The 281,991-nt window shown below is 42.3% G+C and overlaps 18 protein-coding genes and 2 long non-coding RNA genes across 62 annotated transcripts in view; 10 read left to right on the top strand and 10 right to left on the bottom strand.

Moving 5' to 3' along the window:
- LOC115585712 (membrane-associated guanylate kinase, WW and PDZ domain-containing protein 1-like) overlaps nucleotides 1-25,103 on the top strand; it is a 106,543-nt gene extending 81,440 nt beyond the window's left edge. For 12 of the 14 annotated variants that reach the window (XM_030424309.1, XM_030424310.1, XM_030424308.1 and 9 more), the window contains 11 exons: nucleotides 4,376-4,410; nucleotides 7,260-7,515; nucleotides 11,545-11,636; nucleotides 12,901-13,096; nucleotides 13,236-13,538; nucleotides 16,070-16,273; nucleotides 17,452-17,533; nucleotides 17,642-17,702; nucleotides 19,859-20,002; nucleotides 20,145-20,283; nucleotides 21,855-25,103. In XM_030424309.1, the coding sequence (XP_030280169.1) occupies nucleotides 4,376-4,410; nucleotides 7,260-7,515; nucleotides 11,545-11,636; nucleotides 12,901-13,096; nucleotides 13,236-13,538; nucleotides 16,070-16,273; nucleotides 17,452-17,533; nucleotides 17,642-17,702; nucleotides 19,859-20,002; nucleotides 20,145-20,283; nucleotides 21,855-22,957 (2,615 nt within the window). In that variant the 3' untranslated portion in view covers nucleotides 22,958-25,103. Of the gene's footprint in view, nucleotides 1-4,375; nucleotides 4,411-7,259; nucleotides 7,516-11,544; nucleotides 11,637-12,900; nucleotides 13,097-13,235; nucleotides 13,539-16,069; nucleotides 16,274-17,451; nucleotides 17,534-17,641; nucleotides 17,703-19,858; nucleotides 20,003-20,144; nucleotides 20,284-20,946; nucleotides 21,039-21,854 lie in introns of all 14 variants that reach the window. The other 2 variants (XM_030424320.1, XM_030424321.1) reach the window with 1 other exon arrangement.
- Nucleotides 1-47,954, bottom strand: part of LOC115585715 (uncharacterized) — a 120,357-nt gene extending 72,403 nt beyond the window's left edge. For all 4 annotated transcript variants that reach the window (XR_003984753.1, XR_003984751.1, XR_003984750.1 and 1 more), the window contains exons 1-4: nucleotides 47,715-47,954; nucleotides 45,080-45,171; nucleotides 2,720-2,826; nucleotides 356-466 (exon numbers count right to left, since the gene is read on the bottom strand). This is a non-coding gene — a long non-coding RNA (uncharacterized LOC115585715). The remainder of the gene's footprint in view (nucleotides 1-355; nucleotides 467-2,719; nucleotides 2,827-45,079; nucleotides 45,172-47,714) is intronic.
- Nucleotides 28,401-30,001, bottom strand: LOC115585714 (rhodopsin-like). Its single transcript, XM_030424323.1, has one exon. It carries the CDS (start codon nucleotides 29,907-29,909, stop codon nucleotides 28,848-28,850), a length of 1,062 nt encoding a protein of 353 aa, XP_030280183.1. The 5' UTR covers nucleotides 29,910-30,001; the 3' UTR covers nucleotides 28,401-28,847.
- An 11,792-nt stretch (nucleotides 47,955-59,746) lies between the features above and the next one.
- LOC115584813 (prickle-like protein 2) lies at nucleotides 59,747-106,994 on the top strand. Of its 7 annotated transcripts, XM_030422593.1 has the most exons (10): nucleotides 59,747-59,823; nucleotides 62,353-62,745; nucleotides 94,197-94,381; nucleotides 98,715-98,828; nucleotides 98,991-99,128; nucleotides 99,569-99,772; nucleotides 100,699-100,885; nucleotides 101,559-101,713; nucleotides 101,821-102,625; nucleotides 102,713-106,994. In XM_030422593.1, the coding sequence occupies exons 3-10, from the start codon at nucleotides 94,250-94,252 to the stop codon at nucleotides 103,669-103,671; spliced, it is 2,694 nt and encodes an 897-aa protein (XP_030278453.1). In that variant the 5' UTR covers nucleotides 59,747-59,823; nucleotides 62,353-62,745; nucleotides 94,197-94,249; the 3' UTR covers nucleotides 103,672-106,994. The 7 variants fall into 7 exon arrangements, with proteins under 7 accessions (XP_030278453.1, XP_030278459.1, XP_030278458.1 ...); XM_030422599.1 differs by lacking the exon at nucleotides 59,747-59,823 and having other exon boundaries at nucleotides 62,176-62,745; nucleotides 101,824-102,625; nucleotides 102,716-106,994; XM_030422598.1 differs by lacking the exon at nucleotides 59,747-59,823 and having other exon boundaries at nucleotides 62,176-62,745; nucleotides 102,716-106,994.
- Nucleotides 106,995-107,242: 248 nt separating this feature from the next.
- Nucleotides 107,243-115,760, bottom strand: LOC115584815 (periphilin-1-like). The gene is made up of 7 exons (XM_030422600.1): nucleotides 115,398-115,760; nucleotides 113,801-113,881; nucleotides 113,598-113,701; nucleotides 113,260-113,465; nucleotides 111,563-111,621; nucleotides 108,658-108,819; nucleotides 107,243-107,807 (listed from the first exon to the last, which is right to left on the bottom strand). The coding sequence occupies exons 1-7, from the start codon at nucleotides 115,434-115,436 to the stop codon at nucleotides 107,625-107,627; spliced, it is 834 nt and encodes a 277-aa protein (XP_030278460.1). The 5' UTR covers nucleotides 115,437-115,760; the 3' UTR covers nucleotides 107,243-107,624.
- A 1,035-nt stretch (nucleotides 115,761-116,795) lies between these two features.
- LOC115585334 (receptor-type tyrosine-protein phosphatase V-like) lies at nucleotides 116,796-123,126 on the top strand. 2 transcript variants are annotated; one of them, XM_030423640.1, is made up of 11 exons: nucleotides 116,796-116,908; nucleotides 117,232-117,478; nucleotides 118,682-118,781; nucleotides 118,870-118,960; nucleotides 119,074-119,150; nucleotides 119,257-119,391; nucleotides 120,179-120,301; nucleotides 120,441-120,598; nucleotides 120,724-120,859; nucleotides 121,778-121,839; nucleotides 121,960-123,126. In XM_030423640.1, the coding sequence occupies exons 2-11, from the start codon at nucleotides 117,474-117,476 to the stop codon at nucleotides 122,180-122,182; spliced, it is 1,110 nt and encodes a 369-aa protein (XP_030279500.1). In that variant the 5' UTR covers nucleotides 116,796-116,908; nucleotides 117,232-117,473; the 3' UTR covers nucleotides 122,183-123,126. The 2 variants fall into 2 exon arrangements, with proteins under 2 accessions (XP_030279500.1, XP_030279499.1); XM_030423639.1 differs by having other exon boundaries at nucleotides 116,806-116,908; nucleotides 117,397-117,478.
- On the bottom strand, nucleotides 122,653-133,005 carry LOC115585333 (glutamine-rich protein 1-like). 2 transcript variants are annotated; one of them, XM_030423638.1, is made up of 12 exons: nucleotides 132,768-133,005; nucleotides 131,744-132,033; nucleotides 131,562-131,657; nucleotides 129,799-129,939; nucleotides 128,923-129,699; nucleotides 128,585-128,762; nucleotides 128,328-128,482; nucleotides 128,121-128,235; nucleotides 126,808-126,916; nucleotides 126,428-126,576; nucleotides 126,243-126,333; nucleotides 122,653-124,261 (listed from the first exon to the last, which is right to left on the bottom strand). In XM_030423638.1, exons 2-12 carry the CDS (start codon nucleotides 131,996-131,998, stop codon nucleotides 124,075-124,077), a joined length of 2,253 nt encoding a protein of 750 aa, XP_030279498.1. In that variant the 5' UTR covers nucleotides 131,999-132,033; nucleotides 132,768-133,005; the 3' UTR covers nucleotides 122,653-124,074. The 2 variants fall into 2 exon arrangements, with proteins under 2 accessions (XP_030279498.1, XP_030279497.1); XM_030423637.1 differs by having other exon boundaries at nucleotides 128,908-129,699; nucleotides 132,768-133,004.
- A 763-nt stretch (nucleotides 133,006-133,768) lies between these two features.
- On the bottom strand, nucleotides 133,769-142,210 carry qars1 (glutaminyl-tRNA synthetase 1). Its single transcript, XM_030422283.1, has 23 exons — nucleotides 142,002-142,210; nucleotides 141,451-141,601; nucleotides 140,747-140,856; nucleotides 140,579-140,654; nucleotides 140,424-140,488; nucleotides 140,280-140,333; nucleotides 139,747-139,804; nucleotides 139,565-139,639; nucleotides 139,362-139,447; nucleotides 139,149-139,235; nucleotides 138,961-139,060; nucleotides 138,795-138,873; nucleotides 138,467-138,706; nucleotides 138,273-138,365; nucleotides 138,015-138,152; nucleotides 136,561-136,648; nucleotides 136,306-136,452; nucleotides 136,090-136,191; nucleotides 135,887-135,979; nucleotides 134,803-134,930; nucleotides 134,654-134,720; nucleotides 134,428-134,553; nucleotides 133,769-134,328 (listed from the first exon to the last, which is right to left on the bottom strand). Exons 1-23 carry the CDS (start codon nucleotides 142,110-142,112, stop codon nucleotides 134,278-134,280), a joined length of 2,325 nt encoding a protein of 774 aa, XP_030278143.1. The 5' UTR covers nucleotides 142,113-142,210; the 3' UTR covers nucleotides 133,769-134,277.
- A 144-nt stretch (nucleotides 142,211-142,354) lies between these two features.
- On the top strand, nucleotides 142,355-147,803 carry ogg1 (8-oxoguanine DNA glycosylase). 3 transcript variants are annotated; one of them, XM_030422286.1, is made up of 8 exons: nucleotides 142,355-142,609; nucleotides 142,767-142,908; nucleotides 143,015-143,376; nucleotides 143,466-143,645; nucleotides 144,061-144,239; nucleotides 144,337-144,484; nucleotides 144,613-144,662; nucleotides 144,756-146,465. In XM_030422286.1, exons 2-8 carry the CDS (start codon nucleotides 142,799-142,801, stop codon nucleotides 144,954-144,956), a joined length of 1,230 nt encoding a protein of 409 aa, XP_030278146.1. In that variant the 5' UTR covers nucleotides 142,355-142,609; nucleotides 142,767-142,798; the 3' UTR covers nucleotides 144,957-146,465. The 3 variants fall into 3 exon arrangements, with proteins under 3 accessions (XP_030278146.1, XP_030278145.1, XP_030278144.1); XM_030422285.1 differs by lacking the exon at nucleotides 142,355-142,609 and adding an exon at nucleotides 147,685-147,803 and having other exon boundaries at nucleotides 144,756-144,975; XM_030422284.1 differs by lacking the exon at nucleotides 142,355-142,609 and having other exon boundaries at nucleotides 144,756-144,975; nucleotides 145,269-145,312.
- LOC115584688 (uncharacterized) lies at nucleotides 147,450-152,347 on the bottom strand. Its single transcript, XR_003984590.1, has 3 exons — nucleotides 152,226-152,347; nucleotides 148,618-148,742; nucleotides 147,450-147,842 (listed from the first exon to the last, which is right to left on the bottom strand). It is a non-coding gene; the product is annotated as an uncharacterized LOC115584688 (long non-coding RNA).
- On the top strand, nucleotides 151,622-169,737 carry LOC115584684 (proline-rich transmembrane protein 3). 2 transcript variants are annotated; one of them, XM_030422281.1, is made up of 4 exons: nucleotides 151,622-152,039; nucleotides 161,166-162,065; nucleotides 162,613-162,918; nucleotides 165,383-169,737. In XM_030422281.1, the coding sequence occupies exons 2-4, from the start codon at nucleotides 161,243-161,245 to the stop codon at nucleotides 167,398-167,400; spliced, it is 3,147 nt and encodes a 1,048-aa protein (XP_030278141.1). In that variant the 5' UTR covers nucleotides 151,622-152,039; nucleotides 161,166-161,242; the 3' UTR covers nucleotides 167,401-169,737. The 2 variants fall into 2 exon arrangements, with proteins under 2 accessions (XP_030278141.1, XP_030278142.1); XM_030422282.1 differs by lacking the exon at nucleotides 151,622-152,039 and adding an exon at nucleotides 152,042-152,153.
- Nucleotides 169,738-171,273: 1,536 nt separating this feature from the next.
- LOC115584822 (protein bicaudal D homolog 2) lies at nucleotides 171,274-189,206 on the bottom strand. 5 transcript variants are annotated; one of them, XM_030422614.1, is made up of 10 exons: nucleotides 189,094-189,206; nucleotides 187,202-187,514; nucleotides 184,699-184,911; nucleotides 184,365-184,517; nucleotides 182,676-183,185; nucleotides 179,841-180,701; nucleotides 179,174-179,353; nucleotides 177,171-177,322; nucleotides 175,593-175,953; nucleotides 171,274-173,881 (listed from the first exon to the last, which is right to left on the bottom strand). In XM_030422614.1, the coding sequence occupies exons 2-10, from the start codon at nucleotides 187,451-187,453 to the stop codon at nucleotides 173,876-173,878; spliced, it is 2,688 nt and encodes an 895-aa protein (XP_030278474.1). In that variant the 5' UTR covers nucleotides 187,454-187,514; nucleotides 189,094-189,206; the 3' UTR covers nucleotides 171,274-173,875. The 5 variants fall into 5 exon arrangements, with proteins under 5 accessions (XP_030278474.1, XP_030278473.1, XP_030278476.1 ...); XM_030422613.1 differs by lacking the exon at nucleotides 189,094-189,206 and adding an exon at nucleotides 188,667-188,796; XM_030422616.1 differs by lacking the exon at nucleotides 189,094-189,206 and adding an exon at nucleotides 188,566-188,658.
- On the top strand, nucleotides 189,015-193,242 carry apex2 (APEX nuclease (apurinic/apyrimidinic endonuclease) 2). The gene is made up of 6 exons (XM_030422618.1): nucleotides 189,015-189,316; nucleotides 189,427-189,510; nucleotides 190,372-190,552; nucleotides 191,019-191,162; nucleotides 191,549-191,618; nucleotides 191,936-193,242. Exons 1-6 carry the CDS (start codon nucleotides 189,046-189,048, stop codon nucleotides 193,091-193,093), a joined length of 1,908 nt encoding a protein of 635 aa, XP_030278478.1. The 5' UTR covers nucleotides 189,015-189,045; the 3' UTR covers nucleotides 193,094-193,242.
- A 1,392-nt stretch (nucleotides 193,243-194,634) lies between these two features.
- On the top strand, nucleotides 194,635-209,742 carry LOC115585822 (sodium-coupled neutral amino acid transporter 3-like). Of its 2 annotated transcripts, none has more exons than XM_030424475.1 (16): nucleotides 194,635-194,791; nucleotides 198,660-198,761; nucleotides 198,875-198,950; nucleotides 199,090-199,205; nucleotides 201,664-201,737; nucleotides 201,874-201,966; nucleotides 202,093-202,174; nucleotides 202,294-202,376; nucleotides 202,534-202,592; nucleotides 203,346-203,480; nucleotides 203,727-203,806; nucleotides 203,918-204,018; nucleotides 204,324-204,448; nucleotides 207,568-207,712; nucleotides 207,802-207,905; nucleotides 208,378-209,742. In XM_030424475.1, the coding sequence occupies exons 2-16, from the start codon at nucleotides 198,721-198,723 to the stop codon at nucleotides 208,480-208,482; spliced, it is 1,419 nt and encodes a 472-aa protein (XP_030280335.1). In that variant the 5' UTR covers nucleotides 194,635-194,791; nucleotides 198,660-198,720; the 3' UTR covers nucleotides 208,483-209,742. The 2 variants fall into 2 exon arrangements, with proteins under 2 accessions (XP_030280335.1, XP_030280336.1); XM_030424476.1 differs by lacking the exon at nucleotides 194,635-194,791 and adding an exon at nucleotides 196,754-196,917.
- Nucleotides 209,743-209,838: 96 nt separating this feature from the next.
- Nucleotides 209,839-215,558, top strand: wasa (WASP actin nucleation promoting factor a). Of its 3 annotated transcripts, none has more exons than XM_030424473.1 (11): nucleotides 209,839-210,166; nucleotides 210,943-211,083; nucleotides 211,259-211,345; nucleotides 211,485-211,581; nucleotides 211,960-211,989; nucleotides 212,096-212,131; nucleotides 212,244-212,448; nucleotides 212,979-213,157; nucleotides 213,258-213,859; nucleotides 213,979-214,090; nucleotides 214,195-215,558. In XM_030424473.1, exons 1-11 carry the CDS (start codon nucleotides 210,065-210,067, stop codon nucleotides 214,251-214,253), a joined length of 1,650 nt encoding a protein of 549 aa, XP_030280333.1. In that variant the 5' UTR covers nucleotides 209,839-210,064; the 3' UTR covers nucleotides 214,254-215,558. The 3 variants fall into 3 exon arrangements, with proteins under 3 accessions (XP_030280333.1, XP_030280332.1, XP_030280334.1); XM_030424472.1 differs by having other exon boundaries at nucleotides 211,485-211,590; XM_030424474.1 differs by having other exon boundaries at nucleotides 209,840-210,159; nucleotides 211,485-211,590.
- Nucleotides 214,427-230,192, bottom strand: sema3ga (sema domain, immunoglobulin domain (Ig), short basic domain, secreted, (semaphorin) 3Ga). 2 transcript variants are annotated; one of them, XM_030424471.1, is made up of 18 exons: nucleotides 229,542-230,192; nucleotides 227,515-227,653; nucleotides 221,581-221,741; nucleotides 221,415-221,477; nucleotides 221,167-221,286; nucleotides 220,868-220,961; nucleotides 220,632-220,751; nucleotides 220,343-220,488; nucleotides 220,117-220,231; nucleotides 219,945-220,014; nucleotides 218,711-218,855; nucleotides 218,374-218,596; nucleotides 218,202-218,290; nucleotides 218,063-218,104; nucleotides 217,814-217,971; nucleotides 217,664-217,731; nucleotides 217,446-217,570; nucleotides 214,427-216,553 (listed from the first exon to the last, which is right to left on the bottom strand). In XM_030424471.1, the coding sequence occupies exons 2-18, from the start codon at nucleotides 227,624-227,626 to the stop codon at nucleotides 216,164-216,166; spliced, it is 2,241 nt and encodes a 746-aa protein (XP_030280331.1). In that variant the 5' UTR covers nucleotides 227,627-227,653; nucleotides 229,542-230,192; the 3' UTR covers nucleotides 214,427-216,163. The 2 variants fall into 2 exon arrangements, with proteins under 2 accessions (XP_030280331.1, XP_030280330.1); XM_030424470.1 differs by lacking the exon at nucleotides 229,542-230,192 and having other exon boundaries at nucleotides 216,164-216,553; nucleotides 217,446-217,573; nucleotides 227,515-227,626.
- A 5,434-nt stretch (nucleotides 230,193-235,626) lies between these two features.
- Nucleotides 235,627-242,583, bottom strand: tspy (testis specific protein Y-linked). 2 transcript variants are annotated; one of them, XM_030424468.1, is made up of 8 exons: nucleotides 241,168-242,583; nucleotides 240,984-241,061; nucleotides 240,782-240,893; nucleotides 240,059-240,213; nucleotides 239,573-239,649; nucleotides 239,118-239,338; nucleotides 237,374-237,421; nucleotides 235,627-237,126 (listed from the first exon to the last, which is right to left on the bottom strand). In XM_030424468.1, exons 1-8 carry the CDS (start codon nucleotides 242,113-242,115, stop codon nucleotides 237,086-237,088), a joined length of 1,680 nt encoding a protein of 559 aa, XP_030280328.1. In that variant the 5' UTR covers nucleotides 242,116-242,583; the 3' UTR covers nucleotides 235,627-237,085. The 2 variants fall into 2 exon arrangements, with proteins under 2 accessions (XP_030280328.1, XP_030280329.1); XM_030424469.1 differs by lacking the exon at nucleotides 237,374-237,421 and having other exon boundaries at nucleotides 241,168-242,581.
- A 2,224-nt stretch (nucleotides 242,584-244,807) lies between these two features.
- LOC115585323 (protein phosphatase 1 regulatory subunit 3A) lies at nucleotides 244,808-256,752 on the top strand. Of its 4 annotated transcripts, none has more exons than XM_030423629.1 (5): nucleotides 244,808-246,164; nucleotides 249,991-250,037; nucleotides 250,878-250,960; nucleotides 251,272-251,298; nucleotides 253,975-254,287. In XM_030423629.1, exons 1-4 carry the CDS (start codon nucleotides 245,296-245,298, stop codon nucleotides 251,296-251,298), a joined length of 1,026 nt encoding a protein of 341 aa, XP_030279489.1. In that variant the 5' UTR covers nucleotides 244,808-245,295; the 3' UTR covers nucleotides 253,975-254,287. The 4 variants fall into 4 exon arrangements, with proteins under 4 accessions (XP_030279489.1, XP_030279488.1, XP_030279487.1 ...); XM_030423628.1 differs by having other exon boundaries at nucleotides 244,809-246,164; nucleotides 250,875-250,960; XM_030423627.1 differs by lacking the exon at nucleotides 251,272-251,298 and having other exon boundaries at nucleotides 244,819-246,164; nucleotides 253,975-256,752.
- Nucleotides 256,753-261,120: 4,368 nt separating this feature from the next.
- On the top strand, nucleotides 261,121-267,025 carry LOC115585501 (probable G-protein coupled receptor 173). Of its 3 annotated transcripts, XM_030423912.1 has the most exons (3): nucleotides 261,121-262,575; nucleotides 263,075-263,152; nucleotides 263,776-267,025. In XM_030423912.1, exon 3 carries the CDS (start codon nucleotides 263,944-263,946, stop codon nucleotides 265,144-265,146), a length of 1,203 nt encoding a protein of 400 aa, XP_030279772.1. In that variant the 5' UTR covers nucleotides 261,121-262,575; nucleotides 263,075-263,152; nucleotides 263,776-263,943; the 3' UTR covers nucleotides 265,147-267,025. The 3 variants fall into 3 exon arrangements, with proteins under 3 accessions (XP_030279772.1, XP_030279771.1, XP_030279774.1); XM_030423911.1 differs by lacking the exon at nucleotides 263,075-263,152; XM_030423914.1 differs by lacking the exons at nucleotides 261,121-262,575; nucleotides 263,075-263,152 and adding an exon at nucleotides 263,446-263,650.
- A 4,947-nt stretch (nucleotides 267,026-271,972) lies between these two features.
- Nucleotides 271,973-279,787, bottom strand: wdr13 (WD repeat domain 13). Of its 2 annotated transcripts, none has more exons than XM_030422867.1 (10): nucleotides 279,679-279,787; nucleotides 278,176-278,263; nucleotides 277,819-278,050; nucleotides 277,297-277,406; nucleotides 276,908-277,038; nucleotides 276,497-276,804; nucleotides 275,144-275,324; nucleotides 274,853-274,994; nucleotides 274,603-274,721; nucleotides 271,973-272,936 (listed from the first exon to the last, which is right to left on the bottom strand). In XM_030422867.1, exons 2-10 carry the CDS (start codon nucleotides 278,214-278,216, stop codon nucleotides 272,752-272,754), a joined length of 1,449 nt encoding a protein of 482 aa, XP_030278727.1. In that variant the 5' UTR covers nucleotides 278,217-278,263; nucleotides 279,679-279,787; the 3' UTR covers nucleotides 271,973-272,751. The 2 variants fall into 2 exon arrangements, with proteins under 2 accessions (XP_030278727.1, XP_030278728.1); XM_030422868.1 differs by having other exon boundaries at nucleotides 276,908-277,026.
- Between the last annotated feature and the right edge of the window lie 2,204 nt (nucleotides 279,788-281,991).

Here is a 281,991-nt window from a genome sequence, read left to right as displayed (position 1 = left end):
TGTAGCCACACCAGGTAGTTTGGAGCCTTGACTAAAAACATGTTGGCTTTTTCCAGAGTGGTTTGTCTTTTATTGATCTACCCATTGTACAAAAAGGCTTTTAAACATTTCCTTTCCTGTTCCATTTTCTTTTACTTGCAGGGTCTGGGTTGCCTTCTTGTTTTGGATAGGGAAAAAAAAACATCTTTTGAAACACAACAACAGCTCAACAGTTCATCCCAGGAGGCAGCATTGCTCTGAACTGAGCAGTGTCAGTGTAGTTTGCTTGTGGCTAATCTCAGATACGTACACAGCTTCACAAGTGTATTCAAATGTGTTTTGTCACAGAGCATTTGCAGAAGGCGGTGCATGTTACCTTAATGCTCAATGCAATGGCAGAGTGTGTCTGAAACGAACAGAGACACATTTTCGTGTCTGGAACTCGCAGCAAACGGTCTCTTAGTTCCCATTCTGTGGTCGGCGAGCCCTGAGAAGAGGGGAGACAGGCAACGTGTGATTTGCGCGATTGAAAAAAGACAAGAGGTAGAACAGGTTGGTGTAGTAACGGAGGAAGTACCTGCTAAAGGACTGTGTGGTGAGAGTTGTTTAAAAGAAAAAAACAAGCTTGACAAGCCAGATGGATGTTTTTTTGAATTCATTGTCAATGGCTGCATCTAACAACACTTCACAAATGTGTGAAATGCAAGTGTGAAGGCGCAGGATCCATTTTTATCTTTCTGTAAATTTTGCAACGCTCTTCGCAGTTATCCACCTGTTCAAACTACCTACTATCACCTACAGTTCTAGTCTTGGAAATTGTATTAAACCAATAAAATTTTAAAGACAACATCTGGTGTGTTTTGACACACAGGATCTTCCCCTGTAAAGGAGGCCAGGCCAGCTATGACTCCCCCATCTTGTCTTCCCATCGTTGTTGCCATGACAATCGTGCACAGCGCTCCTGTCCCCGGAGAGACAGAGAGAAAGAAGAGAGAAAATGAAAAGACAGAGAGAAGGGATATAAAATGTAGAGGAAATTAAGGTACAGGAATGAAATATGATGGTAGACGAGGAGGAGGAGGAGGAATGGGACAATATAATTTAGAGTAGATGAAGAGGACTTGTGGATAATAGGACAATCTTAGAAGTAGAACGAGGACAAATGTTTATGGGTTCAGCTCAACAAAAGAGAACATTACTCATGTTGCACACCGTCTAACAATATATGTAGAAAGCGTGGAGGAAGGGCCATTCTCTCGCTCTGTGTGGGCTCTGCAAAGACCCACCAAGGCCACAGCTTCAACAGCATATTGAAACAGTGGGCCACTCATCACGCTGCGTATTCAGCTTGTAAAAGCTCGTGCTTTTTCAGAGCTGTTGCTCCAGGATGAAAAAAAGAATAAAAAATCTCCCCTTCGTACACATACGCACTTTTGAAGCCATGCAAGCAAGCCAACCTCACATTGTTCTTTATTTCACTGAACAAGAAACTGAAAAATATTCAATCTCAAAAATGTAATCTCTGTGTGAGAAGTTTCTTTTTGAAAGCCTTGAAGGACATTTTTTGAAAGCTAATCAAGACAAAGCACCGCCTGACCCATTTCTTTATCACCAGCACACACACATTTTAGAGGCTACTAAAGAGAAAAAACTAAAGCTCCTAATGCCAGCTGATAATATGAACATGTCTTTAAGGCTTCCTGTTTTGAGTAATTCCCTCATAAGCACATTTCTGTGTAATTCAGATAGATATTATAGTCGTAATTCACTGTCTGCTGTAAAAGAAATAAATGAGCCTCCACCAACACTGATGCTTAGAGCCAGTTAAGGTCACCAAACAACTGACGGCGCTCGCTTTCACTCCCAATTTGTTTACTTCCCGTCTCATTTGAATAATAATGGACACAGTCTTAATCATTCCGGAAGAAGGTTGCCTCGGATATAATAACATCAGGCCTTTACACCAAGCCAATCTTGCATCCTCAGTCATCAACTCAGTCTTTTTAAATCCAGCGGCGCTCTGTTGTGGGGTACTGAGCAGAGCTTTACCGTCATTCAGCAGCTTCAGCAAAGTAAAAAATATCGGGATTATGGCTCAGGAGCATAATGTAAATGCTCCGTGTGTCTGTGCGTACCTGCATCCTCTTCAATGTCTGTGTGCTGTGCATAAATAAAAGCTCACCTTTTTTCATACCCGACTATGCTGGTAGTACATCTGAATGGCATGCATGAATTCATGGATGCCTCCACACAGTTGCGTGTGTGCAGGAACATGCGATTCCCGAATTTCTTCTTCGCCAAGCTTCACCTGCTCATAAATGTTACATTCAGCCAGATTCGATCAACTCTGAATCGCATTTATGCATCAGCTTCACAATGCCAGAGTAAGTGTTAACGACTGCATCATGCATGAAGATGCGTTCACACCACGCTGCATTTGTTTCAGCTGTTCTAGCTGACGCGGTGGATGAATGTAGAGTTTGGGTCGAACTACGTCCATTCCTTGAATCTTTAGTCTCCTCCACTTCCAGGCCCATATTTATTAGCCATATGGCCGTAGTTAGATCCAATTTCTATACACTTGAAGGTAATCATGTCGACCTCGTTGCCAGTTTGAAGACTTTCAGAGGTTGTTTCAAAGTGGAAGCTTTTTATTGACCTCCTACAACGTGTAATTTAGGGCTCCTGGGTCATATAACCTGCTGTTGTAATGGAGAAACACTTATTATTGACATCTGACCTTCTCCTGTGTGTGTGTCATTCCGGGGTCAGACTCACACAAACACACAACGACGTTCACCAGCAGCCGAGATGCTCCACTTGCTCAAGTAACTGGCACCCCATAATCTGAGGAAGAAGAGATAGGGAGAGAGAGAGGGAGGGGAAAATAGCGAGGATAAATTATGAATCGTGTAGAGAGAGGGGCTTTGCAGCAACAGAGAGTTTTAACATTTAATGATTTTTTTGCCAATGCAGCAGAAAGAGGCTAAGATGGATGCTCGCATGTTATTGCATGTCTTTACGTCGTTCTATTAATAGTTCCAGTTGTGTTTTTTTCTCTCTGTGCACTCTTGGTACCAGATGTTTGACTGCCTATATGGCAGAAATGACGGTGAATGGCTCTGCATTGGATCAAAGGTCTGGCATTAATGTAAATGGGCTGCTGCTCACTCCTCATATTTAACAAATCAGACGGCTTCGACTGTATACAAAACTACTTGATTGCCTTGGCAACTGCAACTCTATGTCCTGACTCTGCCTTATGTAATTTATGCCTTAATTTGTCTAATTTTATCTAAACATACTGAGCTGTATAGTAAGTCGGGGGAAAGAAGCATTGGAGAGGGAAAGGCATATTCTTGGAAAGCGGTGCGCGGGGTAAACAATCACGTGGAATCTGAATAGGTTGGTGTTAATATGCTCGAGGTTGAGGAACCAACGTGATGAATCAAATGTTTGGGGTTGTGATGGATGTGAAGATAAAGCAGTTGAAGTGGGAATCTAGATTATTCCCTACACTGGTATGCTGTGAATCCTCTCCCCTGACGACCGGCTCCTAGTATTAATATTTCATTAGCACAAATGAGATTGATCTTCTTGGTGACTCTCTACAGTAAGTTAACTGGTGTGAGAGAAAGAGAGAGGGAGAGAGAGAGAGAGAGATCGAGGCAGATAGAGGGAGAACAAGTCATGTTGCACGGAGGATGAGGAAGGGGAGGGAAAAAAGGAAGAAAAAGGCAGAGAGAGAAGATCAGCTTCTCAATGTAAGCCTTGAGCAAAGCACAGGGAGTGGAGAGGAGAGGAAACAGCTCTGTAGTTGCTCAGAAGATGTGCATAGTAAGGCAGAAGCTCAGGCTTTCCTTTGATATGACGCTTGAGCTGCTGAGCTCCGTTCTCAGTGGGTAATAGTTGAGATTCTGCTGGAGAGCTCATGGTTAGAGACAGCTGGCAAGCGGGCTAGAGGGAGGGGGTCCGGGGCTGCTTGTGGGGACCTGTAGCTCGGACAGGCAGTCCGGAGCCGATGCAGCATAAGTCAGCCTGTGTAATGCAGATAGATCAGTTGCTCCTCTTCTAATAGCACGGGTGAGAGCGCCGAGTGGAGCGGGATACAGCACAGGGGGGAGGAGATCACTTGGATTAGTGAGCAGCCTAGCGCAGTGTGTTGCTCAGAGAGAGAAAGCAACAGAGAGGAGGAGGAGGAGGAAGAGGAAGAGGAGAAGGAGAGAGACAGAGAGAGAGAGAGAGACAGCTGGGCCAGTTGCGCTCTGCTCTGCAGCAGGAACCAGGGTCCATTCGTTCGTCCTGGGGAGTTTTTTTTTTTTTTTATCAGAGGGGACAAGGGAAGAGCACAGCAGGTCATTAATGCTCTCTCTGTCTCTCTGCCGATGTTTTGCAGGAGTGGTGCCAGCCAAGAGGAGTCCAAAGCTGGTGGTGAGTACTCTTTTGTGTGTGTGCATGTTTTCTCTACTGAGTGAAAGGAGCGCTATTTAAAGACCAAAAGAAACAGAGATGTCACATCTAACTCCTGTTCTACGGTTGTGCATCCCGAGCTTCATACATCTTCACGTTTTATCCTGCTGCCACCATTTCTCTTCACTTTTCTCTCACTCTGCCACTTTGACTGTTTTTTTTTGTTGTTGTCCTCTTGTTTTCCTGCCTCAGTGTTGGCATTTCTCTTTGTTTTATCCTCTGTGTTTCTCTCTACATCCCTCCTCTCCTGCCACGCTGCCATCCTGTGACTGATTAAGCATAGCCTAGGCAGAACAGTGTAACAGTGACCAGCTGTTGGGGAGGGCAGACAGCCACAGCCAAGGGAAGAGGGGAGATGTGCACGAGACAAAGATAGGAAAAATGGATGTGAATATGGGAAGGGAGGACCAGTGAGGAGATGGTTTGTCCCTCAACAGTGAATCACTATGATAGCCCACAGATACAGAGGCTAACAGACAGGGAGAAGGGGGCAATGATGAGAGAGTGAGCTGGAAACAAAGCAGAGGGGGATTGGGGAAGCTGGAGGAGAGATTGCAACAGATTGCAATGTGACTCGTAGTTGTGATGGATAAGAGAGGAAGGGGAAAGAGGATAGAAAGAGGCAGAAAGACCAGCTGTGTGGACGAGGGTCCCTGCAGGGACGGTGCAGTTATTCAGGAGTTTAAAAAGCTCTAAAAACGCCTCCCCATTTTTACGACTTATCTCAACCTGTAAAAGAAATCAATGCAACCTCAGAAAAGATGCCCCTGCAGCTTTAAATTACTGTCACCCTAATTCACCCCTGGAGAGCCGTTGAGTTATAGCAGAATGGCGTGTCCTCCGGACAAGCTCACCCAAGGTCAGTGATGGGTTCAATTCCCACCACTTGAGTAGAAGAAAACGTCGTCCAGCCTCTCTCGACTGACATTTAAACCCCCCCCCCCCTCAGCTGACTGGATGTTAGAATTAGGATTAGTTTGAAATGGTTTCAGTCTGGGTTGTGGGTGTTACCTATTCAGGTCACATGGCACAGAGGATGGAGGAGAGATGGGGGCTGTAAGGGGGTCGGGTGGGACCAATAGTGGCACTGCCTGACTGTCACTTTGGATTAGTTTTCCAGTGAGGAAAAGCCACTTTTCCCCCCTCTGTGTTATGTCAGTGAAATGTCACGCTGCATGCGACGTCGTGTCAGCCCAGAACAACCATTTTGCCTCCAGTTCAGAGTCTAAATAAATGCTCACAGTAAACTCACATATGCGATAGAGACTGTGCTGTCTCAGCACATTAAGCAAGTCTCGAGTGATCAAATGCGAAGTCAATTTTGCATGGCTGTTGTCCTCATTAGGAAGCATTACTGAAAAATCTGACCCTCATCTCGTACAGTGTGACGAGGGAGAGACTATGCCGTAGCTTTTCTACCATTTAATGCACTTGTTTATTATTCATATCAGATAAAAAATGATCCAGTTGTCATTTTGGCGCCTTTTCGGTGTCAGTAATTGCATTTTCTCTGTAAGGCTCATTCATCATAAAGCTGTAAAGTGTTTTGTAATGGTCTGCTCATAATAACATGGTGACATGTATATTTTCTGGTTACAGAATCAGAATACAAAGATTGCAGAAAACCATAAGGTGCCGAGCAGTACATTAACATGCTGTAAAAAAAAAGTAATGGTAGTATATGTTGTTTAAGCAGCTGTTCAGATCAAACACAGCCCTGTATTAACACAATACATTAAGGTTTATTTGTGGGCATGTGTTGCTTAAAGCACTGGTGAGAAGAAATTCAATAGTTTGAGTGACAGATCCAGAAATTTAAAGGCTTATCAGGTGCCAACATAACCAGAAAAGTGAAAATCAGCAGTCATTCCATTGTTTCTTGTGACAATCATTAGGTAAACAGAAGAAATATGGTGTTCACATTTCTACCAGGAATGTGGCCTAGCACGTACAACACTGAAATAGCTGGGACACTGTGCCAAACATGATACGTTTGCTATCCTTCCTGAATCCATTGAAAACTCCATTTATCGGATGATGTTGCATTCAATGCAGCCAGGGAATTAAATTGTCTCCTGCCAAATGCAGCATTTATGTTGCCTGTCCAAGGTAAAATCATCATCATGGACATATATTACTTAGAGAATAAGGTTATATAAAGATGTGATATATTTCATAGTTCTACCACCAGGTACCAGTAAATCAATGTTTACCATTCTAAAGCAATCTACATAGATTTCAGAAGTGACAGGCCAAAAGAATTAGCGACCATTTAAGTGTAAAAAACTTTTTATTTCACTGTAGCAACAAAGCACTCACAATACTTCTCTCCCATCCACCAGCCTTCTTCTCTGCTGTTGAGATTTTACACATTCATGTTTTAATTGGGACCAACCTTGATTCTATGCATAACTCCCAAGCAAGGGACTCTCTGCAATAAACAAAGATTCATAAAAGGCAATATCTTTGTTCATTAAATTTCCCTCACATTTCCATCTGTCTTTGTCTCGCAACCATGGAAACCAAGTCATTTCTCCTTACACTCCAGCTAACGTTTTTTACTGAGAGATGTTCTACTGCAATGTCTAAAAAAGATGACCTTGGACGCGTTTTTCTTCCGCTTTGTCCTCCATCAACACCTTTCTCCCTCATCTCTTCTCCCCTGTATCTCACTCTCATCACTGACTCACTTATCACTCTCACTTTTTTCTCCTTTCTCTGCCCTCTACCTCCGTCTCCTGCTTATATCCACCCCCGTCCCTTTAATACGTACACCTCTCACTCTCTCTCTCTGTTTTCTGTCCACCCAGCATCAGTTAGAAAGGAAAGACAGCCAGAGCAGCTCCCAGCACAGTGTGTGCAGCCATCGCAGCACCCACACCGATTCTCCCAGCCACCCACCCTCTGTCATGCCCAGTGAGGCTGTGGCTCCCACTCCTGCTGCCCCCACCCAGCCTCTGCCAGGTCTGCCCCCTCAGGACCCTGCAGATGGCACCCTCACCCTGCAGAAGAAGCCAGACCCCTTTAAGATTTGGGCGCAGTCCAGGAGCATGTACGAGAGCCGATGTGAGTAGAACTCTAACTGATTTTTACGAATTTTAAAGCTTTGCTGACTTTACAGTTTAAACAGTCGGAGAGATGTATCCCCAAGCTGTATGTTATCAACATTTAAACCTTCTGTTAGGAGGTCATCTAGCCAGAGAGAATCTCTTTAAATCGTCGAGTGACTTACCGAAAGATCCAGGGCGATACATTTTTGTGGATGTCAATGTATGTAACGACTTATTTTGAGATTTCCTTCTTTAGATATGCTGTTGGTTGTGTTTTGTCATCATCTTACAGAGCCGTTTCCTCTTGTATCTAGTCCTTATGACGAGCTAAGCTAACCAGTCGTGGGCCCTAGCCTCATTTTTCACAGACAGACATGAAGTTGGTATTGATTAGAGATGCACAATATGGATTTGTTTCAGCCAATACGGATAAATGATAATAACCTGCTTCTCATTGCAGATACCAGAAAGATTACCAATGATTTCACATTTTTGCTGTGCTTTGTAAATCAACGACTGCAATTTGGCCTGATATCAGCTGCCTTCTTTTGCATGAATCCATTTCACAGATACCAATAAATAGCCCATAATACAAATGTCCCAATATATATTGTGCATCCCTAGTACTGCTCTTATTAACTAAATTTCAGCATCAAAATAGAAAATACCAGGACGTGTGTCAAATCATTCCTTTTAAATATTGGGGCATTTTATTGTCTTTGGCATGTTTTATATCTCCTGCTTTTCTATAAAGCATTTTGAAGAAAAAAAAAAAAGAAAAAAAAAACCCAGGGTGCTATATAAAATGTTTTGGGAATTTGGGAAGTTGAATTAAGTATTGGCGGTCGGGAAAATATGATTCAACAGTAACTGATTGGAGGATTGCTAGTGTTTTAATTTTGTCCACTGTAACAGTTGGACCCTGGAAACATCTCCGAATGCTTTGTTTAGAGTGGATTCACGAATGTATTTCTTCAAATTGCGAAGCAGAGAATACAGTGTGTTCCCCACAGGACCAATCTCTGTCTATGTGTGTTTGTGACCGCTAATGCCTTTTTGTGTGTTTGCTAAACAACTGCGCACTCAGTGAGTCACAACTGATCCTGGTGACAAAAGGTGCCTCCAAGAGGGAAGTGTCCTTGAAAACACACGAGTGCTAGCTGATGAGTGGTTTGATCGCGTGTGTGAGCGTGTTTGCGTGTTTGCATGTTTGTTGTTTTTCCTGCATATCATCCAGGGCGACCTTAGCCTTTTAAAATCATGTTTAAAAACTGACCAAATTTACATCAGCAGCAACCAAACAGCTTGTCTTACGCCCTGTTCAGTCACTGCAAAACAGACAATCCAAAAGCCAAAACTGGAACACAAGAAAGTAGGCAGGCTCTCTGTGAGAATCCTCAATATCATTTGCAGTCAGGGCCTATTCTTACATTATTCATGGGGAAACACTGTAAGGGTGTCAAACCGCTTCTTTTCTGTTTCTAACAGAGGAGTCTGCGAGAATAGGAAAGAATCCTCAAAATAGCGGGTTCACTCGATTGCTCTGGCTGAATTACATCTGTCAGACCTCCCTGTACTTGAACTGTAGGTGATATTCAAAGGGAGAATAGATTGTATATGTCATCAAATACATCTCAGTGTTGTAAAATGACTATTTTGTGATTGTAGAGAGGTGGCAGGGCTGTCGTGTTAGCTTGTCGCATGTTGTGTTTGTTGCCAGCCAGACATGGACACGCCGTGTTTCGCAGCGCTGGTGGTTAATAATCACGGCTGCCTGTAGAATCTAGGACTGCTGCTGATTAAATATTAACTGGGCCCGGAGAGGGCTGCTTTAAGCTGCGGCTGATTGGTATATCTGTTTGATAACCCCTGAAGGAGCTGCAGCCCCTTTTTGAGTCGGCGGAGGGGGGGGAAAGAGGGGAGACACAATGAAACAAGAAAAAGAGAAGGAGACAAAGACAGAAAAAAGAGGCCCAGATTCTCCATCTTCAGCCTGTCATTGTCTACAAGTGTGTGATCTGTCTAGACTGCGATCGATCTTTTTTTGGTGAATAGCATTAAATGTCCTTTTACTTACTTAGTGTGCTACGTAAACTTACCAATAGAGTAATCCTAGCAAACTACATATCCATGCTGATTGGACACATTTCTGGATTTTTTCTTTATAACAGAAAACAAATCTTCTCCTAGCTTTGTATCGCTGCAATTTTGGTAGTATAGAGACTCTTTCTGGAACAAGTGAAGGGACTCGCATGGTCTGTAATAAGCTGTTCTCAGAAACATATTTCAGTGTAGTGTTTAGTGGCAACAGTGAAAGTTTGTGGACTTGCAGTATTGTTCCTGTCTCGTGAAAATGGACGGTGAAAATACTCAAATATTGACCATGGTTTTGAGCAACTACAAGCTACTACCTGGCCATCTTGCTGTTTCCTTGTTTCAAAACAGATGGGAGTGCTTACTTGTCCAGTGCGGTGCAGTGCATTCTGGTCGTTCTCCAACTTTTGAGCAAAAGGGAATACCATAGCCCTTTTTCTCTGCCCATATAGCACCAATTTGAACATTTGCGTCTTTTTACTGCATAGACCAGAGGTTCCCAACCTTTTTGACCACACAGATGCAGAACAAATATTATAATCTATTCTGTCATTAGCTTGTTAACAATGCAATGCATTTTAGTATCATACACTTTTAAACATTCAAATGTTAAATGAAAATTATTCACCTTGTGTTATGTAAGTAAAAGTTTGCCATTTCCAGGAAAATAAATAACAAAACACAGTGCAGTACATAAATGGCAGTTACATCAACCCCCTTAGTACCTACTGGGTTTTTAGTGGTTGGGAACCCCGAGACAGTACAGTTTAATGAAAGGGTCCTCTTTTCAGCTGAGATACCTTTGAATTGACGAAGGCAGATTCCAAGGCAGCATGTGTTACGGCTAGCGGTATGGCAGATGTAGAGCCTGTGCCAACAAAATTCTTATCGCAGAATTGTGTTTAAATGGTGTAAACAGAAATTCATAGGCTATTTCAAGACTGGCGTAAGTCTAGAGGGCACTCAAAGATTGAGAAAAAAAGATCGCAATTTAAATTTCCTTTATATTAATTGTGTTATTATTTTTTGATCACCCTACCTATAGTGATTCATGTGCATGCTGCTTACACACCAGTTAACGCATGCATCAATTGAGCGCAGAATATTTCAGTGGCAGTACAGTGTGACTGAAAGAGGAGCTTTTGGGAATTCTGCTCCCCTCGACATTACGGCGGTGTTATCTGTTTCACACAGCCGTACCTCTTTCTGTTAGTTTACACTGAGCTTTGATCGCTCAGCGGAGGGTTAATTACAAGTTTAGCCAAAGCAGTTAAACTTACACCAAGCACATAATCGGGGGAACCGGAGAGCTGGAGCTAATGGGTTCACTACTGGCCTAACGCGGCAGCCGTGTAGACAGCAGGCAGTGCATGAAGAAATGGCCTGTGCCGCCTGTGCGGACTGGCCCTGTGGGCTGAACAGACTGACACCAAATTGCCTGTGTCCTCCTCCACAGTCTGCTCTGTCCATGGCGGGATGCAAATGTGCAAGGATCTGTGTGTGTGTGTAGGATGGAAAGGAGGAGAAAAAATAGCCAGAAAGTGAGGCTGTACATCCGTGTGTGTGAGGAAGGTTCAGGTATAAATGGGGGCTAATAATAGGGATCGCCATTGAGTACCTTTTCAGACTACAGGTCTGTGAGTATGAGAAGGTCACAGCGTGAGACTTGGCAGCCTAGTTTGTTGTCTACACATGAGAACAAGGAGACAGGGGAAGGAGCAGCTGTTGAACCTGCCTGCTCTCATTCTGACGCTAATAGAAAACACCTTATTGATCAGCGAGTATACAACCTGAAGTGGAGTTTTGGTAATTGGAAAAAAAAGGGACACATAACTTGTTGATTACAGCAACAAGCATTCATAGATTAGCCTACAAAGATGCTAATCAGTCAACACTAAGCGGAGCCTGAAGGTCTTTGGCGTCCTCTTACTGTTTCTCTTGTGTTTTTCAGTGCCAGATTGCCAGGAGCAGGACATTTTCCTCTGGCGGAAGGACACAGGCTTTGGCTTTCGTATCTTGGGAGGAAATGAACCCGGAGAGCCTGTAAGTATCCCTCCGCCTTTGAATCCCATCAACAGTTAATGAATTAAAACAGAGAAACAATCATATAATGCTCATAATTTGAAATCTCTGAATGCTTTGTCCTTTTTTCTGAGAATGCCCCAGCTCTATAAATATTTTGTTAGTTTTCTCTGTCTTTCCTCCTGCTTTTCTGTTTTAGTCTGCCTTGAAACCAGAGTAGCAGAGAGTCGTAACACATCACTCTGTCTCTATCTGAAGCTGTTGGTCTCCGGAGGATCATATAGACAGCTTGTTAAGAGAGGCAAAGGCCTTATCCTCAATCCCTCTGGTTATGCGCCATATATTTGTCTTTAAAGGAGGGTGCAAGAGCGAGAGTGGAAAGCAGATATTGAGGAATAGAGGGAAATATAATGGCAGCAGGCTTCAGGTCCACCCCACAGGAGTTAGTACTTGTTGTTCGTGCCAAAAAAATGCTGGGTGGTAGTTTGTTGCTTGTTTCTGTCAGAGCTTTGTGTACACTCCCACACAGCTCCTAAAGCACACAAGCTTCTCCATAGCCCCAATAGGCTACACTGGCCTTCTTGGTTTCTCAGCCACGAACACCTTGAAGTGATGCAACAGTAGACTCTGACATGCTGCTGTGTTCAACCATGGACTTGTAATGAGAACTGGATACAGCATCAGAGGCGAAGCCCTGTTCATTCCCATGAGAGGTGTTCAGTGGCGCATCAAGTCCAAAAAAAGTTCAACAGCTGAGAGTAAAATTACAAGTATGTTCTCCATAGCCTCCTCATTGTGCGGCCCATAGACCACGGGCATCAGACACTTCTGCCAGATGAGACAGCTAACTCTTGGTTTAGCCCTCAGCTAGCCTGAATGGTGATAAAATATTTTAACAGTGCAGCTCTTCTCGACTTTCAAATTGCTATCAGGCCTCATAGATCAAATTCTGATGGTAAAACCTTTCACAATGTAAGCTTATGGCAAAAAGTCTTTTTGCATTATATGTCGTTGTTATTACACAGGTTGACCACTATGTAAAATTGTCTGGCGTGCTTCCCGAGGGCTTGTGTTAAACAGATTAATTTAAATTAAGAAGGGGTTAAGTCACAATGACTCATTGCACTTTCTCTTGGCTGCTGGTTTAATTCACTGCAGCTTAATGACTCTTAATTAGCCTCAGCACTGTATCATTATTATAAAGCTCCTGCGTTGAATGAATTACAGCATCATTTAAACAAAAATCAGTAGTCCGTTACATCATGCATTTTGTGTGCTTTCCCAGATCTACATAGGGCACATAGTGAAGTACGGGGCAGCAGATGAGGACGGGCGCCTGCGGTCGGGCGATGAGCTCATCTGTGTGGATGGCACGGCGGTGGTGGGCAAGTCTCACCAGCTGGTGGTGCAGCTGATGCAGCAAGCTGCTAAACAGGGCCATGTCAACCTCACTGTCAGACGCAAGAGCTCCGGATATGGAGGTGAGGAGAGTTTTACATACAACTTGTGCATGTGTCATATAAACAGAATGAACACTGCTCGCTCTTCTGCGCACAAACGTTGTAGAGGTTCGTGACATGAATAGTCTAACCAGTGTGTTCGCTTCCTCCTCATCACCAGTGTCAAAAGGGGAAGGTGACGTCCCCCCTTCACCGGCCTCCTCCCACCACAGCAGTACCCAGGCACCAAGCCTGACGGAAGGCAAGCGGACCCCTCAGGGGAGCCAGAACTCCCTCAACACCGTCAGTTCTGGCAGCGGATCTACCAGCGGCATAGGCAGCGGCGGCGGAGGTGGCAGCGGCAGCGCGGTGGTGCCCGCCTCCCTGCAGCCATACGATGTGGAGATCCAGCGTGGAGAAAACGAGGGCTTTGGTTTCGTCATTGTGTCATCTGTTTCCAGGCCTGATGCCGGCACCACTTTTGGTAAGTTAGGCTGACCGGCCGGAGCTAGTTAAGACTGACTGGGACTTCCACTCAATTTGACATGTGAATTTACTTTGTTTACCAGCCTGTTTGACTTTAAAGAGGGTCAATTTAGATTATAATCAGACTCAACAGTTGGATCGTTTGGGCAATTGTAATCTTCTAAAGTTAGAAACGGTTTTCTGATATCAAAGCAGTATTCTTCAAAAGGTTAATAGACGGCACTGACGGTAAAACTATTAAATCTTTATAGCATCTCTGCAGGGTGCGCCGAGCTTTTAAGACCTTTTTAGTGTGAAAATATGGTGGAAAACCAGTACAGATGATATGGCCAGGAATTATCATCAAATTGTTTTTTTAATACGTCCCAATAGTAGCAAACAATATTTCTTAATGATGTAATAGTTGTACTTTTACTTAATGGAGGTTTGATTTTGCTTGCTGAAACCCCACAAAAAAAGACTGAACAGCAACCTCAGTCTACTGTGGAAACAGCCCCACTTTATATCTGTAAGTGTCTTCTGACACCCAAACCTTTAAAACTCAATTAAGACTTTACTTTCATAAATTAAACAGAAGACTTTTTAATAGTGTTAAGTGTTTTTAGATTAAACTAAATGTCATTTTTTTAAAGCATTTTCAAGACCTGACAACCACCAAAAACCACCAACCTGAATTGAGAATACACAGAGTGTGTCCTGTACATGAACCACAGAGTAAAATGTCTCCTAGTGCCATCTCCTGGAAGGATTATAATATTTTTACAGTTTCTCCTCATCAAGTTTCATTTGTTTTATGAATATCAGGTGTGTTGCGTTTGACAGGAGTGCGCCTGATGTCCCAGACAGAGGTCACACACCTTCTATCTTGAGCTTCCCGATAAAGAAATCACTTCATGTGTGGCTCGCACTCTGGATCAGCCTTGCTCTGGCTTTATCACCAACACCATCATCATAGATTCATGCCTCACAGCTGCCCTCACCAATTCATTCAGCATGTAATTGAAGTCCACTCAGCACACTCCATAGCTGTCTATACCATTTACGTATCACTGCAAAACAGCCTAATTGCATTTATTAAGGTTGCCCAGGCATTAATGAGGAATTGTAGATGTCCTCTTCGAACAAACTTGGTGTTAACCTCCGAGTGATGAATTTCCAACACCAATGTCATGCCAAGGTCTCTTGTATACCGAGCCATTATGATGATGTACTGTGGTGTGTCACAGGAAATACACAAGAATGGATGAGACGTTAGCCACACTGACTGCCCAGGGAAAATTTCATTGATCCCAGGGGCTAATGGTGTTGCTCTGCAAAATATGATGCAAGAATTAACGTGTTATTTATAGTGACACCGGTGACAGTGCTAGTCGACAACAACCTTGTCTACACGTCTTCTAGTCTTTTGAGGTTCCTGTTTTTGCTTCTGCCTCACTGTGCCTGCCTGCTCTATCCCGTAACTATTCCTCTTGGGACATCGAGATGAATGGACTTTGTGCTTTCATGCGCTGATCTGAGATCATGCTGTAGCTTCCTGTGCTCACTCTCCTAATGGATTCCAACTATGTGGGACATGAGGTGAAATGTGACAAGAGGGATGTGTGTTACTAAAAAAAAAATAAACCCTAAGCATTCTTCCAGGAGTGCTGGATGTTTGTCACTCCTGGGAAGAACAAAGCCGCTTCAGCGCATTCAATCTCCAATACATCATGGATACAAATTTTTATCTCCAGTCCAGTACAGCCCATCCCCCATCTCATTCCCTCCCACTGTGACCGGGGGTTGGTGCTGTGCTTAGTAGAATGGGTATTAAATCCTGCGCACTTGCCACACCCTGTCATGTCCCACATCTCATTATTCAGATAGAGTGACAAGTGCATCCTTTAGTCACAACATCGGGAGGGTAGCTGCAAAGAAGGTGAAGTAATAAATATGGATGATGCAAAAATACGGGATGGAAGGGGGAGCGTAGGGAGGAGCAGAGAAAAAGGGAGTGCGACAGGGGGAGGGTGAGGAGAACCGGAGGAGATCCCCCGGGTGTGTTCAAAGCTTCTCTGTAAACAAGATGTGCAGTGTTGAACACTGTCACTCAGGTGCAGCTCGTGTTGCTTGCAGTGCATTGACCACATGACTTGAGTCATACATGGACTATGGCGGACTTTTCTGTAGGAATCCTTACATTTCCTGAGCCGGTTAAGATCCCCAAAGATAAAATGAAATAGGGGGCAGAGGCCAGATTTTGCATTCTCCTCCCAAGCCCATGAATTTTGTCTACTATAATATTTGGCACATGTACTAACTGCTACATGTTAGCTTGGGATGTACAGTCAATTTTGGTGGATTGGGATGTAGTGATTTTGATAACTAACCTTTCTTTTCATCTCTTTCTCTCTGTTTCCTTCCTGGCTTTCCGCCTATTTTTTTTTCTTATTATAAAATCTAAATCAACATATCCAATCAACACAATCAAATCATCACCGCACACTATTTCTAACACCCACAACACAAACATGTATGTTAACGCAAAAGCCGGAAATGCTTGTGTGGCCATGCCCCACAAAATAGGACGCATCATCGAGGGCAGCCCGGCGGACCGCTGCGGGAAGCTGAAAGTAGGGGACCGAATATTGGCTGTTAACTGCTGCTCCATCACCAACAAGTCACATTCGGACATCGTCAACCTGATCAAGGAAGCCGGGAACACCGTCTCGCTCAGGATCATACCGGGTGATGGTAAGGCTTTTGGCTCACAGCCCCTCACATGGTCGTTTCATAATGCAGCATGATGTGACTTATTCATGGATGTGGTAGGAAGGAAAGGGCACCACTTCTCCATACAGGCAAGAGCACTTTTCATCAGGGTGTGAACCTTGGTATATCAGAGACTGAGTCACTACGTAGGAGTAAGGCGAAGTTGCCCCCTGAAAGTACAACAGTCTTCTTTCTCTTTTTATTTTCCTCTTACCATTTGCAAAATTTTGTCAGATTGAAAGGATTAAAAACACTGCTCACATTTAATCATGTGCTTCCTGCTAGTGTTAATCACTTCAGCTTAGTTGAGGAAAGGAATTGGAACTGCATAATATCGCAGTACAAGCAGTTTGCGACCGAAAGCTCTATATTTTGGCTAAAATGTGTCAAGCACTGCAAAGGGTGCTTATTACTGGCTGAGCCACTGGTCAACCAATGGAATCCCTGAGCAGAGCTCTGCTGTACTACCCTCCATCCATTACCCATTAATTAAGTTGGGAACAAACTCTCACACATTAACTCACCGGCAAGTGTGTGTGCTTGCAATATGGAAAGGTTTCATAGTAGCAATCATTACATGGCCTTATAATATGGGAATGATGGCATTTATTAGTCCATACTGTGAAAGATGTGTGGGTACGGAAAACTGTTTAGAGAGTTTGTGATGAGGAGGTCATATTTCTTCGAGTAATGATTGGAGAGTGAGAAAGAATCCTGAGACAAATGAGTCAGGCTGATGTTCTTGCTAAACACGGACAGAACTGAACTCCTGCCAGTGCCAGTGTAAAGTAGTGTTGGTGTTGCTGGTGATACAATGGAATTAAAGACAGACTAGAAAAGACAGTTGTCTTCATTATGTTCTCTCCTGAAAAAGCAGATGAGTTGTTTTGTCTCTTCACTGCTTTTTCTCCCTCCGTGCAGTTGGGGCCAGTGTCGTCCATGAGCAAATGGCAAATGACAACATCACAGGCAGTTAGCATCAGGTCGAATAGAGTAGCCTGTGGGCAGTTTAGTGGATTCTTCTGGACAGTAACATTTTGTTCTCCATACAGTCTTTTGAAAAACACGGCTGTTAGCCAATGCATTTAACAAAAGCAGTCACTTTATTTTAGTTTAGTCCTTTCTTTTCCCTAATTTATGATTCCTGTGTTTCTTTGCAGAATCTTCCAATGCTTCTCTGCTGACTAATGCAGAGAAGATAGCTACCATCACCACCACGCATACACCTCACACAGAGCCCCGGTAGGTGACGATGTATTTATTTTATAAATATGTATGAATGCAACTGCCTTTTATGAATGCCTTTAATACCACACAGTTTGTATTCATGTGGATTTCTGTGTTTTGAAGGAATAACTCAAAGTCGAAAGGAGCCCCTCCGCCTCCACCTACACACACTCAGACCTCACAGGTAAGAATAGATCTTTTCACTCCACAGTTGATGACCGACTAGGTTTTACATCATCTATTAGTCACACATCAGAACACATACAATAGCAATAAACAAAGGAAAGCTACAGATCATAGGTCTATACAAAACCGTTTTTTACTATCAGGGTTGCCAAAAAATGGCACACATTTTGTAATTTTCACAGCTGGAAGTCATTTATAGTGCTGCACATGAATAGTGACAGAAATAGAAAGCAAAGCTGAATTTTTGCCAATCACGACATTAAGTGGGCGTAAATGTCAGATTGTTTGTTTGTCTGACACAGATACCCAAAATGCAACATCGGATAGGTGTGTAGGAGACGGTTTCTGAAGCTAATTCAACAATTAGACGAAAGCTTTTCCAAACACAAGTGCTGGCCCAGCTTGACTTGGTTTGACTTGGCACATCAGCCCAGTGATTATTATTTCCATTACAACAGGACCATCCACTTGAAGGTGTGTCTGTAACTGATGACATGCTCATCTTGAGTAGTTGCTAAAGGATCAGCTGTACATAGTCTCTCCTAAGTACTATCACTAAATGGTTTTATTATGCAGATGCAAAATCAGGAAACGTTGGGGTTTCACCAGCTGTAACTTAAAACAAATCCTGACATAGCTAAAAGCAAACACAAGAAACAGTAAAATACAGAAGATATCTCAAAGTACAACACTGGAGAGGGATAAAACTTTGAAACCCAGAGATTATTTTAGAAGCTACAAAGTTACTGAGAGCTCCACACACAGAGGGTTTTAAAAATGCCTTCCACTCAGGCTTTCTGTACCGAAATTAGTTAAGTTTCGCAACACAGGCTTGTTTGATGGAGAGAAGGGGGCTCGCCAGGTTGCAGCTTGGAAAAAGTTTTATAAATGTCCAGTTTACATCATCATGAGGTTCATAAAACCCTGGGTATTAAATTTCAAGGCTCACTTTGCATATGCAGTACCTGTAGTGTCCGACCTGTTATTGACATTTAAAAAACAATTTCAGGCATACATTTTTTTTTTTTAATTCACTTCCATGTTGGCATGTCACACTCAATTGTATCCCTTTATCTCTTAAACGTATAGATGACCATATTCACACCTAATTTACTTGGTCTTGAAAAGTCATCGTTCCTCATATGCCCTGAATGCATGACATTAGCAGGGTTTCTATACTCACTTAAGGTTATGGTTCTCACAAACATTGATTCATATCGATTCTAGATATTTGAAACATCTTCAATAATCATTTTTCACAGTATCGATACACCAGTCCTAGCTGCATTTTCAATTTTGCTCTCTTCTCTCCGATAGCAAGTTGACAAACACACTTTTATGCCCTTGATTTGCAGTGATATTTTTCTTATGGTATCAAAAAATATTGATATTTTCCAAGGTTTTCCAAGGTATTGTCAGAAAGAAGAAGAAGAAGAAGAATCTTTATTTGTCAGATATGCAAACACACCCGAAATTTGTCCCCTGCATTTAACCCATCACTAGCTGCACATTCTAAGTATACACATACGCACACACACACATTGCAAGCTAGGAGCAGTGGGCTGCTATTTCAGCGCCCAGGGAGCACACATGGGGGGTTCGGTGCCTTGCTCAAGGGCACCTCGGCAGTAGCCCAGGAAGTGAACTGGCTCCTCTTCAGCTACCAGTCCACTTCCATATTGTGGTCTGTAGCTGGACTTGAACCAGTATTCCAGTACGTAACAGCACTACCTGAGTTGACCTCCTTATTTAGGCTTGAAGTTAAAGTTCTAAAGGTATCTGTACATTGTGGCATTCAAATGAGTAGTTTGATTATGAATTAGGCTTTGAACCTGCGAGTGCCAGAGAAAATGATTTGGGGAGAGACCATAGTTCCATTGGGAGGGAACTTTTGATTAGTGTGTTACGTTTGGGCTTAGTCCAGCCCTTGTGGTGCCCTTGCTTAGTGATCTGTACCCTGCACACAGGCCCATGTGGCATTAATTATTCATGCATTCCAGGGTATTGTACTGCCATTGACATTTTGTGAGTTTTTTGTGGGACATGGCTTGATTAGTCCCGAAGTTTGGACTCACCTTTGACTCCCGTTTGCACCATGGGTTGTCACTGTTCTTCTCTGATGAATCTCTTTATCTGTCCTTTTCTGTCTCACAGGATGCTGAGTTCTACTCTGTGGACCTAGAGCGTGACAGTAAAGGTTTTGGCTTCAGCCTGAGAGGAGGACGCGAGTACAACATGGACCTGTATGTTTTGAGACTAGCAGAGGATGGAGCTGCTGTGAGAAATGGCAAAATGAGGGTAAGAATCCATTAGAAATCATATTTGTGGCTACAGAGAGATATTTTTGTCCTGTTTTTCACTCCTTTGCATCTTGACAGGCAATATTTCCTCTTTGCACACTACCATTAGCCAGTGGTAACAATGATATGTTCTCTTTTAGGTGGGAGACGAGATCCTGGAGATTAACGGTGAGAGCACAAAGAACATGAAGCATTCACGTGCCATTGAACTGATCAAGAACGGTGGTCGCAGGGCGCGGCTCGTCCTCAAACGGGGAGATGGATCTGTACCCGAATATGGTAGGTTATCATGTTGCAGTGATTTTTCTCCTCTTCCTGTAAATAACACTTCTACTGCCAGCACTGAAATCTTATTATTGTTCCAGCTGTACACACTGCACCCTAGAATAAAGCTTCTTATCTACTTAGTGCTCCTCTGGATGAATGTTATTACTCCTCATGAATGTTATTACTGTAAACATTTGACAGAAAGGCACTTCTGATCCATTCATTAAAAGTGACCTATCATAGTTTTGGTCCAAGATAGAGCTTTCATATATTACTGATTAATGAAGGAATGGTTGACACAAAAGCTTGTTCACTGATATACACTCTATAGGATCGGTAGCATAGATGTTTTACAGCTGATGTAATGTTCCTTCTCCAGAGCTGTATGCTCTGCTGATGGATTATCACGCTTCGAGTCATATTGTTGTATCTCTCAGCATTATTTTCTGCTTTATGTAAGGTTTAATTCTGACATTTTATTCCAACCCCTCTCCGATGGATTTTTGATTCTCTATAAAGTGTGATATTTTCTTGTCTCTCGCAACACACCCTTTCTTCTCTCTATTAAGATGCTCTGTAAAACAGCCTCTTGTCCGTTTTATTTGTCTTCCTCTCTATTCCTCCTTCTTTCTCTCTGATTGTCTCTTGTTGCTGGGCTCTTCCTCCTCTCTCCAGCGATGATGGCTCCTCATCTCGCTGTTGGTACAATGAGGAATGACAAGATGGGAGAGCCCTGTTTCTACCTAATGGGCCAAAATCAGACCACGGTTTGTAGCCAAAAGTCTGTCCCAATCCACTCTCCCTGTCATATTTTTCCTTTCAGTTTTATCCACCCTTCCTTCCAACTCATCCCTACCTGAGTCCTACTTTGTGTGTGTGTTTGCGCGCGGGTGTCTTTACATAGTGTGCATGCTTTATGTCTTGTCATTGCCTGAAATAAACTTTGCTTAATTAACTTCTGTGAATCTGTATATGTACAAACCCTCCCCCTTCACTAGCCCCACACCAGATATTTTTACTTGGACTAATTTAATGCCACTGCTCCATCACATGCTGCTGCCATAGCAACCTGTCTCTAATTTGGCAGACCTGCAGCCAAACACACTCTTGTTTTTCGTTTGTTCTACCCAAAGAGTCACATTGACCTCTTCACCATTTTGTTTTGAATGATTTCCTAGGTGCCTGCTGTGTCACTGATAATCCTGCCTGTACACTTGCCGATGTTTTTGCACCTGCTGTTGTTGCTGACATCTCCTTGTGTCTCAACCCGCAGCCCTTTAAAGAAATATATTGAAGTGATTCAACACTTCAACACAACACTTTTTATGTGTACTGATGTAAAATGTATGTTACACATCACAGTTTGACTGTTTTTAGGGAAGTAAATATAGCATATGACAGAGCACATGTTTGCATGATAAATCTCTGCATTGACTTTATTTCATGCCAATGCAAGACCTCACATGAACCAATGTGGAAAGTCACAGTAAATGTCAAGTTATTGATTTAAAAGTATTCCTAACCCTCAATCCTACAATGTGATTCTAGTCAACAAGCTTCTACTCCTTTCTCCTCCCCTGCAGACGGCAGCAGTGACGGGCACCCTCCCACACCCGGGGCACAAAACACTCCGGAAGTGAGAACGCTGCCACCTAACAGCAGATATCACACTTCATTGGAGTCCAGTTATCCACCAGACCTTCACAAACCATCACGCCAGGAGGAGGCTGCGCGTGGCCGAGACAGGGACAGGAACAGGGACAGGGCTGGGTCAGATCAGATGGACTACCAAGGCCGGCAATTTAACCCCCACCATCATCACACCTGGAATAACAATTACAGTCAAAGTACCCCTAATCAGCAGTCTCTAGACGACAGTAACAGTAGCAGTGGCAACAAGAAGAGCCGAGGCCGGAAAGTCAAGAAGTCCGAGTCGGAGAGCGGCATCTCTAAACTCCTAAAGACTCTGAGGAAAGACAGCTCGGGGAAGAAGGCTGCAGCTGCCGAAAAACTGAGGGGGCGAGAGCTCTCAAGCAGCAGTTCTACTTTGGACGGGAGGTCTCGTCAGCAGCGCCGCGGCTCACTTGACCGCTCACCAACCCGAAAGCGCGCCTCATCTCCTGATCGTCGGCGGGCCAAGTCGATGGACCGCCGGGCAGAGCGAGCGCATCGGGACCGTACACCTGAGAGGGAGCATGATGATGGAGGGTTCCTCTCAGTCACTCCTGAACGCAAGCTCTATGAGCGGAGGCTCCTCAAGGACTCACAGACGCCTGGGCGAGTCAATGAGGCCGCAACCCCCGAGCGCGCCAACAACAACGGGGATTCCTTGTCTCTTTCCAGGGGCCGTACATATGATAGAGCCACAAAGAACGGCAACCTCCTGAGAGACTCTTCCTCAGAGAGGAGGGAGGAGGGATTTCGGATGAACGGGACACCGGAGAGAAGATACCGAATGGAGCGGGACTCTTCCCCTGAAAGCACCTACAGCCGGGACGAGCTGAACTATGCAGCAGCACCCAGACTGAAGGACTACTACAGCATGATGAAGAACAACGCTGCACACAACAATGCTGCCTACAACAACACAGGCCATAACAATAACGCAGTAGGCCACATCCCAAACCAGCTCCCTGAGCCCAAAAGACGGCTGTACAAAGAGAGCCCCAAAGACCTCAGCATCTAGAGCAGAGCAGAGATCCCCCTCGCCACTCTCTCCTCTATCTGTGCAAACTATGTACCATACACTGGAATTGGACTTCTGAGGATACTAACTCTTGTGCTTTATTTGGTCGACTGGTTTATTGATTGATTTGATTGACTTAACTACTTTTGATCCCATCCAGAGATTCATAAAACAGCAGGAGTACAATCCTTCTATCAGTTCATACTGGTTGTTTTGTCATGTTATAGTTATTTTGAACATAACAGAAGTTGTTGTACTATAGTTAAGGTATTGTATGTGCCTGCATATAAAATCAGTGATATTGCTTTTTGTAGGCATTGCTGAATCTAAATATTTGTTCCCTCAGAGGTATGAAACATTCTTACAGTTGTGGTAACTTCTAATTACTAAGCTTGTTTTCAACTTGTTTTTAGATGTCTTTTCCATTCCTGAATTGCTTTACTGAACAAACTATAGCACAAGACACTGATGGTTCTCTCTGTGAAAGTCACGTTGGACTTAAGACAAATATCTAAATTTATGATCTGATGGTAAAAGAAGAGTGATGATTATATTAATAATATATGATTTTTTTGCATTTGCTCACTATTTATTTTTAATTTGGCAACTTATCCTGAGCAAGCTTCATGAAATTTTGAAGGACCAAGGTGAAAGTGCACACTGTACCTGGGAGAAGCATGCTGTACTCTTACTTGTGTTGCATCCTTGAATTGTGTGGCAGTCCACCCTCACTTGCCTGAATACACCCACACACTCCCATAATTATGGAAAAATATAACAACTGATGTGAAATTGGCCACGGTGTCATTACCTACTTCCTTGGAGTAGGATTATAAAAATAACTTGAATACTCCGGCCCATTGTTCCTCAGTGTGTACTGATGTAGCAGGGAAGGAACATGACTCACTTTGAACTACTGTTCTAGTAGATTCTCTGTTGTGGGAAAAAGTTATCTAAATTTCTTGCTCATTAAATTTTCAATTCAGTCTGCTTTATGCCAGAATACCAGCTTGAAGCTGCCATAAAATATGATTTATCAAATATGCCAAAAAACTTTAAAACAAACAAATGTGTAAATTATCCCTGTGCAAGCTGCATGTGTAAATCTAAGTGTAGTTTAACAACTTTATCTGATAAAGGAATAAAAATAATCGATAAGGAACATGCACTGTAATCCCACAGTAATTGCCAGCCCTGTCCTCGTGTTGATGATTCCCACATTTGCGCACCGACCACCTCCTCGGTCCTGACACAAAGAGCTGATGTGGTTTGTTTTGCTGGTAATAAATGGAGAGTCCCGGTACAGGAGACGACCAATCTGCCATGCTGAGCCATGCTGTCACGCCACTGGAGTCTGACTGCTGCTTTATAATGTGTTTTTGTGTGTATTCTCTGTTTTATGTTTCATTAGAGAACTAAAAGTATATCGGATAAACCACAACAAATGCATTGTTTGATCACTGTTGTCGCCATGGTACTGTATTAACAAAAAAGAAGAAGAAAAAAAGAAACACATTTAAGAAGTTAACCAGCTGGCCATGACCTGTAAAGATTTTTCCCAATGTAACTATTAGGAACCTGTCAAGGAATAAAATGTTGCCTTTTTCTTGTACAAAAGAGAAATTTATGAAAAACCTCAGCAGTGAGGAATGTGATATTGTGTTTATATCTCTGAAATGGACCTGATGATTTATGGGAAATATGTTGATTTACTCTGGATCAGGTATGTAAAGACATTTTAAAAATGAAAGACTGTATTTGGTCAATCAGAAACTGTTTGATGGTTTGAATCTCTCTCGATGGTTAGCCTGCCTTTGTATTATAAAGCACTTGTATGCAGTCTGTGTTCTTCAAGCATTAGTTCTTGCAATGTGCTCCGGACATAATGCTGTCTCTGTGTTGATAAAAGCAGTACATGTATATGGGCCAATCTTTTTTATAAAACTATGCATATATAAATACTACATTGTTCATAGCTTTATTTGACCCATGAAGCTATACATAACATTAGTCTAAGTACAAGTAGATGTGGACTTATCCAGCTTCTTTCCTTGAGATGGATTACGATGTATATGTAGCTATCAAAAGAAGTCTGTGAATGCTATTTTTATTATCAAATAAAGTTTTCCATACAAATTCAAAAGGATTTCATACTTCTGCACAGCCGTTCTTGCAGTGATGTCTCTGGAGAGGCTTTTGTACATTCGTTTTGATCAAATCACTCTGGTGTGTCAGTCATGGTAAGAACAAGTTTTCATATGCAGCTTTAGAGGCTTATTAAAGTCACTGGAGGAAAACTTAAAACTTAAAATTACACACTAATCAAATACACAATTGTAATATAAAAGAACAAGTAAAAGTAAGTCAGTAGTATGGGCTGTCAACTATAATACATTCATTTTCTTCTTGGCATTTCACCCTATTTGTACCGCACTTAATGGTGCAGATCAAATAATGGAATGAGATAGTAAAAGCAAGACTATATCACCCCATACACTACAACAAATAATATTAATGTGTTGTTTTTTTACTGTTGGAAAGTTGCAGCCAGTTTGGTGATCATGCCACTGATATAATGCGTCTTAATTGATAGAACATAAAAAACGTTCGTAAAAACTAACAAATTAATGAATATGAACACTTTAAAATTGGGTAACTGTCAAGGGCGTTCATTTATATTCTCCTGCAGCCATTTACAACCTTTGTGTACCAAGATGTACCATTTATTTTTTGTGGTCATTTTCAGCCATTTTCAACCTGACATTTCCACTGTGCTTATTTTATGTTGTAATGTTAGCATCCTTGATATCTACCCAACAGTGACATCTCGGACTAATGGTAATCGTTTCAGGTTTTTTACCCAAAGTTAACGGAAACAAATAAAGTTCAATTTAGTTTTATCAAGTCTGTATTCATACAACAATCACATGCTGTGGCAAAATATGGACCTTCCAACCATTTATCCATTACTTTAGCAAACTATTTAATATCTATTGCTTGTTTCCTAAATTTAGAACAAATAAATATGCATATTAAATAAAGAATTATGCCTATGAAGTAAATCCTGAAGTAAATAAATGGGGTAAGAAATATATATACATATAAAAAATAGGGGAGGTTAATCGGCCCAATTTCCCGATTCGATTACAAATCGATTTTCGATTATTAACGATTATCGATTCATATTTTCAATTATTAACGTTTTTTGATCTTCCATTTAACAACAGTCAGCTGCTGAATTATTTTACTTATCTTTTGAGTAACACCTCACAGCACCTTCAATATTGTATAGTGTAACTGTGATATCAAATTATTATTTTTTACTTTGTTTTAAATGTAGTCTTTCACTGTTAAAAGAAAGTTGCCAAGCTCAGCAGCCGGACTCATGTTAGAAGCATTGTCGGAGATGAGAACCAGGGCGTGTTTCTCTATTCCCCACTTGTCTGCCATTGCTTTGAGAAACTCACACATATTTGCGCTTGTGTGGCTATCATCCATAGCTTTCGTCTGAAGTACGTAGGACATTGGCTTCCATTCACTGCTGACATAATGAGCTGTAACGGTCACATATGAGGCTGTAGCTCTGGATGTCCAGGCATCGCAGGTTATTGCTACCCTGTGAGCAGAGTTGAGGGACACTTGCACGGAAAGCTTTGTCTCCTTGTAAAGATTTTGAATCGATTTAAGTGTGAAAAAGCTCCGGGATGGAATAACATATCTTGGCTCCAGACTGTGGACCATGTAGCGGAAGCCAGTAAGAGGAGGACTCCAGTTTGTATTACTATTTCAAAACAAATTTTTTATTTATTTATTTTTTTCAAATCAATTTTTGGAAATTTAATAATCGAATCATAATCATCAATATTATAATCGCGATTAATCAACAATCGATTTTTTTCACCACCCCTAATAAAAAAAGAGTCAATGCTTTTAATTATTTTAGTTATTTCATTGAACATTTATTTCAAAATGACAGATTTATTTATGTCAGGATATAAATTAAAGGCATGTTTAATTTATTGATAAATTATAGACTAAAATGGCATTTCATAGCTTACTTGTTTTTAGACATTCTTTATTAGAACATCTAACACTACATAACATCTTGTTATAGCTAACTCTATGTGTGATTGTATTGTGTCTCCAAATCATTATATCAATTATTTTCAAATTAGCTGTGCCACTCAACTATTACTCCCTATACCTCCTGGCAACAGCAAAGGTACCTTAAGATTATAACTAGTGTCTGTGTGAACAAAAGTAATAACCTTGCACTTCCAATATTCCACAAATACCTTTACTATAATTATGGGTACATGATTATGCAACCAAAGCAAGAAACACTTTTCTTTTTGGTGTTTAATAAAAGCAGTGAGTGACTGATGTTGTTTTTCCTTAATCTCTTATCTTGAGCTTGACTTCAGACTGCCCGGTGAGTTTATCAGTATTCCACAAAAGATCTAGCGGTATGCTGGTTGCTATAGCTACCAATGAAGGTCATTATGGGAGAGATCCTGAGGCATTTGTGTTTCTCTAGTGCGGCATGCCGCAAAACCAAGAACTGAGTAGGAGGAATTCACGTTGTCAATTAATTTTCTGTCATTTTTTTTTAAACCTGTCCTTCTCATCGTAATGTCTTTGACAGAATTTGAAAAAGAGCATGGCCTTCAAGAACATAAATCTACAGTAAACCTGTCTAGCTCTTAAGTGGGTCTATGGAGTTACAGAGTATTACCGAATGAGTGCATCTAACAGAAAACTATTGCTCTAAATGGTGTTTTTATCATTATTATTATTATGACAGCTGTATGGCAAGATTATTTAAAATCTATTAAGAAATGTTGGCAATCTCTCCCAATAATTCTTCTAATTGACACTTTGCATTTGTTAGGTGTAGGCTTAATAATTTGCAACATACTACAGTGTAGTACTACACAGCTGAGCATAATTAATGTGCTGTACTTAATTAGCAATGATAACCGGTAATACTTTGCTTTTAGTCCCCCTACTTAGAAATAATGAGTAATGTACAAACACTGAATAAATTGTAGGTATGTGACATGATGGAAGTAAGAAACACAAGTGAGGAGTAATATTGTTTCCATTCCATAACCTCTGCATCAAGGTGTCTCTTGGTAATACCAATTTGTGTTATCCAATAAGTCTCTGTCTTTGCTAACCTTTAATTAATGTGATTAATATTAGTCATCAGATAGAGTTAGTGTTATGTCATGTGTATATTCATCCCTGATTAATAATGTCATAATCCCTTAGGTATTCCAAGTTCTAAATCCAAGGTGACCTGTGATTGAAATGAGATTAAAGTAGCAACACAGGCGCCTCTACAAATGAAATTCAAAGACTCTACTGAGTTTCTGTATCGTTGTAAGTGAGTAGCAGTCACTTAAATAATGGATAAGTAGAAACTGACTCAAGACATAAATGCATTCTGAATAGGTCATTCACATTTATTCATTTGATTAAATATACTACAGTCATATGAACTTTGCCACCAAATTGTAAGTAACACATAAACAGGATGATTCATTTGCAAAGTGCGTTTTATTTTACGTTGCCTTGATTACATGCCTCTACATTCAAAAATAAGCCAGTATCATATAGGATCCAACTGTAAAAGATTAATATTTCTTCCCTTTCCTTGTTGGAAAAAAAAAAATCTCAGATAGTTAAGTTGGATATTCTGTACATACAGGAAAAACTCTGTAATGGCCTGACCTTTCCTGCAACTGTCTTTAGGTTGAACCAACTCATTTGTAAAAATACAAAAAGGAAGTTATTTCTGTAGACATTAGCCTTCAGTCGTTTCCCGGGGGGAGCAGAAGTCTTCTTCTTGGATAATGGATCATGGAGCCGGTGTTGACGGCCCTTTTTATGCAGGAGATACAGAGCTGGAGGAGACAGAGGAGGCCTCGGTCTTGGAGGCAGTAGATGCTCCCTCCTCCTCTTCGAAGGGATTCTTCCCGCAGCACAAGGTGGTGATCATGCAGTGGCGGAACTGCTTGTTCAAGCAGATGTAGATCATTGGATTGTAGATGGATGAGCTCTTGGCAAAGAAGGCCGGGATGGTCATGAAGACTGGGCCGAACTCTGAGCCTTGATGTGTGAAGATCCACCAGGCTACACCGGCATAGGGAAGCCAACATACCAGGAAAGCAATGACCATCATAATAACCATGCGGGTGACTTCCCTCTCAGCCCTCTGGGTGGTCTCAGACTCCTGCTGGGCAGCAGCAGCCTCCTTGACAGCACAGAGCAGACGGCCATAGCAGAAGAACACGATCGTCAGTGGGATCGAGAAGTGGCAGATGAACATGTAGATCACAAACGACTCATTGTTGAAACCTTCAGCACGTGTGTAGTAGTCAATTCCACATGAGCACTGCATTCCCTCAGGGATGTAACGAGACCAGCCAACTAGAGGGGGGGCAGCACAAGCCATGGCCATTATCCAGGTGAAGGCCAAGCCCATGATGGCATGATTCTCCCCGAAACGGAAGTTGCTGATGGGCTTGCAGACAACCACCCACCTTTCAATAGCCAGAACAACCAGTGACCAGAGGGCAATTTCACCACCAAGAGTAGCAAAGAATCCTTCGATATTGCAGCCAAGGCGTCCAAGGACGAAGTAGCCGTGCATAGAGGTGTACATCGTTGTGGTGAATCCTCCAAACACCATGAAGAGGTCAGCCACCGCAAGGTTCAGCAGGATGTAGTTTAGAGGGGTACGCAGCTTCTTGTGTTCAATGGTGACATACAGAGTGAGGAAGTTGATGGGGAAGCCAACAAGGATGAGCAGGAACATGTAGGCACCCAGGGCAGCATAAGCTGCTGGGTTGACAAGGTAGTACTGAGGGTATTCATAAGGACTCCGTACAATGCCGCTGGTATTAACCATAGGGACATAAAAAAACGGTCCCTCCGTGCCGTTCATGGTTGTAGCTTGCGGTTGCGATCAGCCCTTCGGTGTTGTTTCTTCTGGCTGCTGAGGAGAGTGATGGAGAGGACCTTGCTACTAATGAACTCAGGTCTGGCTTTTAAAGGCACACCTTGGATTATCACTTTCCAAATCCGTCAGCACAAAGTGATTTAGGCCACAGTTAATATCTAATCCAGCCACCACTGCAAACATTACTGATCACTCATCAAGATATTAAGGTTACACCTGCTCATGCCTTTCATAGGGATATGCAATAACTGCTTATTTTAAAGCATTATTACAACACGGTACCTCATGCAAATAAGTATATAAGAAAATATTTTTTATTCCAAAGTATATTATCACTAGTGAGAGTTAACCTTGCTGTATATAGTTTGCAAGGCTCTTCGTATTTCTGACTTTCTTCCAGGTGCCCCTAACTATTTACAAAGACGAGCAGATGGAGGCGGAGGTGAATTCATGCAATTTCATCATTAGTGGTGACTATCTATCATGTTAAAATAGGTATTTAGCAAAAGTGAAAGTCCCCCGTATGAATTGTACTTGAGTAAATGCAAAGCAGAAAAAGCATTCAAGTATCAAAGGTAGAAGGGTTAATTTTACATGTATTTATATATGTTTGTTTTTTTTTATTATTGGCTCTGATACAGCATGTAATCTGCAAAGTATCTAGTAGCTGGAGTTATCATGCAAGTGTAGTAAGCAAAAAGTAAAATATTTGCCTTCAGTAGAAGAGTAGAAAAAAAACAGAAATATGCAATACCTCAAATATGTAATTGAGTCAGTGTACTTAGTTATATGACATAGTTTCAGTCAAATTCTAATCTGTGAAGAAAATCTGGTAAATTTGTGATTTTAGACCAATTTAAAAATCAAAATCACTTATTTACACTTACACTGTACTAGTTGATCCTCCTGACAACCAAAAAATATATCAAACGTCCTGACGATGGATCACTCTTGAGTGGAGCTGAACTACAACGATCATTTTCATTATGAATTAATCTGCCTATTGTTTAAATAAGTCAAATAAATTGACTAGTGACCACAGCTCTACTCAATAACTCTGTATTTTTTCGGGGGCTGTCTGAGACATTCATTAGTACAAGAATTGTTCTATAAAATCCTAGTAACATATTCTAGGATTTTTCTGAACATGCTGAAATCTGTAGTAGAGCAAATATAGAGATAATCCATAAATTAAAATAATTTGAGCCAGTGCAACAATAGAGGCCTTCTATAATCACAAAGATACTTGACAGAGATTGAAAAAGCTCTTGCACAGGAGTCTCATTTCAAAGACACCAGCAAAAGATTATCCTAAAAATGTCTTGGTCCCCTGTCACAATGTTTGGCAACCGGTCAATTCTCTGTACTACATTGAATGTAGAGCAGAGGCAGAGGTGTTGCTGAGTGCTGGACCATCTTAGCTGCTGGTAAAGAGCTCAGCACTTTCGTAATGGGTGTTGTATTAAAGAGATTTGAGGCTTATAGATGTGCTACTCTCGAAGACCTGTAATGGCTTGTCACAGAGGGTCATTCTCATTCAGCAGGGTGTTGTCTTTAAATTCAAAATCTTCTAATTTTACTTTCCTCTCTTTAATTTGTTTTTTAATTAATAGTTTTGCTGAATATGAATGGGTAGACTTTCAGCAGAATTTAACTGCATGAACATTGACAGACCATAAATTAGTTACAGCATATGTATGGAAGCAACTAGACCTCTTTGAGAGCCTATTTTGGTGTCAGTATTTATTAATATTTGTATGGTGGCAGTTTTTATTGGTATTTACTCAGCTCATAGTTATGTATGCTTAAATGCTTTGTAAAAGTATTATCTTAAACAAGTCCACTATTGTAGAGAGGATTTTCCTAACTAGTTTAACTCCTTAATATATTTACATTTAGGTTTATTTATATATTTCTTACCCCCATTTATTTACTTAAGGATTTATTTCATATGCATAATTCTTTACCTAATATGCATATTCATTTATTGATGCATTTATTTTTTTCATTGAATATTTACTAAAATGTATTTAGGTTGCTGTCCTTAAATCTGAAATAAGACTTCAGCTAGAAATTTATTTCATTAATGTTCAGTTTTTTCAATTATTTTCCTACCAGCTTCTTTTGGGATAAATTACCATCAGTCAATCAGTCTTTTGCGCATGATTATCCTGTTCAAGGCTGCAGGGCCTCTTGATCCACATTAAATTAAATATTGCTGCAGGGCCCCTTGATCCACATTAAATTTATCCCTTCAATGATAAAAGTCTTGGATTATTAAGGATATCATCAGGCCACTAAACGAGTCATTAAATACTACTGTTATTTATATTTTGGCGTAGTGAGAAGAAAGGTGTGCTGCACTGAAAACTATTGGTGTCAACTTCAAATGTTTAAGGATTCAAAGAGAATATTTGCTTTCTGAGGAAACTGTGCTCTCTGGTGGAGAAGAAAAGACACTGACTATATGACTAATAATATAACAGATTTACAGCAGCAGAGGACCAAGCATGTGAGCGAGTTAATTGAACAATTACACAGACATGAATTCATTACATTTAAGCTACAATTAAAGAGAGCACAGCAGAACAGAATGATATACATTGACTGCAGGTGTTGGGCTGCATGATTAAAAAGTCTTACTTCAGAGGTCATTGGTAGCAACTGCACCACAAGGAAACCATTACGACTTTATTGAGATTATCTTATTTGGGATTGACTGATATGGCTTTTCAGGGCTGATATCAATCCACTTGTTATAAATCAAGGAAACTGAAAACTGATGTTTGGGACTGATATTCATTTTGCAGTAAATCTTTCTGTAAAAGTTTCAAACAACCACTGATGTATAAACTGGTAGGGTCTTTATAATATGATACAATTTTGAGGTACTTTACTTTCCATTTTCTGCTACTTTATACACATTTATTATATGGCAGAAAAATAACTGATACCAATAATCGGGCAATAAGATAATGTGTCGACCCCTAATTCTTATGCATTTTAGTATTGTATAAATATCTGTGTACTGTATTTTACTTTATCAAATAAAATCAATCATTGGACAAGACTCTAGTCTATTGATCAATGAGGGGAAAAATGTCCACACACAGATTTATGTTTGTTTAAGTTTAGACATAGGCAATCTCAGTCTGGTAGTTGGTGTACATTAAATCATGCTGTCCATAGGAATACCAGTGTAATAGTAAAGTACTTCACTATTGTGTGATATAATTTTTAGTTAAACTAATCAAATTGCAAAAACCTAGTCAAAGACAAAACCCCCTGGAGCCAGGAGAAGATACAAGAGTGCTACAATCTCTACACCAGATATACCAGATAGTGTATGCAAATGCTGGAGGATTACACATCAAGGAGGAGATCAGTACAGACCTGTTGCTGAGCTGTTAAGTCTCTCTACTGTGCTCTGGCAGATCTGATGGTGTTTTGCTGCCCTCTTCAGGAAGCCAAGAGAAGTGCAATTAAAGATACAAGCAGATCATCTGATATTACACTGAATCAAATTGTCTTTGACCCACCACAAGAACTGTACGCCTCTACAATTCAGGGGGAAATATACTTTTTACTGCACTTCATTTATCTGAGAGCCCTAGCTTGTCAGAAGTTTTTACTAGGGATCGACCGATATGGATTTTTTAGGGCCGATGCCGATACCGATTTTTTTTTCATCAGCCTTAGCCGATGACCGATACGGACTGCCGATTTTCTTGAGCCGAAATTTGGAGCCGATACTACTTTTGCTCCCTCAATTTACAACATAAAAATTACACAATGATGATAACAAATGTTACGAGTCTCAATTTTTAAAAAAAAAAGGAACATGTATTGAAATTAAAAAAGGTGAGGTAGAACAAGAAGAAGTAAACAATATTTAACAAATATTAAAAACAGGTGAGGTAGAACAGTGCTCAGTGAAATGCTGCCACACTGGATTGGTTTTCTGCTCTGCCATTTCTTGCAGCGTCTCCAGCAACACAGAGCTGCCTGTGGATGCCTGTCTGTAAATAATGCCGGATCGGCAAACGCAGCAGCCTGCATCGGCCAATGCCGATACGTGCAAAAAACACAAAAATCGGCCGATAATATCGGCCGGCCGAACTAACTACATGATAAGCTTGTAAAATGTTACATTTTATAATAGTTGCTCTCAACCTTTCTGGCATGGGCCCCCTGTTAGATAAGTAGTGCCTAGTTGGGACCTCTTGACATGTCTCAGATGTCTATGACAAAATGATTTCCCTTCATAACTGCTCAAATGATTTTATTTAAATAATGACTGACTAATACAAAAAATTATAAAAATGTGTGTGGTAGGTTTTCTGTTTTTGTTCTTTGTATCCCATTTAGCATCTACTGGATTTATCTTGTGACCCTGTTGAGGGGCCCGACCCCAAGTTTGGGAGATAATTGGCTTTTAGCTGATAGCTGATAATAGTTGTGTACTTTTAGTAAGACTTTAAATGCAGTTTAAAAAATAAACAAGCTACATTAACCACCTTCTGTGTCACAATTTTTTCTGAGCCTCTCTTTTGTGGCTATGGTTTTGCTGATTGTTGAACTGGCTGATTTACACCAAACTCGTCCTCTCTTAGATCCTGAAAATGGACAAATTGGTAGTGTATAAAAAGTATCCACATTGAGTTTATAGAGGCCTCACACAAGGACCTCTCCACTGAATAATACACTACGATTCAGCCTTATCCTCATAAATAGTGCATGGCTTTCTCTCCAAAGGGAGACACATTTAAGCACAAGGAGAGGTACTGTTACTGCCTGGGGGTGTGCCAATGTGTACAGTAGACATAATCTGGAAGACACTCTATTCAGAATTTTATCAACAAGACTAGTGCTAACATCACATTTTACATAGCCAACAACTAGCCTACCGTGTTGTTACTAAACTGTATCTTCCTCTTGTATTTAGGTGTTAGAACTCCATCATCAGCTCTGTCTCACTTTGTCTGAACCGTTTGTATTACACTTTACAAATAAAACTTGTTCAAACAGCTACAAATTCACTGCCTGACTTCAGCTTTTTTGTTTTGTGCAAATGAAGATGACTGTGGTTTTGAGAGGACAAATGTGTGGGCAGAGTGTGATGCTCTCTCACTCTGCCCACAGGAACTCTCTTGCTGAGTGACCGGTAGAGAGGAGGGAACACTGTGACCGGGACATGGCACATTCCACACCACCAGCTCCCACATACATTTCACACTGAGGGTTATACATCATCAGATCCGTAAGAGCAAAAATAACATCAGCTGTGGTCGAGGATGTCAAGATTCATTTTTGTAGTTTCACTGTCAAAATAACTCAGTGCTTAAAATAATCTTTGATGCTATTCAATTAAGCACTTAATTGATTAAAAGAACATTCCTGATACTATTTCATAATCAAACTTACCCTAATTCTTACCCGGTGATCATGGTTTGGGTAACATATAAAAGAGGTAGGACGGCAGAATGGGAGCATCCCCCTCCTCTAACATCCACCCGATATGGCTTCTGTATGGCAACTTTATATTAGGACTGCAGGATTATCATCAGCTGACTGAGGTTTGGTCAGTAGGGGTTAATTTACTCATAATGGTGACACTATATATAATGTAAAGTCAACAATATAGTATAAAATTTACATTTATAGAATATAGTTTAGAGAATGTTGTAGTAGAGCAGGACAAATACTCATTTTCTTAGGTTGATGCCAATACTGATATTAGGCAGTAAAAAATCCAAAAAGATATATTGGCATATGTGCCCACATTTTTTGCAATGATCCTTCAAATGTTATCACACAAAGCTGCTCAATCGCCAGAATAAATGTTTGTAATGTACATTTCTACAAAACTACAGGAAAGTTGAGGCTTTAAGTTTGTTTATGTTGCAACTTTACATTTCTATAGGATACATTTTCTGGTTTTTATTTTGTCATAAAGCTGTGCTTAAGATCTGGTTTGGTTTAAGCAGAAATAACAATTGGTAAGGTATAGGAGAAGATTGAGTTTTGGCTTAATATACAGGTTTTGGTCCACAAACACAACTGCAAATGGCCCAACTGCCAATAAAAAAAATTGTCGTTAGTTGCCACAAACTCGCCTGTTTAAAGGTCTCCTTAAAAATATCCAGTGGTGACTCATGTTTACAAGTTTTGAAGCACCACTGCCCCTCTTCAAGAAACTTCCAGTGGTTTCACACTGCAGTCACTGGTTTGGCAGCACTGTCCACAACCATCCACTCCACTTCCTAACATGCCAGACAAGTCAGGTAATAAACATATAATATGAAAGTGATATGACATGTTTTGTTGAAATGTCAATCAGTTAGGAGCCAAAGACATGCAATGGAGGCAGGATATTTTACAATTCATCAAAAACCTTTTTACTAAAATGACATAATCGCACTGACAAAGTAAACGTCACTGAGGATTTAAGAACTATTAATTACCCCAAGCTCCTTTTTTTGTATTATCTTGAAAATGTAAATTATATCGCCAAATGTCAGACAGCAAATGCAGATACCGATATACTGTGTCTGTATTAGCCAGTATTGGCTTATAATATTGACAAATGAGGGCTCTATATTATAGATGCAAGCTGAAAATGACATCCATGGTGACATCCATGGAAAATGACATCCGTGGTGTTATTTGGGCACCCAAACAGCATCATGGGTTTATCAATATATGTTACAGTTACAGGCTGGACACACTGGCATGCTTTTCATTTCAGCTTCCATGTTAACAGGTTAGAGCAGCCACACTGCCGGCGTGACCAGAGCATCTCATGCATGTGTCAAGTGAGGCGGCAGCAGCTGCCCATCTAGCGATTACAAGTCTTGCCTATATTAACAGCAACACATGTGTGGTTCCCTGCAAATAGAACTGAAAATTACAGTTGTGTCAACATCATACCAGCTATCACTACATTGTTTATGTCTGTATCGGGAGGATATGTCACAGGCATGAAGAGAATACACACAACAGGTGAATGGCAGAGCTTTTCCTGTGCACTCTCAAATAAAAAATCTAATTATGTCGCCCAAAATCACAATCACATTGCTTCGGTGGGCTTTACAATCTCTAGAGTGAGTGACACCCTTGGTCCTTAGACCCTTGATTTGAGTGAGAAAGAACTTGTCATACTGAGAGAAACCTTTTAACAGGGGAAAAAGAACCCCTCCTCCTCTAAATCAATTAAGGCTGCATATAAAAAGGCATTTCAGTTGAAATCTGGTGCTGCACATGCTTTCAGGATGGTTACCAGCAGTGGGAGCTGTTAGGCTTCAGTCTACTGCTTGTGATGAAATTGTTCACAGTCTGAATTATTATTGATTGTACACAAATCATCTGAAGCAATATTTGCATTTTGTTGCTGAATTATTAGCACCAGTATTTGACACTGCCAAACCAGCGCTATTTTAATACATTATGTGTAGCAGTAGAGCTTCTCCTAAATCCTGGTGCAGTTGCAGCTGATGTGTGTCCGTGTTTCTTTAACTAAATCGATGTCTTTTACACAATCTCTGCTATTATTGTGTCGAGGGGGATGTGTCAGCACTCTCAGCAGGCAGTAATGTATGTCAGATGGACCTCTCACATTCCCCCCTCTTTTCAAAGACTGCTATTTGTCAGGAATAGCATCTAGGCCCATTCAGTCACCCTAAAATGCAGAGAAGATGGGGTCAGAGGGGTTGTTACAGCTTCATTCACCGAAGACCTGAAGGAAATCAAATCATGCTGCATTACACCATCCACTGGCATCTGATATGTTTAGGGCTAGGGATGGCGTGTTTCTCAGGCTGGTTTGTCAGGCGTCTGAAACTGATTTCTGCTTCTGGACTTAAATTTGCATTTGCGCACAGCTATTGATCCCTGGTGTGCAATCAAATGTACAGCAGCAGAAACCTTCATGTTACAGAGTTCAAGAACATTTCTACCTCTCATTTGCTTTAAAAATACATATTTGTATGGTGAGAAATAAAAAAGAGGACAAGCAAGCTCATGGGGAGCTTACATAATTTCTCTGGTCAGTAAGAAGTTACAGCAAGCAGTACGTCTATCGCTCTTCTTTCACTCTATCACTACCTTCCAATTAGCCTGATTTTGCCTCTCTTCCTCTCTGTCTCTTTGTCTCTTTATGGTAGTCTTTCAAGTTCACAGAGACGCACACACATAACATTCAGTCAATGGTGACGTTTCTGTGACTCCATCTTACCGCCCATTGTTCATGTTTGACAACTGCAAAGAAATTAGCAGTCTTTGGCATGATTCATCATCTTTCAAATCGACTGGTTGCTAAGGTGATGAATCCACTGTGTATGTGCAGAGCGCTGAAATCCTGTGGAGTGTGTGGAAAGCAATGTCTTCACTTTGACACACACAGACTAAACCATGTTGGGCAGAGCTGGATTCTTACTTTTCCTGGTTGATGTTTGAAGGTACAGGGAAAGAAGCCCCAGATTCTGGTGGTTAAACCTCTCACTGTGTGTACAAATGTCACCCTCATCAGCAAACACTTCCAAACACACACACACACACACACACACACACACACACACACACACAAACACAACACCTCCCACGCTCTCATCTGCACACGATCACACAACAACCGCTTCAAAGCCACACATAATCATCAGCCCTCTCTAAACTCCTTTTATCGTATCTCATCATTCAAATGCTAAACAGCCACACAGATTTTGAGGTTGTATGGCAGCAAGTAAGGTGAACACCTGGGTTGGGCCTTATCCCAGCATGCCAGCTTTGGTCGTACAGTTTGCCCAGTGTGGACTTCTGCTTTGCCTTTTGTGGGGCCACTTAAAAGAACAGTACCTCTTCTCTACAGATCTCTCAATCAAAACAAACAAAATAAAACATGTCAGCAGCAAGGGATCATGGGAGCTGTTGTCTTTAATGCTAAATAACAACTAAAGCTGTTATAAGTTGTTGCAAAACTAGCATTTTCCATATCATATTCCATACCATGGGTATAAAATTGAGGGCAAAAAATATCCAATTTTTATAAAAAGATAATATAACAAGGCTTGTATACTGTGTGTTAAACACAGCAGCATCTAAGTTAATTCACTTCTGGAGGAAGTGGGGCTATGTGGGAACCACATTGGTGCATGTGTCAACTTGCTGTCTGAGAGGAGAGTGAAAAAACACAGCTAGTACTGCCAAAAAAATGAGTACTGAAACCATTTCAAATATTCAGTATCGATATGTTTCAGAATTGTGATACTTGATCCACGAAATCGCTCTGTAGCATCATAGAACCAAAGACTTTCTAACAAGGCTCATTGTCACAAATCATCAGCTGTAAATAAAAATGATAAGAAGAAGTATATTTGGCAACCCATTTTAGTATTTTTTAATCTTTTTAAATCAGTACAAGTGAATGTCGACACCCATAATCGATAAACAATCTGTCTTCTCCCTATCCCTCCAGTATACTGACATTTGGGGTAATACATCCATCTTAAACACACTGATTGTGATGCGACCACTCATGATTAATGTAGATCTACTTGTGCCATTGTTAATACAAATGTGTAAGTGCAAGTCAACCATTACATTAATTACAATAATTACATTATATTACCTGTTTTTCATTTTATAGACAATTGGCAGATTAATCAAGGCAGATTACTGTGGTTAACACTTTGCATTTTAAAAATAAATACATCTTCACGGCTCTCTTTTGGACAATCAATCTAATGGTTTGTAAAAAACCTCAAACTAGTATTGTCAAAAATACTGAAATTGATTTTGAATATTTGAAATGGTTTCAATTCTCATTCATTACATTATCGATACACCAGGAATAACTGTTTATTTTGCTCTGCTGAAAAGCACAAAACACAACCAGCATTCATCTGTATTCATCTGTATGTTTAAAGGCTAACATTCAAAACTGACATTACATCTCCAGTACTGTCAGCAGTGGTCCTCTTAACTGAGCATCTTCCAAACCATATCATCTATTTTACTATAATTAGAGTCCGATATTACAACAGATGCATCTACCACTGCCATCAGCGACTGGCATCTTCCTGCTTCCAAATGCAAGATGCACAACAACAGTTGGATGTGTTATTATTTAACTCCTTCTACGCATGCATAATGCTTTCTTCCTGACATACTGTTCAGGCAGGATCATATTTTGGACTGAGAATATCCACAGAATGTGTTGTCTTATGAGCTCATTGTGAAGACCATATTAGTATCACATGCAGCTTGACCGTTCAGATGCACCACACTACAGACTAATGTATCATACTTATTGCCTGATGGATGTAATTGTAGTTATTAGGTGCCTACCTAACAGCACAAGGGTTGGCCTCACTCTTTTGTCTTGTCCTTTTGAGGGGCCTTGTCAGACTGTTTTTCATTCTGTGGCCATGACAAAGAACACAGCTCAAAGCATGATGACACTGTTTTATGTTTGGTTTTTAGTCATCAAGGGTCAAAAGAAATGGGGGTTTTGTCAGCTGTGGGGCTTGAATAATATTGAAACAGAGTTTTTGAAGCTGGCCTCCACTCATCTGCGTAGATTTATTAATATTCATTATGTGTTAGTGTCCATGAATGGAGCAGTAATTCATTATGCCACCGTGCTAGTCATCTACAAGATTATGTTTAGTTCAGAACAAAATTCTTATTTAAGCATGACTGTAAGAGCAACTCACCACTACTGATTCCAATTTTCCACCACAGATTAGTTTTGGTGAACCAGCATGATTGTAATTTTTGTAGGCATTAATCATTCAGCTCATAATGTGGCGTAAATAATAGAAAGTGGATGAAAATGAAAACATTTAGCCAGGATATGGATCAGTGGAGCTGATACCCCAAATTAGTCAAGTGCATCTGCAGATTAGAGGAAAAAAAGGTGAGATGAAGTTTCAAACATGTCAGAGAATTAACACAATTTCCAATTAAGTCTTTCATTTCCTTAATGAGAGGGAGGTACTAGTGCAGATTCAGAGACAGATCAGCAGATGATGGATTGGGCTCCTGAGGGGTATGTCAGGCTACAAAGGCTTTACATCCCATCTGGTTGGCAACTTGATTGACTCCTCTAAAGAAGACATGCAACTTGACTTCCTGCCCTCTTTCTGCATCAAGTGGATTTTGTGTTTTGCTAACTTGCCGTTATGAAACACTGCCCCACATCTCTAAAGGATAATAGTCTGACAGCTATATTGGGTGAGATTTAGCTACAGTGTGAAAGTTAATTGAAGTCTACTGTTCAGCCACAGTTCCCTGCAGAAGGAGCAGGACCAGACGGCCTCAGGTCTGTCGATTGAATTACATGGGGGGGTCCGATAATTGGCATAGCAACTGACCTGCTGGAAAATTGAGTGTGAGCGGGTGAGAATCATGTGACTTTGTCAGCATGACCAGACAACGTAGGAGTGAAATCGATCAATAGTAATAATGATAAAACACTCCTCTGTTTACATTTAAGGGTTGTTAAGTTATTCTAGGAGCATTTTTGGTAATATTTGAGGAAAATCTCTTGACATCCCTACAGCAACCTGACAAACTAGAATGGCGCTCAGTAGAGCACATACCTCAATACTCAACAGTGCCCTTTTGTTCTCACTCATGGGTATTAAGTAAATACGCCTTTTTTTCCATTGAGATCCATTAATTATTCCCTCAATCATCAAAAAACAACTTTCTGAATGTTAACGAAGGTAGGGAAAATTCTGGATCCACCCCTTTTCTTGATCAGCTCCAAAAGTTAATGGGGACCATTCTGGGCCTGAGACCCGTCCACCAAGATTCATGGAAATCCATTCCATTCAGTAGTTTTTGTTTAATCCTGCTGACAAACTTCGGACACCACTGAAAACATTACTTCCTTGGCAGCGGTAATAAAAGTAAAAAAAAATCCTGTATGAAACAATTGGACAGGCTACCTCTCTTTTTTACTTAAAACCTGTCTGCCTGCAGGCCTTCTGCCCATGCACACCAGAACGCACGTCCGGAGTCTTTCACAAGGCGTATTTATTTGCAAGCTAGTCACACAAGAATGGAAGAGAACGTGCAGTCAATACTAACATATAGCAGTGCATGCTAACAATAGCCATGTTCATTCTTCCTGTTCATTTCATTGTTCATGTCAGTGAGACGTGAGATAGTTGGATTCAGTTAGCACGAAGGACATCTGACAGTTATCATACCTTGTACATTTGCTCATTGACAGTATTGAATTCTACCATATCAGTGTTATTAATGTATATATATTTGAAGTTTCGATCTAGCTTCATGTCAGTCAGGACAGAATATTTGGTGAAATTATCAGAAAGTATTGCTCAACCCCCAGAAAATCCTTCTATTTTCATTCCTTTAAAGGTTGTTAACTCTGACTAATCATAATGTTTATGATTACTATAATAATATTTATGGAATACTGTATACTGTGAAACTGTGGTATTTCCTTAGATGGTTATCATATTGTAAAAAGTCTAATATTGTTGCAAACATAGTAAGCACAAACCACACATAAGTACAAAGACTCTCATTCCCATTCCTCTGGTCTTTGCCGCTACTGTGTACCTGCCACAGCTGCAGCTGGTTACAGCTCTGAGTTTTTCTTATTAATCATGAATTCACTGTTTTTTCTTGCCTTGTGTATTATTTATACGCCATATCTCATCTCAGTACTACAAGTCTGCTGATTTCTGTTCTGTTTCCCTCTGCACTTTCTCCTGCTTCAATGCTGAGAGGAGCATCCTTTTATTCCATCAGATACAAATATAAAACCATTTGTAGCTATAAATGGCCCAGTCTCCTTTGACGCAAGTGTTCCTGAATTATTAATACCTGCTGCATGTTGACAGTGGACACAGCAAAATATAAAAATCAAACATCGTGACAGAGTAAGAATATGGAAACAGAGTTAACATTTTAGTTAACTAATCAGTATGTCTGTACAAAAATCCATGTGCAGGAAGGTGTAAATCCTGCATTAGCTACAACACAGATTAACGTTTCCAGCTCTTTTCACCAGATAATGAAAGTGAGTAGCCGTGTGCAAAGAAGCACACGCGTACAAGTGCTTGAATCATTGCTCTGCTTTGAAAATGCAGATTATTCCTGACAAGGATGGATGTAGCTTTTTTTTTCAAATTTCTCTCTATCTGCCTTTGAAAGGTTAATGTGCTTTACAGAAATGTGTTTACGTGTGATGCATAATCAAACCTGGGTCAGATGAAAATTACATATTTATGTGCGAGTGTCTGTCTGGGTCTTTAAGTGTGCGTTTGCGCATGTGAGTGAACTGCTAGGCTCCCTGATCAATCATAAATGAAAGCTGCAAATCTTGTTTTGTTCTTTGTGATTATGTTCAACCACTGTTAAAAGTCAACAGTTAAATTTTAGAAACAACGCATATAATAATTCACTATACACATGCATGCTGTCATCTATCTCACTACTTTGCATATAAACACACACAAGTGTGCCACTTTTCTCTCATCCTACTCGCTTATTTAATGACACAGCCCATATTAGATAATTCCTCTAAAATGATGTTGCCAAAAATATGATAGGCCCATCAGTAATCCCTGCAAGGCTTGGAATAGAATCGAATAACCCAAATGCTAACATGATCATCCAGTACTTAGTTGCGTAACTGTTGGTGCTCACATAGACAGAGTGGTAAGATACTGCTGTCCTTTAACCATTGCTCTGAGTTCTTGTGATTCTCCTGCTGCACAGTTTAATCTCTGTCTTTCTCAGATCTGTTTGTTGCTTGTCTTGGAAGCTGCTAGCATCCCCAAAGCTCTGTGTTCATCCAGGAGACAGATCTCCTCACTGTCTGGTAAAATGACAATGTCTTACAGATCATGGCCAAACAGTGTGCTCATGTCTGCTGAGCTCTGGGTCTTACTGAGTTCAAGTCTGCCCAGTTTAATATTCCAGACACCCACCATATGAGCTCTAGCCAGTTACACAGCCTTGATTCATGCCTTGCTCTGGCCTTGTCCTGCCTTTCAACAGGCATGCAGCAACCAACAGCAGGCGTGTGTTCCATGTTCGAGGTGTAAAAGTCTTACTGTTTGTTTTGTTCCACCAAATGTGAAACAACAACTGATTATAACTGGATCATGTGGCTCAAAAGTGTTTGGCAGGGGAACACAGCAAAGGCGCTGTGATAAATTCTGAAAAATGGGAACATACAACACAGCACAACAATCTGTGGGAACATGAATTTTTTCACTACAGTTGAAACGTTGTCAATCACATCCGTCCTTCATGCAAACCTCGTCAACAGCAATAGAGGAAACTGTACAAGTGATGTAACCTTGAATAATGCCTCTTTTCTGTTTGGTTAGGAAGGTCTCTGGAGCAAGCATGTTTCAGAAAATTAGGCTATCTGAAAGGGTTTATTAACACTTACGCCATTCCCTGTTGTGGCAGTCACTAGGGCTTTTGTGGTGGTACGTATTAGTACAGTGCTTTGATGTCAACTAGCACCAAAAAAAACATTCAGCTACATTAAAATTTGTTTTTCCGCCCTCTCAACTGATGTTAAGAGTTGCTGATATGCATGAGAGAGAGTTTTAGTCGAAGCAGAAATTGCATCACTGCAAATTTGTAGCTCATGTTACAAAGAGTAATGTACATGTATTAGCATGATGTTTTACAGAATAATGCTAAACCAACTGCAATGCTAACATGAAGTTACTATCTGGGTCCTTCCTAAAAAAAAAAAAAGTTCAGCCTATTCCATTCTTACCGATCTGCAAACTACTACCTATTATTAGGTGGTGGGCAATATGGAGTAACTGACTGTAAAAATAGTGGACAGAGCCACTGTGACATCACACATTTCTGAAGAGCCAGAATGAAGCTGAAAGCGGGTGGTACCAGCAGTCACCATCTCAGCAGTACCTGACTTCACATCAGTCCCAGCTAAGTGAAAAGGGGCAAAGAGGTAGAGCTGAAGCGAGCCTAATTAGTTTAACAAGCCCACCTAGCTTGGCTTCATTTGTGGGTTTATCAGCCCAAAACAGACAGAATATCATACTGTGCATCAGCCGCCAGACACTGAGCAACAACAGGGCTTATGTGTCTGTGTGTTTGTGTTCAGTTTGTCTCTGACCAAAGTCAGAACTCACCAGAGATGCCTGATCTTTATGTTATCCTGCAGTGTCTTTTCTTTGACCCACCTCCTCTCCTCTCCTCCTTGCCTTTGTTTGGCTGCTTGTTGCTGTCGAAAGGTTGAGAAGTAAAAGCAAAAGGTAAATCAACTTTTCAGTCGCAGAGGTTTAAAAAAACAACATCTGTGCTCTCCTCGGCTCCAGGTGTTTATTCCTCCAGAGGCCCCCCGGGTGCTACCCACAGCTGTCTCACAGCCTTTGTCTCCAGTTGCTGTACAAATGAACTCCCTTACATTGTAAATAAACAGTGAATATGTATTTTTGAAATGAGATCCAGATGAAGCAGCTACGTCACTACTGTCCAGGGGTGGATTGGCCATCGGGAGTACCAGGACTTTTCCCAGTGGGCCGGTCACTAATGGGGCGATGGACGGCCGTTTTTTATTTTATTTTTATTTATTTATTCAACTTTTTTTTTTTTTTTTTGGCCATGCCTCGCCTTGCCTTGGTAACTATTGTAACTCTTCCGGCCCGGGGAGTGAGACATGAATCGGCTCACAGTGCTCAGCTGCAGACACAGCAGAGAGATGACGATTGGCCCAGTGGCTTGTCTGTCTAAAGAATACCTGGCCCAATGGCCCAGAGGCTACAGAGGCCCAGGAGTCCCACCCACGCATGTTCTAGACCCCCCCTCGTCCAATCACTTTTAATGATAAGGAGTCGATGGTGAGAGAGAGAGCAAGAGAAAAAAACAACAACACACGAAAAACTAAAATGGAGAAGGAAAGTAAAAAACGCAAAGGCGGTGCGGAAAGATTGAAGGGAAAGGAAAAGAAAAGCTCTAGCAGCACAGGCTGCTAAAAGTAAAACAATTTCGCAGATGTTTGCTGCAGGGGCCGGCCTGGCCGGGGCTAGCAGCACCGATGCTGCAGCTTCAGCAGCAGGTCCTTCACGTGAGTCTGACAGTAAGTCTGAAGAGAGTGAGGCTCCCCTTCAGAATGGTTGCTTAACTGTCTATGAACTTTACTTGACATAATAAATAGCAAACTCTGGATGGTGTGGTGTGTTACAACTAAATCTAGTTATCTAAAGTATTAGAAAACAATAACCGTATTCATATACTATCCTGATAATTGATTAGTTGCTTTAATTAACCACTTACAACTTACATGTTGCAATGTGATGTGTTTTGAGAATGTAGATCTGCCATTTTCACAGTTTTTGATCCTTTCTACCTATAATGACATCCCCCAAATCAGGTCACCAGAGTGTTTAAAGTGCCAACATGCACCTTTCTTCGTGCCCACACTCCAATTTGGTCATGAAGGACATTGAGCTAACAACTTAACAAATATGTATGCTTTACATATTTTTTTCAGTCAGTGTTTATGGTTTATTGTCCTTTCAACTGTTTAACATTATACAGTTAAAATTAATAAAAAACTCCTTAACTACTGCTACAATAAAACATCTGCATACATATTACTCATGATGCAGTACACAAATTACAAGTATTTCCTCTTATGTCATGCTTCATTGTCTATACATTATGTTGAGCTGTACTGTCTTTCTAAAATAAAATTAGTGTTTGTCCATTTTTCAGATCATCATTTTTAAATCATCATCCTCAACAAACTACAAAGAACGCCAAATGGCAGAAAGTTTTCCACTGCGAGGATGGCACCATTAGAAGGTGGCTGTCATTAAGAGCAAGTGAGCAACACACTCTGTAGTTATCATTTATTTTATTCAAGGCTTAAGAATATAAAGGGATATAGTTTAGTATAGTGGTGTTATTAAGAGCTTGTGTGTTTGTATGTACATCAACGGGGCGAGTTGGCACAATATCTGCGCGCGGATTGTAGTGGGCCGGTCTGGACCAAAAAGTCCAGGGCCAAATTTTTGTTAGGGGTGGGCGATACTGCAAATTTTGGTTTCGATCCGATACCAAGTAAATACAGGGCCAGTATTGCTGATACCAATACCGATACCAATACTTTTTACTTAATTCCTGATCAATTAATGATTTTGTACTTTATTTAACATATTAAATCTCTAACCTGCATGTAGCCTAAATAGGAATACTAATGTTCCTTCAACAGATACACAAAAGGGTTATTATATTCTTGAGGTAGGTTATATATCTTAATATAAGTATATATTTTTGAGTTACAGTTACAGTGAACCTGAGTGAGCGGAGTGAGAAAGGTGAAGAGGAGCGCTGCGCTCACACAAACTCTGTGAAGAAATACAAGTGATTTGCTGAATTTATGGAAGAGAAACTACAACAAAAATATCAATCTCATCACGCTGGTATCGAACCGATACCAATACTCACCTTGGTACCGATACTATCGATATTTGGATCGATCTGCCCACCCCTAATTTTTGTCCCAGTCCACCCCTGCTACTGTCAGCCATCTTTGTTCGGCCTTACAAAAGTTGCTGTCTCAACTTTGTCAAAGGTTGAACAATGTATATTTACTGAGCTACACAATTAAATGTTTCTGCTCCAGCTTCGTGGACGATTATTTGAGTTATCTAGAAATGTCTTCATAACAACAATAAGTGGATAAAACAGCTTGTTGTGGCAGATACTCCCTACAAACACACCATGACGACCGTTAAGCACTAACGTTACTGCTAAACATACCCTTCTTCTTGCTAGCTGCTCTCCTTCTCCTCCCTGTTCCTCGGCGACAACAATGCAAAAAAAATATAATCCAACTCTTTACTTTGGGAACTTAATGCTCTATAATTAGCCTTGTAATTTACTTTTGGACCGTTATGCTGGTGCTTTTGCTGCGTGTGTTTTGACAGAAAACACGCCCCCTCCTCTTCAGATCGCGTCACCTTCGTACACCTGCTGGAACCGCGGCTCCACGGTGTGAGCGTTCGGTTTGAGCTACCTACAGTCCCCGCCGGGCGGTGCAACCGAAACGTATGCCAAGGTAGGTAACCATGGAAACTTTTGTAAATTTCTAACCAGTTATAGAATGTAACGAAGTAGATTTATTTAAGATACTTAAGTAATTTCTTTTTTTGCTATTTTATACTTCCACTACACTACATTTTGGAGTCAAATAATGTACCTTTTACTTATGACTCTTTTGTTGCTGTTAAATTTAGTAACTAGTTACTTCGCAGATTGTTTGCTGCATGTGAGCCACATAAGTGCATTTTTAAATATATTTATTTTATCTGCAATCAAATTTTTAAAAATAGAGAAAAACATGATTCTGATAATTAGAGAAATGCTCAATGTCGTAAGCAATTATTATCAAGTCGAACTAGAATACAGGACACAAATGCATACATGTAACTTTACTTTTACTTGTAACTGTAACTTTTACATAATGGCTTAAGTGCATCAGATGATTTGGGAGTATTAGTACAATGGGTGATGTTCAAATTTGGGTGATGTTCAACTTTGTCCTGCGTTTTGTTTGTGTGCACAGTCTGGCTGCCAGTGCGAATGCATCTGAGCAATAATCATCATATCATTTTACTTCATCAGTTTGAGTGTAAGCATTTTTTCTTTAATATGACACATCCAGCAGTCTTCTTTCACGGATGGAGCTTAGTTTTTGTGGAGGTAGCCTTTCACAGAGGGAGATCATAACCCACATCTCTTTTCAAGTCTTTTGCATTGAATGTGAGTGGCCTCCTTCATCTTTCAACCATCCATTTGGTCCTGGTTGATGACTTTTTCCCCCTTCCCAGGTGATGCTGAATTTGAATTATACAGCCATTACCAGAGCTGGTGAGAGAAAAAAAAAAAAAAAAAAGGTAATAAGAGCACTTTCACCTTTTATCTTTCTATCTTATGATATGATAAACGAGAGTCTTCTTTTTTTCTGTCGGCACAGATTGCAGCTCTCTAAACTTTCCCAAAAAAAGAAAAATCTAATCAAATTCAAAAGTGTATGATTGAGGCAGGGTATTTACCAGCGAATGGGACTAAGCTTTTCCCTGTCGACAGTCTCACATGACCCTTCCACCCCGGATCTAACAATGTTAGGGTGACCTGCCCCTCCTGCTTGATGAGGTAGCATCCCACTGAAGCTGTTAAGCTGCGACAGTCATGGAGACATGCCGGAGAGAGGACCGAAATAGAAATGCAAATGGTGACAGTTTCATAACACCTCATATAGAAATCATTATCTTGATCTGTTTGCCTTCATATGCCACATCCGTTGATGCAGTATGGCGCAGGAAACATATCCAAATAGCTCTTTCCTGGGTTTCATCAATTCAGCAGGCTTAATTAGTATCCTTCATAATAGCTGAAAATTGATTCTCTCAACATACAGGCAGCTTCCTTTGTAGGGGCCATATTATTTATTGAGCGCTCTGATGTATAGAGGTGTTTTGTTTCTTTTTTTAATTCAGTATCAAGCCACAGCGGGGTTTAAAGGGGTTGGGGTTACAGTCTCCAAACACATGCTGCATACGAGACTCAATTAGAGGTGAGTTACTGCCCTCACAAAACAGGCAAATGGCTGTATGATAAAGTAAGCAATCTGATCCCCAGATGTGACTTTCTCCCCTTACTGTACTTTTTCTCAGCATCACCAAAGAGGATTGTAGTTATTAGCAGTTAGTGCGGGTTTTTCAGTTTGTTGGGCTAATTTGTGCGAGATTAAAGCTGAGGCTTTGTAGCTTTGCTTATATTAGATCCACTACTGCACTTGTGGCCAGAGATGAGAGAGGGAGGCGGACAAACATTTAATAGACCCTCGTGTGTTTCTTGAGATGGCGGCATCTTGTGAAAATGGAAATAAATAGGCCGGATTAGAGGGCAGACTGCACACAGTGCCCATGTGGTTCCCATCTCATCTATTCAACATGTTGTCATTAAGTGTCTTATCTAATTAGCTCCACCTAAAGTGGATGTGGCAGATCCAGAAGGCTGGTCCACTGGGCTCCACACTGTTGATGTAATGTCTTGGCGCTAAATGCAAAGGGGTGTATGTACGCAGACCGTCTAATGTACGGTTGCAAAATAAAAGCTATTGATTTCTGTTAACATGCAAAGAATCCGGTGCTAGTTCATTCTTTTAATTTGCTTTTGTGGGATTTCAGTGGAGGTTAAAAGATCAGATCGCTGCAGTTGCACTGAATCTTTTGAAATGCGACAGATTGAAAAGCAGTACAAGGATGGCAACTGAAGGGGAAAAACAGCCGGAGACCTTGCCTATCATTACTGCGCTATTCATTTTAATTTCATCTTCCTTGAATGAGACAGCTCCCAGTAAAGGTTTCTTTGTTGCCCAAATGAAAAAGCCAAAGTCTCACAAAAAAGCAGCCGCGGAGAATTTCAAGCTGGGGATAATAAACACATCACAGCACAGTTTTAAAAACGGCGTGTTCGGTCTTGTATGTTTTAAAGTGCACACTTGTATCTCATCCTACTGTAAAGTTGTATTTTCACCCGGTGTGCTCCTGCAGAGTATTGTGTGCATGTGTCTGTGTTGTGGCTGCCTGTAACTGAGTGAAAAGAATGACAACTCAGTTCCCAGGGAGTTGTGATAAAGACGGATAACATATAAAGGTGTCTGCTGGTTGACATCTTCTCCTTTGCGACGTTATAACATGGAGTCCCTCTGGAGGGTGACTGTTTATCACTCAGGGACTTTAAAGGGAGCAGGCGTACGCTGGAATTTGTTCAGGAGATGGATGTGAATAGACTGAAAATGGCTATAAGATGTGGAAATGTGCAGGGAGGGGAAGGAGAGCATGTTTTCAGCATGGCTTTTTTTCCCGTCCGTATGCGTGTTATCATTGGTTTTACTCGTGTCGATATGCTGTGCATGGCCGGGTTTTTAGCAAACACAGTCATCCAATTCTACCTAAATCTTCTTTTTGAATTGTATGTTGTGATCCAAATGCTTTTTCTGGCCCATGAAAGTGGATTATCTTTGCTGCGTGACTCTCCTCCTCCTGCATTGTGGCTGTGCAGTTGTGCATTGAGCCACCAGGGAATCAATGGCTCATCTCCTGAAAGCTCTTAGGGGTCTTATGAGTGAGTGGTTATGACCGTAGTAGTGATGAATTAGTAAAATACATCATCCTAATTCTTCAGAATACAGAAAAACAATTACCAAATGAGAGCACAAACTTTGCAACATTTACAACTGTGAATATTCAAATCCCTGCAGCCTGGATGTAATCAGATCTGGCTTCAATTAATTGCATCTTATTCCATGCATCGGCACAGTCCTCATCTAATAAATGCATTCAGTTAAAAAGAACATTTAATAGACTGGAAACATTAGCTACTTCAACTGGGTCTCACATAGCATAATGAAATGTAATAAAACAGTGTTGCGGGTTTATGTGATTTCATATTCTCAGGGAACAAACACAGACCTTTGTCAGCTAAAAGCAGGCACGGTAATTGGAAAAGGGACACTGGGACATAATCACTCCATCACAATCCTGGTGCGGCTTGTAAATATTCACACATTGGTCGAACAAAATAACGCTACCTGGAAATGGTGATGTTTTGTTTAGATGTGAAGGTCAACTATTATTAGCAAGGCCCAACAAAAAGTGGAGACAGCACGTGTCTCAGACCAGGCTTCTACAGCACAATGTGTTTTCACCCGGGGGAAATAAGTCTTTTTCATCTTTGTCTTTGTGTATGTTGTGTTTTCTGTGTTTTCTGGGAAGGGCTGGCAGTTCCTTCACCCTTTGAACATGTGTGAATTGTATCTGGTCTCAGATGAATGGATGCACTTTGAGAGAGGGGTTTTGTAAGGTAATGCTTTTGGGCTGTGTGGGCCCAAACATGAGTATAACAGCTGCTGCCGCTCTTCCTATTTGCCTGCTGAGTGAGTAATATAAAACCATGAATGTATTATGGAGAACTTGATACAGCTTTCAAAGATGATGCCCCATTCAGTCCTCCAGAAGTTGCTCAAGGGGAGCGCATGCCAAAAATCAGCCTTAATGGACCCATAGAGCATGTGCACTAAAGTCTTTCGGTGCCCGAGCTGGATGAGTTCCTGTCCACTAAGCGGGATAAAATTATTTAACCCTACACTTGTAATCACAAATGTAATTGGAAACATTTATCAAATTCAGATAATGAAAAGCAGCATTTCCTGTTACTGAGAAAACTATATCTACCGTTTTACACCCTCTCCTTTTCGAGAGTTGGACGGGGAAAATGCTTTGTGAACATGATGAACACCAGTCCAGTCGCCAGGAGAAATTGTATTACTATGCTGACAGATTCAAAACAAGTGATTTCATGTTCACAGTACGTGTTTGTGACCTGACTTTCATGTCGAGGCTGAGGGGATTTGGTGGTAGAGTTAGAAGGCAACACCGCTGCCAAGCCAGTGACCATGGTTCAAGTCTGTGTTTCAGCATTTATTTGAGAAACCGGATGATTTAACAGCACCTCTGGACAATTTCCAGCTGTGTCTGTGGTGACCAAAACACGTATTTTAAGCCAAAACATGATGTTTACCTAACCCTAACTAAGTGTTTTTGTGATTAAACCTAATCAGACTATTAGCACAGCATTGTTAGAAGAGAGAAACTGAAAATTCAACCTGAAGAAACGTAATGTTTCAACACAGAGAAACACAGTTTTGACTTGGTTTTGCAGAAACTTTATCTATTTATTCTGGCGAACAAATAGGTTTATTATAATTCCAGTACAGTTCTATATTTAGTTTTAATATAGTCACTGGTACGTGTGTTATGTGACAAGGCCTTTGTATCGGAATTGGTTCAGGTGTCAGACATTCACAGTGACAGTGAGGGATGAGAGTCTTGCTTATCGGATGTAGAACTGGTTGTGTGTTCGAATCAAAGGGCGAGCGGGATGACACAGACTCTAACAGAAGCAACACATCACTGTCATCCTCATTATCTTCCCTCTCCATTGACCTCATCACGTCGGTAACACTGCTCACGCCGCAAAATTGATCATTACTCTATTAAATTAAGTGTAAATAATCTTCTCATTGGGAGATGAATCAAACTTACAGATACAAGGTATGTAGCACAGACTGTGATGTGGACACACAGACTGTAGGTGTTTAGGTCTTTAGGGTTGGGGCCTGACAGCTTTGTCATCCCCTGTCTTGGCACTGTGATGGAAGTGATAAAACTCCCATGTGTCCTCGTCACAGTCCCTCAGAGCAAAGACATTCCTCAGCAACAGAAACAAAGACTGGCAGGACGGAGCTCCCTCCTCGCTCAGAGCATTTAACATCAGTGCGCCTGTATCAGATGTGGTGGTCCTCGAGGGAGCCGAGGCAAGTGTGCTGTGGCTGAAAGCATGACAGAGACACAGACCGAGAGGGGGAGAGAGAGGAATCACAAATGGGGTTTGAGTACCTCGACACGTAGATACTGGTCACAACAATGTCTTGTGGGTCAGATTTGATCTTTGTATTCACTCACAGGCTATCAGCTTTGTGTCAAGCGTCCAGCTCTGACTGGTGAACAACTCCCTTTGACACAATGAAAGGGAATTTAAAACCATAAAGCCCCGAGAGCCGCTATCAGAGGCTTTATTTAGCATCAGATCCATGTCCCTTCCTGCAAAGGCTAATAGACATTTACGAAGGATCTGCCTGATGAGATCAGGGCTGCCGAGTCTGTCTGTTTTATTGAATCGATTAAAAAAGTATTGTAATTGTGTTTTGATCGTTGTTATATGAATAAATACAGATTATTATTATTAGTAGTAGTATTAGTATTATTATTATTAATAATTATAAGGAATCTGACCAATCACATAACAACATAGCACAGTATATATTTTTGGTGACACTTTATCATAACCACTATTAAAAAAATGGCAAATGTTTGATTAATTTTAAGAATATATAGTCGATCAAAACATTAGCTTATCGTTATTTCACCCTTTTACGAAATAAATCGCTTATTAAGAAGTTGCATTGGTTTATAAACATCAGCTGCAACTTGGTAATAGTCATCCAAATGGTTTTGTAACCATTTACAAAAGAATTATAAACATGAGTTGCAATTGTCTTTAATAAACAATTGTTTGATAAATGTTTTTTGGTTTATGGAGCATTTCATTGTTTGCTAACGGTGAAATAACTATTAACTAAACACTTTAATCAACCGTAAATTTACCATTTATCAATTATGGTTATTTTCCAATGTATTGCTGTCCATGGTTCTGAAACAACAACGGCACTGGAGACATGGCATCTGGACGGTAACATTTGAATGCACTTATATGGCTTAACTAGACTCAAATAATTGGTCTCTTCCCAAAGTATTGTTAAAGGTGATGTCCCACAGTCCATACGCAAACCTGTGCCCTTGTTTGAATATGTAATTCATCACGTTGGTGCCGTAATAATGTGGAAAAAGTAGCCAAGCCAAATTATAATTGTGCAGCTGTGGGTGTACAACTGACCCTAATCAATACATGATTGTAAATAAATGTGTTAATAGGAAAGGTCTATTGCACAGCTCCCAACTTCCGTCTTGACTTTAATCATTTTTCTGCCCATTTTTCCGATTCTACAGAGCTCCATTAATCGAGGTTGTTCAATTACACATCAAAGTTCAGAGAAAGAGTACTTCATCAATATTAAGCAGACCAGTGAGATGAGTAATGTCTTCACATCCCATTTGATATTTTGAAGTCTCTGATGTAAATGTCAAACACAGCCTCACGTGGTTGTCAAGCCATCTATCACTGTCAGTTGGCTACAGCTGCTTTTACAAGGTCCAGTAGTACCGAGAAGCTGGTGAGCAGAGGACTCCTCCCTGCTTTGTATCCGACGGTGAACATAACATCATCCATCAGTCCTGGTGAAATAGCTGTGAGGCATTATTCATGAGTGTTCTCCGAAAGTTTGAAACACCTTGACGATATAACATGTAACATTTCCACATTAAAATATCTGTAAAACAACTAGATCGTTGTTATACATTTTGAGGACATACTTATATTATCCTGAAAATGTGTGTTCAGCTATGTTCAGAGCCAGTGAAGGCCGTAACTTTACAAGGTAACTGTGTGTTTCATTTGGTCACCTGTCGCCAATAACTCTCGGGGAACCACGGTTAGCACCAATGATACATCAGAGAGTGAAGAGGGAAGTCAGCGGATGTGACAAGACATGAGTAATCCTTAATGGATCACAATAAAAGTGACGCATTCACACAAATGAGTCAGACACCTCAACCCATATATGTCAAGGTTGGAGAAATGATTGCCATCTTGTTAATCACTCTAACGTTTTCTCTGAATTCTGCTTTGGTGTTTACTGAATTTGAACAATTGTCCAGTGGTGTCCCTGCTGTGTTGGAAAGTAACTGATTAAATGTAATACTTGACCACTGGACTAAACAGCCACACCATCCTTCAATTATCTTGACCCGCTTATCATATAGACGCGGGGGCTGTGGCGGATCTAGATCAGTTTTCATAGGGGGGCCAGGTTGGGGCCGGCTTTTTTGTTAGGGGGCACATACAACCCGGAAAAAAGGATAAATCCCTCATTCAGACAAAGCAGTGTTTACAATTTCAACAATTTTGATTGGGTGTTCTGCTGAGACACTTTATTTCTGCCTTTCCCTTCAGAACAAAATCATTGCAAGAAATCTGTCATTGTATTATTGATGCAGACTCCCTGTCAGGGGGGCCACAGGGGGGTCCAGACTCAGAGTTATGGGGGCACTGGCCCCTGTTGGCGCCCCCCCCCCCAGAACCGCCCCTGCGCAGTGGCTAGAGCTGATCCTGGTGAGCGAGGAGTGGAAGACACCCTGAAGAGATCACCAGTTTATCACGGTGCCAACACAAACAACCATGCATGCTCACATTCACACTGACAGGCAATTAAGACTCACCAATTAACCTGCTATAGTATATACTGTATGTCTTATAACTGTAGGAGGAAGCTGGAAAACCTGCAGGAATGTTGAGAGATCATGCAAACTTCACACAGGAAGGCTCCAGCAACCAGACAGGATAGAACTTCACATCACAGGGTGATGGAACAATGCTAACCACTGCATGAACATGCCACCCTAAACTAAACTGAGTATTTATCATTATAATATAATACATAGTGTTTTTTGAAAGGTTTCTGTAGGTTAACCAGGAAGTTAGTATCGCACTGGTACCCTGGACCAGAAGCCAAGGGGATTTTTCCATTAGATTTTGGATTATTGTAGAATAAGCTCGGTGGCAAACACAAGTTTATGATACTTATACATTTTGTTCAGCAAGACAATATTCACAAGTAAACACCACTTTTATGATTGTTAAAGCGTAAATGCAATGTCCAGATGTAAAACGCTAATGTTACATTATAAACAAACATTGCACGAGTGTCTTACTACACTATATTTCTCACATTTTCCAATAATTTGATCAATCCACAAGTTGTGAAGATAGAGTTAAAATAGTCTGCAGCTAAGTTCAGTAACGACGGACTGGTGAGTAGATGAGTCTCTGTTTTAATGTCGAGGAACAACATGTGAAAATCTATTAAGCGCATGTTCAACTCAATTATTTTCAGGCATTAAACTGGAAACCCATCGACCACAAGATGAGGAAACCATTAGTGCTAAAATGGCAACTGATTTCCAGGTTTAGGACTCATTCCTGCAGCACTCTGGGTGCGTTTTACTGCAGAATGAGTAATTTTATTAAAAAAAACCTTTTGCTAATAATTCTTCAGTTTTATGTAGGATTTTAAATTTAAATACTCTTAATGGAGTTTTATGACATCGCTGCCTTTGATCTGAGTACTTCTTCCAGCCGTGTTACAGTACTTTGTCACCTGTGCTGTATATGTACAGGAGGCTACGTTTTGCTGTGTAAGTGCCTCATATACATATATTCCTCCACTTTCTGGGTATTCACTCATTCTGAATAGCTGTACCAAAATGAATTAATTTTGCCCTCCATAACAGATAATGGAAATTTGAGGAGGGGAAAAAAAAAATGACAGTATCATGCAGAGAATGGGTTTCAGCTCAGCTGTATAATCATCAGGATATTCTATTATTTGCATCTGATGGCAAAGCCTATTTTCAGCCTGCAACAGAAATTTGCGGAGAGGAAGCGACTCGCACAGCTTCACTGCAGCGTTCCTTTGACTCACACGGAATAAGCTCCATTTCTTCTTCTTCTTGCACACTTCCCCTTATCCTGCTGCTCTGCCCCCAGACAATCAGCTATTGATCTGCTTTAGCTCACTGTCCCTCCGTTAACCTTGTCTGTATCACCTTTGGCTCAAATCATTTTCTCCTGCTCTACCAGAGGTAATAGAAATTCATCTGGATGTACGACCCTGGCAGCAGACCACCACATTTCAGATCTACAGTCAATGAAACATTTTTTTTAAATGATTTTTTCTTTATCAGTTATTCAGTGACAGTGCATTTATTGAATTATGTGCCCTACACGTCTCAGATTTCCCGTATCTTATCTGAAGTCTGGTGCCAAATTAAATCTTGTCCTGGCTGTAAGTGCTGTTCACAATTGATTTTCAGAGTAATCCTCGAAATAACCCATTTATTCGGCAAGCAGGATGCTGATCAAGATGAATATAATTAAAGACCTCAAGTCAAACATCCATCAATATTTCTTTTAGTTCTTTATAATGGTGTGGCGTGTTGCAAGTTTAAATGAGTAAATAAAACAAATTCGGTCTGGTCAGCAGAGACGCAGTTTCGAGGTCACAGGGTTGATTTTCTGCGGTCTTGTGGATGTGGACTCAATATATTTCTATGACACATAATGGGAACATGACAAATGGTCCTCTGCTCCCCAGCAACATAACAGGGTGGTACTTGTTAACAGAAGATATTCACACTGCAGCCATTTTCCTCGGACGTCACACTCAGGTTGGGAAGCTTGAATGCTGGGATGTGTTATGCAGCCGTTACCTTGGTTGCAAGTCACATGAACACAGGGAATCTGACTTCACTTCCTTTAGATTGATCGGCAACTGAAAAGACAATGTATACTGATAATCTGGAGGGCCATATTTCAAGATAAAACTACATATTTGATAACCCATTAGCCAACGTTACCGTCTGTTTACAACCAGTGTGTTTCACCACTAGGCTTTGAGAAATGGTTCCAGGATATGATTGAATTAATTATGCCTTTTCTATTGTCCCTTGTAACTCAAAGAGCACCCGAATGTGTTTGAATGTGAGTGTTAGTTGTTGTTAAAGGAGGTTATCAAATGTGTTGTTTTATCTTGAAACACGTCCCTCCTTATTTTCATTATCCATTGTCTCACAGTTTGTCATATATATCTGAAATGTACATTACAGTTAGGAAGAAACCGGAAATTGATAATTGTTGTGTTTCTGTAGTTCGTAGTAAGTCCGCTTCTCAAGAGCAACTTTGGTTGCAATATCAGTAGTCTCGGGTTGCGGGTTTTATGGGCTTGTTGTTAAAGAGCAACTAAACCCCTCAGTTTTGGATGACGTGCTCTAAGCTGGAAATTCAAAAAATGCCTTGATTATGGGCGGGGCTCCAGGAGTACTCTCCGATTCCCCCCTCCCCCCTCCCCCCTAACCGTCACCACACTCACACGCGCAGAAAAAAAAAAATCATAAACACAAACATCGACATTTATGCTAGCTAGCTATCTGATCATGAGTGACTCTGACAGTAGCACGGACACTTTCACCACAGAGAGGTCCTTTGAGGTGGAGGACTTGTCGCCTCCAGAGTCTCCAACCGGAGACTCTGATACGGCTGATACGGCTCTGGACCACGGTAACTACTAGAATACAAAAAACTAAACAAGCTAACTAATCTAAAATTGCTAAATAAGTACTAAATACTATAAACTAACACACGTAATAACTAAAATCTCCCAAAAACAATCTATGCTATGCTAACTACCTACTCAATAATTACTATGCCTCTCTATTCGCAATTCTCTCAATCCAACCTACTCGCCACAGATTCCAGATTGGCAGGTGCTAGTTTTTATAGGAGGGGGCGGAGCTAACCGTGGTGGACCGTGACGAAAGCTGCCTCCAAAACGTCATCTTCCTCCATCTCAGCCAATAGGAAAATTCGATTGTAATAACTGGGTTTCAACCCATAGAGGGCAGTCACACTTACATTTTTACTACAAAATACGCCAAATTGAAATACTTCAACTAAAATGTCAAGAGTTGGACCAGAATCACTCAGCAACACTACTTCATACCCAAATACATTGGTTTTCAGCAGAAAAAAGTGGTTTGGGGGTTTAGTTGCTCTTTAACGTTTTCCTCTTCCTATTGTATTGTATGTCATATTGTTTTGAAGTCCTTTAACTAAAGAGAAAAATTATCATAACATATAAAAACAATAATAAATACAATGATACAATGCAATACATTTCTGGATTCAGGTTGATATGTTTTTTTTACCACGATCAGAGAAGTCGCTTGTTTTTGGTTTGTTTTCATAGGCCCCCTTGCTTGTTTGTCTGAGATCTGGCAACACTGTCCAAATGGCGTTTGAAGCGCTCCCGCTTTAAATGTATTTCAGGTTGTTTACCAGGGAAATGTTGGAAGCGTTCAATTTACAAATGTAGTTTGAGGACAACTCCACAAATCCTGTGTTTCTCTTTCAAACACATTTAAATCCACTCTGCCCTCTCACACGTTAAATTGGATAAAGTTGTTTTGTTCAATAAGCGCTGCGCCTTTAAGAGCCGTTACACAGCGCCATTTTCTCTCTGATGCAAGAGAATTTTGTTAGAACCTCCAGAACTTTCTACTCAGTGAAGGTAACGAAAACTTGTCAAGTCAGTCAAAGTTAGAGAATTATTAGCTCTACTCTTGTTTATCTGCCAGTAACCAGCTTGAGCTAGGTTATGTTATTGTCGAATGTTAGCCAGCTAGCTCGAATAGCATGTCAAACCATATCTGTTAGCATTAACGGGCCATTAAATGTGGGCTAAAGATGTAGCCACTGTTCAATTTTTTACATCAGTTTATTTTTTTCACCGGAAAGTGACATGGGTTCAAAGTGTGTTTTCTGTGTGATGTTGTTAAGTCTTAACAAGTCTAGGCAGAGCTCAGTCAGACGCAAATCTTCAGATGTGTGAGGAAAAAGTGAGCGTTTCATTTCAGGTGGCAGCAGAGGAGAGCAGCAGCTCCAGTTACACAACATGTTCAGCTGATGACATTAAGTTTTTTTTCTGTAAGGATATCCGGTACTGAGGGCATTGATTGACATCTGCGTCTGAGTCTATATGGCAGGTGCATATGATTCATATTTAATCCCTTTAAATGTCTTTAAAAAGATAGCTACACATCCACAGCCCTCCTTCTGTGATAAGGAGACACGCTATTAGTGCTGAAAAGTGATTCATAGTACGAAAACACTGAATGTTGTAGCTTTAGCTCACTGTTAGCAGCATGAGTAGTATAATTCCTCCAAACTAAATTATTCAATACATTATTTAATTATTTTTTGATCTGAGAACAGTGCCTTCCAAAACTGTTACTGGTATGATTCATCTATGATTCAGTGTTGGTCAGATTAAGGCACGAAATAAAAAATATATATATAAATAGATAATAAAATAAACTAAATAAAGGAAATTAAAAGCAAAAAACAGCCCAACAGACTATAAACCTAAACAACCTGCTTCCTAGCTGCTTTTTAAAGGTAACTTCTATGGGTCGTGTAGAACTGGCATTGATGATAAACGTGATATTTATCAATGACATCCATATCGTGTTAATAATACACATATCATAGTAACGTGTAACTAATCCAGTGCCTCTTCATTAATTTCCATTTCTTTGTGTTCTTGTTTTATTACATTGATTATGGTAATGCACCTTTAAACAGAAACAAGGAAGAAGCAGGATAACTAACTAGTTTCAGCGTGTGTAACTACTCCTGCCGTGTAAAATCACGTTGGCGGAGATGACAGAAAACAGCAAGACACTATCGCAGTCTTCTGTGGTGCAGGTCGAAATCCTGATAATGTTGTTATCGTGAGTTCTTTTGGTCATGATAATCCTGTCGGGAAAATCTGATATCGTGACAGCCCTAGCTTCGTAAGACCAATGTCAGAGAGTGCCAAAGTGTCGGAGCACTGTTTGTCTGTAACCATGAGTTGTTGTTTTTTTAGTCTCAGTCCCAACTTGTCAAGTAATGACACTCTTGATTTTGTTTTTTTGCTTTTTTTGCGGCTTGCTGCTCATATATTGACAAAACGCGTCAAAAGGAAAACGATGAAACAAGCCATTCAGAGTGATTTCTTAGGTCTACACATCTCGAATTTCCTTCCTCACAAAGCATTTGCAGTCAGGATTTTGATTTTCAATTTTGAACCTGCATTGTTTATTACCAGTTAATCTTTAAAAACTGCCCCGTAGATTTGACACAAGTGAATTTTGATTTTTCTTTTTTATGCTGATGATTCAACCAGAGAATGTGAACGTCCATCTGAGCCCTGCTCAGAAGTGCCAGTCACCAAACAATGTCCATATTATAAAAAGAACAAAATAGTCAGAGATGACGTCCTCCTACTTCACTTTGCAAAAGGGCACATTTCATGGCAGGCAGTACACTCTGCCGATTAGTGAGTAGCAGAGTAGCAGAGTGGTGCTCTATTTTAGTCCTTTTCCTTCATTTTCCCAGGAAAGTTACGGCGGTCAGACTTCATTGTACTCAAACGTGGCTGCATCACACAGAATGAATCATATTCCACAGTGAGTCATGCCTCACAAAGGACTGATTATATTTTATCTTAATGCTGGGTGCTTTGTACATGGTCAAAAGGAGTAACTAGACCGACGAGAAATAACGTGAAATTGTCAGGGAGAAAATTAAAGGTGATGTATAAAGTAAAGTGTTGTATAAATGATCCTGATCTCCCCAACCCGGAGCAAAGTATGTCAAGTCCTCCCAGACAATTCTCCATTTCATCTCCATCTCCTGAAAACAGGCGTGCATAAATACTCCTGTTATTCTAATCGGAGGCTGTGTGCCGCCACGCGATTGGCTGAGCGCTGATGACTCACTTCGACAGGCTGGTGTGGGCCTGGCAGAGGAAAGGGTTGGGTGGGTGGATGGTTTGGGTAGGTGGTGGTGAAAAAAAGGGGGGGGGGGGGGGGGGCAGGAGGCGGGAGTAAAGCTCTCTCCCACAGGCTTGTACGCCTGTGCGCATTGTTGTTGTCAGAGCACGCTGTTTTTTTGTCACACAAAAACACACACCGTACATAACTTGCAAAAACAGGGAGTCAACTCAATCTATAAACACTTTCCCACTGATTTTTTTTTCTGTTCATCTCCTCAGCTGCGGTCGCCTGTAGCCAGACTTGAGGAGAGACACAGAGCCTGGAGGAGAGAGAGAGACAGAGAGAGAGAGAGAGAGTGGGAGAGAGAGAGAGACTGAACACGGAGTCTGCAGCCCCCAGCCTTCCCTCTGTTGATGCTGCTGCTGCTGCTGCCGCTGCTGCTGCTGCTGCTGCTGCTGCTGCTACAGTACGTGTGAGAGGCAGAAACGGGAGAGAGGCGGCAGAGGCTGAGCTGGTGGTGGTGTCTTCCGAGACTTAGAGGGGAAGAGGAGAACGCTGCGAGCTGTGCGGTGCAGAGCAGAGCAGAGCCAGTCCTCTGGTATGTGTCCAGTGTGATTGACTCAGTCCAGTCCCTGCGCACACCAGGACTCTGACAGCAGCCACACAAACAGGTGAGTCTCAACTGCATCATGATGAACTACTCTACGCTGTGTGATGCTAGTTTGACTCGACATGTTGATATGATAGTGATTGTGATGATAATGTGGTTTTCCACTGGCGAATGTGTATTTATGCATAGATTTAACAAACATAGGTTGCTGAAAGTTCTCCTAAGAAATGAGGCGTATCCATCATTAGTTGTGTGTGCGTGTGTGCGTGTGTGTGTGTGTGCGTGTGCGCGTGTGTGGATGTGATGAGTGGAGGTGTTGTTTTTTCTTTTCTTTTTTTTATTTTTCTTTTAATGTATGTTAGTTTGCGTGAAGGCTTGTTTACCTCTTGACTGACAAGTGAAAAAGACCACCGGGACTTGGGGAAAACGTGGATTTCATACCCCTGTTCCCCCCCCCCCTCATGTGTGAATCCATGTGTCAGTGAAGGAGAAAGTGGGTGGAGTGGGAACAGCTCTGCTACTGTTACCTCAGTCTTGTTTAGAAACAGAGAGAGAGAGAAAAAAAAAGAAGAAGAAACACGATGAAGCCCGTGCCATCTTAAATGCTGCACCACAGTATCTGATGGTAATGCAGATTGTGGGCACATCTTGGTTTTCGAGGTGCGTTGTGGACACAGCGATTTATCGACAACTGTCAGGAAAATCTGCGGGTGTTTACATTTCGCATTCGCGCTGCTTTTTTCGGGAGCTTAGTGTGAGTCTTTTGTCTCAACTGCGCAAGACTGCATCCATCCCCTAGTTGCTGTGGCAGGATCATCACAAGATTGGTAACAATATTCTCGGTTTAAAGTATAATCCATTACATGATAAGGTTGTCAGCATGCTGGCAGAGCTGACACCTAATCAGATATCCATCTAATGAGCATGATTGTGTTTCCTGTAATATTACATGTAAAGTTGTGATATCAAACGGTGGCTTTTGTTGCACACATTTTGTCACATGTAATTTGTCAGATTTGTTGATTTTTGGCTCAGACAAAGCCGTCTCCTAATCTGCCATCTGAACCAAACATTTCAGGATGCAGCACCTTCTTCTCCATGTTAGTACATAACAGTTGTCGCGTGTGCCATTGCATCCCGAGATGTAATTTGTGTGTGATGGCAGCTCAGTGTGTTTACCGCAGGGAGTCAGCAGGCTGGTCAAGAATGATTTCCTTCGGTGCACAACTTGTTGAATCAACTTCAGCTCTTTTGAAGTTTTTGCCTGTGAAGTGAGTCCTAATCTGCCGTGACTCACTTCAAGCCTGTATTAATGTGAGTACTGAGGGGACGGAAAAAAAATACAAGACTTTGAATAGCACTGGCTGAATGAGAATTAATTGTCGGTGTCTGGATGGTTTAAACCCCCTGAGCCGTGTCCGTGATCTCGCTGCCATTGAGAGTGAGAAATGAAAAAAAAATCCCCTTGGTGTGTTTGTCTCTCTAACTGTGGATGCTGCTGTTGTTTGCCTCTGACTGTCAATCTGTCACGGACTGTGATGTTGAGGAATCGGCCCCGGCTCCCTATTGACCCTGCCACATCCCTTTATCACCCATGCTTCAATATATCTGTCCCCCCCATCCATCCATCCACCCATTCCTTTCCTTCATGTGTCTCCCACCGGATTTGAAATGTTTGTCTCTTCACTTTCTCTGAGCACCCCCCCCCCCCCGCTCTGGTCGCCACAGAAACGGCTGATTCAGGAAGGGTGGGCGGGTGTCTCAGAGCTCTTGCTGCTCTGCCCCATGCGGTGCTTTCACAGTACATTTCTGCTTCTGTGCTGCTTTTATGGCCCTGATATGCTGACAGTTCAGGTGGCTCCGTCAGATGTTATACAATTGTATCAGGCACACAAAGGCTGTTTGTTCCGTTCCCTCAGAGGACGTGTTGGGTATTTAGAGTTGTGTTGCCATTCACGTCAGTTTTTCCTCAAATGACGGAACAAACAGAGGAAAAGCGTCTGACAAATCACCGGGACTGGGAGGTCTTTTTATATAACGTTTTGCTTTGCTGAATCTGCGCACACATTATTTATGTTTCTGACGTAAATGCCTGACTCCTGACAGGTCTGCTAATTAACTGTTGGGCAGATCCTGTGAGACCGTAGGCCCTTTTTTGCTTAAACATATATGACACCAAGGTTAGTGTCACACTGTGTGTGTTTAGAGACTACACTGAGGTGATTAATAATGTAATGCACCATGAACGAATCATTTAATAATAGATATGCTGTGACCTTTCTCTTACATAAGGTCGATGAAGCAGAACGGGAGTGATGGCGTACAGGGTCTAAATAAATAAATAAAATAAAGACGGAACTGAAAAGAAAATTCTTGGATAAATTACCATGTTCTAACCGCGCATTACAGTCGACCTCCCACTCAAAACACAGCGAGCGCCAGATAAAAGATTTGCTTCTGTAATTACAGATGAATTTATCACAAGTGGCTTTTTGTTTTGTGTTGTGTTTTATTTATTTATTTTTTCCATCCGTTTTGTTGCATTTTTAGGATAGCTCCGGTTGCCATGGTGATAGTTTGTACAGTAGCTTAAAACGCCGGCTTTTAGAGAAGGCTGCTTCTGAACAGGAAATGAAACCTGCGTTGTACAACAGTCAATTCCGAACAGGACCCTGTGAGCTCGTCCTGCTGTGCCTGATTAAATTAAAATGGGAATTTGTATTCACTGAGGAAGTAATGGCTAAGACCTGCTCTGTCTAAATTGTTGTGCTCCCTGAAAACCAGGCTCTCAGAGTTTTTGTGTTCATTTAACACATTATTGATCACAGAGTCTTTCTGCTGCATAATATCTCTGACAAATTTGCTGTTGTAAAAAAGTTACCTGCAGTTAATTTTATTTGACTATTTACTTGAATATAGAAACAGTTAAAGTGATACTGATAATAGCAGCTCGCTCAAAACACTATTTGATCTCATCTCACACAATGAAGATGAGGATGATCATGTCATTTCTTTTTTTTCTATATATATTCGAGAACAAAAAGATATAAATATATGCAGGCTGCAGGGGTTTTTCCACCCTGCAGTGTTCAGCCATTACAGTCAGTAGTGACGCAGCCTGAGACTCACACAGCACACACTGCAGACCCGTCACAAGACACTGCCAGAACAAAGAGCACACACACTGTCATCTAAGAGAAAAACTCAACATGGATGACAACACAGAAGCAGCTTTTTCACAGTTCATTACAAGACTGTAAATTGGGTGAGTGTGCCATATAGCATGACGTGCTGAGAGTGGCTTACCCTGCTACTTTTTAATGACACTGTCCCAGGTACCGCTTCAGTACTGGACACCTCTGGTTGCTGCCTTTAGATAACTTTGACGTCCCTGTATCTATTTGCTCTTTCGTGATGAACGTGCAATGATGACATCCATGACGTCAGGTACTTAGATGTTATGATTTTATGCCCTTAGGCTTGATTGATGGTGTAACAAACCCATAATTAGAACACAAAGGTAAGTTTGTACAAGAAGAATGAGACACTGGACTTGAAAATGGTGAAAAGGAGAATGTTGTTGATATATTTATGTAGTTCACAGCAAAGGTATCTGGGAATCAAAATGAAATAAACTGTGAGAAGAGATTTTTAATGTAGGGATCCAATCCAAGAAAGTAAAATGGAATAAATATTAAGCGACACTACTGCAAAAGCTCCCTGTAACATAAAAAGACATCTGAATGTGCATTAAAAGGGAAAGAAAGATCTGTGCTGCACACAGACTATATGCAGTGTGCCCCGCTGGCCTTTATATATATGTATATATATCTCCATTGCCTCGCCTTAAAAAATAACTGAATCAAGAAGTAAATACATGCATCTGTTGCAGTTATAGGATAATCAATAATGGAAAGCTTATAATGCATAGAACATGCACAATATGAAATCTTTTTCATATCTCTGTTTTTTTCACAACATACTGTTAGTAACGTGTGAAGCTTTGACTTTGGCTTTAAGGTTTTTAGGACTTCATTTAAACCCCCATGTAAAACAAATCTGGAAAGCTATCTTGCTCTGACCCCTACATTTAGAAAAGATAACTGTACTACTGTTTTTCATAAAAACAACAGGGACTGCAATCCTGTTTTTCTCGCAGAATTCACGTGAATTTGATTCCAACCCATGCTTCCCCAATCTGTTACACTACAGATGTAGCTGAATAAAACATTTGAAACTTAAAGATACAATCTATGTGTATCAACACAACCTCATTCCTCAACATCAGAATTGGTCAATCTGCATTTAAAATGACTTAGATCATGTCCCCCGAAACAACATAACCGCTGCAGCGTTTCAGCGACATGTGTGCCAGACCTTCAACGTTCATTCACAGTTGAGTTTATGCATTATAACAAATTGGTTAGGTGAAGGAAAGAGTTGTTATTTGGCTTAGAATAATTACATTACTTCTATAACTTAAGTTAAATTACCAACCTCCTTCTCACACAGACTTTGTTGCTCTTCATACTATACTACTTTACATCAGCTCCTTCTTTGCTGCTGTAATAATTACTACGGCCACTAGAGGTTGTCGCAGAACAACAAACACACAGACAGTACAGGCTTTAATAAGGTGCTTTCACAGTCAACCTACTTGCTTGTTTTCCTGATGAGGACGGTCAGACTACATACAGAAATGACCGTAGAAAACTGAAAATACAGAATTAGAACCCGGTATCATTCTCAACTGATTGATGTGTCTTCCCACAAGGAGTAAAACGAAATAGTAACCCTCTGTTATTCAACCTTTATGTTGCTGCTAAAGATTTATTTGCACAGTTAAACAATAGACTGATCATATTTCAGAATGTATTACTCAAGGTCCCTTTCCCGTGTTGTGATCCTAGTTCCACTATTGGCCTCCACGCCTCCAAGGTGATAGAAGGTCCTGCCTTCCTGCCCCACCGTCACAGAGTCGCTGGCACAGGAGCTACAAGTTAAAAATGAAAAGTTCAAGAAGCTTGTTCAGTCGTTTGTCTCCAGAGGGTGTGACACAACCCTATTAACCAGTGAATGCCACGACATAGAGGCAGTAAATAACATTTGTGAATCACAACGAGCAAAATAAAGCTGTCTGAGGAAGATCTACTGTAAGAGGGCAAAACAGCAGCAGGTATCCTGTTATACCACAGACTGTTGGCAAGCATCAACCTGATTTACTATAACAATAAAGAGGAAAATCAAGGATAATAAGGGTAAAACCAAGCTTTAAACCATAGTATCTGGGACTTCTGTGTATAAATAACTCCCAAGCAAACCAAACCATCCGACACAAGGTGGAAAATAGATAGCCCAAAAAAAAAAGTCTGGAGTTATTCTGTATTTTTCTTACTGTTAGCCAATCTGACGAAAAGACCAACAACAACAACAATGAACTGATCCTGATGCCGGGCTCCTACAGTCCACATGTCCAAGTGTTCTTAGGCAAGATACTGAACCGTAAATTACTCCCGGTGGGTGCACCACTGATGTGTGAGTGTGCATATAAATGGCTGTTGCTCCTGATGAGCAGGTGGTACGGGTAAACGTGTGTGTGAATGGGTGATTGCTGCCTTGTGCTGTAAAGCGCCTTGAGGATTCTGCAAGACTAGAAAAGTGCAGGTTATTCCTCTCCGCTGTTGACCTCAATTGTTGTCCAAAAAAGACACATCTGCTGCAGTAAATCTACAATTCTACCGCTGAAAATACACCACAAATAATACTCTATTTACTCCTGCCTAGCAACTTCAGAAAAGATGGGGAAGTTGGAAGACTAACATGCTCTTTCCTTTACAATAAGACAAAGCTAGACTATTGTCAGCTATAACCTTTAAAGCCAAACCATCAGGATCTGTAAGAAACCAGCAGCTGACTTAAGTAATGTGGAAGTGATTTAATAAAACCCAAGACTTGTATTCACCTAAAACAAATGCCTACACCTAGAAAACACACACACACACACACACATTTATCAGTTAAAGACTGTAAAAAACAAGCAAACCACACAAATATGCTGTAGCAGTATCAGATATTTCTGATGTTGGGGCTGCGATTTGAGGGAGCATCAAAGCCAGATCTGGTTGTACTGGTGAAAATAATTAACTGCAGGGAGATCATTCTCCTTTGCTTTGGTGAGCAGATTAATGATTATTGAGTCTTTCTTCCTTTATTAACTTTAATCTAACCACACTCAACAGCCACCAAGATTGATTATTCCAATAAGTTGGCCCTGTCTTTTAAGTGAACTATTCTGGCGAGGGACTTGGTAATGATTGGGTGTTGAAGACTTTCTCAAAAATGTTTCCACAAGGAATTAATGCAGATAAGTTCTCTGGTAATCTTGGCTGAGTGAAAAGTGACCGAATGTTCCACTGCCCACGAGCTAAAATAAAACACACTCAGCTCAAAATAATCTCAGAGGTTATCCGAATGAATCATTCCCCATATAATGTTTGAGGTGCAAATGGCATGAATAGATACCCATGTGGAGTGAAAGGTGTAAATTACCACAATCAAGCTCCTCTTGAAGTAGATCCTGGTTGATCCCCTGCAGCTGGCCTCTTTCTGATGACTAATCCTCTCCCAAGCGTCATATTAAGGCACCTTAATTGGTTAGAATAAACCAATCATTAGCTCGCTCATTAAAGCTTATTGTAGTGCCGAGACCACAGCGACTCCATCATAGCAAACTTCTGGGAGTGTTCCCAAATCCGAGTCGTGGTCCTGTCTGTGACATTACTCAGGACTCATCAACACCAACGTCCTGACTCACTTTGGTTCTTTAAAGATTCCTCAGCACTTAGTGTCAGGGTGTTTCTGCACTAACCTCGCTGTTCTGGCCAAAAATCCCCATCTGGACCCACTCTTCTTGCCATCTGCTCCTCTGCTCTATCATTGGCCGGTCCCTCTGACAGCTGTGAGGCCTCCAGTTCAAAATGGCCTCACCACGCTTTTGTTGAGCAAAAGGAAAAGAAGAAAGAAGCTGAACTGGGGGAATACAGCAGGAGGCTACAGGGGCTTAGAGATACATAAAGCTCTGGGTTTAAACTTGATTCATCGCGGTGCGTTCCTTTGTAGCGGCGTGGCACTGTGCGTGAGTCTCAGCGATTTCCACCCAATCTCTCTCTGTATCCTAGAAAGTGCTGACTGGCTTACGATAGGGATCACTAAGAGAACAATATGCAGTTTATGCTTAGTCAGAGGGAGGGACTGTTTCCCTTAAATTAAAAGTTTCAGCCGGAGATGGGTTGAGAGACACAGGGATAAATGGAGTCTTCTGTCATGGTGTAGCTGTATGGATTATTGCCAGGGGAGAGTGACAGCAGATTGTAAATGCTGCTGCTGCTGCTGCTGCTGCTGCTGCTTCTGCTGCTGGTGTTGATTGTGATGCTAGTTTGGCCTTGCTGACTGATGGATACTAAGAAAGTAAAAACTCTAGGGGAATGATCTGTGATGCTGCTTTGCCCCGAGGTTTAACATTCACTCTATCCTCATATTGAGCCACCATTACTTGGCTTCTGAAAAAGCCTTTTGCTACTCACCAAATCTGGGCTGCACAATATACCGTTTCAGCATCGACATTAAAATGCAAAAAAGAAATGCTAATTAATTCAGCAGTTTGACATTTTAGATGATTTTGTTTTGTTTTTTCATGGCATTTTTTAGACTGAGTGCTAAGATAAATATTAAAAATGTTGCCTCTTAGGATTATTTCTGTCACTCAGGTTGTAACCATGGTGACTTTCACCTACTGTGACGCCAAGTGCGTAGGCTCAGCACACACAGACACACATTAGCAGTGTTATAACACGTACCCAAAAGTTATACTTGAGTAACAGTGAAGATATCGCGTTGAAATATTGCTCTGGTAACAAAAGCCAACCATACATATAGTAGTTGAGTGAAAGTCTCTAATATTAAATGTACTTAAGTATTAAAAGTACAAGTAAAAGCAAATTATACTATGTTTACACGTATGCCTCCAAAATGTAGTGCAGCAGAAGTATAATGTAGCAGAGAATGTATCTCAAAATTGTACTTAGTAAAGTACTTGAATAAATGTCCTTAGTTATGTTCCATCACTGCACACTAGAAGCAATTTACACCCATTCTCCTGCACACACAGAAAACTCTCACATGCACAAAACAGATAATGAATAAAACATATTCTCAATCAGACTGAAAGAAATGTATGCATACATGCATTTATGATTCTAAATGACCTAAAACTGTTTAAAGTGGGAAATGTGAGATTTTTTACTCCATCTATCTTAAATTGACAAGGGAATATCGTACAAATAAGGGCTTTTCTGTGACACTGACTGAAGTAGTGGAGTATGAGTTCTTCACGTTCTCACTCATATCTTTCCCCGCCCTTATCTGGATAACAGTGACGATATGAAATGCTGGAGGAACTAGCACAACATGTACCTGCCAAATGAGACATCTCTACAAAAAGGCTTCTTTTTGAAGCTAGGTTATTTTGTACCATGATCCACAGCCGCATCAAATCTCTGTTTTAAACAGTAAAGACGGACTAATGGACTATTAAAATAGGTCTTTAATTTCTCTGCACATTTATGGCCACATACTGTACATATTTTGATAAAGCATGGTAGATGTGTAACATTGTTCCCCATGGTTCCAGATATCTACAGCAAATTGCTACTAACCGCACCGGTGTGGATAATAATCACTGAAAAATCACAGAATTGATAAATACATTCCAAGCACCCTTTAAATCATCATCTGTAGTCAGTTTTATCGTCCTTTAACAGTCCAGTGAGATCAGCTGCGGCATCCAACTGCTAAATTAAACGTCTTGCCCATTGGCCAGCTGATGCTTTCAGCTGATTAATCAGGCATGCACAATCTGACAGTATATAAGCAACAGAAGACTCGTCTAACTGGGATCATGTATTCCAAAGCACCCCTTTAATGGACATGACCATTTTGAAAACATTCTTGAACATTTATATTAATTTAGTCTTCTGAAAAAACTGCCTTGGAAAGTTTTTAACCAAATTTATTTCCAGTCTTGAATATGTTGGATTAGACATGTTTATGGCAGGTTGTTAAAGGTATGTATATTTGAGCAATTATAACCTTTCCTGTGGGCACCAGCACACGGAGGCTGGGTTTTCTTCCTGTTTTTTAAACCGGTAATGATTATTGTCTTTATGAAAGTCTTATGATTGTTGACAAATTGTGTACGTTCATTTAAATGTATGGTGTTTTACTCCATTCATTGCATGTTTGCACACTGCTTGTAAATGCTAAATAGGGGACCTTAAAGATCAAAGGAGAAAGTCCTGTAAAAGATTAAGTTTAAAATACACAGGCTCCAAGCTCTTCTGGCAAGCTCCCTGCTCTTTGCAGAATCCATAAGGCATTTTACCAATTATAGCGGGGGTTTTTTAAGGATGGTGTACCTGAATCGATTTCCAGGTCACAGAGAAATGAAAGGGCAGGGATGTTTAAATAAACAGCTGGAAAGAACCCCAGATCCCCCAGATCGCCCCAATGTCCTGGATTCTAATACAGCAGGGGCCTTTCCTATGTGTGTCACCTCCTTTAGTCTCGCTCATATTTCCTGTCGCTTGTCAGTTCCATCTCTCTCAAATACAAAAAACCTTACAATATTAAGGTTTATGATTTCACACATAAACTCGTAGGCTACAATCCTTTGACTTGCATTATGATAAAACATCTCCAATTTATCTTTTTCACAGTTCCATCTGTCTCCTCGAATCTCATGACTTCCTCTGGAGCCCTCTTCACCTCTAATACAATTCAGGATTCACAAAACAATATGAAGGAGATTTTTTTCTTATTTTTGAGTGGGCATTCCACCTCGGCAGAAACTGAAGTAATCAGGATGGTAAGGCCAATATAGCAAATTCTCAAACAATTTGTATTATGTGGAGGAGGCATCAGAGTAGTTTAGGATTTATTTCCCTGCAGACAGAAAAGATAAACATGAGAAAGGGGAATTTTGTACCTAACTTTTACGTTACGTGTGAACATGAGCCCACTCTTATTTTGCACGGGGGAGTGGATGGTGGTGTAGTTACAGCTTGGTGAAAAGGCTTCCAAGCCAGTGACCAGTGATAGCTTCAAATTGTTATATTTCATCCTGAGGGGATGTGAACATCAGTACCAAACACCATTGCAATCCATCCAGTAGTTGTTGAGATCTTTTACTGAAAAACACAACTTTCAATCTCATGGTGGTGCTTTGGGAAAAGTCAGAGGATCACTTCAGTTATTTGGAAGCATCCTTTGGGCACCACAAATCTTGGCACAACATTGTGTGGCACTCCATGAATTAGATATATTTCAGACTCAGCAAAGTGCTCGACCTACCAACATTCAGACATTGTCAGTGTTGGGCAAGTTACTTTCAAAATGCAAAACCTTACATATTACTTACCTTTATTTTAAAGTTATTTATTAGATTAGATTAGATTTATTTATCAACAACAGGGAAATTCAGTTGCTACCACAGCTCAAGATGCAACAAGTACAGGGAAAAGATTATAATTGTAATTACATATCAATATGACTATCTGCTAGAGTAATTAATTACTTATTACTCTTATTACTTTTTAGCTACTGTAAATGGCCTTGGAGAAATGGATGAGCCGACAGACAAAGGATCAAAGTCTGATTTATTATGAGATAGGATAAATATTTTTGATTGTAGGCTCAGTCATATGAAGCACAATAGACCTATACCTTCTATATACCTGGATGTATACCCTCCCCAGAATAATAATCCCTTTTATGGAAAGAGTTAAAGAGATTGCTATTCATTATTTAAGTTGATTACATTTTTAATTTTCTTACAAGGCAATTTATGTTATGTATGTAAATGGGAAATTACCACCATACTCTGGAGATGATGTAGAACAAGTCAACAATGCCTGATTGAGCCATTAAATCCACTGGCCCTGTGAGGCCACAGCCAAATTACTTCACAGACCAAAATCTTCGGTTTCCTCTTATGAGCTCTGCGTCACTCTAAACGGCTTTGACGAGATGAAAATGCGACACAGGCGAAGCTGTTAACTATTACACCTCCTTTGTGAAAAACCACACACACATATAGACACACGCTCAAATACGTCTACCAACAGATTCTCTCCGTTGCTGCACCACCTGCCTCTCATCAACCCCCTCATCCAGCCGAATAAGATCACTGTTAATCCACTTGTCTCAGCCCATCGCGTACCAACAGCTCTCCCACTGCAGGGCTCAGCTGGTCCCCTAGGGCTCCCTGCAAGCCAACAGTATAGAAAGGTGCTCACTGCCTACACACTCCCTTTATTTCTCTGCCTCCCTGACTTTCTTTGTCTCTCTGTTATACGTGTCTTTGCCCTCTACTGTACATGTATTGTTTTCTCTTACATAAAGGGCAAGGTTAGCGGACTTAGAATATTGTAATATTTGAAATAGTGTACTCTTTACTCAGATTTTGTCACATTGCAGATTTCTCTGTTCAGACCTGGTATAAACATCAATCCTGAGTGATACCATCGCAAGTGGTGGCACAGCTCTAACTACAGGTGTAAACATCCCCCATGGAGGACGCATTTGAGATCAAATCACTCAGACCACATTTGATCACATTCTTCATCCGGTTTGTGCCCAAACGTGTTGAAGGACTGCCTGCTTGACTGACGTCCTCTGCGAAACAAGAAAAAAGTCACAACAACAGGCAGAATAGTTTATACACTGTCTGATTTGGTTCACTGTCATGCAAATTTTAGTGTTTGGGAACTTTTTCCTTTTGGCAATGTTTGGGAACAAACTGTCTGTTTTAACTGATCAAACCATTGAACTAGTAACTGCAATATCTCCAGAATCCCTGAAGAAATCCTGCACTTTTGAGAGTTGTTGAGGGAGGAGCAACAGCTACAGCAAATTCTAAATCATTTATACCTTCGTGTTAATTTGGCGTTAAAATGCGTTAAATTAAGTTTTTCCATTCACTGTAAAAAGTCAGTGTAACAGCCTGTATACTTCGTGTTTAAAGTGTGCCTTCTCTGGCAACATTTTACAGCTGTTTGAACCCGCTGTCAACTGATATCACGTTTACACTCAACTTGTTAAAAAAGAGCAACATTTATTGATGGTGAACATGTCAGATTTGACAAATATAGGAAACAGCAACCAAAGGAAGGCTGCTTCTTTGTCAGGTTTATGAGGTGTTGACTCAGACTGCTGCCTATGACTTATAGGTTCTTAATTATTTGGGCATTTGTTGGAAATTCAGCAAATATTATATATGAATGCTAATGCCAGGTATGAGCTGACGGATGTAGAGCTGACCGCTGATCACCCTAACCCTAATGCTAACTTTACATTTTTGTTTGCAAACAAATATTTGTATTGCATCACAGACAGGACACAGATCTTAAGTAAATATAAAACATAAGCTCTTCCTGCAGAAATACAGGATGCATAAATGGTGGTAATCTCGTCGCCTTGTCGTTTTGTAGTTTAGATTCTGTAGTATTTGACTTTTCGTGGGAGACACACGTCAAGGTGACAGGCTTGAACAAAATATGAATGCATGTAAGGATTTTTCGGATTATCTTGATTCACGATTATCCCGATCCCAATATCCCGACTAAAAAATTAACCACAAATAGCTTACTGTGAGTGATCTGCGATTAAATCTTTTATCATCCCATCCCCTGTTGGTTCGTTAGTTATTAGTTATAAGTAAAAGATCTGAGTACCTCACTGGAAATGTTCCTGGTTCCTGTGTGCATCCTATCCCGCTGTGTGGTCACTCAGTGTTGTGGCATGAGCAAAGGTATTATTTCTTTTCATGCTCCCTAAATGTTCCTCTGAGTAGCTCTGATTGTGTTGTTAAGTTGATGGCGGCTCCTGAAGGAGGGAGAGTTCACAGAGGTGGGGGAGTTATGGGAATTATCTTGGCCGCAAAGTCTTACAGAGGACCATCAGCAGAGATCAAGTACAGAGGAGGTAATTGAATTTGAGGTTTCAGCTAATGATTTTTCCAACAGCGGGACATCCCTCCCTTCTCCTGGGCTTGCAGTGTCATGCATGGCCTGCACAGAGGCAAGCCCTAAATCAACCAGTAATGGCTTTGGGAGAGCTAAGTACCTCTTAGTCTTTTAACAGGTGTGTTTAAATGTCACTTGTTATTCCATACGTATAATGCTCTTTTCCATTTTGTGTGCAGTCTTAAAGGCTTTTGCAGAGCAGATGTTAAACTAGATTCATTGCCTTTGGACAAGAGCATCATTGTTAAACACCAATTAGGGGATAATGAATCTCAAGAAGCTCAGGATGCAATATTATATCCTCATGTATGAATTCATTAGTTGCCTTATTTAGGTCCCTGTGTCTATAACTACACAGGGAATTTGTTTAACCCTAATCCACTCACATCTTTATCAATGTTTCCAGAACCGTTGAGCTTGATGTGTGAAGTTCACTAATTACCTTTGACCAGAGCTGTTCAGTCTTTCCTTTTTTATTGACATCTCAACTTGAGGTTGGACAGTAGCTGCTTTTATATAGAGCCTAACATTCAGATTAGAATCAGTTTAAAAGACCAAACAGAGTAAAAATGCTCCATAATAACACCTCATCAGTTTAAATAGCTTGTTGCAAATGGATAGTTGTTATCTATAAACTGATTAAAATAAACATTGTCCCATGTAAACCATATACCCTGATTGTTCTACGTCTGTGTTCTTTCTGTGCATGCCCACCATCTTGATATAAATGTGTAGTGATGTGTGTTTCTCCACTTATCAAAGATGGCGGCTTCTGAGGAAAAACACTGCGCTGCGTAGATGATACATATCCATCTTCGGGATAGGGAGCTGATCAAACACATGCCAAAAAAGATCAAATATCCAAGGAGGAAGAGGAAGGCATGATGTAGCATCTCAATTAGCTGTTAACGCCAGACCCTATTAATCCCATCCCATGTAAATAGTTGACCCAACAATCTTCAGTCGTAATTAAGATATATTGTCTATGTAAACATAGCTGGCATTTCTAAGTAGCTTTAACATATATGAGAGTAAATCGACGGTAAAATATCTGACGAATATCTAAGTAACTTTAAAGTAGTGGAAGTATAAACTCTGTCAGACCTCCTGCTGTTGTTTACCGCAGACAGATTGACAACACTGAAGCTGCAGTTAAATGTGAAACCTGCACTTCAAGGCTGATTGGTCTCCATTTGTAGTTCAGTCAGGAACAGAGACTTCTCCCCTTGGACCCTTCGTCTCCTCACCTCCATTGTTATCCTTTTATCCTTTTTGGGGTCGCTCCACATTTCCTACATCTCACTTTCTGTCTTTCTATCACCAAATCTTATTCTGGTATGTACCCGCTATTAAGTCATAATATATTTATTTCTCCTTCCAGCTTGGAAGCAGCTCTTATCACAAAATGAGTGGGTATCATAATTGCTCCTCTTATCCCACCTCAGCTCAGCCCACTGCTTACACACACACTCACACAGATACACACACACAAGCAGGCGTCGTCCCTGGTGCTGCGTTATAACCCATTTAGGTACACCATCTTGTCGTTGCCCTTCAGCGGCACAGACTCGCCGCTAATGGCCACCAGGTTTTTCTCATTAGTTAATTATGTTTTGTGATAAGGTCCACAGCTTTTAGCTGTTAGCTGAATGGCTTTTAGGCTAATAGTAACTAATCATCTCTGCAAACAGACCTAAATTGTCCTTTTTTTGGACTTGTTGCTTTGTTGTGGCCATCTATTGTGCCTGGCTGCATCCTTCACAGACAAGCCGGTGTTTGTCTTAGGGCACTCTTCTGCACCATCTCATTGCTGTGTGACTGAGGTCAGAGGCCAGTAAAAAAAGATAAAAAGTCTCCATCAGAAATAATGGTGGCGCCCACTGATCTATATGCAATCACACTTTTACCGGTGGCTGCCCAGTATGATTTTCCTCTCAGGTTGCTATTCCGGTCTTCCAGTCATGGAGGTGTATGTGATTCACAGATTTACAAGTTCACAGGGAACACCTGCAGCAGCTTCAAACTGTCACATACATACACTGATTTGTTCCCCTCAGAACGCTTGCCTGGCACTGATTTGATCCATCGAGATCTGATCAACTTGTCCCATCCCATTGTCTGCATCTTTTGTACTGTCACAGTCAATTTATACTTCTTTGTTCTCTTTGGAACGATTCTGGCGTGAGTCACTACATGTCCATTGTTTGCGTCGCTGCACAAAAGCATTGGTTCCCAAAAAAGGATGCAACAATGATGGAGGGTGTCAAATGAATCATGCCTTCAGTGGCTACTCTCTCCATGCTTATAAATTTGGGCTGCAACCCAACTCTACATAGTCAGTATTGGATTGTCTTTCTATAAACCCAAGGCTTCAGTGGCAAACAGATGTTGTTGGTGCTGGATTTTCCACTAGCAAAATCTTTCTTGATTTTTCTTTTCTCCCGAGTACACCATTTTTTCCAGCGCACATTGAGCTATCTGCTCCACTTTTTCTTTGCAGCACAATGATGCATTGAACTCGTGGTGCCGACGCAATATTTAAAAAAAATCTTCAGTCCAATTCAAACCTCTGGGGTCCATCTGCTGTTTCTTAAAAGATAGAGTGAACACTTAAGAAGAGATTTTCTCTGCTCTCCGGTTTACCACTCATACTTAATCATGCTACCTCGTCATGGCTGCACCGTTAAAGCAGTCCAGGAGCAGTAGCTCACACGACTCATCTCCAGACCTAACACTAAAAGACACCCCTTTCATATGCACAGCACTTTACACATACATGAAGAGCTGTAAACGCTTCCCATATGGTAGCATCCACACATTTGTCGGCCCGCCTGCGTTAGTTAAAGAAAAAAAAAAAAACGATTACAGCCAGATCGCTGCCAGTAAAAAGAGATTATGGAAATGTAGTGAGATTTATAACATTATTTCTGGAGAGAGTGCTGAGATTGTGAAATTCATACAGTGCTGTCACGTCCATGCCAAGTTGGTATCAGTCTCACATGTCAGAAAAGAAAAGGCAGACTTTACTTAGCCCTAAATACAGGGTTCGTACGGGTGCTTGAAATCCTTGAAAGTACTTGAATTTCAATGTTGTGTTTTCAAGGTCTGAAAAGTGCTTGGATTTTAGTTTAAGTGCTTGAAAGTGCTTGACATTATAAATCTGTGTCTTTCACAAAATTGGGATCAGACTAGATAATTAATTTCTGAAGTTTTTGCTATTATGAAACATAATTTTAGATGTTTACAGCATAATACAGTGTACATAATTGTGATAAAAAGTGAAGAAAAAATAATGAGTTTATATATTCCTGTAGATACGTATTTTACCCCAGCAATAAGGTGCTGGAAAATCTTAAAAATAACCCTTAAAAGTGCTTGAAAAGTGCTTGAATTTGACCTTGAAAAATGTGTACGAACCCTGTAAATAGATGGCCTCTTTTTATAAATCATTGCATCAGAGGTGTGTGGATACTGCTGTCTTATCCATGTGTCATCGTCATTGCTGGACCTAACTAATAAGTGTACCTGTAGGTTGCATAAGAACCCTGATGTAATTATGCACGCTAACGAAGTAAGCAACATAATTACTTTTTTAAATTAATCCCTAATTAAATCAGTTTATTTTCATATAATGTCAAGTTCCTCTCAGGATCATATAGCACTGGTGCTGCAGTGTTATAACGTTCCAGCTGCACACGTTTAAAATATGCAGTTTTATGTCCTTATTTCAGCAAGTTCCTCAAAACGGTATTGTGTGGTCAAGTGACAGAGCGTCTGACGACTCATACAGAATTATCACAGGAGCAAAGGAGGATCTCAAGTGACCTTATTATGGAGTGACAAAGTCTGTATGGAGAATACAAAGTGGATGGATGGATCAACAATATACAAAATACTTACACGGAACACTTCTGTTTGTTCCCTGTTTCCTAAAAAAATTCAGTGTTGGTTCAATTTAACCACAACTCCTTTACCATGTGTTTACTGTTGACCCAATCTGAAATCATCCTGTGGTGTTGTTCCTGGACCATTATTGAAACTGACCAAGCATATATTTGTAATGTTATAGCTTTGCGACTTAAAAAGAATGGCCATAAAAATATTCACGTGGGAGAATATATCCTTTGAAACATGTGTTTAATGTTGTAAAAGGGTGTATTCTAACCCTAAACATGTTTTCCTAAACCTAACCAAGTATTTTCATTGCCGAAACCAAACCAAGTATTTTTTACCTAAACATAACCAAGTATTTTTGTTTCCTGACCAAGTATTTTTGTTGCCTAAACCTAACCAAATATTTTTGTTGCCATTCAGCTACAACAGCTTGCTCTAGGATTGATTTTCAACACTCTTTTGTTAGTTGAAGTGATGGTCCTGAAACAACATAGATCATGATGTTCTACAAACAAGAACGACATGGCGATGTTAGATAGACATTATTGTTGTGATAGTGATGAAGAGGGTCCCTCCCATGGCCTTAATCAATTCCTTATTTTGACATAGAGAAGGATTATTTCCCTGTAACCTAACCAAGTTGTTTTGTGCCTAAACCTGACCAACCTTAACCGTAGTTTTGTCTATGTGTTGTCCTAAAGTGCATACACCAATGACATATTTGGTCATTTGGCTTAGAGAAAGTTAGAAGCATGAAAACAACAAGGCGACATTGTTTGTTGGTTTCTTTGTGCAAATCCCACACGTTACTTTATTTACAAGAAGTGGAAGAAAGGAAGAGGTAATTTCAGTCAGATATGCACCCAATATTTGAGCTATTACGTAACTCGAAAGTTACATAAGAACAAATATAGCGTGACACTTCACCACAGGTTAAACTGCAAAATAAAGTAGTGCTTTGATTCATCCATAAAAGATAGTGCACTTCCCGATTGCTCTGACCTCAAAATCCATCAAAGTAATGGTGCAATCTGGCGAGACAACAAGCAATTTATGGGGGTTCAAGCCCTTTCCCCTCACATCATCAAGACGACTCGGGGATATACCCAACCTCTAACGCTGCGCTGAGGCTTTCATTGCTTTTACTGCTAAAGTGTTGTTGCATCACAGGAAAAATGGCTCAGCTCGATGTGTTCAACTCATCTCTGCTGTGATGTTTCATGTGAAGAGACCAGTGGGAGGACGTGTAAAAATGCATAGCAACAGACTTTTCTCTCCTGTTCTCACTCACACATGCTCACAAAGGCGCATTAACACACACACATGCACATGCGTAGACAAATAAATACACGCCTGCACTGATATCACACAAATGTAACCCCCTCAACACAAGGCTCTGTGGAATAATAATGGCCCCATATTAAAGATTACACCCTGAGGCAAGTGATGTAAATGGCATCACACAGCAGGAATTAGCCTGAGTTTGTGAATCCCCAGCAGAAGTCGAGGCAGAACATGCGCTGCTGCCAGCCCAGCTGCACTGCTCGTACAGGTCATCAGCTCGGTCTGAAAACTGATCCTCACTTTGTGCATGTGGGTGTGCTGGCATTTCAAACTCATACCCCTTTCACACTGTGCATAACGCACTAACACCCACTAACATCTGGCATTTGTCTTCATAAAGAGCGGGGAAAGACTACAATAAGCATTTGTCCCCATTGTTGTGGCTGCGGGTATTTAATGGCTCTGAGCGACAGTGATGGAAACATGACACACGGATGGACACGTTCATTTTCACCCCTTTCCCAATGCGATGCTTTGACACCTGTTGAGGTTCTTTGGTACTTAAATTCATTCCCATCCATGACCGTTCCAGCGCTGCTTGATCACCGTTCACTAGGCGTTGAGTTAAAAAGAGACTGATTAAGAATGAGAAAAGTAACCACCATAACCATCTTCGGCCTCCATGCTGCTTTCTGCTGTCACCTGTTTTACACCCGTTTGTGAAGTTGGCACACTAGAAAACAACAACAGATTCACACAGCAGCCATCTTTCTCTGATGTCATGCTCAGGGTGGGAAGTAACCCCTCAGGAAGAGCACCAGGCTCTGATGCCAACTTTTTGTAGTGGCCAAAAAGTGTAATTACAACGCCATGTGAACATACTCGGGCATAAAGATTATATTCCTCATAAGTTTACAATGTGAAAGAGGCAGCTGTAAAGCCGTGGATACAAGCGAAATGATTCCTTTTACTATAAGAATGAGTCATTCTGTCAATTTCTCTTAAAATTTTGAATACCTAGAACAGCTGCATAAATGAATCTCTTTTCAAGGTAGCTGGGCACTAAACTGGAAGTTACTTTTATACCTGGGAAGTCAAAGATGTCCTTGGCTTCATGTGCCACTGAACACCTTTCATAGAAATTAATAGGACACCATCTCCCATTGCTTTATCCAGATTTTAATAAAATTTTATATCCATGGTGGGAGTCAAATGTGGTATATCTGACAAGCCATCATTATTTCACTGCAACTGAAAAAATATTACTGTTTGATGGTTTACACAATACGAGAGGAAAGGCGTAAATTAACTCTCAAATATCAGCACACATCATGGACAAATTGCAGATGTGTTCAAATGGTAATGTTAGCTCAGTAGTAGCTGAATGCTAACATTAAATAATGGGCTATCAAATATGTTGACACACATCTATTAAATGTGTTGTTTACCTTGAAATGTGTACATAGAGATTTTCACTATCCATCATTTTTTTCAGTTTCTGATCAACAGTGAATATCAATCGCCTATTTTTAACAGGTGTGCCCACGTTTAAAAAAAACTTGCATGTGAGCGCTCTTCAGCCACTCCTAATCATCTCACCTGATCACATCCTTCCGTCAGACCAGATCATTTATGTTAAATCACAACAAAGATGGGGAGGCTCATGAACATGGTATCCGTTTCTTGCTGAGACTCAGGATGGTGCCTGCGCAGCGGCGTAGAGTGCACTACGCCTGTTGAAACCCTGCAATTCTATTTCAGGCCATCCCACACACAGTGGGAGAGGAGCAGAAATGTGTCACCCTTTAATTACAGCTTTTCAGGTCCTTGTGAAATTTTGTGCATCTGTAGGTAAGAGAGTCCTACTTTGGATTTCAGGAACACACCTCCAGCAATTAGCACATCAGGCACATGAACTGCAGATTGGCTGTGCATGTGTGTGTGGCCGGGTCTCTGTGTGCTTTAATTTGTTTGATTAAAGCATTATTGGTTTATTCGCCTGTACTTTTGGGATCCGCAGCTTCAGCACATGAAAATGATGTCCTTCCAGCTACAGATGACAACAAGGCGTGAGTAATGCGGATGGCCAATTGGAGTGTGTGCTATGTTCCCAATTATATCACCACCAAGTATTGTCACCCACTCTGAGCTTTTCTCAGCCTGTTCTGCCAGCTGAACTGTGGAGCCGTATTCCTAAAGGGTCAACCCCTTTCAATTAATTTCTTGTTAGTCTTGATCCAAATAAGCTGCAGTAAGAATTTAATCCTCATAACTGGATTATGAGCTGATTAGTGCAACAAGAGAGCTGTTTGTTGTTGATATAAAGGGTTACACAACTCTGGATTTGATGGCGTATTGACAAGCAGATCGGAACCTGATCGGTTAAGTAAAGCTCTGACGTTAGAGTCAGAACCTTGTTAATTTCTAGCCGCCAGCAGGAGACCAGATCTGACGACGTTTTGGCTCTTTCTGTGAGTGTCCTTGATAACGATTTTTCCACGCAGACCTCAGAGGGCCATTGAACACACAGCCACACACACACACACACACACACACCTCCCCCTCTGTGAGCATTAAGAAACAAGATGGAGGAATGAAGGACGTCGAAGTTGCTTGAAAGATCGCTTTAAAAAGGATTTCCAATCCTTCCCCTCCGCGATAACATCTTCTCTATCTTCCAACCTCCTCAAACAAACAGACACACACACACACACACACAGACACATCTCCTGCATCTCTATTCCTACATTTAGATAAACGAGAATAACATATTTCCTGTGGAGCCTCTTGCTCGGTTGCCATGCTGTTATTGAGTTTTTTCGCTTTCATTACATGGACGCACATCAGAGTTGGGGCGAGGGTGACTGTATTTACTCAACCAGCCTGACTCCATGGCGACCAACTCCCGTGCCATTATCCTGTGTAGAAGGTTACTCTGGCACACTCCCACCCTGCTGCGTGTAATAATTCCCCTCATCATCAGGGGGCAGGCTGGGTGTGAGAAGGCAGTCTTTCAAGTATGTGAGTCCCTCTAATAACCCTTTATTATTAATGACAGATTGCTGTGAGTTCAACAGGGGAGGGGAGAGAAGGCCAAGGGTTGACATTTTGGGCTGTTGTAAGTCCAGTCGGACGCTCACGCACCAGCGTTAGTGGAGCAGTAGGTCACTGTTTCAGTCCTTTACAAGGTGCTTTGTTGTGCCACTGTGAATCTGTGAAAACACATTTAATTATTTGTGAAAGGATATCAAATTCAAACAGGAATATCATTCTTTTTCTCTTTTTTTTTGAACCTCAAGATTTGTCACATTTCTGTTTGTGTCCAGGAGTGTTACAGAACACACACTCAGCCCAGAAATGCCAATCATTACTGCACTCGCGGAGGCAGTTGAAAGCATCAGGAAACTAATCGAGGTGGAGAGTAAGGAAGCCAGATTTCATCCATCTGTTGTCCTGTAAAAATTGATTATATCAGTCGATTATGTAAGTGAGGAACGAGATGAGCCAGCAAATTAGTTTCACAGTGCAGCAACGGGAGTATCAACAGTATCAGTCGATGAAAACGAAGCATATCGGTTTAACAGCCCCGTGTTTGTTTTGTAAAAGCAGAACTACAATGTGATGAACATCCAAATCCTCTTGTTCCACTTCGAGACAACTCCAAGGTTTTTTTGTTTGTTGCAGTGTAAGGCTTAGGTGGATAATCACCATGAGAAGAGCTCGAAGAATGATACGAATATTTGTGACACAAGAAGGAGAGAGCATAGGGAGAAGCACGTCTAGACGAACAACAACTTTAAAGCAACATTATGTAACTTTAACCTTAAAATAACCTTTTGGACGGTACAGTTTCTTGTAATAGGACGAATGGTGTCTCCACCCCTCTATCACTTGTTTGTGCACTCCTGTGGCGGGCGCCAAATCGGGCAAAATGTCAATTTCTACATAATGTGGCTTTAAGAAACAAATATTGGCGAAGGTAAGCCTGTTAATCATCCGGTCTATATTGGTTGTTTTTTTATTAACTCTCAGTTTTGGATTTTGATTCGTCTCTTGGTATCTGTGGATCATTTTATTGTCTAGCAGTGTCTGTTAAATAACTGAATAAATGAATTGGGCCTGGCTAAAGACACACAGGGAAAATAAGTGACGGGATACCAAACGTCCACTTTCTCAGGCTTTTTATTTACCAGACACATTTGCATTTCAATTTCTCAATGATCGACCTTTATGTGCATTATATATTTGTCTCCCAGGGGAATATTGTTGAATTGTTGTGCAAAGGGTGCCTGAAGGCAAACTAAACCTCTTCTTTCACATAAGGAGCATAAAGACAGGAGGAAGTAGAAAAAATGTATTTGTTAAAGCTCTCCACTGTGCTCTGGCTTCGCCGACGCTGTTGGAAGTGGTAAATTGCCACCATTATCAGCAGAGGAGGAGCGAACATGTGATTTTAAAACCTGCTGCATCTGATTTCAGTTTCATACAAATAGTAAATAGTTTAACAGCGTTCACAAAATCCTGCACGGTTGTTTGTTGCCATATTGCTGCAGTCCACAACAGACAAAGGATGATTAATCGCTGTGTGTTGGAATCATAATTCCACACAGTGTTTGTTTACTGTGAAATAATTGCCTACATACAGCAACGAGATTAGCTGACAACCAAGAACCTGTTGAGATGATTAGTATCCTCTTTTGTTCGGCTTTTGTGTGTGAAAGGGGGACGCAGGAGTGAGCACGTTCAATTTAAAACTCATCACCGGTGTTTTTAATTGAAGCCTCTAATGTTTAGTCGAATTTAATGATTGGATTTGAAGCACTCGTTGATCTTGTTGATATGAAATGTCCGTGACTGCTTTCTCTCCATTTTTGTGCTGTTCTAAAGGGAGAATCTGTAAATGTAGAGAGAATCTGGTCATTTACCAACCAGTTGACTGCAGACATACTGTATAGTGATAACAGATAAGGAGATTAAAAGTCAGATTTGTGGTATCATTGCTATCGCAGAGAGTCCGTAGATTTTGACAGTTTTTTTGCTCTCACTGTGAAGAGTTAACGGAGCCTCGGTCAGGCTCTGTGCTTCATCCGAGCACCTCCTCTCATGTCAGCTTTTACATAAATAAGAGCTTTTTCTCTCCATCACTCCCTCTCCTTCTCTTTCTCTCATGCACACCCACACAGAGCCTGTCAGAGGCACATGAGGATGGGAGGAGGAAGGAGGGAGGTGGGTGAGGCATGACACGTGAAAAAGGGAAAGCGATGCTCTTAACACTGCGTCTACAGCTCTCTATCTATTGTTTCTCGATGTTTTTTTCCCTCTTTCTCTCTCTCTCCTTCTGTCTCCAGATAGCGTATGTATTCAGGACTATTTTTCTCTTGCTGAAATCGGAGCTGTTGTGAATTTTTACACGCAAAGCCTCTTCTCTTTGTTCTGAAAATTACCCAATTACCCAAGATCTTCTCTCCTCTGGCTCAGAGATGTTGATTAATCTCAGTTAATTTATGTGTAAATTAAGACACTGCTAATTGGATCTGAACTGAAAGAGATGCAAATTATGGAGAAAGAAAAAATAAAAAATCAGATTCAGCGAGGGTTTGCGATGCGTAAAACACGCTATGCCCACAGGCGTACAGTACGTTGTCCATTATATAACTGTACCATAGTGTGTGAGAAGAAGAACACTAAAAGATTCATGTCTCCCAAGGACATGAAAACATAGATCAGGTTCTCTCTCTGTTTGTAATTTATTGCTAAATCAATAAAATCACACAGTTTTTCAGACACTGTAGTAAATGGGTGGTGTTCGAGACTTTGCACACCAATCGGTTGCCACGGCAACTTGCAGAGTTTTTTTCCAACTGACCTACAGTTAGCTGCATGCTGCCTCACCGAGGTACAGCGTGGATGATATCTCCTCCGTATACTAGTCCTCTGTACCTGGTGAAAGTAATAATCCGTGCTGAGTAATTACAAAATCTGTATTCCCAAACAAAACCTGTGTTTTGACTGCGGCAATTTGACGACAATTATCTCAAAGTGAGATTCTCTGAAAGCTGCTGGCTGACAGATTATATATACCGTGCCTCATAAAGAAAAAGGAATTAACTCTGCTTGAAATGTATAATTTATAAAGTATATATAATGTGGCTGTTTGGACACTGATCTACAGATGGATATGTTGAATGTTGGAGTGAAAACAGATCTCTGCAAGGTGATCTTAATGAGTTAAATACAAAATAAATGTTTCATCTCCTTTAAAAGGACGCACTGTAATCATCACTGGTGGACATTGATTTTAGCAGCAACGTAATTCTTGAAGTTTGGGACGCTGTCCGGTGTTGACACATACACACGCATTTCTTAAACCCATGTGGTTTTTTCAGTGTATCTTTGGCTTTTCATCCACATTTAAATGGCATTCTAGGTCACAGAACACAGACCTTCAGGGAAAACTCCCTCTAGATTCAGAAACTCGGGCAGAAACAGAGATTTTTTTAAGAAACGATGACGCATACACCCACGTTCGCTTCCTAATTAGGTCTTATCAGTGTATGTAGCATCGCTGGAAAATGTGAACTCCGATGATACTGTTGAGTATTGGAGATGGAAGGCCTAAAAATTGATGGAACGGATGTTATTGCCAGAACTAAAGTAGACTCTTGGATGAGAGGTGAAACGTCTTCTTCAAGTAACTGAAGCAAGTCCAGTTGCCAACATTACAGCGCTTTGAATAACCGTGACCTGGATGACTGAGAACCTTCATCAACATCTCATCGCCTAAATTTAAAAAGACACAAACAGGAATTGAAAATACAAAGAAAAAAAAGAAAAAGAAAAAAGAATAGCATTATCCAGGAAGATTCTGTGAAGAGCAGTTACATTTTACTGCATCATCAATTTTGCTGTTTTCAAGAGAAATGATGTGTTGCCATGGTACCGGCCTCGTTCCTGTAACATATGTACTGACAGTAGAAGTAATTTAGGTAAAGAATATGTAAAGTGTTAAAATGTTCCCCTCCCCTCTTTTTCTGGTTTTGATATGCATTTGAATAACTGTACTTGTGTGGTTAAGCCTAAATTGATTGTAAATACAGCTGTATCTGGAAGATCAATCTTTTGGTGCGTTAGTATTGTGTCAAAACTCAATACAGCTCAGGGGATGGATAAATCACTGAGCATTACTTCTAATACGTAGAAATCAATCCTCAAGAAAATTGAAATCTACCTAGAGCAGAATGTGCAACCATGACACTGGTGATGGAGGCCAACAAAAGACCTATAACAACCCTAAAGGAGCTTCAGACTGAATACAGTTAATTGGGTCAAAGCCACTCTCACTTTGACATTCAAGGGTTTTTTCTGTTCACCACTGACACAAAAGACACATTAAATCTTCCTTTGTAGACCAAATATAGACTACAATAAGGCATACAGACAAGTAAAATTGTAACCTTTAATGAAATAGATATGTGGACTGCAGTGAGAAAAAAGCAAATGACAGAGAAATTAAAAATCCCTGCACGATAATACTTATTTTAATATACAGAGAAGACTTGTTTCTGTTCAGTTCCAGCAATATTCACATTCTATTGTAATAATTCTGATGCAATTATTCATGCCTAAAGAGTGACCCTGCAGAGAGAGTTTATCATTCCTCCTCAGATCACCGTCACAATTTGAAAAAGACACTTTAAGTCATCAACGCGAGATGATTCTTTCCTCCAAGCTATTCAGGGAATGTGAGCCGCAGCAAGGCACGGGAATAATTGATGATAATTAGGATGTCATTGCGGTTTAAAGGTCAAATACTGAATAAGAACTAGGGGAAAGTCCAGACAGATTTTTGTAATGATTGTAGACTACATGTTCAGCGGAAGGTCAGAGGCTTTTTTTTTTTTTTCTCCAAGCCTTTAACTCTTCCCGGTGATTTCACTGATTAGTTCCTCCTATCTGGTTGAAAGCGTATTGATTGGAGGACGAGCAATCTCTCGGTCCTGGCTGTATCTGCTGTAGACCTTTTCACACTGTTAATTACATGATCCTAATCCTGTCAAAGCTGTTCACAGATACACCAAACCATCTCTGAAGGCACTTTTGGTGGGCTTTTTCAACATCTCACAGTTAGAAATTGAATGATTAACATCAACACAGCACAACGTTCTATAAACAGCTCATATAAAATAATACTACCATGGATTAAAGGGAAGGAACTAATTGTTATACATGATTTATTGTAATTATCTATAATCAGTCATGAGAGTATTTACCAAAACATGTTAATGCAGCTGCAATTAACAATGGGTTAACTTCCAGGATAGCAAACAAATCAGAAAGATAAACTCTTCTTCTTTCTAAATGTATCACTGCTTCTTTCTGAAGCATGAATTACCCGAAAAGCGTGCCTCCTCCAGGAAACAGAAGTTCACAACTCGCTTCTCCTCTCTCCTTGTGTTGCTGGGGAAGAACAGAGGAGTGTGTTCTGACTAACCAGTCGAGTGTGTATTACGTCAAAAAGTCACACACTCATCAGCAGCCTTCTGTACCAGCTGAATGTGCATTCAGTCAAAAGTTGGGGTGTAAAGACGACGACTCACTACATTGAAAGTGTTTGACACCAAGGCTGTGTCTTTGTTTGAGAATGCACAGTAGAGACTGAGAGTACATCTTAATAAGTGGGGTGTGAAGGGACCATTAATCGAAGCACTGGTGCAACACAGTGATGCTGTCGTTCCCTCCATCTAACAATGTGTACGCGCAATATGAATGTCACATGCTTCACCAGGGTTTGCATAATACTGGGCTGGAGAGAAAGAGGATTAGTCTAACTTATTTTTCCACGCAGCAACAACAAATTGGCTACTTGATTGTTCACATATTACACATGATATAAAACCTGGCTTAGTGAGAAGATGGCAGTTCACTCCTGCACACTGTCCACTGCACTAACTCACAACATTAATCATGGCTTTATTTCATTTAGGCGCCCTGGTAAGCCATGTCACAGAGCCAGCATGCACAAATATCACAGCCCCAGCCGTCATTAACATAATTCGTTACACCTGTGGTTTTTCCATGGTACGACTTGTCAAAACGTCTCCTGTGAAAAGGGCCTATTAGAAATGTCACATTTTTTGTCACAGGCCTTCATTAAACGTGATTTACCTGGAGTTTAGAGGGTGAGATCATCGCTGTGGTCAGAAGCAGAAAATAACCCACCTTGCTCCCCCAAAATCCATTGTAAGTACACATTTTGTCTTCTGTGTTTAACACTTGTAAACACAGAGAACAAGATGCTGTGGCTTAACGAGCAGTTTGAATACAGAGTGGAGCCATTTCTAAATGAACAACAGCTGCGCCAGTGGACATGGGCAGCCTCTTCAAAGTCCTGTCATAGCGAATTTGCCAGCTTTGTACACTTGCATATATCTGAACGAAACTCGGTTGCTATTTGTGTAGTTTGTGGCTGGCTTGTTAGCATACAGGATACAACATGTAAATGAGGCAATTGTGGAGCCGGAGTAGATCTTATATTTTGAAGGAAGCTAGCTGTTTCCCCAAGCTCTCAGTTTTAGCCAAACTGAACCCAGTCTTTCTCTCCTCTGACACCGTTCAGACATAGAAACAATCATTAAAAACATTGTTTTTTTAGATCTAATTTTGCACTGAACTGATTGGTATGAACCAGCAGCAGACTGAACTGAAGACTGTCAGAAAGCAGTGATATGATAACATAGCTTAACGAGAATGGCACTAAGTAAAGTGCATACCTCTGCCAAGGCCCCTTTTAATTAAATCAAGCCTAATCCGATATCAAATAAAACATATTGAAATCCGCTAAATCCAGATTTTTATTTGGGTCCCCATTAAATTGTACTCACTCATAGATACCAGCCACATAAATATGGCTCTTTTTTTTCATCAAGATCCATGAATTATTATTATATTAAGTCCTGTTTCGCAACGTTGAGATCCCTCCAAAAGTTAATGGGGTCTTTCCTGGTCCAAGACCCATCCTCCATCCAAGTATCATGGAAATGTGCAGTTTTTGTGTTATTCTGCCGACAAACAGACACTCGTGAAAAAACATACAACTTAGTTAATGACTAAGAATGTTTGAACTTAAATTATTAAGTGAAATTATGCTAATGGAACTCCTTGGTAGTCACCTTTGGTGCAGGACCATTCAAAGGCCAAATGATTACACAACTTTTTATAATTTTAACTCTTTTTTTGTAGAGATTTAACAAGCGAGATGTAATGTGTTGATCAGTGAGCTTTGGAGGTGCTGGTGGTTGAATTTTGTTCTGAGCCAGGCTAGCTGTTTGTCCATATTTCCAGTCTTTATGATTAAGCTTAACTAACCAGCTGCTGGCTGCGTCATTGTAATTAATGTACAGATGTGACATGCCAGATGGTTTGACATGCAGAACCATCTGGAAAGGTGCTGCTAGAAGCTGTTAGGAATAGGGCAGGCCCTTTCAAGAAGTACTTGGCAGGTGATTGGACGGACCATCTGTCAATCACCGTATATCAATCAGAAGCGGAAGTGCCACCAGCAGAGCCAGTTTGTAAATCAAACTCTTACTAAAGCCAGTCAAGAGAAGAGCGAAAACATCCCTTCCATCAAGAACAGCCTCCAGTGACTTCTTTAATGAAATATACTCTGCAATTCTGATACAACTGATGCAATAGCAGCTACGCAAACCTCTTGAGGAGCTGCAATCGTTACTTTCAAACGAACAGTTGCTCCCCTTGCTGGTTGTCACATCTTGTCAAACCACAGTCATGGCCGTCAGTAGTTCCTCGTAGGATGCTGGTTGGTTCATCCGCTGTGTGCTCGGCCACAGGAGCCTAGCTTGAAGTCTGGCGAGATTGATTTGCGAGATCACAGGATCACGTATCCGTCTGCCTCACAAGGTAAGTGAGTGGTATCAATCATCGCTTGTAGCCCTCGGCAAGAAGAGGAATAGGGGTAATCCCAAAATGTCAAAGTATTCCTGAGTAGAATGCAAATCAGCAAAATGATTCATAATTTCCAACTCTTAATATCAATATTCTCATGTTACTACCCGGAAGCATATTTACTAAAATGATGTAATAAATGTTATATTTTGTTTCAGCGCACCGATCTGATGTCATATCAACATAAGTCACATTTGAACTGACGTCTAACTGGTGCAACAGGCTGCAGGTTTTTCCAGCAGGCCCACTCAGTCTCGAACACAGCCTCCATACACTAATGAAGAACAGCCTCAGGCCAGGCTAGAGGCTCAAGGTTACATACCTGTAATCTCTCTTCACAAAGAAATCAGCAGCACCCATCTTAGAGAGATAAACAGTACTCAGCTCTGCTTGGATGGAGGCTGACTCACTGGCTCAGTCTGTGGAAATGTCTGCTGTTCCTTGGCCACTGCTTAAGCTCTGTTTTCCTCTGATTTCTGCTCTGTGGGAAATGATGTTGCTCTCTAAAAACTGCCTGAAAGGACCCGTCTGATGGTTTTGGGAGAAAATCATTTCAGAGGAGAAATGTCAGGGCCAGGTTCACAGTTTCTCTCTGACCATCACGCTGTTGTTTTTGTCAGCTCTGACCTTGATACATGACCTACAGACAGAGAAAAAAAAAGCAGCTCATCTGATGTCTCACTATTCGGTGCTGGCGTGTTTACACTGATCACATTATACTCTGATTACATTACAGCAACCTCAGGAAGTTCAATAATCACTATGGGGGTTTTTCAGATTAGGTTCTGACATTGTTAGAAAACCACATTTGTTTCTTTCAGCTTTAAACTAACTGACTCTAATATATTTCCACTCATCAGCTTTTCAAAATAACAAGCCATTAGATGTAAACAGAACTCATTCTTGCTCTCCTCGCTTGCCCGCTGGATCTTCGAGTTGCCTGTAAAATGAGTTTGCATTTCATTTTCATACTTTAGTGGTGAAGGCGATACCTAGTGCTGTTAATTATTCATGTGTCAGTAATGTGTGCAGCTGTTCCCATCTCACACGGGAAGGAGGAGGAGAAGACTAAATTGATCTCTAATCCATACTTTCAAGTAAGGCAGTGAATGCAGACGCAGCGGTATCTGCTGGTAATGATGTCTCGAGACTGCATCGTTAGTGAGATCTGATGTCGGGCTGCATCTCTGTTTTTTTAATCCATATATATAATTTTATGAATGCGCTTCACAGATCTGACAATGTTAGACTGTCAGTCGTTCTACCACTTCGGTCCAGAGTGAAATATCTCAACTGCTATTGGATGGACGTTCATGGTGTCCAGAGGATTAATGCTATTAACTGAAGGGCAACTTGACTTTTACTCTACTGCCACCAGGATGTTTTGTGACAAATGTAGGGACATGTTGTTTCGTCCAGTCATGGGAAGATGGAGGCCACTTTGTTGACGGTGCTGAGGTGGTTTCTTTGAGTTTTAAATTGCTTTTCTCAGCTTTAGGAAAGTTTTTACAAATATAAAACCTCCCAGATCAAAAATACATAATAGAAAGAGTCATAACCAACCTTGTTTGCATTTCAACCGATTCACAGATGTCTCTTTTATAAAGGCGGCCTATGGGAAAAAATATATCTTTGGTCCACAGGGGGATTTTTCATCAGGAAGTGGCCACCAGGTCAGAGTGAAAGCAAGGCTGAGCGGTACCCTACAGGGTCTGGTGCAAAGGTGTTTATTGGACTTAACCGGGCTGGTGGTTAGTTAAAGAAAATGTATATCAGCACATGAGTGCAGGATGAGTCACTTTTCACAATTTTCTCTGAAGTTCCAAACCGTAAAATCCCATTAATGATACCAACAAATCTATTTTCCACCACTGCTTTGCCTGATATTAGTGTATAGATACATCTTGACAATACCAAACACCTGATGTTTGCTTCTGCACATGGCCCACTTTTAAGTTGGCTTCTTAGGGAAAAAGTTTGAGCACCCCTCTTGATAGACCTTGAAAGCATTTTAAACACCTAGACCATTAATATTTTTTTTCTTCTGTGAATATGTGAGAGCGAGAAAGAAATATATGTTTCCCATCACTATTTTTTTGTCCCTATAGCCTCCTCCAGTGCGCATGATGTTTACCACTGCAGAATCTAAATCTGCACACCACACCTGTAGCCTGGAATACTAATGAGACGACTACCAAGACTTTGCGGTCTCTCAGATTTTTCATGTTTCTCTCTCTTGTTTCACTTGACTCTGCCTCCTTCCTCACTTTCTTGCCGGTTTACTCTACAGGAATACCTGTGTCCACTGAAGCGGTTTGTGTAGAAGAGCATGTTGTGACAGCCATGTCTCTGGAGATGGAAAAGACCATCACCAAGCTGATGTACGACTTCCAGAGGAACTCCACCTCTGATGATGACTCTGGATGTGCACTGGAGGAATACGTCTGGGTTCCCCCCGGCCTCAGTCCTGAGCAGGTATGCAAGCTCACTAAACCTTTCCTTTTAAGTCACAGATATTCAAGCTACACACCCCTTTTTTATGTCTCATCAGTGCTTCATCAGCTAATGCCTAGCCAGACTGTATCAAATTGAACCGGATCGGTCAGAAGAATTTAATTATGCAGACGATAAAGCATTTGTGACTCTTTCTTAATGATCCTGAGATGGAAAATTCACTGATCTGAAAACAAGAAAATGGATCGTTATTGTTTTTTAAATCTCCTTCATGGGGTTTTACTCTCGTTGGGTTGGAGGAGGGGAAGAGGGAAGGGGCAGGGGATGACATACAGATCACTGAGACTTAGCTGTCAGGCTCTTCGTGGAAGAATAATTGCACAGACATTTTTCAGCTGTCAGCGCTACAGCTGACACTGCGTAAGAACCAAGTTTGCAGACAGACAGAGCGACAGCCATAACCAAAATCATGAAAAGGAACCACGGAGGGATTAGCTGATTACACTGAGTGATGAACAGATGTGAAGCAAAGAGCGAATTTGAAGTTTGAAGAATATTGAAGTAAATCAAGCCTTTATATATTCTGTTTGAAACCTGTTACGATTTGCCCTCATTTGACAAGTTAGGAGCGTCTATATCCGCCCTGCTGGCTAACATGCCAGCCCCTGGATGACTGATGCATCATGTCGCCAATAAGATTTCAAATCTGTAAATACATTATTCAAATGCTTTTTAAAGCCCTAAGCTTGGAAATATGCAAGTCTTTGTCATTTCTTTGTATAGGAACTTGTTTTGACTATTTTATATGCACGTAGTTTATGTAAATAAGGAAATAAAGAACCACAATGAGGTTAATGCTCCTGTTACTCTCAAACAGGAGTATTTTGCACTCAGTCAATGGCATATTTAATTAGGAAAACATGTGTTAAGGGTTTATTTTTTAGTGATATTGTAATTGAAATTGGACCATGTAAGACTATATAATGTGGATCCATTGTGTTTTTCAGCTAATTGGGGCAATTATAGGACACCTGCAGGCTTACTTTTAGTAAGAATTAGTAAATTCAGACGAGAGAAATTAATCAGTTCAGTGTTCAAACTCCTATAGATCAACAACAGAAGCACTTACAGAGTTTCTGATTATGTGGGAAATAATTCAGACTATAACCTTTCACATATAGAAACCAAGCTGATGATTTATTTTCTAATTAGAGAAATATGTCACTTTGGAATTGTAGACGTATTGTAATTTCACCGTTTAGTGAAGTCTTTGGTTACGCTTAGCCTCAATTTGTTCTGTATTTTTGTGCATCCCGTGAATTTAAACCCAGAGGAATGGAAGTAATTTGCGTCAGTGAATGTTTGGATGAATCTAATTGAAAACGTGCCGCAATGTGTTTATGCGTGCAGGTTTCACAATTCCCTGCTTGAACTCATTTGCAGTTTAAATGCCTTTTAATTGCATGCATGGCCAAGCTTATGCAATCGACTGTGCTGCCGTTGTTTTCCATCAGTTCTGACATAAGATAAACACAGTCCTGCTCAACTGTTTTGAGTATCAACAAACTGTCTTTATTTAATAAGGGCAGCACTCTGGTGCAACAGGCCTCCTACAGTACTGTTAACAGATGACAGAGCCGGGTTGATAACAGTCATTTTCTCCAGTCAGCCATCTTGACAGGATACTGAAAGAGGCTGCAGCCTCTCTCATCCAACAGCGGATGAAGGCCATTTTAGCTGCTTATTCCTCTTTTTAAACACACTCATTATTTTAGGTTTCTCACCAAACAACATTATATCAGCGACACGCATTTCATGTAGCACAGTTCATTGAGCTATCAGAACTGAAAATGAAAAGGTTGTGTCAGGACTTGCTTCTTAAAATGTTTTCATTCTCCAACCTATTGACAAAATCTGCAAAACTGTGGTGTCTCTGACAAAACTGCCAGATTGTAACTGTATTCATAGGTGACGCTTTGCAATAACCATCATTAATAATATTTGATTCAATTTTAGGTAACTGTTATTTTTATGTTAACAAACAAGGAGTTATAACCAATTTTTTAGGCATTGTTATTAAGACGTTGCAACTGATATTTATAATACCAAATGGTTAATAAATACTGTCTTTTATCTGGTGTTTAATGGCCACTATAAAGTTGCAACTGATGTTTAAAAACCATTACAGTTGCCTAATAAATTGTTTATAAATGGTTTGTAATGTTAAACAGTTGTTTTTATTCAGTGCAATAACTATTAAACTATTGAAATTATTAGCTCATGAAACGATTTGTCTATCAACATTAAATTATGCATCAAAATATTTCACCTCAGTTATTTGTCAAAGCATTTTTTAAGCAGAAATAACAAAAATGTAACCACCTCACTTTGTGTTCGTGTTCACTCGACCAGAAATCCTTTCTTGATTAATCGAGAAATTAGTCAGCATTAATCAATCATTAGTTGCAGCCACACATTAGTTTCCCATGTTTGAGCATGGAGCAGTTAAGGAAGGTATCACAGCTGAAGTGTTTTTGCAGCCTGATCGACAACAAAGAGAAAATTAAGCATGAGAATGAATATTCAGTGATATACTTGTAGCTTTTAAAGTTTACCTGTTGCCTAATCTTCCGAGCTCTCCTCATCTGAAGGGGCAGATTCTGGAGGAAAGTTCCTCACCTTAGATTACCCTGATTTACAGAACTGGCACAAGGTTCAGTTTCACCCTTCACAATGTAGAATAAACAAGTGAGTGGGTTACAGAGAATCTGTGGGGAAGCACTCAAAGACACCACTGCCTTTCCATCATCCCCACTGATTATGTAAATTGGATCACAACAACTTCAGCAAAATAGATCTTTACACTGCAATGAACACTGGACCACTTTATGTCAGAGGGGTGTTGTGCTGCAGAGACAAGTGACAAGACTGCTTTCCATCAGTTAAGTGTTTACTTCAAAAATCAAGGTTCTCCCCTATTTCACCTGCGAATATGCACACGCAAAGGTACTGCATCATGAATTCTAATTGCAATAACGGTGTGAGTAACTGAGGTTTCCTTTAAGCTCTGCGAATGTTAGCTGTTGGAAAATTAAAGAAACTGATCCTGCTCAAGGTTGTGTCTGTAGCAGCACAGAGCTCATCGTGCCGTACACTTTGAATCCCACACACAGATTTTCAAGGGAAGCGATGGTAGAGGGCAAAAACAAAACAGATTCTGATGGCATGAAGACCATGATAAATGCATTTGAAAGTAATTTCAGACTAATCGAGTGAGTTTGTTACCTCAAATTAATAAAATACTTTTAATTAATTTAATTCAGCAAAATGAACAAACAGTGACTCAGCTACCACTGGCAACTCTCTATCATACTTGATGTGGTTGTAATCAATATTTTTACACTAACAATGAATCACATGACAACTTGTATGTAAAGGGTGAATCCACAGAGAATTATTACTTAACTCTGCAGCTTTCAACAGCAGAGTGTTTTAGCTCATTGTTTTGAATTTTTAAGCTTTAAAGATAAAATATGTAAGAATTGGCCTCTTGTCAAATTTATGCGCAAAACAAATAGGGAGCAGCATATCACCATACCAACCGCTAAGTAATCTCAGTTAGCTGTGCAGCTAGCTTTTTCAGACTTGGAACTTGAGAACCAGGGGAGTGTTATTGTTTACACAGCTGGCAAAGGAGCTTTGGATCAGAACAGGCCAGGGCTAGCTGGTTAGCATGCTAACCTCAGTTGACATCACTGCAACACAATACGCAGACATTATAATGTCATTTAATAAACCTACCTTACACTACAAGTCCATCATCAAATGGCAGACAGACAAAGTTAGCAACTAGAATAGTGGCAGCTATATAGCTCAGGACTGGTGGAGACCAAAAGCAGAGCTGAAAAGAAGAGTTAATATTGAATTTACCTTCATCGGATGGTAAGAAACACAACATGAAAGTAATGCTAATGTTGCTTCGTAGCCTCTCTGCAAGAATGCTAAATAAGCAAACAAGTTCACCATCCTTAAAAGGTGATAACATTTTAGTGATGTTTACAGCTCATTTCCCCAAAGTGGGAAAACATAGAAATCAGTGTTTTTGCAGAAAAAAACTCACTTAAATTCTCATTCAGATCTCAAAGTTTCCAAAAATATCAAACTGAATTTAAGGGAAATGTTCATAGAAAGATGTACAAAACATCAAGATTTTGTAATTTGTGTTTTTCCAGCCATGAAAATGATTTCCATCCTTGGTTGTAGAATATTCCTTTGTATAAGCATCAAACAGCTTGAAAGATGTGTCACTCTAAGGTCAGTGTTTGAACTGTATGTTTGATGTGGTTTGTTTCAGGTGCATCAGTATTATAACTCCTTACCTGAAGAGAAGGTCCCCTATATAAACAGCCCTGGAGAGCAATATCGCATCAAACAACTGCTTCACCAGTTGCCACCACATGACAATGAGGTAACGCCAAATCTCTCAAACACATGAACAGTTTCTTGCTGTTTTTAATGGTCTGATGTTTGAATTAATTTGACATGTTAAGCACCTTGCTCTGTGAAATGTGCCATATTAGATGAACTCAACTTAACATGCTGTCTCTTTGTTGTTATGACTTCCGTTCAGGTGCGTTATTGTAATGTGTTGGATGAGGAGGAGAAGCGAGAGCTCAAGTTGTTCAGCAACCAACGGAAGAAGGACAACTTGGGACGAGGCAGCGTCCGTCCTTTCCCTCTCAATGTGAACGGGGCCATTTGTGACAAGGTAAAACCAACAATAAGCCTTCCTTCCTTCCTTTCTCCATTTTTTTTCCACTCATTGTGGATACCAAGGGTCAATCCAACAACTGTAGAGGCTTTTTACTGTCTGAAGAAATTATATTTTGTATTCTATGTGTATATTTCAACCCATGTTTTATTTAATCGTTTTCTTGGTTTTGCCTGCCTGGGCTTCTTTTTGATGTTTCATCAGATAGATGAAACGGATAAAAAGCAGAAAACATTTCAATCTTGAAGAGAAAATAGTTATTTCAAGTACCATTTTCTCACTCGCCCTTTCCACAGCTTTTAGTTTGTATTAATCTTTTTTCTACCTCTTCTTTCTCTTTCTTTTCCTTTTCATCTCCATCCCTCTCTACTCCTCTCATCTCCTCTCCTTTTGTTTCATTTCCTACCCTCTCTTCCTTTTGCTCTCCTCTCCTACAGTGCGGCGGTCAAATAAACGGTGGGGACATCGTGGTTTTCGCTGTGAGGGCGGGTCACGGAAAATGCTGGCACCCTCATTGCTTTGTCTGCGGCATGTGCGAGGAACTGTTGGTGGATCTCATCTACTTCTACCAGGATGGCAAGATCTACTGTGGCCGGCACCACGCCGAGAGGCTGAAACCCCGCTGCTGTGCCTGTGATGAGGTGCGCTTGTCTGGGCCTAGAGCCCTTTGGGTTGGAAATGGCTGAATGGTTCATGGCTCGGAGACTTGGATGTGGTTGAAGCTGGTCTGGAGAGAAAAGATGTCTCAGTGTACTTGCCATGCCTCACAGAGTCTGCTTGTTTTCTAACAGTGATGTGTGGCAAGGAGGCCTGAGATAGCAATAATAATAACCCACAGTGTGCTCAATAATTGAAGTCGAGTAACGTTTGTTTTCCTTTTAGAAGATTGAAATGAAACAGTCCGGGCGTCTGTTTTATGCATCATAGGTGGATTTTTTATTTGGCTCAAAATGTTTGATTTTCTTGAACACAAAAACGGTTCTGTACTGCTGATTTGACTTTCACATGCTTAACTTATCAGTGTTACTTGACTAATTGTAAACCCAATGTTTTTCTTGTCTTTAAATTACATAAGGCAGTGATTCCAAACCTGAAGTGACTCCTTGGTGGATCAATACCCCACTTAGACAAATCAGAGGGCTTGTAGGTGACTAATAGGATAAGAGTTGAGAGAAAAAAACGATTCTGCTTGACAAATAATAACTTTCTCTAACGTATTTCTCTAATTAAATTTTAATCAGTCAGTTTAGTTGAATTGCAAACAACTTACCTTCAAATGCCAGAAGACTGCTTTATTTTGAAGGGGTCATAGAGTGACCACTGTCCATCAGTGGTGGAAAGAGTACTTAAAATCTGTACCCCAGATAAGTATAAGTTACTTCCACCACTGGGTAGCATGAACAAATCTGAAAAAGATAATAGGCTGTGGGTGTGGAGCTCTGAGGTGCTCCAAACATCATGGCAACCTAAAATGATCATTTTACATCAACTCGTGAACTTGATTTAACTCAATGGAATCTCTGTGTAGACTACCCCCACTGATTAATGTAATGTCTGCGTCACACAGATCATATTTGCAGATGAATGCACTGAAGCAGAGGGCAGGCACTGGCACATGAAGCACTTCCGCTGCTACGAGTGCGAGACCACCCTCGGCGGCCAGCGCTATATCATGAAGGACGGGCGGCCACACTGCTGCAACTGCTTCGAGTCCCTTTACGCAGAGTACTGCGACGCATGTGGAGAACACATAGGTACACATTTCCTGTGGGCTTTTTTTTATTGCTGCTTTAAGTCCTCTGATATGTGCGAACTGTTACACAAACACATGGACATGTTCTATCCTGCACAGGCATCAAAGAAACTAACAGCCATTTATTGTAAGTGTGGGTGTTATCATTGCTGTGAGCCTTGTGTGCCACAGCTGTGGAGAGGTGGATGGTTATTATAATGCCAAGCCCCAGTAACAGTGAAAGAGTGTGTTTCAGAGGATGCTCCCATGATGTATCCATATGGGAGCTGTGAAAGATGATTACTTTCTCTAGCTGGGGAGCGGGGTCGGTGAAATGCCTTTGTGCTATCTAACAAATCGAGTGATCATGTATGGTCATAAAATCACAAATGTTTTCCTTCAGGAGAGGAAAAAAAAAACTTCTGTTTTACAGTATTTCTTAATCCTCTTAGCACTAAGAGGCATATTTGACAAAAATGAGCTTAATCTCCTGGATAATGGGTAAAATCAGACTGTGGGCTGTGTTCATTAGCCGCACACACTTTGTGGAATAACATTTTCACAGTAGTGTCAGAAATCGCAGCCATGAGATTACCATTTTGAAGAAGTTGACGCTAGATCCCTTGTGTATATACTAATAAACTTTTTTCTGGTATGTCATCGTATAAAATTGACTTTTTCACATCTTACCAAAGGTATTGACCAGGGTCAGATGACGTATGATGGGCAGCACTGGCACGCAACTGAGGAATGTTTCTGCTGTGCCCGTTGCAAGCGCTCCCTGCTGGGCCGTCCCTTCCTGCCAAAGCAGGGGCAGATCTTCTGCTCACGGTCCTGCAGTGCTGGGCAGGTCAGTAGCCAGAAATGAATGAATGAATGAATACAACATAATTGAATATGTGTATTGTTGAAAAAAAGGGACATTCATATGTACATTAACTCTAATAATTGTACCAGCAGGATCCGGATGAGTCTGACTCCTCCGACTCGGCCTTTCAAAGCGCCCGTTCCCGTGAATCCCGCCACAGCACCAAGATTGGGAAGAAGGAGCGCAGGAATGCTGAGCAGGAGCGGCGGAATGCTGAGGCCCGCCAGTCAGCTCCTCCACCGATGCCTGACCGTCTGTCTGCTGAAGGTGAATCCCTCTCTGTACAGATGGACCGCCTAAGCCTCTCATCAAGCCAGACCCCGAGCAGGACACCTAACCGCACGCCAAGCCGCACTCCGAGCCGTGCCCCGAGCCTTAACCAGGTGTGGATGAGCCGGGATGACCCCTACGTCCCTGGTGCCTATGAGGGCCCTCAGCTGGAGCCCTCTCCCACACCGGCACCCATACATTTGCTGGCTCAGTGTAACCTCAGGCAGGGCTACAATCCCAACGCAAATGCTCATCCTCCAGCTCAGACTCCTGCCAACCCAGTGAAGAGGCCTGATTCCTGGGGGAAGGAGCAAGGCAACGCCAAGAGGACCCCTATGGCTGCTCTGAGGGGCCACTCCTTCAATGAGAACTGGAACCACCACAGCCAGGATGAGTTCAGGCCCAACAAGCTGCGCACTCAGATGAGCTTCAATGAGATGTCCAGCCAGAACCAGGGTTTCTCTGACAAGAGGAGCATCAGCCTGCATGGATTCCAGAGAGACGGCAGACCTCCGCTGACCAGGAGGAACCCTCTCACTGCCATGAGCTTCAATGAGCCCCTCACCCCTCTGGAACAGACTCCTCGTGGATCCATGGATTCCCTCAATATGTCCAATGCTACAGGTACAGTGATGAAAATTATACAATGTGGCACAGTAATGATTTAATGCCAAATGATGGGAAAATCTGACATGTGATTTATGGTTTTAGCAGGTAACTCTCTGGACGGGGGCAGTAAGCGCCAGGAGCATCTTTCTAGGTTCTCCATGCCTGACCTGAGCAAAGACTCAGGGGTGAATGTGTCTGAAAAGAGCAACATGGGCACCCTCAGCTCCTCAGTCCAGTTCCACAGCACAGAGTCGCTGTCATCCTCTCGCCCCTTCAATAATAATAACATGTACACTCCACCGAGAGTGGGCTACCCGCTGCAGTACTGGGATGGCCCGCAGCCACTGGGCTTCGACAGCAAAGGTCGTGTTGGCGTAATGGGAAGCAGTGGAAACCTGCGGATGGCCCCCATGAGTGACCGGATGCCTCGCCGTTGCATCACCACGCAGGAATCTGTGTCACAGCCACAGCAGCCACAACCCAGACGCCGCAAGCACCACCGTGGAAATCACGGTAATGGGCAGCATCGCAGTGGCCGCCACCACAAACGCTCTCGCCGCTCTCGCTCCGATAATGCCCTGCACCTGGTGGCAGACCGTCCCGCTCAAATGGTAGAGCTGCCCTACCGTCGCGTCCAGGAGGATTACGATCGCTTCCCCTCCGGTAACGCTGCTCGAGAGTTGTTCGGCCTGGATGCAGCCGGGTATAGACAGCAGCCCCACCGGCCCTGCCCCCGCACCACCTCTGATCTCACCCTGCAGAATGCTGGCTGGCAACCTGTGGGACTGGGTGGGCCATGCTGGGGCGACGGGTACATGGAGGCTGCTGACCCCTGGTGCTCCAGCTGCTCCTCTTCCTCCGAGTCCGAGGGAGATGACGGTTATTTCCTGGGTGAATCGATCCCTCGGCCTGTGCAGCTTTGCTACATAAACAACGAGGAGCTGCGCCATCGCTACAGCCCCTCTGGGATAGCTGGCCATCACGGACCTCTGCACGGACCGATTCATGGCCAGCTGCACACCCGCCAGAGGAGGAAGAGCAAAAACTGCATAATTTCCTAGATTTAAGGCAAAGAGATGGTGAGGGATGAGCAGGAGAGAGAGAGAGATGAGAGAGAAAGAGAGAGAGATGAGAGAGAGGTAAGGAGACAGTTAAAGCAGCAGAGAGGTGGAACAGAGGGAGTGGGAAGGTGAGAGTGAGACGGTTGACAGTGAGAGCGAATAGTGTGTTTGTGTGCATGAGATTGTGTACGTGTGCGTGCGCGCGTGTGTGTGTGTGTGTGTGGTGTGTAAGTGAGTGTGTGTTGGGGTTGAAGAGAGAAAAGGCCTATTTTTTGTGCTTGTTAGCTTACACAACTCTACACCGGGTAGTGTTTGTGTACACCTACACAGAATGATCTAATCATAAGAGGAAGCTCAGCTGGCTTACACAACAGAAATGTTTACAATGACATGAGATCAACTCCTCTAATGGTACCAGGAAGAAGCACTGATGAAATTTGACTACTAAATAAATCGCGGTCGAGGTAAATAACACGATGTATGTGGCGTGTCCGTGCTTGTCCATGTTTCCGAGAGAAGTCGGAAAAATTCCTCTACAGTTTGAAAAACAGGGGAACTGGTTCAAACTGTGGTGATCTGACTGTTCGTGTCCCGGCTCAGCGATCCAAGCCCCTGGGCAGTAAAAACTTATTCTATGTGGACAAAAACCCTGAAAATCGTGTTGGGATTAGTGAAAGTTACGTGCTAGATTCCAAGCTATGTCATTGTTTACCTCAGTGGAATCCAAATGCTGCTGGAATATAGTGTTGGCTCGCTAGCCCCGTTATCACCTTGTACAAATAGTCTGTTGAACTTTGTGCTCTACATAGCCGGCTCTCCATGCTTTACCAAGGACAGAGCGCTGGACAAGCCCTCTGCTCCTTGACCATTCAGGCACAGTAACGTCAGGTATGGTCCCGTTTTATCTTCTGCAACATGCTTTGTTTTTTGAGAGTTTACCTATAGATAAGTAAGAGTAAGGATAATAATAATGATGATGATGATGATGATAATAATAATGGCAACAATAATAATAATAATGCAAATAATAATCATGATGATATTAAAGAACAATACCTTTTAAATGTATATATAGTAATAAACTTAATAAAATGATGGATGTAGTAATGTAAATGTTCTGTACATATGGTCTTAAATATTTATATATTTTGTAACTAAAGAATAATTATTTGTATAACATGATGTAGAGGTAGGGAGACTTGCATGTTAATTTATTGTTGTTGTCTCATACTGAAAAATAAAGTGTACTTCAATGAACAACCAGCAAGTTGTATCTATAAGTTTTATGCCTTCTCTGGTTAATTCCTCCGATAGATCAGCTTGATGATACATCAGCTGTGTCCCCTGATTCATACATTATACTGTTTCTAAGTAGATGCACAAAAAAAAGGCCAGAATCCAGAAATATTATGATTGAATATCGCAAAGATTCTCTGGAGAGTACAACGTTTTGTTTATATGAGGTCAAAATATGGACTCAATGTGCTGTGGTCCAAATACAACCTATTTTCTGCAGTATCTGGGATGACATGAACTCCAGATTCCAGTGGTATAAAAGAGTTGGATGTTCTCTGAACCTGATATTATATTTGGATCATATCAGGCAATAATATCTCTGGATTTTGTTTTGTTTTTTGCGCAGTATGAAGTGACACAAAGAAAGTAAAGTCACCATTACTTTTTTTTACTGAGACATTTGGACTTGCCCTAGAGAGAAAGGCAAAGGGGAAACAAACGTGAATACAATGGCTCAAGTTCCATGAGGCGTGCCAGTGAGCCGGAGTAAACAATACGACCACGATTCCAAATAAAAGTTGGGACGCTGCGTCAAACTTAAAATAGATAAATGATAACAGAATGCATTCACTTGCGAACAACCCATGTTTACCGACAGTAACAGTTTAACGAAGTCTGCCCAAGACTCTGTAGTGATATCGTTTCTACAATCATGTTTCACTTTCTGCTAATTAACTAGTGAAATGTCTTTGTAGTGTTTTCAATTGAGTATATGTCAAAAAACGATGAGCACATTCTGTTTTATTTATATTTAACACAGCGTCTCATCTACATTTTGGAATGGTACGTACGTGTTTCCTGCCATTTGTTGGAAAATGTGGCAAAAATGTCCCACAATTCAATGCACAAGGAAAATGGAGGAGCTACTTTTACAAATGACAGCTGAGGCTGATGGGAATCCATGGTGACCATAATTATCTGTACCACGTTTCACAGTGGTGGTATAAAAGGCTAGTCTGGCTAAAAAACATGTATTGTTTTCTCTTTGAGAACCAGAAATGTTGGCGTTTTCCAGAGTAACCATTTGATTGACATTAGTTGGTACACATTTGTATAATTTCCTGATGAATGTTGATATTATATGTATACTTAAGGCAAAATATGGTATGCTGTTACAAATAGTTTATAGCAGATACTGTACACATATAGTTTATAGTATGGATTGGGGACATGGCAGTCATCTTCCAGCTAATGCTAACCAATCTTTAAACTAGAGCCTGACAGATACTGGCATTAAAAACAGGTAGAAAAATAGATGTTTTTGATATTTTATCCAATATTTGTGTCATAACATAAACACAAGTATTTTCATAGGAATACCTAAGATTTGTCAATTAAAAGGTGAACTCCAGTGACTGAGCATTTCAAGATGGGAGACTCAGATCGACCAATAATGGTCCCAATTGAGGCAGCAGAGGCAAAGACATTCTAGCCATTCGTCCCTGGCATTGGTCAAGCTCCAAAAAACACTGGGTCCTACAATTTCCATAATGCAACTGGGTAGCATCTTTCATTTTAGCCTTCATGCTTGGTTTACACTGCTCTTTCTCTTCACACCTCCAGCTTCCTGGAACAAATTTAAGTCTCCAAGTCCAAGCTGAGACAAGGGGAGCTGAGGTTTTTTTTTTTTTTAATCAGGCTGTCCTCGTGATGAGTAAAATGAACTTCATGTGTATAAAACAGTGCCCCTTTAAAGGTCCAACGTGTAGGATTTAGGGCAGAAATTGACTAATAATGCTGATTATCACAACTGTGTTTTTCACTGGACGGAGCAGGTCCTCTTTCCAAAACAGACAAACCAAACACCACCTCTAGAGGGAGATTTTTGTGTTTATTTCCATTTTCAGTGGACATTATAGGGGAGGGTGAGGTGAGGGGTATTCAGTTGGTTGCAAACTGCAACTTCACCACCAAATGCCATTACATCCTACACACTGGTCCTTTAGAAAACTTTGACCATGATCTGTACAGAGCATGACTTTTTAGGGTTGGAAAATAAACTTGTCAGTCTGGTGAATAACTTCAAACATATCTTTGCCATTTTCTGTGCTGCTCTTGTTGTTTATCAGCTGACATTTGCACTGATATCAATATTTCTAAGATAAGCCAGTATCGGCAACGCTGTTGTATCGGAATACCCACTTTTTTCCTCTTCTTGCAAGTGTTTCAACTCTAAACAACGTGTGGCTTCCGTCACTTTGTGTCCCATCGTGTATATTCTGCTATGACTTGATTCTGTCTTTCCAATCCAGCCATGAATAAATCACTGAAAACATTTTAAGGAACATGATGTTTAATATGCAGCAAATTAAATAATTGCAAAGCAAGTGGTTGACAGTAAGAACATCAGTCAGATATCAAAATACATCTTCATAAGGACACTTTAAGGATTACAACCAGTGCATTTTTGTATCATTAACATAACATTATCAAAATCAAAAGCAGCATCAAATGTTTACGATCCCTTTGTATTTTTCACCAGAGTTGCTTGTCATAAGGACGAGCACGGGGGGGAGAATTTGTTGAAGCATAAGGCAAGAATGGACAAGCTTATTGCAGAAGGAGAAAGAGCAACACTCAATCACCTGAACTCTCCAACACGTCTTCCAGTGGGATCGATGCTAGAAAAAAAACAGGCTTGATGAGCGGGTGTCTGATTAGTGAGACGACTCTCTTGAGTCATAGTCCTCGATAAATTTCTCCATGGCCTCCACGCAGCGCTTGCCGATGTCCCTGAGGTTCTCCTGCAGCGAGGATTGGATGGGACCCTCCAGGGACTGATCCTTGGCTATCAGCATCTTCGCCACGAGGCCAAACATTTCACATTCTTGATAGTACACCTGTTTAGACACAGAGAACCACTGTATTAGGGGAAATGCTCAGAGACCGAGAGGAGGGGAGGAAAATGGACAAAAAACAAGGAGTGTTGGAGGGACAGGAAGTGAGCACGACAAATGAGCTGAGTGAGAAGTCTTGTCATGCGCTTCCCATTACCGCTGAATGGATTAACAAAATCGGCGCAAACATGCAAACTGTTCACACGCATCGTGTGTGTCTGTACGCAGAGTTTGTGGACATTTCTGCATCAGCTACCTGTTGCCAGCCTGCTTCTTTTTTTTCTTTTCTTTTTTTTTCTTGCAGTGCCTCTATAATCCTGCAACCATGGAGATATGGAAAGCAAGAGGCCATCTTTTCCATCCAGTGGGTGGAAGCACACACACACACACACACACACAAACACACACAGCCGATGAGCAGAGCCTCATGTGATGTCTGTCACATTGAAGACGGTATTACAGCACGTGTTGGAGCCTCCTGTGATGCAGGTGAACGGGGACAAACAACCTCACTTTGAGTTTTTCCGCCCAATTATGAAACAAAACAAAAAAATAACCCCATCAATCATGTCAAACGACGAGTAAGACTTTCTTTTCCAGGCTCGGTAAAAGTGAAGACAATAATGACACCAGGACGCCTCGGGCTCAGCATTTCAAAATTAATGTTTAGTCTACAGAAAACAAATCTTTGTTCTTGTCTTGTGTCTCCCGGCACTTTCCGCGATCTTTCCTCTGTCACTCCCTCTCTCTCGCTCTAATCCCAGCCTCTCTTATCTCCCCTCTTCCTCAGTCTGTTTATAACTAATCCTGCTCCCAAGGTGCAAGTGTGTTTGTGTAATGACACTCCTTTTACCTCGTCTATCTCCCTCCTCTTCTGCTTGATGGCTCTGTCTCGTGCCACCGTCTGGCTCGCAGTTGAAGGGAGCTCCCCGTCTCTGCTGCTTCGTTCTCTTTCTTTGCTTTTGCTCCCCCTGTGATCTCTCTCCCTGCTTTGATTCCTGTCGCTTTGAGCAACCTGCAAAAAGAAAAAAACAGAAAGAAGTTGGACAGTGGTAATCAGACAGTTGGCCAAAAACATGGTTGCACGCAGCGATGATGACTCAGCTGCTAATGACCAGAAGATGACTAAAGTGAAGTTCCACATGTCGCCTTGTAACACTGAGAGTTATAGTTTCACAATTTGTTCTGACTGCATATGAATATAATAAAAAGGTAAATAAAGATAAGCAAGGGGTGTCTACAAAAGCTTTATTTTGAAGGGTCTTTAGCAATTATCCATAAATCATTTGCTAATTGTTCACAGCTCATGTAGCTCCACAGAACCACCACATTTATCTACCCATCCATGCAGTAAGTGGTCGCTCTATCAGAATAAAACAGAAGACATTAGCGGGGACAGGAGGAGAGAGCCAGAGCCTCTGGAGGAACAAACATCTGGAGTCACATCCGATTCTGCACTGATCCAGAACCCCTTACTGACGGGAGGAGAGCTCACATATCTTCACTCCTGTTTATCAACCTGACTGCAGCAGAGATCTACAGGGGGGTTTATGTCTTGTAATGTTCACTAATGAGGGGAGATGTACCTAACTACACAAATTGGGATGATTTATGGAGAGGAGAGGGGACAAGAAGAGAGAGAGTCGGAGTCTCTGGTGAGTGCTGAATTTAGTGAGAGCTGACCTGAATTTAGAAGACAGCCTAGGTGTCTGCTGTTGCTTGCTAGCTTATGAGTAATGTACAGTCAAGAAATTCGGCTGTTTGGGGCGAATAAACATTCACACGAAGGATTCCATGGTCAAACTCTGTCCACTGGTAACATTTAAAAATGTTATATCCTGTTAGGTCTCATTCACTGATTTCCCTATTCCAGCAGCAACCAGGGTGACGTCAAGTGACCAGATTTACAGACCATTATCTTGAGTTAACCCGAGGATTTGAACATTGATGGAAACGTGGGATAATTTAAGAACACAACTCAATGAAACACAGTATATAACAAAGGTTTTTACATCTTCAAAATTGCTATAATCAGTGTTTATATATTGACAATGGATCAAATGTAATACGACCGCTCGTGAAGCACTCACATAAGGTTATCACCAGCAGCTCCCCTCAGCTCTACACACATTGTTTTTTTTTGACAGCCCATAATTTTTTTTTTTGATGTGATGCAACATCAGAATTTGGCCATCTCCAAAAAAAATCCCTGCAGGGACACAGTTAGCACCAAGCTGGTAAAAATACTGGAGCACTGAGCAACTGAAGAGCCAGATACGTCCCACAGGAGCTGGTGGAGACCAAAACCAGAGCTAAAAAAAGTACCCGGTTTGCATCCATTTTTGGACAATTATTAGTCAAATTAAATACTGACGGCGCTATATGAGCTATATAAGCAAACGAGACCATCAGCAAAACACCTAGCTTTTACTGTATAGTTGTAATTATTCTTAACGCCTAATGGGTCGTACTCTGACTTATCCAGGTCGGGCTGGTCATGACATTTAAACTATTTTTATGGTGGTCTTCTGAGGATGAATCGAGGTTTGGGTTTTAGAGCCTGAACAAAGTTTACTTGTTTCACTTTTGTCCACAGGGGGCGCCAGAAAACAACAAAGATACCAAGATCCATGTAGCAGCTTTAAAAAGCGATGTGTTCCCCCCCAAAAAAAATAACAGTTTATATTTTTTTAATGAATGTTATGAAGGACGGCTGAAGGGATGTTTCACAGCCTGGTAACCCAAAAGTATCTCTTAATTTCTAACATAACATAACCTAAAATAACATCAATAGAGAATCTTATTAGGAAAGAAATTGGTGTTTCCTGATTACATTTTATATCTGATAAATCTAACACACACACACACACACACACACACACACACACACACACATTAAAGTCATTTTACTTCTAATAAATCAGACTGATGAGTTTAACATTACTATGCACAGACATGACATAAAGATCATCAGAAACATTAATGACCAACATGCTAAGAGGATTTAACGGTTGCCTCATGTTAGTGCTGTTAATCACTCAGCTTGTACCTTTAGGCATCATCTAAAAAAGTCGTTATCACCGGCTCCAGTCACGTTTATTAACACAACACTGATTAGAACATTTAAAAAGAACTGAAGAAGAAGAAGGAAAAAAGCAAGTCATTCTTGGATTCCTCCTCCTCTCCTCGCTTTAACTTCACTGCAGCAGTGACCGGCGGTGATTCATCATGTGCCGCTCCGCTCCTTGTTGTGTTTAGGTCAGCCAAGAAATTCATGCCATCATTTGATTTCAGCTTTTTTTTTGTTTTTTTTCCCCTGCAGCACCTGGACCGTTTGAATTATAACTGAGTCGGTCTCTGCTATGAGCAGCCATCTAATGAACAGAGGATTGAAAAAAAACAAAAAAAAACACCACATCCAGTGTTTTCATGAGCAAATAAATAAATCGGCAGATGACTTGATAAAAAAAAATAAAAAACAGTAATTAGTTGCAGTCCTTATTACAGACACAAGTGGCACTTTCTCCCAATCATCTTCATCTGGAGCTGTTTGTATTCGCTAATTGGGATGAAAACGTCAAAAGCTCTTACAATTATTCAGAGTGTGCCGCCCTACACTCAACACGTACTGTATTATGGAAGTAAATTTGGTTCTTTTAAGCTATTTCTTTCCTCCGTTTCATGACAAAATAGAAAAAAAACCAGAAGGGGGGTGCGAAGAGCAGCAGGGTTTTTTTTGTGTGTGCGTGTGAACTTACAATGAACTGCATGTCCTTGTCTCTGCTGGAGCTGGACCTTGGTAAGAAAGCTCGAGGAGCTGGGGAAAAAAAACAAACAAACAGACAAAGCACAGGGTCAACACGACAGCAACCCATTAATTATACATGTGGGGGGGGGGGGGGGGCTTCAATTTCTATTCACCGTGTCTATAGGAATATATCGACGTCATCGCAGATATTTAAAGCTGTTCTATCTCTTCATCCTCTTAGATGATGCATGAAAAGTGTGTGTGTATCAAAGCCCAAAATCAATAAATCTCTTAACAGACTCTGCGAGGAATTTGGTAAATCTTCCTCGTTGTGTTGTACCGCAGTGTTCTACGTGTAGCGTTAGTTTTGTTATGGCTCATTATGTACTGCTAGATAGAGTCTCTCTCTCTCTCTCTCTCGCTCTCTCTCGCTCGCTCTCTCTCTCTCTCTCTCTCTCTCATATACACACACAAATCAGCGATGAGTCACCATCATCGCACCATCACTCAGGCACACAAAAAACCTGTTCCACACTCACACATACACAAACACACACCTCCACAGTGCTGCAGTGTGCGCACACATACAGTGCCCGAGTGCGAGAGAAGATAGGGAAGAAAAAAAAAAAAAAACATACAGTGCCGTCAGATCGGTCGTTAAAAAAAAGAGAAAAAAACGCAACACAACACAAGCAGACCACTTTACACCGGGAGAGGATCAACAAAAACACAGATTTCGGTTAGTGTTGAAAACAACAGGAGGACGCAATCGTAACGAATTTCACTTCCCACTGACTAATGGTGACGTAATTCTCGAGCGTTAAAAATAAATCTACCTGTGACTGAACTGCACAGTTTACATCATATCGTTTCCTTGATAAGATCACTGACATGATCCGTGTTTTCTGAGCCCTGGAGGAGCCTCTCGGTGGCCTGGCGTTACGTAACGCTGGGTTTTTTTTGTTGCTACCGGAGTGTGACTACCTATCAACCACCAGATACCACGATGAGCAAATGCCCTCCAAATATTTGTAATTCAGATTAGTCAGGAAAATGTACGTGTGTGTGTGAGTGCGTGTGCGCTTGTGCCTCTGCTTGCTGATACTGCCACCCAACGGTCGTTTCATAAAGTGCGCTGAGACACAGAGAAGCTCCTAAAGTGCAACATTTAAAAACACAGTATGTAAATGTGCTCAACAATACGTGGAACAGTTTATAACGTCTGATTTTTTAGGTTAGTGGTGTTGTGTTGCAGTTTTGCGACACTGAATACGCATTAAAAACAGTTAGTATGCACACAATTCTGAAAACTTAAAGCTCATGTGTCAAGAACAAAACTCCAGACTGCCAAACTAATCGCATCATTTAACACAAAATACACAAAATGCCACATTTGTCTATCTCCCTTCTCACCTGTTCAAACTCAATTAGCAAAAACACACCAATCACCTTCCAAAGAGGTCAAATAAGAACTCTACTGCGATTGGAAAAGATTAAGGAGCAGGGAAGGTGTGAGCAAGAAGAGGAGGAGGACGACATAAAACAAGAGGAAGGGGAGCTAATATCTTTCAATAAAATTAAGCAAAGCTTTGGTTTGGGCTACATCAGTTCTTATAAACCTCCCTCTAACTTCTTGCGACGTCAGTATCTCCGTCTGCACTCCTAAAAATCCGTCCGGCAGATGTTTTGCTGCAGACGCGAACTTACTGCTGCTTTGTTTCGGAGGCGAGCTCCCATCGGCGCTCTTGCTCCGCTCGTAGCGCTCCTTCTCCTTCTCTCGCTCCCTCTCCTTCAGCGCCACGTGGTGAGGTTTCGGGTGAAAGTGTTCCCTCCGGTGGAAGTTAGCCCGCGGGTGGAAGTGGTGGTACCTCTGGTAGCTGAAGCTCGGCTTGTAGAACGGGTGGTGGTCATCCCTTGGGAAGTTACATCGCGCGAGAAGAGGGAGGGTGAAAGAAATCATCACATTCCATCGTCTATATTTTGCAGATAACTCAGCTATGACATCGTGAGCAAAATGAAGATTGACGCGTGCTGCGCTCTCTTACCGAGGTTTGTGGAAACACCCTCCTAACTTTGGTTTGTAAGAGCCCGACATCCAGGCCCTCGGTCTGGACGGACTTCGCACTCTTCTGATCGGCCTCTTCTCATCCTGAATCAACACGAATGTTCCGATTCATCACATTATGACATTCTGGCACTTTACAGACCAGCAGAACAGCCTTTAAAAAAAAAAAAACCAAGGTTGTACCTGAGCGGGAGACGCAGATTTGTCAGCGGGCCTCTTGTCGAGTGACTCATCGCCGTGTTCCTTGTGCCGCAACATGGCGCCCTGAGGAGAGGAAATAGCGTGTTAATCAGTTATTGAGGTGTGACGGTGCAGGAAGTGTGTGATATTATTAGAGCTGTGACATATCGTGATGATCAGTTATTCATTTGAGTTATTTTGCAACATCTCAAGTGTGAGGATTTGCTACTTTTCTTTGTCTTGCGCGATGATAAACTGAACGTCTTCTGGTTTTGGACGTTAGTAAGACAAAACAAGCTCTATTAATATGACACTTTGGACTCGGGAGCACTGCGTCGCACATTAATCACTGTTACTCACTATTATCTGACATTTTATAGACTGAATGATTAATAAATTCATCGAATATGTTGACAGATTGATCGGTAATGAAAAAAGGTTGCAGCCCCTGGATATAATACAAATAAGGCCGAAACATTTCGTTGGGAAATTATACGCCGGGGCCTCAAACAGAGTCATACACACAGGAAATCTAATTTACATGTGCTCGTTGTAAACTCTGAGTATCAGGAGAGTAAAAACCAAACACCTGCGTGATAACAACAGAGAGGAGAGTCATATGTGTTTCCATAAATAGCCTCACGCTCGCTCACACTTCCCAATATGAGGCGTCTCATGAACGAAGGTGCAGTAAAATAAAGTGCATCATTACGACTCGGCGAACACGTGCCGGCGCTCAGCTGTTTGACGCGTCAGGGGAACCCTGGTGCTCTTAAAATGAGACTTTTTCATTTCCTGTGGTGGTGACGCTTTAGTTGGCCGGCGTCCAGGTGTGTATTTCAATCACAGCTTTTTTTTTCCTTTTCTTTTATTTTTATTGATTGCAGATAAAATAATATAATTTAAAAATGTGGCTCAGATGCAGCGTGTAATCTGAAAAAGTGACTTAAGTTATAAAATAAATGCAGTGGAGTCAGCACAGTATTTGGCTCACACATGTAGGGAAGTGGAAGTGTAAAGTGGCAAAAAATACAAATAGTAAATTACAGCTCAAAATAGTACATAAGTACAGTACTAGAGTAAATGTTCTTAGTTACAGTCTATCAGTATTTTTGATATTTTTGATAACTTAATTAATGTTTCACTGTTTTTGCTCAGATGCAACATGTAACCTGAAAAATAACTTATCACTCAAGTTATAAAATAAATGTAACGGGATAAGTACAGTATTAGCCTTTAAAAATGTAGTGGAGTGTAAGTATAAAGTAGCAGGAAATTGAAATTGTACTTCAAAAGTGTACTTGAGTGCAGTACCTGAGTAAATGTACTACAGAGGCGTGAAAGTGAAAGTGCCTCAGAGGTGTTTACTCGAGTACAGTGTAATTCTCGAGCCGGTTAAAAGTACTTGATTACATCCCACCGTTACATACTCATGAGCTGCCTCTGTGATCATGACTGTCGTGATGAAGGTGGATCCGATCAACAGATATTTATAACCCAGAATCATCTGCTGTGAGGAAGCAGGCGGGCAGATCACGTGACTGTCAGTCTGTGCCCTCCATGGAGCTCTGCTGCTCCTCACCGACACAAAGTCTCTTACCTTGCTCTGGTGTGCGTCCTGCGGTGCTGCATGGTCCATGTCTGTCTGTCTGTCTGTCCACCTGTCTGTCTCAACTCTGTCAGTCACACGCGGACTTTATGTCTCGAGTCCAACAGTCCAGGAAGCGCGTGCCTCTGACCTATTAAACTAGCGTCCTCGACTCCTCGGTACATCTGGAGAGATAAAGCTTTACATTTCTGTCTCCTCTCTCAGTCCGCGCCGACCTGGAGACTTTAAAAGGCCTTGATAAGTGTCGCTGTCGACGGACAACCTGCGTGTTTTCCTCCAGTGTGCGCAGGAAAACAACCAAAGTTTTACTTCCCTTTTCTCCGGCCGTCCAATCAGCGGAGGGCTCGGCCATCGAGTCTTATCAAAACGAAACAGAGCTGGCTTCTTTTTTTTTCTTTTTTTAACTGATGGACGCGCACGCGCAGTGCGACACATGTACTGTCACCTGCTCCCACCTTTGTGTCGCATTCAGACTGCAGGTAGAAGCAGAGTTACACCAGGATATCAGTGGTCCACTGTAACTGAGTATGTTTACTCAACACTGTCCTCAGATACGATTCTTTCACTTTACACTTCCACTTTGCTACATTTTTTAGGCGGATATTGTTGTTACTCCATTACATTTTTTTTATAACTTTAGTAACAAGTTACTTTTCTGATCACATGCTGCTTCGGACTCAGAGATGCACATTTTTAAATTATTTTACTTATTTAGCAAGCGTATTTAAAAAATGGAATGTAATTGAGAACATTTACTCAAGAACTGTACTTAAGTAATATTTGAGGTTCTTTACTTGAGTATTTCTATTTTTCGCCACTTTGCACTTCCACTTTTTGAGGCAAATATTGTTTTTACTCCATTATATGTGTTTTATAACTTTAGTTAAAAGTTACTTTTCTAATTACATGCTTTTGAGGCAAATCTTGTTGTTACTCCATTAAATTTTTTTATAACTTTAGTTAAAATGTACTTTTCTGATTACATGCTGCTTCGGAGTCAAAGTAGCACATTTTTAAATTAATTTACTTAATCAGCAAGCCTATTAAAAAAACATTAATGGATTGTAATTGAGAACATTTACTCGAGAACTGTACTTAAGTAGTATTTGAGGTACTTTACTTGAGTTTTTCTATTATAACTTTAGTTACTAGTTACTTTTCAGATTACAGTAGTAGCACATTTTTGGATGTATTTATTTTGTTGTCAACACAAGTTGGCATAATGAAATGTAGTCACGGTGAAGACATTTTGTTCTCGGGAAGACAATTGAACAGAAAAGGTGAGGCTATCGGATACTGACATCCCTCCCAGAGCCTCAGTGTGCTTCACTCCACCCACTGTCTCCACCCATTACACCTCCTCCGTCGTAGAGCATAAAGCCTGGGAGGAAGAGTTATTAAAACCAGACAACTTCAAGATGAGTGGCAGCAGTGCAGTCCAGTCCTCTCTGTCTACAGCCTGTGGCACATTTAAACCATTCGGCTGAGGCCTGTTTGGAAAGGTAATCCTGAAACTGTCTGACGCGTCCTCCTGCTGCTGCTGTTGTTGGTGTTGTTAGTTTTTGGGGTTGACAACTTGTTGGAACAGGTTTTCTTTCTGGTCGGGTGGGTTTCTAATCGTCCTGTGTAAAGTGTTGGGTTGTTACGTACAAACTTGTGCTATTATGAGGCCATGGGAAGAGAGGCGTAGTTAAATTGTAACCTATAGTTTCCTTGGTTTGGTTCAGTAAACTTTCTGGGGTGGAACAAACATAACATGGATAATATATCTTTTCTCTCATTTGCATGTGTTGGTCTTTCCCTGGTGTCACATTCCTCTTTTTAGGAAGAAGAAAAAAAGCTCCTTTTTAACAACTAGGGGGAGGGGATGGCAGAGAGGTAGTGAGAGGTAGACTTCTCAGTTCTCGTCTCACCTCTCCACTTGTTGATTTGTCGATTTAAACTGATGACTGTTCACTCTTTGAGACGGCATTTGGGGTCTTTTTCACAGCACCAGCACTGAAATCTCCATTCAACACGCTGTGCTACATTTCCACTCTAAATAAGAGATTGACTGCGAGGAAAGCCATGAGGTAAGGACGCGTTTCCTTGTAGCACCCTGAAAATATGCTTAAAGGATTACACCGACCCTGCTCTTTATTTCTGCTCAGGTGAACAAATCTCACAAAGAGACCAAAACAAATAATGTGTTAGTTTGTCCCTCAGTATTTTCCAACTTCCCCGCCCTGTCTGTGGCACTTGAAATGTACAAAAGTGCATGGTGAACCGCTAATGAATGCTTAATAAAGTATATTAATAAAGCAACCAAAAAGCTTCGTAAAGGGTTTAACAATGGCATGAAGTTAGTGAACACAATAAATGTGTTTGTAATGTCATTATAAACATTTAGAAGAAACTAAAACAGGCTTCTATAAACTGTGAAGTGCTTATAAATGTCTTGTAATCTAACCCTAAATATGTGGACCAAAACAGAAAAGTGAAAATATAATATAAAGACTGATAAAACTGTGTAACGTCAGAATGTATAAAGCAAAAAGTATAAAAACAGCAATGAAAGCAGCCGCGGTGGTGGCAGTAAGGTGCGTGATGTGCAATTAGTTGTCAGATGTTTGCCCTGATGGTTGGATTGTGTGTGTGTGTGTGTGTGTGTGTGTGTGTGTGATGGGCACTACTGTGTATGTGTGTTTGTGTGACGAGGAGGAGGAGCGACAACAAGGAGCAAACCAAACGTTTGTCAGGTCGCTTCAATAGCTCCAGCGAGGTACTAGTACACTTCAAAAAAGGCAACAGCCACCATTATATTTCCATTATACATGAGACGATGAGACACAAAAAAAGTCTGGCTGATCCATCCACAACACAAGAGGACGACTAGGTTACAGAACCCGTACAAGTCTCCAGTATATCACATATAAATAACGGAGCACGAAGTACAGGAATTTCCTCATAAGATTCACGTCAAAGTGCTAGAAAGGAGTAGAAAAAACATTTATATTAGTGGAGGGTAAAATGTTAACATGCTGCACGAACGTCCTCATGATAAAATACATCTCAATTCAGTTGAAATTTGAAGGCTTCTTATAAGGACTTCCACGGTGCTCCTGGTCACTGAAAATGGAGGTACACCCCAGCCAGTGCAACACAGCGGCTCACTGATAAATCATATCGAGCTGTGGCCATTTACAAGGATCCATAAATAGTTTGCTGGGAACAATAAGACTTATCCATATTGTCTTAGTGCATTACTGATCTTCAAATGTTTCGATGTCTCACAGGGTGCAAACCTTCTCCAGAACGCAACTTCTCGAGGAGTTTCGCTCTCGCTGCCAGGAGCTCGCAGCAGATAACAGCCGAGGCTTTAAGCAGGAGTTTGAGGTGTGCTTTTTACTTTGATTTACTCATTTCTGAAAAGAGATATTTGTTGTGTCATGTGTGCTAAGAATGTCTTTTGCTCTCTCAAAAGGAGCTAAATGAAGTTGGCAAAGACCTCTCGACCAGGGCGGGGGACACGGAGGCCAACAGAGAGAAGAACAGATACCCCTACATACTGCCCTGTGAGTGCACCGCCCATCATACTTGAAGAGATTACAGCAACTATGTGTGTGTGTGGCGACGTGTGAGACTTTAACGTGTCTGCTTTCCATTTTCTGACCACGCCCGGCTGCAGATGACCACTGTCGGGTGAGGCTGTCGGTTCAAAACTCCAACCCACACAGCGACTACATCAACGCAAATTTTGTGCCTGTAAGAGCTCAGTGTCGTGTTGTTCCTGCTGCTCCACCTGTCTGTCTCTCCACCTGCCTGCACCTGTTAATGAATGTGCGTGTGCGTGTGTGTGTGTGTGATCAAGGGTGGAGGATCAGAGAGGGACTTCATCTGCACCCAGGCTCCGATGCACAACACCATGGCTGACTTCTGGAGGATGGTGTGGGAGCAGAACGTCAGGATAATCGTCATGGTGACAGCGCTGAGACACAAGGACATAGTGAGAGAGGCACATTTGATTGGGGGGTTTAGTGCGCCTGTGTTGGTGGGAGTGTTCTTGTTTTGAAGGAGCCAGCTGACGTTTGGGGAAATGTGCTTATTTCCTTTCACGAGTTAGATAAGATTTTCAGTTTTCAGTGTTTTTCCCAGCAATGATGTTTTGCCCTGAAAGGTCCAGAAATGTGTCGTGCACTACGAAACTGACAGAGTTATTGTTTTTAGGTGAACTCATCCTTTAACGAAGTTTAAGGAATGTAAATAACCACTTTCTACCTAGCAACTGAATCGTTTATGAGGTAGCCGACAAGATTTGTTATTATTCGTACGTAGCCACAAATAGATTCATTACCTATTCGTTACACCGCGTCTTTCTTCCGCTCGGTTCCAGAACGAATGCCCGTGCTAGCCAGATCAAAATCTTTATGACAGCAGGCGGCACTGCTCACGCTGCTTTTGTCCACAGGGGACGCCAGAATCAACGGAAACGAAAAGACTCTGCAGCTGCTTTAAGTCTTTTGAGCAGGTGCCCAAAACCCAATAATGAGACCCAATAATAAACTATAGCCTGTATTGTTCTTTGCTTTTATTTACCTCGTTCTGTCTAAAGGTAACAAAAAACCCCTTACAAACAACTCTACAGTTAATAAGTAGCAGGTTCCATCTCGTTTGTTTAAAACACACACATGACCTTCTCATCTAACTCTCAGCAAGAAAGTAATAACATTAAGTGAGGAAATGCGTCACAAGACCTTCAGAGTTTGAGCTTGTCCTCTGTTGTGTGTTTGCAGGTGCTGTGTGATAAGTATTGGCCTCTGGATCCAGGATCAGTTTATCATGGACTGATCCAAGTGACAACGGTGACCCGTAAACAAGGCCCAGATTATTTTGTCTCCACCATTAACCTCAGAAAGGTGAGATGAAGACCCATCCATCATCCCCTCTGGACACTTTAAACTGCTGCTGTTGGCCTCTGTGTGCACTGACCGTACCAGTGATCAATCATAGAAGAAGTCCTTGTTGTTGGGTTAAAGGAAAGTGTTTGTGTTTCAGAGAGACTGTCCGACAGACAGGATAATAACACACTACTACTACCCTTCCTGGCCGGATCGGGGCATCCCTAAAGACGCATCACTCTGTGCCTTCACCGAGCATGTGCGGCAGAATTTGGAAGCTACCCCCCGTCTGGGCCCGGCTGTGGTGCACTGCAGGTCTGACCTTCAGTCCATCACCTTCTACTTCAGGAAACACATTAAGACCCCCTTTCAGTATTAATCCTGGATCAGCTGGAGCAGGAGACGGGGTTTAAGGTCAATCGTCTGTTTATGTGTTTCAGTGCAGGTATTGGGCGCTCGGGGACATTTGTGACGTTGTTGTGGCTGATGCAGCTGTGCGTGAGGGGCATCCGGCCTGATGTCCGGGCTGCTGTGGAGGATCTACGGCTACATCGAATGTGGATGATCCAGAATCTGGTTAGTCCAGTACTGCAGTGACGGAGGAACTATTGACATTAAGCATCAACAACAAAAATACTCCTTCAGCAGTAACATTTCTATGAGTATAAGCAGCAGAATGTATGTGAAGTCCCCCAGGGAAAAGTTCTCAAGCAGTGTTATGGATCCCACTGGTTTTGTTGCAACACCTGCCCCACTCCACCTCTGATTAGTTGCCTTCCCTTGGTTGCATTCTCTACGCTCAACTCAGAGTGTAGCGTGCCAACGTAGTTACGTAGGCTTATGAGATGTAGTTTTCCCAGTAAACACACAGACCTCTTCAGGTCACTCTTCGCTGCCAGTGTCTCTAGGCCCGGCAAAGCGGACCGGCTGGGTGGCCACACTGCAGATGCAACAGCCGAAGAGAGCGGTGTGTTTACCTGGGAAACTACAGCTCACAATCTGCAATCAACTAATTCTAAACTATTTGTGGCCCACTGACCTCCTTAGGTAAAAAAAAGACATCTTGGTTTTGGGACCGATTAATTAAACTCAGTGTTTTTAATGGTGAAGTATGGTGTAATCTTTCTTATCTTGGCAACACAGCAAATGAACATCTTTCCCTAATTGTCAAAATACTTATTTATTATACTGTATGATAATGGATCTAACTTTATTTGGAGGGTAGGTATTACCTGTCATTTAAATGTAGTGACAAAACCTCAGTACAGAACCTCATAATCGTGTTTTCCACCGCTGCTTGGTGTCATAATCCTGCTAATTTAAAACATATATGCACTTATGCGGCGAAATGGACCATATTTAGAGTGTATTTAAATGCATACCTGTAATTCACTCACCCACTCGTAAATCTGTCATCTCCACACTCATAAAGCTGCTAATGTTTGGTATGAAGAAGCCTCCTCATTACCTGCTCATTCCTTTGTGTGTATTCAGGACCAGTACATATTTGTTCATCAGTGTCTGCTGCACTGGCTCAGTGAGAGAACCTCGGCAGGGTGAGAACACAGAAATTAACTCCCAACGAGCACCATATTCAATTTCTGCACAGGCAGCGTATTATTATTCATTGTAGAGTGTGATGACATTTTAATTGGGCGTCTTCTCTTTCATGGCAGCCCACAGACTCACGGAGCCAGTTCAAACGCTAACCAACGCAATCAGAGTCGACCCCAGAGCTCCTCGGCACGGGAGCACCGGGAAGGGAGAAGGAGACAACACCGCCGTAGAGCATCGGAGCAACCGCAGAACTCGTTGCAGCAGATGTTGCACCCTGGGAACATACTGAGGAGGATACTGCCTTCCTCCTCACTGTTTAATTCAGGCTCACACCCTTCCTGAGCTCACGTTCTGTATAGCTGATAATACAAAATAACAAAAAAAAAAAACAAGCAAGACATTCCTGGAATATTAAAAAAAAGCCCTTGAAGGAGGAAGGAGGAAAAAAGACTGCAGAAATAATGTGGTGCGTGCTTTCTGGTGCCAGGCCCCACAGGAGGAAAACTGGCCTGACAACATGCAAATAAGTGCTGGCGGAAGAAAAACACAGACGCTGCAGATTGTATTGTCACCAGAAGGGAGAAATTAAGGAGAGAACCAGCCGTTCGGGTCAAACCTGTTCCTCTGCTGTGGATTACTGAGTGTGACATTCATGAGAACAATTCCACCTGTGCATGCCATTAAACACAGAGGGTCAGGTCACATAAAACAGAAAACACTCATGTTAACCCAGACTGTCTATTTGTAAAGCTACCAAACATGTAGTCACTGTATTTGTGTTGTTTGTTTTGCCTCCATTACTGATGAAGTGATGCTGTGAGATGACTTTTATTAAGGTTTTCTTTTCCCTTGAAAAATCATTGTGCATCATTTTATATCACACAATGCAGGCTATCAGTACTTAAAGGATAAGTTCAATCTAGAAATAAAAAAAAAAAAAATCAGTCTCATCTACTCAACCTCGTGCTGATGGAGAGTCAGGTGAATTTTCTTTCTTTTTTTTCCAATTTAACACAAGTCACCATCTACCTCACTTGGGCTGCAGAAATATTTTGTGGACTACAAAGCGTCACCTGACTTTCCACCAGCGTGACGGTGAGTACATAATGACAAAATTCTCCTTTTTCTGTGAACGTATCCTTTAAGGATGCATGTGCAGAAAGGCAGACACATGGTATAGTGGCTGTACAAAAAAGGTCATGTTTCAAAAACACACAGGCACTGCCATTCTCCTTAGATGACTGAAACCCAATACAGTACATGAAGGAGCTATGAGTATTATACATTATAGAACATTAAGGGCTAACCCACTTTTTTTCTTCTTTTTTTTTTAGCGTCTTTCATCTGTCATGTAATAAACATGTATTATACAATAGATTCCTCTTCAGGGTGAGTTTTGGGGGGGGCGGACACAAGAGAGAAAGGAGGATCCAGCAGAAGTCAGCATCCTTTGCCCTCCCCTCTGCAAGTGCTAGTGGCTGCAGGTTGAGTGGCGACACTGTATTGCAATAAAGTCCATGTCCTGATGCGATTCAATGCTGCTGAGGGGCGCTACAGCCCAGGCAGCTTTCACTAACAAGCAGGTTCAGTGAGTTCGCATGTGAACTTGGCTCAAGACAGATGACAGTGGAACACAAAGAAAGAGGGAAATTTCACATAAATTGAAATGAGCTTTTAGCCTTAGTTTGGCTAACTGATGCCGTCTTAATACCACTGAGGTATATTCTATGTGAGACGTAACCGTGAACAAGGCAGATGAGGGTAGAGCGACGAAGAGGGATGTTTATGTAAAAGCAGCGTAGAGCAGGTCAACCCCCTGTGAAAATATATATGAAATATATTACAGATTAAAACCAAAGAGGGAAAGAAATTTAACAGTTGTTCCAGACTATTGGTGAGGAAAACCAACAGTTAAAATAACATTTAAATTAGAGTTCAGGTCCAATAAAATGATTAGACACTACATCCTTTGGCCAAACAAAAAAAAGAAAAGGTGGTGAGGTTGACAGATTGCCTCAATAAGACAAATTATCATCGGTACTGGCTGTATGTGTATGTACAGTCTTTGTGTGTAAGATATGCAGACACATAATGAATATAAACATATACATGCCACCCTTAAAGACCACAAGAGGGTGTGAGAGAATAGAAAACTACTGATAATGAGCAATCAAAAGGCTGGATGAAGAGAAAGAGGAAGAGTCTAGTCCGTTCATTGTTCTCCTCCGGTGCCACTAGTGCACGCTCTCCGACATGTTAATGGCTTCCTGGATTTCGCGGACGACGAGGATGCGGGCGAGCATCTGCTCCAGCTGTTCTTTTGGGATTGGTTGGGTTGAATACCAGATGGGGCTGTTGGGAGCCACCACGGGCTCTGGAGTCAGGTAGAAGGTGTCATTGCGACCTTTAGCGCTCTGCGGACTGAAACAGAACACAGTGTGAGCACATTTGCAGGATATCAGTGTAACAGCTTCAGCCTGTCTCTGCAAACTGTAATGTTATTAAAGCAGCTAAAAAGAGCCTTGGAGGAAACCACAAAAAAAAAAGTTGCCGTGTAATACAAACAGTCTACAGAGCAGCTTCTTTCCTCAGGTGTAAAGCCCAGTTCAGATCAAAGCTTCACAACAAGATAAGTTAAAACTTGCTGCTACTTTCTGAAATTCTGCCAGTTTACACGGCTGTGACAAGATGCTGTATCATTTCCGTTGCAAAGACTCTCTGTACTTCTGCTCTAACTGCCCTCTTTTGAACAAAGAAATTATCATTTTTATCTTGGTTAGCATAATACATTATAAGAAACAAAAATTATTTCACATAAATGTCTCAGTCAATAACCGAAAAAGGAACAGGTTGAAGCCTAAGGCTTATTTTTCCTTGATCTATCCTAGACTACCAGAACATCAGCAGAACCAAAGAGAAAAAAACATCTGACTTCAAACTGTGATCTATTAATTATTTAACGTTTATATTTTTAAAAATACAGGCTGAACAATATGCAATTTTGGGGGCCGATTGAGGATATCGATACTTTTCAGGCAGTATTGTAGTCGGATATAATTTGTAGCACATTAGAATATCAACGTGCATTGTAACTGAGTAACTTGCTACAGTTGTATTTCCAGTACTGGTGAAAAGGGAAAAAAGGGTGCTTCTGTAGCTTGTGGTTGAGCCAGTCAATTTAGCAGTAAATTGAAATTTTAAGGCTTGTATCATGGCTGTTCCTTAAACAAACTGATGAGGTGGTTTTCTCTTTGCTTTGTCAGAAATTCTGCACTTTCGATTTGTGGACTGTTTCTGACTGACTTGATCAGCCAACTTTGCAACAAAGCACCGATTGGCTGTCAAACAGATGTCGAGCGATGCATTTAAAACCAGCCACTGGTGACTTGACAAGCTGAGTCACAGCGACACCATCAGCTGGTGTCAGTCAAGCAAAGACAGGCCAGTTCACGTGGTTGCAGCTTTTCTCTGCAACCAACAAAAACAGTTTCATTGTTGTGAATTTCTGCTCTGAACTGGGTTTAAGACCCAAGATTAGCACAAAAAATTGTTTTGATATTACGATCCGGATTTGTGTGAATCTGACCCGATGCCAGGCATTTAAAATAACTATGATAACTTTGAGGAAGTAGCCAATCCTTTTTACATTTTATAGAAGGATCAGAATAAAATTGAGACAGTTTCATTACCTTTTTTTTTTAAAAACCCTGTAGTACTTGAAACACCTTTTCTGCCAGGGAGAAGAATAATGAGAACGAGTGTTTTCATATTAAATTCATGGTCATATAACGCCAGAATGAACATTGCTGCCTTGAAGGAAAATTCAGTTTTTACAATCTGGCTCTTATTCTTTCAGTGTAGGCCAACGCTCGGTCATTTTGACACAAAAAGCGACAAATTTACTGTTATTTTTACTATCCATTTAACTGCTGATCATAATATTGTCCAATAAACATTTAAATGGTACTTGGCTACATTTTATATACGACACTTGGACATGCAGACTTGAATAGTGCTCACACTGCCGACCAGTTTCCCTTTGGGCTTAGAAATTCATTTTTGGAGGATAGCCTTTATGTCACTATTCACAAGTTGTGAAGGACACTGACACTTTTATAGGCAGCAAACGCGAAATATGTTATTTGCCTTCATTCTCCGACATATAAAGAAACATGAAAATATAAAAATCAAGAGTTATCCTCTATGACATCCATATTTTTGCCAGTTGCCTGGCAACAGTGTTCTTGCAAGTTGAACCACTCGAAGACTGAGTTCAACATGTACTCTACAACCTATGTCAATAACATACACACAAGAGTTTTATTTACAGGTAGCAGCAGCACCTTTTTTACCAGTTTCATATACTTCACGTTTCACACCTTAAAAATAGTTTTATACCCACCATTTGAAGAGGTAGAAATCATAGAGCTTGATGGGGCATCGCAGCGGGTTCTCTGGATCCTCCAGCTGCTCTGAGTACATGTCGTCTGTGACTGAATAAAGACAAATATACAAAAAATGTTAACTAACCTTAAGGAAACAGGGCTTCCTCTCAGACACCACATCACAATTCATCTGCACTCTTACCTTTCTGTCCGATGAACCTCTCCGTTGACTTTAGGTATCGGATACTGGTGCTCTTGTCTTTGGGGTTGTTGGGACTCTTTCTGGTGTGTCTCAGCACCTTAGAAAAGGCCACTTTTAGGTGCTGGTCCACTGTCTTCAGGTGGAAATACCTGTTGAGAAAACATACAGCACATATATTGACTGATTTGGGCCAATCGGAGTTGACTGGTTACCACATGAGGACAGAGGAGAAATACAGAATAACTATAGATTTTTATTTTGCCGTTATGTTGAATGATGTAATGTGTTTTCTAGATGACAGTACAGAACAGACCATATTGCTGCATGTCAATAAAGAAATCAGTCATGTGTTATGATTGTAATGAGGTAAAACGACTCACTTGGTGTTGAAGAACATTAGCGTTGTGAGCAGCGTTGAGGGAGAATGAGCTCCCAGCTGTTTACATTCCCACAGCATCTCCTCCGTCACATGGCTGGGGATAACGTAACCTGGTAGGAGTAAAGGAGCGGATTAAGAAAACATGGCATTTAATAAAATCATCACTTAATATATAATGAATGACTGCCATCACAAATATATTCTGAAAAAACCATACATATCTTTGTAGTTCAAGTAAGACAGCTGCTGTCTGGTTAGTTTAATACTATTTCTAAAAGTCTCCATGATAATAAAAATGATCCCCATCATCCAAATTTAGGCAACCATTACTCTCATCACCAAACTCAAGACTGGAACCTTCTGTCACTCCTAAATTGATCAAACCATCTTCAAACACTGTAATGTTTATACACACAAGATTAATAAAAGGTCTATAATTCCAATTGTGATACACTACAAAACAGAAAATCCCCCAAATGTTCTCCATATTTCAGAGTTCTGCAAACAACTACATAATAGTCATTAGCTTTAATTACTATCTACTAGGTTGTGTCACAATATCGTATTGTAAAATTGATCAAAATGAACTTTTGACAGTCAAAATCAGAAGCAGGATCTGCTATTCTTCCCTTGTTTTTTCTCTCTCAACCCCTGCCTAGGTGTGTGTCTGAAGAAAAACAGAAAGAAGACACTCCAAAGATAACACAGCTAGCACACAGGTAGCCTGAAGCTGCACTTCCAGACACGTATCCTGTGTCCAGGAAGAAGTTCAGCTGTCTGGCACAGAAGGTAACTTCAACAGCGTCACAGATGCTGGGTCTATTTTCTTTTGTCATTGATCTTTTATTGATTTGTCTAGGGAGAGGGTTTACTCGGGGCAGATTTGAGAAACCAAACTTTGTAACAAACTGAATTTATATCTTTTGTTGTTTAGTGTTGAATGCCTGAAGGACATAATTTTTTGTCCATTCCTACCATCTTTATTTTTGGCGAATATAATTTGAACTTGCCCAACTCTGAAAGCCCAAGGATAAAGTCAAGTTGTTTTTGTTAAATTCCCATCAGAATTTGAAAATGTAAATGGCAGTTGCAATGGCATAAATCACCATCATATTCATGTTCACTATTCTAACAATAGCATAGCCATCAGCGCTTTTTGAAAAATCAAACTGAATCATGACCTTTAAATAAAAAACAATGGATTTTGAGAGTAGTGATGGGCCTGTGTGTTTACTACTGTGCACTATATCAGAGTTGACACAATCATCACGTTGATTACAGAGGAACACAAATTGCAGGGTTTTTTGTACACACCTAGCGGATGAATAGATGGTCTCCATGGATCCAAGATCTGGTGCAGACTGTGAGCGAAGCGAGTGTAGTACTGATCTGAGAAAACGTCGTCCACACGACCGTTATCAAACAGATACTGCAAAGAAAAAACAAAGAAAGAGGCGGTCAAACCAGCATTTCCACATGAAATGGATGGTGAGTGTGTTTTAGCCTTCAAACAGAACATACCTTTTGTATGCACAGAAATACATAATAGAGAACATCAGCCTCATAAGATTCCCCTTCAAGCCCCCGAGCCTCTGTTGTCATCAAAGAGAGACCCATGCAGAGCTCTGCTACTGCACATGACACCAGGTCCTCCTGGAAACGCAGTGCCTGGCGCCCTAAAACACACACAACAGAGATGAGATGAGACGATGGCAAAACACCTGCGCACCAACAACAAAATATTGCTGGCACATTATAATAAACATTATTGTACTTACGGCCAATCGGGGCCAGCTTGTTTTTGTCAGATTTTTCTAACTCTGTGTTTTTCCTCTGAGCCCAAAGCCGCCACACGTCCAGCCCCTCTTCTGGCTTCAGAGTTGCAGGCAACAGCAGCTCCTGAACCTGCACTTGCTGCTGACCATGGCCATCTACCTCTGCTACAACTGTCTGACCCTACGCAGACACAAACACACCAAACAGTTAACATCATGCACTCAAAAAATATGAAAGATATCATCACAGTGCCCCCCTGGGGACAAATAAAGTATACTGAATTGAATTGAATGTTTATAGGTATATTAAGCCATGCATAGCTCACCATCTGCGTAAGTACCTGTAGCTGCTGAGCGTCTTGCCCCGACAGCCCTTGTGTGTGTAGCACCTGCTGCTGTGGATCCCAGATCAGAGACTGTGTAGCGTTGGAGTAGCCCTGTACTGCCACTGGGATGTGGATGTTTCCATTCATCAGCTGGGCAGGGAACAGTGTGTTTGCAGCCAGTGTGTGCACCACTTCTTCTTGGCCTCCCATTCCTCCAGAGCTCGTAATGCTGGAAACGGCCTGCGCTGTCTGACTCTGGCTCGCAGGGATTTTCAGCTTGTCATTTTCAACCGTAACTTGTGTTGGCATTGTAGTCATTGTTGTAGTGTTTGTCCCAGCAACCTGCACTGTTCCATAGGCCTCCTGGGGGATGGCGATGTGTGTGACCTGCTCTCGTCCACCGGAACCAGCGGGAGCAGAGTAGACAGGGATTGTCCAGGTCTCCCCTGTGGGACTGGTGATAGTTCCTGTAGCGCTGTAAAGGTGGGAGCTGTCCACAGTTAGGAGGTCTGGCCGCAGAGACACGTAACTCTGTTGCTGGCCCTGCCCCTGAGGGATAGCCAGGACAGTGGCTACCTGCTGACCAGGCAGGGCATATGACACAGTGATGGGCATGTCAACCTTGCGCTTCTTTGCTGGCTGGAGGACACCTGCTCCCTGTGACGTGGCGACGGTGGTCCCTAGCACCCTCCTCTCAGCGTTGTCCTGCTGCTGGGTGGGAGAGAGGGCACCCACTGTCTGGATTTGGATCTGCTGACCTCCTGCAACAGCTGCCACCAACTGAGCTTGAAGCTATAACACATGGGAGAGAAACGATAACTGTTAACTAAATTCAAACTCTGACTGGTGACAACATCTGGAATTATGCCCTGGTGGTGTGCTCATGTATACCTGCTGGTGCTGCTCCTCTGTGAGCTCCCCAGGCTGAATCAGCTGTGCAGTGGTCACACCTTGAAGCTGTTGATGGGAGCCAGAGGGCACTTGAAGGACCTGACCCAGCATCTGACCTTGCTGCTGGCCCTGAATCTGCACCTGAAACAATAGAGAGATATTAGATGGACCTAGGACTAAATGGAACATGGTGGAAATGCACAATATAGATTTTTGAACCAGTAACCAATAATTACATGCTTCTTGTGGCTGTTACCAACAAGATAACAGGTACTTTCACTAGGGATGTCCCGATCAGGTTTTTTTTACCCCGATCCTGATCCGAGTCCTTTAATATTTAGTATCTGCCGATACCGAGTCCCGGTCCGATACTCAGCCTTAACTAATATTTTCCTGGATAATACAGCTGCATTAACCTGTATCCAAGCTGTTCATTTATTTATTTTTTTTATGTTGTTAAAACAATGTATATACCTTTATATGGCTCTTTCTGATTCTGCATATGCTATTACAACATTGGCCTCCACCTTCCTTGTGTTAGCAGGTGAGTCTGTGACGCTGCACTGTGACAGCAGACCCTCGTGTGCAGCAGCTGAAGTGTGTGAGACGCAGCTCACGCTTGGTACCTCCATATCATCTATTGCTTTTTACATATTCCCTATGCTGTCATGTAAAATGACGTGGACGCGTTGCTCGTCTATTTCACACGCGGTCAGCATCTCCTCTATTGCCTGTTTTACATGCTTTGCTGTATGAGACCCATGAAACTAGTGCGCATACCGGCACGTTGTAACTCGAAAGTGGAGTCAATGTGATGTAATGCAGAGATGGTAGGACAAACCGGGGATTCAAAAACCCATATCCTCTACCACGGAGATGAGCTGGTTATCCAGAGCGATTAATTTAATAACCTCTTGGTAATATTTGTGGCCATGTCGCTGTCTCGAGGATATTTCTCTTTCCTTTTGAAAGTATCCGCGAGTGTTTGTTGCTTCAGTGTCTTTGCCTGTACTCTCGAGTGAACACGTTGTATTCTTTTAGTGTTTGTTGCCATAACAATTGAGTAGTATTAAATGCAGCTCCACGAAACGGTCATACTGCCGTTGTTACATGGCGCCGTTGGACTACTTTCGCTTTCTAATTTGAGTTATTTCCACACTGCAGACATTTTATCCACAGGTATGCCAGAGTAACGTTACGCGCGCATCTGAGTTCTGCCACAAATTGTGCTCTGACGTAAAAAAATAAATAAATAAAAAAAAATTGGGCTTGGGTCCACGTTCAAAATTGCCGATTCCGATCTGCGGAAAAATGCCCAGATCGGCCCCGATCCTGATCCTATAGATCGGATCGAGACATCCCTAAATTTCACGTTTTAGTGTTTTACAAAAGAAGTGTCTAACTTTTTTTAAATTCTTCGCTTGAGGGTGAGTCAGGCTTAGGTACAGTCGGCAGAGATGGATGATTTATTATGCCACACTGCCCTACAAAGGCTAACCAAAGTAACTACGTCAACAATGAAAAAGAAAATGTTTTACTTTGACTGTCCATTTGTATGCAATACAGCTACAGCACCTACGACATAGATTTTTCTTACGGCAGTTTCCAAGGCTTACAATTCACAACCAATTTCTTTACCTACAAATAGTGTGCAATGTCATTTTCCCGAACTGTGCTGAAATGAGCTAGGATACACGCTTTACTGACCCTGAAGCTTATTGTGCATCAGGATTAATTGCTAGACACAACAACAAGGTACAAACCTGCACTATCTGTTGCTCTGTATTCTGCTGTACAGACTGCTGCTGAGACGTGGACTCCTGTATCTGTTGCTGCTGGGGCTGGACCTGCACTTGAACCTGTATCACAAGACAGAGTCTGTCAGAGAGCTTCACTTGAGTGACAGAGCTCTATAACAGCTTCACCATATAGTGCTTTGATTTACCGGACAAGCCAGTTCCAACAACGACCCTGCCACCTCCGTGCTGTCCGTGTAGATGCAGTTAGCCTCTTGTTGGTAGACCATAGTGGTGGTGGTAGTTGTCGTATCTGTGCTTTGCTGGCTGAACTCCTGCAGGGCATCTGGACCCTTGCTGGCCAAAGACTCCAGGAACTCCTTCATGCGGTGCTGAGGGATGCTCCGAGCCTTCTGCCGAACAAGCTCCTCATAGGAGCCTGTACCATCCAGGGAGTTATTCATGCCTGCTGACAGTGTCTTCTTCTATGGGGGAGGATCTAAAGAAAGGCAGAATTCATGTTAGATTACTTTTAATTTCGTTGCAGCTTTATGAACTTTTCTTTATCTGTATAAGCAAAGACTGGCGATGAAATAGATTTTTAGTAAGGCTGCTCGTCATTTACTCAAACAGATTTGTAAAAGGAAAAAAGACAGCAAAGTGTTTATAAGGGGAGAATGAAAAAGACAGAAAGCGCAGCGCTGACATCAGTTAAAACATTGCACTGTTTACAAACTGACCCTGGATCACTGTCCGGTAGCGACACAGACAGACGGGTAATAGGAAAGGGTTAAATCTAGCTGAGTGGGTACGAGCAGGGACAAAAGCGCGGCCACTTTCCAAATCCGATGCAGTATTCACAGCAGCGACCGGTACTGCTGCATAACTAAAACACGCAACTTCTATACAGCAATTTAGTTACGATCATGTGCACGGCATAATACCTCTCTAACTGCCAATCTAGCAGCTGATTACACAACAAGCTAGGTTAGCCAGGTGCATGGCTAACTAGCCGCGTGTTGTTTGCAAATAAGACACAGGCACAGTTGTGTTTGGAAAAGTGTAATTACGCCGTCATGCATACAAACAACAACGCATTACCTACGTAAGGGGCACATGGATAATAAGCAAGAGAACTGGGTTGGCTCTTTCTTGTCTGAAACGTTACATCGACTATATTTTTTCTGTTATCTCCAAAGCTAGCAGGCTAACGTTGGTGGGCGCGTTAGCTACCTCTCTTCCTCAACGGGCCGAGGCTGAAGCCGCCCACAACCTCTTCTCTACCCTCGAGACGTCGCTCCTCTTCCAACGAGCGGGGAAGCGAGGTGCCACTGACGTGTCCCTGTGACTTGTTTATCCTTTATTTTCCCAGATTTATGTTAGATGGCTAGCTGTAGCTTTTCTTTTTTCTCAACCACTCATATTTCGCTGGGCGCCATCTTACAACAGTTCCTCCAGACCAATAGGAAAGCGATTTGTAACTCTGCCTTGTTCTCGCGATATTTCCACCGCACGGTATCGCGACAACTGACGTTCACAGGGTAGTCCGTTAAAGGCGACACACACAGGCTGAGCAGCCGACGAGATCAGGTAGATGTCAGTCCACCTTAAAACCCTGTTATGCCAGACAGACGCTCCTAGTGGTTCACTGGCTTCTGGATCTTTTAAGGTGGTCCCACAGAGATACGCTGAATATTTGGGTGGTGCTCGGGGAGCTCTGGGCAGTTGAGGGTTAATTCCCACGCACTACACTTAAGCGTGGTCAGTATATCCCACACTGCTCTCTGTTTGAACCTGTTCAGTTTTCACTTAAACTTTATTTTGCTAATTTGAAAAGTTATTTTTGCAACCTTTATCATGTATTTTCTTTTCCTCTGCATTCAAAACTTATGGTTTATGCACAAATGCATGGCAACCTTTTGGACTTGCTGCAGTTTTAGTTCCAATGGACAAAATAGTTTTGGGGACGAATTATTAATCCGAGGAGAAAGATCTTCATTAACATTTTATTTTTATACCCGAACAATCAATCTCAATTTTCATGACTGAATAAACTGACCTTAAAGAACAACACCATTTTATACTGTTTTGTTTACATGTGGCGGACCCTGCCACCTTTCTAACTTCAAAATGTGTTCAGGGGACCTTATTTTCTCACATCTAAAATGTCACTGGTAGAAGAATATCATCATCAAGTCAAAAAACTAAAGAATATAAACGTAGAGACATTGCAGTTTTTTTTAAATTATTATTTATTCTTCTCTTCCGTCAAAAAGACACACATGAACCCCTCTGAGTCTTAAAAAAAAAACACACGGTGGTTTGGCAGTGACTCGCCACCTGTAAGAAAGTCATGTATGGCATTTGAGCGGGTCACCTCAGTGTAACACCAGTTTCGAGCCAATATTAAATTAACTCACAGTAGCCCCTTTTTCAAATTGATCAAAGTTGCATAAATTCGACAAAGAGGAAACACTGCAGGTTAATTTTTTTTTGCAGCAGATATAGAAAAATAATCACCCTGACAGTAATTGAGCAAATCGATACTGCAGCAATTCTGTCGGCCACAATTCTCTTCTGAATCTGGGCTTTCTATTATTAATTATTACAGTATCTGATTTGAGTCAGTCTCAGTCAAAGCAGTCTGTGCGGTCTCTGATGTTACACTTGAAGTGATGCAAACAATTTGGACATGTATCTGTGGGCTCATGGGAAGCAGGACGTGAGGCTTGACTTTGGTCAATCAGATCTTCCCTGGGTCTTCTTTGAGGGTGACTGTTCTGTTGAAGACGAGCTGCAATGAAAGAAACATTAAAGTTATTCCTCCACCAAAATAGAAGGCTTTCCTCAAGATGCATTTGTAATATAAAAATACATTTTTGAATAGTTGTACCTTATCTGCAGTGCTGTCGGGGTCCAGGGAGAAGTAGCCAACTCTCTCAAACTGGAATTTATCCAAAGCCTTTGCTCCCTTGACTGAGATATCCACTAAGGCACCGCTGATCGTCTGCAGGGAATGCTACAAAAAGAAGAAATGATCAGAAACAAACACTTTGCCCGTAGAAACATCTCAGTTAATCCAAACAGGCGCTCTGTCACAGCAGTGCAGAGGTACTCACAGGATTAATGTCACTCAGGAAGCCATTGGGCACTTCAGATGTATCCTCTGGATTTTTGTGCAGGAACCTGCGACGAAAAGTTTTCATTAACTGAGTTTTCTACATGGAGTGTTATTTGGGAATGACAGCGAGTGATTTTTGCAACTTACAGTCTTTCATAAAGGCGCACTTCGCACACGAGTGGCTGGCTGACCCAGTGGATGAAGGCCTTTGGTTTCTCTGTGGTCTCAGAGCTGCTGCAGGTCACCTCCAGTTCCACCACTTTACCCTGAGCATCCTGAGAAACAAAGCGGAAGTCAGCAGGATATTTTGTGAAAACATGGACCAGATGGAACATAAAACTTTACAAAATGGATACACAGAAGGTAAGACACCCACAGAAGGAAGCAAACACTGCGAAAAGAATGCAATATCAGGATCAAATGCTTTGTTAAAATGTAATAAGCTTTAGAGAAACTATCAAACATAACTCCCACGGAAATTAAATAGCACTTTTAAAAAGATTTGCTCACTCATGTCCACATGGGAAACATGGAGCCCAAAATTGAATGTTGACACGTAAAGTCCTGAGACTCTCAGGTGTGCAGCCACTTTGAGAGAGGGGGTGAGATTGACCTTTCTTTATATAATCATTGTTTATATCTTTTTTAAAACCGCATGCCATAATATAAACAGCAGAGAAGGAAGGATGCTACTTGCAGTTGTTACCCTGCTAGCCATGTTAGCTCCTGCATTTTACACACACACACTCAACCCACTCTGTTTCCAGTTCCGCCTGATTATCTCCACGCCCAGAGGGCAAATTTTGTCTGTCAAATCTTAGTCAGTCCTATCTCTTATCCATCTCTGGAGAAAGTTCTTGCTGTTCTGGATTATCATTCTGGTATTGGGGAAAAAAATATCTGGCCTGTGTGTACTGAATTTCTTTAAACCAATCACAATCATCTTGGGTAGTGCCTTCAAAACAATGTTGAGGGAAACTTGTTTTGCACAGGGGGAGGCGAGCTCTGGCATTAAAATAGCTGAATCCCTGCAAAAGAAAAAGGTAACTGCTGCTTGTTTAGGTTCGTGCTGTTAATGAGGGTAACTTGACATTTTCAACTCAGTTCAAGTGTCGGTAGCATCGGGGAATTTGAAAACAGTAACAAGCAGCTAGCAGCAGGAAGAGGGGAAATAGGTGCCCAATAATAGTTTTACAGCCGGTGAGTCGCTTTGAAAAGCCTGGAGTCTTACCTTGATGACCTTCTGGACAGAGATGACATACCCAGCATGCCTCAGACCTACAGGCTGTTCTGGGGTCAGACGCTTGTAGCCCTTCTCCATCGTCTGCAAAAGGGAGAAGAGTCCATCATCTTCTTTCCACAATCCCAAAAAAGGGCAAAAAAAAGTCTGCTGCTTATACTGGGTTCATTAGATTTGTTTTGTCTCTCTCTAACCTCTCTGAAGTCGCTCTGCTCGATGAAGATGGTGCGCGTAAATGGAACCACATGGCTGCCTTTGGACTCGTTGGCAGGGAAGTCTGGCACTCGTACATCTGACTGAAGAGAGAAGAGGTCGACAGCAGGAAGATTTAGCATTAAATACACAGGATATTACAAGACCTCGGGGAGAAGTTTATAATGTGTAAAGTGTTTCTACGTCGTGTGCAGAACCTTTGAGTTCTCAGGAAGGTTAGTGATGGTGCATTTGAGCGGCTCCAGCACGGCCATGGCTCTGGGTGCCGAGTCGTTCAGCACGTCCCGCACACACGACTCCAGGAGGTGGGGCTCCGTCGTTGTCTGGGAAACTGTGACTCCCACCTGCCAGCAGATGTAACATATTATTACACAAAAGGTCCAACCTCGTACTGTACACGTAATGACTAGTTCCTCCAACCACCCATTCATCCTGCCATCCGTTCAGCCTACCCGTGCACAGAAGTTGTTAATTGCCTCTGGTGGGAAACCTCTTCTCCTCAGTGCAGTCAGAGTGAAGAGTCTGGGATCATCCCAGTCTCTGTAATCAGAAAAGATATACTCTACATTTGACTGAGAGACATACATCTGGTTTTACTGATCTTCGACTTAAGTATCTTCTGCCAGAGATCTGAATTGTTGTCACAATAAGTGGTAAGACACACGAGAGACGACTTAAGCCCTTGTTCAAACATTGAAAAGATGAGACTGCTCAAAGCAATGAGCTGTTAAAGTGTCTTCTTTCTGTTCTTCAAGCCTACTTTTATGTACATATTACTCACAGCCTTAGCTGATATTACAGAGGATTTAATGTAAGAGCCATGTCCCTGTGCAATATTTTTAAAATTACAGTTGGCAGGCCCTTTTAGCATAAATTATTTTTAGTGGTGGAAGTTGACCATATAGAAGTTTCGACTGCAACCTGCTGCAAATTGAATGCTTTAAGAACGGCGCTCACTATATTGTATGAGTTAAATCCATTCAGCGGTTTAGTCACCTCTGATTCAGTTGCCTCAGACGATATAAATATGATGTTGTGCTGCTTTTTCCTTTTAGCTCTGAAGAATGAACACTGTCTGTTTCACTCAGACTGATATAAAAGAGTTGCGTACATGTTGCTAGGTCAGACCTACTAAACATTACAAATATGACTATGATCAAATTCATCTTCAACTTTGTTTACTGTGTGTCTTGTTTCTTTTTTGTTAAAGAATAACTATGTGTAGGGAGGTAGAGAGAGAGTGTTTGTAACCATGATTTTATAAAAGCTTACAAAAAGACCAATTGCACATTGAATTTAGAATTACCACCACCTACTGTTACAAAGTGAGAATGTAAAGAAACATAAATGAATTAAGAGGGATTGTAGTATTTACACAATATTATGGTATGTGCATTATAAGCATTATATCAATATTTAACGGTTAAATATCGTTAATACCGGTATATTCTGAAAGCCCAAATTGTGACTTCAATGGAAAAGTAATTTAGTCCCAAGAACAAAATATCAATTGGTCCGATATAAAAAAATGGGAGTCGATTGTCTGAAACAGGTTTGAGTGAAAGAGTACAAATGTAAATTAAAAAACAAAAAATTACGGCCAATATCAAGTTCAGATCCTTCCAATTTGTATCCATTATAAAGTGACCAGGAAGGTGAGTAAACAGCCAACCACAGACTTTGTGAACATAAATAAAAGCAGAAAATCATATTGACAAATATGGATAAGAAGTAGGGCCTTCACCTGGTGCTTCTAACCACAAGTTTTCTGAGTGAACAAATGCTTTCCATCCATTGAGCACTTTTATAGCCCATTATTATAAATGTATTAAAAGGCAGACCATTTTTGTTATGTGATGAACTATAAATAGTCAAAACGAATCTGGCAAAAGACAAGCAATTTTACCTGACAACGCCAGTCTCTACCAGCTTAATGATTTTCCTCTTGGACACAACTGTGTAGGTGAGGTTTAGGCGACCGTATTCCCACTGGACAGGGCAGTACACATCCAGAGCGTTACACAGCCAGAAATATGATGAACGCCTGTCAAAAGAACAGAAGGAACCAATGATGGAGGTGAATATCAACCAAGCATTTGCATGTCTACTAAAAAGATTGTGATGCAGTTGAACTATGACAGATTGTTGAATAATTCATGTATACCTGGCCTGGAACTCTTTGGTACAGAGTGAGTGTGTGATGTTTTCAATAGAGTCACACAAACAGTGGGTGTAGTCATACGTGGGGTAGATGCACCTGCACAGAAGGACACGAAGAAAGGCTTTTAAACACAGATTGATGTGAGAATGATGCATTTAATCTTTTTTTTTTTTTTTTTTAAGTTTATGGTTTCATACCATTCATCTCCTGACCGATGATGCGCCGTGTATTTGATTCGGTACGCCACAGGATCCATCTTCCCGTCCTCCATCACCATCTTCATCCGGAGCGTAGCCTCTCCCTCAGAGAACAGGCCCTTCTTCATCCTCTCGAACAAAACCAGCGACTCCTCGATGGGTCGGTCTCTCCAGGGCGACGGAGGAGCGTTGTGGCCCTTCAGTTCCTCCCCTTTCTGGTGGCACACATATGCATGACCCCTGAATGAAGACAAAGAAAGCACTCAAACATCACTGACTGGCTTTGAGCAGATTTACAAAAGAAAACAAAAAAGAATCCTAGACTTACCTGCGAATAAGATCCACAGCGAGGTCGTAGAGCTGCTGGAAGTTGTCTGATGCATGCGTGACAGCATAAGGTTTGTAGCCTGTGTAATACAGAAATCTTGATTAGAGACTCATCTTTGTGAATATCAGCTTTCATCAGATCAACAACAAAAACAAGTCCAACTCACCAAGCCACTCCACCATGTCCTTGATAGCCGTGAAGTATTTTTCCTCCTCCTTCTCTGGGTTTGTGTCGTCGTATCTCAAGAAACAAATTCCATTGTTTGCCTACAGGAAGAGACAGATTTTACAGAAAACAGCTGCAGAGAGGATTAAAAATCTAACGTGGAGGTGACGAGGACGGACAGAGACGTACCTTTGCATAACCAAAATTGAAGTTGATGGCTTTGGCGTGTCCAATGTGAAGGATACCGTTGGGCTCAGGAGGAAATCGAGTACGAATCTAAAGGAATTTGTAAAATAAAGGAGAGAAATCCTTTAAATCTTCAAAAACATAATCATTTTCAATCATCATCAAGTTAACATGCTTCTTCTCCAAAAGTTAAAGTGAAACATATAAACATTATACCTGTCCACCAGTGATCTCCAGGTGCTTTTTTAGCAGTTCCATTGTTTTAGGTGTGACCACATAGCCCTCCGTTTTATAGTTTTCTCCTGTATTGCAGAGAAAGAATGAAAGAACAATATACTCGTAAGTTAATCCGTTAAGTTGCTCGACATGGCGTACGAAGAAAAAAAGAGCAAAAGGCAGTTCAGGTAGTTCTTTCTCACCTGGTTTATGGAACTTCAGTGATTCTCCTCTGAGCTGCTCCATTAGTGACTTCCCCTCCCCAGCCATCACGTCCCCTAAACAATCAACAAGCTTTAAGCTTTATGGTTTTAAATAAAAAAAATAAAAAAACCTTAACCATTAAATTAAATTCTCACTGCCGTCCACTTGGCCTGCTGCTTACCGTTCACTGCAGCCTCCTCTTTCTTCACCCTTGTTTCGTTCTCCGCAACTTTTACTTTCTGCAAAATAATTACATATTAACCAGATGAAATCAAAATATTCAGGGTGCAGCGATTAAAAGTTTGACAGTTTGACATTTTGGAAAACAGAGTTAAATGAGCAGATAGATACAACTCTTGTCTGTATTGGCAAATATTAAACTACATCCAGCAGCTGCTGAGCGTAGCATAAAGACTGGATACAGGAGAATATCCGACTTTGTCCAGAGGAGACAAAAAGCGCCTACCAGCAGTCCCAATACCATTTTATGAATAGGTAATTGACTGCTTTCCAGTTGCCTTTCAATTAGTTTGCCTTTCTGCTTTATTCTGGTGTGTCTGTCATGTTCAATGCAACAGTCATTCTGGATAACACGGAACAATGACAGTGACAAAATATGTAAGTGGGTATTTCGACGAGAGTGAAAGGGGTGTGAGTTGTGATTTAAGGAGCATTTTCCCAAAATATTCCTTTAAATAAAGTTCCATTTGTTACCTTAGCTTTCTTTTCCAGGTCAGCCTCTGTCTTCTTTCCTAGGAGCTGGAGGACCTGTAAATTCCCAGAGTTAGTTGATTCATACAGTGGGAATAATCTAACAACCTTAACTAGCAAACCCTAAAAACGTCTTCAAAAACACACCTGCAGGTCCACTTCATTTTTGATGACCTTTCCATCGGCCCATTTCAGGGCAGAGCGGGCCTCTCCTGCAAGAGACACAAAAAAGCCCAGTGAGCTTCTGTCTGTCTGTTAAGCCTGAACAGTTTCTACAATATTTAACTAGTGTGCGATCATACCCATTAGCAGTCCCATGTTGAAGTGGTACCTCTCCTTTACCAGCTGTTCCTTGTGCTTCTTGACCACAGCCTCCACCTGCGCGACATTCCACTGTCACTGAGTACACCACGCCCAGTAAAGATTGTAAAAAAATAAACACACTTCCAGGGAATGTAAGGGGCACTTACAGCTTCCTCAATCTGCTCCGGTGTTACGACCACACCAACACCGCACGCTTCTTCATACTGCTTCTGGTTGATGGGGTCCTGAGGATGACTCTTTATAAAGTCGAGAGCAGCTGCAAAAGAAAAAAAAGAACAAAAAAATTAGAGGAATGAGATATTAATGGAGCTGGAAGACGCATCAATCTCACAGTCTAACTTATGTGATTTCTTTCCTGATTCCTTCTGCTTTCATTTTTGTTATCAATGCTTCTCCCTTCGGAATTTGCATCAGATTACTCCAGAGGAAGCTGCGTGTAATCTAATCAGTCACTTACAGTTGCATTGTGGGTAATTTAGGTGCCAGGTTTTGAAAATAGTCCATCGTTTTAGCATTGCACTCCTGTAAGATGGTTGGACTTATTATGGACAGTTTAAAATGACCATGCAGCGAAATCAGAGATATTGCATTTTTTATTGCACACATTCGTCTTCCTTTTCAAGACCTGACGCCAGCATTACCCACAATGCAACGGAGCCAATGAGTTACATCGCTGGGGGCAATTTATTAGACTACGTCCATCTTTTTCAGGGGCCATAAAATGCTTTATACTAATTCTTCACCCCACATATTTTGTTGTTCTCCTCAAGACCCGTAAACACACTTTATTGTGTAAAATTGGTGGCTGTGATCAGTCAGGTTACAACATTTAAGAAATGGCATACGTTACCTGCCAGCTGTAGCTCTGTAGAGATTTTTCCCTGAGCAATACTGTCCGACAGGAATGTCAGGCGTTTGGTGTCTTTAAGGCGGGATGCCATACTGTACAGCAGTGTCCCCCTGGCTTTGTCCACTCCTGATGCTCCACACACACGCTGGGCCTGTTGAAAGCAAAGGAAGAAAAAAAAAAAGCAGATTTAATTGTTTTCTCTTTCGAAATGAGTAAATGTACATACAAGACCTAATAAACTGTGTTAATGATAAGACACGCAGGGAAAATCAGTGGATTCATTCTCCTTATCTGGAGCCTGGGTGGGTCCAACAACCTAAGGAATGTGAAAATGAAAATACAGTGACCCCTGCCACTACACCTACTCAGTTATCTTTAACAAGTTGAGAGAAACGTATTTAAAAACAGGTGCCTTTGAAAACACAATAACAGCACATTTTAGAAACAAAAACTGAGGCTGAATACATCAAAGAAAAAGTAAATGTCAGTCACATTTGACAGCTGTCCCCCCTCACAGGAAGTTGAGTTTTCTCATAATGTTAAACGCGTACCTGCACAATGGCGTCCTTCAGAGAGGCACTAAGCGCTTCATTCTTCAGCGTCTCCTTCGCCTTCTGCTCACTGAGCCCGATGGAAGTAAAAAGTGCCAACGTATCCGCCATTTTTCCACCGTATTCACCGGCTAGACAGGAGCCACACAGACACGCTTCCACCGCACACTACTTTCCGTTTGGGAGAGGGACGGAGGACGACTTCCTGTACACCTCAAAGAAAAAATTGACGAATATGACGATTGGCCAATGGGACACCGCGGGCACGGATTGCACTGACCAATCGTGAATGAGATCCCGCCTACTACGAGCAAGAGAGCCAATCAGCAGCTGTGTTGACATCAGTAAGGGATGGGCTACCGGAATCTAGGAAATGTTGCATCAGATTGACATCTCAGTAATTATAAACATGAAATCAGGACAATAATCAGTTCTTATTAATATAAAATAAAATTTTATATTTCGAGTGCCTTTACTTTGCACTTTTTTGAAAACTCTTCTTCTTCAATATGCGCAGGTTTGCAACGCAGTGTAAGGTCTTTGTTGTCCATTTTATTGCCGCTAGCTTAAACAACTCTGCGAAAGTTTTCATACCGGCTCTTTCAAACGTGAGTTGAGGTTGTTGCTCCCCGTTAAGTCACTTTATTTGAGTGTATATGTGTTGTTTTACGCTGTCACAAACGACAGATCGTATCACAATGAGTTTTAAAAATATCGAGGCTCTGTGGTAGGTCAGTATACGCTTTGTTTTATACCCCTAAACAGACAGCAAGCTAACTGTTAGCATCAAAACAATAATGGCCAAACATGCGGTTCTGTCATCGGGGGCAAAAATGTGGAGATGTCTCCCTTGTGTGAAGTCAGAGCTGCGCCTGGACCTCACTCTTGCCTGTGGACAATCTTTCCGGTAGGATGGTCAGACTGATGTAATCTGTTGTCATTAAGACGTACAGGAGATTTGACTTAATACAGTTTAAATGCTCAGATGTGTCTTTATGCATCTGAACCCACAGCTGGAGAGAAACTGCAGAAGGCCACTGGACCGGAGTGATGGGAGGACGAGTTTGGACTCTGACCCAAACAGATGACTCTCTGTGGTACCACGTTTACAAAAACCAAGACAATCGTGGAGAGGAATGTGACAGGAAGAGGAAAGCTGGTGTTGCTTTCCAGGTGGAAAACAAGCCAGAGAAGAGGTCCAGAGTTGCTGTGAAGGAGGAGGAGAAGCCGGTGGCTGTGACTATAGGACAGGACACTGAGGAGGAAGAAGAGACGCTGAGAGATTACTTCCAGCTAAATGTGAAGCTTGTGGATCTGTACAGGGAATGGGGAGCGGCAGACCCCCACTTCAGGCGCATTGCAGACATCTTTACAGGTGTGCATGCATGGTCTCTCTTATTACACATCAGGCGATGACTGAGCCAGTATTGTCTTAAAAATGCATATCATTTGGTCTCTCCCCAGGTGTGCGAATGCTGCGCCAGGACCCTACTGAATGCCTGTTTTCCTTCATTTGTACCTCCAACAACCACATCTCTCGCATCCAGGGCATGGTGGAGAGGCTGTGCCAGACTCTGGGCGCTCCGCTGTGCCAACTGGATCAGGCCTCATACTACAACTTTCCATCCCTGTCCGCTCTTGCAGGTGCTATATGATTTCCCCACAGACCTTTACCTCCTCTCTATCACATTTCAGGAACACTGTATCAGTGGTGCAAGGGTTCACAACTGAGTCAGGACCCTTTATTATATTGTTTGTTCTTTCATTTTTGCTTTTGGTTCAGTGGTACAAAATCCAACCAGGAGATCTTGATTTGTATCATGGGCAATGCAACAATATTTTCAGCTTCAAGCCTTGTCCGTCTTGTTTATTTCTTTCCTTCAAGATCCTGGATATTAGATGCAAGTGAGAGAAACTGTGACATTTAGCAACTTACCAATGTAGAAAAATACATACATAAACTGTAGTGTGAGGTACGCAAACTGAGAGTCATGTTCACCAGCAATTTGTCATTTTAAGGTGGATTAGTGAATGTGATTGTATACATTGTACTTGGCAGACAACAGCGTAGAGGCCTGTCTCAGGGATCTTGGTTTTGGATACAGGGCTCGATTCCTGCAGCAGAGCGCAAAGCAGATTTTGGACACCCACGGGCTCCAGTGGCTTGAAGGCCTACGCAGTGCCCCATACCTGCAGGCCCGTGATGCTCTGCGTACACTCCCTGGTGTGGGCACTAAGGTAGAGTAGGAAAAGATAATGTAGCCTATTACATATTTCTGAAATTAAGTAAATTGTACCAGTAACATGTAACAGTTTCCAGTGTTTCTCCCTGTAGGTGGCCGACTGTGTATGTCTTATGTCCCTGGATAAGGCAGCGGCTGTCCCTATAGACACACACGTGTGGCAGATTGCTAAACGTGACTACAACTACACTTCTGGCACCGCACAAAAGAGCATCACAGACAAACTCCACAGAGATATTGGTAAGTATTCATGCACCCCATCACTAGAACTGTATGTATGCAGTGTTACACTGCTTGTAAACATAGAATAATGATATTAAAGCATCTTTTGTTGCAAACACACTGACCAGTGTTATATTTCTTTGAAGGGGACTTTTTCAGAAAGCTGTGGGGTCCTTACGCAGGCTGGGCACAGTCGGTGAGTGTTATCGATGAGTATTTGTCAGCATGTTTCTGTCATGTCTCTTACGGTCTGTCTGCGATAACCACAGAGTGTTTTCATCCGTTGTAGGTTTTGTTCTGTGCGGACCTCAAGAAGTTCCAAAAGCTGAAAGAGATGTCGCATTTGAGGCAGCCGCAGAAGGAGGAAGATGTTAAAGAAGAAATGGTGGTGGCGTGTGAAAAGACAAAAATTAAAACGGAAGAAGATAAAACTGTGAAGAACATTAAAACCAAGGCAGCGCGTCACAAGAAAGCAAAGAGTTCTGTCTAGAGTGAGGGAGTGTTGTGAGGTAAACACGCACACATCACAAATTCTGTCCGGCTTCATTTAAAAAAACTACTGGAATGAAATATATAAAAGATTTATTTGTCAAGAACAGTTTTATAAAACAAAACAATGTATTGTGTAAAAAGAAAAGGCTCAGGGTTTTTGTTTACATTCTGTATGTTGATGTAGGTTTTCAGTCTTCTAGGCAATTCTAAGTGCTGTATTGTAGGCAGTTGGACTCATTTCCGTTTCTTGAAGACGTTTCACCTCGCATCCAAGAAGCTTCTTTAGTTCTAACTAGCCCATTTCACACAGGAGAAGACGCATCATCTCCTCAGCGGTGGTTCACCAATTCTCTGCCGGTGGTGATCCACACAGAGTGAAGCATCTCAACCTTAAAGACAAACCGCTGTGTAATTCACACAGAAAGCCGGCAATGCGGCTCCTAAAGAGGGGTGACGGTACACGTCATGTTTTCAAGATGTTTACCAGGTATCCCCCCTGTCAATCTAAACCCGTGGACAGTTTATAATCATATGGATGCTGTTATAATGTGTTGTGATTGAGATCCTGACCCATCAAACATCCTGGAAAGTGACGAAGTTAAGTTTTTTGCACTAAATTACATAATTACATAATCACCATCAGTAAACAGGACCTGTCTGACTCTGTCACTCGCGGGGACGGAGGCTGTTTTCTGGGGAAAAGTTCACCGAAGTCTCGGTCGGGAGGGCTGACTGTCGCAGTGATTTATTTTCATTACAAACACTCGGTGAAGTTTTTTGCCGGTGACAGATGCTGTTTTTCAGGCAGAAATGTGACGAAGACTTGGTAGGACAGGTGGGAGGACAGACAGGAGGACAGGCGCTTCTCCACGTACAGCTGTGGTATTTTTTATTACTCATATAATTTGCCAACGACAGTTACAGTTACAGACCGTCAGACCAACACGCCCTCGATAAGTGAAGCTGGCTTCTCCATTCACACTGGTTCGGTTTGCCAATAATGCAGCCCTGATGCTACCTCCAGAAGCGGATCAGCACCGGAGCGAAATTTCACCCCTAACCGCCTCCGAGAGATTCACACTGGGACGGAGGCAGGGAATTGGCGCGCTAACCCCGCATCCAAACGCCAGTGTGAATGGGGCTGCAAACTGGAGGGGAGTTGCAGGCTTAGGGATGTTAGGGCCAAGTGCGGGTAGTTGACCCAACCGGCCTTCATGTGGGTTGCTAGGGCTAGGTGAGCCCAGGTGTGAATGGATATAAAGCTCTGTGGGGAGGGAACTCAGTAGTGCATTGTAGTTAGGTGATAAGTAATGTCATAGGCCACCTCCTCTGTTGAAAGACGGTCGTTCCAGTTTGACATAGATTCTTTAACTCCTCTTTCAAACCATCTGTCTTCTCTGGCCAAGATGTGTACAGGAATGTTTTTTCTCGATCAGATGTAAATGGACGGAATTCTATTTGTTCATGTTCTGTGAGTTCACTACTACAATAAAAATACGGCACATTTGTGTTTTTTTTTAGTTTTTTTTTTTTTTTTTTACAAATGACCAAATAACATGTTTCCTGTTTTTGTTTATGTATTTTGAGGGGAAATGTCCATATTAGTAGAGTCATCAAGCCCTCTGAAACCATCACTGTCATATTGGCTCTCATGTTTGCTTAATGTTACCAGAAAAGGCCTCTAGGTGGCAGTATTCATGAGTCAAAATGTATCCTGCAAGATAACATCATAGTAGGTCATTTGCTCAAGCCAGCCTTTTTTTTTTTTAATTTCAGAACAAATCTCATTATTTCCCGGGGTGAATACTCTCTGTGAGGCCCTGTGGGTCCCGTTACACCATCCAACAACACGTCATGGCATTTGTATGCATGTCGGAAAAGGTCATCAGACCACCGCCACCAAATTTATGTGTTGTATTTCTTCAGTGCATTCCCTGCATTAAAATAGTATGTCTGGTTCATAAAAGGTTGCGTGTAACTCGTGGTGTCTATGTGTTTATCTATAGGCGTTAGTTGGCGGTGTCAGCTGGTCTTTTTATAGCAGGGATTGCAGTTATCTGGGGGGCAGTTTTACTGTCTCTGGTGCAACTTGAACACGTCTCTGGGGGCGTCTGACCTATTTCTGGCCCTTTATGGCAACGAGGGAGGAACATATTAGTTCATTTAAATTATACGTGGAGAGAAATCATCCTCAGATGTCTCAACAGCCCTCATGGCCATCAAACCTCTTTGTCTGACCTAATTTGAAAGCTGTGTTTCTGGCATGTTGGCCCCAGTGAGCAGGTGCATCGTGCACGTAGCCGCTGCATTCTGTGCATATCGGCGTGTGCACGTCTTGCATCCATAGAAGTTGTTTATTTGCGGAAGTGTGCAGCCATGCGTGTTAATGAATATGTGAGTCAGCTTTCATCCCCACTCCGGTTGAGCTGGACAGAAGCTGGGGGCCAGCTTCAGGGCAGAGTCACAGCGGAGAAGAAAGGAGGAGTAAAAATAGACTTGAGAGAGAAAAAGAGATTTTTTATTTTTTAAGGCAGAAAGGTGAAAGTGCGCTGGAGGTGGTGACATGAATTTTAAAGAAAAAAGGCTGCACACACACACATGCTGACACACAAAGAGTACAACAAGACATCAGTCGCCTGACCGTTATGTAAGAGGTGGGTCTCAGTTTGCGTGTTGCCCTGGGGAGTTGGTTACTTGAAAGGACATCTCTAATTGTGCACCTGCAGGCACCAGGGGGCGCCACCTTTGGAGCGCCAGCAGAAGGGAAAGGCCTCTTTCTACTTCCAGATGTGCAGCAGCAGGAATGAGTTGGTTTGTCTCTGATTGACAGGATGTGAGAGGCGGCTTCGTCATAATGGAGGTAGAGAGATGTGTGGGACCTATCCTGAATTGCATGATATATCGAATTTTAGAAAAAAACATATTGATATACAGTGTATCACGATATTATTCATTTTCTGGAAAATCATAAAGAGAAATACAGTCCACAGATAAAACAAACAGATGGTTGACAAGAGATGATGAAGAGATAGCTACCATGATATAAGAGGGGAGATGGATGGATGGGTGGGTGTAAATAACAAGTTTTCCAATCAATTTGGGATCACCTCTATGACAGCGCCATAAAACCAGTTTATTCACCTTGATAGGCATAATCAACTATGTAGCAGCACAGCTGTGTTGAATTAAATTACATTCCACAGGTGTTTCCAATAAAGTGGCCAAGAGTTATGTTATACATACAATATAGCAATGTACGTACAGTATATGTAATATACATTGATGTATGAACAGCTGTGTAAGATTTTGGATAATAATGATACTAAAAATACGCAATTCCTTGTTGAGATTGTAGTTTTTTTTCTGGGTATAATCACGTTGACATTTCTTAAAGCTAACCATATTTGTGAAAGGAGGTTTAATTAAAAGTAATGATTATTATTGTCAGTTTCATTTTATTTTGCTTTTATACATATCCAGATGTGAGTACGCTTCTCTCCCCTATGAGCCCAAAAATGGCCTCATCCACATCCACAGTCTGTCTGCTACTTGAAAATGATGGATGTTATTATTCCTGAATAGTTACAGATGTATTATATAACAGTATCTGATACGATACCGAAAATGGATAGAATTAAAAGAGACTTGTGTTGATTCACCTTAGATGTGGTGAAACCCAACGCTGCTGCAGGCAGCCGTGGGGGAGCCTGAGGGACGGGCGGTGCGGTCCCCACATGGAAGTCTGTCTTTGGGGCCCGGAGTTGGGGAGATTATTCTTTTGTGTCTAGACAACCAGGGTGAGGGGGAAAGCCACAGAGAGAGAGACTGAGAGAGACAGAGAGCACAGAGCTGCAAGACATATTGGAGATTTGAAGCTTTTCTGACTCGTGTGTGTGCATGGATGTTAGCATATGAAGCTCTTGGCTGTTCTTCATGAAAGAGGCTTATTTTGTGGAGAAAATTAATACTTTCTACCATCTGATAGGATCTCCACTTGGCTGGCTGTGATTAAGGTTCAATGCCGTATAGATTAGGAGGGAGAAACGTCTGCCCCGGAGTTAAATTTCAAAGCTCCCGCTATAGGATCAATTCAAATGACTAAGTGGAATGTATTCACCACATTCCTGGACAAAGATGGTGTAGAAACAGTATCCACTGTTAGTATATATGGGTGTGGGGTAGTATGAGTTCCATGTGTGGTTTCGGTGTATGTCAGTGCAGAGAACTCCCTCCTTTTTAAGAAATTGTTCATTTAGCGAGCTTTAAATACGGCTCCCCTCTCACTTTATTTAAAGCCCGCTAAAAACTGCCCGTATGACTCAAGAGCTGTCACTCAGAGGGTGATATATGTAAAAGTCACTGGGTTGACATTCTTTCATGTCTAAGTGGGACATGCAAACATACACTTATAAGTTTGGGCTGTTTAAGTCTCAGATACAAGGACAAATTATAATTATTTAATTCAGAAATGAGAAATGTTGTGGAAAAAAATTGTGACTCACCAGTTTATTTGTAATGGAAATATGGCTTTGTTTGGCAGTCTGTAAAAATCTGAGGCACTCTGATAATGATAACAATGTTTTATTAAATGACTGATGGATAAACTCTGGAGAGGCTTCATCAGGGCTTCAAAAATGCAATTAACGCAGGCCAAGTTGTCTTGTGATAAAGTCACATTCGACCGATTTCATTTGCAATATCAACAGTATGTCACAGAAATCAGCAATATAGGTTTACAAAAAAATAACTTATTACCTATCCTGTTAATACAACAAATGTCATTTTATTCTCAAAATATGACAGAGAGCAACAATACATGAGTAAAAAATATGTCTCACGAAAGACAGAAATCAAAATCTTGAAAATGAATTGGAAGGAAGGAAGGAAGGGGGGAAGGAAGGAAGGAAGGAAGGGGGGAAAATGTATTTTTGCATTAAGAGGAGGACCATGATGTTGAGGCTTCTCTGTGTCATAATGTAAAGTCATCAATATTATCAACTGCTTGACAAAACGATGGGTTTGAGCACATGGGCCTTAAAGGATAAATTCAAAGAAATCAATCCAAGTCTCCCAAACTGATATAAAAAGAAGTTATTTACAGTCTTTTTAAGATGTCTCAGCCCAGAATAGACCCCATTAACTTCTGGTGCAGATCCACATAAAGGGACAGATCGATGATTCTCTTCTTGTTACCTTTCACACTGCGAGAGAGCGTTTTTCAACATGTTTCATTAATCTCTCCGGGAGTAATGGATGGATCTTGGTGAGAGTCACATTTAGGTGGCTGTTATCCTTGAGTGAGTTTTATCTACAAATGCGAGTAGATAATGAGTGAATTTTTCTCTCTCGGGTGAACTTTTCCTCTAAGACTAATTGGGAGCTGTTAACTGGAACAGGAGGACAAAAGTCGCCTCGTGTCAGGGCCTTCAATTTGAAAGAAAAGATCTAATTTTGTGCAGCGAAGCAGCGCAGGAGATGTTCAGACCTCACTGAGCTCCAGCTTGTTTCCAATAATTCTGTTAAACGTTCAGACAAGAGGAAGAGGGCACCCGTGCAGAAAGAAAGAAGACACCTCGGGGTGTTTTCTTATTGTTTGAGGATGTCGGATGAATTGGACCCCCCTCTGGTACGCCGGATTATGATTATATTATTACAGCAGCAGCATAACTGGATCACAATCAGTTGGTATGATACAACACACACACAGCAGATAGAAATCTGCAAACACACAAACAAAATACCTGCGTGTGTTTATAATCTAAATTGCATTACATCTTGTTCCCTCACCTATTTTTCTCATCTTCCACGGTGTCCTTATGTATCTATAGGGTGTGATAGCTTATCACCAATAGAATATTAGCCATAATCCATGCTTAATATGATTACCATCTTGAAATGTTCCCGCTCTTTGTGTCCCAACCGCTTCGCCCGCCTTCTCTCCTGCTGGCTCAGTAGTAATGTAATGGCATTAGGACAATCCTCTGAGCCGCACAGGTTATTTTTAGGACTCAAGAGGTACAGCGAGAAGTGGGAGCTAATGAACGTGACACGCAGAGAAACACAGGTACAGACGGAGTTTCGAGTTCGAATTTGGGCTTTTTTCGAGAGAGCAGTCTCAGCCTGCATACGTGTCCAAACTGGTGTGTTTGTGTTTGTGTAAAGGCCGAAGAGACAATCAGATGATGGGGGGGAGGAGGAGGAGGAGGCAGGGAGCCAAGGTGCAGCAGGAGGAGACAGTATCATCTTGGCTCTGGATGGCCTCGCTCCCCTTCTGCACAAAACAAAAAAAAAAACCTTGGTTGGAGGGCGAGGAGAGGAGAAGAGAGGAGAGGGAGCTAGGGTTTCATGCACACCTTTGTTCCCTGACTCATTGTCCTCCTTTTTCCTGGTGCATCACTGTGCCAAGAAATGTCAGGTGACTTTTCTCACCTGTCTCCACATGGCACTCCCTTTTTCACACCATGTTAACAGCCCAATTTAGAGCATGGAAAGCTTTAATCTGTGAGAGAGAGATAAAAAAAAAAAACCCAAAAAAACCCAGCGCCTGCATAGTAGCACTGCATGCTGTGTGATGATGGTTGGTGATGATGTCAATTGCCAGTGTCGTCATATTTCCACTGGGCCACTGTCTCAACACGCTGCCCTCTGTTAAAAAGGTAGATGAAGTGTACTCAATGTGAAACTGCGTGCCGGACCGCTGTTGCGTAACAGACGTGCCAGGCGGGAGCGTTGGAGGCGATCGTGTTTATCCGCTTGTGAGGAAGAGAAAGAGAGAGAGAGAGGGAGAGAGAGAAAAAAAACTGAGAGGGAGGGAGCGATGTAGAGAGAGATGGAGCGGCTGGAGGGGGCGGACATCTCCTTTACTAGCTCATGGATAGAGAGCTGGCAGTGGTGCAAAGGCTGCCGAGTGCAACCTCTCCGTGCCGTGTGTCGATAGAGGAGCGTTCTCACCTCCACGCAGCGCTGAACCGGGAATAACCTTCGTATTTCTCTCCCGCGTCGATATGTGATCGTCCTCGTACGTTGCTGCCGCAGAGGACGCCATCGTACAGAGAGAGAGAGGAGCCGCACAGACCCGCAGGTATGAGGACCTGGGATAACAGTTGTGGAGTGGCTGCTATGCGGCGAGACTTGGCGCAGTGATCCACGCGTGACGCTGCTCCTACCTGTGCCGCGGCACCAACCGTCGGTTCAGGTTTAAATTTATTTTATTTTTTTTTACCGGCAATTAAGGTTAATTTAACACAGTGAGGGTTTTACATTTTACCTGTTGGCGGTTTCCGACATGTGTTGTTGTTGGTAATAAGGGATTAATCATGTCCGCTTTGTTAGTGCGGGGTAAATTCAGTCAGTTGGAGCCATCACGTTGTCTTCCTGCCGTTGGGATGGTAACGTTAACGCACACTGCCGCCTTTTAGCTGCTGCGTTTAACGTCGGCAGGTGATTGTAATATACACAAACTATGATTAAATATTTAATTCAAGATTTTAAAAACACTTTAACTTGGCTTTCATAGTAGCAAAGTTTACATGGACTCTGTATAGCTAACCAACTAACTTAACAACTAGCTTACTAGCTTACTTTAGCCAGGTGACAGTTGAGATACTCAGGCTAGTTGGCTAACTACCAACTTTAAGGGTGTGAAGTTAAAGGGGCATTATGTAGTTTGCAGATGAAATTCAAACTCAAAATTATACTTAATATTATACTTAATTATACTTTAATATTCATGATATTAATGAGTAACTAATACAAACTTAGAAATATATATATCTATAAGTAAATAAACAAGCTGTTCTCAGAGGAAAATAAGGTCCTCAGAACGATGGTTACAGCTAGAAAGGTGGCAGGGAGCATTTCTTTAATTTGTTGTTATTGGTAATAAGGGATTAATCATGTCCACTTTGTTAGTGTCAGTTGAAGCCATTACGTTGTCTTCCTGCCATTGGGATGGTAACATTAACGCACACAGCCACCTTAAGCTGCTGCATTTCGTGACCGGCGGTAGATTATAACGTCAGCAGGTGATTGTAATATACACAAACTATGATTAAATATTTAATTCAAGATTTTAAAAACACTATAACTTGGCGTTCATAGTAGCAAAGTTTACATGGACTCTGTATAGCTAACCAACTAACTTACCAACTAGCTTACTAGCTTACTTTAGCCAGGTGGCAGTTGAGGTACTTAGGCTAGCTGGCTAACTACCAACTTTATGGGTGTAAAGTTAAAGGGGCACTATGTAGATTTGGAGAAGAAATTTTAAACTCAAAATTATACATGATGACATCAATGAGATACTAATACAAAATCTTGATTTTTTTCCATAAGTGAATAAACAAGCTGTTCTCAGTCGAAATGATGTTTACAGCTAGAAAGGTTGCAGGGAGCTTTTCATTAATTTGTTGTTGTAATAAAATATTAATCATGTCCGCTTTGTTAGTGCATCAGTTGAAGCCATTATGTTGTCTTCCTGCCATTGGGATGGTAACGTTAATGCACACAGCCGCCTTTAGCTGGTGCATTTAGCCCGGGTGGTAAATAATAATGTCAGCAGGTGATTGTAATTTACCAAAACTAATGTTAAATAGCACTTGTATTAAATTCAAGATTAAAAAGTACTATGACTCGGCTTTCATAGTGGCAAAGTTTACATGGACACCCTATAGCTAACCAACTAACTTCCTAACTAGCAAACTAGCTTACTTAATCTAGGGTACAGTTGAGTTACTTAGGCTAGCTGGCTAACTACGAACTTTAAGGGTGTAACGTTAAAGGGGCAATATGTAGTTTTGGAGAAGACATTCAAACTCAAAATTAAACATTTTATAGTTATGATATAATTGAGCTAATAATGAAAACTCTGAAATATTTTATTTTTCTATAAGTGAATAAACAAGCTGTTCTCAGAGGAAAAGAAGGTCCTCAGAACGATGTTTGAAGCTAGAAAGGTGGCAGGGTCCGCCAACTATGAGCAAAGTATTTAGTTATAAATCAGTCAATGAAAATCTCTCTCCTCTGATTCAAATTCCTCTCCGTAACTACATAGTACCCCTTAAATGAAGCTAGTGTGGAGGATGGAATCAAAGAATGTAACTGATCATATTTACTCAAGTACAAGTGTCTCCATTTTCTGCTTCTTTATACTCCCACCCCACTTCATTTAGGAGGAACAAAAATGTGCTTTTTACTCCACCACATGTATTTGATAACTCTAGTTACTCTGCAGATCTCATGCTGCATCAGAGTCAAAGTAACACATTTTTTTCATGAATGTGTTCTATCAGAAGTGGGATTTAAAAAAACAAAACACTGATTCCAATAATAAGAAAATGCTGAATATCATACAGTAATCAGGCATGTCAATAATCCATTGACCTCATGTATACAGTGTACATGTAAATATATGTACACTTTACTTTTACTTGTACTTTTGATACTCAATTACATTGATTTCCAGAAAAATACTTAAATTTAGTGTCAGATTTTTCAAGACTTTTACTCAAGTACCATGCATTTGGCTGACTTTCACTTTTACCAAAGTAATATTTTAACACAATGTCTTACCAATATTTATTTATTTTGTCCCATTTAACATTAAAAGTGGACCCTTAGATTCAGTTCTCTAAGTTTCCCATACTAGAAACGTTAATACCTTAAAAATGATCCTTGTTTTTGAGTGGCAGTTACACACCTCTGGCTAGAGCTTCTCGGATTTCAGTCAATTTGCATAGCAAATACAAGTGCCCGAATGTTCCAGGAAACTTAGGTAGAGGAAACCTCGTAATTTGAAAAGGCTTGCCTGTAAATATGCTTTGGTGAAACAGCAACAAGAGGGTTACTATTCCTCCATTAGACCACTGCTGGCAGGTGCGCTGCTTGTTGTGTGTGTTTACGGCTAATTTACGAGACTTGTCCAGTCGCAACATGTAAGCACAATGGCCTCAGCACTCAGAGGATCTGGATTCACCTGTTCCTCATCAGGATTTGAACGCATTCAGTAAAAGGAGAAGGGAAAGAGGTGGAAACAACTGCGCCGTGCACGTACTGAGAGCGTGCAGGCAGAGCTTCTCCAAAGTGCTAGTGGATGTAACGCAGAGCCCTGCCAGACAACTTCGGATTGAGAAGGAAAACAGCACACCGTGATCCACTGACAAGAGAAAAAGGCCCTATCCATTTGTAAAGAAGCTCAAGAGAGATTTACCGGCTGTTTTAATAGTGTCTTCATGCAGAAGTGGGGTTTTGAAAGAGTAAAAGAGTGTAACAAGACAGATGATGAGCCAAGACTACGTGCCTCAGTATTGAGTAGCCTATTAATGGCTTATGTTAACGGCTTAGCTTGTAAAGTAAAGTGATCATTCATCCATATTCTGTAGCCAGACATTTTCAAGCAGGCAGCACAGTTAAACAATACCTTCCAGTTAACAGCAGACATAACAAACTTCCCAGAACAGGCAGTCCTGAACTGTCATAATAGTGGAAAATTAAACATACATCAAGACTTCAGTATATCACTGAAGCACAAACCTACCAAGCACCAGACACGGATCTGTTCCTGAGTTCTTTTATGGTGCTAGTAGTCCAGTGAATGCATAATTAGGTTTTTTATAAGTTTGTTTATATGCACCAAGGACAATGTACGTACAAAATACAATCTGTCTGCAGTTGCAGTGATTGCCACACACCACTTAACACAGCAGTCACTTTATTGCATCCAGCTGGAACAATGTGAGAGTCTCTTGGGTTGAAGTTTAGCTGTGGTTAACTCCCCGCAGCAGGCACACAGTTACGACTCGCAGCGCCTGTAATCTCTTTTCCTGAAAGTGTTTTGCGGCTTGACATGGTTTAGCAGCTGTCCCAATCAGTCACCGTACTCGCTATCTCTCTGGGTGTGTTTCGGGGAATGTGTGCGGGCTAATTTGAAGCTCAATTCGCAATGATAAACTATGTTGACAATGCAAACTCTCTGGTGAGCTTACTTTGCATAGTCGCCCAACACATGTCAATATTCACAACCTGTGTTTTTTAGCCAGGGTTGTGTGTGTGTGTGTGTGTATGTATGTGTGTGTTGTGTAGTAACAGTGCAGTAAAAGTGCCTCGCCCTTTAAGGCTGACCTTCAGCCTTTGATCTGTGGCGCACATAAAGGCGGAACATCAGTCAAAGATGTTTCGGGGCTCAGCACTTTCAAGCTGGACATCCTCTTCGACTGGGGATCAAAAGCATCCACGATTGGTTCTGGAGCCTCTTCTCTTCATATGGCATGACCTCGCTGTGTGGTCGGTTGCTCCACTGGAGTTTTGACACTCCCCCCCCCCCCCCCCCCCCTCCGGGCAGTAGAGCGCCACGAGGGAGGCATCTTTAACAGGCTTTGGTTTGTCTTAAGAGCTAAATGGACAGCTTTTAATCTAAGGCAGAGGTCTGGAAGTTGGGTGACCTCGCCTGGAAAACTTCCCGGAGAATCCATGAGCTCGAAATATCTCCTGATATCTAAATCGATTCCATTTAAACAGAAAAGTGAGATGTCCGTTTCATTCAAATTTTTGTTTTTATTGAAATAAGCAAGAGAATATTGCGGGGGCTGTTTGCATTGCATATGTTATTTCAAGGTGTGGAATTCTTAACGGTCGAACCAGCGACCTCCCCCCACTACCGGCATACCAAGTTAACCACACATACTCCCTCTCCCATTTCCCCCGTTGCTGTGTTTCTCTCTCTGTCTCACGTACACACAAATCCACGTACATACACTGCTTTACAGTCTCACCTCTCCCCCTACACGGCACAGTACAAACAAGTTATACATCTACATGGCAAGTAGGTGAACTGCTCTGTCAGACCGAGGAGACGTTGCAGTGCAGAGGTCCACAGTGACACACAGCTTTCTGCTGGTTTATTCTAGTCCGTCCTCGCTGTCACTCTGTCCTTCTCTTTGTCCCTCTGTCCATCATTACTATTCCTCTGTCTTTGCTCTTTGTGTCTGTCCATTCTTGCTGTCACTGCAGAAACCCTGATACACTACCTCTCCTCCCCTGTTATCTGATTCTCACTGTCAATTTCTTGTCTTTTTTTTTTGGGAAGGATTTGTGCCTGGTCTTATTTTGTAGTGTTCCAGTCGTGTGCTCACCCGTCCTCCGTTAATGAGCTCTTCTTCTCAACCGAGAGCCTCTCCGCTCATGTGTGACTTTCAGTGTTAAGTCCTGCTCATTAGTGAGCCACCTTGACATTGAATATGAGTCAAAACAGGTGACAGACACTGTCAACACAGTCTTGTAATCTCATGCACTGACACACCGCAAAAGCGTGTGTCCACATTATCGCACATATACTGACGGAGACCAGGGCTGGGTCATGTTTTTAGGAATTCTTGCTGTAAATGCAGCGTCGGACAGTCAGGCCACCATTCCAGACTAGGGTTCGGCTGATCAACACCGTCCATCACAGGGATGCAAATTTTAGGCAATTTCCTAAATCCATAGTTGGCTGCGTTAACAATCGAGTATTGGTGAATCGTTAATGATATAAAGTATTTTGGGAGTTTTTCCATTCGTAAACTGTTTTGGTTCCATCCGATGCTGAGGCTAAATGGCTTTGATAGCGTCAGCTCATATCGAATGTGTTATTACATTTTTGAAATTACAAACTACTTGTGCGTTAATTCAATTTGTCATACCAGCATTTTGTTTTATTTTGCTATATTTGATAAGCAAGCCTTGTAATTTCTAACAAGATACTTTTTAATGTGTCTGTGACAGTCTCTGATTGTCGGTCAAAATTTTTTGAATCAGTTTAAATCTCAACAGCGATTAATCGATTAATGATTAATGATTAACATTGTGACGACAAGAGAGTAAAAAATAGCGAAGTGTGTAATTGACGTGGGGTCATCGGTACTTGTTTCTGTATCTTTCTTTAAAGTGTAATTGTAACTCTTTAGACATTACATTGTGCAAACAACATTTACTTCATAATAATAGTCTTTCAACGGTTGAAGGAGTATAAACATGTTTTTCGACAAAAACCTTTATTTTAGAAGCCACAATACAAGACTTTTGCCAAAATACATTTACAGTATGAAATTAGCTAAATTGCGACTTCTATCAGAAGCTGTCTGATTAGAAAAATGACTAGATATGCAATGCTATCTTTCAGTAGTGGACGGTTTCCTCTCTGTGTGGGACAGTCAGTATCAAAATGGATTGAAGCTTGGTACCCAGCAATGATTGAGTCAAATGTCCATTGGACAAGCCTTTGTGAACAGACACAGATCTTTTTGTTCACAAACAGACTTATGTCCGCCTCTGGAAATGTTCGCTCAAATTAATGGAAAATCTGCACTGCCAGACTGTCTGGAATCTGGCAGAGAGGGGAGAGAACATTTGCAAGAAAGAGGCAGATTCTCCAAGTTCACTGCCCACCCCAGCCCCCTCTGCATGGCTCTTTAAATAAAGCACGGACATTAACTGGTCATATTCGTAAATTGGTGTAGACATGACATCACCACTGCAGAGATTAGCTGATTAGTAACAGCTGCTGTTGTGCCTAGTCATGTGATTGTATAACCAACAGGTCTATAATGTGGGCAAGGAGTTTATAGTAATCTTCAGATTGCCGCTTGCTGCTGTTCTATTGGACATTATCCGTGTGAGCATTTCCTGCGCTGCATAAAGAACGTATTGTGCAAGAGAGAGAGAGAGTGAGACGGCATCTACACAACATGCGAGACCCACTGCAAATTAAATACAGGGTGACATGTCCCCCGAGGCCCCGAGGCGCTCAACATGATAAAAATACTCTCAGTGACCAAGCACCCATCTGCCTTCTCCCTGTGGACAGTCACAGAGGGACGGCTGTCTTATTTGTGAGAGTGTGTGTCTGTATTTTACGGACAGTTGAAAGGGATGTAGTACAAAATGGATGTGCGGTGATGGCCTGAAAGCGTATAGGTTTACATTGGAGCCAAAACCCAAACGAGCAGAACTCAGACTGCTTAGAGGAGCTGCCAATCAGCCTGAACTTACTCCACTTGTATTAGCTCAATGGAAATTGAAGTCAAATTGTATAAATCCAGTCAAGGAAAACATTGTGGGGAACCACTGCGTGTGTGTGTGTGTGTGTGCGTGCTTGCGCTTTTGCCGCCGTGTGTGGAGATGAGATTAACGTTGACAGCGTTTCAAATACAGCGGCAGAGTCTTTCTCTCCTCTCACTTAAGCTTATATGGCCAAATGCCTTTTGAGACTCATTAATCTCTACTACCTACCCTCACGTAAACGCCTAGGGTGACGCATTCTGGATTACTATGGAATCAAGATAGTGGCGCGTTTACAAAAAGCCATTTCTCAATAGTCAGGTTGTTTATGTGCGGCTGCCAGGGACCGTGCACCTGCCAGTTAACCTCCGCGGAGAGGTGAAGCAGGCTCAGTTTCTCCGCATGCCTTCCCGGACGGACCGCCGTGTCTTTGCTTGGACCACAACAAACCTGTTCATCTTGACACATAATTCCCTCGTGACTCATCGTTCCTGTCAGTTTCTATCAACCAGCCATCTCTACGTCGTCTAAATTTACATCCCTCACCACGTCTCTCCGTCTTAATTTTGTCACAGCTTTCCCTCCCTCGCTGTACCCTCCACTGTCAGCCTCATTACCGTCACCATCCCTCCTCGGCCGTTCCATCTCCTTCTCCCCCCTCCCCCTCCTGCCCCTCCGTTACGCGAGCATACTCATATTTGTTATCTCCGCATTCTCACATCCACCTTATCTTCCCAGTCATCGGGGGCCTCTTGCAACCGTCACCTGGGAACATGTCGTTGGACTGTGATGAAACAACTCCAGTTTAATAGGGGACAGGCGGAAAAACAATAGAGGGGGAAAAACAGGGATTAATCAGAGGGTGGATTGGCCAACAGCCGACTAGACTGAGCGCTGAAGAGGTGGTTGAGACAGGAAGGAAAATAAACATTGAGGCTACTGTGAGTGGGTGGAGATTGAGATATACAGCCACTTCTATTACTCCGCTCATGGACGGTTTTCTAGTCAGCTGCTCATGTGTAACACCACCAACACTTAGTAACGCCGAACCGAGATGAGCTCAGATTGCGTTTCTTGTGCACTTATTTTCTCACGTGCGTTACAGTGTGCTGTGTGGCTTCCTGCTCGGTGACCGACCCCCTTGTCCGCACACACTTCAGCACGCTTTTTCCATCTCCTCACATATGTCACGCCCTCCTTTACATGTGCTCATGAGCACGATTTGCCAGCTGCAGTAGTTTCTGTGGAGGGAGTGACACATTGCTGCTTTGAATGGGCCCATAGGTGAGTCATAGGCAGCAGAATGAATTCACCCATAGGCAGTGATTTCTATTTTTTGTGCTTTTCCTCCCTAAAGTTTCAGCACGATCCCGACTGCGCCCCCAAGGTTATCTCCCACTGTGAGTCATAGCCAGAGACCGGTTTGAGCAAGCCGAGGTTTACGAAGGGGGTGTTTTTTTGATAAGTTGAGGGGATGCAACTGGCAGCTGTTTAGCTCGATGACTCGTAGGATTGTGTAATCCTCAAGGGCCCGCAGGCTCTCTCTGTGTCAGTGGGCTCTCTGAGCCTCGGCACACTCAGAGGGTACAGCTGTCGGGCTCCTGGCATCCATGACTCAAGCAGAACTCGCAGGAAAAGGAGTAAGAGTCCCGCTGCTTGGAATCAAAAAGCGATGGAGGAGAAGGAAGCTGACATTCATCCAAAGAACATTTTATGGCAGAGATAGCGAGGAGACGAGTTAACGTGCCCGTCTGTCACTGAATAAAACCATCTGGAACGTCTCTTTTTCATTTTGGCTTGATCGTTTTTGAGGTGCTACCTTTTACAGAAGTTACAAGCTGCATCTGTGTGTCGACATACGTGCCGTGTACTATGAAACTGTACACCTTCCCACACCCTGTGTCTTTCTGCTGGCGTCATGCTGCTGAAACCTTGTGGGAGCGTCATTGACGAGCCCTCTGAATCAGCATCGAAAGGCTGCAACGTGCACTCCTGAAATAAAGACATCATTACAAATTCTCACTGATTCACACTAATATATGAGCGACAGACTATTATTGCCAAATAAATGAGAATTCTGTATGGTGTAAATGTTTTCATACCTACAGTGCTTTTTGTATAGGTTGTTTCACATCATGAAATGTAAAAGAATATCTGTTTCTCTCTCTGTTAACAGAAACGCAGTGGAAGGATGTTGTGACGCACAGACAGACAGCCAGGGAACAGTCACTGCTCACCACTCAGAGGCCGACCATGGCTCCCGTGTCTCGCCTTTTCCTGGGCTTCCTCATCTCTCTCCTCCATCCTTTAGAAGCCCAGACCATCATCGGCTCGTCCTCCCACCCCAGCCTGGGCCTGCCGAGGGATTCTTCACCTCAGCCAACCAAGCAGACTGCTGGATTCTGGCCCTCTCTTCCTCCCAGAGGGCGCAGCGATGTGCCTATCAGAGCTACAGCTCGAGATAGACTGACAACAATGAACACAGTGCAACAGGGGCAAATATTTCCCCGACCTACTGCGCAGTCGCCTCCTTCTTTTATATCTGCCCTTTCTACGCAGAACCTCAGCAGCGGGCCAATAGTAACTCAACCAACTGCCTCCAGGCCCAGGACTGATACAGCTAGTTTAGCACTCATCAGGGCTTTGACAAAAGGAGATGCTACTACAAAAGGCTTCACTCAACCTCTGCCCACTTTGTCCTCCTCTGCTGTCGCTCAGTCTGCGGGTGATAAGCCAGTAAAAGCAGGAGATCCAGAGGAGGAATCGGTTAAAGAGACGGAGGATGATGACTTGCAGGGTTTGGGATCAGGTTATATTCCAACAGTGATGCTCGTGAAGGAGGAATCACCTGTATCTCTGCCAACGGTTGGTGATGAAATGGCTCAGTATCAGCCAGATGCGCAGACCGCAATAGCGGATGTTACTGATGCGAATGCGCCGCCGACGGACGGTCAGACCCTGAAGCCTGACCTGTTTGTTCTAACAACAGTCAGCAAAACCTCCACGACGTCAAAGACAGGAGCCACACTGTCCCCTGTGGTAACACAGACGACACCTCAGACTGAAGTCGTACCAGGTGAGAAATCCAACATATTAGAATGAGAGTAAGGTGCTGTCACAATCTCTACACCATGTCTCTAATGCAGAGTCGGGAAGTAACAAAGTACAAATGCTTATTTTTCAGGCATCTGTTTACTTTGCATCATTGCACACCGCCTTCCACATCAAACAGCACAAGACCGTTCAGTTGATGTCACAGCAAGACAAAACGACGTTAAAGACATAATTAGACGGAAACAGACAGAGAGGGAGTTAGTGTCTCATATTTGCAGAGACCCGTACTGATTCTACCTTTAAGTTTAATAGTCTTTGAATTGTATTAAAGTGACGTGAGATTCAGCTAGCTTTGCACAAAAAGGGCTGGCAGAAACGACCTTCAGAGGGATATGTTTCACTTTTATACGATGAATACATTTCAGAGCCTGCTTCTTACTTTTGCTTGAGTAAAGGGGTTGAACCAGTTCTTCTTTTACCAGTTTTCTTTTTTTATTATTTACACAAGTGTCTGCACTACTTGAGTGGAGAATGTGTGTGCTTAAATGTGTCTTTTCTCCAATTTTCAGGTGAACTGACGGCGATCACTCCTTCCACCGCCAGAGTTACTCCAAAGGAGACCTCTGCTGCTGTGACATTACCCCAAACCACAACTGCCACCACCGACCCCGTCCATAAACAGTCACTGACTACCACACAACCTGTTACCGCCCAAAGTGGTTCGCGTTCAAACTCCACGACACAGAAAGTGACAACTACATCTGCATCTAGTACGCTTACTACTACACAGGAGGCCAAAATGTCGAATCAACACAACAAAACAAGACAACTAGGAAGAAATACAGCGAGCCCAACTGTACAGTCGTCAAGGACAGGTAAGAAATGGGGGCCTTGTGCTCTGGCCTTGATCATTTGGTGATTTGAAATAGAGTTATTTGCGCAGCTGGGACATTTTTTTTTTACTGGAACAATCTGGAAAAAGGCTTCAAAGGGGGGGAAAAGGCAGCAAAACATTTCCATGGAAAGTGGGGTGGTAGTTGTGTGGGGTAGAGACAGCGAGCGAAGAAAGTATGAGCAAGAGGTGAAGAGGGGGGGCGGGTGGAATTGCAGCCAGCCAGAGAGATAGACGAGGGGAAAGTAGGGTCTAAAAAGAGACTGTTGGGAATACAGATGAGAGAGCCGATTGGGGTGGTAGGAGAAAGGTACAGGCACAGAAATGCAGGGAGTGGAGATGGTTAATGAAAACCAGATGCACAGAGAAAAGGGATGAAGGGAGGGAGTTGAGAAAAAAGAAAAAAATGGATGGAAAAGGAAAAGCGTGACACATGGGGCATATGAGCCAGTCTCTTAGATACCATGAGAACAACACCTTAATAACTTTAAAACACTCACCCTCGTGTCTCATGAGTACATTTAAAGTCAAGTCCCGCCCCTCAGAAGGTCATTGGCAGTGTTGCACCCATGGCGGTACAAGTTTGTTGCTGTACGTTCGTGTCTGTGTCCGAGTCCGATGAGATTGAAACGGATATTTATTTTTTAGTTTATTGCAACACGCGGACGTATAAAGCAATCGTGAGCGTTGTGTTATGCGTGTGTCAAAGACAGAACTCCGTGGCAGGGGTGGGTTTAAGTGTATCCAGCTGTGAAATGTGATCGGCACATCTGGAATGTGTCTGGATCTCGCTCCTGTAAGAAAAAAAAGAAAGAAGTTTAAGGGAAGGAAGTAAAACATACCTTTATATAAATAAAGAAGTGTGTCTGTGATCTGTAGGCAGTGCCCGCCCATGTGGAGTGAGGGAGCGAGGGAGAGAGAGAGAGAGAGCCAGGAAGTGAGACACATGTTGGAGCGAGTCATTAGTCAGCGTGTCAGCTTCATGGGTGTCTTCCACGCGGCGAGGACGTGCTTTAAGCTGTCCTAGGGGTTGATGGTTTGAGCGTTTTAGCACTGATTATGTTGTTCCACCATCCATCAAGTTTAAAGTGCGTGTGTGTTCTAGATGGATTCCTGTTAAAGCTACAACCGCGGCTCGGCTCCTCGTCCGTCACAGTTCCATTATATTTTATATGTTTGCTGCCTTCCCGTAATTAGATTTCAGTGGCAGCGTTTGCATTGTTTTCCCGGTTCTCGCTCAGGACTTGTTTGTTGTTTTCTTTTATGGCGAGTGTTATCTTTACAGTCGAGTAGTTCACAAAGCGCACAGTGATGAATGACCCCGCGGTTATTATGTGGTTGGGTGTTTCCGAGGGTTATGCAGGAATCTTAGGTGGAGTGCCTTGAACAAATAGAAGTGAGTGTGCATGAGAAAAAGAGAGAGGGAGGGAAAAATAGAGAGATAATGAGATGCCACGCTGCCAGGGCCTTGTCTTGTCCCACCAGGTAGTTATGCATTGTTTCATTCTGCAAATCTGAAAGGAGAGTTTCCTCATTCGCGCCCGCAGTGTGACACTGTTCCGTGTTATGTAATCTTGATGTTCTTGTTAATTACATAATCAAATCCAGTCAAGCCACACAATAACTCAGCATTGTGTCTTTTATCTTTAGGAATATGATGTGGATGATGTTGGTGGCACGGTGTTCAAACCCGAGCTGTAAAACATGAGTAAAGGAGCATCCCTATGTCATTCTTTTTCTGTCTTTTTTGACTTGATGATGAAAATGACAACATAAGATTGCGATATAAACTAAATACATTTCCATTAGCGGGATAATTGTGAATGACGAGCTCGATAGCACAGTCCAGAGTCGAATTACCACAAGTTGTGCGTCCTATCTGTGATCCAAAAAAATATCTTTTAATAAAATGTAAGGTAACATGATTCCAGTCTGTCATAGTGCCATTTTAAGCATATGTTGATGATTCTTTTGATCATATCACGAATCACAGTTAGTTTGGCCAGGATAATCCTGACATGCTGGAATTAGTTGATGTGTTTTGCCTCGTTTTTGCGTGACATGTGCAGTTGTGTTTGCCTTATTGAGTACATGATGTGTTATCTGTGTATTTCTGCTTGCACAAAAGCGCACCAGCTGTTGTTTAGATCTATTGTTTCCCTACGAAAGCCATTCTTTGAGATACAATGTAACAGCTGTGGGTAGCAACAGACTGATGCAAATTTGGTAAGATTTAAAAAAAAAAAAGATAATAATTTGACTTGTACAAGTTGGCTTGCACAGAGCCATTTGGTTCTAGCTCATCACTTTGGTGGGGAGCTACATCCCTCTAGTGGCTCTAATATTGTATGTCATGTACTTGTATCCTATTTGTATTTTACTTTAAACATGTAAGTTTCATGTATTCAAAAAGCTGAAAAAACAAATCTCTGCTTCTCTTTTGGCAGGGACCTCATCCTTTCTTGCCACAGGTGTCGTACCTGTCACCCGAACGAGGTTAAGCCCCACATATCAGCCTGGTATCGCTAAGAGGAACCGCTCCATCCTCCTCGGACATCCTCACCAAGCTCCCCGCACTACTTATAATCCAGCCCCCTCGCCCAGTGCCAGCCCCTCCCCTAACGCCACGCTTCTCTACTGGGGGGACCTTAGCCGGACGCTGGCTTTCGCCTGGGAGCTGCACGTCTACGGCTCGGCAAGCCTCTTCCTCCTCCTGTTTGCCGGTGCTGCTCTCGGCCTCACCCTGTCCCCCGGCACAAACTGTCCTCATCGGGGGGCGCTAGCACTCGCCAACGCCCTGCTGTTTCTTGCCGGAGGCCTCCGGGCGGCCCTTTTTTTAATCGACCCCTATGGAACACGGAAATTTCTCCCTCGCCCTGCAGTTACAGCCCTCTACAACCTGCCTCTACACCTGCTGGTGTGGACGCAGGCAGCCATCGCGCTGCTGGCACTGAGGGCCGCAGGAGTAAGTGTGTTCCCTTCAACTTTGGAGCGTCCTCCTCTGGTGGCTGTGCTGGCTGTGCTGCAGTGTACCTTGCTGCTGGCTGCTGATCTGCTTTCCCCAGCCCTGTCCCCTGTGGTGCCCGTCACCCTGCAGGTCCTGTCCCTGTGCTGGGGTCTGGGTCTCTGCCTGGGCTTCCTCTGCTATGTCTTTCCACGTATACGCTGCCCTCCCATTCCCCACCCTGGAGTTCCTGAAGAGGCCAGGAGGAAGGCTTGGACAGGGAGCAGGAGGAGTGTGGTGATCCTGGCGAGAGTGCTGGCAGTTTGTGCAGTTCTGGGGGCGCTGTGCTGTGGGCTGCATGTTCATGCCACCTTATGGCTCTATGGACTGCTAGGAAGCTGGACGCATTTTAACTGGGGCTGGTGGCTGGTGCACTTCTGGGCCCGGCTCCTGGAGCTGGCCTGGGCCTTCTCCCTCCTACTCCTTGGTTCCTGGGTGTTCTGGAGGCCTCAGAGCTGCCGAGGAAGGGATGAGGGCGGACCTGATGGCAGAGCAGCTGGAGACCTGCCGTCCCCTGGCCAGTCTGTAGGCTCCACTCAGAGACATACATGCTGGTCCAAGATAGTCCAGAGCCTGAGGGGGAAGCCCTGTAGGAAGTCTGACAGTAATGGGGTGGGAGGAGGAGGAGGGGGAGGCGGACAAGGGGAGATGCCTAATAACTGGGCTGGCCATGAGCGTCCTGGAGCGGATATCAGTAAGAGTCTGATCAGGAACCAGAACCACGAGCAGGCCATTGCACAGCCACGCTGCGTCAAAGACAGCAACCGGGGACGCAACCATAGGGGCCACTCAGCAGAGCGAGGCATATCTGACGGCTCCACAGGCTCCCTGCTGAGACTGCAGGCGCTGGGCCGGCCTCCACAGCGCTCAGTGAGTGGCAGTCTGGATCAGGACAGGGACACTTCCGTGTCTCTTTATGAGTTCGATCTGCGGCCCCCGTCTCCCATCGACCTGACCCGCAGCATTGACGAGGCTCTACACAGGGAACACCTGCTTGGAGGAGGGAGCTTGTTTCATCCTTTGAACCCAGCCTCACAGTCCCCCTCCCCGGGCTCAGGGGTCAGCCAGGGTCCCTGGCTCCGCAGAAACAGTGATCCTCAGATGTCTGAGAGCAGCGATGCCCCAACAGAGTCTTCCATGCCACTAGGGGGCAGCATTCTCAGCAGCGTGCCCAGCAGGCAAGTGACTGCTCCCCCGACGCCCTCCCACCAGGGACACAGGTGGGCTGGGAACACAGGAAGCGTCCCCTCATCAGTGTCCTGCCCCGTGTCACTTCGTCCCTCCAGAACATCAACAGGGCACCTGGGGGAGGACGGAGTGGACGACACACGGCCATTTATCACCCCAGACTCAGAGACGGTGCGGGGGAGAGCCGGGAAACCAGTGGGATCCCGAAGTTACTTAGAGGTCAGCAGACACGACGACTCTGCTAGCGTCAGCAGTGAAATTATTGATCTATGAACCAAACCTTGGACATGAGGACCAATGACTGCATATCAAAGACAACCATTTAACAAATACTTCTTCTTCTCGAACCAAGACAAATATTGGGAACATTTGATCAGTGTACTACAAAAATATGACGTGTTTTTAGAAGAGGGGAATCATTTAAAAGTGTTTCTGGGCGATGACCTCAAAGGATCATCATGTCGCTCTTTATCTCGATAAAAGGCTTTAAAAACAGTGTTTGTGAAACAGATATGGTACCTTTTACTCTGAGAGTAAAACTGGGAGATATAGCACAGATAAACAACACATGACACGCATAATTCTTCTCGTCTCTTTCTCAACAACACATTATCTCCCTCGCTTTTGTTTCCTATTTTTTAACACACACACACGCCTGCATAACACTGGTATAACTTCAAGTACACTGGGACCATAAATACAGTCCTGAAGTCCTAAAAAAAATGGCTCTTTAGCAAGAACCTTATTGTGGAGGGTGCGTGTGATTAAATAGGTATAGATGCCAACTTCATGTCTGGGAACAACACAGAGAAACAGAGTTTCAATATGGGAAAGTTTGAAGAGTAGAGGAAAAATGTGGCTCTCAGTGTCCGTAGGTCTTATTTCTATTGTTTCTTCGAAAAAAAAATGTCAACATATCAACTCTTGTGAATTTCAACGCTTCATAGACTTTTTTTTTTCTGTCTTTCATATTTCCAGCTTGCTTTGTGATGTAAAGATGTGCCATACATAACCTCGGTTTGTTCCGTGCTATTTTTATGGTTTCTATAAACCCATTATTTGGGTTAACTCTCTATCGCGTCTTATCGGTGTCCCGGTGACTCACCTATGAATTACTACTTCTAAGCTATCATGCTGCTGCTGTCATTTTCCCGTCTGCCTTGTATGTCAATGTGAAGCCGCTTACGCAAAAGAGACGGGCGGTAAACAACGGCCGGAAAACATGCAGAGACGCGTGCTTACATTTCAAATTGTTGCTGAGGATTTTAGCTGTAGGAGAAATAGTCAAACTACATTCAGCTTAACAGATGTCATAATTTTATTTTGCTGTAGGTAGGTCAAAGCTTTTGCAACCAGCTAAATGTCCAGTTATCGCCTCTGACTGCATTTTTTAATTTTTTTTTTACAGAATTTGACGAAAGAATATTATAATCATGAAGCCTGTCAGCTGCATCGAATCAATTCCGACTGTTTGATATGTTAACTAATTAAAAAAGCTGCACAGCTTTGCAAGGCTGCACCCCACATGACTGGCTTGGCATGAGCCTCAGATCTCTTATACTAGACCTAACTCGATAAAAAAAGAGCACTAAACTGTAAGCCTGAGCACTAGACGGAAGTATTTTACTACTCAAGAGGAAAAATATCTTTCAAATATATGATGTATAAGCAACAATGTAAATAACGTTATTTTTTTGATGTTCATGAATAAAGGTGTATTTGAAACATAGCTGTAGTTGTTACTGTGAAGACAATCTAAAAGTGGTGTTGCTTTTGTGTCTGAGCTGCGCAGACAGTTACGCTACAGTACAGTGACATCGGACCGAGGTCAGCTCGAGACATGAGGACCGTGTGACCGTCAGAGGTTATGTCAAGGACTCTCCGGGCTGTGCTCATGATCGTTATGATCCAGGTTTTACAAAATGATTTATTCATGGCTACGACTAACACATCAGAACGAAACAGACAAACACTCCAGTCTGTTTATGAACTTGGATCTGTTGGGCGGCCTGAAAACAGCCTGGTGGTTCTCTCCTCTGTCTTACATCTGAGAGGTTTTGTTCCAGCATGAGAGAATTTTGTTTGTTTTTTTTTAAAACTGAGCCTAGTTCTCAGTAAATAAAAATCCCTGCAGTTTTATCTTGGGTTTCTGTTGTGAATACTTCATGGTGAATAAATAAACAATTGACGTTTATCCAAAGTGGAAAAACTTGATGAGAGCTGGTCCATGACTTGTATTTTTTTTCGGTTACCTCGGGGTGACCTGCAGTTCCTCCCAGTGATGTGAGATGCTTGACTTGTTTAGTATTTACAGTACAATGGCCTTGTGTTGTTGTCTACATTCCAATGAAACCCGTGAGGTTTCACTGTATTGGTTCTCGCTGTTACCTCTTTTACTTCATGGACAGGGTGGTACGTCCGGCACCCGTAGTGTTGTCCCCCTCCACAAAGCAGTAAGTGCCATAGAAAATACAATTAATGTGCCCCCCTCTAGTCACAGTGCTGAAACAGTGTTAGATTCATTTCTTGATTTTTTGCTCATTGAACTTTTGTTCTTGTATTTCTTGCTGCATTTCATGTCTGGAATCAAATAAAATTGAGAAAACTTGATGCGTTATTATTGCAGTTTTTTATGTATTTCACATAGAAATATGCAGAATTGTGCAAAAGTGAAGCTCATCAAACTACTGATTCTGATTTGTTTTGTATGACTTTATTCATTGAAACACATAGAAAGACATAATCATAATCATTTTAGAGCATTAAATAACAATCTTCTTCTTCTTAATGTTGTAGAACAGGTTTTTCTCTCAATCTTTCCAGCTCCAGTGTTGGGAAATGGTACAAGGGACACTGACATCACCACATCGGAAAATGTCCCACACTGATTGGAAAATATCCTTGTCGATCAAATTAAACATTTTCTCACAACATACACAGCACCACCAGCACCAAAACACAACATATGCTGGTCTTGCTAGTGACTGGTCACCAGCAAGACCAGCATATGTTGTGCTTTGGTGCTGGTCTATGCTGTTTTTTTCAGCAGGGTTCCTCAAACTATTCACTCTGGGCCACAGTGAAATGGTTCTACTAGTCACCAACCTTCCCTGCAGAACCATCAGTCGGGTGCTTTAACTAAAGGTGGAGAGTGAGCTTGTTTTGTCTATGTTAAAATCACTGTTGACTGTACCTTTTTTGATGACAGAAGAAACTTTGAAATCCATCTCTGTGAACGTTCAGCGGTTGACCATTGTGTTTGGTTTCATTGTATCAAACTGCACTCTGTCTAAAACTCGTTGCTTTTCCTCAGCTGAAGGAGACAAACCAAGGAAGGAGCAGAGTTTGGCTGTTTGCCGTCCAGTATCCTGGTCAGATATTATCATTGTGCTATTACCGGCTCAGAGCAGAGCTTTGGAAAAATAATGTGAACAGGAAGAGACTTTGGACGCACACAAACAAATAAATGACCTTTTTCCAGTCATTACTCTCACCTGTGTTTTTCCGCCTCACTGCGCCTCATTAGCTCAGTTTGTATTAAAGTCCAGTCTTTGGTTCAGTTTGTGGTGAGTCATCTGTTGCGTTTCCCTGATGTTGTGTTGTGTTCGTCTGCCCCTTGTGTCCCGTGATCCGGGTTAAAACTTCATCCATCTCACTTCCTGCCTGCCGTCCTCTGAATGTGGGTCCACCTTCTCTGCTCCAGCATCCAAAGCTGAACTGAACTGGCCATTTGGTTAACACAGTGCACTTCATTTAAGGATACACTGATAACCCTTAATGAGCCTTACTTTGTGTCAAATGTGGTCAAAAATAGACAATATTTGTCGTTATTAAAAAGTATACAAACAGTTATATCCTAACTGCACTATTAAGAAGAAAAAGCATAATTTTGTATCTTATTCGACCTTTTTTGATGAAAATGTGGCCTCATCTTATTTCTGTGTAAGAACAGATGTATCAGTTCGCTTTTCTAAAAACACTTTTATTTATCTTATATTTATATATTTTGGATGTTTTCTAAGCGCTAGGATTTGTCTTCTTCAGTTTAGATGAACCTTTTTATGAATTAAATATCAACCCAATCATAAACTGAAAGCACCTGTGTTTTCAAATCATGTGTTTGGACTTAAAAGACCACAACCAATATACAGTGTTGGCTTGTTTTTATTCTTCATGACAAAAGTGGTTCACAGGTCAATGAGAGGAACTTGCATACACATAAAAAGTTGAGGACCTTCAAATGCCTTATGCAGAGTGTGTGCAAAGTCATCCTCGAGGAACAATTTACACAGAATGCCGACCACATAAATACAGTTAAAATATTATACAACAGTGGTAATTAAATTAAAACACTTATCTGCACAGAGTCAATTAAATAGATTAAGAAATCCATTTACAACCTTCAGAGCAATAAGACATGATGTTAAAGCGTTTTCACTTTTCAGCCGAGTTCATGATTAAATCAACCAAAACCCCTGGAGGTAAAAAGAAAAAATAAAAAACAACAAAACAAAACAAAACTGGCAATAACAACTTCTAAACCTGTTTGAAACATTAAGTCTATAATGTTTTTGATACATTATGTTCTTCATTTCCTTCATTTTTCTTATCTCAGGGTAACAGTTCTCCCAAATAAATATACAGACAGTAACCATTGATCACAGGGGAAGCTGATGTCAAATTATTCATCAGCTAATGAGTTCATTATGGCATGCCGACTAAAAAGTGAAACAACTTTACCAAAATGAGATTTCGCTGTGTTCAGTGCTAAAACTGCTCAATGAGTTTCCTCATTAATACGTCAGACATACCTTTACAACTACAGTGTTGAATAGTAGCTTCTATTTAGAAATGTGTGACGCAGTCTAAAAACAAGAGTGAAACCAAGGCACTAAAACAAAAACAAAAAATCAATCAGCAGGATGTGGCTTCTGCTACTGAACCACAGGACAGTTGAGCTTAGAAAAAAATCAAATCAAATCAATGCCAACAATTTCTTGCATTCGGTTCTCATTTTTCAAGCAGCCGTTTTCCAAATGCGGATTAAAAGATTGTGATTGGTCTCATCAGGTCAACTCATTTTAAATTCATACTGCATTCAATGAGACAGGTGTTGTTACAGTGCCAATATCAACCTACTGCATAATCTACTCTTTAAGCAACCTACGGTGGGATGTCAACAGATACATGTGTTTTTCTTCTCATCCTTTCCTTGCATTGTGTCGATGTTTGGAGTATTTTGTTTTGCAAAAAGTCATAATGTGCTGCCAGACGTAGAGCACTGTGCAACGCTTTTCTCATTGTGGGCCAACATCATTATTAAATTGTTCTACGAGCTGCAGCTATTTTCAGCTGCCTGTTAGCGGTATTAGCATTCCTTACTGAGAAGAAAACTAGCTTGTTGTGGGTAATACTAGTTCATTACAACATGCTCACTTTGGAGGCGAACGAAAGCGTGGTGACATTAAATGTCGAAATTAAAAACACGAGTATCGTTGCTCAGCTGGTCAAAGCAGTGAGAAAAAGCAGAAGCTGAATGGAACGGTTATGATGACTATTATGATTATTATGTAATCAAGAGAAATGAGCATGGCCCAACATGATCGTATCAGATTTAGGTCAACCAAGCCACTTGAATTCCTAAGTGATGTGAGACAGTGTCTATTAAAACCCACAGCGAACACAGCTCAGCCAATGGGATGCTAACCACCAGATGACTTCCAAAAGCTGCTTATTGTGAGAAATATTAAAATGTTGTTGCAGCTGCAGCCAGCCACTGTTAACTGAAAGTGAAGGTAAGTTTAAAAACCCACCCTGATCCTAAAGAACAGCAGGAATTATAACAGGCACTGTCCTGACTTGGTCTGCATAGTTTGCAAAGTAAGATGCATTAAAGATCTCCCAATTTTTAGATTACTCAGCGTCTGACCTGAGGTGGTGAACTTATGGCTGATCTGTTTCCATTAATGAAATGCCATGATTACGGACCTAAAGTTAAAGGGTGTGGCTAAGAGGCAAGAGCCGAGGAGCCGGACATGTTACAGGATAGAAAAAAGGGTGCGTTACTGAATCATCAGTAAAAGGGAGAAGCCTCAAGACAATAGCAAGCTCTCTACTTGAAGGATAGCAATTATGTTAGTAAGGCTGCATTGTTCTATAAAAACAACTACCTGGGAGAGCTATCACAGGTGATCTAATGGCTTACAGACATTTAAAGATGCCAGAAAGGTCTGACCAGGATGCCAGACAAAAGGCAAGAGGAGTGTAGAGACGTAAAGCCTTAAACAGATCATAGCCTTCAATCAAAGTCTGAGGACAGTGAGTACTGCATATGAAGAGACTCTCGTTCTGGAATAAATACTGTCAATGGTTCATCACGACACACAGCCTTGAACAAGACCAGATGGAAGTTGGATCCACTTGAGACAAGACAATCAGTCAATGACTTCACAGAGCAATGAGCAGCACATTTGTCTCTTCATCCTTTCTCCAGGCTGCATGCAGGTTTCTCTGCTCCAAGCAGGAGAAACCGGGATGAGAGACTTTTCTTATTATCTTTTTTTTTTTGTATTATTTTTTTCTTTCTTTAACTTTTTTAAATCCATGGTTCTGGTGAGCAGAGTGGGGAATGTTGCATCATATCTGGGATGGACAGGATGTCTTGAGTCAGGAAAGGAGGAGGGAGCCGGGGAGTCAACATGAAGACAGGTCCGTATGGAGTAAAGGGGGTTTGGAGTAATGGAGTGTTTCAGCGCTACAGAGACAGGGTGAGACAGAGACAAAAACAAAACATATTTAGTTCAACTAATAAAAAAAAAAGGTGAGGGTAGTTAATACGGATAAACAGATCAATACAACATATAAAGGATCAGCAGATGAGGGGCTCCCAACAGCAACAAGTTACGATGTATAAAAGCAAAACATACAAACTCTGATAGGCATTAGATTTAAACTAAATCTGTGCCAAAACACACATGATTGTTCCAAATACTGAAGATTGCTTATTTTATATTTTATAGCATAAAGCAATGGTTCCAAACATTTTCCCTTAAAGGACCCCTGTTATATAAGGGATGGATTTTATGGATTTTTCACGTTATATTCAATGCATAATAATAACAATACAGAGAAGCTGGTTAAACTGCACAACTAGCCTGAATACTGCATGAAATAACTGCAGGAAGTTTTTGTAAAATGAGCAGTTTGAATGAATTTTGAGCAGATATTACCTGTGATTATTCCAGAGATGAGTTTTCCTGATACTTTAAAGTATTGCAATTCTGTTTGTAATATTCTTTTTTAAGCAATCATACAATTTATAGGTTTACATTTTTTTTCCCCCTTTTCTTGACACTTGGTGATTGTTCTTTTAGCTCTTTGGTTGTTTTTCTAACCCTGGACACGGCAGTTTTGAAGACAGTGAAGAATCTGTGATTATAACTGCTGATCAGACATGTGGGATTTTATATCTTAAATAATAATCTAAATTTATAAAAATAATATATTTTCCTTCACTGGAAAGGCCTACTGTATATATTACTACTTGTGACACCCTGTGAAGTTTTTGCAACCCCTAGTGGTCAGAACCTGCTGGTTGGGAGTAACATAAAGAACGGGTTATTTCATTTTTAGACCATAATCAACAGACAAAGATAAAGTCGTTTATTATAGTCAGTAGACTTGCTGGCTTTATCTCATCGTCTCCGAGATGATTTGGAGTGTGAGCTCCGTGGCCTGGCAGGTGTGCCCTGTACTTTATGACCAGAGCTCCTACTCACAATAGTGTTTGATTCCTCATTGTTTCTACTTGTGGAGGCGGATAATCTACGCCTGGACTCTCTACAGATCCCAGTCATCTTGGTCTTACCAGGTGGATTGTAACCAGAGTGAGTTGTGGTTGCCTGGCCTCCTGAAGATTTAGCATTTGACTGAGAAGAGGCAGTGTCTGACTGAAATGTGTTACGGCTTGCAGCTGCTGCTTGTACAGAATTAGACCTGTAACCCATCTGTTTTCTTCGTACAGAAGTATCTAGGTTTGGTTTAAGATCAGGCTTTTGTTTAGTTCCACCACATGCTTCAGATGTGTTAGGATACACACACAAAGATTTAGAAGAGGTTAGATTATCTGTGGATGAAGAAAACACAGAGGACTTGATCCTGCTGGAAGAGGCAGGAACAACACGAGTTGTAATGAAGGTGTCCTGACGTGCCGGGACTGAAGCTCTCCGCACTGACACATTTTTTCTTGAATCGCTGGATTGTGTTTTGACCGTTAACTCGCTGCTCACAGAACTGGTGGAGCTTTTACGCGTGGGATAGTAATCGGGACTCAACTCAGTATTAAAAACATCACTGACACTGCGACTTCTAATAAAGGTGGCGTCTCGCGGGAGACCCTTCCCTCTGCTAGACTGGCTGCTCGGCTGGTTGGGGTTGTCAAGACAAAGAGAGAGGGGGGTTCTTACAGGGCTCGTGTGGAGACTTCGGGTTAGACTTCGCAGGTGGTGCGTGGCCATAGCAGGAACGCTGCTGCCGAGAACCGGGCTAGCCCGTGGGCTGCTCCTCAGTGTGGGTCGGGCAGGACTGCTTCTGGGGCTCCGTGGAGCCCGGCCTGACTTGTTGGCCAGCTCCTTGGCCCGGGAGCGGCGGGGGCTGCTGTTCAAGCTGTGAGGAGACAGAGGGGCCTCCAGGTCTTCCAAACGCTGAGTGAGGGCCAGTTTCTGCTGTATCGCCATACGCAGCAGAGAATTCAGTGTCTTCTTCTCATCCTCAGCTGCTGCCAGCTGCCTCTGCATCTCATCCAACTGGGTGACATACTGGTCACACCTGAGAGATGCAGAAACAATGAACAGATGCAACATGCAAAACTAGGCAAGACTAGAGACACACAACAAAATACACACAAACTTTCAACACCAGCTGTGACCAAACACAAAGCTAAGGATTATCATTATTATTTAATTAATATTGTGTGTTTTTTGATCAATGGATTACTTGTTAAATCATCATAAGTTACCACAGCACACAGTGGTGTCATCTCATACGAGTCATGATTTTTGGATAACAACATTGTTGAATTCATATTGGTTTGATCAAAGAAAATCAGTAAATCCTCAACATTGAGGAGCTGGTGCCAAAAAACATTTGGAGGACAGTACGTTTCGGTTATTAACATTTAATTAATCATTTTTATCAACTACTGATTATTTCTAGAGAGAAAAGATGGATGCATAAGAATCAGTAAATACTGTAGAAATGCAGTCACCCCAGCTATCCACATGATGGCACCACAAAACTTACTAATAAACCAGGGGATCTTTTTAAGCTGTAATCTTTAGTCTGTTGTAACAGACAGTAGAAGCCCTTGACCCTTGTGTGTTCCTCAATCCTTCTTAAGGATAATTAAACGCCAGCTCATAACTGTCTGGACAGGGGCTATGCAGGTAATACGAGCCTGACAAGCTTCTCTGGCATTTAATAACAAAAACAATCTGCTCTTTAGTTCACCTGTTAGCCCAATGCAAAAAAAGAACAAGCAAACAATCCATGCCCAAAGATTCTCAGAAGAGGTTAGTAATTAGTACGTGAAGTATCGGCATCTGTAGGTGTAACGCCTTGACAATGCAATCCCACCCAACCGCCTCCCGACAAAACATTAGGCCTTTCCTTTTCTAAGGTGACCTGGCCTGACGGGACAAATCTGTTCTTGCCTCCTCCCCCGTCGGCACAGGGCAGAGCATGTGGTTTGTAATCTTCACGTGAACCAGTGGATTGTCCACAGGCGTAATAAGCAAGGTAAGCTTATTACTGTAGTGGCAGTGAAGGCTGTACCACAACAAGTACCATCACGAAGTATAAACTAAATTAGCAAAGACCAGACAATCATAACTATCAGCATGTTTCAGTTAAAAAAATTTAATTTAACATTTTAACAGCATCATAAAAAATTGTTTTGTTACACGATAAAATAAATGCATGTCTATTTTATTTGTAACACTATTGAATGAAATTAATTTTTTCAAATACAAAAAGGGAAATCTTACCGGCTGGCAAACATGACACGGAGTGAAGAGAAGGTGGCAGCGTCCTCCTTCAAGGCTTTCAGCTCATTGCGCAGTTTCATCATGGTCTCTGACACCATGCTCTTCTCTGTCTCATACTTGGTTTTCAAATTGGACAGGGCCAACTCTGCAGTCTGCATTAACAAAAAAAGACCATTACACCATCATACTTTACCATCATCACCCCTTCAAAAAATGGACTGTTAATATTAATGTTTCCCACACATAGACTTTACTTGGGTGACCCATTTAGCATCTTGTTTTTTCATCTGTCAGAGTGGACAGAGCGGCAGCAACATCATATAGATCATCAAATACCAACACTGCCCCAGAGGACAAGATTTTATTCATCCAGAATGTCAGAAGAGCCTTTGGTGATTCTAGAAATACCATCAGAACGATTGCAAGTGTTTCAAAATACCCTTGTGTGTTTTTCAAACATTGCGGATTATTTATTTTTTAGAGAAACTGATGGTAAATTCTGTGACCTAAGTGTATGCCAGCACATGAGAGACATAAACTAGGATTGCTGCAGGTTAAGGAGCCCCATTCAAAGTGTTTGTTCTCATTTTTAGTATTAAATACCTTGAATGTAATCAAACAAATTATTGCTGTCATCATTACTGTCTCTTTACGCCTCTTTCATGTGAACTAAAACATGTCTCCTAAGCAATTTTAATCAGTTTTAAAGGTCAATGAAAAAACATTGCCTTGATAAGAAAGACAGTACAAAAACAGAACTATGTGTTTTTTTGTTGAAGGACGCACAGCTGAAGATCTCAGCCCAGTTTGCCCCTCTCATGTGGTCGCAATTTACTATACGTGTGTGACAGGGATGCAAACATTTATGCAAAAGGCTTAAGTGTAAATACCCCGACTAAGAACAAACAGGGGGGTGAATCAAGACATGGGAAGGTAAACCACTGTAGGTAAACACGGCCCAGCCAACAGATTACCTTGAGTGTTTATGTGTGTGTGTGAGAAAGGGACAGTGATGGCTGAGGGAACGACAGAAGCAGGTCATGCAGTGACGCACAGGAAAGGGGAGGGAAAAGACAGTTCAACATCACACTGTACTCAAGGTACAGGAGCATGAAAGCCCAAGAGACTGTCTAGACAAGACACTGGTGATTCAGCTCAACCATACTGCTTATATTAAGATTAAATCAAGATTATATATGGATGATAGCAAAAGCCTACTCTCTTACTTTATTAGGACAATCAATTTGATATTTAATTTACACAATGTAATGTGTAAATCTAATCATATTACATAAAAAATACTGGTGGCAGAAGAAAGACTACATTTCAAAGCAAACATCCCTCTGTATCAAGGGAGCTGTTCTCTTTGTTTGAACAGGCAATGAAACTAAAGAGGCCTCTTACAAGAAGCCAAAAAAGACAATTGTGGGATTGCAACAAAAAAATCAAAAAATTCACCCTGGACATTAAAAGAATACATTTTAATAAGGCTCAATCCCAATTCTACTTTTTTACCCCTAGCTCTCATTTTTTCAGCGAGTGGTTGAGATATCCTCCTGTGAAATGGGACCTCAGGAACCTCTTAAGTCATCAGTAGTCTCCAACGGCTTTTATGTTAACAGACACGACTCGATATTTTCAATAAACCGTCTTCTGCTGTGGGAATCCTTGCAGTCTCACAATGCCATTTATCTGGCTGAGATAAAAAAGAATTGATGCTTGCAATTCATTCTAAAGTTCATGCTTTCAGCCATGTCATCATGCTTTGTTACCTGGCCACAAGCAGTGCTTTATGTAAATGACAAAGACTTTTCATAACCCCTACGTTGAAGGGTGCCTCTGTAAAACGTCGATTTCGAGGACCATGCAGCTGCAACAGTTCATCATACCCCTCATTCCCCCCAAAAAGTTGGACACCCTACCCCGAGGTGTTAAAGCACAACACTGAGGCTTGGGGCTCAGTTGTTTTTCACAAAAAATGCCAAAAAGGCCCTGCGACCTACCTGTTTATTAGCCTTAAGGACGGTCCTGAGGGTAGCAATCTGTTCTCTCTTGGTGCTGAGAAGTGACTTGAGCTTCAGCACTTCTTCCAAGAGGCTTTCAGCATCCCGCTCTGCCTCTACGCTGCTGCTCAACCCTGAATAAGGCATCGCGCCCCTCTGACGACAGAGGTCCACTGCCACCTGAGGGAACAAAGACAGTATATGGTATTAATGATGTCCAAAAACCAAATCAATCAGCTAAAAAATGTATACTCTTCTTCTTCTTAAGAATTACATTTACAAATACATTTAGTTAGTTTTGTGTGTTTCACTACATAAAAACAAACGAAAGGATGAGTTGAAGCAACAACTCAACTTTAACTGCGGATAAGCCAATCCATTCAAACCCAAACACACGTGTCAATAAGTGCCCAACACATCAGGTGCTGGATTTGAACAGACACGGGAGCTGCTCAATTACATTTAACCGTCTAAGCTGAGCATTAGGTTTAGCAAGAAACACGAGAAGAAGACACCCACAACAAATGTCTCTTTTTCAGAGATTGAGCTGCAGTGAGTCTTTAATGTGTTAAAGAATTTGTACCAGTTATAACTTTCAGTTCACAAACAGTCAGTAGCACTCCAACACATGTCTGACATACTGTATGCGATAGTTGTTCTGTCTTACCCTGAGGTGTTTGATCTGGCAACGGATGACTGCTACCAAGTTGCGGACATTGGAGGGGTCCCTGAAATCTAGGGTGGGGGATCCAGGGCAGTTAGGAGACTCTCCACTGGTTCCTGCACTGTCCACCTCCCCCATAAACTGCAAGGCGGAAGCTTTGGAGCCGAACATGTCATTGGCTCGCGGCTTCTTCTGGGCGTTGTTGAAGGTGAATCTTCGCGCACCACCTCCACCACTTGCCCTGGCACCATCACGGTAATAGTCCAGGGTGACTCGTTTAGGGGTCAGGTTGTTGCACACGCAGATGTGGTGGTAGAGGTTGGACAGCTCTTCGGAAAAGGCCAGCAGCTCTTCCTGGGCAACACTTAAATGCCCTTCTGAATCGATTGCCACTTTCCGTGTGGCTCCAATCTCCTTCTCCAGCTCACTAATGCGCTCTTGGTCCTGTTTGCTGGACTTGATGCATTGGCGGATCTTGTCAGCCAGCTCCTGAGCCTCTGCCCGCCAGCGATCCTTCTCTTGTTTGTATCGCTGCTCCAGAGTGTTATAGCGAGATCCTGCCTGAGACAATTCATCTCGCAGCTTCAGAAGCTCTTCGCTGGCCGACCGCATGCGTGCCTCCAGCACCTCCTTGCTCTTGGTGTCTACCTCATAGTCAAAGACCTCACCATCTCCATTCTCTGTCTCATCATCTCCCTTGTTTTCTGCCTCCTGGTTGTGCTGCCGGCTGCTGTGCACAGCTTCCAGCTGTTGGGTGAGAGATCCAACCTTGTCCTCTTGCTGAGTGAGTGCCTGTTTGGACATTACCAACTGCATCTGCAGTTCCTCCACCTTGTTAACCAGACTAGTTTTCTCTCGTTCTGCCTGCATACACAAACACACACACAGAGACACAATAGAGTTTTAAATGTTGCAAGGTATGAACACATACATGTTATCTTTCTCATATTACTTAAAACTGCCATTAGTTGAGTATTCATCCATTGAGAATTCTCTGCAAGTCAAATTTCACCCCCAACCACCTTTTCTCTTGATGCATTTTTAATGTAAAAATAGCCGCTGACCCCATTCAGCTCCACACCCCCAACATCTGGTGGGTAGTAGCTTGCGAACCCAACCCCCAATTTGAGTGCATCATAAATAATATATTACTTTCAGACAGAGACTGATGACAGTATAAGACATCCTTAATCTTCCTAAGTACCCTTTATTTGTGAAGCACAACTGTGTCAAGTGGGTGGGTGCTAGCTGAAAACTGCTTGGCGAAAGTGATGATGAAATGTGGTACCAGGTGTTTTTTATCAATATAGAAAAGGCTCACTACTTTACAGACATACACCGGATGTGGGCTAAAGCAGGAAGCAGCAGACATCCCTGTCGACAGCTTAGTCAAACAAACCAGCCCCTATAACAACCTTACACAACTTAACAAGAGGTTGTGCTATTTGAAGTTATCCTGATTAGTGCAGACACTTTATCTAAATATAAATAAATACAGTTCTACCACTCACAGAAGAATTTCAATATACACTTTTTTCTCTACAAGTTGGAGGATAGAGCATTAGGGAACAGGCTGTTTTCAACAAGGTTTTCATTACGTATCTCTGCATTGATATTTTCCTTTATTCTTGATTTAAATAATATGATACAAGTAAATACATTCTGCCCATATTCTTGAGACACAAATGAAAATGTGGGAAGGTATAAACCTCTCTCTTTCTGAAAACATTAAATTCAAAGTGTATGTATTAAATGTGTTGGCAAATCCAATGTCTACTGTAGAAGTGAAGACCTAAAATCGTGTGTGACTTAATTTTGGTTTGTTTCGCAGAGCATGGACACAATATTTGTTTGTATCTATTTGTAATTATTTGTAGTGTTGTTTGTAAATGTTATCTCTGTCGATAGGATTGGAGAGGTCTTGTTTTGTCTTACATGTATGATGTTAGTAGGTTCACTTTGAAATAATAACAAAATATAACAAACAACGCCAATTACCACAAAGGTTATAAGCTTCATAAAAAAGTATGTTTCAGGCTTGGAACCCTGCACAGATTTTTTGACAAACTAAAGGCTAACTGTCACCAGAGGAAGTTCCTGTGCAAAAATAAACAAATCACAAATTAAAACTAAGATCCACCTTTACAGGATATTATTTTGTGATGTGATATACTGAGCAAATTGCACCTAACATGGGAACAAAATTATTTTAATTTTAAATTTAAATTAAATTTGAAATGAATGCTGCACCAGTTCATATCAGGAACCTCATCACTTACAGGTCCTTTTCTCGACAGTTAAGAACATGGTTTATAAGCCATTAAATCTGTCAGCATTAGTTTGGATACCTTTATCATTTGGCAAATGTCTGGAATTATCCAACTTGCAGTCTCCTAAACGGCCCTGTTGCTTGACCTAAATTACTTGTTGGTGTTCTTACTGTTATTACTGTTTCTCAAATAAGTGTCTGCTTATGGTTGTCTTTGCGCTCTTCTGTCACCGCTTACGTCTGTTTGTACAAAGCTGTTCGGTAACCTATGTGTCATGTCTGTGCTTGCTTGTATTTGTCTTCACTTGGTTACACTGTAATTTGGTGTGCCTTTATTGCTGCCCATGTCTTTGTCCTGCTTTAACAGTAATTGATATGCCTTACATCATAATTGTTGTTTTAAACTCGTCTCTTGATTTCAGGTTGCCAACTTAACACTGAACCAGGGACTACAAAAGAAAACTAGCCTTTAGGTTAATTTCACAGTAGTGTTAATTAAAATGCACTGACCCTGACAAATAAACTTGATAAACAAAATGAAAACGAGTGGCACATGTGCTGTTTCTTACCTGTAGGAGCTGCTGTTTTAGTTTCTGACTGTCTGAGAAGTGTAGCTCACTCAGCAGGTCTGACACCAGCCCAGAGGCTGGAGCACGCAGGAATACATCACTATTGCGTGGAGTGGAGTAGCGACGGATGAGGCCATTACTTTTGGAGCCCCCCAAGCGAGGAGGGTGAGCAGAATCGGGAGCAGACCCAGGACCATTATTAATGCCACTGTCCTGGTCCTCTCCCTCACCTTCTCCCTCCACCCCCTGGCCTTCCTCCTGGCTGTCATCTAGCTGCTCCAAATGGAGCTCCAGGTTCCCCACAGAATCAAAGGGGTTAAGGCTGAGGGCAGAGAGTTCTCGCCGCAGACTGTTCTTCTGCTCCCTCTCCTCCTTCAGGGCTTCTAGGGCCTCATCCAGCTGCTTCTCTGCTATCTCTCTCAGCCTTGCGGCCTCGTCCAGCTGAGCTCGCATCTCCTCCTGCTCGTCGTTCTTCTGGGTCAGCTCCAGCTTTATCGATTCAAATTCAACCTGTAATGTAACAAGGGGCACAAGCAGAAGACTATTTCAATAGGTCTTTCTGTGATGTTGTATGCAACAAATATGGGTGCACATTCTAGATTCCATACGCAAATAAAACCATGACTGCAATGAGTGCAACAGCGTTACGGTCACACACCGAGATGGCTTAAATAGAAATATTGAAACTCCACAATTTCTACTTGGAAATAGATATGTTCAGTTCCTCCCACTGGTGTATTACATACAGTATACATAAAATTAAAATACATGTCTATGTCTTTGAAAATAAAATCAAGATGTAATCAAAACTGAGAGTATTTAAGATTATTGAGGGGTTTTCATGTTAACCAGCAAAAGAGGACTTCTGACATTATATGACCATAAAGACAAGACTAGGCTTTTAGCCCACAGTCAGCTCATGAATCACGCTAACCCTCAAACCCAACAACACCCTGTGACATTTAGAACTAGTCATGGACAGTTTGTCTTGGCAGAGCTGTAATAAACACAAGGGCATCTGCACTCAGAGGCACTGGTCTCACTCCTACAGCAAAGAAAATATTAGGCGCAAGCACACTGACCATCTTTTATCATGCAGGCCAAAAACTAATGCATATATAAAAGGATATGGAAGGAAAGCGAAGGAAAGTTAAACACACACATCGTGCAGGAAGTACATTATAACATTGAAAAGCTTTTAGTGTTCTATCCTCCAGAAAGATAAGATCAGGACAAGAATTGCTGTCCTCAGCTGCAGGAGCAACCAGCCTGTTCAGTCTTATCAACTATTGCCAAGTTATGTCAACAAACAAGTGAGAGAGGTGAGTCGTTTGTTGCATGCACGGCAGTTTTGCTATCATGCACGACAGGTAAATACAAACAGGCAGTTCACTATAACAATGGCCATATGATGATAGATTGTGAACGACCACCCCGTGTACATGATAAACACAGACAGGGTAAAAGTTCAAAAACAGATTAAGGAAAATAAATGGACAATACAACAGAATGCAACAGTTTTCATATCAACATATTTTTTGACGTAATTTGTGTATTTCTTTGGATATTTTCAATATCATCTCTTCCAGATAGCTAAAATTTCTATTCTTTATCAATCTATGTGCAATTAAAGCTGGTTGGTAGAATGTTCATGTATTTGGTAGAGTTGTAGCATGAATAATAACCGACCTGGTTTTCCTTGAGCACAGAAACCTGTTTTTGCAGAGATATGTTCTCATCTTCCAGCTCTGCATTGTCCTGCAACTGGCGCTGCTCACGTACTTTATATTCCTTCATCTCATCCCTCAGATGGCCCTTTTCTGCCTCCAGACACTCACACTCCTGTAGAACACAATGCATGGTCAAGTCCTCAATTTTCATGTCATGCAAGATAATTTCAGACTACGAAGCTAATACATCCTCCAATGATTTGGGGTTCCATTGTATGTATCATGTTTAACACAAGGGCTGAAATTATGCAGCACAACACCAGTATGCAGGTGCACTGAGTGGGTCATCATACTTTCTTCATCTGGTTGGAGAAAACCCCCAGTCTCTCGATCTCAGCGTGGGCATTGCCCAGGGCAAGGCGTGCTTGCTTGAGATCTGCCTGGACTTCCTCCATGCGGGTTGCCATGGCAGCCTCCTTCGAGGCCGTCTCCTGCAGCAAGCTCTCCTCCCGACACTCTCCATCAGCAGCTGCACGCTTCTGGCTGCTCACGGAATCTGCAAATGCCTTCACAAAAACAAAAGGGGTTTAAGGGAATGGTGAAACCTGCAATTATCTAGCAGCCTACAGTATGTAACACATTGGGAGAACATCGGAAGTGCTGAAAGACAAATGCATTATTCCAACTCATATGAAGGCAGGAAATGTAGACATCTTTAATACAGAAAAAGGAAAATAGGCCATCACTGACAACCATCACCATCAAATAGCTGTTTTAGTTTGGTAACAGGATTTTGATTTATTCATTTTATTTTATTCTATGTGATAAAATACGCCTAATGCATTAGAACTGACCCTATAATGGCAGGCACTTCTCCACAGCTAGTCATTAAATGTAACCATAACCATAACCATTTATGCATCCATGACTGCTGATGAAAGAACTATCAAATAATGTGTTAAATGAAATGTACATTCTACTAAACATGCTGAACTGAACATCACGGTGTGGTTATGTAAGGATGTTAATTCACAACACATGAGTCTGCTCTGCTGTGCTAAAACCCTACCAAAGTCTAGGTAGGAAAAACGGCCAAGAAGTGAGGTTTATGCAGATTATACAAAATAGCTGAAATTCTGTACCACTACGTCCCCTCAGACATAAAGAGCTTTGCTTGATATACCGTTATAAAATATCAGGAGCTACCAATTTTAGTTTAATTCCGGAACGTTTATTGCTAAATATATCTGCCCGTAAACAGGAGTTTAATCTCTTTCAACTTGCAAAAAATGATTGCAAAACCAAAAATCTGCCCACATGACAGGATTGAATTCTGTGTGATTACCATCTTATATAAACCAGTTTTAAAAAGCTTTGTCCAGCAGTACTAAATACCTTTGAGACCCGTCTGGTACATCTGTGTCAAAGTTTGCAAGCAGAAAACAACATTAAGCCCTAAGAGTCACCCAGCACTATGTAAGTGTAAGCATGAGCATAAGAATATCAAATAAACACTTCCTCAAAATGCAGTAAAATAGTAATTAACTGTCGGCTGGAGTGCAACGACACCAACTATGCTACACTTGATGGAGTGCTTGTCAAATTTACTGCACAATGATTAATTCTATTTTCATTTTTTAAGAGAGAACTAAAAAAACACTGGGAAGCACACGGTTTGTTTGAGAGATTAAGGCAATGAAGAGCATATGTCACAATATGAATACATCAGTGATTTGTGAAAGGCTCGGATTACATGATAATCTCAGTTTTGACATGTTGATCTAATCTTTTTATTTTGACAATCCAGCGCTACCCTAATTCAATCCTTAATGCTACACAGTTAAGTATCAAAATCAATATGATGCACAGAGAAAATGAATACATTAAAAGTCCTGGACATGCTGACTAAATGGCTGTGGAGGATGTCCTTATCGCATAACATTTTTATCTCTGAATCCATTAGCATCTCATGACGCATGAGAGCAAAACTGACTCAGTATGCCATTACAAGCTAATTCATTGCAAGTATAACAGGACATCATAGCTATAACAGAACTGGTTTTGTGTGAGCAGTGGCACAAGGTCGGAGTTGACACAAAGCACTGAGAGGATGAGCAATCAAATTCACGTCATAGGTAACTGGTACATTTTAGTAGACAACAATGGGATCATTATAACACTATGACACACTGCAAGACAGCTCCTCAGCTGTCAAATTAAAATGAGCAACGATAGAGAGATTGTGTCTTAGGAAAATGTCAGCCGTTTACATTTTGACTGCATTTACATTTTACTAACAGTGTCACATGAATGAAGACAATTCTGCAGTAGCACTTTTGTACAATGGTAACTTGGGTGAAATAAAAAGGCATAGTATAACTATTTGATTGTGTGTTTTTTTTTTATAAGATGTTGCAGTCATTCACCAGTGTACTACATTTGCTTGCTTATTTCTCATACATAAAAGAATCAAACTATTTTTGTGTTAAGTCCAATTATAGTCTTTCCCCACCAAAAAAACAGTGACATCCAACAACATTCTGTTCAAATCGACCATCAAAGTTGTGAAAGGAAAATGCTAGACAATATCAATTTCAAGTCCAGTTTTAGTTTCAAGCAGTCTTCATGAGAGAGTAATTGTGAAAATAAAACTGCTTGCTTTGTAAAGGCACACAGGGGTATCTATAAAAGGCAGAAAAAAAATCTAATGAGGACCACAAAAGCTGTGTAGTAAAAAACAAAGCTCACAAAGCCGAAGTATGTTATTGAAAAATAACAGTAAGAACACTTGGGGAATGAGAACTCCACAAGCCTAATGTTGTCTAAATATAACTAGAAGGCCTCGGGTATTCCTACCTCTTTCAGCTGCTGTAGCTCAGTTCTCAGCGCTTCATGCTCCTCTTCCAGCTGCCTGTGTTTCTTCTTGAGAGCGGCACTTTCCTCCAGCACCACCAGGCCATAGCGGGCTGCCTGCAGCTTCTCCTCTGTGGCCTCCTGGAGCTCCAGAGTCAGCCGCACCACCTCAGACTTCCAGTCCCGGCTCCCCATCTCTGCCTCCCCTTCTTCTTCCACCGCTTGACCTGCAAGGTCTGCATCCGCCTCCAGCATGCTTGCCAATGTTCTACTGGGACACCTGCCTCCTTCACTCCTCCTCTCTCATTACTCCACACTACAATGGCAAAAAAAAAGATGGTGGTGGTTATGTTAACTACTTTGAACAACAGCCAGGACGGAAAAGAGGTTTTGTATAAATCAAACTGTGACAGCAATTAAGCAAACTACATAGTTAAAGATTAACACTGGGATCCGTTGAGTGGGAAAACACTTAAAACATTTATACCTTTTACCCGAAAGCCTCAGTGTCCACAGGACGGATCCATGACACAAATGACCTAACTGCTGCGGTTTGCAAATCTTTCACACGTGAATGCCAGTCAGCCATGTCAACTCTGGTTGTTGTAACAAACACTGTAGGCCCACAACTAACATTTTGCTCCCATTCGCCTTTGAAACAGATCAGTACTGATGATTTATACTCCACAAAGTCACCAGGCTCTCACTAGTAAACTGGGCTGCGAGGCCGGCCTGTGCACATCACTGCCCAACGCTACTGCTGTTCAACATCTGCAGCGTTACATCTCTCTGACCGACTGCTAGAGCTAATGTTAGTAACACAGTTATAAGCGCTGGTTTCAGTATCGTAACTGAGTATCCTTCACAAAGTAGCCGTGGAAGCGATAAAGATTACTAAATATTACTTTGACCACCAGTTTCGAAAGGGAGGGGCCCCACGGCCGACTTCCCTCATGTCCTCTTCTTTGACCGAAGATGGAAACACTCTTGGCTTGTGTCCGGTGCCAAATGATGCATCCCGAAAGCATCTGTTTCTCCTACATCACCCACTAGATCTCCGCAGCAGCAACGGGAAGTCAATCAATACGAGTATAACCTATAAACATTTTGCCAGTATTTATGATCCTCATATTTCCAATGTAATATGATATCCCAGTGAGTCCTGACAAGGATATAAAGACACCGGACTGCGAACAGGACACGGCCGGACAGCTAGCAAGAGTAGTTTTAGCCTAAACGCAGTCAGCAAATGACACCACAATGCTACTAGTAAAGTCGAGTTAAAGAATTTAGCTAGCTCGCCTCTTAGCCATGCAATTTGCTATATATATACGAGGCTTAGCGGAACAACGTTAGGCATCCATTACCCGGCTCTCAGGCTGCTCCAGTGATAACGTCAGTGCGATCCTGTCAGACAAGCTAATTAGCTGAGGCTAAATAGCTAACGTTAGCAAAACTTGCTACTCACCCTTCTGGTATTTTCCCTCAAAGACGGGGCCTCGCGACCAGACGTTAACTGTGAGCTTGTTTCGGGAGCTGTCAGCGGCAACGGTTGCTAATCCCGCTAGTAGCCAGCCAGGGGTACCAGCCCAGGTTACTGAACAGCCGCTTCCCTTCCTCCCACCCGGTTCTCTCGTTTCACAGCGAGGTCGTGTCAAAAGCGCGCCGAAAACGTGAAAGCACGATTACCCCCTCTAGCTAGACAACGGCGAAATGCAATTAGACCGAGGAATTGTCTCTAATCTCCCTATATGGGCGGGTATGGCATTGCTGTTCACCCACACATTAAAAACGAGACATAAATATAATGAATACAATACATTTTTTTTTATCACCAAGCAAGAAATATGAGAGGAAAAAAAAGATTATTGAAGAAAATACACTTCCGCTCGTACCGTTTTTCTGTCTTCCTTTTTACTTCCGGTATACAAAACATCAACTTCCGGTCATGCACATTGACTGGAGGGAGTTTGTCTCTGGTGAAACAACGGCGGGTTTTCACGATGAGGATCGTAACCTGGAACATAAACGGCATAAGGACATTTAGAGGCGGTATTAAAAAGGCTCTCGATTCACTGAACGCAGATATTATCTGTGTCCAAGAGACAAAAGTAACAAGTAAGTGGCTGACCGAGCTTTGCAGTTTTGAGAACGCGGTTAAGTAACGTCCTATCAAAGTAAGATGTCTGCTGTCAAAAATGTAAAACTACAATTTATTTGCCCAACAGGAGACTTACTTGATGAAAGAACCGCCATTGTCGACGGCTACAACTCCTATTTCAGCTTTAGTCGAGGACGCAGCGGCTATTCAGGTTCATAACGCTGTCATAACAATTCATTTTGTCTTGAAATCACTACAGCACTGTTTTTTTAAATACCTTTCCCTGTGAGTTAGTGGTTCAAGTGTATTGATGTTGATAGAACCATGTGCATATGGTGTTTATGGATAACTCTACTGTGTTTATTATTGGAGATATATAGGTTTATGTTAATGTAACTGATAGTGGAGCTCAATTTGTGAAGGATCAGGAGATGTCTGTATGAACACTACCTACTAGTTTTACGTTTATTTGAGAAAAAAATTTTATATATGCAAAGACAACTCAAAGGATTAGTTCACACAAAAAATGAAAATGAAATCCGAACTATATGAGTTTCGGTTGCAGTTCTGTAGTCAAAAAATGGAGCTTTGAATTTCTGGATTTTCACAGTAAAAGAGAGGTGCAGCATTCTCCTGAACAACTGAAGAGTAAATGAGGACTTGTTTTTATAATGTAAAGGAAATAACTGAAAACATAAGCATATATGAAGCCCAGAGATCCCAAATTGATTTTCAAAGATGTTATTTGCACCCTTTTTAAAGCCAAAACCTTCACAGTAGCTGCTACAAACCCTCTTTACAAGGGTGTAAATAGGATTTTTTTCAACTTCATTTGGGATCTCAGGACTCCTGGAGAATTGGCTTATAAAGGACGAGCTGTATGGGAGAATGCTCCAATTGTCTTTTGCTGCAGAGCTCCAGAACTGTTTTGTGGACCACAAAAATTCATCTGACTGTCCATCTGCAAAAGAGTGAGAAGATAGTGACTGAGTGTTTATTTTTGGCTGAAGTTATCCATTCGTGCAACTGCTTTATAGTCCCTGCTGACACATCCTATTACTGATATGCACAGGGGTTGCCACTTACTGCAAAGACAGCGCCACTCCATTCGCTGCCGAGGAGGGTCTCACAGGTCTGCTGACCAACCATGAAGGGGCCGTTGGATGCTACGGTGACCAGGACGAGTTCTGTAGCGAAGAGCTGCAGCTTTTGGACAATGAGGGACGAGCCATCGTCACACAGCACAGAGTCATGTAAGGGAAAAGTTCTTCTAGGTGGATGTTTCTCAACGAAACATTAATATAATATCTATGTTAATAATTCATAATATTGCCGTTATTTTGACAGATATTTTTATTTGCTGTATGGGTGAAAATTTTGATCTAACGGTCATTTAAAAAAAATCATTTTCACTCACAAAATCCTAAAAATGATGACACTATCTCAGTAATATTTCAATCAATTGTTCTGCACTTCGGTTCATGTACTTAACTGGTTTATGAAAAGAATATGAACTATCCTGTTTGCATTATAGTATGCCTCGCAGTCATTTTCAGCTGCCCGATTTGACCAGTTTTAGCATGTCATTGATCAAAACTCACTGTTGATGTAGATCGAAAGGGAGTGCGATCGATGTGTTCCTCATTTTGTGATGTAGTTATAAACTGTCGATGTCTGTGCTCTTTTTTTTTTTTTCTCCTACATTTTTGCCCCCCACAGGTGTCAGGACAAAGAGCAAACCATCACCGTAATCAATGTGTACTGTCCACGGGCTGACCCTGAAAAGCCGGAGCGAAAGCAGTTCAAGCTGCAGTTCTACAAGTTGCTTCAGCGTCGGGCTGAAGCTCTACTGAAAGATGGGAGGTGAGAAACATTTCCACATATTTTAAGAATGAACTGTTTTGATATGCAGCCTTTTAACAGTTTACAGCGTTTGTATGTTTAAGCTTAAACAATGTCTTTGCACTTTTGATTTATGCTTCATGTCATAAGTCAGCTAAATTCAGTGAGACTTAAAGCAATGTATTTGGTAGAAGAAACAGTGGACAGTTAATGATTGCATTCTCATTAACACACAGATGAAGTGATGTATTGTAGGTGACTCACATGAACACATGTGGTATATATTGCAATTGCCTGTTTTGTGATGTCTGTGATGCAGTTAAACATTGGACTATATATCATGAGTGTTTGCATTTTTTTTTCTCGATTTTCTTTATCTAAAGTTTTTTTTCTGTTACATTTTTCAGCCACGTGATTGTTTTGGGAGACGTGAATACATCTCACCGGCCAATAGACCACTGTGACCCCTGTGACAGCGTAAGTAAAAGGTTAACATATCATATCAATGTTTCTCTTGTTTCTTTTGTTAATCTTCCTTATTGGATAACTTGCAGACAGTAAGGTGAGAAGATTGATACCATTATCCTCTCTGTACGTTAAATATGAAGTTAAAAACAACATCCACTGAGTTCGGTTAAAATCAAAGACAATTTTTTCCAAAGAATTTATAGAATGTTACCATTTATTTTAACATGAAGGAATAAAAAAATATTCCATGTTTCATCCAGATGTGCACAGTGTATGTATGATAATAATAATGAAACTCTACCTACTTTGTTTCCCTCAAAACCCAGGATGATTTTGAGGAAAATCCTGGGAGGAAGTGGCTGAATGGCTTTTTGCACGGGGTCAGACAGGAAGAGGAGAGGAATGAGGAGAAACACGATGAAGAATCTGAGGTAACTTCAACAGAACCCAAAAATGGAAATGGAAAATTTGTGGATACCTTTCGTTTTTTCCACCCCACTCGCACCAGCGCCTTCACATGCTGGTCCACTCTCACCGGAGCGCGGCAGACCAACTACGGCACGCGCATTGACTACATATTTGCCGATTGCCAGCTCGCCAGGGAGCAGTTTGTGGCAGCAGATATCATGCCAGAGGTGGAGGGGTCAGATCACTGCCCTGTGTGGGGGCAACTGAGCTGCTCTTTCCTGCCCAGCTCCAAACCTCCTCCCCTCTGTACCCGCTACCTGCCAGAGTTTGCAGGCAAGCAGCAGAAACTCTCCCGCTTCTTTGCTAAGGTGGACCAAAAACCAAGTCCGTCTGAGCAGAGGGAGGCGTTACCTGGATCTCAAGAGGAGGAGGAGACGAGGGAGAATTTGAACCCATCCGGAGCTGGCAGCCTGTCCGGTAAAAAACGGTTATTGACATCAGACTCTGTCGTTCCAAAGGGGAAAAAGACAAAGACAGTAAAGACTTCATCCAAGCCACAGGGCAGCCTCCTTTCTTTTTTCAAACCCAAGCTCACAAATGTTGTTCCCTCTACTGAAGCCCCTGTCAGGGAGTGTGAAAATACACTCAGCCTGGATGTTGTATCGTCACAAAACCCTCAGAATGCCTCCAAACCTCGAGAGGATGCCTCCTCGGTTACACCACTGGTACCTGAAGAGACTGCGCCTGTCTTTGATGGTCCACCACAGCTTTGCACCAACAGCGCCACAGACGAGAACGAGAAACAGTTGAAGACGAAACAATTAACCCCACAGCCCACTGTAGAACTCTCAGCTGCCAAGAAAGGGGCATCGTTAGGGTTTTGGAAATCAGTGCTTCATGGACCGCCCCCGCCACCCTCCTGTAAGGTCCACGGGGAACCCTGTGTGCTCCGTACTGTAAAAAAGGAGGGGCCAAACATGGGCAAACAGTTCTTTGTGTGTGCTCGTCCTCAGGGACATGCATCCAACCCTGACGCTCGGTGTAATTTCTTTGCGTGGGTGGATAAGGGGAAGTGACATGTTTGCTGAATGGACCGCAAGTCGTTTAACTCATCAGTGAAACTGGAAACTAGCCCGACTACTGCCCAGAAGTCACGTCATTTTACAGGTGTTCGTGTTGTTCATGTGTTTTTTCTTAAACAAATAAAGACAGTAGTTTTGTATTATTTTGAGTTTTGTTTTTTATTTGCTCTTGGAGCTTAAATTATTAGGCAAACAATATATCAGTTATATTTCAGGTAAAATGCAAAAATGTCCTCAGACTTCAGCTTCTGGAATGTGAGGATATGATACTTTTCAATACTTCTTGTATATTTAGATAAATATTAAATATTTATGTTTTATAGGTTTTGTTTTATATGATTTATATATTTTGGATAGAGTTGTTATTATACAGATAATATTGTCAGAAATGCCACTAATACTGCCTGAAACACTGGAATCGATATTGGCAAGTATAGACATCGATGCACTGGTCAGATGCCACATATAATTTCTTTATTTGAAACGGGACCCTGATACCTCCCAGCTGTCAGTAAATAATAAAAATAATTAAAACAAATACCTGATACTGCATAAGGATTATGAATGTGGCCTGTGTGTGGGGGGGTATGATTTCAGTTAAATCCCCTTAAATTGATTATCAAGTCAAATATGGTGGCATTCTTTATATAATTCACTGAGCAGTAGGGATGGGTATCGTTTGGATTTTACTGATACTATTATCATCATACTATTATCTGTTTAGTCACAATTGTTTTTAAAGAAGAATACATTCAGAACAGGGATACAACTGAATGTTTTAAATATAACTATTGTTTCTAGTGTGGCAGTGATGTTAATTATAGCGAAATTAGTTTAAACTTTAATAATATCTCATCGGAAACAAACCCAACATGTTCATAGAATAAATAATGTTCCTGATATCGAAACACTGAGTGAAGTTTAGAATGAATGAGGAACACAGATATCAGTCAGTACCAGTCCAACTCCCTCTGCTGATGTGATTGCTGTCTGCTGGTCGAGGGATTAGGTTAAACAAGCTACACTAAAAAGTTAAAATGTGTCATTCATGTCAGAGTTTCTCAGTAGTACAGCTCTTAAAAAAATAGCCCAGGGGCCCGTTTAATACCAGGCTTTGGTACACATCCCTGCTGATCCGTTCTGTGACTTTGTGTCCACTAGATGGCAACGGCAGTGAGCTGATGACACAAAGCTGAATCTTAGAAAAGAAACGACAAGAACATTTTGCACAGCAACACGTTTTATTGGCACCACCGGCTTCACAGCTGCTGCACTGTAATTGTAGGCAGAGAATTACAGTCAGAATCCAGTTTTTATCCCTCAGCTTTAGGTTCTACATTTCATTAGAGACGCTGCTTGAAACACTGGGATCAATGCTGACAGTGTCCAGATATGCACACTTAGACTGGCAGTATTTCATGAAGTGACAGAGCACCAAGTGTGGCCCGAGCAGGCTTGCAGAGTGGGGAGTGGCTTTGCTTGTGACGGGGCAGGATGTCTCTGAACGCGCGCAATTATTGCCTCCCTCCTTCCCCCATTTTTTTTTTTTGCCTCCTCTTCCAGCTGACGAGAACTTCATGGCTCTGTGAAAGGCAGATTTTGGGGATTGAACCAGCCAGCTCCTTTAAACGTTTTACCCTGTCACTACCGTCCAGATTGAAGACATCCCTTTGTCTCACTGTTACTGGAGAGGTGAGTACCAGAAGAGGGCCTCACAAGGCCTACACAAGTCAGCTGCTCCAGCATTTAAGCCACGACACAACTTCCTATTCATACACGTGGGGGGGATACCGAACAAACGTATCATTATTTACGCTGATAGTCTCAGTTTGTGTGGATTTGACTGGCAGTAGACATAAGAATACCATTCGTCAGCTTCAGCTCCTGTTGAACTTTTCAGATGAAGATCTTTGTTTTACTCTTGATTGCAGTCCGTTCTTTTTGTGACATGCTGGCAGTACGCACAGCACATGAGCTAGGATTTTTAAATGACTCACTGAAATGGGAGATCATCTTGCTCCAAACGCTGTCACGAGCGGTGTGAAAATAACATTAAGTGTTGGATGCAGGGTTTAATGCAGATAAAATGTCTCCTGCTGAACTTTATGTTACACGAGTTTGTAATGTTATAGGCTCGCTGCTTTGTCCTGGGTTTTTCCAAATCACCCGTGGAACCGACTTCAACTGTGAGGTCATTTAAGGTGATTCGAGGGAGCCATTAATGTTTCCATCACTACAGTCTGCCTGCACAGAGCTGATGTTTTGTTTTCACGCTGCTCCAAATAACTTGAGAACATTTTTTTGAAATATGGAAGTGATATTTTTGTTTTTCCTGTTATGTGCAAACTGCAACAACTCACCGCATGTGTATTGGTCCAACTTCTTGTCACAATATGTAGAAATAGAGTCGACGCCAGCACCTAAAGAGTAACATTCAGTGAGAGTTTGGTCACTTGTTTTTAGAAAAACTTGTTCCATTGGCAGATTTTTAATGTAGCCCAAGCAAGAAACATCTTGTTTTCATTTTGTCTCTTTCATTCTCAAGTGGAATAACTGACAGTGCAGCTTTATTATAAATGAATCTGTGAATAAAGTTCTAGATTTGTGTTTTTTTGTGCAGCAATCGGTGAAACACTCCAGGGACACTCCACACCAGTCACTCAGCGTAAAGTTGGAGATTGATTGAAGGTCGGATGTCATTATGTTATTGGCTGAAATTGGTTAGTACAAGCTTACGTGACTGCACATGACATTTAGTTTTGCAGGAAGAAATCTGATTTTGACAAATACAAAAAAAAACACACAAAGAATTTTTTTTTTTTTTTTCATCATTTCTTTGCCATGTATTGGTATCTAGGTGAGTAATGTGACCGTGGATGTAAACTAAATAGTCTAAAAGGGCAACATGCGTTTCAGCTCGACCTCAAGAAGAGGAAATAAGAGAAAAAAAACTACCAGCAGATTAGATCTTGTTCCAGTCAAGGCTTTGTGTCAGGCTCAGATAAAGACAATTTGGGTGTTTTCTGGGGTGTGCAGGCGGACCTCATATCTGCTGAACTTTATCGGCCAACTGAAAGTACTCTTGAGGAATGAGTAAATGTTGCTGGACCCGGCCGTTTCCACTGTTAAACGCCAGGTCAGGTTCACGATAACTCGCAGTAATGCACAATGTTTCCACTCCTAAGCACAATCACATGTGGGCAATCTTAAAAAAGCACTTATCTCCTAAGCTAATTACCATCACTGTGACTTCCAGCAGGATGTAAACTGTCAGTGAGTATCCGCCCATGCTGGAACAAAAAACCCACTCAGATGACTCCCTCCCCACATGCATACTCTGTAATGACATGGTAATTAGTCTCCAGTATGAACAGCAGAAGCCCTGTTGATTGGATGGGTTCCCTGGGATTACCTGTGGCCTTGAACTGCAGTCTGTCTCTGAAAAAAAATACCCTAAATTTAATTCCCCCCCCCTTTTGTTTGGGCGTCGCTGTTGACACCTTCCTGGTGCAGACACCTGGTGAGTGGATCCCTCCGGTTCTCTTTGCAGCTGTGATACTACCTGTAAGGTGCTTAACAAAGGGTTAAAGTATGGGTGTTCCCATTTCCCGCTCGCTCCCTCCCAGCCTGTAATCTCTCTCACTCTCTCCTCTCTTCACTACACTCACTCACACTACCAAGGAGCTTTGGAGAGGCTCCTAAGAACAAAGCTATATATAAACATTGGAGAAAAAAAACAAAACATTTAGTTAACGTGCAGACGGATTTATCCTGCCATTAATCAGAAAAGAAAACTAGCCTTGTTCTTGACCATCAGGGTAAGTTGCTTTAGAAATGTGTGTGTGTGTGTGTGTGTCCTTGTGTTTGAGATGTTGAGGAAGGGAAGGGAAGGGCTAACTGTCAATAGTGAGCTGGTCTTGCGTCAGACAAAAAGCCATGTGGTGCGCTCTGCTGGATTGTGAGGCTACAGTATGGTCTACTGTGTTTAATTTCAAATGTGGTGTTCATTATTATATAGATTACTGAATGGGATTATTTAAATCTTTTTTTTCTCACCCTGTGAAGGGAATTTAGGGGTTGGGAGGGGGTTTGTTTGGAAAGATGGTTGGCTAAACAAATGGAAAATAAGCACTTTTTCTTGTTTTTATTCCTTTTTTTCCACTATTTTACTGTTTGCACTGTGTTAGAGTTACCTTCGAGGCCAGTGAAATATCCAACACGGTTTCTAGTTAACCAGGTTTGTCTAGTTGCTTTATCTCTCCCACCTGAAATTGGCTGCTGGAAAATCTGCCTTTCGCAACGTGAGAGTGGAAACTGGCTTTTCCGTGAGACCTCAATTATGAAAAGCATTCGTGAGTTTCAGCCTGTGCTTTGGTGGACGTGTGTGTTGGCCACGTTCCATGGGAAAGTCATCGGGTATGAAGCTAAAAAAGTAACACAAACCAAACTTGACCTGAGGCCAGTTTGCGGGGAAAACGCTACCCTGTATTTAGGCTAAATAGCCAGCATTTACACAGGAACCCTTTGTTTATCTCTGTGGCCCACCGCTATCAACCTCCAATCTGTATGGATTATTGCATGTCAACAGGGCCGCTTCATTCACAGATGAGCGTAGGAACATAAATGGTTCTGGTGTTGTGTGGAACTCATAAAGGAATGGCACATTGTAGTGCGAGCGCGTCCTCGGGGGGTCGGATGTGAAAATCCTGAGGACAGTCAGACCCTCAGAGAAAGGGAAGTATCCCATGACCCCGCGGCAGGAGCACGGACCTACGCTCATTCCCAGAGAGGCCGCCCATGCCAGCTTTTGTGTGGCCCACAGCAGATTAGAGCAACATAAGTCCTCGGACAACATCTGTTATTTAAAGCCTTTTCATGTCACACAAGCTTTAAATGGACTTAAATCGCAAAAGTGCCCTCTTTTGCTATTAACTGCCGCGTTCATCTGTTAGCACAGTTTTGGGATCGATCAGAACCCCGAGGTGAAGCCAGAAGATTGCTGCAGAAAAAAAAGAAACATGAAAAAACAACATTCTTGTTGTCCTTGGCAAGCAGAAAAAATGACTGTGGTGCATGTCTCGAAACTTTATAAATAGGTTTGCCCTTTTGAGGTCATATAGCAATTTCAGTTTGTATCACATTAGTCATATTCAGTGTTTCTGAAAGCTTCCTGTTCAAGTACAAATAACAAGCATGTCTGCCTTTAAAAGGGTGAGGGCATTTAAAACACCATCGCTGTCACTGTAGCGTTACTCTAGCATTGTGAGAAAAAAAACACATCAGGATTCTTCTTCAGCTTCTCGGAAGTCCCCATTCGCTGTTCTTATCTTAACCTCAACAGGTTAAGACAAGATCTACGAAAAAGATGTTTCACCCAGAAGAAATGTACACATGATAAAGACTCGTGCTGATGTCAGCCCGCTCGAGTACTGTAAAGAAGTGCGATCAATCTGTGTGTACAAGATGCCAGCTGACGTCAAGCCTCGATGGACAACTCTAGGAGGGGATTTTGGTGCGTAAGCAGGTCATAAATCAAACATTTGCTTCTCCTCATTTCCAGCCAGGTAAACATTTGAAGTAGATCTCCAAAGTCTGTCAAGTCACAACCAAAAGCCACCAGAATGGAGCTTCAGAAGATGAACGGACACAGCAGGGATGATGGGTAAGACTCACCACTGTCAGAGTAACCCATGATGCACATACATTATAATCACAGCAAAATTAAAATGCCCTCAATGTGTCTATTAAAACCACATTTTTTTCCCCCATTGTTAGTTTTGATGAGCTGGCCGAACATGAGGAGTTTCTCCCGCACAAAGCTGGCGCCAAGAAAGAAACCCACTTTACAGACGTGAGTGCTCCTCTGCAGCTGCACCGCTGAAAACCAACCGAGATGTCAAATAAGATACAGCCGCCGCTATCGATGTTTTCTGGTAGCTCGTGGATTGATTTGTCTTGTGTAACATCCTCTTGTTGTCGTCTTGCTGCAGTTCGAGGGAAAGACTTCTTTTGGCATGTCCATCTTTAACCTCAGTAACGCCATCATGGGCAGTGGAATTCTGGGATTGGCTTACGCGATGTCCAACACCGGAATCATTCTTTTTATGTGAGTACGCCGGCCAAACACGCAGTCCAGGCCCTGTTTTGATTTAACTGTGTGTGTGTGTGTGTGTGTGTGTGTGTCTGTGTGTGTGTGTGTTTTTGAAGCACAGCCCAGTGATGGAGGTTGTAATATTCTGTCCTCTTACGCAACAAGGACCTCTGTATATGGACTTCAGCTTCTTGTGATTTATATTCAGTATTTTGGTAAAGACGAGCATGCAGACCCACCGAGGTTCCAAGAGTAGAGTTGGGCTGTTGGTTTTGTGTGTGTGTGTGTGTTTGTGTGTGTGTGTGTTTCAGTTTACGACTTGTAGACTGACACAGGGAGGATTTTTGCTAACTGAAGTCATGTTGGCTGGTCCTCGCTTGTTCAAGGAGGTATTTCTTAATGGCTTCTCTTAAAAAACGGTTTATTTATTTTTTAACCCAGCTAATTTGTGAATGTTTTGCTTTTCACTATGTTGCGTGATTTGTTTTATGCCCTTTTAAGCTGTGAAGCTCTTTGCGTCTCTTGCTTGAAAAGAGAGTACATTTTGCCATCGCTTTTGTCTAGAATCAGGGTTTGATGTCAGCATTAGAATCAGGACCGGGCTGCAGAAGTTTTGTGTCGGTGGATACAGATTGGAAAATAGTCACTGGAGGATCCATATAAGGCGAGAAAGTAGGACGAGAGGGACGTGTTTGTATCATCTGACTGTGTGCGTACGTGCTTGTGTTTGGACAGGTATGTGTGGTTGCGGGGGGGGGGGGGGGATGGGCTCCGTGCTTGAGAATGCGTGTTTCCGCCTCCACCTGTGTGAGTTGTAGGTGTAACACTGTTTATATACAGCACGGCTGTCCCAGTACGAGGCCTGATCTGTCAGAGTGTACATTAGAGCTCATACACACGCAGCTTCCCTAAATCAGATTGGAGTGGGTATAAATAGCCCAGCAGTGATCAGATCCAAGACACGCCTGCATGGATCAGTCTTGTGCTATGTGGCTGTGGGGGGGGGGCCGCTGGAGAGCCAGTCTCTCAGAGACAACCTCACTTGTGTGGGTGGAAGAAAACAAAAACAGAGAAGACAATGATTTAAAAGATTTTTAATGATTTCATTAGAATTGTAGAAAATAACTGAAGAACCTTCTATATAATAGGTTTTTTTTTTTTTTTCATTCTGTCTGCACTTATTTAGATCAGAGCATCCCAACGTGGGGCCTGTGAGCCAAAGTTGGCCCTCCGTGAGGTTCACTTAAGGCCACAACATGTGTCTATCGATGCTGAAATCAATTTGAGATATTGCGATTATTCTGACAGATATTGTGTTTGCTACATGATTCACAATTAGGGGGAATGATCACTTTTGCAAAGCTATTGAAATCGTGATAATCTGACATTTGTTGCTGTCTGTTTCAAACACGTGTTTCCTTACATCAGGAGAACAGAGGGAGTGGAGGGCAGGACACCTCTGCAGGAGAAGTCTACAGTACTTTGACTCTTAGCTTTAGATTTAGTAAAGGAAAGTCTTTATTCTACTCGAAAACATTACATATACAGTAATCTTAGTGGGCTTTACACTCTGTACAGTGTCCTTCGACTCTTCGACTAAATAAACAAAAAAAGAAGGAAGAGCCACGGAGGCCGGATCCGTCTCCCAGGACGTACAGACATGAAATAGACGTGGCATCTACAGAACAACAAAATCATAGTTTACGTATTTCATTGACAAAATATCTGATACAAGTAGATTCTATGAAATACACGTGAAGAGGGTGGATCCACGAGGGGAGCAGGCCGAGGCATCGCCATGTGGTAGAAGTACAGATATAAGGAGATAACAGAAGAGAGCAATAACAAGATCCATGCAACTGTAATGCCTGTACAGTAGCCTCAGTAGCCGGTTAGCTTAGCTTAGGATGAATACTGGAAACATGGGAAACAGGCCAAAGCTTTGACAAAGACTGGATAGTTGTTTCAAGCTTTTTGTTCCAGGTTGCACATATTTAGCAGAAACACATGAGAGTGGAATCGAATTTGCAAGAAAAAGCCACAATAAGTCTTTTCTTTTTTAAATGGCTGCATCATTTAGACAATTTCTCCTAACACTCGCATTTCAAGAGGTTTGGTTGATTATAACGCTGTGTCAGCATTGTGTGTGTCAGCCACAATGATTTTAAACTTGTTCGCAGCCATAATGCATTTTCAATGATATGTCGAATGATTGTGCAGCCCTAATGTTAACCATACAATATAATGAAATATAATATAATGCAATGGGTGTTTGCTTTTTGAGTGTGGCTCGCCATTCATTTTGAGTTTTGGCTCTTTACGGGGTAAAGTTTGGGCCCCCCTGATCTACATAATGGGCAACATTTTAACTCTCATATAAGAACAATGTCCATGTTTATGAGACCGTTTCTGTCATTTTTTTCTTGACATGAACTTCATTCCCAACAGATCTCTCTGCTTGTGTGTCTTTCAGACTCCTGTTGATATGCATCGCCATTCTGTCTGCATATTCAATTCATCTCCTGCTGAAAAGTGCCGGAGTCGTCGGTAAGCCAGCGCCAGAATCAACACACATAACTCAGCATTCGTAGCAGGGAGGTTGAGTTCAGCATTAATCACATTTATGTGTGTGTGTGTGTGTGTGTGTGTATTTGTGTGTTTGTGTGTGTGTGTGGTTCTTCAGGCATTCGAGCTTATGAGCAGCTTGGGAACCGGGCTTTTGGTCCCCCGGGAAAAGTGCTGGCCGCCGTCATCATAACGATACACAACATCGGAGGTACTGTCATGCCATTCCTTTCATGTTCATGCCTGACATCCGTGAGTGTAAAGCATTCGATAGGATGAGAGTCGACCTGCGTAAGTAAGCAACGCTAAAATAACACTGCTTCCACTTGCCTTCCAGCAATGTCCAGCTACCTCTTCATCGTCAAGTCTGAGCTCCCTCTGGTTATTCAAGCTTTCCTCAGTAAACACGAAAACACTGGGTGAGCGTCTGAGTGATATGAGTGACGATGATTCATGCACACCACAGTAGATCCTGTTTTAGTTTTTTTGTTGTGTCCTGATTTTTTTTTCTTTACATGTCTGTCTGGCTGTCTCTTAGAGAGTGGTACTTGAATGGAAACTACTTGATCATCATTGTTAGCGCTCTCATCATCCTTCCTCTAGCACTCATGAGACAACTTGGTATGTTTTTCATTCTGTCATCACACTTCCACGTACGTCACGTCTCCACTGCCACCTTTTTTTTTATGTTCACCTCACATCCCTGTCCTGAAACTAAAGTTACCATCACTTTCCTTGACTCTGAATCATTCTACATCTTGTTATCGTTGCAACGCAGGTTACTTGGGCTACACCAGCGGCTTCTCCCTCTCCTGCATGGTGTTTTTCCTCATTTCGGTAAGTTTGAACTATTGACAGAGTTCATGCAAAGTTTGGAAAATGCTTAGCCATCGTGACTTTAAACGCAGGGACATGCTCGAATTCAAATATACTCCTCGATGCTGGATTTTCAATCTGGTGTTTTATCTGAACGTTCAATCATGTAAACCAGAAAACTTTTTATATTTGGAATGAAAACATCCTGTGGGTATAAAGGAATTCTGTGAACTCTGTGGTAACGATTTAGATGTGATGATAATCATCTGGACATTTCTGGAGTTCTGAAGTAATCTACTTTGAAAGTGGTTCAAAAGTACTTGAATTTTCCTTTTATCATTTCTATGATCCTGGTTGAGAGAAATAGTCAGTCGTTTTTAACATAGTGCATTATGTAGTTTTGATAACGGCCTATTTTGTAGTTGTGAGCATGTGGAGCATTTATAGATACTCACAGAAATAACTTAACAGTATGCAAAAAATGTAAACGTAGGCACAAAGAAAATATTTCTGTTGCAGCTGATCAAAACACTGTTGTACCCAAAAACTTAAAATATGTACAGGGTTCAAAAAAAGTTATGGGTTGTTAAGAAATCTTTTTGGTCATTATTCTGATTACCGTTATCATTTGAAAATACTCCAAGAAACGACACCACAATAAGCAAAAATACCATTTCAAAAGGTTTAAAAAGCTGTGTAGTGCGAAGCCTGTCTGAACTGTTCCTCCATTCTGTTTTTGTCCTTCCGTTCACCGATGTTTTGTTGTCTCCCAAGGTGATCTACAAGAGGTTCAACATCGCCTGTCCTTTCGGAGATGATCATCATAACCAGACTTCTTTTCATGACCACGTTCACATCAATGCGACGGACGACCAGTGCGAGGCCAAAATGTTTACCGTCAACTCTCAGGTGAGAGGAAGAAACATGTTTACATTGCTTGCGTCTGCCTTTTCCTGAATTGTCCGCCGTGTGTTTATTTCTCGGCAAGTTCACCGCCACGCGTTCTCCAACGGAGCGTGTTGTGTCAGCACTGAGGTGTGCTGTGTCAACAGCAGTGTCGGGGATGAGACAAGCGTTTCCTTGTGTTGCCTGCTGGACTTTAAAAAAATGCTGTGCAGTCTTTTTTTGCTGACCTTCAGTGTCTTTGGCTTCTAGACGGCGTACACCATCCCCATTCTGGCCTTCGCCTTTGTCTGCCACCCCGAGGTGCTGCCCATCTACACGGAGCTACGAGAGTAAGCAAACGTCTCACAATCCAAATGTGGAGTCCTTTATCATCACATGAAGTGTTTTAGAGAAATTAACATGAGTTTTTTTTTTCTCTTTTTTGCTCAACATTACTCCAGTGCCACCAAGAAGCGTATGCAGGGTGTGGCCAACATCTCCATCATGGCCATGTTCGTCATGTACCTGCTCACCGCTCTGTTTGGTTACCTCACCTTTTATGGTAAGAGTCTCCTCCCTCCTGACAGTCAGAGGTCACCTTGTTCGAACGTTGTGGTTGGCAAGACTTGCACACAAAACTCCATACGGATTTTGAAGTGTTGTGGCGAGAGTCAGCATATTGTTATAATGTCGCCAGTTCGATTCCCCATGTCGAAGTGTCTTTGAACAAGATACTTAATCAGTGTATGAATTTAAGAATTGCTGTAAGTCGCTTTGGACAAATGGCGTAAAATGTAAAAAAAAAAAAATGTTGTGAATGAGCATCCAGTCCACATGAGATATGTCAATGTGTCTCTCTGTGGGCAGGTAATGTGGAGTCGGAGCTGTTGCACACCTACAGCCGTGTGGACCCCCTGGATGTCCTGGTCCTCTGCGTGCGTCTGGCCGTGCTGGTGGCCGTCACGCTGACCGTCCCCGTCGTTCTTTTCCCGGTAAGACCGTCTATCACACTAGTTTAGTGAGAGTCTTTACACCAAAACAAGAATTAAAAGACGATAATTCTCACGGTATCTTTCAGTTTAAAAACATAAAAAAGAAACAACCCACCTCAAAAATAACAAAAGTTCAGATAAAATCAATCACACCAAGAGACACAAACGAGGAGAGTAAAAGAATACAGAAACAGAATAATTAGCTGAATAATTTTAAAAACGTATCAATTGGATCATCAGTTGTTGTGAAAGAAGGTCCTGCTTGTGAATATTACTGGGTTCTTAATGTCCTATGATAGCAAATTGAATATCTCCAAATCCATCCATCATTTTTTTTTTTATTTGCTACATTTTATTGGCGTAAAATCTGATTTATTTATCAAGAAAATATTCAGTAGTCTCTGTTGCACAATGGCAGACGCACTTCTTTTGTGCCGTAATCGGAAACCTTTTGCTTTTCTGGGAAGAATTCAGACTGTTGGCAGACCGAGCAGCGCAGTGGAGGGAGAGACGCAGAGGGAAACATAGACACTGCCAATTTTCTACAGCCATTACGCTTTGTAATCAGTATTTACGTCAGAATGATAAGTTAAAGGAAGAAGGTTCCCAGTTTGAATGTCTAAGAATATAAAAATACATCACAAGAGGAGCATCACTGCGTTATAGTGAGGATAAAACGCATGATGATATTCTTCAAATGAGATGACCAGACATTAATGTCTTACATTCAGTGCGTAGGCAGTTGTAGATTGTCTGTGTAATATTTCAAGTCATCATTGTGAAGGATGACCCCTGGTGGTTGAGACTTAAGATCAGTGGACCCGGAGCCGAGCCCGAGGCGCTCCACACGGGAACATTTAATTCACTTCCAAACAGCTTGACACGTTGCTGATGCAGCCTCTGCACCACATAACTGATACACGTGTGGCTCAGAGACCAACGTTATATCAAGGTACTGAAACTAAATGCTGTGCTGTTTCAGGGCTGTGCCCGAATGAAACGTCTGTCTCTGTTTCAATAGTGTTCTGACTGTGTAAAACTTCAGAGTTATCAACAGAAGCTAGAACGGCCATCGTTAGCTTTTTCTAGGGTAACATCAGTTTTGAGTTTCCAAGTGAGTGGAAAAAAGGAATTGTTGAGAACAAACAGCAGAGCAGCAAACATGTTTTTTCTTTTTTCAAAAAGCCTTTTTTCAAGGTTTACAGGTTTAACTCTCTTGACAAAATCTCGGACTGTACCTTTAATTCCGAACATCTGCACAGAGAGCACAGAGCTGCTGCTGAACATGGTCGAGACGCTTAAGTATGTTTCACTTCTCGTCTCATTCCTTAAACATGAGAAGCTATGTTGTCTAAATGCCTATTAACGTGTCAGTGAGTGAAAGCTGGGGCCTATAGGAGCTTAGCAGCTTTACCTAACAGCTTCTCGACAGCAGTGGGATGTTACTGGTGGTGATAAAGACTGGATCAGCCTTTACTCTTGTGTAATAAGTTAAGTTAGAGTTAGTAAGTTTGTCTTTTTCTGGTCAATAATACACAATTACAGCAGGTTGATCATACATCATAATCATTATATCAAAACATTAAACTAAATCAAACATTATGTTCTAAAAAATCATTACCATTTCACTAGCAAAAATGGCAGTGTATAAACTGAAATAAAAGAAAACAAATAAAGAAAATATGATTAATAGCACAGACGGAGGCAGACAAAACAAAAACATGGCGTCTACCAAACAGTGGGGTTCAGTTCAGTTCAGTTCGTTACATTGAAGAACATTTCCATTATCAAAAGTTGTAGATGGTACCAAAAGAAACACTCCGTTCCCCCCTTCATTTGAGGTAGCTCGCACACCGATCCGATCCTAAAGAGTAGCGTTAAAACCCTGCAGACAACCAGAAACCGTCCTGCCGTCTGCGCTCTGGTGGAGGATTTCTCGGCTCCTGTTTCTTCAGCAGCCTGTTTGTCTTTTTGCCTGCAGCCTTTTCTCCAGAAAAAAGCCAGTCGCCTTGTCGTAATAATGAACCGCACATGCGTTCTGTGTGTAGTGAGTGTGAGGTTGCGTAAGATCAAGAGAGGGACAAAAAGTTTCCAGTGTGTTTATCAAGCAGGACTGTACAGCACACGTCTCAGTGGGCCCGTTAGTAAACTCATCAGCTTCTTAAGAGTTGAGACAGTGTTCACAGCTGTTCCCCAACTACTGTAAGAGTAAAAGAGTTATCCTCGGGGAACAACCCGGCCTACGCACATACATATTTTTAGGTGCAATCACCACGAGTTGTGCAAGAGTTCAGAGAGCATAATACTTAAAGTGCTTCGGAGAAAACATGGCTAAAAACAGATCATCAACAATTTCCAAACTGTGATGTTTGTTTGTACATTTTCTCAAATGTACATGTATGACTTGATCTGAATTCCCTAATTTGACCCCATTTGTACTTTCACACACACTATTTTATCTATTTATATTTGTCTTCCGCCCACTGCCCTCCATTTCTTTTTAATAACTGGCCCTGATATGACACCCGCTCTTCCTCATTTGAATCAACCCCCTCGTGTAAAATTAGGAAGTATTCAGTCGTTTGCTCGGTAGATCATTTGTAGACTTTTATACTCTGAGGCCTGGCGTTTCAAAGGCTCATGAATTCCCAAATAATGAGTCGGTGGGGTTGTTTTAATAAGCTTTACTGACTGTTCTTGTGGCCCTTGTTTGCATTGGAAACGTGGAATTTGTGCTCGTTTTTGAAATTGTTTCTCTTCAGTATGTTTTGTGTGAAAACTATGAGCGAGAAGTAAAGAATAGTGAGTTATGAGTTAAGTTGTCCTTTTTTTGTGTTTTGTGCAGTGTTGTGACGGATTTAGGCAGTTTTGATTTGATATGATTTATTTATGTGTCACTCTCTCATTGATTATTACCCCAAAGTTTTTTTTATTTAAGAGTTGCTTAAGAATAGACACTCCTCAACTTCAGTTTTTCCCAAAGAGAAATAGAAAATCACTGTCAGGTCTTCTCATCCTTTCCGTTGGTAATACTCTTATATTGCGTGCCGCTCTGTCCTGTATCGTCTCAAACAGTTTTGTCAGTAACACTCTCCCTCTCTCTTTCCTTCCCGCTGCAGATCCGCAGGGCCCTGCTTCAGATCCTGTTCGCCGACAAGCCTTTCAGCTGGGCCATTCACATCGGCATCGCGTTCTGCCTCCTCTTCTTGGTCAACTTGCTTGTGATCTTGGTGCCGTCCATCCGCGACATCTTCGGCCTGATCGGTACGTCCACGCGGGACAGACGACGCGATTCGCGCTGCAAAATGATATCATCTGCGCACTGTGTAACCATCTTCTCCTTCATCCCTCAGGAGCCACATCTGCCCCGAGTCTCATCTTCATCCTACCCGGAATCTTCTACATCCGGATCGTCCCTGAAGAGCAGGAGCCGCTACTGTCCAGAACCAAGATTACGGTACAGCTCTAAGGACATTCTAACTCTGGGCTGCATGATAAATAAGATAAAAAAAACTTACATTGCAGTCGTTTGGTTTTCTGCGACTCATTTTCCCCATATTATGCAATGCAGGAATTTCCTCTAGATAACTTGAACATCATGTGACTCATAAGAGAGAAACTCTCCTGTATTCAAAAGACAATTCAATTGGACTAAAGTGTGTTATATAAGACAGACATATGTTGTAGATCAGTCATGGGAAATTAGAAATATGTAAGTTTGTCTCTTTTATTAGTGGCCAAAATGTTCTAACATGATGTGTCAGAGTTAATTTGCCTCACTTGATAATGAACATCCTGCGATGTGACCATTACTACATTGCGATGCCCCGGCTGAAATGATAGATTGTGCGGCCCTGCTCTGAATTTATCTCAGTTATTTGAATTATCTTGTATTTAATACGTTGCTCTCTCTCCCTCCCCTCCTGCAGGCCGCCTGCTTCGCCGCACTGGGATTCGTGTTCATGGTCATGAGTTTGTCATTTATCATCATCGACTGGTCGACCGGAGAGTCCCGGAGCGGAGGCGGACACTAGCCGCCCCTGAGCGAACGGAGTTACAATGAACAGAATGCCAACCAAAGCTCTCCCTTTCATTAAATTACCCCTGATCTGCCGAGCTCTCAGCCAAACAGGAAGGTTCGGCTGCACAAAATGAAGGATATGTGGAGAACCTTCGCTTGAAAACCAAAAAAAAAAACCAAAACAAAACAAAAAGAAAGCATTATGAAATGTGATGAGGCAGAAAAAAGGCCCTGTAATGGAGGAGAGAACGCGGACGAGTGAGCGTGACAGAATCCAGCCTGTGTCACGCCTCTCAGCTAGGATGCTGTTTGGAGGCATGTGTAGAAAACACAACAGGACATGGATGAATGGGAAGTGCATGAGTCAAATGGAAATCCCATTTTAGAGTGTGTGTGTGCATTATTCCACGGAATAGCTCGGTCAATGCCAAAATCCCTCCAATCTACGTCCCTTACCATCTCAGAATTTTTCAGGAAAGACATTTGATAGTGTAACGAGACAATCGCCTCCTTCTCTGAGGAGTTTTCTTTTCACCACACACACACACACAAAACACATTTCAGTTTCTTCATCCATCCATTGCGACTATCAAATCTGCTGATGCTGTCCAAAATGTCCCTGAACTTCTAAGATTCAGCTAAATGTGATCAGCGAGGGGGTTAGTCTGCATCATTCCAATCTACAAAAAACCTCTTCTTCTTCATGTGACATTTTGTGAGGTCATCTTGCCACTCAACGTGGCGTTTTGTAAAGGTGATCATCTTGAAAGTGTTGGGGGGGGGGGAAAAAAATGCAAACCTAATGCAAACAGACGCGCTGCGGCGTGCGGCGTTCAGCTGCTATTCATTGGGGTCGGACAGACAGTTACTGACAATCACACGTGAGCCAACAGGCGGTTTGTTTTCACGTCAAACACTTTAGCTGCAAAACCAAAGATTTTTACCCTGTTGTCACGTTTAAATGGGCTGAAACACACTTCTCTTTATTTTTCTGTCTCTCTTTTTTTTTTTTTTACCAAGTTCGGCAAAGGCCATTTAAAAATTGTATATAAATAAAAAAATCCAGTGTTAAAAAGTCTGTCTTTTTTAGCAGTCCCAGAAACTGTCCAGTATGGTGAATAATAATGACCTTTTTAAGTTAAAAAAAACAAATGGAGTCTTCTTTGTATGTCTTGAAAATTTGAGCAAAAATACACTTTGACTTTGTTATTCATCCTGTACATTTTTAAATTAATTTGTCTGTCAATAAAGTATGTCTTTCATTTGTACAGAAGTTATGCTGCTTTTCTTATCTGAGTGTTACGTGTGGACGTAATAATGAGCGTACCCGCAGCGGGAGGAGAGCAACAGTGCGTTGCCTCTGCCGTGAAATGGAAGTAACACATTCGTTCGTGCGCTGCATCTGAGAGAAAGAAGAAAAGTGGGGGTTAGAGAAGTGCGGTTGGCCGTTTCCTGCTTTGAGTTGATGTGTGCACACAGAACAGAGAAGAGAAACTTCCTTGACTGAAGAGTGTAGAGACGACGCTTTTTTTTTTATTTCAAATGCTGCACACGTACAATTTTGAGATAAAGTGGGAGATTTTTACTTGAAGACGATGAGCCGTGGATCGAAGTCTAAAGTGGAGAGCTCCCGGAGCTCCCTGCTGAGCCTGCAGGAGAATGAGAAGCTGGAGGACCTGCTGGGCAGAAGGTGTGCTGTAAGTTCTGATCGGGGAGCGGGTCGAACACTGCGAGGACGAATATCCTGCTGTACTCGATCTGACTTGCGTCCTTTTGGGGCGGAGGAGTTAATTAGAAAAGTGAAAGGAGATAGAGCATGTTTGAGATAGAGCCGGTTTTTCTGGTTGTTGCGCAAAAAGTGTGGTTTCATTCCGGTGGTTAAACATCACGTCTCGATTTGTAAATGAGAACAGTTCACGGCTTCTGACTTGAGACTCTTCAAACACCGCCGTCTTAGTTTGACTGCTTTTCTGAGCTTCTTTCTATTTGTCTTATATTTTGAGGGAAATTTGATCGCCAGGCTTTTTAAGAAGAAAAAAAAAGGATGATCACTTAATTGTTTCTTTAGCACGTTGATGTTAAAACTGTAAACGCTGACATTAGGTCATCTAAAAGGAGGTAGCTGTAACAGGAAATGATGGCTGAGCTGTTTCTTCCTCTGGTGTCAGAATTAGACTATCGCTGGGTCTAACAGAGAACTGGAAGCCGACTTATGTCGAGAGGCCTACGCGAGCGGCCCGACGACGGCAAAAGAAAAACCATCGTCTGCACATTTTTTTTAATGGTTTATACAAACTAAAGAGCACCAAGGAAGCACAAGTTGTTATCTGAGCAAATGAAAGCAGACAAGGAAGTGAATCCTCACCACAAAGCTGCACATTTACATGTTGGCTGCAATAAAATGCTCTCAAGTGTCCTATCAGTGCTTAACTGTTATCAATGTGTGTTTGTGTGTGTCCATCTGTGTTGATAGTCCGTGGCCACCGCAGTCGCCCAGCTGTACATGGCTCTGCCTCACAGCCCGTCGGTGTGGAGCCTGCAGCACACCGGGGTCGTCTGCTTCGTCAAAGACAACCCTCAGCGCTCCTACTTCATACGGATGTTTGATTTGAAGGTAACCTTAAGTTCTGCCTTCACACCAAGAGTCTGATCAGAAGGCCTCCTCTCGGCTGATGATCTTTCCATGTACTTCCCTGGAATTGAAAAGTTACTAAACAATGACGCAAGATTACTCACATCCTACGTGAGTAACGCCGTGAAACTGACATGTGAACCATGTTTCTCCACAGACAGGGAGGCAGGTTTGGGAGCAGGAGCTCTACAACCAGATTGTTTACAGCTCGCCGCAACCGTACTTTCATACCTTCCCTGCAGATGTAAGCACGCCCCTCGTCTTACCCCTCATCCTCCATCTTTGCTTAAATCATGATGTGACGCTCCGCAATTATTCGTGCGGGTCACCAAACCCCAGAGTCATTCACTGTCTGTTTTTTCTCTCTTTACTCACGCGATCAGGACTGTCAGGTCGGACTGAACTTCGCGGCCCAAGAGGAAGCAGACACCTTCCAAAATGCTGTCGAGGATAAAATCAACCAGAGACAAAACCGTCAAGGTCAGCGAGGTAACGAGAGGTTTATTTTTAGAATGACACAACATGAAGTGTCTGCTTTTAATGATGCTAATTGCAAAACGCAAAATGTTTACGTATGTTATTGTGCTAATGCGCTGCTTACCACAAATGAAACAAATAATCATTTACATCAACTTAAATTCTGAAATCTTCAAATATTCTACGAGTGCAGAGACTTCTGCATAAACCCTCAGCTGCTGATGGATCAATGTATGACAACTGATCACTAATAACTTGTCTATTTTATCCTGAACTGAGCAAAAGTTAGATGTTTAGAGTGTATTTTAGCTGGATAAATAATGTGCTACGATGCTGCAACGTGACACAAAATGGTTTCTCTCACCTCCTTGTTACTGACAGAGAAGAAACAGCGCCCCCCGCCGCCCAGTGGTGAGACTGCAATACACTTCATGACTGCATCATTTTCTTTTTACATGTGGAGCAAACTGTAAGAATATATTTTTACTTCTTTCCCCTTTTTTTCCTGTCGCTGCAGACAGAGGTTCTCTGCCTCCTCCCCCACCTGGACAAGGTGTGTAGCTCCTTCACTTCCACATGCCTCTAATGTAACTTTACCACCACCAGTGACACGTGAATGAGATTAAATAGTACTAACACACGTGCTCTCCGTCTCCCCCCTGAAGCGTCCCCCGGTGGCCCCGGTTCTTTCCACATGGCCACCGTGGACATCCAGAACCCAGACATCCAGTCGTCACGCTACCGCTCGATGCCTTCGCCCGCCCCTGCCTCACTTCTGAGCAGCAAAGGAAAGAAAGACAAGAAGGATAAGAACAAGAAAAAGGGCTCCAAGCTCTCCAAAGCGGACATAGGGGCCCCCAGTGGATTTAAGTGAGTGTTTAATAAAAAACATTTTTTTGTAAAAGGTCATGCCAATCACGTGTTACATAAACGTCGACGGTGTTGAAAGTGATTTAAGAGTAAAATCCTTTCGTTTTCAGAAAATCACACAAAAAACAACAACAAAAATCAACTAAATGAGATCTTCTGTTTTCTGTGTAAGATTTTTTTCTGTGACTAAAAAAAAAATACACACAAACATGGTCATGTTTAGCATAATCAGCCTTTATTCAAATGCGAAGACTAGCTTATATTTCTGTTTAAATATAGACCCTTCGGTGAATAACAGATGTGTTTTCAGTCACAGAAAAAAAAAAAAGTAAATAAGAAAATGTTAGTTATTCAAGCCGTACTTCATGCAAATTTTTATCCCTCCGCCACTTTGTATTCATGGCACCATATCTCAAAAATGACAGCGATGCAGAGACAATAATCAAACGAGACTGCGGACCAAAGCCTCGTTGTTTTACAGGATTCGTTAAACCGTATCGCGTGGTCTCCATCTGTCTCCTCACCCTCAGACATGTCACCCACGTCGGCTGGGATCCCAACAACATCGACCCCGACCTGCTGAGCTTGCTCTCCAAGGCCGGGATCGGCGAGGCTGAGATGAGGGATGAAAAGACGTCCCAGCTCATCTACAACGTCATCGAGCAGTCCGGAGGCATGGAGGCGGTCAAGAGGGAGGTGAACAAAACAGGTCAGACTCACACTCGCACCATCCTGCTCCTTATTCGTGTAGCTGCTCCCTCTGATCTAAAACTCAGGCGTATCTAACATATGTTGTTATTGCATCGTAGCTTCTGGACCTCCACCACCTCCACCCGGCAGACAAGGGCCTCTCCCTCCTTTGCCGGGCTCCGGTCAGTCTGCTCCAACCCCTCCACCTCCTCGAGGCCGCTCTGGCCCCCTGCCTCCTCTCCCAGGCCAGTCACCGCGTGGGAGCCCCCAAGCAGCTCCATCACGTGGAGGTCTGCCACCCCCACCTCCTGCATCAGGCAGAGGTGGTCCTCCGCCGCCTCCACCACCAGCACACACTGCACCTCCTTACCCCTCCCCACCGGCATCGGCGAAGCCCTCTCACACCTCATCCTCCCACAACCTACCTCCTCCCCCGCCTCCATCGAGCCATCAGCGCTCTGGGGGATTCCCACCTCCTCCTGTCCCATCTACACCCAGCAGAGGAGGAGGAGGAGGAGGAGGAGGAGGAGGAGGACCTCCGCCTCCCCCGCCACCCCCTCCACCTCCACCTCCCCAAACCTCCATGTCTTTAGATTTCCCGCCTCCTCCCCCTGCTTTCTCCAGTGGCACACCAGCACCTGCTCCTCCTCCACCTGCTGGAGGAGGAGACGGAAGAGGAGCTCTGCTGGACCAGATCCGACTGGGGAAGAAGCTCAGAAATGTAAAACCACTTCCTCGCTCTCAGGAATATTTCACACACGCCAACATTTGGTTTTTCGATGTTTGTGTCACAGAGCTGAATGATCAGACGCTCTCCTCCGATTCTGGCGTGTGTTACAGGTGCCAGATGCTTCTGAAGCAGCTCCGCCCACGACACCAGAGTCCAGCGAGGGCATCGTTGGTGCTCTCATGTCGGTCATGCAGAAGAGGAGTAAAGTCATCCACTCCTCTGGTAAATATAAGGGCATTATTTACACTCCACATGAAGGGACCCACCGAAAAGGCAAAACCAAAAGAGTCTCACATCTTTGCATTCGTCCTCTTTTTTTTTTTCAGATGAGAGCGAAGACGACGGCGGCGACGAAGACGACGACGACGACGAATGGGACGACTGATGTGGGAGTTCTAGTTTGTGTGGATTTCGAACTTAGCTCAGCTGTGATTTCAGTTTCAGGCCTCTCACTCTGCAGCACTGTTACACGATGTCAGACAATGTGGCTGTGTGGAAGATGAAATAAAAAAGCAAATACTTCAACACGAAGGACGTGAAAAGTGAAACAACACGAGCTTAAGAGAAGTCTGAAATGTTTTATATAATTGTTTGAACATTTCCAGTGTAGGATTCATCAGCATGACAAACACTGTGTTACTCACGACGGAGGTGAACGGCGGCTCTCGCTGGAAAATATCTTGGTTTTTTTATGCGCTTCTATTTTTAGCCATTTTTAAAAAAAACAACAACCTGTAAATACAGCTTATGACGGAACAACAACAACCAATACTAAATCTGAGCCAGTTTCATTCCCATGGTTTTTTTTTAAAACATCCTGTACATAAAAAAAAAAAAGAAAACATTACGTTATTTTAGCATTTTTCTCATACAACTGTGCAAAGATCCCCAATTCCCCCTCGAATACCACCACCGACAAAGTGCATAACTGGAAGAACACCGTACGCGATACATATCTTCAACACTCGCATACTGCAGGTCACTAGAGCACGGGACAGTAAGGGAGTCATTATATGACAAAACATCCAATGGAATTTAGCTTAACAGAACACGGTACAGCTCACAAAACATCGTCACACGACAAGGCTGAAAAACGGAACGACAGTAAAAATGTACAACTTACGACAAACAGCGACAGGTATGCATGCAACATCTGCATTCATCATATTATGTCCATACAATACAAGAGTAATCCAATGACCATATATATTATATTCACAATCAATATATTACATTTCTGTTTCAAGATACTTGAAAGTACCGTATCTGTGGTTTTGCGCGTTGAGGTCGACGTATACTTTACATCACATCGGCCGTTTTACCCAAAACAACAACACGTGACCCGTCTGTCCAGGTGCAGTCCAGATGTGTTTTGAAAAGAAAGTCTCATTTTTGGTGCATTCAAAGACCGTCCGAAATCTGAAATTTAAGAATCGAAAAATCTCTGGTAAATCAAACCTGGAAGAGACATAATGTTCGAGCATGTAATGTAATAAATTAAACTTTAGTTAATAAAAATCAACCATTTGAAGCCATGTTTGTTGTAAAGTTGCGACTAATACTCGTAATTCTTTGTAAATGGTTAATAAATACAGTGTCGTTCAACTATAAACATTATTTTGGTCATTATAAAGTTGCAATTGGTGTTTAGATTTCTTAATATCTTATAATAATAAATGGTTTATAAATCATTTCATCGTTTGTCAACAGTCAAATGACTAAAGTTTACCTCAATATAGATTGACCATTTGTTAAAGTGTAACTCCACTAATAATGGAAATTGTGTGTTTTCAGGTCTTGTGAAAAAAGTAGTATTAAGAATTTTGTGGCTCCAGAAGAAGCTCCATGTAATCTGATAAACTGCCTCCAGTGATGTCACTTCGTGGCTGAGTTGCATTGTGGGATATGGAGGCACCAGGTTTTAAGCACCTGAACAAGACGTTTTAAAACAATCTGTTGTGATGGATGATAAATTGCGAGCCAGTGTCAGATCTCTACGCTGATTAAATGTCACACTAACTAATGAACCGAAACCTGAAAGTGAAAAAAAAAAAAAAGAATCCATCTAAAACTGTCCACTGCTCTTTGGGAAGTGGTCACAGGTCATGTAAAATATACACAATTTGTGTTTCCTCAGCTATTGTTTTGCAAAACCACCGATATGGCACTTTAACGACAGCATGACGGCATCACCTGCCTCATGACCGGAGGTGACACACGAACATGCATGTCAAAACATAAAAGTCCACCAAAAAGTCCAGACAGGCCAGTGTTGGACGGCGTCAGTGCGGCCCTCTAGCCGAGGCCTTGGTCCTGGCTCTCTGTGTGCCTGCGGCTGGTGCGTTTGCGCTGCTGCTGTTGCTGCTGCTGCTGTTTGGGGCTGAGCTGTTCCCAGTACGACTGGCAGTACTGGTTAATCAGTCTTATCTCCGGCGGGAAGGGCGTGGAGGCGACGGAGGACTGCACGTACGGTCCCGCTTGGCGAGTTTTGGGCTCCTCCTCTTCGTCTTGATCGGTGAGGGCCAACACGATGTCTCGGTCGAGGATGCGCAGCGCCACGCGGGCCACCGTGTGTTTGAAGTTGTTCTCGGTGGCGAGGCAGTGGTAGAGCCCCGCGTCCGACTGGTTGAGAGACTTCAGGAGGATGCCGTGGTTGGTCTTCAGGATGCCTCCCGCACGGTTGAGCTGCAGGAAAGAGAGTAAGAGGTAAAGTCTAAGAGAGGGAACTGATTTTTTTATACAGATCACAAATGAACAAGTGGTTGATGCTATTAAAGGGGCAGTTCACCCCAAAATCCAAAATGTGTTTTTCCTATTACCTGTAATGCTTTCTATTCATCTAGATTGTTTTGGTGTATTTGATGGATGGAAACGGTTAAAACATACCTGTTTCCATCTGTTTCCACGATTGAACAAAAACTACTGATCAGATTTCCCCCGAAACTTGAATGGAGGATGAGTTTCACCCCAGAATAGACCACATTAACTTATGGTGTGGATACTGATAAAGAGAGTCAGATCCACAAATCTTTCCTGAAGCCCTTTGACATCACGAGATGGGCATTTTTCAACATTTTTGTTAGTTTCTCAAGAAATAAACCATGGATCCTGATTTAAAAAACTAGCGTATTTATGTGGCTGGTGTTTCTGAGTACAAAAGTGGACTGTTGTTGTTCATTCTCTAGTTCATTTCGGATGAAATGTCCCTTTAAAGCTTTAAATTATTTGGAAAAATGTAGATCTTTTGCTTTCTTGGTGAGGATTTGATGGAAAAAACAATATCACTCTTATATCTGTCCTGTAAATATCAACTCAGAGCCAGTAGCCTGTTAGCTTAGCATAAAGGAGGAAACAGGAGGAATCAGCTAGCCTAGCTCTATCTTAATGAAATAAAAATGCAGCTACAAGCAACTAAACTCACTGATTAACATGTGGTATCTCGTTTATTTAATCCCAAAAAACAAGTGTTGAAATAATGTTTGTGTCAATATTCTCATCTTCTTATAGCAACAGAGCAAGTGGTTGTATTCCCCCCAGAATGTCAAAATATTCTGCTAACTTCTCTCTTCTTCCTCACCAGTTTCCTCTTTCCTTCCCTCTGGAACAGCCACTTGACGGTGGCCTGAGGAGAGCGAGGCTGACACTCCAGGAAGGTGCTGCTGCCCTCCACCCCAAACTGCACCGTTTCTCTCAGACGCTTCTCTACTGCACCGAAAGAGACAAGAGAAATGGTGACAGCTGAAAAACAAAGCCAATTCAATTTCAAGTGTGCAAAACACAAAAAAGTCGCCTGACCTTTGGCGTTAAAGCCTCTGCACTGCCTCAGCGGGTCACCATGTTTGACATCCTGTCTTCTGCTCCTCCTGAGGAAAAGATCAGAGTTAAGGATTAAGTGCACATCCTCGCTTGTGTGAAGATGCTGAGAAGATAAGAGACCCCTCTGACCTCTTTGTGGACGGGGTGAAGGCGGAGCAGCTCTCTCCATCCCAGGCGCAGTAGGGGTCTCGAGCCAGACAGCAGTCGGAGCAGGCCCGGCCGTACACGCCGCAGCGGTGCAGCGACACCTGGGTCAGCCCCGCGTCTGATGACACGTACAGCTGTTGCTGTGGTGGCGCAAGCAGAATAAAGTCAGCTCAGTGTGGCTGTGAGGAATCTGTTGTGCGTCAGATTTGTGCTTGAGGTGAATTTGCTTACTCTTTTAGAGGATATCTTCATCGTTTTGACTGCAGCTCTGCTCTGTAAATGGATACAAAGCAAAAAAGATGAAAGAATAAGACTCTGTTTTTAAGGCTGGAGTATTTTAGTCTTTTCAGGATCACATCTTTAGACGTACCCGGAACACCTCCACTTCCTCCAGCGTCAGTTCCTCCATGCTCGTTGGGTCCTTCGGCAGAACTATAACTTTCTGGACGGTGCCTCGATCTGGAAGCGAGAGGGATCATAGTAAAGAACCACATCGTCTTGCCAAGATAACCCTCAAGCCATCGGCCCTGTCGCCGTCTCACCTGTCCCCAGGAACAGCACCTCGTAGCGGCCGTCCACAGCATCCACCTGATCCACCACCATGGCAGTGAAGCGGTAGTCCACGCCGGTTCTCACCACCAGGGGGCGGCGGTGGATAGGATAAACCGGATGGAACATGAGGGGATGAGCTCTGATGAAATTCACGGCCTCATCCGAGAAGTTCTTGGAGGAGCGGATGCCAGGAGTGAACGTTCCCCCTGGACACTGGATGGGGACGAAGGAAGTCGTTATAGGAGGCCGAGTTTGTTTACATCATCGTTCGGATGACAGTGGTTTATCTGATTGCATCACTTTGGAAATAACATGACTCAGACTTACTGTTCCAGGCCGGGGGTAGGGAATCTTGCCAGTGTACTCGGTCCATTGGTAATTATGGCCGTGCTTGTGGGCGAACGGCCCGTTGAAGACGTTGCGAATATCAGCCATCGAGTAGACGCAGACGGCTGAGCCCTTGAACACAGAGCTGGAGCAGAGACGGACAATTAAGGTGAGAGGTGGAGGGAGGAGACAGCTTGAGCCCTGTCTCTGAAATTACAGCAAAAATCAGCCGCGAGATTGCAGTGACAGAATGCAACAAAGTATATTTAAGAGTGTCTTAATTTGATTCTGCTTTATATTTTTCCCTCTCTACAATTCAGAGGGAACTATTTGACTTTTTGACTCCCCTCTCACATCTGTCCGACCTGTCTGTACCGCTTACTTACCAGACACAACACGACAGCATCGAGACATGTTTTGTGAGTTGAACGCACGTAAATAAAACAGTCGGTATGTAACCGACAGCTGAAAAATGCTAATTACAAATAAAACGAACAGTCAAAATATATATTAATACAAAAATAAAAGAGTAAAACAATCACAGGGGTCATTGTTTTGCATTATGAGCACTTCGAGTAAATTTTGATAGAGTGTATTTGTACCTGAGTAATATTTTTTATGCTGGACTTTCAGCTAAAACTGAAAATGAAGTCATTATCGACACATCCCCATGCTGATGGAAAGTTGGGTGGAGTTTCATAATCCACAAAACATTTCTGGAGCTTCACAGCTTCACAGCGTCGCCGCGTTCTCCCAAACAACTGAAGCAGATGTGTTCTTGTTTGAGACATAATGTCAAAAAAACAAGAGAAAAGTCTCTAGAAGCCCAGAGATCTGAAAACTGGTTTGAAAAGACATTATCTTCACCCTTCTTTAAGATGAACTCTTCACTGTAAGCGAAAAGCGTTAGCATGGAGCACCTCTGAGGTCGTGCACGAGCTCCACCGTGCGTCAAGGGTGGAATAAATAAACTCTTTTCAGGTCAATTTGGGATCTCGGGGCTTCAGGAGATTCAGATTATTACGGATGATGGCGCCATTATATGCTTTTTTTCTTTCATTTTAAAACAAGTCCCCTTTAATTCAGTTGTCTCCAGAAATATTCTGTAGATGACGAAACTTAGTCGTACTTAAAAAACATCCAAATGCTTCTTCCGAATATGCGAAACCTGTGAGAACAGATCGGTTGGGGAAGAGGCCTGAATTTATCAGCCGGGCCTCCAAACTAAACTCACCCGGCCGTGGTGAAGAGAGCGTACACCATCGGGTTTCGCTCGTCCTGCGTCGGCTGAATAAACACATCTCCTGGAAGAGGAACGATACAAAATCAATAACGCGAGGGTGAGAGCGCCCGCACTTAAAATGCAATCGGTTTTAATCGGAGTGCTTATTTCATTGTGGCCTCACGTAGTTCATCAAACCGCGTCTCCACTCCGTCTTCTCCTATCACCGAGCAGATAAGGCGAGCCTTCAGGAACGTCGTCCAGCGGTTCACCAGGGACTTCTGCCCTCCTTCATCATTCTAGACAGGAAAGGAAATTGGGTCACGGCTCAATACGCACAACGTGTTACATATCGCACAAAGGTGAGCTGAATGCATTTTTCGCTGCATACGCGATGAGGCTCGCCTCACCAGACACACTCTGCCCACTCTGGCTAAAACGCTGGGGCTCGCCCCGCCGCTCGAGTCCAGGCTCTTCTCACGGAAGAAGAAGTAAAGCTTGTCGTCGTTCTTTTCTGCACTGTCAGGGATCTGCTGGATCTGAACAAACACGGGCTCTGCGGGGATAACAACGGATAAGTAGAGAGGGGATTGAGGCAAGTGGTTGTCAAATAAAAAAAGGAAAAAAAAAAAAAGAAGAGGAGAGGAACCATAACCTGTAATCTGCAGCGTTTACCTCCTCACACCCACACTTACTCACCGTTGAGCCACCTGGAGTCGTACTGCTCCGTTCTGATCGCTGTTCTGCCTCCCATGGTCCTAAACAGAGCGGCGTCTGTGCTCATGAAGTCAATGTGGACACCTGCGTACAGGTTACCATCTGCGGGGGGGGGGGGGAGAGAGAGGAAGTGAGCGCAGAGGTGAGGCTTCGTGACTCAGTAGCGTGAGGAATTTTAAAAGAGTTTGTGATTTTGTTTCCTCTCTGCCTGCTCTTACGGATCAGAACGGCGATGTTCTCCTGTTTGGGATCGTAGGAACATTTCCCCTTCCCTGAATCCACGTACCCAGGGACCAGCCGGAACAGGTAGTCCTGCAGAAAATAGATAGTTAAAATGTCACATGGGAGCGTGCGGGGGGAATTCATAAACAAATCAGTGTCCCAGTTTGTACTCCTGAAATATTTAGCAGGACGACGCTTTCCAGGCCTGCAGCTGAGGGAATCGTGCGGTAAATCCCACTCGGGGAGCTGCGTTAGTGGTTTTCTTTTTCTTTTCCCTTCTTTTCCCCCTGCTCACCTCTGCTCTCCAGCCCCTGTTGATGAATGTGCAGATGGGCTGGTACGCCCCCGTCCCACAGGTGTAGAGGTGGGTGCGGTTCCACGGCTCTATGAGGCGCACAAAGTTGGCACACTCGCCCTGCGCGAAAGAAGGAGTAAGACAAATGGTATTTTAAACAGCATCGTCGTCATTGTCCCGTCTTGAAAAAAAAAGGGTGAGGGCTCGGATCTCTTTTGAAAGAGCAGGATGCAAACACATGTTCCCACCTGTCTTCCCTTTCCTGTCATCTGACATTCGCCCTTTCTCTTAGCAGACGCTGGCCAGTGGATCTGTATTTTTGAGAAAGGCAAAAAAAAAAACTTGATTGTTAAAGATACAGAGACTTGGAACCCAACAGAAGACTGGATTCAAGCTGGTAGAAGTTGTACGTACGATGAGGGGCTCTTTGTTGACGTTGTGCATGTCCAGGGCCACCAGGTACTCCCGGCTGCCCAGGTACAGACGGCCCTGATCCTGATCCATCAGCAGGATGCGGTAGTCGCTGGTGTTGAAGGAGAAACTGAAGGGTCTCGCCGCCCTCGTGTCCATCAGTTCTGTGTGAAAATAAGTCGTTCTGTCAGTACTTTTCGTGCACTTTAAAAAAAAACAAACTGTACTTCTATTCGTCACTTGAGTATATTTACGAGTGAGCGGCCTACTTTATAAGTCACCACATTTGCCAATCACACCTTCGTTACAACAAGTCTGCTCTAAATTGATGGGAGCGAGTGTGATGGCGGCACGCACGGAGCATCTCTGCTGTAGATGCCAAGATACCAGCTGCCTGGCAGCGTTGCCAGGTCGGGAGGGTTTTTTTTCTTCGTGTAATTTGGGGGTAAAATGTGTTCGGGCAGGAGGACAGAAATTTGGGTGGTTGGAAAAATGCATTAAAAATGATAGGTTGGTGGTTATTAGATGATAATGAAATAATTGCTGATCAATAGCAAGATACGTACGTAAGTGTTCAGAGACGAAGGAAAAAAGCCGATGAGGTTCAACACAACAAATCCTATTAGAGCTGAGGAATATTAAATCAGTCATCTTTGCTCACTACATCTGAGCCTCTCTCACCCTCAGGTGTGCCTGTACAAAAGGTCAGGAGCTTATTATTGATTATCTCATCGGTATCGGCCATGAGAAGCAGGTAATTATCGGGAAAAAAAATCCATATCATGCATCCCCTAATTAAAAACACATCCATAAATTGTATGAATTAGTTATGCAAAACACATGCAGCACAACTTTGATACGACATCTCTTTAATGTACTCCACTGAGAGTTACTATCATTTAATAGGAACGTAACGCACACTCAGGACTGTACTGAGGTTCTGATCACTGGAAGCAGACTGGAAAAGCAGAAAAAGTGTCTCTCGGTCCGGCTTCATGTGCCCTTTTTTCTCTTTTCGTTTTCGGCTCTCGGGCCTTCAAGTCTTCAAGATCACCAACCACACTCCAAACGTGTCACCAGACACACCCTAATGACACATGTAATGGTGATCAGACAATTATACTCCTCCACCAGGGTGGGAACAAACAATCAGGAGGCCTTGAATGACTTAAGACTCGGGGAGAAAGAAAATGGGCAGTGACAGAACACAGCCAATTAAACCACCGCAGAAGTTAAAAAGAAAACACTGCCTCGCTCGTGCCACATGCGGGGATCAAACGGATGGAAAGAAAATGTTTGTCTTTAGGGTGTGGCACGTATAAAATATCTGCGGCTGTGACGGAGTACGGTCGCTGATGCTGAAGAGGGCCCGAGGGACCGAGAACACCGTCGCAACGACAAAGAAAAACGCATACGGAGCCACACTTTCTTCTGCTCATGGCGGCACCATCATTACCGAACCACCCACAACTTGTAAACACACACGAGCTGCAGTGTTTATGCAAATCATTATATTTGTGGTGAGAGACACCTCTGTGTTTTGCATCACAACATCATAATTTGTTTGCCTTTTTTTTTAATTGCATGGGATTCCAGACATACACCTCTGTCTTTCTCCTTCTGTCTCTCTCTTAAGGCTATACTTTTAAGGTCTGTCGCTGTTTACTAGATGAAACCAACTTATTTTTTGTTATTTGAGCCGGTCCTTTAGCTGTTCTTCGTTTTGAAAGGGTTGATATTTGAGTCTTGACTCTTTTGGTTGGGAGTGAGACTCAAAAATCAACGTTCTGACGCAGAAATGGAAAAAACAGTTTTATAGTCGAGCTGCACGACGCGGACTTCTATCTGTCTTCCATCGCACCTGTGATTACCATGTCATAACTAAAAGTCGTGATGAAGCACAACACTGTATGGACGACATCAAAGTAGTTTCTTGGAGACTTGGCTGCATTTGGAGCGATTATTGGGCTGGAAAGCATCACACCGATCTGGCAACCGTGCTTGTCTGGGAAGAAAACAAAGCACCACTTGACTTTTGAACGTGACGGGGCGATGATGGAGCGAAACCAAAGAACAAGAGGCAGATTCAGGCAACCATCCCTGTCCACACTTTTGATAGAAGGATCTAAGAAAGACAAAGATTAAGTGATGAAGAACTCTGGCTTTTAAAAACTGAATTGTTAGCTAGCGAGTGTTAATTTGGTGTGTGTAACGGTAGCGCCTGATGTGAGGATCTTTGGTGGTCTCGAGGGGAGTGGAAGGTGGGCGATGTACAAAAAAAACCACAGAGAAAGTGTCCGTACGGTGGACAGAACGTGATAAAGTGCACTCTAGGTTTCCTCTTGTCGTGGACAAAACATGGCGAAGTGTCCTCTCTCCACTCTAAATATTTCACGACCTTCTGCGACGCCCTAAAAACCACATCTCAAACGTGATGCCCCTCAAACATCCCAGTGATGATGATTTACTACTTCATTAAAAAAATCCTCCATCAATACGAGCTGCTTATGTCATCATTTTGAATCTAATAAGCAGATACTTTTTTTTCTCAAATGGGAATTTTCACTTTCACTTGAGTCATTTTCATGGGAGTTGTTGCACTTTTTACATGAGTGAAGGTTTTCAGCACTCAGCTCATCTCTGAAAAAAAAAAAAATGTTCCAGCTTAGTTTAAAAACCAACTCCTCCACTAGGAGAACCAACAGCAGGGGGAGCAGAGGTGACTCCTCACATTATTCCCTTTATGCCTTTAACATGTTTCATTACTGACTTGGATGAACTTGTGGTCCCGCGTACAACACCCTTCTCACTACTTTTCTGGAAAAATGTGTGTCACTGATTAAATATAACTCAACTTAGTGCGTTTTAAGAAACATATTTGCTTTTAAGATCTTAATATTTTATGCGTCCTGGCTGTCTGATTGAGTTGAAGGCGCCACATGCCGGCTGGAGTTAAGAAGACTGAGGAAAAAAAAAAGCGGGTCCCTTAGGAGACACGGTCAGTGGAACTGGGAGCTAATTCTTAAGATCAGGATTGTGTTCAGCAGAGCGTAGCCTGTTAAGACACGCTGCGGTGGAAAATGTTTCTGCTTTTTCTTTTTTCTTTTTTTGTTCTCCTGAAAGCTTTGATTGAACAGTTTTCATCCGCTGCGAGACAAATGGACTGCGTGCCGCACTCTGCCTCCGAGTGTGACATATTTCCATTCCTCCGTATGACAATCCACCCACACACACACACACACACACACATCTGCGACCAGATAGTGACCGGCACATGTGGCATGTTAAAGACAGCGGGATTATATAATGACAGATGTCCGCGCGGACCCCTCACAAGCCGGCTTACGGGGGGGGGGGTATTCGGGAAGGAAGTCGCAATCTTTATTTACATCAAAGCGTCTGCCATCTTCCTTTTGAGGTCACCGATAACAGGATGCAGTCAAGGTGCCACCAAAATAAGCCGCGCAATCGGATCTCCGGCCCCACGCGAGATTGGAGCCCTTTGAGGTGGGACGAGGTCCGGTTCTGTTCCTGAGAGGTAAACACAGGATAACAAGCCGAGGGGGCCCAGAGCTCCACTGGGCCATAGTGGATCCACTGAAGGGGGCTAAATGTAGAAACGCCACACCCCTATACATGTCTCCATTCTCCAAAAATAGCAAACAATGTACTGCCATCATCTGGTAAACATTCAGCAAACACTTATCCCCTGACAACATTCTCACACTGATAGGGAAACACGGGGAAGGACACACAATTATAGTATGAAGCTGCGGCCGGGTGCTGTAGCCTCTCATGTTACAACCTGACAACATATTGTCACTGAGGCACTAATGACCACTGCTGGTTAGTCCCGGGCCTATCCCAAGCATGAGCACACCGGTGACAGCAGCGAGGGGAGGTGAGATGAGATTCTGAAACGCGGCTTCGGTTACATTTTGCTCTCGAGCAACGATGACCAGCTCTATCGAGCGAAAGCCTCAGTCAGCCTCTTTGTGAGAGACTGACGCGACTTCCCAGCGACAGAGTGAAACTGTGTAACATCTCTCTATCCTCTGCAGGCCTCCAGAGTGTCACTCAGGCTGGTCCATTCGCTCAGAGGAGTCACATGTTCCTCCGGCCGCCCTGAGGAAAAAACCTCCTCCACAGGCGCCTCGGGGGGGGCGAACAAAGAGACTCGGTGTCACAAACAATGAACAATAAATCCTTGGAGAGGCAGAAAAACAGTCGGGGAGTAAATCCAACTTTTCTCCTTCTCTCTTTTTTTGTTTTGTTCGGCATTAGGGGGAAGGGCGAGCGAGGGCAGGCGAGGGGCTGTGAATGCGGCGAAACCCTCACAATTCAACACCTCTCAGCTGCCGTGCATGAATTTTTCATGGGGCAGCTCTGCACAGATGTGAATTCCTGCATCTAACGCGGGGAAGGAACGCGATCAAGAGTTCAAGACCAAACTTGTGTAATTGCTCAGACCACTACTTTGTGCACCCTGCTGCAGAGAAGGAAAGAAAGAAAAAACCCCACAACACCGGTGTATGTGCATAAGCTGTTTACTGGGAAGGGGATTAGTGTTAAAGGTCATATAAAAATGCACCGCAATTCTTTCTCTCGGGGGCCTCGAATGGAACTGTTGCCGTGCTCGGCGGCCGCGAGCAGCGCGCAGGCAGCTGTTTCCAGTCTGACGAAAAAATCGGCTGAATTCGAAACAGCCCCACATATCTCCTGATTAGCTCACCTCTAATCCGCTTCAGATGTCGGCTGTCGTAACTGTACCAAAAAAAAAAAATAAATCGTAAATGTGTCTCTCTGAATCGCTGCAAAAACTAAAGAACGAGATGAGACGCCCGACGTGTTCGCGCTGCCTGAACCTGACCTCGGAACACGAGGGTGTTTTTTTTTTTTTTTTTTGGTTTCTGACTCGCCTCCGCGTGAGAAGCGCGGCTATAAATCTGATCAAACCTCCCTCAGGTGTGACGTGTGTCAGGTGCAAACTGGGGGATGCAGAAATAACTGTAATCATCCGGCATTGTTTTGGGGATCAAAGGTGTCATCCGCATACTTGTGACATGAATCTCGACAGCACGGGAAACTCCCAAAACGGCCGCACCAAAAAAAACAGGGGGCTTTAAAAAAAACGCCATCCTCGAGCCATTTTGAACTCGAACCTCGCGGCCAAAGACATCAAACTTATGAAGTACCCGATGATGAAGGTTCTCAGTCATACAGGTCGTGGTAAATCTAGGTGATGTATCATAGGGGACTGGACTTGTTTCAGTTTCCTTGAAGACTTCTCAAGGAAAGTCTTCAAGTCTTCCAGTAAACCACGACCTGGATGGGAACCTTCCGTAAGCAACTGGACTTGCTTCAGTTTCCTTGAAGATATCTCACCTCTCCTCCAAGAGGCTTCTTCAAGAAGCCTCTTGGAGGAGAGGTGGGACATCGTCAAGGAAACCGAAACAAGTCCAGTCGGCTACGATCGCCTCGATTCTGAAACACCATTTTGCTCCTGTGATCAAATTTCAGGTGTTTCCTTCCTTTTTCCATGTCGTGGTGTCACATATCAGAAACAAGGAAGAGCTGACGGGTCAGAGACCTGTGTGTGTGTGTGTGTGTGTGTGTGTGTGTGTGTGTGTGTGTGTGTGTGTGTGTTGGGTTCAGGGTGTGGGGAGAAAAATTCTGTCGAAGGGCACCACCAGTAACCAACCACACGTAATATCCACCTTTTGTTTCCAGGGTCGCGCTGTTTGACATGTGGCAGGAAGTACGTTCTTTACATACGTATGAAGAGGAAGTGTAACCGGTGTGGTGTGGGAGTTTTTTGTGACTTTGCGTGTGTGTGAGTGGAGAGAAAAACCCTAAAAAGAAAATAACTATTAAGACTGCTTGTCGGGGGGGGGGGGGAGTTAATTATTTTGGGGGGGTTAATCTGTAGGAACTCACCTTTGAAGGAGAGGCGAACCCTGGGCGCAGACTGCTGCAGGCCCCAGCCTCTGTAAACACACAAGGCCAACAGGAGGAGTTGGGCTCCAGATGCTGTCATGGTAACCGTCATGCAGGTAGGGCCCGCAGAGATCTAAATCTGGAAGAAAAAAGAAAGGGAGAGGAATGAACTATTATTATAGAGCGCCCCAAGAGAAATGGGAGACAGAAAAAGAAAAAGGGAAGGACAGGCAAGAGACTCCTCGCTCTCTCTCTCTCCTCTGATGTCTCTGATCAGAAGTCTGGCCCCGCAAAGCCTTCCAAAAAGGCGAGACGTATAGTTCTGGCAGGAGAGAAGAACGGCGTCCAAATCTTCACACCTGCTCTGGAAACTATGACAGCCCCCTATTATTTATTTAAAGAGTAAACGCAGTGAGGTATGTGTTGAGACTGTTTAATGCCGTATTGCGAGCTCTCTGGAAACCCTGGAAAAAAAAGAAAAGAAAAGGATGGGAGATTAAAGTCTTCGTGTCCCTCACCTTGTAGGTTTTCTCAAACACGTCGCCCTCACTTTTTCGCCCCCCCCCTCCCCTTTTTTTTCCTCGAAAAACAAGACTCCCGAAGCCCATCAGCGATTCCCCTCGGCCTCTCTCGGTCTTTCAACAAAAGCACGTCTGCGTTACCCTTCAGAGGCTGACGGCTGAGATACATGACAGTTCAAAGAAACAGGTAGCCCCCTCGCTGAAACAGTTCCTGACAGTTTAGGGGGTGTTGAGACGACGCGAGCCTCAACTGATAGACCTTAACTCAAGCATTCATTATGCATCTGCACTTTGCTGGAGAGGATCCCATATAAATTATGAATACTAAAAGCTGAGTCCACAACATCCATTAAATTGTCTCCCCGAAGGTGTGCTCGGCCCGGGCTATAAGCCATCCCCACGGGCTTTTTCTTCTCCTCGTGTCGTCCGTGTAAGGCGGAGGCCTCCTGTGGCACGCCGCACAAGCCCCTCTTAAAAAAAATAGAGGGGCTTTTAGGGAAAGTGGGGTGTATTCACAAAATGTTCATTATTATTTCCCAACACGGGGGGGGAACAGCAGTAAGTCATGCGTGATGTGAAGACAAGATAAGTGGATGACACAGAAATGACTGGCACGCTGACTTGAATATTGAGAAATCAAAAACAGAAGCCACTGGAGTCGGGTGGAGGGGTGGAGAGGGTGGAGGGTTGGGGGGGGACGCCTCGCTTGGCATAATCACACAGTTTGCCATATATCTGCTCAGCGGGGGGGAATGGATCTCCAATCCCTGTACATTCACTTGTTAATAATACATATGCACCAGGAGATGATGCAAAGACACATTTCACATTTCAGGAGGAGTCGCAGGTATTCATCACCTGGAGAGAGGATCAATGAAGAACAGCAGCAGCAACACACATGAATAAATCATCAAAAGCAGAAAATGTGATTACGAGACACTTGTTTTATATATATATATATATATATATATATGTATTTGTCTTTTTCCAACGGATTATGGCTTAAAATTCAGCCTGCACATTGTATATATTTAAATGAAGATATACAAAAGAAATAGGAGGTGATCTCTTTGTCTGAGATCATCAATCAGGAGCAGAAATGTGGATCTTTATGATGATGGCCCGCCTGTGCTTGGTTCTATCTGTATGAATGACATAGGGGTTTCTAATGGGTTTCTGTGCTGGGTGGTACCGGCAGGACGGATTAAAGTTCAGCTGTAACAACACATGGTTTCCATCTCTCTCTTTTTTTTTTTTTTTTTTTACAGAAAGCAAAAATATAATAATAGTAATTACAGGATCTCAATAACCTTATTCTTCTTCTTCTTCTTTCCTCTCTCTTTCCGCGGAGCAGTGCGCACTTACCTGTGAACTCAACATCCAGAAATAGGAACCCGAGAAAACAAACCGTGTGCAGTCATCCGCCGTCCGCACCGCCGCTACACTACACAGTAACCCAACATGAGTTAAAAGTTAAACCAGAGGGAAGTTAAAAACGGTCTTTACCTTTCGGTTCTTTTTGCTGGACTTTCAAAAATACAACGCCTTTGGAGGATCCACAAAACTTGCGCGGATTTGTTCCCGCTGCGTTCCCCGCGTTTTGGTGCCTCGGAGCTGGAGGAAAAAAAAATCTCCCTCAGCAGCGCTGCGCAGGAATAAAACAATCCGATAGGTTTGCTAAATTCCCCTGGAGAGGAAAAACGAAAAAAAAAGGAAAGAAAGAAAGAAAGAAGCGCTGCCTGACTAATCAGTCGATATTAACCGACTGCATTTGTTCCCAAAAAAAGAAAAAAACGGGAGAAGAAGGAAAAACACAGCTGATCCCTGAACGGCTCTTCCACTGTTTCCAGAAAAGAAAGAAAAAAAAAAGTTTAAGCCTGGATGGCAGCGACCATCACCGTCATGTGAGCGAAGAGGCTGGTCCCTTTAAATTGAGCCTTTTCTAAAGGGAGTTCTGAGTGTGAATCTAGTGACCAGGTGCAGGTGTGGGGAGGGAGAGAGTCTGCCCTGCTGTCCTCTCCCTTCTGTTCTGCCCCCACCCAGCCTTCCCTCTCCTGTTGGCCCACAGCAGCATTGGACCAAACCTCTTGGTACACCATATGGGTATGATTAACCCTGTCACTGCTGGTGAGTTAACACACACACACACACATTTACTGTACTTCTGCCATGGATCTGTGTCAGCTCAGTAGCCCCCCTCTCTTTGGCAGAAGCTTCTTAACACCAAATAATGGAGTGAAATGTTGAAAGCTGTTTGATGGGAATGTTTTTTTTCTCATGCTCCGGGAGGGCCACACGCTATTCTTATACGTGATGCACATGAGGTGGTTGGGGGGGGGGGGCTGAGATTCACTGTTTAAAGAGCAGCAACTCAGACAAGTGTCGCCATTACCGCTCAGACCAACATGAGAGCCAGGTCACAGGGAAAAAAAGAAAAAGAAAAAAGGATTCCTGGGATGCCTCTGTGGCTGGCTTCAGCGCTCATGACAACAGTGACAAAGCCAGGAGAAGAAGAAGAAGGGTAAGGGGGGGGACTGGACGTAAAGGACATCCATCCTGTTAACAGAGCCTTGAGCTTGAAATTAAAACAGCCTTCAGAGAGAGCCCTCGCTTCATTACTGGCTTTGTGGTGAGCTTCTCTGACGCAGTGTGGCGCTCCGAGGACACAAAGGCACACACGGCCCTGCGAAAGACAGTAAAGTAGAATAAACACATGAGGCAAATGTGGTGTGTCAGTGTGTGAAAGGTCACGGGGGAGGGCAGGTCCTGGCAAAGCCTTGAGCAAAGCTTTCATTTTTTCGGATTTATCTTTTAATGCACATTCTCTGGTTTTGATTTTCGACCAAGAAAAAAGCACCTTTATCTGGAGCTGGGCATCAGCCAGATGTGATGTGCGAGGCAGCGGTTTGTCGAGAAGTGTCCAGGAGGAGGGAGGAGGGAGGGGGGGAAGGCTTTGTTTCCCGCCCCACCGGAGGCACCCCTTCCAGTTCCAGCTGAGGAAATGAGTCATGAGTGTGTGTGTGTGTGTGTGTGTGTGTGTGTGTGTGTGTGTGTGTGCAGAGTTCAGGTTTCCGTGTGCACTCAACTTTGGCCGTGGACGAACCGGTACACTGCCCAGCGCCCAACACCTCATGAGCACGTCATCTGTATCTCTCACTGTGCCATCCCTGCTGTCTTATCTGACCAGCGTTCACCCTCCGCCGCCTCGGCCTGCAGGAGAGATAGCCGGCAGCAGATCCTCGCCGGCCGGTAGGAAAGGTGGTAAGGAGGGAGGTAGTAAGGAAAGCAGCAGGAAACAGTGGCCCCGGACGAGACCACTGTTACCTTTAGCCGTGATGGATGGATTTCAAGGAGAAGGACGACGCTTGAGTCTGTTTCTCTGTCAGCATCGGCTAATGGATAGGTAGCAGGTAATGAGAGGTAGACATTTATCCCTGCAGGCCGGATAAATCCAAAGCCCCACGCACGCATCAATCATGATGATTCTAGGGGGATGAGTGTCGTCCCCTCGGGCACAAAATACAACAGCACTGATGATCTTCCAGAGATGCTGTATTGATAAATTGGAGAGTGTTTGAACATGCCTGCTTGCAGAGATTCCAAGTCCAGGGCGGAAACCGAAAAGAGCGCAGCCGGGATTGACTACCTTGACCCAGAAAAGGAGATTATAGGGTAGAGGGGGGGAATAAAAGGTACAACGTGCTCCGGGTTTATTTGCTCCGTTTTCGCCCACAACACTTCCCACATGGCCGTACAAGTCTCCTAATTATTATCTTACGAGCCAGTAAAAGAAAGAAAAAAAGAAAATGCAAACATCCCAGTGTGAGATAAAGGGAACAGGTGCTGTGTGACATCCATGAACTTCACACATCAGTGGTTATCAAAGGAGCGCTACTCTGGAAAACATCTTCGACATGAAGGGCGCATACGTGGCGCACATTCCAGTCGCAGCCTGCTCCCCCTGCACCGCGTTGGCAGTGAGGCGATTGCAGGTTTATCTCGTTTGAATCTCTTTTTTTCTTTTTTTTCCCCCCTCTGTACAGGCATTTCGGAGGCTGCAGCTTCCCGGAGGATGGAGCGCCGACCGTCTGCAGTCATCCAAAATGCCACGTGTCCACCGGTCCAGCCAGCCCAGCCAGTCACCATCTGCCCTCAAGACAAGACTGGCACTCTCCCTCGCTGTTAAAATGCAGCTGGGAGATTCAACAGCTGTGGAAGAGGAGCACTTTCCAAATAACAAAGGGGTGTGTGCCAGGGGGAGAGGGAGGCAGGGTTTACTGTATGCGAAGAAAAAAAAAAAAAGGAGGATGGTGGAGTGAAAGTACAGTGCTGGTGTCTTAAGAGGTAAATCTGTCAGCACTCGCGCAGGAGCCTCTCGGTAATAGGCGCCTAATGGTTAAGTGTCCGAGAAGCAGTCCCAAACATTGACTTCCATCTTTACCCCTGTTTGTTTGTGCTCAGAGATTCGGTGGAAAGCAAAATTAAAAAAGAAAAATCTGTCAGGCTGTAGGAAAAAAAAAAAAAAGTGAGAACAGAGTGCATGCGGCTCAGATAAACGCGTGCGCCCACATGCATGTGTACAGTGTGTGTGCACAACAACACATGCCCCGGCTCTGCAGCTTCAATTAAAGTGAAATTGATTTCCCCCCCTTATCTCCCCCGGCACCCTTCCCCTTTTTCTCCCTCCCCTTTCGCGCACATCCTTGAGACACCAGACTCCAGGTGAATTTCAATGTCAGGAGACAGGAAGGTAACGCAGGCGCCACAATCTGTTCTGTCAAGTGGTTGTGTGTGCGTGCGTGTGTGTGTAGGTGTGCGCGTGCATGTCCCCCCCCCCCCTCCTGTGCGTACTGTATGTGCAGTGTGATTGGTGGGGGGTTGGCCTATTCGTCTGTCTGGTGTGATTGTGGCTCTGCGTAACCGGGGCCCGGGCGTGAGTGTGCACTCTGTGATCTCCCAGATAAGAGTCATCCATCTGCTGTGTGTGTGTCTGTCAGGGCCCCGGCAGCTCCGCTTATCGCTGCACTCATCCATTTCCCTCAATCACACTCACTCTTTTCTCCTTTCCCAGCCCTCTCTCCCTGGCTCGCCCCCACGCTTTGCACACAGTTCAAATGCTGTGCTCAATCTTGATTAGCCCCGACGAGGAGACAATCACGCGAAAGGCACGCATGGTTAAAAACCTTGCGAGTGTGCCTGCGCGTTGCATGGCGGGCTGCTGCAGATACGCATGATGCCCGCGTGGGAGAACGCCAGCCTGCGAGCATGCAGCAGACGTGTGCAGGAAACACACACACACACACACACACACAGGAGAACAGGTAGTTGGTATTCAGGGGCCTTTACCTCCAACCTATCAGATTACTCACAAAAGAGAGAGAGAGCAGCACAAGCACTTTTACTTTGTGCACTTTTTTTTCCACAGGAGAAAATTACCTCCACAGCATCAATCACCACGACGAGGACTGAGCCGCTGAGTGTCACCCTTTCATTTTTTTTTTTTACTTTTTAGTGAATCACTCGGAGTGGCAGGGCTACACTACTCCGTGAAACGTGAGAGCATGAAGCAGCATGACAAGATGATTTGTGTACAGTAGCAACACCGGCTCAACCCATGGGAGTGTAGTTTACACTGGGGGGTGGGGTGGGGGGGATCTATTTAGGCCCCTCGCCACCCCCATACACAACAAAAGGCTTCGCAGACAAAACCCCTCCGACCGCAAAAGGCAGCCCGAGGACGGCTTTGTTGTCGCGCAGCAATCTGTACTTAGTTTGTCACGATCAATATTGTAGGAACCAAGCGCATTATTAATTCATAGTCATAAAAACATGTTGTGCTCAGAGGGGGGGGCAGGATAATGCTGCTTCAAAGAGGGAGGCAAACACTGTGGGGTTTCACATGGGATCATTTCGCGGGGTATAACGTGTTTCCATCATCAGTATTAATAGTATATGCCCATCCCAGCCTTGCATACCCCCGGGGCGCTGCTGGGCCTACAGCAGGACAGGTTTTTGCCGGTGGAATATTTATAGCTGTGCATTAAAAGTGGAATCAAGGGGTTTAAGTGTACCATTGCAACACACCGCTGCTGTTCCCTTTGTCTGGGCCTGTCCAAAAATGTCTTGCCCGGGGCTATTTGCAGTGCCGCATTCAAAATGTCAGATATCACACCCTGCTGCCGTCACATCAAAGATGGAGGGATACATTCAAAGGAACAGCTGTATCTCAGCGGGCGCCGTTTGATTTTTGCACTTCAAGAAGAACGTGTTGCAGCCAAGAATATCAGAGAGGTGACTTTAATGTAATTAAGTCACCGTGTGTCTTTGTTATTAGGGTGACTCTTCTGATCAGGGGTGTTTGCGAGGCGGCTGAGTGAACGCACACACGACGTCACATAGTTCTCCCGTGCAAAACGTCTCTGAGCTGGCATCAAAGTGCTGCGTGATAAACTGCAAACACCCATAAACAAAAAACCCAACACCTCACAGTGTGTGGAGACGACGATGATGATAAGATAATGCGCACTGCCACCTTGTGGTTGTTTTATGCATAAAACTACAATGTAGAACAAGCTCATTCTGCAGCAAATACAGAAATAGGTCACTCACTGCCAGCTCACAGAGGGCCTCCTGTGGATTTTCTTAAAAAAAATAATAAAAAAAAAAGAAAATCATGGTGAAACTTTGTTCTTGCTAAATTCTGTTCAGCTGTACTCAGAATTCTTTTTCTAAGTTCTGAAGTTTTGAAGTTTGACCATCAGGGAATTTATTCTTAACTGGATCAGGTTGAAATGTGTCCTGAACATCCAAGAAACCCTAAAGAAAGAAAACTCTAATAGTTGAATAGTTGTTACTGAATGGTTACAATGATCAAATAACAGTAAGTCATTTTGTTTTTTACCAGAAGGAAGTTATTTGGTCCTGCATACAAAAACTTGTGTGCATTCGATCCAGTTACATAGAGCTTCCAAGGTGAAAAACATACTTTTCAGGTTATTTTGAATGATTTTCTCAAGGATTCATTTTCTTTCCTTTAACCTTCCAGACATCAAAGTGTTTATATTCATTGTGTATGTATATAAAAAATCTAAGATCTCCTTCATTTTTTGGTACTTTTCACAGGGTGTAATGTTACATTCACTGGTTTTATATCATCTGTTGATATTTGCACTGTGTTTGTTTCAAGGTTTTTTGTCTGATACTTATTGAGCCTGTTCTTCATTTATTCATCAGTTTGTTCTTCAGTGTCTGGACAAAATATTAATGAGTTCCTTTTGTTTAAAACACACATTTCACAATTTCCGAACTCTCTGAACTACTTTCTGGCAACAATTCAGCCGAACTTTAAGAAGGATCAACTTCTCCATCGGCATTAACGTAAAAAATTCACAACTTCAGAAGTGTTCAGGGATCAGCTTTGGGGTTTTGTAAGGTCCCCTGAATTAAATAGAAGTTTCAACATCATTTCTTCATGACATTAACCAGAGCAAAGTTCTGGATATTGGGTGAGTTTGCATGGAATGTCCCCAATAGTAAATGTTATTGTACATATATGTTTATATATATATATAAAGCTCAACAGACAGCGAGGTGAAACAACTGCCTATTTTATTAGGTCTGAGTCAAAAGGTGGACATTTATCTTAAAGCAAACAAAATTAACCAAAGCAACCAACAAGTAGGTATCTTTAAACTACAGTGTTCTATAAAACACAGCACACAAAATATAACTTTCTGATCATGTTTATGAAAAAACTCCAGATTACCTTGATAAATTTATCCATGGGTTACACACGTGTGCTCATCTCATCCGAAAAGACAAACGCTGAAGTATTATTTACAGGTCGTTGCTAAGAAAAGTAAGCAAATACGAATACTAAATTTTCGTTACAGTGCACCCCATTATGTTGCTGTGCACTCGACGTTTACATTTACTGACACTGTGCACAGAAAAAAAAGAAAGAAAAAAAAAAAGCCTTGTAAGTTTACCGTAATCATCCCGTCTTACATTTCATGCTCACTGGCATGCCATGGTGTGGACGTAAAGAACAGAAAAACAATTTAATAAATACCTTTTTCTTTAAAAAAAAAATTCTTAAAACACAACAAAGCAAAATTAAGTTACGTTCTAAAGAAAAGAAGGTACAAAACTCAGCTACTTGTTGTAGGAGTGCGTTACAAAAAAAAAAACAACAACGTAGGAATCCACAGAACGTTGGTCAAACTACGCGATGATTTCAAAAACATCAGAGATGGTGTTACAGAATGTTAACAGGGGTGGACGTCGGTGTGAAACAAGACTGAACACATAGGTGACGGAGGAGAAACACAGGTAGCATATTAAAACAATATTTGTTCCTATTTACTACAGTAGAGTACACGTTTCCTTTTACACAGCCAACAACAACCAGAGAGTGTAAATGACTGAAAACCGGTAATGCTCTTTCCAGAAAAACTACCACCATGATCATCCCTGAGAACAAATTTTGGTTCAGTACTCAGTGCATCTGAAATGTACTGTCATGATATCAATTTCGGGTTTCGTTGACGTTTGTCACGTTGATTCTAAAAACAGCTAAAAATCCATCCTGGTCACTAATAACGCCACTGAAGGGTCTTTACATCAAACATCTGGAGAATTTCCTATGCAAAATGTTTTAAATCAGCGATCAAAATCTCACCAACATCTTTAGTGTTTAGGCCGTCGTGTGATGAAGACTACTTGTATCAGCTGAGCATTATTTGCCTAAACTGTTTAGAAAACCATTTTGCAAAAGGTGAGTACATCAGAATACACAGTACCGACTGTTAAAAAATAGAAGGGGAAAACATGCTGCCTTGGCTTTATTATTATGGTTAACCCTGATTTTTTTATTTATTTTTTTTTTCCATTTTTACATATTTCTATTTATTTTAGGTATAAAAACAACACAAACCAATATTCTGTGCATAAAAATCACAATAAATTGCTCTGGTACTATCCGCCATCCTTGGGCATCCTCTTCATCGTCCTGGTCTCTGGTCCCTTGATGACTTCGCCGACTTCATCGCTTAAACCTCCTCCTCCTCGTCCTGCTCGCTGTCGTCGGAGCCTGCGGGGCGAAAGTAAGACGGTTATAATTTCAGAGGATTCTTCGCTGATGTGAAATATGATTGTAACCAACACCTCTTAACTTTTTTCTTTTTAGCATTAAAGCAAAGCACAGTCTGATCTGTGAAAAGCAGCATAATCAAAAAGAAGAATATATAAGAGAGACAAGATGAACCGCCACCCCGCCACTGACTGACTGTTGTGATAGTGGTGAATTTGCAGCGCTGCTGTTGAGAGTAGTGACTTACCGTCAATCACAATTTCTCCACCATCATCCTTCTCCTCTGGGCTCTCATCTGAGGAGGAGATATTTCCTGTCTATTCAGTTCAGCCGCATTACCCACACATTTATATTTACAGCTACAACACAAGCCAATCCACTTAATGCCGACAAGCTGTCGGCCTCTTAATTCACAACATGGGCTACATCAACACTGTGGATTTCAAACACAGGGTCATATTACAACAACTATCTGCTGACATCCATTCTAAAAATATGCTTTAAATAACAGGGCTCCAGACTCACTTTTTCCACTAGACGCATCAGAGCATCAGCACAAAATCTAGGAGCACGACTTTAATGACAAGCAACGTCACACAAATTCTTTTCTCCCCCCCCATATGACTCTATTACTGCTAAATGTATTGGTAATAAACACACAGAAATAACAGGGTGCGGTCTATTTTAAAGGGGCTCTGTGGATCTGGAAGCCAGTTGTCAGTTTGTTAATGGACTCCAACTCTAAGCCAACATGAGCTACTGTTGTGGAGAGAGGCGCTGAGACGAGGCACTCGAGAACTTGCATTAAGTCACATCCTTCGGACTGTCGTGGACAACCTGCCCCGAGTCCTTCACGAAAGGATTCCACAGTCGAGCAGCCTTAAAACAACTTAAACAAATCGTCCACAGGCTTGCACAGGCAACAGAGAGAGACGAGGAAGGTCTCATTACTTCACGTCACACTACAGTCCCCTCACACGTATTAATAACGAAGGCTTTAAAACATGTCAACAGTTATAAAAAAAGTAGCAAAGTGTAGTAGTGCTTAAAGAGACAGTCTTTTTCCATGACTTCTGCAGGGAGGCTGCAGCTCCTCCTCAAACCAGATATTATAAAAACCATCAATTACAAAAAGTTCAAACTGTGTTTAAATAGTGTAAAAATTATAGCGTCTTCGCCCTTTCCTACCAGGACATTTATGTGTTTTAGCCATCATCTCCACTGTGGAGGCTGTTACACGTGCACAGCATTGGAGTCCAACACAAATTTCCACTACTGGGGACAAGAAAGTGAATCGCATCATATACAGGACAAGAACTGCTTTTTTAAATCAAATTGCTATCATGTGTATAAGTCTATTTTTATATCATGTGTTCCACTGGATCCAAGTAACAGACATCAGGGTCAGGCAGACCCACGCAGAGAGCTCATGAGGTAACTGCTATTACTGATGTGTACAGCGACACTTGTTGTGGGCAGCTCGCTCCCTCTTCCTGTCCTTGAGGGAGAGGGAGGCAGATCGGGCCTCTGGAGTGGAGCAACAAACACACTGTGCAGCAACAGTAACTACGTACTTATCAAGAAAGTGGGTCAGATGATTGATCACAGAATGCTTTTTGATTATTGCTGTGGTGGCCATGGCAAAATGTTACCAGCGGCAACGTTGCTGCTGGTGTTTTCACATGACAGACTGCGATATTTTCTCAAAATACATAAATCAATCAATCAGAGGGCATATTTGCAAATCATAGTTATTCAATTACCTGTCAACAAAAACAGTTGCAAAATGTGAATACATGGTTGCAGTCTGGAGCCCTGAATAAGCTTCAAAGTACATCTACAAGGAATCTAATTTAAAAGTGAAACGTGTTTCTGCATTACTAGAAATAAGTGGTCACTGTGCCCAAAAACCAGCCGTGTGGACTGCTGAGGTTTCAGGCGTCTATTTTTAAGTTACTAACCAAATATAATTAATCTAATATAGCATTTACCAGCGCTTGGCACCCGCTCCTCCTCTTCTTCTTCTTCTACTTCTTCTTCTTCCTCTTCTTCCTCCTCCACCTCTTCATCCTCCTCTTCCTCCTCCCTGCTGTGACCTTGTTCGGCCTCGCCGGCTTCCTCGCCAGGCTCATCATCCGAGTCGGAGATCACCACACAGTCATCTCCATTACCGTTGTCTGCTGCTCTGGCCCCGCTGGCCCCGCTGCCCCCGCTGGAGAAAACACACACAGACACACACGAAATACGTTTGTGTTCCGGTATGCATCCCACCTGTTATTAACATGTTTGTTTTTTTTAAATCAGGAAATTGTTAAAGTTTACACATGAACTGTAATTTCAAGGCCCCTAGGCTGAGAATATTTCTACAATGTATAGCTTAATAAGTGGTTTGTCCACTGACTATAGGTTACACTGCGTGTCTGTGGCTTGAGTACACATGTTTTACCTGCCGTTCTCTCTCGGTTCCCAGAGTGGAGTGAGGTAGTATCTCAGAGGGTCTCTGTACAGGTCGTCCTTAAGAATCTAAACAAGAGCAGAGAGGTCATTTCAATTTGTATGCATGTACTTTCCAATGTGCTAATCTGAGACAAAGTGTCGCGATTGTATTCCTTTGCCTTTTACTTCTGTTGGCAAAAGGCCTCTGAATCATTTAAGTTAACAATAAACTAGCAAGAAAGATGAGAAATCTGACACATAATGATTGCAAAAAATGGTTGTCTAGTGGGCTAAAATGTCACAAAGTACTTTCTATACACACAGAAAAACACTCACAGTTTGATAGGTCTGACCACGTCGTTACTGTAATGCACTTTTAAATAATTGGTGATAACAACTGATCTAATCGATAGGCTGCAGAGTTAATGACATGCTCAACTTAATAACCTCCGTGTGCTATAATCATTTCCCTTTATTAAAATGCAATCTGCTCTACCTGTGCTACATCATCTTGACCTGGGTTGCTATGGTCACTGAACCAGCTGAAAAAGGTCTGGTAGACCCCGCGCGACGTCTTCCTGGGCTCGCTGTGGGCCGTCAGGTTCTGTCCACGGTGCCACAGGATTGGGTTTGAGAATGACATGGGAGAACCTGAAACATGAGAGGCCAGGATTAGAGGGTGTATCAGACTTTAGGTAGACTCTTGTACTCATTTCTAGATGTTTTTACTTGCAGAGAACACTCGGTCTCTAGTTTGAGAGAGGAACGCTTTGTGCTCGACACGTTGTCTGTGTGATAAGCAAAACAACTGCTCATTTGCATAATGTGATGCAACGGCCCGCCATACTACAACTGCAAAATATTAAAATTTGTGTTGGAATTTTTGTGCACAGCGGCAGTGTTTGGTCATCGTGGGTGTGAACTTGAGAAGTCTGTTGAACTTTGTGGTTTTCCGGCTATGTACTTGTTTACTTTTAGCACTTATTGACAGCTGTTCCTGAGAACATGTTGCCATTTGTCTATTTAACTACAAACTATGATTGAAAGTCTTATCCTGGGGACATTTTTGGATTGGTTTGATATTTTGTTGTGCTAAATGACAGACAGTATTTACATGTACATCTCCAATTAAACTGATATATGATTAATTATTATTTACCAATTCATCACATGCAAGACAACTCTGCCTTGACTTTAATCAGTACATGCTTATTTTCACCTCCCATCCCGAGGTGGAGCTCCTTCATAATGATGTTGTTCTGGAAGTATGGGTTCCGTCTGAAGTGGAAACGGATCCTGTAGCCGAGTTTATTATTCTTGAAGGACTCGATCTGAAAAAGACAAGAGGGTATGTCTGGATCTCGCTGCTAGGCACAAACAACCAGAGCCACACTTTGTAAGAACACACAAACTCTTCCTACCTCGAGATCAGTCATGTAACTGAGAGCGTCTTCATCCGTCTCGTCAATGTGAGCTGAAAGGTGAGGATGGTTCAACAGCTGACGCATCAAAGTTAAGGAAAAACACAACATATGTTTATTTCAGTCACTCAAACACGACACAGGAATAGACAGTGTTTGTTAATGTTTTTCGTTTTAAGGATACAGCTGTAACCCAGAAGCCAGGGATAGTTTTTGCGATCGAGCTGCGCTGATCAAGATGTGGACGCCGCTGGCGACTAATCTTCAGCTCCAGCCGCTGGTGAAGCCGGGCGCTTTTCTTCTCAAGCGCTTCCAGTCTCATTTGTACTTGTGCCAGGAGAGCCACCGACTGCCTCATCTCTGGGGCCATCTTAACTGACACAATGGCACACTCCCCATCATCATTGTCCTCATTGTCTGATGGGAACGAGGAGCTTGGAGTGGACGATGATCCCGATATGGATTCATCACCTTCATCCGCTTCTGGCATCTCATCTGCATCTTCCCTGTCAGTACTATGCACAGATGTGGAGCTGTCTGCAGCAGCTGCCTGCGTTTTGAAGCCTGCTCTTGCAGACTGATGGGCCCCGCGTTGCTTGAATCTGCTCCCCGGTTTCACTTGTTTAGCCTTTTCAGATGAGCAAGGAGTCTCTTGACTGTCGTCCCCATCTCCTCCTGTGAGACTGGCAAGAGCTTCAGCAGCTGCTATGGCTGCTGAGTCGGACTGATCCAGAGGAGTTGAAGCACGCAGTTTTGTTCCGGCTGGTTTCTCTGGAGCTGCCTTTGCAGCTGATGATCCCCGTGCATCTGAGGACTGTGGCTTTTCAGAGTTGCTGGCATCGTGGCCGCCAGCACCGGAGATGTTGACACAGGTCCCATCTGAACCCTGGTCCGTTCTCACAGCAGCTGGTTTCTTCTCACTATCTTTCGACTGGCCCTCGCTCCCAGTTGTTTCCTTCACGTTGCTCTCAGCTTCACTGTCTTTGCAACTTTTCGAAGTCACCCCCGCTTCATTTGATGCGTCACTCACTTTTGTGGACTTGCTGGGGACGACTTCATCGTGGTCGGGTGATGGACACCGTTTCCTCGATGCGGAGTCAGCGGACTGTTTGCAGTCCGTCAGTTCACTCATGCTAGCTACCTAGCCAAATAGCTAACACGCTAGGTAGCCCGCAAGCTCAACAGAAACAAACTTAAAATGCGACCGATTACACCACAGGACTAGCTACTCAGACAACCGTTGTGGTTTTGTAACTCATATCGTAACGTAACCTACATTCTCAATGGAGCTGGAACAGGAAGCAGCTCTTGTATTTCTCCGCGGCCTTGCTCGCCGTTAAAAATTAGCGGGCTGTTGCTAACGGTAGTTAGCTTACTTCACCCAGTTCGCGTGTCTTCGCGGTAATGGCTGCACCACATCCTCACCAATAAAAGTCCAATACGAAAGACTCGGTCCAAATAATCAAACCTCCCCGTGCTTTATCGCCTTAAGCGACAATCCGCGTTCTTTATATTAGTTTATGTTTGCATTATCCGTTAGCTTACTATCCGTGCACCGACGTGACAGAAAAACAATCCTCTGATTGGCTACGGCACGCCGCGCTAAAACCTCTCCACCAATCACGTACAAGGGTGTGTTTACACGGTAATCTATCCAGTAATCTGTGTGTAACAGAGGTGTTCGGTGTAACTGCGCAGGGAGCAAGTGAAGCTGTTTAATGTGTTTATATGTTTAATATCTAACAAAATGCACATTATATACATTCAACACGAGTTAATCTTCCACTGTTTGACTTACTGGGCAATCATCGGGTATTAAAATGTAGGAAATCTGTCACTCATCTCACTTATGGTTCAAGACCTGAAGTGTCAAACCAGATGTAAACAAAGACTTGTGTTCATATGTGGATGAGTTCAGTGGAGATTGGGGGCGTCAACAGTTGCCTGTGTGATTGTTTGGATGCAGGCCAGCCATTACAAATTATGGACAGGGGGACACAATGTTCCAAACTGGGCCCCCACCCCCCATCCACACCACCACCACCACCACCACCACCGGACAGCCTTCAGCTCTGACACCAACAGGAGCAGATTCAGACAATCTTCTGGTCGTGAATATCCACAGATGGAGTCTTTAACAACCATTTTCCAAGAGGATGTTATTTATCTCGAAACACAGAGAAAAATGTTTATTTTTTAAATAGACTGTGACAGACGGCAGCAGGATGTGTTTATTCCCAGAGGGAAACTGGCACGCACATTTACGGGCTAATCAGGCTTGTTTATTTCTGTTGTTTTACGACTCAGCCATCCTTCCCCCTGCTACTGGAAATGTTATTTCATGGTGTCTTACTGTATATACTGAGGGGTCGACTGATGTGGCTTTTTCAGGGCCGATACTGGTACCGATTATTAGAAATCAATAAGAAAAAAAAACAATATTTGACTGATTTGCAGTAAAAATTTGAATCTTTGTATCAAAAATGTAAACAGCCAGTGATGAATGAAAGATAATTCAGTTTATTCAAGTGCAATTTTGGGGTACTTTATTTGAGTATTTCTATTTTCTGCTACTCTAAATTGAATCACTGCTTCATTTATTAGATACTTTTAGATACTAGTTACTTTCCAGATTGAGATTATTCAGTGTTCATAGGCCATTAATTATGACGTGTTGCTGATCAGACATGGTTAAAGGCAGGACATCGTGTGAGAGGATGTTACATCAGAGCCAGAGTAACACATCTGTTAGAAACATCCCCAATATAGATGATCATAAAATGCTGAATATCGGCCCCGATAATCAGTCAGCCCCTGAGATATACACCGTTAGCTGTGAAGTCCTTAAAGGTGCAATGTGTTAGAACTGGCCAGCTGTTGAATTCACATTCAAAACAAACAAGGGCCAGCATATATCTGTTATTTACTGCTCTCTACCTCATGGCACCTTTCAAAACCAAAGTTACAAGGTGCTTCACATAATATAACACCATACAGTACAAGAAAGACACATTAACAAATAAAATGCACTAAAATCAGATGCTTCACAAAATACAACATTATGTGAAGTACCTTGTAACTTTGGGTTTTGAAAGGTGCCAAAGAAATTAAATTGATATTATATTATATTATATTATCCATGTCACATGGGGGCTGGTGCCGATCCCAGCTGAGGTCAGGTGACGCCGGGTTACATCCTGAATTGCCAGTTCATCACAGGCCATTATATTGTATTCTAATGTATTCTATTGTATTCTATTCTATCATATTATAATACATTATTTTATATTATATTATATCATATCATCTGACCCCAATAACACACATCTAGCAAAAATGTCGACCAACTGCTGACGTGTTGACAACATCCTACCAGTTAGCAGACGCTCCACACACTGTGCCTTTCAACGTCTGTGAGACATGCGTTTGCTATTGAGGAGGTAGCTGCTAAATGTTACTAGGATTAGCCATTTAGCATTGACAATATATAGTTGATATTGGAGGTGCTGAGGTTGGGGTGTAATTAGCTAAGGGTGGGAGGCCCCCAAATCAAATTCGGCTTAGGGCCCCTTAAAGCCTTGGGCCGGCTCTGTTATAAGGGCAGTGTTAAACTAAAAACTAAACTCAACAGCCTGATATATCATAGACTGGCCCTGCAGCTGCAGCAGGGATATTAGTTTGTTGTGAGAAATTAAACCTAGGCTATATACAGCAGAAATTAAATGAATGGCCTGCATGTTAATAATTAAGCTTTTGTTGCTTTCAACCACAGTGAGGAAATACATTTTATATACTGATAATTGACTATATCCATGGTTTAAAATGTGTCACGCATTAGTGTGACTGGCAGTGGCCGATGTGATGGCTGTTACTTTAATATCCCATTTCCAGTTGTGGGCGTTTAGCCAGCCCGAACCAAACGGAACCAGGGGGGGTCGCAGGATGATACCAACTTAAAAGACACATTTGAGGCATGGAGAGTCCGGTAGGTCAGCGCTATAATTAGAGGCAGCTCCTTCCGCGACAGCAGCCAAACTGCGATGCATAAAGTCATGTAAACCAGCGGATACACGATCACACGGGCTGGCAGCGGAGCCGCGTTTTCCATGGGTGACATTTAACGCCACACGCTGACCGGAGAGGCTGTGCGTAACGCGGGGACAGCGCTGGATCCACAACTGGCCACCGCGGCGCAAACCATGAGAGTTTAGTAGTGTGTGTGTGTTTTGTTTTGTTTTTTAATTTCATCATTGGAGACGTCATATGAACACTGCTCGGCGTGCAGCTTCCATGAGTGCGCACATCTGCAGACATGTCATTTTTAAGCATACCCAGCGCGGAGGGCCTTTTCACCACGATCAAAACGCGCAAGTCGAGCGGCGAGGCTGAGGGCAGATCCCCGACGGACGACGAGGATCGCAATGATGACGAGGACGATGATGAAGACGACGACACCGCGAGCGTCCACATCATCCCGAGATGCTCCCCTGTGCCGCGGAAGCGAGGCGCTTCCATCTACGATGAGACGGCCGAGTACATGCGGATCCACTTGGCGCTGTCCGCCGCCAAGAAGGTGTCGTTCGCCGACACAACAGGTGGGGACCTGGTGGACGTGAAGGAATTCGTCGCCTTCGATTCGGACGACGAAGAGGAGAGCGCCAGGTGGGAGGAAGAGGAAGCGAAGTATCGAAAGCCGCAGCGAGAGCCCACCTATCAGGTGCTCCCGGAGTTTCACGCGCCCTCAGAGGGAGCCCTGCTGCAGGCTGTGCAAGCCAACAAACTGGAGGTGGAGCGGGTGTCTCCGGTCGAGAATGAGCCACTTGCCTTCAGTGGGCTGGTGCGAGTCCTGAACATCTCCTTCCACAAAGCAGTTTACATCCGGTCCACCATGGACAGCTGGGCCACTTACTTTGACCACCCAGCAGAGTACGTCCAGGGGTCCCACGATGGGGCCACTGACCAGTTCTCCTTCAAGCTCTCTTTTGCACCACCGTACATCACACACGGCTCTCGCATTGAGTTTGTGGTTCGCTACGAAACCTCAGACGGTGATTACTGGGCCAATAACTCCTCCATGAATTATATGGTCACTCTGCTCCTGACCTACGAAGACGATTCGGCTCAAGCGAACGTCGACGTGCAGGAAATGAAAGGTATCCTGAAACCTCCAAGAGATTACAGGTAAATGTCCCATCGCAGGACGAGGATGCACGGTTTTTTGCCAGCTGGCTGCTTGAGATCTCCTTTGACCTCTGACCTCCACAGATTGATCTGCTCATCGGCCATTACTGCTTGTGAAATCTCACTCTGCAAGGTGTCCAAGCATCTGATTAAAGGCTAAATTAAGATCCTCAAAGACACAATCATATCTGAATAATAAAACTTTCAGACTCGGGGAATGAACGTATAGTCGAACTTTGCACAGAAGGTTGTGCAGCAGCTGCAGAGCTCCAGTTGCCTCCAAATTCTCTTGAGGTTTTCGTGCGATGGGTCATTCAGATTTATTCACTGAAGTGAAGCAGGTTGTTTGTGGCCACAGCTTCACAGTTTGAGAGAGCGAGAGTGAGAATCAAAGCTAAATGTTCGTAAAGCTGGTTTACGTCTGGTGTGAGAGATAGAACGAATTACAAGGAGTACACACCCCCTTCAGAATGGCAATCATCTGGTGGTGTGTGTCGGCGATCAAAATAGGCAAAGGGCAGGTGTCGTTTTCAGGCCAGGCAGTTTCCCTGCATTAAATTTACTTCTGACCTTTTCTATCAGAGTCGACGGGGAGCGGTGCAATGTCACTGGAGAAGATTGGCCTTCCCTTTCCCTTGTGTTGTCGGAGAATCGGGGCGCACAAAAATCCCCCTTCTATACCTCATTACAGTCGACTAAACCCCCCCCCCTGAGAGGAACCGCTAAATGCCTCGATGGTGTGTGATCAAACCTCTCCAGAGACAGCGGGGAAGATTCCTCCGAGCTCATAAGGACCTATTAAGGGAGCAAACTAGATATAAAACTGATGGCTGTGGTGTAGGGCTTCTCCGCTGTAGCTGCGTGGAAGTTGGACGGGACCAGATGGGCTGTCAGGGATGGATGAGTCACTGATTGGAAAGGAGGAGTTTGGGGAGCAGGAAACTGTGCCGGCACCCCCTCCACACACATAACAACTATTAAAGCTTCATTAGGTGCTCTGAAGTTCACTGATAATTGGTTTTTTTAACACATTGACTACAAATCTAGTGCAGACAACAGAATGTATTACTTACCGTACGTTAACATCAGCGCGTTTTGAGGAAGCGTGCTGCCGGTTTAGTTTATATTTAACTGAAGCGCGTCCGCCCTGGGTAAATATAGATATCGCACAATGGGATGGAGCTGATAGCGAACACAGAAACCAGAGCAGCTATACAATGCTGGTTCTCTGAGTTTCTCCTCACTGGTGAGCTTTTTTCATCGTCTCACTGCTGAGTCAGTCCAGCTCTTTCACGCATGAATTATTAATTCACAAAGTAGCTTTTTCCGAACGTTTGTTCTATATGTTTTTAACCAGATGAGAGAAAAGAAACACTTTCTTCCGGATTTTACTAATAGTTTTTTGTACATTTTCTCGCTGTGACTGAAAACACATCCGTCCACTCCGCGCCAAAGGATACATTCTGCCTACTGAACCTATATTTAGATAAAATGGGCCTATGTTTAGATGAAAAGAGACCGAGAACTATATAATATTGCTCTTTATTTAGACCATTCAAGCGTAAATATATCATGATTATAAATAAAACACACAAAAAGGTGCAATCTAAATAGGCACAACATGGAGTGGAAAGATGTATTTCCAGTCAGAGAAAGAAAATATACAAAAACATTCTGTCTAACATCATATTTAGTTTATTTTTTTAGTAACCTGTCTGGTTTCTATGCGGCTGCTGCAGCGCTGACAGCTGTGGCCGGAGGCGTTATGTTTTCCAGGTTTTCCATCTGTCCGTCCCATTCTCGTGAATTCAATATCACGATTCGAAGATACAGCGATTAGAATTTGGGTGCCATGCCAAATGTCAGAGGTCAAGGGCACTGTGACCTCACAAAACGCATGTTGGCTCTAACTCAAGGAAAAATCTCTAATGGGATTAAAATGATGAAGTTGTAACATTTGATATCCAGAGAAGGTTGGAGCCAGATCCAGACCACCAGAATAGAACTAATCTGGTTCACTAGGTTCGCTCTCGGCTGACGTAGCAAGCTAGCAAGACAGACAGACTGACAGACAGACGGACCAGGTGTCATCATTCCACGCGGTATGTGGGCCGGACGAACGCATCTGGCGCGGTCCAGATCAGATCCGGGCCGCCGCACTTTTGCTTTCGGGGTAAAATATTCTGCTAGAAAAAAAATGTTCAGCCTATTATTCAATGCAACAGCTCAGGAACAGCAACTTGACTGGTGCATGGAGGCAAACTCAAAATTACAAAGAGATACAAGCATAACTCGAATGGCGGTAGAGTGCATACCTCCGCCAAAACAGTCCCAGTAACAGATGTCAGCCACCTAAATGTGCCTTACTTCTGATGTGCATGTGGAAATCCATTCAGTAGTTTTTGTGTAATCGTGCTGACCAACCAACCGACCAGCGGTCACGGGTATCTTGGTGGTCGGGACTCCGGCTCAAATGGTCCAAATGGATTCCAAATATCTCTCCACTGTAGGAGACACCATGCTTGAAATACCCAGAGTTTCGCAATGTGACGTGGGTCAAACAGAGCCACATCTCCTCGGTTTGGACAAGACGTGCCTGAGATTCTCGGGACAGAGGAATGTAATGTCAGGTCGTGTAACCCTCAAATGGATCATGAAAAGCTCGCTTCTATTAGAAATCAGGATTAGAGTTTACCAAAAAAAAACCCACAAATAATATCTCATCACAGATCTGCCTTTTGTCATTATTGTTGAGTAACGCTGTAATTCTCACGAGCTTGAAAACTTGTTAAAAAGTGCTTTGCGATTTATGACTTCACATCACCGGACATGCATAATGCAAAGATCTTCTTCAGATCACTGTCAGGTTTTAAACCTGCGCAGCTGATATCAAACCCTTAAGTGGGATAAAAGCACGAGGAGTGCGAGCAGCTTGCCAGGCTTTCACCCCGCTATTTGTGCAGCTCCTGTCACATGCTCATCACGCTTGTTGACCTTTATTTCATTTGGCAGCCGCTGCCTCTCTTGGCAATGTTGCACCCCCTTCCTTAACCCTCTTCGACCAAAACGAACTCCTTCAAGAAGAACATCTCTGCTTCTTTATCGTGCAGATGATTTTAGAACAAATCGCGGCTGCGCGTTATCAATTAAATGTTATTTAAGATCTGATGAAAACACTCATCATAGCCCCAAATCTCCTCCACTAATCGCTGACACCAAACTTTGATTAATCAACTTCAGTGTAGAAATATAACCCCGACTGGCTTATATTATTATCCTTGCACTGTTCAGTGACCCTTATCATCATTCAGCAATACGGCACTCAGTAATTTCCCACCTCACCCTCTATTTTAATGAGCAGTCTAATGAGATGGGTCATCACGGAGGCTTCAGGCTTAGCAGATCAGAAACAGACATCCAGAATAAGACATACAGTACAAATAGATACTCAGCCACGTTCAATTAAAAGAGCTGAACGGCATCAGTAAATATCAAGCCTAATTATCCGGAGCAGGTGTTGATGACGCTGACAGACTTTTAAATGTGACCGAGTTCCTTTCTTTTCATACATGACTGCTGCATTAGTCAGATGATTCAGATGCTAGCCATTAATGCCGTTTTCATCCGGAACTTTTGTTGTCTTGATGTCCATCGTCAGCTGCAAAGTTAGTATATCTGTATCTTTTCCTTTTAAAGACCACTCTATACACTGCCTGCAGACTGATAATCACCAGCCAACATGTGTGTGTAAAGTCATGTAGACATTAAGACGTGTTCTCTGTTTTCATGTTGTCGTATAACCTGAATGTTCTTCTTCTTCTTTCAGTACGAATGATGATTATGATTCAGAGGATGACCACGAAAAGGAAGCAGGTACAGTGTGAAAGCTGTTGTCAGGAGTGACATAACCAATCACTTTCTGAGACTGAGACTCCACACTCGAACGTTTAGAACTTCAAACGAGATCAGTGTTTTCTGCAGTATGATCTCATGAGGGAAAACCTGGAATGCAGGGTGGAGCCTTTGTGTCTCAAACCCAAACTGAGGCCTTGTCCACACCAATAAAGATATGTTTTTAAGCACATATTTCCCACTCTGTTGTAAAGAAATAATAATAATCCTGTCGACACGAGTAAATATCTCTGTATCACTGATCTGCAAAATGCCAGAGAAGAACATTCTGAGCATGTGCAGTGAACTCCTTCCTGTTCAGTAGTAGCTGTAAGTGTAAATGTATATCCTTACCTTTGATTTAACACCTTTCTGGGACACCGCCTGAGGTGCTATGAAGAAACCGAAAGCAAAAGGCGATTAATTTGTGTAGACAGACAACGAGGTGGAGTTGCTGCTTACAGAATGCGCAAATTGAGATGTGACGTCATTGTTTTCCTTAAATGCTCCGTTTTATGTGCACACATGGCAACACAGAAGGTTTTTAAAAATGCACCTTGGAAGGCAGTTTGCATTAAGACGAAGGGTTAGAATTTACATTAAAAAAAGCTAATTTTATTATCTGTATCACTGTGGACGAGGCCTCAGACAGTTTTCCCCCAAACTTTAAAAATAACTGATCTGAAGCAAAGTCTTTACTCAGTGTTTCCATCAGCGGAGTTCCCCTTTAAAAACAGTAGATACAAAAATCTACTTTATTACATTTCCTCTATTCAGAATAATCTGGCTCTCACAGCATAATTATCTATTTCACATCAGCAGAAGAAGCGGGGACGTCCACGTCAGGACTTGTCAGGCCTACAGCTGTCTGCCCGGTCATCATGCAGCCAGAGATTGACATAGAGGTAAGTAACAGCTTTTAATGGAATAGATTGTTAAATAACAGAGGGGTGATTTGGGTTATTTTCTTGATGAATTCAAAACATACCCTCACATTATCGTACTTGCCAACAAAAAAACACACATTGAGCAAATAAGTTGTCGTATTATGTTCAAACTATCTTGATTTGCATGCAGTTGTTGACACATTCTGATTTAACAGGTAAGCAGGCTCAAGTGCTTTATCCCCTTATGTGCCTAATAAAACGTAACAAACATTTCCGGTCAACTTTTCTAAGCTTATTATCATTGGCTTGGTTGTTTATATTGTTCACAGCTCATTGAAGCTTCAGCAACAACTTAGGTAACGTCTCGCTTCTCACTGCTGTAGCACGAGTTCTGTATGTTATTGTCCTATTGTGTTCGTATCATGACGCATGCTGTTCATGTGTTATTGCACCTTCTGATTGTTGTCTCCGTAGCTCATTGTCGATCACGTACAGTGTTGTACAATCACTGTGACTCTGGCGCTATCTTAAAGAAGTAGTTTGACTTTTTGGGAGTTTCGCTGAGCTAAGTTCAAAGCATTTAAAGTAAAATATGGAGGGAGATGTCAGGTATGAAAAGTAGAAGTACCCTAAACTTGCCTTTTACCCAATGGCCAGCAGAGGGCGAGTCCACTGGTTTCAAAAATAAGTCAGATTGTTTGTAAGCTTATGAGAAAATTATTCTGCTTCTCACAGGATTTATTACCTCTAAACAGTTTCCTAATGAGTTTATGGTCTCAATCGTTAGTCCTATTTTGAGTAAGATTTTGACATTTTGACTAAAAAAAGATGATAGAACAGGGTATGCTTTACCCAAGGCGGCTACCTTGCGAATGTCAAGATGCTAACATGGCACATCCTCCTGGCGTCAGTCAAGATCCAATCAGAATAGAGGCACAGCTCCAACCTTGAGCCCAAATATGGCTCTCAAAAGCAAAGATGGCTACAGACATAATACCAAACTCAATGGGTGACGTCATAGTGGGCCAAATATTATCCAAAGCTAAAAAGAGTTTTAAGAGTAAAATATTTGAACAATTAAACGAAAATTGTCACCAGAATGTGAAAAAGCAGCAATTTTGACGTCCCAAAATCTTACTGGCAAAGTTATCTTCTGAAGTTAGCATGCTAACCAGCTAGCCACGGTAGATGTACTGCTAATTACGCGAACAAGCTAACAGCCGCTCCAGTTAGCAGCAGTTAGCGGTTACTCTGGTGATATGATCCTATCGTTTGGAGTATGAATTAGGCACCTAATGACATCTATAAACTTTATCACTTGTTTTAATGTATTCAGAAATCAACATTTTCACACTTTTCTTCTAATGCTAAGCTAACTTCTCTAATTTCATGCCCTGAGGGTGGCTTCAGTCTTCTTGGCCAAAAAAGAGGTGCTTTTCCCAAAATGTCAAATTATTTCTATAAATGTAGAGGTGCCGCAGGTCAATGAACTACTATCACATGTTTTGGGAGAAACTTAAAACCATGACTACCAAGTGGGCTTACGTTTGTATTCTGGTCAGAAAACTTTTCATTTTCAAACATACATAAAACAGATAAAAATAGAAGAAATGTGTGTTTCAGAAGAAAAGGAATTTATAGTTGATCATCGTAAAACTGATAAACTACCTCAGACAGCCCTGACCGAATAACAAAATAACATGTGATTTTGTATTAACGTCTTCCTGATACTACAGATATCTGTGAGGCATGAACTCATCCAGCTCATCTTAATATTTGTTTCACATCAGCATTCACATGCATGCTGTTTCCCTTTGCCAGAGCATTAAACTTAACAGCGGACCAGTCAACTACTGTATGAACATCAGCTCCTTTCGATCTGTTAATGTTTTCTACACAACAAAAACACAATCCAGTGTATGCTGGGAATCTAATTCAGGGATTGAAACAGTCAAACTTTCTGATCATTTTATAATTAAATGTTATCGGTTTTATAGCTTCAGTCGTGCACAAAAGTTTGGTTCGCCTTTTGTGCTTCCCTCGTTTTGCGGTGCTGTTAAATCAAGTCTGAATAGATTTTTCCCTGAGATTTAAACAAAACAGAGCTCTCTCCCTCCCTCTTTCTCTCTCTCTCTCGAGACAAACTACAAACTTGGGAAATATTTGCCGTGAGTTTATGAAGTGTAGAATTCCAATAACAAAAAAAAATTGCAGCATACAACATTATGTTTTAATCAGCGTCGTTGTTGTAATTCTTTTGTTCCTCCCTCGTAAAAAGGATGCCAGGTCGCAGCTGGATTTTCATCTGGGGAACATGAGAACAACATATTCACCATCTGTATATTAATACATGCTCTGCCTCAGCCCGTCTGTTCTCTGTGTTTCCTGTGCCTTGCTCCTGCACTTGTTCTTCTGGGTGCTGTTTTTGTCTCTTTTGTTTCATTTTCTTTCCGATTTCATCTCGATTAGGCCTCGGATGTTGGTCACAGCAGCCTCACAGCAGGCAGAGCTCTTTTTGTTTTTCTTGATTATTAGCTCTTTTTCTCTTTCTGATCAAAGAACCGAGGGGGAAAATGAAAAAATACGCTGCTCCTTCTGGCTGGCATTAGTTCCAGTTCCTGGCGTTTTGAAAAGAAATTATGTGATCAATATGTACATTGGGTAAGCTTGAGGATAAAGTAATTAGGAAAAACAGCATTCATCTAATTATTTTCTCCCTTGGACGCCCTTGTGCTGTATGTAAGTATCTTTGGACGTTCTCCTCATACTCATGACAAGGGCAGTCAAAACATCAGAACGGTACTTTTTCTTCTGGCAATAATTTTGAAAGAAGACATCAATCCCATCAAACTGCTCCTGTTAGCATTTCCTCACAATTACAATGTCAGCATGAGTTCCTCAGAAAAGCATTAGTATGCAGTAAAATGCTTTTCCTCTCTCTGTGTGCAATGTTAATGAGGAATACAAATCTCCTGCTCTGTCTTTATACTCTCCTAGCTGTCACTGTTGTCTCGCTGTTTTTACTTTAACAGATTGCAGTTCACCCATCTGGCCCCTCTGTCCCACCCAACCAAGAGCTCCCATCTGTTGATGGCACACCGTCCTCTCACACTGTATCCCCAGGTGAACGATTCCCTTGTATGTCATCCGAAACCACACCGCAAACTAATTCATCCTTTGTACTCTGTGCCAGCGAATCAGTCCAGCCAAATAAGTCACAGCCTTTACCCAGACTCCACTGTGAATTAGGCAACCAAACGTCAGAGCAGGCCATAGACACGAGTCCCTCTGCACCGCTGCCCGCTCCAACTCCTTCCATACTACAAGAGTTAAGGCCGACATCAGACAGCCCTCAGGCTGTCGGGGAGGAAGTCCCTCCCTCAGAGGGCTCAATCATGCATCCTACGACCGCAGAGAGGAATATGCAGCCAGCAACAGGAGAGGACGAATCGACCAACAGCCCAGCAAGTCCTCCTTGTCCTGAACTTCCTGCCGACTCGGAGACTCAGGGGTCTGAGCTAGACGTTTCCCTGGGATTGAGTAAACCTGAAGGATTATCAGAAGGTTCCGCCACATCTGCAGCCCATCGCGAAGACAACACACCTGCACTCTCGTCTCCTGTGGTAGTGAGTCAGGAGGAAGAAGGTGAAGCTCCTCCATCGCCTGAACTCACAGAGAACCCCTCGGTGAGTACAGGTGTCACTGAGGTGAGCCGAACCTCTGTTCCTCAGTCCGTCTCGGCATGGGAAGAGGAGAAAGACGCTCCCCAGACTTCCCCTGACACATTATTAGAGAATCCAGCAAACACGATGCCGGAGGTTTCCGAGCTCCAGTCTGAGCCCGACGTCAGCAGGAATCTGATGCCACCCGTCGTCTTTCTGAGTGGAGTTGTCTCGCTCTCCATAGTGCTGCAGAATCCCAGCGCCCTCTTCGTCATCGGACTACTCGCGGTCTTGCACCGTTTGTGATTACGCCATAAAAAGTTCATTCTGATCTGCTCTAGAGTTAAGTGCCTTTTCTTGATTCCAAAAGAAGCCAACAAGTAAACAATACAAAACAAACACACATGTGGTTGAAGTTGTGTATCACTGTGTTCATTTTTTTGATCTCATGAATAATGTATTTGGTAGAATTTAGGAGAATTTTCAAGTCCAATTGACCCTTCCTAAGTCCCGCCCATTTACACTCTGAGCTCCAATAACATTTGAGTAAGCTGGGTACCCTGATAAACCTCAACGTTCCCATTTTCTGTTATAAATGTATATGTGCTGTGTGCTCGATTCATCTTTATTGCAAAGAAAAACAAGATAAGGGAGTTCAAAGATGTAACTTAGGGACCCGCAAAAGCGTCACTCGATACCTTGACCATGAAACTATCTGATAAACACTGTGGCACCCTGCTAAGCGTGAAGCTTAGGTTAGCTAATGTTAGTGCACGCTAACAATCTAGCTAACGAACAGTTAGCTAACGTTACAAGCAGAGGAGTCAGCCAGGTTTGATTCCACCTTATACCATATAGTACAAGTAGTTTGGCCGCTGACTTTATTTTTAAGATATTATTAGCGTTAGCCAGAAAGAAAACAAGGTTTCACTTGTTATCGTTAAGACCGGAATAACTTGGCCTCATTTTACGCCTTTTTGCCGTTTTCTGCGGTCCTTGCTGTCGGCTCCCTCAAGAAATATTGTGTGACTCTCGAAAAACAATCTTAATGGGTGGTTTAGGTTAGCTAAAGTTAGCAAAATACTTGCTAACAATTTAGCAAAAGCATAACAGTTAGCTAACGTTCCAGCCAGGTGTGCTTCCTGTTTATTTCTGTGGTAGCGTTAAACAGATTCGGAAAAGAAAAATAAGTTGGCTGCTGACTGTTTTTAGATAATAGATACTGAACCGCCGTCTTTGCTGTCTGCTTCCTGGAAATATGTTGCTCTCAGAAACTATGTAATGAACTCTGCGGCGCTGATGTTTCTTATTGTCAAGCTTGTCTGACCCAGCAAGCGGCCAAGGTGGCGGGACTTAAGATCCGTCAATTCAAGGTGAAAGTAATCATACAAATACTGGAAATGTTTTGATGCATTCTGTCAAAGACGTGTTGTGTAATAGAAGCGTAGTCGACTCATATCCCGTTTCTACAAGAACATTGTGAGCAGTCCAACCTTGAAGCACAACATATTACCGGAGATGTTTTGTAAGTGGTCCGTTGTTACTTTTCCCTCGTCGTGTGGAGACGCCCTCTCGTCATGATGTGGTCTGATTTTATCCGCTCAGCACTAAAATGCACTTGTTGTTTTACGACTGTTGATGTAGCTGAGGTTGTTATCCGACAACACTGTCATGAGTTTTACGTTTGTGAATTCCACGTGCTATTATGTCTTTAATGAAGGACAGAAAAAGCAGAACATTACCGTAGCAGGGGGGGGGGACTCTCCAGAGACTTACGATACAAATGTTGTTTTGTTTACAAAATGCAAAAAGCAAAACGTGATCCAGTGAAGTATTTTTGCCTTAATGTCATGAAATAAGAACCTGATGATTATAGCAAGCGTCAGTCTGAAAAGGATGCTGCTCGAGGGACGAAACAAATGGAAAAGTATATTTTTCTTTCTAGAAACACCAGCCTCCCCAACGTCTCCTCGCACACAAGTCTTCCTGACGCTACCGAAACCCATTATTGTTGTTGTTGCGCAACACAAAAATGTATAGCGCTACTTAGGGAAAAACCTCACAGACGCAGTGAAGCGCTGAATGACATGTTTGAAGTGATGAAAGTTTTTTGCTGTGTATTGCCATTAAACCTGGTCTTATACCATTCGCCGCTCTGTGTCTTTGTTCGTTTCGCTCTCTTTTCATCCGTTCTGCAAAAAAAACAACAACAAAAAAAAAGAAATTATTCGTGTATGACAGTTTCGCGCGCGGTAATGACACCGTCGCGCGGAGCGGAGCAGAAAATTGCAGAGCGACTGACTGACACCACACAAAAATAACATCAGAGCCCTTTTTAGAGCTTCTGTCTCTGGTGCGCATTCAGCCCTCGCTTGAAGTGGAAATACACAAACAGCAACCGGAGCCGCGGATAGAAGCCAAAGGTCATGCATTGCACTGAAGTCACGGTGTCATGCTAGACTACAGAGCACACACTGGCCATTGTAGGGTGAGATTAGCTGTTTGAAGGCTGATAATTCTCAGGAAAGCTCCTCCCGATGCTGCACGATGAGATGTCAAAGACTATTTCTGATTGTAGCCGTGCAGAGCCGATACCTTAAAGGAACAATTCACCCAAAAAAGATCAATCCAGTCATTATCTACTCGTCCTCACGTTGATGGAATTGGGGGGGGGGGGGGGGTTTTTTTTAGTCCACAAAACATTTCTGGAGCTTCAGAGCAAACAAAAAAGTGTTGCAGCATTCTTCAAAACAACTGAAAAAGATGTGGGGCTTGTTTCAAGGTGTGAAATATACAAAAAAAAAGGAAATGGCTCCACACAGCTTGTCCGTTCGTAATCCAGTCCATGTGGTTTGAAAATACATTATTTACACCCTTATTAAGCTGGAATCTTCACTGTAGCTGCTCAGCTAAAAGCCTTAGCGCGCACATCGTCAGAAGAAAGTAGGTGCACGAGCGGGGCTGTACGTCAGGGGTGTAAATAACCTCTTTCCTGGGGCTTCAGGAGACTGCAGGTTCTGCAGAACGAGCTGTATGGAGCCATTATATGTTTTTATATCAGGAGAACGCTGCAACTTTGTTTTGCTGTTAAGCTCCAGAAATGTTTTGTGGCCGATTGTCTCCATCGGCATGAGGGTGAGTAGACTTTTTTTCCTTTAGTGTATAAACAGCAGCATAAATAAAGAAGCATCACCAAGTAAAGACGAATAAGCGGTGATGTACAATGTTATTCAGTAGATGGGGACTTATTTATTGTCTCCATACAGGTTGTCCAAGTCTCCAGGAGCCATGAGATCCCAAACTGATAAGAAAAATGTGTATTTACAACCTTGATGCACAGCTGAGCTTGTGCATCAACAACAACTTTGAGTTTAGTCGCTGCAGCTAAAGATTTTGTGGCCAAATTTTTCATTTTTGTGTGAACTTCTCCTTTACACACATTGTGTTTGATCATGGGAGCCTTTCGGAAAGTGAAAAAAGCGTTTTCCTGCTGAATAAATCGACTGTTTCTTGTATTAAAGCTATATAATTTAAAACCAACAAACGTCCTTGGATGGTGTTGGATTTTGTGGATTATGTGTTTGGCCCTCAAAACAAAAATCATTACTCAGAGGACACTTTGCATTTCATAGAGGAAGAAGAGGGAAAAAAGAGGGTAGCGATTACTTTGTGTGACGGCCACATAGCGTAAGTGTGGAATGTATTAAACATTTAAGCGGACTTAAAACTGACCCAAGGAGGATAATCAGTGTGAATTCCTCCGCAGATACTCACTTTAAAAATAATGAATGCCGTTTTAAGCGACGCACCGCTGGGAGCCCTCTGAAGCAGCGATTTCAAAAGAGGTTCTGTGGGTTTTGTGACATTGTTACCAAACAGCAGTTTAAGGGGATATTTCTTCTATTCTTTCGCGCCCAGTGTGAAATCACTTATAGCTTGTTTGAATGGGATTGAAACAGTGAGGAGTGCCAGCTCTTACTTCAATAACATCTTCAAAAAAAAACAAAAAACAAACCAACAGAAGATAAATCTTGTTGGTTTTTTTTATAATATTCTCTCCTTCAACATGTCTCTGGACACAAAGAGTTACCAGCTGTGATATCTATCAGCTGCCGTTGGTCCCTCACCGCCATCATTTAGCCCAAACTCGACTGGTTGGTACATTTGTTTCAGTCCAAACGTGGAGCAAGTTAGATGTCTGTTTAGTCTTTTCATCACAATTCTGCATATTCTCAAGCTAATTTAATAAAACATTCACTTTTAACTTTAAGTTGTAAAAAAGAGACATACATATTTGTCTTTTAAAAGAAACACAAGGACATTGTTTGAACATTTTCTTTTAAAATCAAAAGAGAAAGGTCCAGTTATTGTCATTTGACAACTCAAGGGTTGTAAAACAGAACTGGGTCCGGTCCCTTTTTGCAACTTAACAGAAAAAACTTACTATTTTATACATTGGAATTGACTTTCCTATAGTTATATTGCTCTTCCTCTTGTTTTTGGACTGCGGTCCTGAAGGTAATGTGGTTGATTATTACCCATTGGTAAGGCTTTATGTTTTTTGGTAAACAACATGAGTCTGTGAAGCAAATTAACTTGTACCAGGCCCACCGGGTGCTTTACACGGTGTGTGTGAGGTTAAATTAACCAGGAAAGATTATGAGTTTTGTAATAAAGGAATCTCCTGGAAATAAAAAAAAAAGAAACAGAATTGGGAGCTTACCCCTGAGTGCTTGTTATATAGCGAAATAATTAATTATGTTTCCTGCAATTCAACCTGAAGAGAAACATACAACATTCCTCCGGGGTAGCCTACAAACACCGCGTTATTGTTAAATGACATTTTAATGAATCGTTGAATGAAGTATGTTTTTATATTAAATGATTCTGAAATGAGGTTATTGAATGGAAGAGATGTTTGGGCTTTGCTTTAATGAAAATCATAAAATTGGACCTCTTATTAAAACTTAATAGAAGAATACAAACACGACTTCTGCATCGACTCAATCCACGGAGTCCGTCCCGTCACAGAACCTGTCAGACGAGACCAGACGACGTAAGTGAATAATGTAGATAAATTGTATTTTTAACCATGTAGATAATGATGAGTTTAAATATCCAACATTGTGCCAACCATCCACTACAGTTGACCTAAATGTGCTTATATTTCTTATAGGACTTACAGAACCTTGTTAGACACGACCAGGGACACATGATTGGTGATAAACTGTTGATTGTATCAGAGAAATTCTCTAAATAAACATTCTAATATACAGAAATTTGTCTTGACAGGGCCTAAATTGCCTAGATTGCATATTATGTGTAGTTTAGTATATCAACTATGACTCAGTGTTTAAGATTTGAAAGTGGAAATGTTGAACAATGTCCGGCAGAGTTTCAGTTTCAGAGATATTTTAAGTTATTTAAGTTATTTTACTCAGAAGCACAACTGTCAAACTCATAGTGACGCAAAAACATCTAAAAGACAGCAGAATAAAGGTTTTTTTTGTGTTGTTTTTTTTACATCTTTTCAATGTTCATGGTTGGGGAAGACGTATGATTCTTACAGGACGTGATGTCTCCAAACAATAGGAGGTCATTTGTGTCTTATACAGACGTTAAGGTCTGGATATTGATAGTGACGACATAATGTCCTGTAAGAATCATATTTCTTCCCCAACGTTTATTAATGATGTCTAAGTAACATCCTTACAGGGTTCAAAATTAAAGTTTTTATGACGCCCAAATGTGACTTTATGCAGCAAAAGCTACATGATGGATATGAACCCCGAGCCTCAACCTCAGCAGCCCGGGTGAGTCAGTTTTGTTCATCCAACGCTGGATCATCAGCCTACCCGATGAAGGTTAATGACCAAAACATGGCGTGTAATAAAGCTGATGAATAGCTCTCCTGGTAAAGCATACGCCTCCTACGGCCTTCTGAGGATGAGGCTCGGGGTTTGACTCAACTCCCCTCCAGTTGGTTGGAAGTGAAGAAGCCTCTCAGGTGATCTTCATCATACCTGAAACACGTCCAGTTGCCTACGACACGGCATCCCAGAATGTGTTCTGTTTGGGAAATGTTGAGGCCCGATGATCCTCCAGAGGACCCAGAATCCCTTGCTGCTGCCCTGCCAGGCCTTTCCTCTGAATCATGGTGGGGTCCAGTCAGTCCGGAGACCAGTGAGCACACAGCTTGTTGACAGCCGGAAGAGAAACAACAGAGGCGTCATACATGAAGGGAGAGAGAGAGAGAGAGAGGGAGAGAGGGGGAGAGAGAGGGAGAGAGAGAGAGATGGATGGAGAGAGAGGGAGACGGATGGAGAGAAAAAGAGGGGGTTAAAATTAAACATCCCTTTCAAGTTATTATGGCTCAGCAGCTCTCTCTCTCTTTCTCTCTCTCTCTCTTCCTATCCTTCTTTCCCCCCTCTCTCCCCCTCCCTCTCTCCCTCTCTCCCTCCCTGCCTCTCCCCCCCCTCTCCCCCTCCCCCTCTCTCTCCCCCCTCCCTCCCTCGCTCTCTCTCCCTCTCCCCGAATAAAACCGACGGTTTCCGTGAATGTGCGAGCTGCCTCCTTGCAAGCAGCCATAATTGGGATTATTCAGGAATAATTCGCCTAATCCAGCCGCGCCGTTTTGTTATTTTTCCTTTTTGTATTCTTATTATTCATCACCATCACCACCACCACCACCACCATCATCATCGTTATGACCATCCTCTCAGTCGCATCGTGATCTCGACAGCGGTCGGCGATGTGAATCCCCTCGTGACATCGCTGGATTTGTCAGAAATGCATTCGTTCTGTCATGGAGGGCTTTTTATTTATTTATTTATTTATTTTGTGTGTATTGTGGACTGTTGAGATGTAGTCCACCTTCCGCCGGACAGCAACGCAAACAAAAAAACAACAAAAGACTGCATATTGACAGTTCGGGGGTAAATACATCGCCTTTTTTCTTCTTCTTCTGTTTCTTCTTCTTCTTCTTCTTCTTCTTCTTCCTCCTCCTCTCGTGACTGGACGATGGGAACAGGAGACGTGTCGAGGCTGTTGTCTGTGTGGACTAATTGTTCTGGTGCCATGAGCCAACACACACGCCAGGGCGATTCATTTAGGGGCTGCGCGATCTCTCCTTTTTTTCTTCCTCCCCATCTTCATCTTCTTCTTCTTCTTCTTCTTCTCCTCTCTGCCGTCTGTGGGTGGGTTTTATTATAAGCATTGAGAATCTGACATCATTTTTTTGTTTTTTTGTTGTTGGGATTTATACGAGCAGGAGCGAGAGAGAGAGGGAGAGAGAGAGAGAGAGAAAGGAAAAAAAAACAAAAAGAAAACAAGATGTATGTTTTTCGCGGCGTGTGTTTTCTAGGCTTCTAGGAGATCCGGATCCCTCGACGCGATGCAACACAGAATCTGTTTTTTTTCTTTTTTTTCCCTCCCTCGGATGATATTTCAGACACACGGCAGATGAACACATCCCCTCTCCCTTCCTCCATGAAGCTGTAGAAGGGGTGGCAGTGGATGTTTTTTTTTTTCTTTTCTCTTTCTTTTTCTTTTCTTTCATTTTAATATCTGTGGCAGAGAGTCCTCCTCCTCCTCCATCCTCTCGCCCTGCTCGACGATCAGCTGTTGATTATCACATATCACTCCACCTTTATGTTTATTATATGTCGGCTTCCCCTCCGGATGGATGGATAGATGGATGGATGGATTTTTCTTTTTTTTCTTCCTCTTTTTTTTTTTTTTTTTTTTTTTAATGCATAACAGGTGTTGTTTGAGCCCGAGAGCACAGCGAGAGAGCATGAGGCTTTATTATGTGTTCGTGTCTGCGTCTGACAAACAGTGAAACAAAGCGACTGGGATCATTTTCTTGGCTTTTTTTTTTTTTTTTTTTTCTCCTTTCTCCGCCTTGAGAGAAGAGAAGCACATCCCTCCCTAAAAGAAACAGAAAAAAAGAAAAAGATGAGGGGATGAAAGGTAGGTTATCATCTCTGTCTCCACACACACACACACACACACACACACACACACAACAGAGGTGATTTTGACACCTGTTCATCTGTTATTTATTTGATTGTTTTTTTTTCCATTTTTCCCTACTCTGTCAGTGTTTTAGGGGCCTAGCTGACATGGCAGCCATCAATAAAAAAAAAAAGAAAAAAAAAAAGGTGGAATGATGTTTGTCAAGGTGGCAGAGGGGTTGTTGCATATGTGGAGGAAAAAAAAACAAAAAAAAAAACACAAGCCCCACAGTTACCAGCAGATCATATTTGTGTTTCACGGCCTACATAGACGAGGCCCACCCTGACAGCCACAGCTTTGTTTTCACACCACCTCGCGCCTGTAAATGATGTGTGTGTGTGTGTTTTTTAAAGAGGAAGCTGCATCTCTAATGTATTGCTTTTTTATCGCGTTTCTCACGTCTGCAATCGTGGGTTTATTAACAGAAAGGCTTTTTTTTTTTTTTTTTTTAAAGATGGAGGCATGAGTGTGATGATCACACTGATAACTTCCTCCTCCTATTGAGAAAAAGACATTCACACACAGGCCCGAGGTACGTAAAAAAAAAACACCCAAAAAAACCCAAATGGCTGCCTGCTCTGCTCCGTTATATCCTCACATTTGTAATGAGAATGTGAACGGTACACATTCACATCCCTCTGCTCTTTTTTCACGGACTGTCACGCACATACGCACCGGAGAGAGAGAGAAAAGGAAGACTACAAAAAAAGAAAAGAAGCATAAAATGTTCTTTGCTCATTTACAACATCTCCGTCAGTTGGACATGCCCAGTGTTGGTTGTACTGTGTCTGCTCCATCCCCCCCCCCCCCCCCCCCCCTTGTACACCCCCATGCATTCACTCAAACACCCACACTTGCACAAAGTATGTGAGCTGTTGTATCTTAGCAACGGGCAAGGTAATTACTGAGAGAGCCAAGGAGCTGGCATGCTGTAGAGCTGCTGATCTGATCCGAAGCCATAGAGAAACAGGAAGGCAGATATTTCCACCGTGTAGCCCGACACAGCACTTATATATCAATGCTGTTAAATGTAAGTTCTTTTTTTTTTTTTTTTTGTCTTCCCTCTCTCCGTTTGCTGGACTCTCTCTAGGCCCAACAAGCACGTCAGACATCTTGTTTTTTTCCATTCCTCAAAATGTGTGTCTCTGTTCACAGGTGGTGAGGTTGTGGACAAAGAGGAAAGATGAGTCTGTCGTGTAGAAAAGACCCTCGCGGCCTCTCCTTGTAGAGACCAGAGAGCCGTGGGAGACGACGGCAGTAGGAGGATCGGTTGTGTGTTTTAAGAGGGCCCGAACCGGGCAGGCTCTTGCGGGAGGGGATAGAATGGCTAACCAGAGCTTTGCCATCGATGGCCCCGGCAGTTTGCTGGCTGTGATGGAGAACGGACTGGCAAAAGGCGGCAGCAGCAGCAGCAGCAGCGACAGCAGCAGCAACAGAGGAGGGATCTCTGCCACAGATGTGTCTGCCTACTTTAAGCTGGTCTTCTTGGGTTTGATCATCTGTGTCAGCCTCGTAGGCAACCTCTTGGTCTCCATGCTGGTCCTACGAGACAGGACACTCCACAAGGCTCCCTACTTCTTTCTCCTGGACCTGTGCCTGGCCGATGCAGTGCGCTCCGCCGCGTGCTTCCCCTTTGTGCTGGTTTCCGTCCACAACAGCTCGGCCTGGACTTACAGTGCCTTGAGTTGTAAAGTTGTGGCTTTCATGGCCGTGCTGTTTTGTTTTCACGCTGCCTTCATGCTGTTCTGTGTCGCCGTCACCCGCTACCTTGCCATCGCCCACCACCGATTCTACGCCAAGCGCATGACCATCTGGACCTGCGCCGCCATCATTTGCATGGTGTGGACTCTGGCCGTTGCAATGGCGTTCCCACCCGTGTTCGACGTGGGGACGTACAAGTTCATCCGCGATGAGGATCAGTGCATTTTTGAACACCGCTACCTGAAGACCAACGACACCCTGGGCTTCATGCTCATGCTGGCTGTGGTGGTCCTGGCCACCCACGGTTTCTACGCCAAGCTGCTGCTCTTCGAGTACCGGCATCGCAAGATGAAACCGGTCCAGCTGGTGCCAGCCATCAGCCAGAACTGGACCTTCCACGGTCCCGGGGCCACGGGTCAAGCCGCAGCTAACTGGATTGCAGGGTTCGGTCGTGGTCCCATGCCACCCACTCTGTTGGGCATCAGGCAAAATTTACACAATCAACACCGGCGGCTGCTCGGGATGGAAGAGGTGAGGTCAGAGAGGAGGCTGGGCAGGATGTTCTACACCATCACCCTGCTCTTCCTGGTGCTCTGGGCTCCCTACATCGTGGCGTGCTTCTGGAGGGTGTTCGTCAAGTCCTGCACCATCCCTCAGCGGTACCTTTCCATCACGGTGTGGATGAGCTTCGCCCAAGCCGGAGTCAACCCCATCTTCTGCCTCCTGCTCAACGAGGACCTGAGGAAAGTGCTGCGAGCTCACCTGCCCACCTACTGGAGGACTAAACAACACCTGCCCCAGGATGAGGCCTACTGCATCATGTGATAAGCTATGACCTTATTGAAGTGAATGTTTCAGGTGTTGAAGGGGGAGGTCTGGAGACTAGACGTGGCGTAACGCACCTTGATTAAGTGTCTGTTTTGTTGTTTTTGCACAACAAAATCCAATTTTTTGCCAACAAATGCAGGCACAGTGCCATTTCATTAAGAATGTTGATATTTGAGTAAATGTGTCAGGTGCACAGGTTCGAGCCAGGCGACGGGAAAAAAAGCCTCGGCTAACCCTTAAGTGGTTTGTATTTCTGATGATGTACTGTATGATGACTAAAGTAGGAAAGATCACGAAAAAAAAAAAAAATCACCACTCCGACTAAAGTGTGACAGATGCCATTTTAAAAATAATGTTGCCTTATTTCAGTGGGACACGCCCCAGAGCTTTCAACTGAGAATTAGTTTCTGTGTCACATGAGGCACAATACAGACACACGGAGGGTTTAAATCCTTGAAGAAAATGTGCTGCGGACTGTGAATAGAAAAGTGTTGATCAGAGCGTTACTAACTCTGAAACACATCAAGGAACTCAAAGGGGTCTGAATGGATTTATAGACCACCCCCGGACGCCTTTTCATGTAATTCAAAGGAGACTGCAGAATATCGAATGGACCCGATAACCTTGGATACATTTAAATAGCTGTTGTGAACCCAAGAAGCCCCTAACATGCTTGATTTTTTTGGACTTGATTTAGGGCGTGTCAGGTTTCTTTGTATCATATAAAAAAAATAATTGCCTGTTTTCCTTTATTTGTAAACTATACATGTTAAGCAGATGACACTATTTTGAAATATGACTTGATTTCATATTGTATAGACTGTACAGGAATGTACATTCCTGCTTGTGTGTTTTTATATAGCAATTGTGTGTATGTGTGCGTGAGAGGAAGAGGTAGAACGAGCGGAGAGGAGAGGAGAGGAGAGGAGGAAGCTGAGAGGGGGAAAAAAAACACGATGATAGAATAGGTTCCAGTAATATTGAGTCGGTATGAAAGCAGCCTCATCTTGGTGTCTCAAAAATCATGCAAAATTGAAAAACAATCATCATGTGGAAACTTATCCTTTAAATGGATTTCCGTAAAACTGAAAATGTAGTCTGGTTATTTAACGGTGGTGTACAAGCAAATGTGAACTATAGACGGATAATGAGAAAAAGGAGGGGGACCGAATAATTAGAAAACAACACTTGTACATTGCATCCACGGCCATAGGATTTTAATGACTTGAATGATGATGTAAATTGCGTCGTTAAAAAAAAAAAGAAAGAAAAAAAAAGAATATTTATTTGCAAAATGATGATCTTGGGAATGTTTTTAAAGTACTGTTATGCTCTCTCCAGAATTAACACAAGGCAAAGAAGAAATGAAGTGGCACTTAATGCGAAAAGGAAACTTGAATGTTTAACGAGGCCCTCTTATATTTTACTCCCCCTCAACGTAAAGGTCACCGTCTGGAGTGTCCTGGATCACAAGTAAGCTCAGAAAAACCTAAACGTGTTCCGGCTCTGGAGATGTTTTGGAGCTCGGCAGCCGGCTTAGACTACGTTAAGTCGTCTCTCCAAATTTAAAGATTCATGTAATACAAGTGTCAGACCTACAGTATGTGCAGGCATAGATATACTTGTGCAGTCGATTTTTTCTAAACGTGGACACTTGCACAGCATACGGTATTAGCATGCATCCCACTGCATTTCATAGATTCAAGACTGTGGATTACAACTTGTACAGATGTTGAAAGACGAAGTGAAAACGTGAACCGAGGTCCATAATTTTTACGTCTGGCATTCCTTCGCGAGATTATATTCTCTAACTGTACAGTTTAACTGAGATGGTTCTTTTGTCCACTCAACAATAAAGACTCTACTTTTGATGCAATTCTGAGTCATGACCGCCTTGTATGTTGACCCGACCGGACCCCATGTGGGGAGCACATGACAGGAAATAGGCCACTTTAGATGCTGTTTTAGGGTTCACTTATGATCAGCTAGGTTTTGTACACTTCACTGCATGAAATGACGAAATGGTCTCTGCACTTTGCTCCCCGCTGAGCACTGACCAAGCGGCAGAGTCAAAAGAATTTTGGATTTCTTCTTGCTCAAGTGCTTTAAAACTCTGTGGAGACAGAACTTTCTGATTTGGAATTTTCCAGCAAGGCTTGAAGTGAATAACTGTGAAAACAAAAAATGTGGCTTAATCTCAAACGTGAGTTTCTTAACCTCATCATACACTTAAAACTTCTCGCAGTAGGGAGACTATATTTGCTAGCTTGATATCAGACCAGATCGCCATAACAATTGTTGTCTGTGCATGTTTCTGCAAACCAAGGATCAGTTTCTGTGTTCTCTTGTAACAACACTGTTGTTGGGTTAAGGCATTAAAAAAACCACGTGGTTAGGGTCAGGAGAAGATCATGTTTTGGTTTAAAAATACCTGTTTAGGTCGCCACAAACATGACTAGAGATGCCGAGGTCTCCTTAAAAATATCCAGTGGCGTTAAAGCTCACAGTACAAAATGTTGAAACACAGTCTCAGACTGTGGTCACTGGCTTTCCAGGCTCCTTGCCTTTATAACTCTACGACCGCCCAACATGCTGACCAGGTCATAAACATGTCATGTGTAGCTGATATGACAACTTTTGCAGAAATGTCAACATGGTACAGAGCCTATGACATAAACGTACTTGAACATATTCGTGGTTAACTGCCAACATTTTATGACCTTTTGCTTCAACGACTGGGCTGATAAAAGGAAATGACTGGATAATGGTTAATACTAAAACAGCAGCATTGATAAAAAAGAAGTACCATAAAGTAAAAAAAAAAAAAAAAAAGACTCAGCAGTGTCATATAAGGTTATATAAAGTTTTCTATCATTAACTAATGTTAGCCACCACAAGCTGCTGGTCAAAGGCCTGACGAACCAAGTGAAGACGTGGCTGCAACACTGTCATCTGAGCTGAATCTAGCGAGGCTGCATTTTATTTCTCATGAGTTCAACTTTTCATTTGTAAGAGGAATAATGTGTTATCTAACCTTCAGTAGTCATCTCGCCTCGCTTTTAACAAAGAAGCATCAACACATATATTGCAAGGTCGTTGGAATGTGTTGCACAAACAGAGGAAAGAATAAGAACGAGAGGGCTCAAGAAGAAACTTACACCGCTGTCAGCTCCAAAGATGATGTTCACTAACATTTAGACTTTTAAACTAGTGTTTGATGATGATGCTCCAAAGCAGGACCTTGAAATGTGATCTTTTAATCTTTTTTTCCACATCATATGGACATTTTAAAGAAAGGAACATCTAACATGACATAAAATCCAGGAATAGTGAATGTAAAATAATGTAAATGCCGAGCTGTAAGGTTTTGTGTAAACCTAAAGGTGCTTTTAAGGTGACAAAGACAAGAAATGAAGAAAAACAAACGTTCTTCTTTAAAACTCATGCAGAATGCTTGTGGTTCCATATTTAGATGAACAAAAGTTGATTTTCCCAGTAAAAAAACACTGCCGCTGATAATAGAATGATTTTAAATGTTGTTAACTCATCTGCATCTCCGGGAACATAAATTAAATGAATAAAAATACTTGTGCAACATTGTACTGAATCTGAACACAATGCACCCAACCGCGCTACACGATTCTGCTATAAAAAAAAATGGAAATGGAAAGTGCGAGAAGAAAAATAATAGTTTTCGATCTCAATTAGGGCCCCGACTGAAATGCAGCCATCACGCGATCGTGCGTCTTCTCTCGACGAACAATTCCCCTACATTTTGAATTTGAATGAGAGATAATTTCCATTGTCTTTATTTCTGCACTCAGACTGTGGCTGATGGAAAAAGATGTTTCCATAGTGAGCAGCAGCATCAACCACCCCCCCATACAAATAGTCCAGGTTTAACAGGTTGCATCTGACTGTGCCTCTCTGTCTCACCAGGACTGATGTTGAAGATTCCTCTAAAGCGCGTATTTTTAGTCGTCTTCCCACTTCTCTCCGAGATGCACCGCGACAAAGGCTGTCTTACTCATTTAAGAAAACTTATCCTCGCCCACTGTATGTTCCAAGGACACACAGTTTTTTTTTTTTCTTTGCAGAGGCCTTGTTGCATTGTCCGATCAGGGTGCTCAGGTTCACACGGGGAGGAAGTTTAGTAGAAAAATATCATTTCCTGTAATTTTCACCCTGGCTGTTTTCGAACAAAGCCTCGTCCTGACCTTCCTAGACAGAAACCATTCACTGCGCTTTCACTCCCACACAGCCACATTTTGTACGTCACGATACCCTTACCAACCTTGAGGGGAAAACAATCAAGTCTGAGGGCGCCGCGTTTGTGCATAAATCATACATAATGTGCTTGAAACGTTAAGAGCATGGGTTTCCTATGCACACTGTGCGTCACGGTGTCCTTCTCGTTTTCAACCTGTTTCTGCAGTTTTTAGTTATTCATGAATGTCTTTCTCTGAATCTGTGACAGTGCAAATGTCTGGAGATAAAAGTCTGAGAGTAAGACGACGCATTGCCGTGATACATTAGAGTGACAATGCAACGCTAACGTTATCCGCCTCGAACATAAAAAGATTTGCGCGGTTGTGATCTACCTAATTGGTCTCCAACTGGGAGTCAGGACCCGACGAGGAGCATAAAAAAAATAGGCTGTTCGACGGGTCACCAGACAACGCAGCTGAACAAAACCACGTCGGCATATATTGCTTAAATTAAGCTGTCCTTTTATCAAACGCTAGATTTTTTCACCTCGGCTGCCTTTAAACCTTCGAATGAAACAAAAACCCTGAATGACTGGAAATGAAAATCACTCCTCGCTTTAATTCATATCAACACTAAGACTACGAGGAGTCACACGTCTGTGGGTTTTTAAAGGATCACAAGCCAACAGAAGGTTGGGAACCACTGATGAACTTGATAGTTTGTGGATATTAATGTACAAGCAACTAACTGTACGTTGGTGATATCGACAATATAAAGAGATCTAATTAGGCCTAACTGAAAACTGAATTATTGATGATGTTAGATTGGCCAAAAGGCTTGGCTACACAAAATGTTTACAATTCTAGTTTTGGATGTTAGCATGCTTATATTGGTAAATTAACACTGCACACAAAGTACAGCTGAAGCAAACGTCATTAGTGGTACTGATTAAATAAATGATTAAATAATTTCCCAGTCTGGGATCAATAAAGTCATTCTATTCTGATCAGCTGATCAGTGTTACCATCCATAAAGCCACACTGCTAGCATTGCCAAAACATCTGTGATTATCAGGCAGGGCATTTAACTATTTTATCTCAGCTAGAACTGCTTGAAAAAGTCAAATATTATTGAACGTTCAAGCCTTTAAGACCATTAAATATACGGTCTATCTTTTAGATATTATTAAAGCAATGAAAATCTCGGCTAAATGTTCACGGTATCATTGTTAACATGCTAATATAATGTTTACCATGTTCATAATCTTCGTTAAGGTTGTGGGCATTCTTATATTAGCTGATTAGCAATACACAAAAAGTACAGCCGAGGTTGAATTGAATGTCATCAATCTTGCAGGTGGTCAAAAACTTAAGTATTGGTTAATGGTGGACTGAAAAACCAACTGACCAATGTGGCGACCACAATGGCTTATAACATAATTTTTTTTTAATATGATTACCATGATTTGTGATCATCCAGTCAGGTCAATTAAAGCCTTTCAGACCATAAAAATAAGAGGCACTCTTCCAAAACAATCAAGATCCCGACTAAAATGCTAAAAATAAGTCAGCTAACATGTTCATGGTGACAATGTTAAGTGGCTGGAATAATGTTACCATGTTCACAATCTTAGTTTAGCATGAAAACCTTGAAAAGATTGAATATTATGAGACGTTAGCATCTTTGAGACAAAATATTAAACAATATAAGCCCTTGGGTAGTAACAAAACAATCAAAATCCTGTCTGAATGCAAATGCCGGCAAACTAACGTGTTCACAATCTTAGCAGTTAGTCATAAACCAAAATACTGGGTCTTAGTTGCAGCTGCTAGCATTGCTAGATTCATTTTCAATATTATTACAATGATCTGTGGCCAAACAGCCAGCTATCTCAGCTAGAACACCCTGAACAGTGAAAAATATTTTAGAACAATAAAATGTTTAGCACCATAAAACAACATATATGTTCTTAGACAATTTCAAAACAATCAAACCAACACTTAAATTAGCTGTCAGCATGCTAACATGTTCACAATCTTAGTTTATCATGTTGGCATATTGATGTTGGCTCATCATCAATACACACAAAGTGCATCTGAGGTTGATGTGAATGTGATTCATTTTGTGGGTGCTCATAAACTAAAGTATTGAGTTTTGATGGACGGCCGACCAACTGACCAGTGTTGCAGTCCATAACACCACGATGCTATCACGGCTTACGACATCATTTTCTATGTGATGATCATGATTGGTGGCCAAACAGCCCCGGAAAATTGACTATTGTATCTCAGCTAGAACAGTAATAAGGTCAAATATTATTGAACATCAATAAAAAAGACAACATATAAGCTCATACACAACATTACAACAATCAAAATCCCAAACCAAAACATCATCTTATACATAATATGGAAACACAACCCAGCTCCAAATGCAACGGTACATTTTTGCACATATTTTTGTCACTGATGTAGGGGGAATCCTGTGTAGATTTTAAGGACCCACACAATGACTAACACACTCCTACACAGTCGGTTTTTACCACCACACTACATTAAGCTCTACTCCATTTCTTTCCTAAATACAATTTGTGAAAAAAGAAACAAAGACTCCCGACAGTTACAGTAGTTTATTCCGTACGAGCGTTTAATAAATTATGTGAATCTGCAAACCAGCATGAACTGAATATATACACACTCACACACAGAAGTACAAACACATTGTTAAAAACACACCTGTCTTTTGTGATGATCGATTTGATATGCCTACCGACTGATGCCGAGTTCGATGTCATGCACGTGGGTCTCAAATGCAAACAGGCAATTGCAGAACTGACAGCAAATAAGGCGGGTTTACTACACTTGATTACACTGCTTGAATAACAGTTACATAAATAGTGAACTAGATCTATGCCAGAGGGACTGTCAGTGTGATGCAAAGAGTTGGATCTGTCTTTTTTTTTTTTTTTTTTTCTGGAAGATTACGTTGTATCCTCTTAACATAAATTCAGTCGTATCCATACAAGTCAGAGGTAAGCCATGACACATGCATGGGAGTAGTTCTTTCTTACTTTCTTTCTTACTTTCTTTCTTTCTTTGTTGAAAAGCAATTTCTCAGCTGCAGCTGTAGGAGTACTGACACACACAGATCGCACACACACACACACACACACACACACACACACACACACACAACCCATCCCCCCCACCCCTTGAATTTCTAAGACATCCCTACCACCTACACAACATGGTGTTCTATCTGATTGCACTTGAGTATCATTAAATTAAACGTTTAATGCAGCCTGTTACATTCCAGTGAAAATCTACAGACTGGTTATTGGACGGTTACGGAGCGGCAGCGGATGGAAGCATTTTTCTTTTATTGGTGGATCAGTCACTTTTGCTCCCGCCTCCATATGATGACCATGCCGGTGGAATCGGCAGATGCCAGTAAACTCTCGTCACAGTTGAAGCTGACATCCAGCACTGGTCCCCCGTGGCCCTGTAGCTTGTTCACTATCGCCTTGGTGTTGCGTTCGACGTCGAAGAAGTAGACACAGGCGTCCTCGCTGCCAGTCACTGTGTTAGGGGGAAAAAATATAATACCGAGAAGATGAATGGTGAAGAGAAATAAAAGTCAAACGAGATAAATAAATGATGGATGGGTTATTAAAAGCTTTCGGATTAAAAGGGAGTATCTCAGTTGTCTACACTGCCATGAACTATCTCAAAAATAAATCTAAAATGGTGTCATTTTTAAAAGATGGACAGAATTCGAAGGTAGTTTTAAAAGCTATATGGGGCAGCATAACTCTTTACTGTAGCCGTCTATGAATGTAGCGACTACCTGCTGTTAGCAAGTAGCTCAATTAGCTGTTGAGCTAAGTGGCCCTAGTAGCTGACTGGGGTCTGCTCGCACTGCAACCTCAGATGACGGGGGAGTCATCACAGGCTACAGACTCAGTCAACGACTCTTCCAGCGCACACCAGACGAGGACTGGACACAGGCTATACGAGCAACAGATGCCAGTTTTAAGGCAGAGAATAAATTAATGAAGTGCTTTGCAGTAGCTCTGACCAGGATTATGACTCTGGGACAAAAGACACCCCTGGTGGGGACGGGAGAACATAAAGCAGAATAAATGAGATAGAGAGAGAGAGAGAGGGAGTCAGGCATCAGCAGCAGGCGAAAATGGCGTGTAGAGGTGCAGCATTTTCATAGCTTACTCTGAATTGAGGATTTATTTTAACCAAACCAGAGGTGATTGTGGAAAGACAAACCAAGACTGTTTTCATCTATGTTGACTTCGAACAGTTTACAATTGTTTTTTTCTATTTAGTAAGGAAGAGGAGTAAAAATCTATTCTTTCTTGAGATCTTGAGTTTTGATCTTCCATCTGAGACAACAGGGGCGATCAGACTGTCACCTCTAGTGGTACAAGAGGTATTACGAGATAGCACAGGCAGGGCCATAATGTCAACATTGTTGTTTCTTCACAATTTGTTGATTAAGTCAATTCGTTTTTTTAATGTTTTAAAATAAAATTCAGGCCATTAAAAACACTTGCATGCACAATATGGCGTTTGAAATTCCAGCAGTGGATAAAAAAAAAAAAACAAGAAAAACATTATGCGATGCTGCTCAACACTCTGAAGATAAAGATCGGAACCCAGTTAAGCCACAAAACCTCCTCCTTCAGTTTGTCAGTTCATGTCCTTAACCGACCTTGTTGCAAAATATCAGCTTCTTGTGTAACAATTATATGACAACACATCCTCAACTGAAGACTTTCAAGGGTATTTTTACAAGTGTGATACTTCTGTTAACTGGAGACACAAACCTGATAATTGAATCACTGTCAGGGCTTGAATAAAATGAACAGTTGTTCGGAAATAATGAAGGTGAGGAGAGTCGAGTGAGGTGAAGCTCTGAGGTTAAGTGGTGTCACATATCACTGCTCTCATGTAAACAACTTGCTGTTTAACTGATTATATACTCAGTTACAGATTTTAGATAATTCTAATGTTTACAAAAAGCAGTCAAATTCACAAAGAATACATACAAGCTATTAAGCTAATAAGATCTGTGTCTTTATTGCTGAAACACTGCTATTACTGTTTTTCTTTTAATACAGAAGCAGCAAAATGCTTTACTGCGCTTCTTTTCTCCACATTGACTGCAGCATCTAATGACTTGCCTAATTTTCTCCTCAAATGTCACAACAGGAACAGGAAGACTTCTTACCCACACAGGCCCCCTGTCTGAAAGACATGAGGGGGCAGAAGATGCTATGAACCATCTGAGAACCATGCTGGATAGGGAAGCTTCTCTTCAGCTGTAGTGTGCCATCATTATCCACCACCCTGCCGACACAAAAATGTAAATACATCTTCACATACATGCTACACCAGTGAAGAGGGTTATGAATTATGTCTCAGCACATCGGAGACGAAACTGCCTGTTCATAAACAGGGATTTGCCCTTACAGACTGACCTGTACAGCAGCAGCTTATTGACACAGGCGTTGATCAGCAGGGAGGGGTCTCTGGCCTCTCGGCTAATCCAGGACCGAGCAGATATGCTGCAGATGGAGCTGCCTTCACTCACCACCAGACGCTTGGCTTTGGTCAGCTTCCCTGTTGGGGGGTTGGGCAGGCAGAAACAGAAGAGACCGGCATCAACCCTCTCAAGCAGAGACTCCATTTAATGCATGGTACAAAAACTGACAATCGTTTGTGATTCAGTTATACTTTGCACTCTGCCAAAATGTAAATGTTGAGTGTACCTGTGGCCATGTCAAAGAGGAAAGAGAAGATGCTCCCTCTGTCATCACCGGCCCAAAGGATCCTCCCCGGAGCATCAAAGGAGAGCGACAGCACGCGGCCTGTCAGCTTACTGGAGCCCCCCTTCACCTTCTTCCCAGTGGAGATGTTCACCACCTGCAGGTGGTGCTTGCTGTTTCCCACCTGCACCATAAAACTGGGAATGAGGAGCTTCATTTTTTCCATAGTGGAACACTGACAAACTGACCGGCTGTAGTAATGGCTGGTGCATTTAGACTAGTAAAAAGCATTGAGGTTAAGCTCTGTAAAATATGAGATATTCCTTTGAGATCTGATACTAGAAACTGTGTAATCCAACGGAAAGTATTTACTGTCATCTAGTGTTCAGGCAGAAGAGACTAACACAGGTCTGCTCTGTTAGATAGGCCAGTTAAACAAGTACAAACCACAGAGATACTCATTTCTTCCTCACATCTAATTTGATTTATTTTTGTTGGTTTCTGACTTTCCATTAAAAATAAATATCCTCCTCCCCCATCTTCCATTTAATAAGCCATAAATGGAAACTGCTGTGCACAACTCTGTTTTAGTTCTGCACTCATCAATTAGTGCGTTAGCCGTAGAAAAACTGGGTTAAAACAAAATTATCGCGGACATTTACTGCTTTTGTTTCGGTAACAAGAGATGGCATTCAGTTGTAAAATTTTAATCAATCTCTGCACCGTGTAAATATGCATGAAGTAATTGGGAATCAGATAAAAAGCCATTACTAGGATGTTTGGCCTACGCTTTATTGTTCTGTGAAAACACTTGTTTTGATTAAAACAAGATGCATGTGGTTAATTAATTATACACCATTTTATGTATGTGGGAGATGAAATACAAGCTGCAAAGCACCGTTAGTGATTTGGGGTTTGTTTTAAAAGTACACGGGGACTAGAGCAAAGCAAAACCTCACTTGTTTCCAAAATGCTGAACACAATATGTCAAATGTACCATTTTCACAGATTTACCATGACACAAACAGCCACTATTGAACTCAACCACTCAAACACAATTATTTGTGTTTGATGTCCCGTTGGGTTCTTTCTTGGAAACACAGAATAGAGATTTGCAGGTGAGAAAGAAAATAAGGCGTAATAATAAAAATAGCTTAAAACAAAATGGTGTATTTTCACTCATACATTTTAATGTTGAGGACGCAAAAGATATGGAGGATAAGTAGGGAAACCCAAACCCAAGTTTCTTTCTAGTCATAGATGATTTTTAATGTTTTTACCCATAAATTAGTAATATCTTTTTGTGGTATTCCTCAATTAGCACTAATAAATACAAAATTGATAAATAGGACTCACCACAGTAAGATTGTTATTCATGGGCTGGAAGGTGCAGCAGAGCAACTCGCTGGATTCTGGGTCTCTGACCTCTCGTATGCACCGACCGTCCTCCGTGTTCCAGATGCGCAGAGTCCCATCTAGTGACGTCGACACAATGATGTCATTGCTTAAAGACCAAGCGAAGTCTGTGACGGGACCTCCGTGACCTTTCAGGGTCACCTTTACACTGGGGGGCGACGGGGATAATGTCATGATGGAGAGGGAGCCATCCAGTGAGCAGCAAGCAAGGAGGTGCTTGTCGTCATTGGCAAACTGCAACCGCGGAACTGAAAGAGCAAGGATGGGAAGACGGAGTGAAATGACTGTTGAAGCTTATAGTTTATAGAAAAAATAATTATTATAAATAAAATAAAAAAAACATTTACTTACCAGCAGAGTCTACATGTTGGTCAAATATGTGGTGCATGCCAGCAAAAGCATAGTTTTCACTCAAAGTTGTGTCTCCTGCCATGGCACGACTGGCCTCTGCCACTGAGGTGGGCACCAGACTGCCCGGAGGCCTGCGGCCAGAAATAAAAGCCGCCATTGTAAGCATAAAATCAATACAACAAACCTCACAAGCCTTGCCTACAGCTGACAACTCAATATGAGAGATCTGATCATTGCCGAATGCAACACACCAGAATTACAGCCAGCAAACCCAACAAAAGGCCATAACTCAAAGGAGAACTAAATCAAACAGAATCCATTTGCTCAAGGCAATGAGACAAGTGGCTGGATGTAAGTTGAAGATGTGTGTGTGGTGTTCTTCTGGGTACCTCTCATCATAGACAGCTCTGTTCATCTGGGCCTGTAGCTGGTAGGAGCCTCTGCTGACAGACCGGCGGTGACCACGTGCCCCTTGGGCGCGGGGGTCCTCCTCGAAGTCCTGCCAAAGAGAAAAGGGGAGGGAGGGGAGGGGAGCCGCAGGGGAAGACAGAACCTCGTAGGAGTGAGTGCAAGTGAAGACACAACGTGTGATCACAAATAAATATTAAGTAACTACCAGTAATTCTAAAAAGCTCATTGAAATATCCATGCATTTCTAAATTATATATTCATGAGCAATGCCAGCCATTTCAACCAAGCTGCTCAGCTTAATATGCATGGGCAACCGCAGAGCTGTTTGGCTATGCTGCGGATGATATAGCCATCCAGATGGCTCCAATACGTTTTACCGTATGTTTTAATTCCAACTCTCAGATATTTTTTACTTCTCCTTTTCCAAATCAGCACACCCCCCCCCCCTCCTATTCCTTCTCTTCTATTATCCCTGCCCTTTCTGTTTCTTTGGGTCTGACCTCCATGCGGTCCAGTGTGGTGCGGGAGCTGCGCACACTGCTGGCCCTGAAGCTGCTCTGCTCGGACAGGGGCCCGTAGCGCAGGGCCAGCAGCTGACTGCGCAGCCTCAGGTACTGCCTGCGCAGCCCCGGCTCAAAGCCACACTTGGCGTTCTCTCTGAGCAGCTGGCTGCGTCGGCGGATGTACTGAGTTCGGAACTGTGGGAAGGTAGGCGTGCGGTAAGCATTGTACCTGAGGAGGGAAAGAAGTGACAGGGCACACACAATAACTCAGAACTGATCCATAAGCAATTACACGTCTGGATAGCTTCTTCATCAGTTTAGACTATTAAAGGCTGCTGCATGGTTGAGTCTCACCTTGCGTCCACTGCCAAAACCTGCTGCCAAACTGCTGCCATTCCACAAGCACTCTGGGTAGAGAGGAATCCACTGCCAGGGCAGATTCCTGTCAAAACACACAACAGTCGGTTCATATTCTAACTATGTATACTTGCTTTAATTTGTTCTCTTTAATCTATTTATTGTCCTTTATCATTTTTCCTGCCCATATTCTTTTTTGCTAATCTGATGTCATGTCTTCGTCTTTATGGATTTTATTCTTAATTTATTGTTATTTATTTCCATTTTTGCATTACTTTTTCCTCTCTCTTTCTTTTTCTGTGATTCTGCCCGTTCTATTGCTTTCATTCCTTTTACACATAATGACTGATTTGGTCTTTTTACATTTTCTGTTCTGCCTTCTTGTTTTTACTCACTTTAGACTTAAGCTTGACTGTTGAGGATTTATTCTGTAATATTGTCTTCCTGAGTTTCCTGCTTTGACTCGATCGACAAAGCACTTTGTAAACTCTATTTTTTTTTACAAAAGGTGCTATATAAATATGTGCATTATCATTATTAATATTATCAAAAAGAGTTTACAAAGCGCTTTGACATATGAGGAAACTCAGGAAGAAAATGTAACAGAATGAACACTCAACAGTCGGGCCAAATACAAGGAAGCCTGGTCTAAGGTGAGGTAAAAACAAGAAAAACACAAAACGAGTCATTACAAGTAAAAGAAATTAAAGTCATAACACAGGCAGAAACCACAGAAAAAGAGAGTAATGCAAAATAGAGATGAATAGAGGAATAAAATCAATAGAGGAGGATAGGAAGATGACATGAGTTTACATCCACACAGCTGGACTCTGACTGAACTGCATTTTACCACACAGTGCTACTTATTGTTATGTTTTTAAATGTGTTTTAAACAGCAACATTTGAGCTATTTAATGGTGTCTTTCTCTTGTTTTCTCCTGTCGCACTGCTATGAGCTGAGAGGAACAGCATTCCGTTTTATTACGTATGCAAGGAAACAAAAACATGACAAAGAAAAGAACATAATAATCGTGAATCTTAAAAACATCCTCCTCAGCCTCTCATCTACAACGTTGAGTCAAGTGATACAGCAGAAGCTAGCTAATGGCACACCTGGAAACACAGCTTGCTACTGTTATTTTCTACGATGTCACTCGGAGATATTAATTACAATCAACTGAAACAGTTTCATGGAGGTAAAGAATAAGTGGTTTATGTTTTTATTTGTATTTCTGTTGCCTGCGTACAGCGAGCAGCATCAAGAGCCTTCTTGACAGCTAGCCAGCTAGCTAACGTCACGAAGCTAACCAACGGCAGCTAGCTATTAGCAGGTTAGCCACAACATCACTTGCGATGTCCTCGCATAACAACGCTGTTTTACATTTATTCCTAAATACGCACAGACAGTCCATCAGTTAGCAAGTATATTTATCCTATAAAGCTTTTATTTGTGATAAAACAACAGAGAAAAACGGATAAATATGTGAGAAAACGGCTCACCTTCCTTAGCTTTTCTCCATCGCTGCTCTGTCTGTCACGTCACATGACAGTACGTCAGCTGCCCGCCTCCCCTCCTGATGTGGAGCTTCATGGATCCGGGTGATGATTCACAGCGTTTACATCAATTATTGTTGGATCTAATTTAAGGAAGCGACCACAGTGTGAGTGGTTTTTGGGATAAGCAACAAACCAACAGACACAAACTTGATGTACGGGACTCAGTGTTAGTGACGGATAGTGAGATATGGGTGCAAACTGTATGTGCATGTGCATGGATGTGCAACAAAAGTCAAATTGAATGTATATTTATATATATTTGCAACAAAGTAAATCAAAGTTCTAATATGTATGATAGTAAACAATCAGGTGAGCATCCCTGACTCATTTTGAGTATTGGTACATCATGGTTTCATCAGATTGAAATTACTTTTATTCAGCGATCCCATAATATTTTGCACCATGAATTTATATTATGAATTTCCCTCCTATTGTCTTTACACACAAGCACAAAGTAACAACAATGTCAGTGAACCCACCATCATCTTGTGTCACAAAACATCTGAACACACCAGACATCATCCAACTCAACACAAACACTCCAGGGGATAAATCAAATCAGTTTTATTCATATTGCCCAAAATCACAATCACATTCCCCCTGTGGGCTTTACAATCTGTACAGTGAGCGACGTCCTCTGTCCTCAGACCTGCGATTCCAGTGAGAGCCACAGAGGAGGGATCCCTCCTCCAGGACAGACAGAGCAGACATGCAACAGATGTCGCATGAACAGAGCAGGAAAGAAAAAAAAAACACACCAAAATGTCACCAACAGAATATCTGATATGAGGAAATCATATAGAAAATATATGTGAATAAGTGTGTATCCTCCATTCTACCGTGGTGACCTGAAGGAGGGCAGGCCGCACTAGATAATCAGCAACAAAGAAAAACCATCAGAATGAAAAGGGATCAAATTTTACAGAAGTACAGATACAGGAGATGGTGAAACAGAAGAGAGGCAACAATCCACCGGAGCCCAGGGAGTAAAAAGAACAGACACACAAACACAAAACACAAACACAACACAGCCCCCCTGAGCCGGAGACACAATACCCAAATTAAACCAAAACAAAACAAATAAAATAAAAATGTAAAAACAAATTTAAAAAACTACATTTGCACCCATTAGTGACACCGTAGTCTGAATATCTGATCCAGTTCATAAGTCAAAAATGTCTTCAGTCCCAAAGTACTAATAATCACATATAGTGTGGTGCCTTCAGGGACCTTTGTGCTCCTCCAAGAGCAAAATAATCAATTGTTAATATCAGCAATATTTTACTAGAGTCCACACAATGAAGAATGCTAAGCATGGCACATTTGAGCCTCACTTAATGATCCCTGCTATAACTCTCTACTCCTACACTGCCGGCCCGGAAGGCTGATTCATTATAGTCGTATATATCATCAGAATCTCATTTCTGAGGATAAAATCCTGATCCTCAAAACGTGAAAGAAAGTTATCCCCGATCTAGTATACCATTAAAAAAAAAAAAAAAGCCAGCGATCGGCTGCCAGTAACATGATGAAAATGCTTTCTTGTCGTGGACAATAGGTGAGCACACAGTTCCAGTGGCTTCACAATGGCAGTATTACAAGGTCAGCTCTGAGGTTTCGCCTGGCTCAGCAAAGACCTGCAGGGCTGCGGGGCGTGCTGCTCAGCTGACGGGGCTCTTTGCTTGTTCGTGGCGCTCTTTCTCGAAGGGGCCCCGGTGACAGAGCCATTCACAAGCACGGGCCATAAATGACCGAGTTGAACACCACATTAAGCACTGCATTCTCAGAAATCTGCACCAGCTCTGGAGCACAGCCAAAATGCCAGGAACGAAAGGTGAGCTACATGAAAAAAAAAAAAGCTCCACTAAATACCTTTATTTAATTCATGTGGATACCAGAGGAGCTGCATGTTCAATAAACATTTGTTGATTCATTAAAGAGAAAAAAAAAATGAAGCAAAAGTGACTTACTGTTTCCACTTTTTCAGGTAATAAGTCGGACAAGAAGTCAGCTACCAAGGTAGGAGAATCATCACAATACTAGTCCAGAAATCCTCATTTTCTCCTCAGTCTGTACATTTTTTGTTGCTTCACTTTATTTGTTTGCTTTTCATTCCACAGCAACCTCAGAGTCCTAAAGAGCAGCCGAAGAAAGGTGATCAGAAAGGAGATGATAACAAGAAGCAAGGAGGTAAACATTTAAATGAACCTACACTTTGTCGCCGTGTTATTCGAAACCCCGGCGAGTCAAACCTGT

Source organism: Sparus aurata, chromosome 7 (assembly GCF_900880675.1).
Source record: "Sparus aurata chromosome 7, fSpaAur1.1, whole genome shotgun sequence".
Classification (NCBI taxonomy): domain Eukaryota; kingdom Metazoa; phylum Chordata; class Actinopteri; order Spariformes; family Sparidae; genus Sparus; species Sparus aurata.
Note: the sequence above shows the minus strand (reverse complement) of the source record. Positions and strands in the feature narration are given on the sequence as shown.

Bases quoted from the DNA above. Each gene is read 5' to 3' on its own strand.
- LOC115585714 (XM_030424323.1), bottom strand. From the start codon at position 29,909: ATGAACGGCACGGAGGGACCGTTTTTTTATGTCCCTATGGTTAATACC.
- LOC115584813 (XM_030422593.1), top strand. From the start codon at position 94,250: ATGTCTCTGGAGATGGAAAAGACCATCACCAAGCTGATGTACGACTTC. The intron at 94,382-98,714 runs GTATGCAAGCTC...GGTTTGTTTCAG, and splicing joins CCGGCCTCAGTCCTGAGCAG to GTGCATCAGTATTATAACTC. The intron at 101,714-101,820 runs GTCAGTAGCCAG...TAATTGTACCAG, and splicing joins GGTCCTGCAGTGCTGGGCAG to CAGGATCCGGATGAGTCTGA.
- LOC115584815 (XM_030422600.1), bottom strand. From the start codon at position 115,436: ATGGACCATGCAGCACCGCAGGACGCACACCAGAGCAAG. The intron at 108,820-111,562 runs GTAAGTTCACAC...TTCTTTTTGCAG, and splicing joins ACAAGGACATGCAGTTCATT to GTTGCTCAAAGCGACAGGAA. The intron at 107,808-108,657 runs GTAAAAGGAGTG...GTGTCTAAACAG, and splicing joins AGAGGAGGGAGATAGACGAG to GTGTACTATCAAGAATGTGA.
- LOC115585334 (XM_030423640.1), top strand. The intron at 118,782-118,869 runs GTGTGCTTTTTA...CTCTCTCAAAAG, and splicing joins GCTTTAAGCAGGAGTTTGAG to GAGCTAAATGAAGTTGGCAA. The intron at 120,302-120,440 runs GTGAGATGAAGA...TTTGTGTTTCAG, and splicing joins CCACCATTAACCTCAGAAAG to AGAGACTGTCCGACAGACAG.
- LOC115585333 (XM_030423637.1), bottom strand. From the start codon at position 131,998: ATGAATAACTCCCTGGATGGTACAGGCTCCTATGAGGAGCTTGTTCGG. The intron at 131,658-131,743 runs GTAAATCAAAGC...CTTGTGATACAG, and splicing joins TGTTGGAACTGGCTTGTCCG to GTTCAAGTGCAGGTCCAGCC. The intron at 126,334-126,427 runs GTAAGAGTGCAG...GTCTTTATTCAG, and splicing joins GAGGTTCATCGGACAGAAAG to TCACAGACGACATGTACTCA.
- qars1 (XM_030422283.1), bottom strand. From the start codon at position 142,112: ATGGCGGATACGTTGGCACTTTTTACTTCCATCGGGCTCAGTGAGCAG. The intron at 139,448-139,564 runs GTGAGAAAGAAC...TCTGCAATACAG, and splicing joins ACTGAAGTTCCATAAACCAG to GAGAAAACTATAAAACGGAG. The intron at 139,236-139,361 runs GTATAATGTTTA...AAATTCCTTTAG, and splicing joins TGGAGATCACTGGTGGACAG to ATTCGTACTCGATTTCCTCC.
- ogg1 (XM_030422285.1), top strand. From the start codon at position 142,799: ATGGCCAAACATGCGGTTCTGTCATCGGGGGCAAAAATGTGGAGATGT. The intron at 142,909-143,014 runs GTAGGATGGTCA...CTGAACCCACAG, and splicing joins GCCTGTGGACAATCTTTCCG to CTGGAGAGAAACTGCAGAAG. The intron at 144,663-144,755 runs GTGAGTGTTATC...CATCCGTTGTAG, and splicing joins ACGCAGGCTGGGCACAGTCG to GTTTTGTTCTGTGCGGACCT.
- LOC115584684 (XM_030422281.1), top strand. From the start codon at position 161,243: ATGGCTCCCGTGTCTCGCCTTTTCCTGGGCTTCCTCATCTCTCTCCTC. The intron at 162,066-162,612 runs GTGAGAAATCCA...TCCAATTTTCAG, and splicing joins TCAGACTGAAGTCGTACCAG to GTGAACTGACGGCGATCACT. The intron at 162,919-165,382 runs GTAAGAAATGGG...CTCTTTTGGCAG, and splicing joins TGTACAGTCGTCAAGGACAG to GGACCTCATCCTTTCTTGCC.
- LOC115584822 (XM_030422614.1), bottom strand. From the start codon at position 187,453: ATGCTGGAGGCGGATGCAGACCTTGCAGGTCAAGCGGTGGAAGAAGAA. The intron at 184,518-184,698 runs GTATGATGACCC...TGTGTTCTACAG, and splicing joins TCTCCAACCAGATGAAGAAA to GAGTGTGAGTGTCTGGAGGC. The intron at 180,702-182,675 runs GTAAGAAACAGC...TTGTGTATGCAG, and splicing joins TAAAACAGCAGCTCCTACAG to GCAGAACGAGAGAAAACTAG.
- apex2 (XM_030422618.1), top strand. From the start codon at position 189,046: ATGAGAGGAAAAAAAAGATTATTGAAGAAAATACACTTCCGCTCGTAC. The intron at 189,317-189,426 runs GTAAGTGGCTGA...TTTGCCCAACAG, and splicing joins CCAAGAGACAAAAGTAACAA to GAGACTTACTTGATGAAAGA. The intron at 189,511-190,371 runs GTTCATAACGCT...TGATATGCACAG, and splicing joins AGGACGCAGCGGCTATTCAG to GGGTTGCCACTTACTGCAAA.
- LOC115585822 (XM_030424475.1), top strand. From the start codon at position 198,721: ATGGAGCTTCAGAAGATGAACGGACACAGCAGGGATGATGG. The intron at 203,807-203,917 runs GTAAGCAAACGT...ACATTACTCCAG, and splicing joins ATCTACACGGAGCTACGAGA to TGCCACCAAGAAGCGTATGC. The intron at 207,906-208,377 runs GTACAGCTCTAA...CCCCTCCTGCAG, and splicing joins TGTCCAGAACCAAGATTACG to GCCGCCTGCTTCGCCGCACT.
- wasa (XM_030424472.1), top strand. From the start codon at position 210,065: ATGAGCCGTGGATCGAAGTCTAAAGTGGAGAGCTCCCGGAGCTCCCTG. The intron at 212,449-212,978 runs GTGAGTGTTTAA...CCTCACCCTCAG, and splicing joins GGGGCCCCCAGTGGATTTAA to ACATGTCACCCACGTCGGCT. The intron at 213,158-213,257 runs GTCAGACTCACA...ATTGCATCGTAG, and splicing joins GAGGGAGGTGAACAAAACAG to CTTCTGGACCTCCACCACCT.
- sema3ga (XM_030424470.1), bottom strand. From the start codon at position 227,626: ATGACGGTTACCATGACAGCATCTGGAGCCCAACTCCTCCTGTTGGCC. The intron at 218,597-218,710 runs GTAAGTCTGAGT...GTCCCCATCCAG, and splicing joins CCTACCCCCGGCCTGGAACA to TGTCCAGGGGGAACGTTCAC. The intron at 217,972-218,062 runs GTAAGCAAATTC...GCGCCACCACAG, and splicing joins TGAAGATATCCTCTAAAAGA to CAACAGCTGTACGTGTCATC.
- tspy (XM_030424468.1), bottom strand. From the start codon at position 242,115: ATGAGTGAACTGACGGACTGCAAACAGTCCGCTGACTCCGCATCGAGG. The intron at 237,422-239,117 runs GTAAATGCTATA...TCTCCTCCTCAG, and splicing joins GGAGCGGGTGCCAAGCGCTG to ATGAGAGCCCAGAGGAGAAG. The intron at 237,127-237,373 runs GTAAGTCACTAC...TTCGCCCCGCAG, and splicing joins TGGAGAAATTGTGATTGACG to GCTCCGACGACAGCGAGCAG.
- LOC115585323 (XM_030423626.1), top strand. From the start codon at position 245,296: ATGTCATTTTTAAGCATACCCAGCGCGGAGGGCCTTTTCACCACGATC. The intron at 246,165-249,990 runs GTAAATGTCCCA...TTCTTCTTTCAG, and splicing joins AAACCTCCAAGAGATTACAG to TACGAATGATGATTATGATT. The intron at 250,961-253,974 runs GTAAGTAACAGC...TTACTTTAACAG, and splicing joins AGCCAGAGATTGACATAGAG to ATTGCAGTTCACCCATCTGG.
- LOC115585501 (XM_030423911.1), top strand. From the start codon at position 263,944: ATGGCTAACCAGAGCTTTGCCATCGATGGCCCCGGCAGTTTGCTGGCT.
- wdr13 (XM_030422867.1), bottom strand. From the start codon at position 278,216: ATGGCAGCAGTTTGGCAGCAGGTTTTGGCAGTGGACGCAAG. The intron at 277,407-277,818 runs GTCAGACCCAAA...TCTCTTTGGCAG, and splicing joins CCACACTGGACCGCATGGAG to GACTTCGAGGAGGACCCCCG. The intron at 276,805-276,907 runs GTAAGTAAATGT...TTGCTCTTTCAG, and splicing joins CCAACATGTAGACTCTGCTG to TTCCGCGGTTGCAGTTTGCC.